At 39.4% G+C, this 249,704-nt stretch overlaps 1 protein-coding gene across 1 annotated transcript; it reads left to right on the forward strand.

The window, feature by feature from the left end:
• The first annotated feature begins 76,863 nt into the window (after positions 1-76,863).
• LOC121318641 (gamma-aminobutyric acid receptor subunit alpha-3-like) lies at positions 76,864-242,948 on the forward strand. Its single transcript, XM_041255537.1, has 10 exons — positions 76,864-76,992; positions 98,181-98,293; positions 129,738-129,856; positions 137,219-137,286; positions 178,744-178,964; positions 216,959-217,041; positions 219,417-219,560; positions 220,396-220,548; positions 234,377-234,588; positions 242,583-242,948. Exons 2-10 carry the CDS (start codon positions 98,208-98,210, stop codon positions 242,907-242,909), a joined length of 1,413 nt encoding a protein of 470 aa, XP_041111471.1. The 5' UTR covers positions 76,864-76,992; positions 98,181-98,207; the 3' UTR covers positions 242,910-242,948.
• The last annotated feature ends 6,756 nt before the right edge of the window (positions 242,949-249,704 follow it).

The raw sequence follows: 249,704 nt of genomic DNA on the forward strand, positions 1-249,704 counted from the left end.
TCTACTCAGAAGTTAATGAAGGGCCACAATAACACTGACAAATGCTTGAATTACAAGTTAAGTGGTTATTTTGAATTCAACCAATATATACACTTACAAAAACAAAACAAAAAAATAATAATTTGATCATTAAACAGTTATCTGTAACTCATCCTACCTGTGTATTCATTTTATCCTCCTCATATTTTTGTACAGTCTTCTTTGCATTCTTGCTGTTTGGATTCATAGCATTTCTTGTTTCTTCAAGCTTTGCAATCTTGCATTGAAACCTCTAAAGAAAAATTGGCTGATATTAGTATACGTTGCTAAACCTTGACCTTAAAAAAAAGCAATAAATCAAAACGTGTACCAACTTCATCCTCATTCTCACTATCACTGTCTGTTTGGCATGTTTATCACGAAATCCTCTGGCAAGAGAAGTTTCATCAGTTCTGAGTTCAGGGATTTTCAGTGAATTCTCTATTTTATTCAGTTCTTTCATTAGAGTTATCCGCGTTCCAGTGGACAAAGAAAGTCACCAATTAAAAAACAACAAAATAATTTCGATATAGTCAGCAGAAATAGGGCTGTTCTATCAAGATGGACTCCTTCAGGTTTATACAGTATGCATGTGAGACACATCTAGTAATAAAGAGGTAACAACAAATCAAATTCTCCCAAATCTTAATAAAATAAAATATTTAAATAGATAAAATATCCTATTAAAGCACTGGAAGAATGGTTTACAAAGTGTATACAGTAGCCACTAGAATTCATGTAATTGTTTTTAGCAAAATAAATATAAGTGTACATTCAGTATTGTTGCATAAAAAATGAAAACTTGAAAATTGTAATACTACTAGTATTGTACATCACAAAAACAAAAACTGCTAATTGCAACAGTCAGTTTTACTATCTGCACAGCAGACTTGTTTTACTATCTGCACAGCAGACATGACTGAGTGATTTAAGGGTTCTACAGAGCATGACCCGGAGTCTACTGTGTAACCTCAAACATCACTGTCACTTTACGCTCTAGCTCTTCATCTTCAATGGCAATGACTTAAAAAGAGAAACAAATAAACACATTGGCAATTACAGATCCCCGTGCTTTATTGCACTGCAGTGACATTGTCTCTGTTCCAGATTAATACTGAGTGTCATTTTCCTCACTGCATTTTTATTTAGCTATTTATTTGTATTATTATATTTCTTAGCAGATGCCATTTACCTAGGGCAACTTACAATTGTCACAAGATATCACATTACTTTTTACATACAATTACCCATTCCTGCTTGAGGATATAACAGCAATGTCCACCACCTGGGATTGAACCTACAACCCTCCACTCAGGAGTGCAGAGCCCTAACTACTACTCCACACTGCTGCTCTCTGTATGTTTGTTTTCATAGTTTCATTCAAAAAATATTACTGTACTCTCCTAATATTGCATTCCATTTAAATAATCCTATTGATATAAAGATCTTAAAGTAATCTTCAAACAAATCCAATGGAAACTAAAATAATCCATTAGGATTATAGAAATCCTATTGGACTTACTGGAAAAAATGAAATCCTATAGGATTTTTTGACTAGGGTTTATTCTTGTTTTATCGATATTGTATTTGAACCTGTTTTATTTAAGTTTTAGTTTGTTTTGATATTTAATATTTGAATTTAATATTCTATTCTATATTTATTTTATTAAGTTAAACTGGCATTCATTTTATTTTTAATATTTTATTCTAATATTTTAATTTTACATTATTATTTTTATTTGAATATTTTCTCTTGGCTATAATTGTGGATTAATTAATCATTTCTTTCATTTAACATTTTTTTTTTAACTTAGTCATTTGATCTGATGTTTGACTTAAATTGCTAGTCTTTTATTATAATGATATAATTTCTTTTTTAGTGTTGTCTGTATTTGGATAGTTTTGTTTAGTCAGTTGCACTTGTTCGTATTGCTCCAGGTGCAAGTGTTAGTGCTGCTGTCTTGACAGATGTGGCATTTTCTTCTGTGATTTTCTTTGTTGCTTTATCAATCCATATCCAGTGTCCAATCAACTGTTACACTAGTTAGGTGATTAAGTGCATATGCTTCAGTCATAGTCAATCAAGAGTGTCATGGTCAAGAATGGATGACTAAATGATTTAAAAAAAAAAACAGAAACATTTCATCAATATCCATCATTTATATAGCTTTTTTTTTTTTTTTTTTTTAATAAATGTATTATAATAGTGATAAGTTTCTTTTGATGCTCGGTATAGATTTATGTTTAATTTTTATTATAAATACATTTTATCTTCAGGAAATTGCGCTATATAAAAATTAAGATGTCAATTATTTATTATTATTATTTATTATATTATTATTATTATTATTAAAGTTCAGACAGAAAATGGCCACGGCTTAACCTTGATTTAAGTTCTGAGATTTGCGCATGCGTAGAAAGGCTCAAAAAAGCAAATGCTAACTTATTTCCTGTGGCACTGGGTTGTGCTTGTCACATGCAGGACTGTCTTCACTTGTCTTTTTGGGTAAAATAACAGCACTCCACAAGAACAGGTAGGGTTTTTTTTTTTTTTTTTTTAAACAGGGCAGACTTGCATGTTTATTTTAAACACGAAAACTAAATAAACAAAGCAAAAACCTTACTCCTTCCAGGAGTGCTAACTACATGTATCAGTTCTAAACTAATAAACTGGACGGTTGAGCCATTTCCCAGTATCTTGAAATATAAACACAGCACCCTTTCTTTGCTCCAGCTCACTGGTAGTCTCTCTCTGATGGACCTCTGGGCTCTCCTTTTATAAGATGTGGCTGCTTCCAATTATTCCGTTTAGGAGCAGCCACATTCTCACATGATTTTGGCAGAGACAGGAATTAACCCCATCCCTGCCAACCTCCACCAAAACACACATATACCAGCACCTCGTACAAGCAGAGCTCTTGCTCTGTCACAGTTAAAGGTACTTGTAATTTCACCCTTGCCTGAGTCAACATCACCCACCACACCAGAGTATATTATATTGCTGCTTTATTCTTTCAACATGTATATTGACACATGCTCCATGTGGAATATTAGCAGCTGTTATCAGTGGCACTAGAACAATTTTTATTGTGGAGGTGCTGAAAGCCATTGAACAAAACTGTAACCCCTTTATATGGAAGTTATGCAAAGCCTGGGGTGCTGCCGCACCCCCAGCTCCTCTAATTCCAGGACCCCTGGCTGCTGTTATCAGTGTGTTTTCCATTGGTTGGTTCTTTGGACTGATTGCATAGCTATTTTTTTATTTATTTATTTTTTTACCATCCTGTTTGGGTATCATTCAGCTGAGTTCCTGATAGAGCTCAGTTCCTATTTTAGTTGTGTTTCTGCTGCATATTTTGGTCTACTGATCTTCTCAGCACAGATGTTTTGACGTTGTTTGGGAGCACAGGAGTCCTATCATTTCATCATTTATGCATCCGGGAATCTCACCTACAAAGCATGCCGTGTGTGTGGCGGGGTGTAAATACACTATATAGCTACTAGTGGGAATGCACCTATATGGCTTGCTTTAAGCTAAATATTGAAATACTCAGTGCTATAAAAGGATGAATACAGGATACTCCATGAACGTTCAAGGTGTATGGAAGGGTTAGGGTTAGGGTTAACATTCATGGAGTAGCCTGTATTCATCGTTCAAGATGTACTGTAGGCATGGATCCAATAAGGATGGTCGGGTAATCCACGAGCCCCCAAAGGGGTGGTGAAAAAATATGCCGCACTCCTTAAACATGCATCCTGTTTATATAACAAGTCTATTGTAGGAAATACAAAAGAAATCAGTTGGGTTTAATATCAATTCATTTATTACTTTCCTTATGAATGTGGCGTCAATTTGAAAGTGCAATCACATGGTCATTCTGTTGATGGCTTTGAAAGAATTGGATTACAAATGAGATCAGGTAAAACATTTTGAGTGAGTTGAAAATAGATTACAAAATGAGATCACAAGTAAAACATTTATTTTTAAAGGCTCTGTTCAGCAGCTCAATCCTTCAGCATGTTAATATACACCTTAGTGTTTTTGAAAGAGCCTTCCTGTTTGTTTGTGACCTTGCTATTAAAGACCCAGCATGGAGACATGTTGAAATCATTACTGAATTCCTCTTTCATATAAAATATTTTAGTTTCATTTCGGTATAGAGTTGAGCACGGTGCGGACATGCACTAGAGTGCGTACATGCAGTTTGACCTGGTCAGAGGTGTAAAACAATGCCTTGTAATACATTGCATGAACAGCAGCAAAAAAAAAAAAAAAACATTTAATAACTACAGTAATATTGCAGGCAGGACAAAAAGATTACATACAAAAACATACTGTTCATCTACAGCTATGGCCAAAGGTTTTCCATCACCTAGAAATTTACGTAATTATAGAATTATGCATTAATAGGATAGTACTTATATAATATATATATATATATCTATATATATATATATATATATATATATATATATATATATAAAAAACTTAATTTTATTTAACATCATGTAATCAAAGGAAACTATGAAATGATATTGCAAAAGTCCACCGGAAGCCATAATAATAGTACACTATTTTGTGCTAGATTGTCAAATTTTTAGATTTTTGCCACTTTTTCATTATGTATATAGAAAACTACAAAGCAGTATATAATTAAATCTCTTAACGTTACATTCAGTTTGTTTCATTCAACTTTATGAATCAAAATTAGTTCATTCTATAGGGTGATGCAAAACTTTTGTCTATAGCTGCATATTGAAAAAGTACATTTTCTATGAGTGACTTTTGTGTATTGTGTCCTTGTGAAAAGGTGCCCACCCCTTGTGTTATTATTTATGTATGTATTAATTTGTTATTATTATTATTGTGTTTATGTGTGGCAGTCAAGCACCATCCGTCTTTTATTATTTACTGTTTGAGACCGGCGAAAAGCCAGTCTTATAATGTGTAATCGGTGGAGAGGCGGTTAAAACCCCTTCCCTAGAACTCTCGTGGTAATGTGGAGCCTTAATAAGGTCATTTGTTAATGGGTAATTAAGGCACCAGCCACCGAATATAAAAGACCCACCACTCTCGGCTTGGAGGGTGGAGAGTTTCAGAGGAGAGACGTCAGTCAGTGAACAATAGAAAGAAACATTTGCTACGTATGCTGGTTTTGCAACCAGCATACTACTTCTTTAATGTTTGTTTGGCCTTGTGCCCTTTTGTTTTTGTGTTTTGTATAAATCTTTATTTTGTTTTATATTTAATAAATGTGCTGAGCGCTGTTGCTTTCAGTTTTGCCCCGCCGTACCTTGTTTTGACTACTGCTTCCTGAACTTGACATCACCACCCACACGCCACACAAAGCCACCTGTGACATATGGTGTAAGGGTGAGATACAGCGCCTTCGGAGGAGTGAGGACAGGTAGGAGGAGTGTTGCCTAATGGCCAGACATCCTCTGCAACCAAAACCATTGGTTCGGCAACTGTCCCTTCCACCATTATGAGGAGGAGGAACTAGCACCTGAGTGGGAGGAGCCCATGTATCCAGCGCCCAGACGGGGGGACCGTGAGCATCCAACGCCAAGACCAGCATCTCATCCCATCTCCACCAGCAGAGGAAGAATGCCTGATGCCTCCACCTCCACCAGCAGAGGAAGAATGTCTGCTGTCCTCATATCCACCAGCAGCAATGCCTGCTGGTTTCGTCTCAAGTGCCAGAGAAAGGTCCCACCGCTGTGTCCACAGCCACCCCCTGCAAGTAAGGGAGAGCGACACCAGTCCCCTGCAAATGAGGGAGAGCCTTACCAGTTCCCTGCAATTGAGGGAGAGCCGCACCAGTCCCCTCCAAGTGAGGGAGAGCCGCACCAGTCCCTTGCAGGTGAGGGAGAACCGCACCAGTCCCCTGCAATAGATAGAGAGCTGCACCACTCCCCTGCAATAGAGGGAGCACTGCTCCAGTCCTCTCCAATAGAGGGAGAGTTGCACCAGTCCCTTGCAACAGGGGGAGACTACCTGCTGCTCCTACCTTCATCACCAGGAGACTACACGCTGCTCCCACCTTCATCACCAGGAAACTATACGCTGCTCCCACCTTCGTCACCAGGAGACTACATGCTGCTCCCACCTTCGTCTCCAGAAGACTACACACTGCTCTCACCTCCACCGCTTCCACCACCAGCAGGAGAGCAAAAGCTGCCTCTGCCTCCACCATCTCCACCGTCAGGAGCAGAGCAGCAGGAGCTGCCTCTGCCTCCGCCACCTCCACCTCCAGGAGCAGAGCAGCAGGAGCTGCTTCTGCCTCTTCCACCAGTAGAGGGTGAATACCTGATGGTTCCGCCTCCACCGCCGTGGGAGGACTGCTTGCTTCTCCCACCTCCACCACCAGAGGTGCTGGAGCTACCTCCACCACCCGAAGGAGAGGAGCTGCAGCTGAGCTTGCCATCGCCCCGGGATGCCTTCACGTCACCACCCGGGGTTGCCTTCACATCACTGTGAATTTACATTGCAGTGTGTAACGTATTGCACTAAATTCTTAAAAAAAACACTCATAAGGGGATGCTTTCACTTCACCACCCTGGGGATGCCGTCACGTCACCGCCTGGCGATGCCTGTCTCATTTCGCCTGAGGTAGCCTGCTGCACCACATCGCCTGGGGTTTCGGTTACTGCTTCCTGAACCTGACGTCATCACCCACACAAAGCCATCTGTCACAGTCCTGTTAGAGAGACCTAATTTAGAACAGCTTAAAGTGAAATACAATAAAAATGTAACATAGGAAGAAATGTAATGTAGCTTAAAAATGGCATGTTTACACAGATAACCGTGAATAAACTAAAATTAAAGAGGATGGATAGCATCTTGCTTTGTTTCAGTTTGACAAATTTGTCAACACTACTGTTTCAAAGATCACTCATCTCCAGTACAATTATTCAGAGAAAGTGGATTTGTAACTAAATATACTACAGTGTTTCCCTTGTCTGGTGAAATAAAAAATAGAGATAGAAAATTAAATTCTACCTACTGAAATGTATTATTTTTCTTAATAACAGTCGGCGAAATTCAGTGCTTACCTGTCATATTAATACTCACCTCTGCTTACAAATGATTGGACAGCTGTCAGATCTTTCTCTTTCCCATTGGCTATTGACTCGCCTTCAATTTTCATGCAGAATACCGGGAACGGCCTCTGTTGCTCTGCTTGCTTATGATTGGACAGCTGCGTAAAACTTGGCAGATATTTGACTCTCCTATTGGTTAAACTTACTGTCAGTACTTGTAACTGAAACACACACATTTGATGTCCCACCCAGCTAACTTATGATTGGGCTAATGCAGAGACAATGCAGATATACAATTGGTTGACCGTAACGCAGAAGCCCTTTGAGAAAAAGAAAAAAAAATGTTGAGTACCTTCAAGCACAGCATAAGCGAGCAGCACTGTCAGCCTGAATGCTGTAGCGCTTTTGTTGGAAAACATGTTTAAAGCTTTCTTTATTTTCCCATGCTATGACCCGCCAGAAATTGAAGCAATTTATTACGACAATTATTAAAAAGTGGAAGGTGTATGGCACCCCACAAGACCCTGCCTATATCAGGCCGTCCCTCCAAACTGGATGACTGGATGAGCAAGAAGGAGACTGATCAGAGAAGCTACCACAAGGCCAATGGCAACTTTGCAAGAGCTACAGGCTTTTATGGCCAAGACTGATCAAAGTGTGCATGTCACAGCAATATCCCAAGCACTCCACAAATCTGGCCTGTATGGTAGGGTGGCAAGAAGGAAGCCATTACTCAAGAAAGCCCACCTTGAATCCTGTTTGAAGTATGTCAAAAAACACTCAAGAGATTCTGTAGCCATGTGGTAAAAAAAATTTGTGGTCTGACGAAACTAAAATGGAACTTTTTGGCCTAAATGCAAAGCGTTACGTTTGGCGCAAACCCAACACAGTGCATCATGCAAAGAACACCATCCCTACTGTGAAGCATGGTGGTGGCAGCATCATATCATGGGGATGTTTCTCATCAGCAAGGACTGGGGCACTTGTCAGGATAGATGGGAAAATGAATGGAGCAAAGTACAGAGAAGTCCTTGAGAAAAATCTGCTGCCCTCTGCAAGAAAGCTGAAACTGGGACGGAAGTTCACCTTTCAGCATGACAACGACACAGAGCACACAGCCAAAGCTACACTGGAGTGGTTAAGGAACAAAAAGGTGTCCTTGGGTGGCCCAGCCAAAGCCCCGACCTAAATCCAATCGACAATTTGTGGCATGACTTGAAATTTTTAATTTTATATTTTTAATTTTTTTTCTCAATAAAAACTTTTTTCCCCTTAACAGTGTGGAGTATGGTGTGTAGATAAATTGAAAAAAAATCCTCACTTAAATGCATGAAACTCTGAGGCACTGACCAACAAAATATGAAAAAGGTTCAAGGGTGTGTAGACTTTCTATAGGCACTGTATATGCTACCACTTGGCCAGATAATTCGTTGCCATCGAGTTAGTTTTCACTCTTATGCTGATGACACTCAGATTTATTTTCAAACTAATCCTGACACCACAATAGCTGTTACTGTGCTTTCACACTGTTTGGCAGATATTAAATTATGGATGTAACAGAATTTCTTGCAGCTAAATTGCAGTAAGACAGAGGTTATGTTACTTGGTTCTCCGCATCAGTTGAGTAATGTGGGAAACTTCAGTTTGGTTATTGATGGGCTTGAAATTGGAGCAAGTTCTGAAATTAGAAATCTGGGTGTTATCCTCGTCTAACTTTCGAAGAGCATGTTCGAAATGTTACCAAGGTGTCCTTTTTTCACCTACGTAACATAGTCTGCTTAAGACCTATTCTCTCTCTATCTGAGACTTGTGCATGCCTTTGTCTCCTCTTCACTTGATTACTGCAATGCCTTGCTTGCTGGTGTTTTAAAACATGCTCTTAATAGGCTACAATATGTTCAGCTGCTCTAGTCCTAACTAGATCTAATTCATTTGAACATATAACACCTGTTTTGACATCCCTGCATTGGCTATCAGTTAACTTCAGGATTGATTTTAAAATATTACTCTTATTGTAATGCCTTGAATGGTTTGACACCAAGTTACATCCCAATATTTTAAATGAATATACTCCTGTGCGGAACCCGCAATCTGCTAATGCTGGGCTCTTAAGAGTCTCAAAAACCAGGCTCCAGTCTATGGGAAATAGGGCTTTCTGTTGTTATGCACCTAAGTTATGAATGCTCTTGCACAGTACTTGTCTTTTGTGTGTTTTGTTTAAACGTGCATAGTCTTCTGTGATTATTTATGTTTTATTTATATATATTTATTATTTATTTATGTATTATTCTGTTTTTATTATGTATATAGCCTGCTGTGATTAATTATGATTATGTATTATTATTTTGGACTGTAAATCTCTTTGAGATGTGTCACATGAATTGAGCTATATAAATTAAAGATTATTAGTTATTATTATTATTATTATTATTATTATTATTATTATTATTATTATTATTATTATTATTATTCTGTATGGTACTGTAAAACCAGTAAAATCCAGTGTCACTTGGGATCGGTGTCACAGGAAATTGCTAGAGAGTGAAAAAATTTAGATACCTCCTTTCTGCGCAAACCATGTTGTCAGAACCTTTATTAAAAATACATTTAATGTGAAAACATATTTCACTAATGTGTGCTACAGACACAAATCACATCATTTTAAGAATAACACTTTTTAGTAAGACATCTAGACTGTATTTTTTGTTATTATCTATTGTTGTCATTTAATCATAGCGGTTAACTTTACTTTACTACCTTGTTTTTAAACACCAGAAACTGTATTGTATTATTTTTCATTGTACAAATAATAAAATAAAATTAATAAATGCTTTGTTTTGTATATGTGACTAATCATAGATTTATAGTGCGCATTATATTATGGTTCCTCTGCAGTGCTAGTTTGCCTTGAGAAATATTATAAATGTTTACCATAGAAAAATGCATTGCAAACTACATATTGAAGCAGTGAGGTATGGTGCAGCATATAAAAGAAGCACTGCACACAGTGGGCTAGAGAGAGACCGAGGACTGATAGGAAGGGGGGTTTCAGGACAGGATTGAAGTGTTCTCTCTCCCTCTGTCTCTGTTTCTCTCCCGCCTTCCTCTCTTCCTCTACCTCTGCATCTTTCCCCTTTCTCTCTTCCTTTCTCCCTCTCTCCACGCTCTGTCTCCCTCTCTCTCACAGATGTCATTGTCTCACGTGTCATTGTAACTCAACCTACATTCATAAGTTTAAAATATAAATAATTAATATATAGAATGAACTAATATGAGTCTTCTTTGTTAGGCCTCTGAAGTGCACATACTGTAGTGCTTCATAAATAACCCCTGATAGGCCCTAGTGGAAATCCATGGGAATTAGCTACATGTTTGTTTGCAGTGAGGCGAAGGCTCTACTCTACCTGTTGATTTATTTAGAAATGACAGAAGCTGAATAACAATTGACACTTCTACTGTTTTGCTTACAGGCTAGATTTTCTATTGTGGCATAACAAAATTGTGGCCTACAAAAGTATCACCTACAGTAGATTAAAAAAAAAAAAACACGTTGCCATTGTTTAAATGCACAGAATATGCTTGACTGGTCCATAGCTGTATGGCTTAGATTGAAATAAATTGTATCCCTGAAGGGCCTTATTGCATTTATAATCCAGTTCAAACAGTGGATTTAAAAAAATTTAAAAAATTTAAAAAGCTGAAGCAATTTTTGGGGCAAAAAATTTTGTTTTCTATTAAATATCCTGACACCAATAAAGAGACAACAAAAGCAGTCCCATTTATAACTTTGAACTACACACTAAGTTAAGCTGAGTAAACTGATTTACTTGAAACATGCAAGTCAGTCAGTTATTTTTGATGTGTTGAATTGCACATTGCCATTTAAAACAGCCACCAGAAGGAGCAGTTGGGACGGCACTGATCTTTGTTTTCCTGCAAGTGCAAGACGCTGTTGTTTCAGCAGAACGGGAGTAAAAAATAATAATTATGACGTCTCGGTTTTGTCGTCTGTATCGGAAAAGAGTGGATAATGTCCACAAGTGTCTTTTTGTGTTTTTCTGTTGCGTTTACAAACAAATAAAAATATGTTATTAGAAATGACATGGGTTTGGGTGAGTGAGTATAAAGACTGATTTTTTTTTTTTAGTTTTTTTTTTTTTTTTTTTTGTTTTGCTATCTTCCAGTTCATTTAATTGTTCTTAATCCAAATCAGCATGTCTACTTACTACTTTTGGGCTTTTGTTGCTGGTAATTTGGCACTCAGTTTATAGTTACTGTACATCTGTAGATGTAAACAAGATGGCTGCCAGTACTGTAAATTCTGTGAGGCAAAACAGTGATTTAGAATATGTGACAAGACTCCAATTGTCAGTATCCATTCAATATACAGACAGCTGGAACCTTGCTCAACCAATCTCATCGCTTGTTTCATGTTCCATTTCCAGCCCTGGATTATAAATATTGTATATGTAACAAATGGGCTGGCGCGAGACGAAGCGCGACAGAGCCCGTCCTGCTACCAAAAGATGACACACATATTACCTATTGTATTAATTGACTTATTTCATTACTACTTTTACAGGTAATGGCAGATAATAATTGTAGCCCCAACTACACCACTCTCTTTAGTTTTTATATAGAGGTGAGATGTTTTACTTAATTTCCACCCCAGCTATAAAGGTAAACCAGAATAAAGTAGTTCCATACACAAAGGTACTTTTATTTGGAAGAGCTGATGGACACTCACCACACATGTAAAAAGGAGTTTAAAATTAAACAATTTATTGTTGTCACAGTACAATCCTATTTAAAAAGTAAGCCAGTTCTATCGGCCAGTTTCTCAGCAATTATACACAGAAAGGCGGATATAGCAGCCTTAAATAATACTTCAACAGGTATCAACAATTAACAAATAGTCTTTTAATATATATCAATAATCATTAATAACATTTCAATAAATATCAATGATCATTAAATCACATTTCAATAGATATCAATAATCATTAACACCACATAATAGCAACCGTCACTAACAATACATAGTAGCACTCGCTTGTAAATTAGTACATTGAAGAAAAAGCACCAGTCACTACCCGCCCCAATGGCTAGGGCCCTGATAGCCTGAGGGGACACACAAGCACTAGGCAGCCAAGCACACCACCACCAAAAGCTCCTGATACCCTACAGGTAGCAGGACTCAGTACATACCTCAGAACTCCAGGAATACAATTTAACCCAAATAACCTCACTCCTGAGCCAATGAAACAGTCTTAAACCAGTCTGGGACCGTGATAATCTTGTCAGTGTACATACAACATTCATTTAAAAATCACCAACCTAAAACTGGTAACATAAAATACTTAATAAAAGATTTCCATTACATGAGAGTAGGTGTTAAACTTAATGCTGATTTGAACTCGGGTCTCGCCAAGATAAGCACCAACTATGACGTAGCTTTACAGTAAACTAATGTGATCCATCTGCACCTCCATCCGTTTGTGTTTCTTTCCATCTGATGATGTAGATATCCTTCTGTCTGGTGTTGACTGCTGAAGTATAATGCTGACTCCAGGGATCAGCTTATTTTTCCTCCCCAGCGCATCAGCACACGCAAGGGCTGCGATGCTGGCTCTGAGGATCAACCCAGTGCGGTCTCTCCAGTGCATCAGCATGACAACCGTCTGGATTGAGCTAAGTAGGGTACAGCTTTGGGGTCTTCAAGTGGGCACCTTCCATCCTCTGTGTTTCACTGACTAGCCCACAACACCTCAAGAGGGCTCAACAGTGATTCTGGCGTCTCAACTTGGCCCCCCCCTCCATCTCCCACTCAGCTCAGCCCAGCTTACTTAACCATACATCAGCGTTGCTTTCTTTCTACTGTGCTTGAGATCCCCATCCAGAATCTTTCCATCTCAACCACAGCCAGTTGCTGCTCCTTTCTGCTGCTTCAGATAAGTTCTTCTCTGTGCAATTCAACTCCTGGATACTGAACCCAACACCTCTGAGAAACCGGGTTGTAGAGCGTGCCACAAATCCTCGACAATCCACCTCCATTGGGTAAACTCAGACTCTCCAACCTCGCTGTTCCACTTCAGCAGCTAGTTGAGCATACCGAAGTTTCTTTCTCTCATACACCTCATCGACAGCATCCTCCCATGGCGCTGTTAACTCTACCAGATGAACAAGGTGTACTGATCCAGACCACAACACAATGTCTGGTTGAAGGTTAGTGGTGGCAATCTCAGGTGGAACAATAAGCCGTTGACCAACATCTTCCAGCATCTTCCAGTCTGTAGCAGCTCCCAGTTGTCCTGGGTGAGGCCTGGATTTAATACCTTTTCTTGGTGGTTGCTCTCCCGGACGGAGGAATATTATCTTTTGTGTGTAATGATTTGATGGAACTGGTGGCAACTTATTGGTCAGGTTACGCTTGTCTTCCAATGCTAAGTCCAAACATTGCAGCACCTGGTTATGGCGCCAAGTAAACCATCCTTGACTAAGACCCACCTTACATCCTGTCAAAATGTGCCTTAATGTTGCAGGTGATGAACACAAAGGAAATGAGGGATCCTCACCGACCCACAGGTGTAGGTTCTGTGGTGATGGGAGAACATCATATGTTGATCTGATGAGGAAACTGATCCTGCTCTGTTCCATTGTCCATAGGTCTTGCCAGCTGATCTTGCATTGTTCCACACTCTCCCATCTCATCCATTCTCCCTGCTTTGCCTGGGAAACGGCCTTTACACACCTGATCCTCTCCTCCTGCTTTTGCATCTCATTGACTGCCAGCTTCCTCTGTTGAGCTGGGGTTGCCTTGTGCCATGTAGGAGGAGCTTAACTGAGACCAAGACCTTCTTTTTCCATGCTGAACTTGCCCCATAATATCTCCGCTTCAAAGGGCAGCCATAGCATCTTCCACTGCTTTCTTTGCCGCCCATGTTTTTCCAGTTTTCAACACAGGTGCTGCCTCCCTTACACATTTGTCGCATGAATCTACTAATGTCATTTTCAGTCGAACTTTGGCGCATTTAAACTCCTCGGTTAGAGCAGAGACTGGTAGCTGCAGTATTCCTTTACCATAAAGTCCCATTCTACTGTCGCAGCGTGGAACTCCCAACCTTTTCCTGACGTATGAACTGATTAAAGCTTCCAGCTTCTCAACTGTTGTCAAGGAAACCTCTTACACAGTCAGTGGCCACAGCAGTCTTGGCAGTAAACCAAACTGAAAGCACCAGAGTTTCAGTTTGCCCGGTAAAGCGCTGCTGTCTGTGCTCTTCAACCCTTTCACTGCTTGTTGTCTAACTTCTCCGACAAGAACTGTGTCCTTTAGATCCCTGTTGTACCTCCTCAACACTCTCAAAACTATTATGTTTAGTTCTGTTTCATTCTTATTATAGTTTTGAAGTCAACTGTATAATTAATTAAAGGACCTCCAATGTAGTTTTTAACACATCCTAAATTCCTCTACATTATTCAAACTCAGTTTTACCGTACAAAACGGAATAGTCATACTCGCTTTAAAACATATTGTTCGTGCATCATTACAATTTCAAATAATTTTCTTTAACACAAGACCCCCACACTAGGGTATAGATCTGTAGTGGTGTCCCCCACTCTATTTCTGTGGCAGGCTCTCTCTGGGTATGCTGGGAAGATGCGTCTCACGCCATCGCCTCTCATTTGCCCTTAGGAAGCAGCATTCATAGCCTTTACCACCTATACCTAGGACTCCATGGACTCCCCCTCCAAGTGTCTCGCAACCAGCCATGGTCCACTGAGGGAGGATGGATTTCCACTGCCCCGTCTCCCTCCAGTCCCATTAAGGAAGTGACTCACCATGTCAAGGTTACCGCCATTCTCAGAACAATTTCCCTTTGCAGTGCTCATCCAGGACTTCAGGCTGTCTTCTTGACAAAAGAAGGGCACCATTATTAAAACATCTTTGTCATCATTCACTCGGTAGCTAAACACTCATCCCTATAAAATGTAGACTCTCAAAGATTGTCTATCAAACAGGGGTACACATAGGAAGCATAATATGGTGAATGCCATCTTTGAATTGCTCTAACTTAGTCCTGTTCACTACACCAAAATGCAACACTTCCCCTGTACGGACATTGTGTATGTTTAGACTTTTAGACCGCAGCATTTTGCTTTTATTATTGCTGTTACTGTGATCTGTAAAAAATTGTGTATCCCCTGTTTGTTGGGTAGCAGTGTTGTTGCATTTGCACTTTACAAAATAAATGACTCCCATTAATGTGAAACTTGTTTAACAGTTTGAAATCTCTCTGCCTATTTATAGGTGAATGAAATGATTGTCTTAAACAAATACCTTGTAAACAATGTGTTTCTACTTTAGGATTTCTACAATAATTTTTTTAATTTTTTTTTTAAATGTATTTAGGTGATTTTCTTGATGACCTTGTTCCTGATTAAAAAGAACATAGAAGTGTCCTATAATTTGGTCTGTGCCTTATCACACTGAACTGGCATAGTCGCTCTACATTTTGTGATATTGAAGGCATATGTGATGCTGTTTTTGTTCTCTCTCACACCCGGGAGGTGTTATATTTATATAGCACCATGTAACCTAGTAAAATACATGTGTTGTAAAATGTAAAAATAAAGGTTGTTCTTTATGGGCAATACCTGGAATAAGTCTCCCCAACGTCAACCGTGGCAAGTGAGGCGTTGCCTCACCAATAAGTCCCAAATGCTAAAAAAACAAAAAAAACAAAAAAAACACATTTAAACACAGTTAAGCATATTAATACAGTAAAGGCCACAGAAGCGCTAGTGGCATTATTTAAAAGTCACAACTCGCTTTCACCACTAGTGAAAGCACAATGCTACAAAGCTAAAACAATATAGTGCTGCTGCGCTGCTGCGGGAGGAACAAACCTTGACTGCCTCACAAAGCTGTTTGCTACCATGGCAACTCACCACGCTGGGGAGTTTGTTTCTGAAGGCATTGCTGTAGTAACTACAGCTTGGTAAGGCATCTACTGGATTTGGAGCAGTTAGAACTTGTGCGAATTAATTAAAAAAAAAAGTCTTTAGTTGAATCAGATATTATCTGCAACCTAGGAAAATAAGTTTTACAGTAAGTTCCCAAGAGGAGAGACATTCAGTAGTCAAGGACGGCAGAATAACACTTGCACAGGAGATTTTGAAGAAAGGCAATAAATGAATTAGGGAATGTGTTTCCTTCTTTCAACTAAATAAGGCAAAGTTTCATCTTTTTTAACAGTACAACTGTCAGTTTCTTGCCACAACATGACAGGGTTTTTTTTTTTTTTTTTTAATAAATGGTCTTGTAATGTTGTATTTGTGTCTTTATAGTGAGTGCTCCATGCTGGTGCCACGTAATGACTTGTTGAACTAAATAATAAGTGGTTTTAAGCTTCTGATTTGCGAATTGATTATAAAAACTTGTATCCGCAATTCTGTAAGTTGTTTGTTGTTTACAGTGCTAATGTTGCTTTTTTAATTGATTGGGGTATATTTTACACAGTGACTGCAGTCTATCTGAATGCATCAAAAAAGTCACAGGCCGTCACTGGAACTGTCCATGATTTGTGAATTTAGGAACACTCAAGGGAACCCAATTCAATGAAAAAAGTTTTCCCTAGAAGTCCTGTGATATTCTTTTTGTATTGCCCCACCTCATCCAGTAATGTACTTCATAACCTCCAGATTGAAATCCCACAGATGACAGAATATTTGTCTTTTTTTTAATTAGGCAAAGTAACATAAGTAGTGATGTATTCTCTGTGCTCAGGTTCTTCGTTAACCCACAAGCCTAACGAAGCAGGGTCATCAGGTCTTAGCTGATGAATTTTAATGATTTTGTCAGGAAAGCCAACCTCTCATTAAATGAGAAATTCCCTCATTAATGTTTCGTTTCAATCTGTATCTTTCATGAATATTTATAGCCCTACCTTGAAATAACTGCTCTTTTTATTTTTTATGCTGTACATTGGATGCACACTCGAGAAGGTACAGAAAAGGACAATTTGGCTAATCCCAGGACTTAATGACATGAACTATGAGGACGGGTTAAAAGGATTAAGTCTCTTCATTTTAGAAAAAAGAAAAGATAAAGTTAACCCAAGACACGACTTCAAATTTAGCAGAGAGAGAAGAACAAGAGGGCATAAGTGGAAGCCGAGTAAAAGTAAGTTTAGAACAGAAGGCAGGAAGCACTTTTTTACACAGAATTATAAAGGCACGTAATAACTTACCAGGTGAAGTAGTGGGATCTAACACACTGGAAGCATTTTGAAAAAGACTAGATTCTGTGCTTTGAAATTGTACCGCAATTTTTACAATATTCTTAAGAAATAAAAATAATTTCATCATTATTTGTATTTCATATAAAAACAATCACATTAACAAAACTGTACAGCTCTGATATGTACAGTATGTCATGTGATGTGCTATCTAAGTGGGAAATTAAAATACTACACACTGTAAACAAGAAAATGGATGTCTCTAAAAGCCTAAAAATGTGTCTGCAGCAGATCACGTAAAGCAACATCCAGCAGGAGTTTTACACAGCGATGGTAAGCTCTTGTTCTGTATGTCCTGCAACATTACTGTAGATCACTACCAAAACTTGTCTGTTGACAGGCATGTAGAATCATTGACAGAGAAAGTGGAAATCTAGAGAAGTACTGCGACAGCTTTACTTGCAAAGAAACAAAACACAGTGACTTTCATATTCCAAAAGTCCACTTATTAAATTTTGACCTGACACAGGTATTTGTTTGTGCAAATATCCCTTTTGAAAAAGTGATGGATTTCTTCAGACATGGTGTAGCAAATGGTAGAGTGATTCCTTCATCAGCCAAGCTGAGACGTGAATACTTATATAAAGTTGCTGAGTATCACAAGCAGGAGATTATTGAATTGGTCAAACAGTCTGGTTGCTTGTCGACTGATGCCCAGGATCAGTATGGGTTACACATTGTGTTTGTTTTGCAAGACCTAAATGGTGAACATGCACCTGGTGTACTAGAACTGAAAGCTGTCCGCAGATACACTTTACCTACAGGCTGTTAATTACAACACCATTTCACAAGCTATTGTAAAGTGCTTGAATAACTTTTATGTTAATTTTGATGTCAGTGCATTTATCTGTATATTTGCTGTTAACAAAAAAAAAAAAAAAACAATCTGTACACATAATTTATAACATATTTCCATGCACATTCCATGAAATATGATACTTTACCTGTGACACTATCGTGAATTTTAAAGAGTAATGTAAGTAATTAGTAATGAGTGACGCCTAGCTTACTACAATTTAAAAAGAAAAGACCGTATTCAATGGTTGATGGAGCATTAAAGGTGGGGTTTTGCACATGTTTGCATTATGCTCGTAACACAATGTAGAAGCATTCCTGTTTTTACACTGAATGTTCACCAATTGTTGAGGCCAGCCATTCTGTTATTACTCAATAATGAACCTTAAATAAAGCACACATGCTCAAAAACAAATCAGTATTATAGCACACTTCTCAGACATTTGATTGAATGTTGCTATAGTATAGTGTGTTAAAATGAAGGCATTGTATTTTTTATTGTGATAGTAATTACTGTAATGTATTTAACAAGATTAAAGTACTGTAGTAACACAATAATGTTTGGAGGCCTGTAACGATGGCTCTTGAGTCTTATGTGCTTCATTGAGCTCCACACTAGGGCTCTTCTGATTTACAGTTGCAGTGGCAATGGGCTTCACAAGAATACTGAAGTATGTGCTCCAACTAAGCTTATTTAGCTGGCTCTTGTAGTTTGAAAGGAGATATAATTGCTGTTTATAAAAATGAAAAAAAAATATTGTTATACAAACAAAAAAAAACAACATGGATATCTTGAGTTATTTGGAATGACTGTTGTTGTGCAGAAAAGACAAATTCTACGACATGTTTATGAACTAAAGCACTGCAATTCCTAAGGAGTTAAAGCAGTCTCTTACAGGAGAGCATGTGCAAGCTTAAATGAACACATGGCATGCACAGCGAGCCTGCGAGGCTGGGAGTATGGATGACCTTGCTGCCAGTGATCTGTCCTCCTCTAACCCTGCAGCTGGGAATGTTCATGCAGGGCTTCTCTGGCCTCTGTCTAAATCCAGCAAACCCCCCCCCCCCCCCCCTTCCTCCCCCCCATCTCCACAGGACAGGCAGCTCCACATGAAGTAGCAGCTGCTCTCATTCCAGTGACTTCTCATTAACCCTTATACTGTTTATTTATTCAAACTATTGGGCTGATGCATCCCTTCTGATGCAGACGATCCCATTTTTAACAGCCTACACTTTTTTAACCTAAACAACCACTGGCCTGCCCCATTGTCCAGACACCTTGCAATAACACTATTTCTTCAGGAAAAAAACAAAAAAAACAAGTTGACTGCAATGTTTTTCTTGTTCATTTAGAGTGGTAATTGTAACATGTGTGTTATAAATGATTCTTTGATGTTGTTTCTGATCTGATCAGTATGTGCTTTAAGTGTTCCAGCAAAACCTGCTTCTGAAAAGACTCCTCATGTCTGGTTGTGGTGAAGCATGATAGTGTGGCGCTGTGCACTAAAATAAACAGTGTTTCGTTTACACTTTGTTAAATGATCACAGTTAAAGTGCATTGGGAATGGGCCCATCTGTTCAAGTAGATTTCTTAGCATTGGGTCAGTAAGCCAGTTCCAAGCTCAGCCACTGTAGAGCTACAGTTTGGGATCAAGTACAGGACCCATTTAGTTAAAGAGAATGGCAGTTCCCATTTCATGATTTAAAATGTTGCTATAGATCTGCTATCCTCAGCACCACAAAGCAGGACACAGCAGATGTTTAACTGCGGCTTCAGAATGTGTGAGACAGTCCAGACGATCCTTTCTTTTTTTCTATCCAGTAACAGTTGATGTTTTCTCAGTGCATCTGTTCTCATTTCTCATCAGGTAGAGGGCATCAGAATCCACTAAATAATTTCTGAACCAAACCACTAAAAAGAGTCTTAAAGCTTGCACTAAAAACAATGTTACAAAAGTCATGTACTTGTAGTAGAACATGTTTTGTGTGTGTGTGTGTGTGTGTGTGTGTGTGTGTGTGTGTGTGTGTGTGTGTGTGTGTGTGTGTGTAAAAAGAAGGCATTAAATGGCAACATTGTCATTGACATGTTCCTAATATTGAATGTAATATCCGTTTACCCCTCTTATCACTGTTTCGCTGAGATTACCCAGTATTCATGAAATAAACTGCTTCTGGAAAGACTCCTCAAGGAACCATATTAGGATTGCACTGTGCACTGAAGCCAGACCTGTCAACTCTCCCTTAATTGCTGGTACTTTCCTGTTTTTTGGACACTTCTCCCGGACAACAGCCAGGACAGATTTTCTCCCACATTTTATGCAGAACTACTGTTAAACCCCTTTTTGTCAGCAAACCTTTAATTTCTGCAAAAGTCACATAGGGTTGTGATTACTTACCTAGTAGGCTTTAGAACACAGGGGAGCCCTGTGACAGGCATGCTTTCAGTGCGAGAATCTAGCTCACATACTTGACCATCCATGATGGTTTTGGCACTGTGGTCAATATATATATATATATATATATATATATATATATATATATATATATATATATATATATATATATATATATATATATATATATATTGTAACAGACTGTTAGTGATGAGCACACAAAGAAGATATTAGAAACGATTGACCTATCCGCGGGAACTCTGAGTTTTAAAATCCTTTCCTTTGTGGAAGACAACGTTCTGTTTGCACCCGTTTTAAAAAGAAAGCCACGGTATTAAAAGGACGGTTTTACTCACCTGCTTATCTATCTGCTTTGTGCAGCATTCAATCTGCTTACCCCAGCTAAATGAGATGTATACCAAACTGAACCCGTTTAAACAGGCCCGTTGTTACATCAGTGTGTATGGAGTGCATGCGCTGAATTTGCAAGCGCCGGTTAATTATTGGACAGTTATTTTGTTTGTTCTTTTAAGCAGCGGCCTCGTTTCACTGGACTGTGTTTTATTTAATGAAGGCTGGTTGCACGAACTACGTTAACAGCAATAAAAACGCCATTGTCTGTGTGTCCCTGAAATGGCTGTGATATTCTGGAGTTAAAGTGAAGTCCCAGACTTGGCTTTTTGTTTATTAAACTGTGAATGTTGTTTAATGAACTGGGTGAACATTATAAAGAAGGAAGCAAACCACACGGACAGTGGTAGCTTATTTTATTCTTTATTGAAGCCAGTCACGAACCAGCAAAGCCGCAGGCTGCAGGTTCATGTGTTCACCAGCAGAGGGAGATACTATTTGGAATACTTTCCTGTTCACCTGAAAGGATTACAAACATCATTACCCGACAGCTCTTGTGGATTATAAAAGTAAAGGAACATGTGACACTTACCTGGTGAGACTCCCTGATCCAAGACAGGAACTACATGTGCCAGCAGCAGCTGGACAGAACCTGGACTGGTCTATGATTGCAGAAGCAATACATTTTTCCTTGCAATGAGGAAAGCTCATGCAAGCAATGGAGAGGGTTGTAGAAGTGAGATTAGCGGGCAGGTTTTCTTTCTGTTTTATTATTTTCTTTACAAGTTTGGTTGTTCAGTGTCAACTTTACTGAAAGAATAAAACTACTTATTCCTCAACTGTATCTTCTACCTCAGTGTCACCTCTCATTTGGCTACCACAACAAATACAGAACAAATCACTCTATCTAACAGTTTTCACCATATTGCAGCAGCAAAACTACATCACTTAAATTACCATCTATACCAAAAGTTTTACACTTTCTTACTTCAAATGTGAAAAAAACTTGAATACCTCTTATACACAACGAGATATAAGTTGTCAAACTAAGGCAAAATTGTTCTTCCATTTCTTACTTTTATTTTAAGATTGTTAGCGACTTTTCAAACAGAAAAGCTAAATAACTGGACATCTACCAATCATGTGATTCCACATGTTGGTCACTGTCAAAATAAACCAGGGAAAGCAAGCAGTTTGATAACGACACCATTTATAACAACTTTTAAAACCATACATTGCACAAAAACAAAAAAATTAAGACAATATAAACAAAAAGGGTGGTAAACAATTAAATACATAATGTAAAGTGTTTTGGGGATCAAAACTAGAGTGGGATTAAATAATGCACTTTGTAAATGGTAACTTTTGTTAAATAAAGGAAAAGTAAATCAGTACGCTTTAAAATAAATACTTACTATGGTACAAAGACAATTTATGAGGGCATTAGGACCATGGGGAAACTACTGGAGTCAGGGATCGCTCCAGTTCAAATGAATCAGTCAAATGTCTTGTCAATTGTGTTAACGATGTAATTGAGTACTATTTAAAAGCTCTGTTTGAGTGTTGAATGAGAGAGAACGTGAGGAGTTTGGTTGACGACTGGGACAGTAAACTGAGAATTTTGTTATAGATTTACTGGGAAGCTACAACATTGAAAGAGGTATTTGGATTACAGCTTTGGATTTTGGTTTGGTTTTGATGACGAGGGATGCCCAAAAAGCCTACTATGTAAATTTGAAGAGATCTTGGCCTGGACGGGAGTTACCCCAGTGGTAAGAGCTCAGTGGTTCCAGAAGGATAAAGTACCACGTTTATAGATCTTTGACCTTATCCACCTGGCATGGAGGTAGTTGCAACCTGAGGTCAACTCATCAACTTGGGTTGTGGAGCTACTCGTTAAGACCAATATTTGCAGGCATTACCGTTCCGTTTGAGGAAAACTGTTGGACAAACCAGTCCTCCCACTGTAGCTGACCTTGTCTCACTGGTTGAGAGACATACAGCTGCGGACAGGCTGGATCATCTCATCTGAGGATCAATGGCACTTCAAACCACACACCCCATTCATGAAGAGGCGACAACCCGCGGAACAGGGTAAGACTATGTTTGGGAAATGGGGTGATGAAGAGCAGCCAAGAGCTGTGAAGGGACTGTAGTGACTTTGGTATACAATTTATTTATATATAAATTAGTCTCTAGGCGCACTGTTTAAGAACGTCCAAATGTTAATAACTGAGACATACCATAATAGTTCAGTGATATCATTCGGATTCCCTTGACAACAATTGACATCCACACAAAGTGTCAGAAATATAAAACAATTGTTTTTTAAGGAAAAATGAATAGTAATATGCGGTTCATTGATTCCATAGTCAAACGATTACAATGACCATAACATCATTAGCGTACGTGGTTAATATACTAATATTGAATATGTTTTATCACACAAAGTGTCTACTTTGCATTAATATTTCAATACCCATTTCTCGTTGTAATCAATATGCACAAGAATTAATTCAACATCCCATTCAGAATGGAATCCAACATTTCAGTACCTAGTTTAGCAAATTTGTTTTACCGTGTTAACTTAGTTTAGACGTGATGTGCCAGACTAATAATATGTTATCAACCTCAGTTGATTATATATTTAAATTAACTCAGAAATGGGGCAATGATGAAATTCTCTGCATTTACGAGGCAACTCCTTTTGAGTTGCACATTTCAAACAAACATAATACATTTCTTACACACTCTAAAACAGGAAGTTATATTCTATTCCTACAACAGTTTCCAAGTAACTTGATAGCATTTGCTTCAGTTACTTTCGAGTCATAAAGTATTTAATATTAGACATGTTGAATACTTATCGATTTCCATATACAGAAGTCAATCTGTGTTGATGAATATTGCAGCTCTCCGGATCCGCAGTTCCAATGTAGACGGCACTTTGCTGTATGCATTGTATTGCATAGGCTCGCAATAAACAAATATTTGTTCTTTTCAAATGGAGATCAGCTTGTTGATTTCCAAGTCTTGCAGAATTAATTGTTGTTAGCAGTTTTCCCACTAGGAATATTTCCGTTGATCAGATGTTACTCAGTTTAGCTAATGCGTTACAATTGAAAAGTTATATAGTTTGTATTCTCTCTGAATCTTCCAAAAACTTAACTGATGGCTTCACTTCAGTTCATTTCATGCAGATCCTGTCTACTGATCCTATATCTCGTAGGACAGATGGCAGGACCTTTCCTCAGAAGATTATTTTAGCCATTATTCAAAATATTGGTTCTTCTTTGCCTTCTGTGAATTCTAGCATGTGTGCTCCCATTACTCTGCAACTTTTTTCAGAGCAGTTTAGCATCCATTTTGTTCCGCCGAACTCCCAGCCACCTCTAGCGGGTGGACACGCCTTGTGCACACCTCCTTTGCGGACAGTACACTTGGTCAGTACTCATGTCTGGAAGCAGCACCACGCAGCAGAAGCTCACTCACACTTTGAAAGTCAGCATGTTTTATTATTCTCTCTCCAACCCTGTGATTGGTTAGTTTGGTTGTTTTGGGCAGTGTCTGAGTCCACGTGAAGTGTCTTTCATTGGTTGTTCTCATATCAAGGCGGCCCCTTGTTTCCCACTGGTCCACTATTTCGCCACCTGTCAGCTGGATTTACAACAAGGACTGGTTCTCGTCTAGGTGTCAAGGTACTAAGAATTCTCTGGAAGTTGCCCTCAGCAAAACACTACTGGTGCCGAAATGACTCATTCAATGATAGGCAGAGATAAAACACTCAGTTAGTTTATGACTTTCTAAAAACATTCTTTGTCAGTGGGGGAGTTTGTAACCAGACCAAGAAGACACAGAGAATAGTTTAAGATCCCCTCTGTATATTCCAATTCTGTTACTTCCATGCACAGAATGATATGATGACCCCCTTCTGATGCTACAGGACTTGGGGTGAAACCAGTCCTGATATCTGTTTTAAATATCATCAGCGAGGATTTGTGTAATGTGTATGTAGAAGGTCAAGAAACTTTAACTCTTTTGGATTCAAGCTGTGGACAGAGTTTCATCACCGCCTCATTAATTGAAAAATTGCCTCAAAATTGCCTACTTGTAACGAGATGTGGATTAATTGTATTCATGGTGATATTAACTTACCCGGCTAAATTAGTGGAGGTAGAGATTGGAGGGGACATGGTGCGATACAAGTTTGGGGTGGTTCCTTGTTTACCTTACCCGGTAGTTGTGGGTAGAGGGACTGCCCTAATTTTGAGAAGCTATTAAAGGAGAAAAATAGTTTATCCTTGTTACAGGCAGAGTAAATTCTTAAATTCCCAAATTCTTAAAACAGCGATGCGTGAGATTATCTAAATACTAAATAGTTAATATAAACTGCCCACACTCTAAACAACTGCCAGCAAATGGGACTGTACCTAAGTGAAACACACACAACCAATCAATAAATAAATAAACAAACTACTAAGGTTTTAACATTGTGTAATGTAGAAACGTAGTAAGTACACACCAATGTGGTTAATCAAAAAGTGCATGTATGACTATAACTTGTCTAGAGGCAATAGGCATTGTATTTCAATTTAAAATTATATTGTCCTTTTCTCATCACTCTCTCCTGAGGAGATCAGTAGGTGGCACTGCATGTCTTAAAATGCATTTGATTGGCTATTGCTAGGTAACACATTGCTTCTCTTAACCAATAGGATTTCAGTGCCATACAAACTTCTATATTTAGAGCTGGTGATTGACACCTCAGCAGCAGTATACTTTCTCAGTGTCCTGAAGCTAGATGAGTGCTGTGTGCTTTGCAGCCAAGACAAGTTCTTGTGTATAATCTGATGACAATTGGTAACACTACATAACCCAACCTGAACATGTTTGTATTAAAACTACACCCCACCCGAACCTGACACTTGTAGTCGGGTTCGGGTCAGGTTGCAGGGCTCTACCTGTTCCACATTTTATTACAAGACATGACTTACTATACCGCATGACAAAAACTGACAAAGGAGATTGGTTGGAACAGTTAGTGGTTCCTTGTAAGTTTAGAGAATTGATCTTTTATTTCTCATAGCCGTGTGTTGGGCGGTCATCTGGGCACACACAAAACAAGAGAGAGAATTTTGAATAGATTCTTTTGGCCAGGGGTTTACCATGACATTCTTAACCGTTGTAATCAATGTAAAGAACTGGTTTCGGAGAAAAAAAAACTGGCGCCAGATTTTAATACCACTGCCCATTATTGACATCTCATTTAGTCGTATTGGGATGGATTTGATTGGATCCCTGGAAAAAACAAACTCTGTTCATCGATACATTCTAGTTATTGTAGACTATGCAACCAGGTATCCAGAAGCAATTCCGCTGAGTCCCTAGCACAAAGAATATAGCACAAGCTCACCTACAGGTTTTCAGCAGGGTAGGTTTTCCAAATAAGCTGATCACGGACCAGGGGACTCCCTTTGTAACATCTATATTGAAGGAGCTGTGTAAGTTGTGCCAAATTAAAGAAAATACTGACCTCGGTATACCCCCATGTGCGGTGCCTGCGGCGAGTTTGGGCATGACAGGGAGGACTGCCCCTACGGTGATCACCAATACGAGGAGGCCTGGAACCAGGGCCTGGTTGGGGATGCCAAAGAGGGGTTCTGGGCAAGAGACCAGACCTAGCCAACACCCAAGTGGGAGAGGCCCAAAGTCCTGCGCCTGAGTGGGAGGAGCCCGAACATCTACAGCCCAAGAGGGGGGAGTCAGTGTGTCCACAGCCCAGGTACCCAACAGCAGAGGGAGAATATCTGCTGGTTCCGCCTCCACCAGCAGAGGAAAAGTGTCTGCTGTTTCCGCCTCCACCAGCAGACGAGATGTACCTGCTGCTTCCACCTCCACCGCCATGGAAGGACGACTTGCAGCTCCCACCTCCACACCCATGGGAGGACTTTCAGTGTTTGAATAAACGGTGCTACTGTAGTACTGTTTTGGTTCCTGCATTCTGGCCTGGTCACCACACCGCCGTCCAGTCACAGGGACTGTTTTGTTTTTTGTTTCTCCTCCTTTTCAAAGAACTAAAGCTGCAAGTTGTCATAGTCTGGAGTTTATTTAGTAACCATATTGATGCTCAATCTTATAAACTAATCTTTTAACTTTAGTATTGCTGACCATTATGATTCTCAATCATCAGTATTCTTGTTAGACTATTACTTGCCTTGTTGTTCAATGCTTTTTAGTAACAGTGTAGATACTTGTCTTGATTGTTTAAGTCTGCTGATTCTGTAGGTGAGAGACGAGGCAGTTGAAGGGTTTGAAGGACAAAATTGTTACACCACCAAGGGTAGTGGTCAAAAAAACAGCATATAGAATCCCTCAGGCTAAACAGTAGAGAATGATAGAAGAGATCCAACATGTTTAAAATGTGCGTAATTGAAGAGTCAGACAGCACTTGGTCAAGTCCAATTGTGATGGCACCATCTAATTCTGTATTGATTTTAGAGCTGTAAATGAAGTGTCAAAATTTGATGCTTATCCCATGCCAAGGATAGATGAAATGATTGAAAAATTGGGACAAGCTAAATTTATAACGACACTAGGCCTAACAAAAGGTTATTGGTTATTACTCTCACAGGAAATGGATCAAGAAGGACATCCAGTACTGTTCTTAAGCAGGAAGTTGTTACCTAGAGAGGTTAACTATGCCACAGTAGAAAAAGAATGCAGAAGAAGTGGGCAATAGAGGTCCTTTGAAATTACCTGTGGGGAAATAGATTTACCCTGATTACAGACCATGCACCATTAAAGTGGATGTACCTTAACAAGGATGGGAATGCAAGGGTTACCCGTTGGTTTTTGTCCTTACAGCCGTATTGTTTTAATATCCAATATGGGAAGGGCAAGGAGCACATTGATGCTGACTTTTTATCGAGACACCCTCAGTCTGAAATTAACCTGTTTACTCAACCTGAGACGGTTAAAAAAAAAAGAGGTTGGCTATGGGACAGAGTGTATGTCTATAATCAGCATCTAAAAGCCCTGGGACGGTGGTTGGAGATAATAATAATAATAATAATAATAAAATAATAATAATAATAATAATAATAATAATAATAAAAAAGGGTATGCTTCATTCTACTTGCTTCAGGAATTTCTTTTGTCCGCTCAAGGAACTACACGCTCCACTCCCCCGCTCCATATACAATTGGCTCGCTCTGCTCCGCTCACACTCTGGGTGTTCCTGCATTGAGACCTGACTGAGGTCTCAGCTGTCGAACTGTGGCATGAGCAGTGGAGCGTGGCCACTGGACAACGTGTTCTTTGTGTGTGTGTTCTGTGATTGGTTGTTCATGTTCTGTTAATGTTCAGTGTTCGAGTTTGTCGAAGAATAAATGAGTAGAAATAAAATTTAAAATTCGGGAGAGCCAAACCACCCATGGATTTTTCACGCTGCAAAGTGGAAAATTTGATGCATGGTTGTTTCCCTTTCCATATAAACTTGGAGATTCTTGTTTGCAGTCTATCCCAATACCTTGATGGGGAAGATAAAGGAATTATTGAGCCATAAAAATGAATGAGAAGAAGCATGTTCATTTTTATGATGGAAATACGAGCCTGAAGAGAATTAGGAAAGTGCATCCACCTGTTCAAATCTGTATTCACCTGCTTAAAGACTTTACTAAAGTTATTTACTGTGGTATTATGTAAAGAAGGATAAATCTCAACACCCAGATATTTGAAGTGTTTAACCAGCGGCACTATTGAGGGTATGTTGGTTCTTGTCATTGCAGAATTTAAGGGTAGCAATGCAGATTTAGACCAGTTAACTTTGTATCTTGACATTGCACTGAAATTATCGAAAATAGTCAGCAGATGAGGTAGGGATTGGGAAACATTGTCTACGTATAATAATATATCATCTGCATACAGCGATATGTGATGTTGAGTATTACTGACAGAAATAAGGGTAGAGTCAAGAGATAGGGCAAACAACAAGGGCAAGGGTGGACAACCCTGACAAGTGCCCCTAGAGGTAGCAAACTGGGGAGAACGCGATTGGCCTGCCAAGACCATTGCGGAAGGATTGGCATATAAAAGCTTAACCATATCAATAAACCCGGAACCCAAACCCATATAGTCCAGAACTGACCACAACCCATTCGAGTCTATCAAATGCCTTCTCAGCATCTAATGAGAGAACTGCACATGGGGAAGCAATGTCAGCAGCAGCATGTATAATATGTAGGAGACGGCGGTTGTTATCAGACGCAAGGCGAGTTTTAATAAAGCCTGTCTGATCATTATGTACTAGTTTGGTCATATAAGCCTCAAGACGAAGTGACAGCAGTTTAGCATACAGTTTGATGTCCGAGCCAATCAGTGATAGAGGTCGATAGTTCACACAGGAAGTGGGATCTTTTTCAGCAAAAGAGATATAACTGCGCTATTAATATCTCTCCGAAAGGTACCCTTGTCAATAGCAGAGTGTATCATATCAAGCAACATGCGGCCTAGTTGAGGCCAAAAAATAAAATAAAGTTCAGGAGGGAGACCATCAGTGCCAGGGGATTTGACCTTCTCATGTCTTGTAGTGCCTCTTGCAGCTCAGCTAAGGATATAGGAGCACCAAACACTGCTGATTCTGTAAGTGAGAGACGAGGCAGTTGAAGGGTTTGAAGGAAGTTCATACAGTGCTGTCGATCATGTCTAATGTCAGAACTGTATAATTTGGAGTAGAATAAACGAAATGAAGAGTTTATCTGCGTAGGATCTGTCAATAATGCCCCCTGTGAAGATTTAACAGCAGGGATATCTGCAAAACGTTCATTGTTGTGGAGTTTCAAAGCCAACAGGTGGCTAGGTCGACTGCCATTGAAGGAATAGTTTTGTCTAGACCTATGTGTATGAGAAATTTGGCACGAGGTCTAAGTAGTACATTTAGGTCTTTTCTAAGCAGATTAACTTCCAAGGCAATAGAATCAGTAAAGGTTAGTTGTTGGGCATGTTCTAAAAAAGCTAATTTGGATTCTAATTCAGTAATTTTGCTGAGACGAGAAGCAAATATGGTGGAATTATCCTTAATAAAGCCCTTAACCGCATCCCATAAAATGCGGGGGTCATCGACTGAGCCCCGATTGAAATAAAGGAACTCCTCCAATTTAGATTGAAATTGCTTTCGGAACAATTCATTTTGTAGCAGCGTGGAATTGAAACGCCAGCGGGGGCCACGCTTAGGCCTATTGGCCAGTACGATTTTACAAAAATTTGCATGATGATCAGATAATGACATAGGCAATAGCTTAGCAGTGCGTATTGAGGGAAAAAGAGCCTGGGAAGCAAAAATGAAGTCAATTCTGAAGTATGATTTGTGCTTACCTGAAAAAAAAAAAAATCCCTAGCCGAAGGGTTGAACACACTCCATATATCTACCAGGGCCAAATCCGACACACATTTTCTTAGAGCTGTGGATGCCAAAGACTGGGTTTTCGTCTCTTGTGACTTTGATCTATCAAGCATATAATTCATGGTAGCATTCATATCTGCACCGAGAATTACCTCAAATTCATCCAGCTCTAGCAGAGATTCCGTGAGTTAAAAAAGTCTGGATTGAACGTTGTAGGAGCATACACCGATACAAAGGCAAATTTTCTACCTGAAATAATAGTTTTTAGAAATGTCAGTCTCCTTAGACTGCCACCTCCTGATCCCAATATAGAAATCTGAAGATTTATTCACAAGATAATTAAAGCACCTTTAGTTTTATTTTCTGCAGCAGAAAAAGCTGCCACATAGTAATATTTATTGGCCAACCTAGAAACATCATACTGTATTAAATGAGACTCCTGTATCATTGCGACTTTTTTCTACGGAGCAAGTCCAAACAGCTAGTGCGTTTTGAGGGAGTATTTAGGCCATTTACATTCCATGATGGAATAGAGATATTAGTCATAAGTATCAAAAATCAAAACCAATGCTTTGCGTGAATAGAGTGTATATACCAGCAGCTAGCAGAGAGCAGAAAGACAGAGTGTCAAAGACAGTAGTGCAGGCCATAACCCAACTCCTCAAGAGGGCACCAACCCAACCCCCCCCAACCCCAAACACACAGAGTAACAACAGAACCACCCCCCCCAAAAGAAAGCCCATTAGGAAGAGAAGGATCCCCAGTTGGGGATCCTTTGCAACCCAGTTCCCTTCTAATATTGAATCTGTGACACTTATACAGGCAGGGAGCGCAGTCAAAACACCACTGCCCATCTACCTATAATACAAGCAGATACAAAACAGCAAAGAATTCCCCCTAAAACATAAGTAGTAATAATAACATATCATTAAAAAAAAAAAAAAAAATTAAATATAAATAAATAAATAAATAAAAGTTAGAAAAAAAAAATATATATATATATATATATATATATATATATATATATATAGTACTTACAAATATAGACCTCTATGCCACATGAGAACCAGCCTGACTCGCGTAGAGTCAAATATATGTATCTCAAAAAAAAAAAAAAAAAAAAAAAAGTAAAATGCAAAACCCCTGGCACCCATAAATAAAGCATAATCAGGTCAACGGACATCGCAAATTGCGCCAACAAACATATATACGTATCTGATAATGGCTGCAAACATCGTGAAATAATAGCTTATAAACCACTTATTTGACTATGAAAAATAAACGTGTAGTCTCTACATAGGCTGTTTGTAACAAAATATGAGCCTATACTCAGTTCACAGTGGATTACAAAAAGTCCGGGGTCCTTTTGAGCTGCAGGCACAGGGGAAAAAAAAAAATTCTGTAGTTATTGGAAAGAAAGATTGTTCCCAAAAGAAAGTCTCACTGATCTATCCGATGAGGAGAGGTGATCTTGTTGTGCAGGAAAGCTTCAGCTTCTTGTAGCGATTGCAGTAAGTGCTGATTCCCGTTATGAAGGACTTTCAGAACATCAGGGTACAGCAGAAAATTTGGGACACCTGCCGTTCTCAGAGATTGATTTCCTCACCCTAGAGAAGGCATTTCTCATGTTCGCTGTCATAGGGCTAAAATCCGGAAAAAACTTAAAATGGAGCCCGAGGCGGAGCGAAGAGAACCGGCTTTCCTATTCTCCTGCAGGATGACTTGGCGGTCTGTATAACACAGCAGTTTAAAAATAAATACCTGAGGCCTGTCACGGCCTCCAGCTTTGTTGTCGCCTTAAATGTGAGGTGCACGCTCCACTTCAAACTCACACTGTGCCAAACTAGGAAACCAGACAGTGATTGAACGTGCGTGGCATCCCTGGGCGGTGCAAGGCAGGCATCCTTGGGCCATAGCTCCTCCCCTCTGGGCTCTGAGAGTGGCAGCGGCTCCTCCCTCTCGGGCTCTGAGAGCGGCGTCGGCTCCTCCCTCTCGGGCCCCGAGAGCGGCGGCGGCTCCTCCCTCTCGGGCCCCGAGAGCGGCGGCGGCTCCTCCCTCTCGGGCTCCGAGAGCGGCGGCGGCTCCTCCCTCTCGGGCTCCGAGAGCGGCGGCGGCTCCTCCCTCTCTGGCTCCGAGAGCGGCGGCAGCTCCTCCTCCCTCTCTGGCTCTGGGAGCGACGGCAGCTCCTCACCCCTCTCTGGCTCTCGGGAAGGCAGCTCACCCCTCTCTGGCTCTCGGGAAGGCGGCTCACCCCTCTTTATTGGAGTGACCGGGGTATCTCCCATGTCTACAGCCAGGTAATTAACCATCATGAGGGCAACCTCTGGGAAGGAGGCCGAGTGGTGTTGTTCCTCCCACTGTTCCCACCTCTCCCCATCTCGACGCCACAGCGTGTTGATTACTATGGGGAGATCGTGGACGAGGTCTGCCTCAGGGTGCATCAACCAGTCCCATATCTCCCGCGACGGTGTTTTGAAGTTGGTGGTGCTGGAGGTAATGGGGTGGCCCCTGATGCCCGGGGTGAACACGGCACCTCTTCCTGGGCCTGGTTGTAGGGGCATCCTGCCCAGTTGTGGCCGTCCTCCTCACACCGGCCACACCAGTTTGCCGGTGGCACGTCTGGGCAGGACCGCCAACGATGGTCCTCCTTCCCACACCAGGAACACCAGGGGAAGAGGCTGGCCGGGTCCTCCAGCGGTGGCTGCAGCAGCTTACATTTCTTCAGCTGCTGCTGCTTTTCCTGCCTTTGCCGCTGTCTGCTCTTTCCCATTTTTTTTTTTTTTTTTTTTCAAAAAAAAAAAAAAATTATCCCAAAAATTCCACAAAACAAAACAAAAATACTGCTCTGAGCCTCTAGGTAGCGCTATCCCACTCTGACACCAAATGTGGCAGGCTGGCGAGTGGATAGAGGCCCAGAGACAGACTTCAGTTCAAACAAATATACTTTTATTATAAATAAACACAAAATAAACGTGCACAAGGGCAAAAACAAAGCAATTTAAATACAAAGAAAGACAAAAAGCAAAACTTACAAAAATAACAATTTCCAGGCTGGGCAATGCCTTCACTGGATTCAAACTTTCCAAACAACCAAAAAAAAAACCAACCTGCTTCCTCAGCTCCCTCTCTCCAAATGAGAAGCAGAGGCCTCCTTTTATATCAGGTGGCTGGGCGCTGATTGATCGTTAATCAACCTAATCAACTAATCAACCCCAGCCACCTGAACATGATAAACCCAGGCAGGTAGGGGAAGTTAACCCCATCCCTGCCAATTTAAAGGGCAGAGCTTTGCTCTGCCACAGGCCGTCTTTCTCAACCCCCTCCTCCAGATTTACAATACGGATATTCAACCTCTGCGATTTGTCTTCCAAAGAGACCACCTTGTGTTCCAGAAACACCAGTTTCCTATCGTGAGCATTAAGGATTTTCATTTATTCTCGTTGCTCGCCCACCAGATCCAGTTTCGAGATCAGCTTCTGAACAGTTGATATCTGGGTCGTCATTTCGGCTCTGAGAGCAGAGATTTCGGTTTTGAAAAGCAAGGCCTGTTGGTCCATTGACTGAGAGGGCAGCTCGGCCATCATTTCTAGTTCAGGCGAATCAAACTCCCTGAATTTCTTCCCTGATGGAGACATGGACGGCGAGGGAACCAGCTTCCTACGAGCACTCGACATTATGGGTGAGTTATAAATGTTTAGTACCAACCCACTAAACAGGTCACATGATCTACCCCCTGGGGGTTATTTTTGATTCTGCACTTTCCTTTGAACCACATTGTGGCAGGCTGGCGAGTGGATAGAGGCCCAGAGACAGACTGCAGTTAAAAAAAAATAACGATTTTATTATAAATAAACACAAAAATAAAGTGCACAAGGGCAAAATAAAGGTATTTAAACACAAATAAATCAATACAAAAAAACAAAACTTACAAATTAACAATTTCCAGGCTGGGCAATGCCTTCACTGGATTCACAAATCACAAATCACAAATCACAAATCACAAACCACAAACCTGCTTCCTGAGCTCTCTCCTCCCAAATGAGAAGCAGAAAAAAAATGGTGGGGGTGGGGGGGGGGGGGTGAAAAAAACAAATCAATTAAAAATAAAAACCAGAAATTAGATAATTCGATAAGTATGCAACCCCTTTGCTATGACACCTAAATAAGCTCAGGTGACTACAGTTGCCTTTACAATTCACACAATAAGTTAAATGGAGTCCATCTGTGTGCAATAAAAGTGGTTCACATGATTTCAGATTAAATACACTTCTGTAGACACACAGCTGGGTAGAACATTCAAAGCAAAGATAATACCATGAAGACCAAAAAGCTTTCAAAACAACTCTGGGGTAAAGTTGTGGAAAGGCACAGATCAGGGAAGGGGTATAAAAAGGTTTCAAAGGCATTGAATATCCCTTGGAGAACAGTCAAGTCGATCATTAAGATGTGGAAGGTATACTGCATCACCCAGAATCTGCTTCGAGCAGGCCGTCCTCCCAAATTGAGCAGCCGGGTAAGAAGGACATTGGTCAGAGAAGCCACCAAGAGGCCAATGATAACTATAAAAGCCCTACAGCATTCCATGGCTGAGATGGGAGAAAAAGCCCATGTAAAATCCTGCTTGGAATTTGCAAAAAAGGCAAGTGGGAGACAGAAAAGATGTGGCAAAAGATTCTGTGGTCCGATGAAACAAAAATTAAACTATTTGGCCTAAATACAAAGCTTTATGTCTGACGCAAACCCAACACAGCACATTACCCAGGTAACACCATCCCTACTGTGAAGCATGGTGGTGGCAGCATCATGCTATGGGGATGCTTTTCATTGGCAGAGACTAGGAAGCTTGTCAAGATAGAGGGAAAAATGGATGGAGCTAAATACAAGCAAATCCTTGAGGAAAACCTGCTTCAGTCTGTAAAAAAACTAAGACTGGGATTGAGATTCAACTTTCAGCAAGACAATGACCCCAAGTACACAGCCAAAGCGAACTGGAGTGGCTTAAAAACAGGAAAGTGTCCTAGAGTGGCCCAGTTAAAGCCCAGACTTGAATCCGTTTGAGAATCTGTGGCAAGACTTAAAGATTGCTGTCCACCAACGATCCCCATCCAACTTGACAGAACTTGAACAATTTGGCCAAGAAGAATAGACGAATATTGCACGATCCAGATGTGCAAACGTGATAGAGACTTACCACAAAAGATTCACAGCTGTAATGGCTGCCAAAGGTGGTGATAAACTGGAGCGATCAAAAAAAGAAGCCAAATTAGAAGCAACAATTGTGTGAATGTTGGGCCCCAGCACCTTTCCAATTGTGCTTATTTGCTTGACACTTCTGTAGATACTTGAAAATGAAAACACATGTTACAATATATATGTTATATATATATACACCTTGATTGACCTGGCTGTGTGGCATGGAGCATTGTCCTGCTGGAAAAACCAATCCTCAGAGTTGGGGAACATTGTCAGAGCAGAAGGAAGCAAGTTTTCTTCCAGGACAACCTTGTATTTGGCTTGATTCATGCCAAAGCTGCCCGATTCCAGCCTTGCTGATGCACCCCCAGATCATCACCAATCCACTACATTTCACAGTGGCACCACAGGACAATGCTCCATGCCACACAGCCAGGTCAATCAAGGTGTGGATAGAGGACCACCAGATCAAGACCCTGTCATGGCCAGCCCAATCTCCAGACTTGAACCCCATTGAAAAGCACTGGAATGTGATCAAGAGGAAGAAGGATGGTCACAAGCCATCAAACAAAGCTGAGCTGCTTGAATTTTTGCACCAGGAGTGGCATAAAGTCACCCAACATCAATGTCAAAGACTGGTGGAGAGCATGCCAAGACGCATGAAAGCTGTGCTTGAAAATCAGGGTTATTCCACCAAATATTGATTTCTGAACTCTTCCTAAGTTAAAACATTAGTATTGTGTTGTTTAAAAATGAATATGAACTTATTTTCTTTGCATTATTCAAGGTTTGACAACACTGCATCTTTTTTGTTATTTTGACCAGTTGTCATTTTCTGCAAATAAATGCTCTAAATGACAATATTTTTATTTGGAATTTGGGAGAAATGTAGGCAGTAGTTTATAGAATAAAACAAAAATGTTCATTTTACCCAAACACATACCTATAAATAGTAAAACCAGAGAAATTGATAATTTTGTAGTAGTCTCTTAATTTTTTCCAGAGCTATATATATATATATATATATATATATATATATATATATATATATATATATATATATATATATATATATAGTACCAGTCAAAAGTTAGAGTACACTTACTGGAAACTAGGTTTTTTTCATAATTGACAAAGCTTTACGTCGTGTAGTTTTTGTAAATACTTGAAAATGAAATCATATGTTACAATATACAAAACAAAACATAAGGAGTATCAAAGCAATATTCAAGAAAATTGAAAATTGTCTCTAAATCAGTTTCAGCAGGAAATCACCTGACATGTCTTCCCAGCTCTTCTGCAGCAATTCCCACAGATGTTGGGCACTTGTGGATAGCTTGTCTTTGACTCTTCTGTCCAGTTCAACCCATACAAGTTCTATGGGATTGAGGTCTGGAGACTGGGCAGGCCAGGTCATTAGATTGAGCTGTCCTTCACTTTCCTTCTTCTCCAGATAGTTCTTGCACAACTTTGAGGTGTGTTTTGGGTCATTTTTTTGCTGAAGAATGAAGGACTGCCCAACTAGCCATAATCCTGATGGAATGGCATGCCTCTGAATTATGCTATGTTAGCCATGCTGGTTGAGCTTGCCATGGACTTGGTAAAGATCACCAACTCTGTCACCAGCAAAGCAACCCCAGACCATGACACTGCCTCCTCCATGCTTGACAGTGGGAACCACACATGCAGAACTCATGCGCTCACCCTCTCTGCTTCTTACAAATACTCGGCGGTTAGACCCAAATATTTCAAATTTTGACTCATCGGTCCATATGACCGACTTCCACTCCTCAAACATCCAGTTTCCGTGTTTTTTTTGGACCAGGCAAGTCTTTTCCTGTTATTCTGCACTCTTAACAATGGTTTCTTTGCAGCAATTCTTCCAGTTAGGCCAGCTTCATGCAATCTCCTCTGAACAGTTGATGTTGAAACATCTATACTTCTAGTAGCGTTTAGCTGAGCTTGTATTTCAGGGGCAGTTAATCGCCGGTTTAGCCTACTTGTGACTTGAATGAACTTGTTCTCTGATTCTGAGGTCACCCTTGGCCTACCTGACTTTGTTCAGTCCTCATGAGTGCCAGTTTGTTGAAATCATTTGATGGTCTTGGCCACAGCAGTTACAGACACTTGCAAAATTCTTGCGATTTGTCTTAAAGATTGACCTGCATTTCTTAAAGTAATTACAGATCTTTTTTCTTTGCTTAACTGAGCGTATTTTGCCATTTTCTGCTCCCTTACATTCAGGAATGACAAACTTGTGCCTATGCTACCTATATTTATAGTAATCATAGACCCTTACATGTTAACAATAATTGGTGACAAAATGTTAATAAGGTAACATGATAGTTAACTCAGAGAACATCTAACAAAGACAGTTTTATACTTAGGCCAGTGTTCTAACACTGTGTTATACACATTTCAGACTTTTAACTGACTTGGGCTTCAGAATGAAATCCCCTTGCTTTAGGTGACCATTTAATTGAAATTGACAAGATTTACATTTTCATTTAAAAATTAAATTTTTGAATGCAATTCACTTATGATTATCAGCTTATATAAGTACACATATCATATAATGAAATATTAAGTGTTTATAGACAAATTTATACAGTTAAAAGCATAGATAATCATGAAAAACCTGGTTTCAAGCAGGTGCACTCAAACTTTTGACTGGTACTGATGTGATAAAAACTTACAACAAAAGACTCAGCTGTAATTGTTGCCAAAGGTGGTGATAAAATAGAGAAATAAAAAAAAAGAAGCCAAGTTAGAAGCAAAAATTGTGTGAATGTTGGGTCCCAGCACCTTTCCAATGTGCCAATTTGCTTGACGCTTCTGTATATACTTGAAAATGAAAACACATATTACAATATACAAGACAAAACATAAGGAGTATCAAAGCAACGTTCAAGAAAATCGTGGGCTTTTGTGTTTGATTGTATATATATATATATATACACACACAAACACACACACACACAATGCTCACCCGTTATAACGTGCCTTGTTATAGTGCGGAATCGCTTACAACACAGTAGGGTTGTGGCTCCCATTTGCTCCATAATGCCTTTACAGTAGCCTTTTAATAACACAAATAGCACGGTCTTGTAACTATGACTCCCCACTAGAGTGTTATAGAGGGTGAGCACTGTATGTGTGTGTGTGTGTGTGTGTGTGTGTGTGTGTGTATATATATATATATATATATATATATATATATATATATATCTATATATAGTGGTTGTGGTTCCATTGGACCTCACTAATTTCACTACAGATGTGTTATACACATGTCCCTCTCTCATATATCGAAGTATGATGTCATTTTACTGTAGCTTTTTTTTTTTTTTACTCAATATCAGCCTGTAACAGGGGATGTGTTGTGTGGGTAGTCACTGGAAAACACTGAGAAAGACAAAGAGCATTAGTGTTCATTCACTGCTCATGCACAGAGATTTAATTTCAACACAGTGCTGACACTGGTGACCATAGTGTCACATTTAATAACACTATGTAACACAATTTTTGTTCCTGGGTAGTAAGTGTTATTTCCTAATTGCTTATGCCTCAAAAGTATAGAAAATGGCTATTATTCCACACAAACTTTGCTTTTGTGACCAGGATAGTGATATTTTGAAATGTACATTTTTCCAATGAGAAAACAGTCTTTTCGTTCACATAAAGTCAGAAAAAAACAACATACGAATCCAAATTAACATGTATTTATACTAAAGTAATACAAAAATGACTACAAAAGATTTAGAAGTGAGTAGTTTTTCGGGATTTCCGATTATACTGTAAATCACTTTCACGAATCAGAACCCAAATGTAGCCATCATGTTCTCGTTATACTGTCCTTGGTAGCGACGTTCAAAGTCCAGTATATCCTGGTGGAAGCGCTCGCCTTGCTCCTCCAAGTACGCTCCCATGTTCTCCTTGAATTTATCAAGATGAGCATCAAGGATATGGACTTTGAGGGACATCCTACAGCCCATTGTGCCGTAGTTCTTCACCAGAGTCTCAACCAGCTCCACATAGTTTTCGGCCTTGTGATTGCCCAGGAAGCCCCGAACCACTGAGACAAAGCTGTTCCAAGCCGCTTTCTCCTTACTAGTGAGCTTCTTGGGAAATTCATTGCACTCCAGGATCTTCTTTATCTGTGGTCCAACGAAGACACCGGCTTTGACCTTTGCCTCAGACAACTTAGGGAAGAAGTCTTGAAGGTACTTGAAGGCCGCCGACTCCTTATCTAGAGCTCTGACAAATTGTTTCATAAGGCCCAATTTGATTTGCAGTGGTGACATCAGCACCTTCCGGGGGTCCACCAGTGGCTCCCACTTGACGTTGTTCCTCCCCACAGAGAACTCGGTCCTCTGTGGCCAGTCCCGCCTGTGGTAGTGCGCCTTGGTGTCCCTGCTGTCCCAAAGGCAAAGATAGCAGGGAAACTTGGTAAAACCGCCTTGGAGACCCATCAGGAATGCCACCATTGCAGCCTCTTGATGCCATCTCAGAAAAATGCAGATATGTATCCACTTAGGCAGCTGGAACTAAACTGAACTGGTGGGCTTAAGGCCCCAATGTATTTATACTACTATGTATATTACTGGAAAGTTCTAGAAAGTTCTAGAAGTTACTCCAAGTTTACTCAGCACTGAATCTATCTGGAATGTTCTGAAAAATAGGTAAATTTCAAAATATCACTGTCCTGGTCTCAAAAGCAAAGTTTGTGGGGAATAATAGCCATTTTCTATACTTTTGAGGCATAAGCAATTAGGAAATAACACTTAATACCCAGGAACCAAAAAAAAAATTGTTACACGGTGTAATGAAACCAAAACAAAACAAAGCTAAAAATAAAAGTTTGCCACACAAAATGACAAGCTCTAGTCCCACTACCAGGAACGTCCTGCTCCAGGAACCTACTACTCTACGGTAACCCTCTCTATACTGTTTGGGGATCCACATCCCCTAAGTTGACCTACTTTTGTTCTGTTGCTTCCGAGGTACTGGCCTCCCAGCGACTCCAGGTCACTCTGACGGTCCTGGCTGGACTATAGCCTTCACAGACATTGTCTTGCAGTTAAAGGGTTCCATGGTAGTAGCTCCTACAGAACAGATTCTTTCCTCCTTGATGTAAGCAAACACACGCTCCATGCCTGTTTGTGTGTCCATGGCATTGCAGTTGCCCTGAGCTGTGGTGCATCTGCTTTTTGAGCTCTGAGCAGCATCCCTGGATATGCCTCCCAGCCAATCCGGAAATCCTGATCAGCTTGACGCAGGACGAGCATCCCGCTTAGCTGGTTGCACACACATACACTTCACAAGCCAGTGACGGGGCTCCTTGTAATACAGCCCTATAGCCATTATATGCCACTTATGCAGATTTGCACCTACAGTAATAAAAAAAATATCCATTGGACCACACTCATTTCACTGCAGATGTGTTGTACACATGTCTTTCTCCAGTATATCACAGTATGAGATCATTTTACACAATAGACAAACTACCTTACTCTTATGTTATGTATACATATATAGAGTCAGCACTCACATATCCGTCCCTATAAAATGTTAACTTCAGTGACGGTTAAAGGTGTGTGATGCTTATCTGATTATTTCATTCTGACCCGTTCCAACCCTTGTCCGTTTTTCAGGGAACACAAAACAAACAAAAAAAAAAATACATTATTAAAAATACATATGTGAAAAGGCTGTGTTTTAAAAATAAGTAGGCTTGCATTTATATGCACTGTATTGGCTTTGTTAGTAAAGTACTATATTTTCAACAGAAGTATTTTAATTCAGAATGACATGATTTTGAAAATGTCACTTGCCAAAAGAGATGACATGTGGATTATAATACAGTACATACTTTTAAATCTGATACGTATTGTAGCAATATATAAAATTCCCCGTTAACGACCCAACACAAAATGAAACACATGTTACCCATGCAAAGAACTGCATACAATGTAGCACATAATGCTATTTAGCAAAACATTTAAAAAAAACCTAATCAACCAAAAAAATGATGCAATTTCCAACTTTGTTTTGGCAGGATTTTCGTCAGTTGAAACTGTTTACCGCAAAAAAAAAAAAAAACAAAAAAAAACAAAAAACCCCCACACCAAACAAAAATACGGTAAAATACAACACAGATATAATTAAAGATAAAATATAAAGAAATTGCCACTGTCATGCATATTCATGAGTGGTCAAAACTAGGGCGTGGTTTGGTAGCGGGAAGATTTATTGTCTGTTTCTATTAATTAGTAGCAACTGCTTCAGAGTGGTTTGAGAGTGGTTCAGAGCGGGTTCAGAGCGGTATATAAATATGATATATATATATATATATATATATATATATATATATATATATATATATATATATAATGGGGATTGATTGTATTCTTAATACAAGGGTGGTAAAACGCGACTGATGTGTATCTGGGTAACGGATATCCGACTGCTGACTGTGTCTATATATATATATATATATATATATATATATATATATATATATATATATATATATATATATATATATATATATAAGAACATAAGAACATAAGAAAGTTTACAAACGAGAGGAGGCCATTCGGCCCATCTTGCTCGTTTGGTTGTTAGTAGCTTATTGATCCCAAAATCTCATCAAGCAGCTTCTTGAAGGATCCCAGGGTGTCAGCTTCAACAACATTACTGGGGAGTTGATTCCAGACCCTCACAATTCTCTGTGTAAAAAAGTGCCTCCTATTTTCTGTTCTGAATGCCCCTTTTTCTAAACTCCATTTGTGACCCCTGGTCCTTGTTTCTTTTTTCAGGCTGAAAAAGTCCCTTGGGTCGACACTGTCAATACCTTTTAGAATTTTGAATGCTTGAATTAGGTCGCCACGTAGTCTTCTTTGTTCAAGACTGAACAGATTCAATTCTTTTAGCCTGTCTGCATATGACATGCCTTTTAAGCCCAGAATAATTCTGGTCGCTCTTCTTTGCACTCTTTCTAGAGCAGCAATATCTTTTTTATAGCGAGGTGACCAGAACTGAACACAATATTCAAGATGAGGTCTTACTAATGCATTGTACAGTTTTAACATTACTTCCCTTGATTTAAATTCAACACTTTTCACAATGTATCCGAGCATCTTGTTAGCCTTTTTTATAGCTTCCCCACATTGTCTAGATGAAGACATTTCTGAGTCAACAAAAACTCCTAGGTCTTTTTCATAGATTCCTTCTCCAATTTCAGTATCTCCCATATGATATTTATAATGCACATTTTTATTTCCTGCATGCAGTACCTTACACTTTTCTCTATTAAATGTCATTTGCCATGTGTCTGCCCAGTTCTGAATCTTGTCTAGATCATTTTGAATGACCTTTGCTGCTGCAACAGTGTTTGCCACTCCTCCTACTTTTGTGTCGTCTGCAAATTTAACAAGTTTGCTTACTATACCAGAATCTAAATCATTAATGTAGATTAGGAATAGCAGAGGACCTAATACTGATCCCTGTGGTACACCACTGGTTACCACACTCCATTCTGAGGTTTTTCCTCTAATCAGTACTTTCTGTTTTCTACATGTTAACCACTCCCTAATCCATGTACATGTGTTTCCTTGAATCCCAACTGCGTTCAGTTTGAGAATTAATCTTTTGTGCGGGACTTTGTCAAAAGCTTTCTGGAAATCTAAATAAACCATGTCATATGCTTTGCAATTATCCATTATCGATGTTGCATCCTCAAAAAAATCAAGCAAGTTAGTTAGGCACGATCTCCCTTTCCTAAAACCATGTTGACTGTCTCCCAGTACCCTGTTACCATATAGGTAATTTTCCATTTTGGATCTTATTATAGTTTCCATAAGTTTGCATATAATAGAAGTCAGGCTTACTGGTCTGTAGTTACCTGGTTCAGTTTTGTTTCCCTTTTTGTGGATCGGTATTACGTTTGCAATTTTCCAGTCTGTCGGTACCACCCCTGTGTCAAGAGACTGCTGCATGATCTTGGTTAGCGGTTTGTAAATTACTTCTTTCATTTCTTTGAGTACTACTGGGAGGATCTCATCCGGCCCAGGGGATTTGTTTATTTTAAGAGCTCCTAGTCCCTTTAACACTTCTGCCTCAGTTATGCTAAAGTTATTTAAAACTGGATAGGAACTGGATGACATGTGGGGCATGTTGTCAGTATCTTCCTTTGTAAAAACTTGTGAAAAGTAATCATTTAACATATTTGCTATTTTTTTTTCTTCCTCTATGATTTTGCCATTTGTATCTCTTAAACATTTAATCTCCTCTTTGAATGTTCTCTTGCTGTTGTAATATTGGAAAAACATTTTGGAATTGGTTTTAGCTCCCTTAGCAATGTTCATTTCTATTTCTCTCTTGGCCTTTCTAACTTCCTTTTTGACTTGTGTTTGCAGTTCTGTGTACTCTTTCTGCGTACTTTGGTCCTTTTTTAATGCTCTGTAAAGTGCCTTTTTTCGCTGAATATTTTTTTTAATTGATCTATTAAACCATTTTGGCAATTTAGTTTTACATTTAGATTTGTCTACTTTAGGGATATAATTGTTTTGCGCCTCTAGTACTACATTTTTGAAGAATAACCATCCTTCTTCTGTGGGTGTTTTCTCTATTTTACTCCAATCTACTTCTGTTAGTCTCTGTTTCATACCTTCATAGTTTGCTTTTCTAAAATTGTAAACCTTAGCTTTAGTCTTTACTTTTGGGGATTTAAAAAACACTTCAAATGAGACCATGTTGTGGTCTGAGTTTGCCAGTGGTTCTCTGACCTCTGTTTTAGTTATTCTATCTTCGTTATTTGAAAAGACTAAATCAAGGCATGCCTCCCCTCTAGTCGGTGCCTTGACAAATTGTGTTAGGAAGCAGTCATTTGTCATTTCCACCATTTCTATTTCATCCTTCGCGCTACCCACCGGGTTTTCCCATTTTATTTGGGGGAAGTTGAAATCCCCCATTAGTATGGCTTCTCCTTTGCTACACACATTTCTAATGTCATTGTATAACAGATTATTGTGCTCACCGTCTGAATCTGGCGGTCTATAGCATGCTCCTATTATTATGCCTTTTGAATTTTTGTGTGTTATTCTGACCCATATTGATTCGGTTTTATTTTCTTTGTCCAGGTTTAACACCTGGGCTTCAAGACTGTTTCTTATGTATAGCGCTACCCCTCCTCCTCTTCTGTCCTGCCTGTCTTTCCTATACAGTGTATACCCACAAATATTATATTCGTCCCCATCACTCTCAGACAACCACGTTTCTGTAACACCTATCACATCATAGTTACCTGTTAGTGCAGTAGCTTCAAGTTCTAGAATTTTGTTTCTGATACTTCTAGCATTTAGATAAATACATTTAATGGTTGTCTTACCTGAGTTGTTGTTCTTGTTTTGATGCGGTCTCCCTTCTGTTTTTTTGTTGATTTCTCCCCCCTTCCTTTCTAGTTTAAATGCTTCCGAACCTGCTCGAGGATCTTTTCTCCAAGTAGACTGGTTCCCTTTTTATTTAAGTGCAGTCCATCCCGTCTATACAGATAGTCCTCGTTGTAGAATGTGGTCCAATGATCAAGATAGGTGAAGCCTTCCCGTGTGCACCACGTCTTCAGCCATGCGTTTTGATTAATTATTTCCAGCTGTCCATATGGTCCTTTGCAAGGTGCGGGTAGTATACCAGAAAATACCACAGTTTTGGTTTTCTCTTTTAATTTCCTTCCTAGCTCTCTGAATTTGTTTTGCAGGGATTTTGGTCTGTCTCTTCCAATGTTGTTTGTACCGATGTGGACGACTACTACCGGGTCGTCTCCTGTTCGTTCTAGGAGCCTGTCCACGTTTTCAGTGATGTGCTTGACCGAGGCTCCCGGAAGGCAGCACACTGTTGTAGTAAGGGGGTCCAAACTGCGAATTGAACTTGCTGTGTTTCTCAATATGGAGTCCCCAACAATCATGACCTCCCTTCTTTTTGCTGTCTGGTCACCACTGTCAATAGGGTCCTGGATGTTGTTCCTTTCATTCTCTTGTTGTTGGTTCTGCTCGTCAAAATTCTGAAGTGACTCAAATCTGTTGGTTGTTTTGATTTCTGGTGGTTGTGTTTGACGAAGTTTCTTTTTTTCCCTGCTTCTGCCTACCTGAACCCAGCTGTTCTGACCTTCTATCTCCCTGGTGGCTTTCAGTCTGTTAGGGGTGATGCAGACTTCCATGAATTGTGGGTGTGCCAGTTCCTCAAGATCCTGTTGCTGTCTCACTTCTTCCAGCTCCATTTCTAGCATACTTACTAGTTTATGCAAATCCTGGATCGTGCGGCACTTTACGCACACTTGGTTTAGCTCCGCTGGGTTTTCTCGGATTTCCCACATCAAGCAGGTGTCACAGATTACTGGCTTGAAGACCATGTTGAGGGTTTTTTTTTTTTTTTTTTTGAAGTTTAGTTTCTTCTGCAGCTGTCAACCTGCTTTCAAACTGCTTCGAAACTGCTCTGTACTTTTCCACGCCTGTACTTCTCCCACTCGCTGTCGCTGGGAAGACTGCCTCATTTAACTGCGTTGTTCTGCTGTGCTGTTGGCTCCTCCCCTCGCCCGTGTCTCAGAACGGCGCTGAATTTGAATCAGCTGCTCCGAGTTTCAGCTTGTTTGTTATCAGAAAAACACACGCGGCTGTTTGACTTTGAGCTGCTGCTGTGTTTCCCCAATGTCTTCTCTTTTCTGATTAAAGCAATTCAAGATGCAATTTCTCCTTTCTGCTTCGAAACTGCTCTGTACTTTTCCACGCCTGTACTTCTCCCACTCGCTGTCGCTTCCACTCGCTGTCGCTGGGAAGACTGCCTCGTTTTATACTTTATACAGTAGTACTGTGCAAAAGTTTTAGGCAGGTGTGAAAAAATGCTGTAAAGTAAGAATGCTTTAAAAAATAGACATGTTAATAGATTATATTTATCAATTAACTAAATGCAAAGTGAGTGAACAGAAGAAAAATCTAAATTAAATCCATATTTGGTGTGACCAGCCTTTGCCTTCAAAACAGCATCAATTCCTCTAGGTACACTTGCACAAAGTCAGGGATTTTGTAGGCATATAGTCAGGTATATGATTAAATAATTATACCAAACAGATGCTAATGATCATCAATTCAATATGTAGGTTGAAACACAATCATTAACTGAAACAGAAACAGCTGTGTGTATATATATATATATATATATATATATATATATATATATATATATATATATATATATATATATATGTAATGTGCTAGTTAGTGCTGTGGCCAAAGTTGGTCAATGGCAGGAATAGCAAAAGAAGACTGCAGTTAAGTGCAGGTGCACACTTTTATTTAAAAAAAAAATAAAAAAGTTTAAACAATTAAATATACATACATATAATCAAACAATTTGCATGCAGGGCCTCTGACTGCAAGTTACATCAACCTTTACTGAACGCAATATAATTTCTAAGCTTATTCGTCAAGTCAGATGGGTGAAGTCCAGCGACAGAAATCAGCACCCCTGTTACAGACAAAAGTTTTCCCAATAGCAGTAAAGCTAGTGATGAAACCAACGATCCCGGTGAGCCTTGTCAGATGAACCAGCCTAGGAAAGAAAGGAAACATAATGATTTCAAACCAAAATGTTAAACGGCCAAGAGCCTCTGAGAAAATGGCTTGGCACACGATTGACATGGATCATAATTGTTGTTAAGTGGAACAGTAGACAGGAAGCTGGATAAAGTCAGGAATATCATCTTTGCTTATTGGTGTGAGATTATTAGTAGAAAAAGAACAGTTGGTTTCTGGGATGTGGCTGCCACCACCGAGAGTATACATAGATGACATGACCACCATGACTACAACGGAAGCCAGCACCAATTAGTTACTTTGCAAACTAGAAGATAACATCAGATGGTAGCGTATGCAGTTCAAACCTTTCCAGTCAAGAAGCATCTCCATCATCAAAAGCAAAGCAGTGGATAAAGTGTTCTACATTGATGGAAAGACCATTCCAGCTGTGTCAGAAAAGCCTGTAAAGAGTCCTGGGAGGTAGTACGCTAGGGATGTAAAGGATACAGTCTGAGAGGGAGAGATGAAACAATAGACAAGGGCAAGTGCTAAAGAGGATTGAAAGAACTGCACTGTTGGCCAGTTTAAAGTCTAGTGCCACACACAAACTCTTTTCTTATTTCAAGGGACAATCTCCCAGTCTTTCCTGTTCCTCGTATTTCAAACCAAGCAAAGGAAAAGATTAGCATTTCTCTAGCGCCTTTTACGCTATCCCGCAGGACCCCTTGGTAAACGATTCCAGCTGTGTCTATTGCTTGCAGCTGTTACCTCGTTTATCTTCCAGGTCAATACATTCCTGTAACAAAATCTCGCTTCCTTCCAGACTGACCAACATCCCGACCTCGGAAATGAACTGTCAAGCCAGCCTGTCTACACACTTCTCCTTTCGCTATTTAGCACCCTCATAGGTCGAGATGGAGATATACAACCAGAAGTCATTGTATTTTTGTCACTCGTGTCCATTGATAAGAAAACCAGAAAATGAGTAAAATATGAATAGTCATTGCAAGGCTCAAATGCACGAAATACTGTTAAAAAATAAACATGTACAAATGCACTGAATAACCCTGTTAATCTCAGAAAACAAGTTTGTATTTTTCTTACTTTCAGTACACTCAAAAAAAGCTTCACAACTGGTTTTAAATTGAATAACGTCATAAAATAAAAATCCATTACATGACCTTTAAAAATAAATTAAATTTAAATTTTAAAAAAATTATTATTTTTTTTTTTTTTTTATCATTCACCCTGAGCCTCAGGGTCTCTCCATTGCTGTTTAACAACAAATTAGTTAGCTTGCTGTACAGCTGTGTGTGTATTGGTTGGAAGATTCAGTATAATGTGCATTATATTATTATTCATAAGCCAGTGTTTAAAAGAGACCCTGTATCTATTGATCATATTTCCTAGGAGCCCCGGAGTTTATTAGAGACCTAGCGAGTATCGGAGACCGGCGATTATTTTAAGTTTTACTTCAAATAAACTGATCCTAATACCTCATCACAATCCCTGTTAGTGAGCATTTCTCTTTTGCCAAGATAATCCATCCACCTGACAGGTGTGTCATATCAAGAAGCTGATTAAATAGCATGATCATTACACAGGTGCACCCTGTGCTGGGGACAATAAAAGGCCACTCTAAAATGTGCAGTTTTGTCACACAACAAAACACCACAGATGTCTCAAGTTTTGAGGGAGCGTGCAGTTGGCATGCTGACTGCAGGAATGTCCACCAGAGCTGTTGCCAGAGAATTGAATGTTCATTTCTCTACCATAAGCCGCCTCCAATGTCGTTTTAGAGAATTTGGAAGTACGTCCAACTGGCCTCACAACCACAGACCACGTGTAACCACGCCAGCCCAGGACCTCCACATCCAGCTTCTTCACCTATGAGATTGTCTGAGACCAGCCACTCGGACAGCTGATGAAACTGTGGCTTTGCACAACTGAAGAATTTCTGTACAAACTGTCAGAAACTGTCTCAAGGAAGCTCATCTGCGTGCTTGTCGTCCTCATCAGGGTCTTGACAACGTAACCAACTTCAGTGGGCAAATGTTCACCTTCGATGGCCACTGGCATGCTGGAGAAGTGTGCTCTTCACTGATGAATCACGGTTTCAACTGTACCGGGCAGATGGCAGACAGAGTGAATGGCGTTGTGTGTGCGAGCGGTTTTCTGATGTCAGCATTGTGAAGAGAGTGCCCCGTGTAGGCGGTGGGGTTATGGTATGGGCAGGCATAAGCTATGGACAATGAACACAATTGCATTTTATCGATGGCAATTTGAATGCACAGAGATACCGTGACGAGATCCTGAGGCCCACTGTCATACCATTCATCCACCGCTATCACCTCATGTTTCAGCATGGTAATGCACGGCCCCATGTCGCAAGGATCTGTACACAATTCCTGGAAGCTGAAAGTGTCCCAATTCTTCCATGGCCTGCATACTCACCAGACATGTCACCTATTGAGCATGTTTGGGATGCTCTGGATTGATGTGTATGACAGCATGTTCCAGTTCCCGCCAATATCCAGCAACTTCGCACAGCCATTGAAGAGGAGTGGGACAACATTCCACAGGCCACAATCAACAGCCTGATCAACTCTATGCAAAGGAGATGGGTCACGCTGCATGAGGTAAATGGTGGTCACACCAGATACTGACTGGTTTTCTGATCCACGCCCCTACCTTTTTTTTTTTTTTAAGGTATCTGTGACCAACAGATGCATATCTGTATTCCCAGTCATGTGAAATCCATAAATTAAGGCCTAATGAATTTATTTCAATTGACTGATTTCCTTATATGAACTGTAACTCAATAAAATCTTTGGAATTGTTGCATGTTGAATTTATATTTTTGTTCAATGTAGTTATATGCATCCCAATATTTTTCATCAATACAAACAAACTAAATCAGCCTGGACACCCCCTTCAGGTGAATTTCAAGCACTAGATTTTTCATCAACAAATGTGAGAGAGAATTTCAACAAATAGATTTTAACCAACTTATGAAACAGCACAACTTATCTAAGGAGGAACACATTGCACTGCGGAACATACAAAACCCTGATGACATTGTAATAAATCCTGCTGACAAAACAGTTCATTCAGTCAGAAAAAAAATTCCACCCAGCCCTGGATTTCAGAGGGAACATATCAGAAACTGGCAATAGTATATCTTTCTTGGACATTTCCATCACTGTTTTGAATTCCACCATTAATACCACTGTCTAATACAAACCACACCACTGTCTACTACAAACCAACTGATTCGCATTCATATCTGCAGTATGACTCCTCACAACCTAAGGCTTGCTGTGACTCGATTCCTTATTCACAACTGTTAAGACTCAGATGTATTTGCAGCGACAATCAAGATTTCTTCACCAAAAGCAAGGAAATGTGTGTGTTTTTTGGAAATTTTGGCTTTCCGGACAAGATCATCACTAAAGCTAAATCCTGCATTTCAAATATAAAAATAGAAAAAATGCTTTATATAATAACAATATACAACACACAGATGATAGAATCCCTCTGGTCCTCACTTACCACCCTACCAACAGAAAGATACAGACAATTGTGCAAAGAAACTTTACAATTTTACAACAAGCCCCATCTACAGAGCCTAATTTCAAGACTCCCCCTTGATGTCATATAGAAGAGACAAGAATATAAGAGAATATGTGGTACACAGTGCTTTTCGTCCTTCTTGGGAACCTTTGAAAGGTACATATCCATGTAATAGACAACGACGTAATACCTGTAAATACATTCATTCTGAAACAGAGATTAGAGGCAATAAATCCTCATTCAACATTCATGAACATTTTACTTGTACATCTAAAGGAACAGTCTACTGCATTATCTGCAAGAAATACAACAAATTGTATATTGGGGAAACTAAAAGGCGTTTAGCAGATCGATTTGTAGAACACTTAAGAAGCATTCGCATTAACACCATTGCATTTCCAGTAGCCCGTCACTTCAACAGTGATGATCACACTGCTGAAGACATCACAGTCTGTGTGATCAATCAGTGCTATGGAACAAATGTTGCTTGGAAAGAAAAGGAACAAGAGTTTATTGTCAAACTGGGAACTTTGGAACCTCTAGGAATGAACATTCTATACTAATAATCATGACACCATCCACAGAATTTTTGTATATTTACTTTTCTTTAAAAAAAAAACTTTTTGTGTACATTTTTAAAAAACCTTTTCTTTCATATATATATATATTTATATATATATATATATATATATATATATATATATATATATATATATATATATAGTATAGCTAGACGCAGGTGCTATATGTTAATAGTCGCCTCCTTTCATATCTGTCGCCACGACATTACAATGTATCATGCTCAGCGTCTCGTTACATCCGACAATGTATTTTTTAATGGAGCGCAGTAATGCAGTGTTTAGCTCAGTCCTCAGAAGTCGAGTTTCTGATTCTGGGGAAATGGCAAGCCGACTTCCAACAAAGTTGTTAATGTAATTAGGTTGTTTCTAACATAATCATTAACTCCGTCTCGAAGTGAGAGCTCTTTTACAAAGACTCAATCACACAACTGGAGAGGTTATTTATACCTACTTTACTTACCTCATTGTGAGAAGCAAAAGAGAATGTGATCTCCATGGAGTGACTACTTATTCCCTTGGTAGGCAGGACCGAGGACATCACTCCCTGAAGGGTCCTATCGGCAGCTCTTACATAAAATCTTGAGTAAATACCTGACCTGGAGCAAGCATATCCCAAAAGTATTGTTGGTCGTCATCAAGTTGAAACAGAACATCTTTCATTACCAAAAGAAAAACAGAGATTAAGAAAGTTATATATGCAGAGACCATTACATGTTGTGACTAGTTCAGCAAATCTGTAGTAGACATGTCCCCAGACTCACACGCTGCAAAGTATTCTGCAGGAAAGTCTAAAAGTCACACAATTGTGAAAGGCGTTTCTATCACAGTTTCAGCATCAGCATTCAGACTGATTGATAACATGTGTGGTTATACAGCAACAGTGTGTTCATTTAAAATTGAAGATAGTTGACAATGAAAGGTATTATTGATCTGCCACATACGTGCCGTGTAATGAATAATGGTGCAATACCACGCTGTTGTGTGTTTTGACTTTTAAAAAAAAAAGATGATTGAGTAAAAAAAAAAAAAGCGTCTTGTTATAAAGTAGGTGCCATAGCTTGTCCTTTAGTGCAGTACTAAACTAAGCCGTTAGATTAAAGTAACAACGGCAACTGTGCGTGCTTTGTTGTCCTGCAAAATCAACTACAGTGGACCTGTTTACAAAGCATTGGCTGCTGCCAAATCAGCCACCTACAGCAACAGTACAATAAGAACCACAGGGGCCAAGAGACAATTGGATTGTGAAGCATGTTATGAGTGTTTTTCTGTTTGATATGTTTCCTTTCTTAAAACAATTAGAAGGAGACCTTATCACAGTCTCATAAAGTGTAACAGTATGCCTTTGTCTTACGTAGGTATTCACTTCAATTCAGGCCACTAAGATTTCAGTTTACAAGAGCTTCCTTATTTTGAAAACTCAATGTTGACAGGTATGATTGAAGCCCACAGATGAAGCATTGTGCACACAGCCTGTGCAGCACTGATATTCTTCCCTGCCTCACTTCTAACCACAATCAGCTCAGAGGAGTCTTCACAGAAGCACTTTACTGGAATCGTTAATAAGCATGCAACTAATTATCACAGCCAAGGACACATATAATAGGAACGAAACCAGATGTTAGGAAAATTGATGTAATATAAATATTCAGATATTGTTTTTTGGTTCTGTCAAAATCATAAAAACGATTTATTTCTTAGCTGACGACCTTATCCAGAATGACTTATATAACTCAATTATTGAAGAATAATAAATATTTGGTCCATTTTTTATTTGAAATTGCCCACACTACCTTGGGTATGCACGTTCAGAATACTGAACGTTCAATATTGGAGATATATTATATCTATAATATAGATATATATATATATATATATATATAGTATTATATATATATATATATTCTGTATGCTTTTGTGGTCTCATATAAAGCCAATAACGTGTTTCACAGGCAAATTTTGTTTTCTCTTAAGAAACCTGGCGTCAGGAGTGAGGAGGTTAAAAATATAGCTTGTACATAGCATATACTTTTAATTTATACCGGTACTTTTTAAAGTGATAAATAATAAGAGAAATGCATTTGGCTTTAAACCTCTTGTATGGTCCCATACTGTACATGTTAACTTAAACAAAAAGCTGAACTACTTGGAAGTGCTTTTCCTTTCCAGTATGTGACAAAGCTCTTGCTTGGTAAGCGAACTTGTACACAAAACCATTATGGGAGACGCACACAAAAAGTTATAATAACAGATAAAGTTCTTTCCAATAAGAAGGTACTTGTATGTTTATTACCTTGTGCTGTGTTGGACACACAGCCCACAGGGTCAGGGATATCAAGGGTCTGTTCACAAGTCTGGTTCTCAGTACATATCAGGTTCACAGCCAGTAGGGTTCTCAGTCAGTCCAGGTCATACACAGTAAATCAATTCAGAATCAGCAAACAATAAATAATACACTCCACAACACCACAACACCCCAACGCCCCAACGCCCCAATGCCCCAATGCCTCACCACCTTCTACTTCTCTCTTTTCACTTCCTGATCTGTGTTGACTCTTTTTATATTGGCCGGCCACACCCCATGACTGTTACGTGGGTGGCTGCCACGCCGCGGCACATTGCTCTGGCTGTTGGGGCTTGTAGTCTTTTTAGGGTGGCCATTTTGCGAATTGTAGTCCCCCTTCTGATCACAACCCAGTGAGAGGGCAGAGCCCCGTTAACAGTTCTGCCCTCACATACCTGCCATTTATCACTCGGTCCCTTGGTTTGTCACATATTCTCCCCCTAGCTTCGACCCCTGGGTCGGGCTACCACAGCTAAAAATGTATACATTCGGGACAAACCATCGACATTCCCCATTTGTTTGCCAGCCCTATGAACCACTTCAAAATTAAATGGTTGGAGGCTTAACCCTTTGCAGTCCATTTATTCAGCACTTGTCAGGCACGTGAGGTCCAATTTATTTTCACACGCACTGTTTATTTTACACGTACTGTTTATTTTACATTTGCTGTTTAATTTTTTTCAGCGTCAAAAAAGGTTTAAAACACATTGCATAGCAAAGTTACATCAGTACTGCATCTCCAGCCAAGCCCCACCCCTTGTTTGCTGTATTTTTCACTGTTATGAACCCAGATCTGACCTGCCCTATCAGTACAAGCAACAGGACACTGTTGCTTTGCTCACTATGGGTAAAAAGACACTAATATAAACAACTGAAAAGCCCATTGTCACTACCCAGGATCCCTGGAAATATGAAGACAAGGAATGAATTAGCTAACATGCCAGTCTGAAGTGTTTCAACAACCTTGTATTCATCTAAAGAATCAAACAAGGTACTACAGTGGCTCTCAAAAGTATTCACCCCCCCCCCCCCCCCCCCCCCCCCCCTTGGACTTTTCCACATTTTATTGTGTTAACACATGGAAAAAATGGATTTAATTAGGAGTTTTTGCCACTGATCAACACAAAAAAAGTCCATAATCTCAACATGAAAAATAAAATCTACAAATTGTTCTAAATTAATTACAAATACAAAACAGAAAATAATTGATTGCATAAGTATTCACCCCCTTGAGTCAATATTTGGTAGAGTCACCTTTGGCAGCAATTACAGCCATGAGTCTACTTGGATAAGTCTCTACCAGCTTTGCACATCTGGACACTACAATTTTTGCCCATTCTTCTTTGCAAAATTGCTCAAGCTCTGTCAAGTTGGATGGGGATCTTTGGTGAACAGTAATTTTCAACTCTTTCCACATATTCTCTGTTTTATTGAGGTCCGGGCTTTGACTGGGCCACTCCAGAACATTTAATTTTTTGTTTTTAAGCCAGTCCAGTGTGGCTTTGGCTGTATGTTTGGGGTCATTGTAAGGCTGGAAGATGACTCTTCTCCCAAGTCCCAGATCTCTTGCAGACTTCAGCAGGATTTCCTCCAGGATTTATCTGTACTTTGCTGCATCCATTTTGCCCTCTATCTTCACAAGCTTTCCAGGCCCTGTTGCAGAGAAGCAACCCCATAGGATGATGCTGCCACTGCTTCACGGTAGGGATGGAGTTCTCAGGATGATGTGCGGTGTTAGGCTTGCACCAATCATAGCGCTTAACGTTGAGGCCAAAAAGCTCTATTTTGGTCTCATCAGACCATAGAATCTTTTTCCACTTGGTCTCAGAGTCTCTCACATGCCTTTTGGCAAACTCTAGCAGAGATTTGATGCAAGTTTTTTTCAACAATGGGTTTCTTTTTGCCACTCTCCCATAAAGGCCAGTTTTGTGAAGCAACCGGGCTATTGTTGCCATATGCACGGTGTCTCCCAGCTCAGCCTTGGAAGACTGTATCTCATTTAGAGTTGCCATAGGCCTCTTGGTGGCCTCCCTGACTAGTGCCGTTCTTATCTGGATACTCGATTTTTGAGGATGGCCTGTTCTAGACAGATTTATAGTTGTGCCGTATTCTCTCCATTTCTTAATAATGGACTTTACTGTGCTCCGGGGGATATTCAATGCTTTGGAAATGTTCTTATATCCTACCCCTGATTGGTGCTTTTGAAAAACCTTATTCCGGATTTGCTTTGAATGCTCCTTCACCTTTATGATGCAGTTTTTGTTAGAAAATGTACTAACCAACTGTGGGACATCCCAGAAACAGGTGTACACTACCGATCAAACGTTTTAGAACACCCCCATTTTTCCAGTTTTTATTGAAATTTAAGCAGTTCAGTCCAGTGAATAACGTGAAATGCTACAAAGGTAAGCGGTAAACTGCCAGAGGTTGAAAAAAAAGTTTAGATTACCAAAAACTGAAAAATAATGTATATTTCAGAGTTATACAAAAAGGCCTTTTTCAGGGAACAGGTAATGGGTTAACAACTTACAGCTGTTCTGTAGCCATGGAAGTAAATTAAGCCTTGAAAGGTGATGCTAACGATTCCTACAGGTGTCCCAACTTTTGTTGATTACTTATAAATCCTCTGTCTGTATAAAAGCAGTGTTGGAACTTACTGTGTTACTACACTCTCTTTAGCATTATTTGGACAGTATTGCACTGCAGGAAGTAGTATATTGCTATCATAATGGCGAGAAAAAGGCAATTAACAAAAGAAGACAGACAGACCATTATAACCCTTAAAAGTGTAGGTCTTTCCTTTAGAGAAATTGCAAAGAAAGCCAAGATGTCAGTGAGTACCTTTTCCTACACCATCAAAAGGCACTTGGTAACTGGAGGAATCTTCAGTTCATCACGCAGGGTTTTTGTACGCCGTCGAGTAGGCGAAAGGATGGTTCCTCGGTGTGTGACACCAACTGTCAAACATGGAGGAGGAAGAATAATGGTCTGGAGCTCTTTTGCTGGATCCAGAGTCAGCGACTTGCACAGAGTAATTGGCACCCTGAACCAAAACGGCTACCACAGCATTTTGCAGCGCCATGCAATACCCTCTGGTATATGCCTAGTTGGTCAGGGGTTCATCCTACAGAAAGATAATGACCCAAAACTTACCCCCAGGCTATGTCAGAACTACCTTAGAAGAAAAGAACAAGACAGTAGGCTTCAAATCATGGAGTGGCCAGCACAGTCCCCCATCGAGCTGGCTTGGGACGAACTGGACAGAAGGGTGAAAGCAAAGCAACCTACAAGTGCAATACATTTGTGGGAACTTCTGCAACAGTGTTGGGAAGAACTTTCCGAACAATATTTGATTTCCACTGTAGAAAGAATGCCACGAGTGTGTTCAGCTGTTATATCTGCAAAAGGTGGCTATTTGATGAGTCAAAAATTTAGATTACATTTTGTTAAACAAAATAATTCCATGATTTCTTTTTTATCTCCAATTGTTTATTTGTTCTATGCTTTAATTTCAGAGTACATTTAGACATTAAACTGCGTAAATTTCAATAAAAACTGGAAAATGGAGGTGTTCTAAAACTTTTGACCGGTAGTGTATTTAACTTGAAATCATGTGAAACACCTTATTTGCACACTGATGGACTCCATTCAACTAATTACGAGACTTCTAAAGACAATTGGTTGCACCAGAACTTATTTAGGTGTGTCATAGCAAAGGGGAATACTTATGCAATCAATTATTTTCTGTTTTATGTTTGTAATTAATTTAGAACGATTTGTAGATTTTATTTTTCGTATATTCAAAATTAGGCCCAGTATAGTACTGAACTGGAACACGAACTTTGAAACCACAAACACACGTGATGAATTAGAATTGTTGAGGACTGTAATCCTCCTCCCTTATGAAGAAATCAGCAAACTGAAATGAATGGCCTTACTTCCTGAACAGATGGGGCTGTGTAAGCTGATTCAGCTACAGGAAGGGAAATATCATGAACCAACGGTTGACCACTGAGCAGGCAAAAAGTAGCTGTGTTTGTGGTTACTGTGTCAAACGAAGTTCAGCTACTTTATTAAGACGAATGTGAATGCAGAACTTAATGTCTAATCAAGTTGAATTCAAAAAGCAAAGAAGGGGATAACTGTTGTATCAAAACTATGGGGGACTGTGACGGAAATATCTGTGTGTTCTGGTTGGAAATCTCCCTCCTGACCTGTGGGGGCACAAAATAGCAAAAGTGAAAGTCCTGAAACAGGCTAGCCTGACAATTCATTTCCAGGGTCGGGAAGTCAATCACCCTGGATGAAGGCGAGATTCCATTGCAAGAACGTATTGACCTGGAGGGTAAACGAGATAGCAGCTGCAAGCAATAAAAGCAGCTGCAATTCGTTTGCCATGGGGTCATGCATAATAGCATAAAGTGGCCAGAGAGTCACTAATCTTTTCCTTCGCTTTGGTTACAAAACCTAACCTGGAAGGACCCGTGCAGTGCGCAAAATAAATAATTGTGTTTGTTTTGTTTGTCTTGTCTATAATTGTTACTTGTGTGTTTATAGACGGTTAACATGTTCTGGAGCTGTCACTATAGGCCAGCAATAAACCCTGACAACACTTCACCACTGTAGCACATATTTATATTATACTTGACCACAAGCACTAAGAGCACTCACTTTGGACCTGTGATCGGGTGTGTGTCTAATTATGAGTGTTAGTACTGTGCTTATTATTTGCGGGACTGCAACCCTTTTCCCTACTGTGCAATACACATTGTTGTGTATTGCAAGCTTGTTAATGTTTACTGACTGTTCATCAGACCATTGGATTATAAAACCATTAAAAACAAAACATTTCACCCATACTTTGTTGTCTGTTTGTTTGTTGGGATTACTACACCAGCATCGCACCTGCTATACACCTGCTTGACTAATTACTACTTTGCCACACATGGTGTCAGAACATGGGATCATGGACAACAATGCACTAGCAGAGCTTCTAGAGGCGCTGGATAACAGACGTGAGACAGAGGAGAGAAAGAGGGAAGAGCGCTACACTGCGCTCATTGAACAGGTAGGGCTGTCGTTTTCCACAGCACCAGCTCCTACAGAAACACCAGCAATGTCGGCACCGAAGGCTCGTGCGATGAAGATGTCAGCGGAGGATGACCCAGAGGTGTACCTGGTCACGTTTGGCAGCGTGCAATCTGGAGCAGGTAAGCTCTGAGAAAATGGTCGGAGGAGCCTTGTATTGTTAAAGCAGTTTTAGGCAAGATGACAACTCACGCATTAGTGGACATTAGATGTGAGCAGATCTTAATCAACGCAGCTCTCTTGGGCGGTGTGCCACAAGGCCAGGTGGAGATCTTCTTCTTCCATGGAGATACGCGACATACCCCACCCTAAAAGTATATTTATCAGTAGGACGGATACAGTGCCACCTAGTAATTGGGGTGGCAGAAAGTCTACCACACCAAATAATTCTGGGTCGAGACTGGCCAAATTATAGAGAATTGGTTAAATTAATGGTAGTCTTGACTGCACACTTAAACGTGGCAGACAAAAACAAAAGGAACGAATTGGGGGAAGTGTTTCCTTTTCTTCCCCCATTTTAACCTTCTGAGAGCATTGCAATGGACATAGTGGGCCCTTTGCTACCTTCTGACTCCAGGTATATGCATATATTAGTAGTGGTAGATTAGGCAACGTGACACCCGGAGGCAGTTCCGTTGAGGTCCACTAGTGCCGCTGTGATAGCAACAGAATTAGTGCCGATTATGGCTAGAGTAGGGATCCCCAAGGAGATCTTGACTGATCACGGAACCAATTTTCTGTCTAATTACAGCAGGTATATATTGAAAATACTTCCCATCAGGACATCTGTTTATTATCCACAGAAGGACAGCTTGGTGGAAGGCTTTAATCAGACCTTGATGTTGATGCTGAGACGGTTTGTAACACAAGAGCAAAAACATTGGGCATCGTTTCTTCCCTACTGCCTTTTTGCAGTGAGAGAAGTGCTACAGAGTTCGACAGGGTTCTCTCCATTCAAGCTCTTGTATGGCAGACAGCCTCGCAGCATTCTTGATCTGTTGAGAGAGGGGTGGGAGGAACACAAAGGCTCGTCCAAAAACGTGAGACAAGGTAATGCTGTTACTTCCCTCATCAGAATCGAAATTGTGTGATAAATGGCAGGGCCATATGAAGGTATTTCGTGCTATAGGGAAGATGAGTAATGAAATTAGACAGCTCGATCGCCGTAATGAACGTGATATTTATCATGTAAATTTATTAAAGCCCTGGCAGACAAGGGAAATCTTGTTTATTTCCCCAGGCAATACAAAGGATGATTTAGGCCCCTGTCCAAAGACTCCTAGCACAAAAATCATTTCGATGGGGAACAATTGGTTCCAGATCTGCAACGGGAGTTGCATAAGCTTATTGAGGAGTTCAGCAATGTTTTTCTGACTTGTCCAGCAGAACTAATTTAGTTGAACATGACATTATCTCTCCACCAGGTGTCACCATGTGAGAGAGACCATACCGGAACCCAGAAAGTCGATGAAGTGGCATTTGCAAAGAGGTATGGGACATGCTCGAGCTTAGGATGATTGAGCCTTCCAGGAGCGAGTGGTGCAGTTCTATTGTAATAGTGGCCAAGTTGTATTGTAAGGGCACTGTAAGCTGACACTCAGGGCACTCCCTCCAATGTCTGGTTACCTCAGCCAGGACACCAGGCCAGTAAAACCTTCTTAACCCTTTGAGTAGTATGAATGTACTGGTATTTTCTTTGCTCTCGGATCCCCTGATGTCTTTCAGTCTGTTAGGGGTGCAGACTTCCATGAAGTGTGGGTGTGCCAGCTCCTCAAGATACTGTTACTGTCTCATTTCTTGCAGCTCCATTAATAGCATACTTACTAGTTTATGCAAGTTCTGGATCATGCGGCACTTTACACACACTTGGTTTAGCTCTGCTGGGTTTTCTCGGATTTCCCACATCATGCAGGTGTCACAGATCATTGGCTTGAAGACCATGTTAATTTATTATTTTTTTTTGAAGTTTAATTTATCTTCTGCCGCTGTCAACCTGCTTTCAAACTGTAAGCAAGAATTTTGGACCTCCACATAAAATAATTCACTACCCCTGCTCCGGTTTGTGAAGTGTGGCAGTCTTGGCACTGGGGGCCCATATTCAAAAGAATTGTGCACCTAAAGGAGCCATGTACGTGTCTCTTGATTTAAGCACAGAGTTCCAACTGCTGTATTTAACTAAGCCCAATTAAACCCTTAGCGTTCCTGTGGGAGTTATGCTTGTAGCTCATTAACATGTTATGTTTTGAGGATACCAAAATTGCCATGTGCTTAACCCTAACCCTAAACCTAACCATGTGCTTAATCTAAAAGCACTGTGGATACTTAAGCCACAAGTATATATGGGCAGATGCTTTACTCAAAGTTCTTTTCAGTGAATTGTTGTTAGTCCTGGGTGATGTCATTGATTGAAAAAACAACAGGTATTGAAATATATCAGACATTTCATCCTCAATGTTCCATGGCGCCATGGATAGAACCAAACACCAGAATCTTTTGGGTTGTTCACATCCCACTCTCGTTTATTCATATTTTTATTATTCTAATATAATCAACAGAATGTCTGCTTTTCACTGTGAAACACAAATTATATCATTATTTTCTATAGAGATTTCTTTAGGTTTTGTCTAATTTTAAGAATGTGGCAAGTACATTTTCATATTCCAAGTTTGAATGACGCTTTAAGTTTTTTTTTATTGTTTTATTGGCATTGGAATTTTTTTTTGCTTTTCAGATATTAACCCTTACTATTTTTTTAAATAGGTCACTGACATTATTATTATTATTATTATTATTATTATTATTATTATTATTATTAGTCGTAGTAGTTTTTGTACTAGTACAATAGTAAAAAAAAATCATGACTGAAATATAAAATAATAGTAATAATAATTCAAACATTAATATGTATGATTCCTAGCTCCACAACTGTGAAAGATCACATAATAATGTGATTATTGATTGACAGAGTAATGTCTGAAAACCAGAGTAACATTCCGATGCTAATATAAGATGGTGTTGGTGTGTGATCAGATTTTAATGCCTATTGTTATTTTATTTTTAAACTGTCTCCGCTGCACTATACAAGATGGTATTTTTTAATACTTGGCCAGACCAGTTACATTTCACCAAGGGATCATTGTGACACCGTGAGCTTGTGTATTGCCATTGGCCTGAGGCTGTGGCTCAGTTTCAATAAAAAAATTCACCCAGGAGTCCTTAGATCATGTTGAGCATATCATTTAAAAGGCCGCTTCACAATTATAGAATATAAAACACAGAGCTTTGCGATATAATACACATAGCTATATATATATAGATACGGATATATATATATAATATATTATATAGATACATTCTATTATATATTATATTATATTAAATTATGCAACACACCCTATTATTTGGCCACCGCATGCTTCTGTATAAAGTAAGAAACAAAATGTGACCTGGCAATTGATTTTATTAACCTCAAAAAAAAAGGTTTGGGCATGAAGCTGATATAGAAACCTAAAACCTGAGAAAGTGCAGCTGCAATACACTTTGTAGCCTACATTCAAAAGTTAATTTTCCTCTATTTCTATTTTTCTTTCACTTATTTATTATTTTTCCTGACAACTTAAAACACTCTACCTCTATTTGTATTATTTATGCACTTTGTTCTAGTCAGCTATATTCAGAACAAAAAAAAAAAAAAAAAAAGCACACACACAGTTTCAATATGCTGCCAAAATCTTGCGCGTGTAAAGCTAGCTGTTTAGTTTGCAGTTAGGCGCACATAAAATGTATTTTATTGTGGGGCCCTGGGTGTGCAATATGACAGTTAAATAGTTACTGTACATTATTTAAAAAAAAAAAAAAAGTAAGTAGATCAATGCCATTGCATACAGTATATTGAAACATTAACACAGGTGGTTTAGAGTTCAAAAGCTACTGTTTATTGTGCAATGAAGCAGTCTATGGAGTAAAACATACATGTTTTGAAGCAAGTGCAAATGAATAAAATGATTGCAGCAAGGAACAAACCAACAGCTTAATAATTGTTTTTCTGAGTGTTAATGATTTGCCTTTGCCTTTGCACTTCCTTCAAAATACAGCAGGCCCCATAGCAATACAGCATAGTGCATACAATAGTTTATCATGTCCCTATAACCTCCAAGACTAAAGGGTTAGGGATAGTCAGTGTTATAGTCTGACAGGCTGAAAACATGAACCTGACAAGTCTTTACTTAACCCTGACCATGGGGCGAGTCCTCCTGGACAGGTATCAGTAGGGATGGGGTGGCATGGACAGGACAAGGTGGGTCAGTGATTTGGGAGAAAAAAGAAAATGATGCTACTGAGAGGTGTGCAGGTGCAAAATAGCAGCCTCTTTTCCTCAGCTGCTGCGAAATGACCCAGTTGTTTGTAAAGTGCTTTGAGACCCTGTGTGGTTCAAATACACTAAATGCAAGTTCCAGTGCCTTGTCTTACAGAAATGCTATATAAGGTTTTAAAATCCATTTAGTACCACCAGCAGTGTTATCTTTTTTTTCAGTTCAGAATGCAGATATGTCAAAAGAGCTTTCCAGAGCTTCGATTACATGTTGGGGAATCAATGCATCAAATTAGAACCGTTTGAATTAAAACCTTGAGTGTGTGAGAGTGCGCTTCTTTTAGTGCTAGTACTGTAGATTAACAACATCAGTGCGTTGCTAGGATACACACATTAGATCTCTACATTTGCCTTGGACAAGCCAAATCAGAAGTAGGCCTATTATATTTATGTTTTTTTTATTTCAAAATTAAGACAGTGTTTTTTTTGTTTGTTTTAAATCTATTAAATCTATCAATTGCCTTATTTTGTTTCAAAGCATGTTGTGTGTGTATATATATATATATATATATATATATATATATATATATATATATATATATATATATATATATAACGACTTAATTTAGTACAGTGGTTCAATTTAGTTTACTCAGGATTTGTGAGATGAATTAGAATGTTTTGCTTTGGACATAAAATGTTAACCATAATGAACAACCATAGCCCAGATAGAAATGACTTCTGTTGAAGTGTAGTATTTTTTATTATTATTACAATGTTAAAAGGGACATCTGATGCAGACATCCTTTGTGTTTATTTTATTTTATAATCAGGAGTGTTCTAATTTTTTTTTGTTTTTGTTTAACTATTATGCACGTGTTTTTAGTTATTGGATATTCTGTTAAAAAAAAAAAAGTTATTTATTTTGAAAAAGAAAACGTCAATGCATTGATTATTGCTAATAAATGCCTATACAATAATCAAATAAGAAATTACGTTGCCGATTGCACCACTACTGCTAATAAATGCTGACAAAAGAAGACCAACACTCTTTATTACACCTGTTCTGGTTTCCTTGCATTGGCTGTCAGTAACATTCTGCCTGAATTTCAATGTCCTGTTGCTGAAAACGAGAAAGCTGCTCCATCCGTAACAGATCTGGTCACACGATTCATGATTCAAATGCCCAGTGCTAGATAAAGATGGTGAAAGGATTTTTTTAATATTTATGTACCAACATTGTGGAATGCATTGCCCACAAGTGCAGCTGTTTACTACTATACTGAGGTTAATGTGTCCTGAATTAAGAGGGTTTCTGGCTTTAGGGTTTAGAATTGGAGATCCTTTCCAATGATGAGAAAAAGTGAGAGAGAGACAAAAAGTACTTTACTTTCCTCATCTTCACAGAAGTATAATGCTCTGTATCAACAGCCATCGCCCTTCCCTGGATCCTGCTGTCCTGTACTGGCAGTGGAACAGTACGTCTCCCAATCATTCAGTCAATGAATTTGAATGGAAAAGACATTCAACACTAGAACAGTCAGCATGTTTATAAGATCTAATTAACTCCAGTGCTGTACTTGCTTGTGTGCTCCATTAATGCTATACTGGCATGGCCAAAGTTTCCATCTGAAATCTGGTTTTAAGTGCAGCAGAGTAGAGTACAAGTTTCTTTTGGTAACAGGGTAGTAATACAATAACTTCATATAATTGGAAGCCTGGGTTTGTATCAAGCTTAAGGCAGATGTGTAGTGGATCAGCCAGGGCCAAAGAACTCAGAGGATAGCAGTTAGCACATAGCACAACCCTCCTAAAGAATAGATAAACACAAGCCTTTTAGTCATGAGGGGAATGGCACTCAACACAAACACAACCCAACAAATCACAGCAGGCTTACAAGTGTAAAATAATTAGAATAAATAAAAGTTAAAACATCATGGCTCCTCCGGTAGAGAGCACAGCACTCCACCCTGCTGTGACGAGCATTTATACACAGCAAGCAGAGCATTAATCTGAGGTGGTGATTCAGCTGTGAATATCTCCAAGGGGATTCATCTGGATCTCATGCTGAATTGAAGGGTCTTATCACACATATTTCCAATACTGGGAAGTTATTTGTTAAACTGTAGGCTCATTGGTTGGAATAAAAAGGGAGATATTAATGTAATATTGAATCAAACTCTGGTGCCCTGTTTAGAGCCTTGTGTATCTCAATATCAGAAACAGCTGGATGCCATCTATAATGGGAAATAAATTACAGGATAAAAAGAAATACTGTACATGTAGGATGCATAGATACAAAAATCAAAGAGGCACAGAATGGGAAACGGGAGGGGGGGGGGAGGGTAAAAAAAAACAATGATGAGTACTATTTGAGATGAGGTTGCCATGGCAATGGCCAGATTGCTTGTGCTTCATCACTGAACTCCGCGCTGCAGACACAGGGCTGTGTTAAAAAACAGAGAGCTGTTTAAAAAGAGAAAACAGAAAAACACAAGAGTGTGACAAGTTTTTATTTTATTGTCTTTCAAAACAAAAACAAAAAAAGAATGGCAAGTTGGGATGGGAAACCCTACAAGCACAGGAGTGTGAACAGGCTGGCTGCAGCGGTTGAGTCAGACCAGAAATGAATGCAAGGATATCGAATGTGGGGTGAAACTGAGTCGCAGTGGATGCGCTCAGTATTTATTAAACAGAAAATAAAACGTTTAAATAAAACACAAAAGAATATAGCACGCTGGTCAAACAAATAAAAACTAAATAGCAACAAGTAGTATCCTGGCTGCTAATTGTTATCTTTTTTTTTTTTTTAAATCTTAACTCCACGACCGTTCTCCACGCTGAACACTTCCCTGTGCAGCCAAAGCTGCAGGTCTTTTATATTGGTGACGAGGGATTAACTAGCTAACAATTATCTTATTATCCCTTGGTCACATTTTGCACGGGTTTAATAAGATGTGTGACTGTCAGCTAATTACACATTTAGTTGCTGATTAGTCACACATCTTCACAAGGATATTCTAAATAATAAAACAATAACAAATAATGGTGGAGAACAATAATAATAAATACACAAAAATGCCTTTTCCAAAGAAACATGCCACCTAAACTACAAGGAAGATACATATAAATACAGTGAGACCTCACTGTTAGGCCACTCAGGGACTAGCAACATATGGCCTTATTGGCCTTAAGATTTTATTGAACAGTTTTAAATTTCTAGGTGTTAAATATTGTAGTTATTGTTTATGGAAATTGTTCTAATAGATCATTTTTATTATTCAGTCATCTAAATAAAAAGTAATGTTGCAGCTACCGTACATGATCAAGTTCCCATCAGTGTTAACACTCCATAGTGCTCCAATGTCCTGTCTATTGTTTTGTACCAGTACCAAATCCAACATAAAAGACATGGGAATATATTCTAAGCAAAGCAACCTTTTCATTAGCTTTTTATTTATTTTTTGTTTCATTTTCTTTTAACATCTCTGAAGAATATGTATTTGTACTATATAGATTGTAGCAAACTGTACTAAATCCTGTCTTTCACACTCATTTGAATGCTGTAGCGAGGATACGCATGGACTAGAGTCGCTACAGTGTGTCTTCACTTCATCTAGCTATTTAATCTGACCCCAGACTATCTCAAAAGGGTTCAAACCAGTGGTGGTGGAAGCTCTGTACGGTTGGTGGGGGTGAAGCTTCCTCAGTGCTATTGTTTGCGTTCCCACCTAAATAGAATTCATAAGTTAATACTGCATGAGTTAGCCTCACTGCACACCAGCGATCCCTGTAGTCTGGCCGGGCGCCTGTGGGCTTGCCTGTTTGCTGCAGGGGAGCTGCGTTGTCCTCCTATGCTGTAGCTCCTAGGCGGCTGCATGGTGAATCTGCAGTGTGTAAAGAAGCGGTCGGCTGACGGCACACGCTTTGGAGGACAGCTTGTGTTCATCTTCGCCGCTACCGAGTCAGTGCAGGGGTGGTGGCGGTGAGCTGTCTAAATAATAATTGGGCATTTCAAATTGGGAGAAAATAACAAAAAAATAATTGGCAACGACTAAATTAAAAAATAAATAAATAAAAGACTGGTACATATTTATCAGCATGATGTGGAAATTATGAATGTCTTCATTGATGGTATTTCAATATATATGTCAATAAATCATACATACCAGGCTTATCCAGGACTCCCATATATTGTCTTTCAAATCTGTATCTTTATAATTGTCTTGTGGTCTGGATCAGCAAGCCTTGTTAACAGTGTCACGTGAGGATGCTGTGGATGAGCTGTATGAGAGGAAGAAACTTCAGTATGCTGAACTAGCTGCTGAAGCGAAACAGCGAGGATGGAGAGTTCGGGTTTACCCACTGGAGGTGGGTTGTCGAGGATTTGTGGCACACTCTACAACCCGGTTTCTCAGAGATGTCGGGTTCAGTGGCCAAGAGTTGCGTTGCAGAGTGAAGAACTTATCTGAAGCAGCAGAAAGGAGCACCAACTGGCTGTGGTTGAGATGGAAAGATTCTGGATGGGGATCTCAAGCACAATAGAAAGAAAGCAACGCCGATGTACAGGTAAGTAAGCTGGGCTAAATTGAGTGGGGGGGACAGAATCACTGTTGAGCCCTCTTAAAGTGTCGTGGGCTAGTCGACGAGACACCGAGGACAGAAGGTGCCCACTTGAAGACCCCAGAGATGTACCCTACTTAGCTCAATCCAGACAGTTGTCATGCTGATGCGCTGGGGAGACCGCACTATGGTTGATCCCCGGAGCCAGCATCGCAGCCGTTGTGTGTGCTGATGCACTCGGGAGGCAAAATAAGCTGATCCCTGGAGCTAGCATTACACTTCAGACATCAACATCAGTCAGAAGGATATCTACATCAACAGATGGAAAGAAACACAAATGGATGGAGATGCAGAGGGATCACATTAGTTTACTGTAAAGCTACGTTTTAGTTGGTGCTTATCTTGGCGAGATCCAAGTTCTCAAAAAATATGGATTCAATCCTATTTATTTAATGTTGCTCCAGTGCTGCCCCATTGCTGCTGCCGCATCACCTGTAGTGTGAAAGATACTTATTAAAAGTATCGGTTCTATTCATTTTGTTGCCTCACTGCACAGTTCCGCTTGGAAGGTTTTCAGGCAGGAAATCTAGTATCATTAATACAAGTGCCTAGTGCATTCATTGGTCAATCTAGAACCCAATTATCGGCAAGTTCCCATCAACCTAAAAGGTATATAAACCTACTTCACAAACTCAGTCCTGCTGTGCTTTCAAATTACCATTCATTGTTTGTTCGGTTACATATCCCTCCCCAGTTGTATCAATGTCTTCCCTTACCTTCGCATTATGGATTCAACTCTCCAATCGTAGACCAATTCAAAGATTCGGCAGGAGACGTCTAAAACCACATCCATCTTACAAACGCTGCAATGTTTAATTTCTCAACAGTCCTTCATTCCAGTCACTTTGTCGCCAAACGTTCCTCGTTCCAGTAAACTTTGTGCTCAAAATCCACAAGGTAGGAATGTAAATGTAGTCACATTGTTACTTCTCCTCGAAGTAACAATGAGAATACAGAAAAAAAGCAGGACTGCAGCACCTTGCCTGTGAAAATAAGTAACTTTTCCAGGACTGTTTCAGCTAGACACAGCCCTGTGACGCATAACCAGTGCACCGTTAAGTACACATTATGCCATGGGGCGAAGCCAAATGCGAGAGTAATCACTCACAACAGGATAACAGAAAAAAAGAAAATCAACTGTTTCACATTGTTAATGTAACACAGGATCACAACATAACATTCATACTTTACAAGTCAGTCTTTCCAAATTTGTACTGCTATGTTTTGCTATTTTAGTATGTCGGTATCAAATTTATCATGTCAGTCTCCATCACTTTTCATCCTACGTCCTGATAATAAAATGCAGTGACCTTGGAGCATTGGATGTGGAATCACACAGAAATGCTGGATGGTTTGAGACAAAGCATAGCAGACAAAGTTCTACTGAGGTATGTGTATGTTTTCGATAATGAGTGCTTGCATCAAACTAGAGGTGTGCTGAGCGATTATTTAAATAATCAACACAAATACAATTAATAATTTTAATTACTATTTTTTCATTTAATAATGCAGAAAATTATTTAAATATAAAATTAAATAATTCTATAAAATAAAAGGAATCCCTACTATATAGTCAATGAAATTTTTTATCATTATCACAATTTGCTTGGCTTTGTAATGCTGAAATGTCCATATCCCCCACATTAACAATACAAGAGCCAATCAAATTGCGTGAAAGCACAAAGCGAGCAGAGCTCATTTGCATACAAACTCCGGATTTAGCTTGCCTGTTAAATATTTAGCTAAATGTTAAATCTTGTAACTAGATTTATAATTCATACCTGAATGTACACATTAAAAACTTATATTTCCCAACATAAAACCAGTGTTACCTTACAATAATTGATTCTGAGTTTAAGTGTTTTAAAATAAAATATCGAACAGAACAAAATTTCAGTGTACCATTTGCAATTCAGTAATATGAGAGAATTGGTCAGGGGTCTGAATACTTTTGCAAGGCACTGTGTATATATATATATATATATATATATATATATATATATATATATATATATATATATATATATATATATATATTCAATATAATTTAAGTTTCGGTGAATATTTAAACCACTTTTTTATGATCTAAATCGATTTAGAAAAAGACAGACACGTTAAAATAGCTTTTTTTTTTTTTTTACACATTGCATCCCAGCTGTTGTTGTGTACAACACATGACACCTAAATATTTATAGTCAATCAGAAAATGCTTTCTCACATAAATACCACGGTCCAGGATTTGACTTGAATTTGTCGGAAAGCAATTGTTGGTAAAAACCATATGTATTTATTTTATAGTTTATATTTAGCTAACTCACGATTGAGGTGCCAAGGGCTAAATTAAAGGGTCCCAGATTTAGTTTCCCAATCATCGGGAGTTAGATGCTAAACCCTACGATTAAGGACGCATAAGTCCAGTCATGGTCATCTACCGGACGGTAGAGCCTGCGTCGACGGGCGCTATATTATATATATATATTATATATACATATATATATATATATATATATATATATATATATATATATAGCGTGCGCGCGATATATAATAAAAGTATAATTATATTACCATACAAGGTAAAGAGATTTCTAAATTGACAGGTCAAGCTTTAAAAAAAAAAAAATCCTGGTATCTGGAGTAACAACGGTTTTAGGGTTTACAAATCCCAAAACTACAAACAAACAAAAATTGTAAACAGTGTTTATTATGCCTGCCACTGCAGTTATGGCGTTCCTCCATTTTTTGTCCATCCGTCCAGGACGTCAAATGTCCGGGTTAGGACGTCAAAATGTACGCCGCAGGCGACAAATGCAGTTTACAGTGTTTTATATGTTATTTTGAAACTTGTTTTTGTTTTTACATTGAACAAAAACAAAACGCTTTCACAGAGCGAAAATAAAATTTTTTTGTTATTGTTAACAAACAATATTATAATGTTTTGTGTCAAAAACACAGTAATGGGGGGGACAACAGGGTACCCTGTTGTAATTGTTAAACTTTTGTTTGTTATTGCACGTGGCGGACGACACCACTGTCTTCCTCCACATATAAACACTTTGAAATAGCAGGGATTTCCTACCGCCCTGCTACAACGCCTTAAACTAATATTGCTGTAGAGAATTAATGCAAATTCAGCAATTTTATGGCTGATGCAGCGTTTTGGGTTCTTTTTTGTTTGTTTTATTTGATGCAATGCAATGAAAAAAGTTTGATAATAGAGCTGGTGAAAGTCTAAGATTAGATTAATACTTGGTGTTAACATTTACACAATAACAGATTATATATATATATATATATATATATATATATATATATATATATATATATATATATATATATATATATATATATATATAAATTTTATTTTTTTCTATTTTTCTATTCCAGTAGTAAAATACAGGAGTGGTAGCTGACATTTTTGTTCCTCAACCAAGAGTGAAATGGATGTTGTTTCACTTCATGTGCAAATAAAAGTACACGACACAGTAAGTCCTGCTACCATTAAAAAAAAAAAAAAAAAAAAAAAAAACCACAACAACTATTTGCCAAAAACAGCATTGTACTATATTATATCAACAGACTTCTTACATGAATAATATTACTTACCAAGTGAGAAAGACAGTTGGGTGCCTCCTTTTTAGATGTTGCAGCAAAGTTATAGTGATTTTTCATTTTCACTTTGCATATGCTGAACTTAACCTGTGAATTGCTAGTTTGGTCAAAGAAATCCCACACAACGCTTGTGTGTCTGGCGATTCTCGCAAATTTCTTTGCACCAGGCCTCCTTCTTCTATCACTTTCCGAAGTCCTTTCCTTTTCCCAGTCTTCTGTACTAACAGTCTTGCTATGTGAATCCTCCATATTGCTGTGTTCCCGCCTGCCACTCTCAACACGTCGCCACAAAACGTTTTCCAGACGGTTTTGTTTAATTTTTGCCAAATGAAAGCACTTTGCTAACGTAATAACAACATAACGTAGGCTACAGCGCGAGGACAGAGGTTTCAAAAAAGGATATAGATTCTAAACAATATCGTGACTGTGCTGCTGCTTGTAAAATAATAACAATAAAGAAGTAATGGCAAATTAGCAAAATCATGTTTCAAATAGGGTTGCGTGGGTATTATTGAAGAAATACGTCTGACTTGCAATTTGATGCAAACTGGTTTTATTTATCTACAGTGCTGAGAAAAGGTTTGAGAACCCCTTAGGATTTTCACATATTTCAAACCTAAAATGTTATTAGGTCTTAATCTAAGTCTTAATAACATATAAAGATAACCTGATTAAACAGATGACACAAAAATATGATACTTTTTCAACATTTATTTATCCACAAATGATTCAACATTCAATAGCTATGTGTGAAAAAGTATGTGAACCTTTAGATTCAGTAACTGGTGGCACCTCCTTGAGAAGCAATCACTTCAACTAAGCATTTCCTGTAACTGTTGGCCAGCCTCTCACATCGGTTTTGAGGGATATTGGCCCATTCCTCCTTACAGAAGTGCTTCAACTCGGTAACATTTGCGGGCTTCCTTACATGTACAGCTCGCTTCAGGTCCTGCCACAACATTTCGATGGGGTTTAGGTCCGGACTTTGACTAGTGCATTCTAAAATGCAGAATTTCTTCTTCTGCAGCCATTCTTTTGTAGTTCTGTTTGTATTTTTAGGATCATTGTCTTGCTGCATGACCTACTTTCTGGTCAGCTTCAGCTCACGGACGGATGGCCTGATATTCTCCTCTAGAATCTTCTGATACAATGCAGAATTCATGGTTGTGTCAATGATGGCAATCCGTCCAGGTCCTGAGGCAGCAAACAGCCCCAAACCATCACACTCCCCACCACCATGCTTGACGGTTGGGAAGAAGTTCTTGTATTTGAATGCAGTGTTTGGTTTTCGCTAAACATAACGTTTCACATTGAGGACAAAAAGTTCTAGCTTTGACTCATCTGTCCAGAGAACATTGTTCCAGGATGATTCCAGATCATCTATGTGCTCTTTGGCGAACTTCAGATGGGTTCTTTTTAGAGAGCATTGGTTTCCTCCTGGCTGGCCATCCATGAACACCATTCTTGTTCAGTCTTTTTCTGATAGTTGAGTCATGAACACTCACATTAGCCAAGGCAAGAGTGGCCTGCAGATCCTTGGATGTTAGTATGGGGTTCTTTGTAACTTCCTTGATGATTTTCTGGTTTGCTGTTGGAGAGAATTTGGTAGGACGATCACTCATGGGTAGAGTGACTGTGGTCTTGAACTTTCTCCATTTTTAGACTGTCTGACAGTAGATTGGTGAAGCCCCAAACCCTTAGAAATGGTTTTTTAATCCTTTCTAGACTGATGAGCATTAATAACTGTTTTTCTGAGGTCCTCAGAGATTTCTTTTGATCGTGGCATGATGTTTTTCCACACACCTGTATGGTGAAGACCAAACTCACAAAGTTTTTGATCTTTATATAGGGTGGGTCCTCCCAAACTCACCCCTGAAGATCTACCTAATTATTTAAATACCTGATTCTAATTATCCCCTTAATTGAGCTGATGAAACCAGGGGTTCACTTTCTTTTTCATATACCCTAAATCTTAATTACTCATTCTTTGTTTAATTCATACATCATTTTGTTTCAAAAGTCATGGAATTGGTTTATATAAACCCTATTGGATATTTAAGGAAAGGCTGGTTTTGATTCAAGAATGCTATCATGGTAAAATTATGGAATTTCCATAATTATCATTGGGTTCACAAACTTTTTCTAGGTAATGTAAAAGAGAGAACATCGACAGTCACAGGATACCAGAAGATGTATATGTTGTTGTTTTTTTTAAACACAAAAACAAAACAAAAAACCCTGCCATCTTCATTTTTTCTGTTTCTTTTTTAAATCTTTTATTAATATAGCGCCTTCACTCTCTCGACCAAATCAGTATTATCGATCTGTTGGTCAGTATTCTTGCCAAGACCAGAGCAAGTGAACAGCTGATCGGAATTATTATTTGAGAACGAACCTGGTGTGCATGTAGCTAACATATGAATGCATATATTAAAGCGATTGCTCGAATACCAAAAAGATCGTCGAGAACTAAAATAATCGCAACAACTCGAGTAACTCAATTAATTATCCCAGCTCTACATCAATCTGGGACTGCTGCATTGTCGATGTGTGCTCTATCCTCTTGTGGAAGACGTACATTGTTATTTTCAGAATTGAGTTATTGTTATTCATGAGAAAAAATTAATAAATACATAAATTCACAAATGCGAAATCTACAAAATGAATCCTGCTTGATAATAGTTTATTCTATGTTTCTGCTCACTGTTTTATGTACGGAAATCAATATGCTCACAACAATACAAACATTTCTACTATACAGAAATTCATTCTAGATGGCAAAACGATTAGAGGATTATTTTAGCAGAAGAACTGATGTCTGGTTGTAGTGACTCTGAATTTTTCGATAGTGGTTCGTCTATATAATATGGGTGTTCCCGGTATTTAATTTAAAATTTAATATACTGTGGGTACACTGTTTTGATTTTTTTTTTTTTTTTGAGGAATGGAAACGGTAGATGAGGATACAAAACAGTGGCATGTTCATCAGATGGAGGTGAAGGAAGGAGGGGTTCCATGGTGCCTTTCCTGTCTGGAGTATGGGCACCTCCCAGACGTATGCCCCCTGGAAAGACCCCCTTTTATGAAGGCCTTCAGTCAGGGTGTGGTGGAGACCCTGGAGGAGTGGATCCATACCATCACCACAGACAGACAAGGACACCTGTCTGATCTGCCTAAAAAGGGAAGAGTGGTGATTTGCCGTTGGCGAGGTCGGGCACATATCACCTAACCAATCCCCACTATGGCAAGAGGTGAAACTGATGGTCCCAAGAAGGATGAAGGAAAGGAGCAGATATCCCCAGAAAAGGGGAAGAAGCAGGGGCCAGCTCCAGTGCCCACGAGGAAGGAGCCCGAGCATCCAACACCCACGAAGGGGGGGAACAAAGTTTCCAACACCCACGAGGGGGGAGTATGAGGGTCCAATGCCCTCGAGGGAAAATGTGGAATGGCTGATGGAGGTCCTCCCGATGGTGAGCGACCTACTGTGGGACAGATGGGGAGCAATGGGAAGCCTGAGAAAACCAACATTGCCCAATGTCCCTCCCAGCCATTGCAGCCATAGTATTTAGGCACAAGGATTGCACAATCGCTTCATGTGCAGATAAAATATGTATTAATATTTGGGTACAGGTGTGTCTCAAAGTAGTTCACATGCACACTGCCGAGATTCAGTTGATTGATTGATTAGCAATCGAGTCTCGGCAGAGTTGCATAAAAGAGTTAGTGTTTTACGCACACGGGGTTGGTGTGTTCAGAGGCAGAACGAGAGTCAGGAGGTGAAGTAGGTCGAAGACAAGTGATTGCTCTGCGTGCTGGTTCTAAACCAGTGAGATACTTGTTATATTTAGTATTTGTTCGGTGTCTGTTTTGTTTGTCTGTTTTGGCCATCATGGCATTTTCTTTTGTGTGAAGTGTTTTGTTTGTTTAAACCTTTTATTTATAATAAACCAGTGCAACAGTGCACTCACTCACAAAACTGTTGTCTGTCTACTCTCTGGCCTGACCTCACCACAGAGCTATCCTTGACAATTATGTATTTTTCAGGTTAAAGAATCTCTGATCTATTTGTTAATATACATATATACATGTGGCAAAGTGCCCGCCCCTGTGTGTATTTTGTGTTGTGTGTTAATGTTGGTGTAAAGTCATTGGTACACGGGATATAAACGGGTCTGTGTAACACGAGTGTTTACAATGTATATTTGTATTTAGGCATGAGGATTGCACAGCACTTCACGTGCAAGTAAAACGTAATAATATGTGAGCACAGGGAATTGCACTTTATTAATTCGTGTGCAGTTGTACCATGACTCCAATTGAATGATTGATTAGCAATTGAATCACGGTATAGCTGCATAAAAGCTGCATGTTTTCACCTACTCTGGGTTGGGTGTTCGGTGAGTGGAGAACGGGATTGGAGACGGAGGTAATAAATAATAAAATAATAACGCAAAGTTAAAATATCTGCTCACCTTGTTTTGTGTAGTGTTAGTCCATTTTGTTTGTCTCTTTCGTTTTGGCGAATGTGCCGTGTCCTGTGTTTTTGTGTTTGTTTCAACCGTTTATTTTCTGGCTGTCTGTTCATTTATTAAATGCTGAGCGAAACCATTCGCTCAGCTCCACCAAACTCCACCTCTGTCGTTTATTTCCTGTTTCTGGTCTGACGTCACCCACTGCAGCCATCTTTGTGACAAGTACATAGAACCAAGGACATATATTTGGAAGGTTTGCAGAACAATATTGGTTTAATTAAAAAAAAAATGTTGTTATCTATTTTCATTGTGCAAGCGTGAAAGCTGTGTTGGCCGTCTATAATTCCATAGGCTCTGAGCCTAGGGGAGCTGAGTCATGCAGTACAGTAAAGTATAATGTTCAAGCATTTCCATGTAGATCGTGTGGATGGGCTCTAGTCGCTGTGGAGCAAAAAAGCAAGCAGTGGTTGAGAGAAGTGATTGAGGAAATCCAACAACAATGCTAATGCAAAACCTGGTCGACAGAAAACCTCTGTTACCGTTGTTCAGCCAAACATCACTTTTCATCCACAAAGAATGAGCAGTGGATATTGCCAAGCTACTGAACCCAGCCTCAGTCCACCCAAGTGCCCCGTCCTTTTTCCTCCTTGGGCCCCAAGCCAAAATAGACTCAGTGCAAACAGGATTCAAACCATGCTTGCATGACTCAGGTGACTCAGTAGTTAATCATACAATTATGCTTGTAAACCATGCTTGCTATATGTTATTTTGTATGTGTGTGAAATAACTGTATTAATTGTGTGTGTAATGTTTTTAAGGTTTGCTTTGAATACAAATAAATAGGAACAAGGCTTGTGTTTCCATTCTGCTCAGTATGTCTAGATATTCTTCAAATATATACAGGCTTACTTACAGAGTAGTACTTCTTAGTACTTCAGGACAAGTTTGATAGAGAGGAGACTTATTCACTTTAAGTTTAGAAGCAGAGCACTTTAAAACACACCAGGGGTAGATACATACTGTACAAGGCATCCTGCATAACCTGTATATGACCATCAGTGAATATTCTCATCAAGCACCAATCTAGGAGGACAGAGGCATTGAAGGGAGAGAGGGCTGGTTGAGGCTGGCTTTTCTTAATAACACCTCTCTCTCTCTCTCTCTCTCTCTCTCTCTCTCTCTCTCTCTCTCTCAAACACTTCAGAACCTGCTTGGAACATAACAACTGCTCACAACATTGGTGGACCACATTAGCGCAGTATACCAGCAAGACAAGGAAATCAACACTGTCTGCGGGGGTGAAAAAGAACAAGAAAACGGTCATTTCGGTGAGGATATTTTATGTGTTCATGTGTATGTGTTGCTTGGTCGCCATGGAACTTGATGCTGATTTGTAGTGGAATGTTCGGTGACTAGAAATCTCTGCGAGACCGTTTCTACATATTTTTTCGGACACAGTCATTTTAGAGAAACATTGTTATTATGGGTTTCCAGCGTGTAATAAACGAATCTGCTTGCAGGTTTAGCAGGTCTCTGTACACATTATGGCAAAACGGAATAAGAAAGGATGTTCAGGGCATATAGTCTCAGTGACTGAAGAACTGTGCAATATTAATTTACATTAAGCAGTGTCATATATGTGGCTTAGTTAATAGTAAATAGAGAAGAACAAAAGTTAATTGATAAGTAACACTGACATTTTGAAATGTATAAAACAAATATAACTAATTCATGGACGTGGCATTAAATCGTGACCATGATATACATACACATGATGAACCTTTCTAAAACAAATCTAAACCTAGAATTATTTCAAACTTTTAAATAAATCTAATCGAGGCTATTTATAAGAACGGCAATAGAGCAGACAGTTCTCATGTTGCATGTGATACACTATTACATCGGAATGTCAGTTAAAGTAGACTATATAATAGAATACTGTACACCGGGAATGAAAATGATTCTGTTCCACTTTCCTTAAAAAAAAATAAAAATAAACGGTATATATTTTGTAATATAATTAAACGGCAACACAAATCTACATTGCATGTTCCAACTTCTCTATTTGTTTTATTAGCGGTGATTTGTAATTTATTTGCAATGCACAGGTATTCATGCATACTTTATATTGCTAAGGGAATATTGTATTTCACAGCTGAACTGTCCTTACATACTGTTCTATTACGAGTGATCATGATTACCCGCGTGCTCAGGTACAACAGGTCAGCTAATCATGAATAATAACAGCGCAAGTTACAGCAAGGCTTTGATTGAGAAGGACGTATCTATCTATACAGGTGCGTTTCTTGGTCTTTCATATTCCATCTGTGATATTATGATATCGTACCGTATGACATCCGAGTTCTACTGAAATGCGTTTATAGTTGTGAAAACTTGGTTGACATTCGTAGCTCATGGTATAGCAATCTAGGATATATGCTGTAGAAACCTGCCTTCTGTCCGTCCAGATTTGTAGTTTTTCATATACTTAACAAAACACTGCTGCCCCCGCAAAAAAAAAAAAAAAAAAAAAAAAAAACAACAACAATTTATTATTATTATTATTATTATTATTATTATTATTATTATTATTATTATGGCACAAGCCAGAAGTTCTGGTATGTGAGTAAACACACGAAAAATAATGCAACAGAACTGCCAAAGTAAAGAGAGAAGGGGGTGAAATTGGTTGCCAGTGCGAGATGGTTTTGTTACTGGTCCTCATGGTTGCCAGTGTGAGATGGTTTTGTTACTGGTCCTCACGGTTGCTAGTGTGAGATGGTTTTGTTACTGGTCCTCCCGGTTGCCAGTGTGAGATGGTTTTGTTACTGGTCCTCACGGTTGCCAGTGTGAGATGGTTTTGTTACTGGTCTGCACGGTTGCCAGTGTGAGATGGTTTTGTTACTGGTCTGCACAGTAGCCAGTGTGAGATGGTTTTGTTCTGGTCCTCACGGTTGCCAGTGTGAGGTGGTTTTGTTACTAGTCCTCACGGTAGCCAGTGTGAGATGGTTTTGTTACTGGTCCTCGTGATTGCCAGTGTGAGGTGGTTTTGTTACTGATCCGCACGGATGCCAGTGTGAGATGGTTTTGTTACTGGTCCTCATGGTTGCCAGTGTGAGATTGTTTTGTTACTGGTCTGCACGGTTGCCAGTGCAGTGTGAGATGGTTTTGTTACTGGTCTGCACAGTAGCCAGTGTGAGATGGTTTTTTCCTGGTCCTCACGGTTGCCAGTGTGAGGTGGTTTTGTTACTGGTCCTCACGGTAGCCAGTGTGAGATGGTTTTGTTATTGGTCCTCACGGTTGCCGGTGTGAGATGGTTTTGTTACTGGTCTGCACGGTTGCCAGTTGGTTGTTTTTGTGTCTGCCCTTGAACCAGTGGGGTTTGCAAAGTGTCTTGCTTTTGAAAAGGGAATTCTGGCTGGGGTGTCATTTGAGTGCTGATAACTGTACAGCTGTGGGTGTTATTATATTATGGAAGCACATGTGTATGACCTATATTATATACTGCTTTAATGTTAATATATGAGTTACAAAATCCACCTTGGAGTGTTTCTAATCACAACAACCCTTTGCTTTTGTCCTCTGGCACTTTCATTTAAAGGAGGGGAAAGGCTGATGAGTCCATGTTCTGTTAGGAACTGCAGTATGGGCTGGTTGGCATGTTGCTTTTCTTAGTTGATTTTGCAGTTAATAAAGCATGGTAGAAACTCAATATGGTACAGTTGTGATTCATGAATAGGGTTTGTTTGTCATGCGCAAAACTGGTGCTCTGATATGCGGAAAGCTTCCCATCTCCATTGTAAACAATGTTAATCACCATACAGGAAAATGCTTATGTATTCATAACACAAACATATTATATGACAACATAAGATAGATGTTTACAAGCATGTTATTTCCATGGTGCTTTTATGCCTGGCATTCTGTTTGTCTGTAGCATGTGTTCTTATCACATCCTTAACAAGGAAAATGAATAAATACATAGATAGATAAATAAATAGACCGTAGTGTTTCATTAACTCTAGAATCAAATACAGTCCTGAGTCAAACGTATAAGCATTCATGCAGCACAGCAGACAGGCTTTGTCTGGGAAAGACGCAGTGAGTGAGGGTGTGTGTGTGTGTGTGTGTGTGTGTGTGTGTGGTGGGGTGACAATTTGCTGGAGAAAATAGAAACTTAAAGGAAAATGTATCTTTTATTAGGACAAACAACCAATAGGGAATACTGCAACAAATGCCCCCTTTATATATTACAGAGCTCTTGTGCTTGATATGTTCATGCCACCTCTCTCTCTCTCTCTCTCTCTCTCTCTTAAAGATCTTATTCAGGGAAAAAAATCAGTACGCAATTGTGTAGTTCTCTGATGGCCATGGATGGAGATTTTTAGTTTTTTAAATGTGATTTTTTTATTATCTTTATTTTGTACATTTTGTGTTCATGCAAGGTGAAGGCAAGTGCTATAAAAGCTTCCCCTTACAGCTCTGAGAGAGAGAGAGAGAGAGAGAGAGAGAGAGAGAGAGAGAGAGAGAGAGAGAGAGAGAGAGAGAGAAACAGAGAAACAGAGAGAGAGTCAGAGAGACAGAGACAGAGGCACTTCAACCCTAATCTGAACAACCTCTGCCTGCTTGCCGTTCAGTCCAGGCCCTCTCTCAAGTAGAGACTGACAATTGCTCCAGATTGTGCTGCGTTTGTTTTGTGATGTGGATTACAGTATGTCCATTAGAGTGTAGGTTAACAGATCACTGACAAACCCCTTTTGACCAAAGAGACCGATTCAACCTCCAGGTCTTAACAAGTGAAGAGCCCAAGAAGCTACAGATGTAGCGTGGTGTACTAGTGAGTCCTCACCCACTGTGTATTTTTTAGAGTTAGGCTGCAGATTTTAGTTTCATAAACTAAAGAAAGTGTTGCCAGCAATGCAAAAAACTAATCTAAAAAGATTATTTTCCCCTGTTCATCTTTCTGCTTTTGGACAAATGTAATTAGCATAAGCAGCAGACCTGAAAGCATCAGCTTACATGTGAATGAGATCAAACCGGTTTATTAGTTGTTTCACATGGAATCAGAAACAGGAACCAGTGTAAGGATTACTGACTGTATGTTTATTGGAAAGAAATGTCACTGACAGTGAGTGGCGCTATTGCTTCTAAGTATATCACATCTCCACAGTCAAGAATTTCTACAAGGCATCAGCATCTATGGTGACCAGGGGCAAGATACTGATGGTAAACACAATGATGTAAATATGTTAGGAGAATATCTGCATGCTATATACAGGTTGCACTGTATATACAAAGTATGTATGAGATAGTATTCTGCATACATAGTGTAGTACAATATGGGGTTTTGGAAGGGTAGCATTCAAGGGGCTGCTCAGGTAATTGTGCTACACACAGGATGAATATTATATAAGTAAATACAGGTAAGTCTCTTTTTATATAGGATGCCATCTTATGCAGTTTTGGCAAGAGAAGTTCTGGCCACTCAGATTGCTTAAATGATGTTTCTGGGCTATGGTGATTTTGGGCTGTGATGGGTCTAGGCTATGGGGAGTCTGGGCTGTGGTGAGTCTGGGTTGTGATGAGTGGGCTGTGGTGAGTCTGGGCTGTGGTGAGTCCAGGATATGGGGAGTTTGAGCTGTGATGAATCTGGGCTGTGGTGAGTCTGGGCTGTGATGAGTGGGCTATGGTGAGTCTGGGCTGTGGTAAGTCAGGGCTATGGGGAGTCTGCACTGTGGTGATTCTGGGCTGTGGTGAGTCTGGGCTGTGATGAGTGGGCTATGAAGAGTCTGGGCTATGGTGATTCTGCACTGTGGTGAGTCTGGGCTATGGGGAGTCTGGACTGTGGTGAGTCTGGGCTATGGGGAATCTGGACTGTGGTGAGTCTGGGCTATGGGGTGTCGGGATGTGGTGAGTCTGGGCTGTAGTGAGTTTGCTCATGACTTGCTGGGAATGGTGATAGAGGAGGGCTTTCTTTGCGCTGCTAAAAAGCTAAATCGCTGAACTGCACAGTACATACTGATTTATACATGTGTCTATATAAATGTGCCTTGTCCTCCGGAGGCCAGCACTGTCTTGAGCTGGCTTGGATCGGAGGAACCATGCTGCTCTTCACTTCTCCTGAGCTGTTGTGAGGGAACACAATAGAGCATTCTAAATGTGGGAGAGAAGCTCTTCAAACAATGGGAAACAAGAAAGAAAATAAACAAGAAAGGAATAATACAGGCTCACAGATTAGTGCAATCTGTGAAACCACAGATTTCGTTTGAAATTGTAAAGAAAGGCATTGACTTTATGGGTATATGGCTATATGGAGGAGGGAATGTGGAAGACAGCATGGTTCTCGAAAGAACCCCGCTGTACTGAGGGGTTTGTTTAATTGATCTAACCTCTGTTTGAATGACTGAAGTAGGCCCCTTTCTGGTGTTAAAAACATGACAAAGAGACTCACATGTCCTTTTAGATGTTTGCTTTTTATAACCTTGGTAGACAGAGTCCTATTTTAATTATTAAAAGGGCGGTTGTTTTCTTTAGATCAATTGCAGAGCACAGTTGCAGTCGTATTACTGTGTGATTATATGAAATAATTACCAGTAAAAAGTAGTGTGAAAATAATGTCAATACAGTATTGCTAAGACTGCTAGTGGGAATGTGTGTCATTGTATTTATGAAGTTTCTTTTAGTATTTCTAAATTCAGCACTGTTGAGTGTTCGTAGTTATGGATGCTCAATGCAGCACAATACAGTATATTTGACAGAAGGAAGCCCCTTTTTTTAACACTTTAGATTAAGCTTTATTTTCCACAGTGCTCTAGTGGTCCTGTGGTGAATGGTGATCAAAAAGTAGGCCTCTGGTGGGAGAAAGTTTGGGATCCCCTGGTTTGGCATTTTTGCTAATTTCTTTTGTAATAGTAACAGGTGGCAGTGTGGCAGCTCACAGCAAATTATCACTTAATTATGCCACACTGCAGTAGTTCCTCAGCTGTTGCATATTAATGTCAGCTATGGTTTTGTTGCCTGCAGATAAACGACGTTTTCAATAATGGGAAAATGTTCCTTTGCTGTGGCAGAGCTTTGGCGATCGACTTGGAACAAACCCCCTGTAATATGATTTAATAAAATACAGTTTCCTAAAATGCACACAAATGACTGCATTGCAAATTCATTTAAGTTGTAACGTTTCCAAAAAAAAAAGAAATAAAACAAAGGTATAAAAACAAAATACCACATCGACATTTTACCCCTTAAAAATAAGTGCTTGATGCAGTGAAAGGGGAGCCCCTGGATGGAGATTTAACTACTTAAACAATTGAAAAGGGTTACCCACGTCTGCTCTAAAGGACCAGAATCTAGTGTAATATTTCCAAAAAAAAACCAGCTGTGATTTTACCTGACAAGGTGTAGGGTGATCAAACCAACCCCTAAGTCAAGTGACACATACGTCTATTGATAACAACTAATATTTGTAAATGTTATAATATTTATCGATCTACATTTTATGGATTATATGGACTGTCCTGCTGACTATTGGCAAGTATTGACAAGTTCACACATTTTAGTTCCATTAAAAGTTAAATACATTCCATAGAACCCTTTTTGTTTTTGGCCGTCTTATAGACTTATTGACTTGTCCTTTCTTCCATAGCTTAACATTCTGCGAACTCTGCTTCTGTAGATAGCAGACTGTGTTGGCTGCCTCAAGGCACACATGCCTCCTCTCTAGTGAAGACTCCTAACAATGTCATGCTGTCTCTTGAACTAACACCTACTCTCTAAGCCAAGTTTATAGAGTTTCAACCTGACATCTCAACATATTTAATCTAGCAAGGGCAGAGACAGCATTATGGTGAGCCAAATTATCAGAGACATCTCAAACTGCATTTAAGATATCTTGAAATATTTAAAGATATCTGTAAATCATTAAGAGATATCTCAGATTGAACTCTTGTATTTTTTTTTTTATATGTTCCCTGAAAAACTGACAATATCACAAATACATAGCTGAAAGGACTGTTTTAAAACAAGTAGGCTTCTATTTAGATGTACTGTACTGGTTTTGTTGGTACAGTACTATATTTTTAAGAGAAGTAGTATTTTAATTCAGAACGGTATGATTCTGAAAATATCACTTGCCAAAACTAGAGAGACTACACGTTAACTGTAATACAATACATACTTTTAAATCCAGTACGAATTGTGGCAGTATGTAAAATTCTCCATTAACGACCTAACAGCAAAATTAAATCTAAATGTTATCCATGCACAAAACTATGTACAACATAAAAGGTAATGCAATTTAGCAAAACCAAAAGATAAAAAAAAAAACAGTTTTCAGAATTAAAACAGTATACAGTCAATATTCAAAACTGTAGAATACAGTGCTCAATAAGGCCTTAATGTCACAGTTCACTTGCAAATGAAAATGCACAAAAGCAACAAAAGATCACAGATAAAAAAAATAAAATAATAATACATGACAGTAACTAAAACTATTTAATGATTAATTGTTACATTACCCTAACTTGTCTCGTTTGCTTTGCATTGGCTGCATTATCATCAGGTGAAACTAGAGGAAGCGCTGTGTAACTGCACAATACAAGACAGCCTGATTTGGCATTAGAGAGAATTTTTTTTTTTTTTTTTAAACGCGGTCTGTGATGGATATTCAGATAAATTGTAGCACTTAATAGATGGGCTTTATATCAGAAAATTGTTGACGGAGTCGGAAATTGCGTATAATGGGTAAGTGCATTCATTTGTTACATGTGTATCAAGGCTGGTAAAACGCGACTGACATATATCTAGTGTGACTGTATCTCTAAATGGACAGGAAATCCATTCAAAACATAGAACATTTTCACAGTGTAGTATACGAGTTACTACTGACACAATGATAATGTAAAAGGTCAGTGTGTGTAGGTGGTCAAGTCATGCTAGGAAATGCCTTACCTTGTGTTACGCTCTGTTCATTAATAAACACAGTTATGTTAATTCAGATAGGCAGTGAGAGACAGGCAGTGAGCTGCAGGCAGTGTAAGACAGGCAGTTTGAGACAGGCAGTGAGATGCAAGCAGTGTGAGACAGCACCGTGAGCTGCAGGCAGTGTGAGGCAGGCAGTGAGCTGCAAACAGTGTGAGACAGGCAGTGAGCTGCAGGCAGTGTGAGAGAGCACCATGAGCTGCAGGCAGTGTGAGACAGGCAGTGAGCTGCAGGCAGTGTGAGACAGGCAGTGAGCTGCATGCAGGCAGTGTGAGATAGCACCGTAAGTAAAATAAAAATAATACAAGTAAGAAAGGGTGTATTACTTTTGAAGAATCAGGCCTGTGTTAGTGTCGTGGGCCGAGCGGCGTTTGTCCCCCAGACTAAAAACAGGTTTCAAGTCACTTCCTGTGGCAGTGTTGTGTGCAGAGCAGTAGTAATTCAGTCACAGGCAGTAATTCAATTCAGAGTCTTTACTTTGAAATGTTGTATAAAAACAGCAGCACATAGACATCAAGGCTTTCTAAAAACAGTTCATACCTCTGGATATTCAAGTGCGGTGATATTGTAAACAAATCTAAAAATAAAGTGCGTAATGCAGTAGCCAGAAACACCAGAAAGCGTGCTAAAAGCGAACAGTTTGAGGTAATAATTAATTGCAATATTTAAAAACAACAAAAGTGCAAACATGCTACAGCTTCTACATGTGGACTCAAGGTCCACACACCCCTTACATCCAGCAGCCATATTCCTTTTATTTACCCACTTGACCTCTGACCTCTTCCCCCAAGTGAATAAACATTTACCAGACATTTCATAATATATTTACCCGTCAGTATTTCATACATTTTATGCAAAAGATACATTTAAAAAATACACATTAAAATCGAAGCAGACAAATAAATAATCACGTTCACTATCTCCAGACGGCTAAACCGTCACAGTTAGCTTCAATTGATAAGTAAACAAATAAGGAAATTGATCAGTTTAAGCCACCACAGATGCTGCTGCCTACAGGCAAAAAACTGGCAAGGATGGGAACAACACTTTCAGTTCTACATGATGCGACCAGAGCAGATAATAAAGATGAAAATATTAAAATAGACATCATGTTACACACGATCGGGGAGGGTGCTTTAGAGGTGTATAACACACACACCATAGCTTATGCAATTCCACAAGTTAAACTATGAAGGAAATAATGGATTCCAAGAAAAAAACCGTTGTGTTTGAGCTTCACCAGTTCTGGGCACATTCATTGACAGAATCTGTAGGGATTGACATATACATGACAGAGCTCAGACAAAAAAAGCAAATATTGCGAGTTTGGCAACACTGAAAACGACATGATCAGAGGCAAAATTTTCTTTAGCATCAATGGTCTGAAAGAGAGGCTATTGAGAGAACCAGAGCTTACATTTGCGAAAGCTACTGACATTTGCAGAGTAGCTAAAATGCAAGCAATGCCTGTACAAGGAATTTCACAGGCAAGGTCACAAGTAAAAAATCCTAAAGAACACTGCAAAATAAAGTGACAAGTATGCGCACAAACAAAAAGCACATGTTGCACCTGCAAGCACATGTGAGAGGTGCGGAAATTCACACCAGCCACATGCATGTCCTGCCTATGGAGTCCCTTATCATGAGTATGGTAAATGCAACCATTTTGCTAAAATGTGTGGTGGTGGAAAAGCTGTCCAGAAGAAACTCACAGAAGTTGATGCTTTTTTTGTAGGAACAGTCTCGTGCCCTGAAGTGAATCAAATAGAATCAGACACAGACGATTCATGGTACATTATTGTCAACAAACTGCTTCCAAACGCAAAGCTTTTTCAAAGGTCAGAGCCAGGCTCCGCCGAGAAGGCATTAATAATTGCCTCATCTACCCTGCGGTGCTCAAGGTCTTGCGTGATGCTGAAAAGTTTTCCTTTGAGTCCCCTTCTGAAGTGGACTGGCTCACCTATCTTCCCCACGCCCAGGAGGATCTGAGATTGCTGCGGTATGACCCGATCCAAATGGATGACAGCCATGCCCAGTACCCATAGAAAGTTGTTACTCGGCTGATATACAACTGGACACTGTCTTTGATAAGTTGACACTTGTTTTGCTTTTCATTTTATTTAGTCTCTAATGTTAGATATGCGTTGGGGGAGGTGGTAGTTAATGCAATATTTTTATATAATTTTTTGTATTATGGGGGGTTGTGATGGAAAGACAATGAGTTCTGGTGGTAAATCTCCCTCCCGACCTGTGAGGGTGCTAAAGAATGGAAGGAGAAGTATCTGGAAGGGCTGGCCTGACAGTTCGTTTCCGGGGCCGGGAAGTCGGTCAGCCTTGAAAGAAGCTAGACTCTGTTGTAAGACCGTACTGACCTGAAAGGTAAACGAAGGGCAGCTGCAAGCAGTAAAGCAGCTGCAACTGTTTACCAAGATGTCATGCAGGATTGCATATATGGGCCAGGGTAACGCTGATCTTTTCCTTCGTTTGGGTAAAGCTCAGCAGAGAGAAAGACCAAGAGAGGAGCTCTCATTAAGAAAGAGATGTGTTACGTGTTTTGTTTTGTGTTTTGTCTGTGTTGTAATTGTTCGTGTTTTGCACCACGAGACAGTTAAAGCACAAATCCGGAGCCGTTGTCGAGGGTCAGCATAATCCGGATCACCACTGCACCACCGTCACGAAAATACCTGTGTCTGCACTCACCGCCAGCACGACTGCACTCACCCAGGACTGGTGACCGTGTGTTCGTTTTTGTTCGGGACTGTGCCCTGTTTTGTTATCCCCGCACTTTACACATAGTTGTGTATTGCCAGGGATTTATTATTTTAACGGTCACCAGACCTGGAAAATAAATAAAAATACTTTCCACAGGATTACAATTGTCTGCATTTTACTCCTGCACCACATCAGCGCTACACCTGTTCCCCATTCACCGACCCTTTTTTCCACAGGGGTGTAGGAGGTTCAATGTTCAACATCAGTGTGTGTTTCGCCACAGAGCTATATTGTTGGGATGGGAGGGATTAGTGGGTGTTCTTCGGGGAGGGGGGTGGGTTGTGTTGTTCTTTATCATTGTCCTTTTCTGGGGTTCTTGGGGGGACATTGCTTTGTTTGTTGGTGGCAGCCTATGGGGAGGGAGGATTGTTGAGGACCCTAGTTGTGTTTTTTTTTTTTTTTCTTTTCTAGCTATTCTCATTTGTTGGCGTTTATTGTTGGTCTTTTTATAGGATCGGATGTTTGTATACTTTCTATTTTTAAATGTATTTCCTGTGCTTGTCTCCATACATTAAGCATTCATTATCTTGTGCTTATTTCTCTGACACTTGCGCTTCCCTCTGATACTTATGATTAATAATGTTAGGAAGATTAAACTGTTATCCTGGAATGTGCAAGGTTTAAATATACCCAAGAAGCACATCAGTGGTCTTGGCCTATTGCAAACAAAGAACATTGATGTTGCAGTGATACAGGTATCCCATCTCAAACAGCAAGATGTCCCTAGATTTGCTAACAAATATTATTATGTGGCCGCTTCCTCCTCTGCAAACAACAAAACGCGTGGCTCTTTGATTCTTTTGCGCCATAACTCTCAGTTTACTGTTTTGGGTACAGGAGGTGATGGAAATGCCAGGAAAAAATGCCATTTTTAAAAACTAGTATTTCGGATAGAAAAATTGCATTTGTCTCGGTTTATGCCCCTACAATATTTGATTTAGGTTTCTTCAATTCACTGACCAAACTGTTATCAGACCTTTCTGATTATAGTTTAATTATCGGCACTGATATGAATTTGGTATTAGATCCTGCAATAGACAAATCATCTATACAGCAGGGCAGTTCTCAACGCACTGCATCCGCTGCCCTGCAAAGATTTACATCTGAACTCGGGTTAGTAGATGCTTGGCGAATCTTCAAAGACTTCACTTTTTAACCGCTAGACATAAATCCTTCTCTAGGATCACTTCATTTTTGTCTTGAAATCTCTTATTTCTCAACTACATGCTGTTGATATTTTACCGATGGTTTTGTCAGATCATAGTGAAATGTGCTCTTATCTAGTATTTCCTTATACTCCAAATAAAGCCACAAGATGGCACTTTACTCCAACTTTACCTCAACTCCACTTTACTGCAAAATTAATCTTTTCGTATGTCATTCCAAGTTAAACTTGACGAATTTGTCGCTTTTAATCGCGGTTCAGTCAGAGACCCTTGCATACTATGGGATGCAGTAAAGGGTTTTATTAGAAGTAATTCTAGATTATTTGCCTCTAATTTTAATAAATCCCATTTGTACAAAATTAAAGAGCTTGAATCCAAGATTGCCCTCCTAGATCACACGCTTAAAAGGTGTTTTTCTGAAACCATTGCACTTAAATTAGATATCACTAGGAAGGATCTAAATATTTTGCTTAGACAGCGTGCAGAGCTCTTTATTCACAGGGCCAGACAGAATTGTTATTTTAACGACAGCAGTCCGAGTCATCTTCTTGCCTTACGGCTTTGCAAAAATTAGAGCTTTGCTAACATCTCTTCTATTAAGAATGTGAGAGGTGATTCATTTTTTCATCTGGATCTAATTAATTCTGAATTTCGTTCCTTTTGTTCTAAATTGTCTGATGCCTCATGTGATAGTGACAATCGTAAAGAATTTCTCGAAAGCCTCCAGTTACCATGTCTTTCGGATAGCGAATCAGCAGCCCTGGGCTCTCCAATCTCTTTGTCTGAATTAAAAGATGCATTGTGAAATGTAGCGCGCCTGGGTTTGATGGGATACCCCCTGAGTTTTTTCTCGTCTTCTGGGATAGGTTGGGACCCTTACTACCCTTACTACCCAAACTTATGGAAACTATAATAAGATCCAAAATGGAAAATTACCTATATGGTAACAGGGTACTGGGAGACAGTCAACATGGTTTTAGGAAAGGGAGATCGTGCCTAACTAACTTGCTTGATTTTTTTGAGGATGCAACATCCATAATGGATAATTGCAAAGCATATGACATGGTTTATTTAGATTTCCAGAAAGCTTTTGACAAAGTCCCGCACAAAAGATTAATTCTCAAACTGAATGCAGTTGGGATTCAAGGAAACACATGTACATGGATTAGGGAGTGGTTAACATGTAGAAAACAGAAAGTACTGATTAGAGGAAAAACCTCAGAATGGAGTGTGGTAACCAGCGGTGTACCACAGGGATCAGTATTAGGTCCTCTGCTATTCCTAATCTACATTAATGATTTAGATTCTGGTATAGTAAGCAAACTTGTTAAATTTGCAGATGACACAAAAGTAGGAGGAGTGGCAAACACTGTTGCAGCAGCAAAGGTCATTCAAAATGATCTAGACAAGATTCAGAACGGGGCAGACACATGGCAAATGACATTTAATAGAGAAAAGTGTAAGGTACTGCACGCAGGAAATAAAAATGTACATTATAAATATCATATGGGAGATATTGAAATTGGAGAAGGAATCTATGAAAAAGACCTAGGAGTTTTTGTTGACTCAGAAATGTCTTCATCTAGACAATGTGGGGAAGCTATAAAAAAGGCCAACAAGATGCTTGGATACATTGTGAAAAGTGTTGAATTTAAATCAAGGGAAGTAATGTTAAAACTGTACAATGCACTAGTAAGACCTCATCTTGAATATTGTGTTCAGTTCTGGTCACCTCGCTATAAAAAAGATATTGCTGCTCTAGAAAGAGTGCAAAGAAGAGCGACCAGAATTATTCTGGGCTTAAAAGGCATGTCATATGCAGACAGGCTAAAAGAATTGAATCTATTCAGTCTTGAACAAAGAAGACTACGTGGCGACCTAATTCAAGCATTCAAAATTCTAAAAGGTATTGACAGTGTCGACCTAAGGGACTTTTTCAGCCTGAAAAAAGAAACAAGGACCAGGGGTCACAAATGGAGTTTAGAAAAAGGGGCATTCAGAACAGAAAATAGGAGACACTTTTTTACACAGAGAATTGTGAGGGTCTGGAATCAACTCCCCAGTAATGTTGTTGAAGCTGACACCCTGGGATCCTTCAAGAAGCTGCTTGATGAGATTTTGGGATCAATAAGCTACTAACAACCAAACGAGCAAGATGGGCCGAATGGCCTCCTCTCGTTTGTAAACTTTCTTATGTTCTTATGTTCTTATGTTCTTACTGATTTTGTTCCTATTAACGTTAAAAACATGCAACATTGCATTTCGCTTTATGCTGATGATATACTGTTATTTTTGAGAATATTCACTCCCTGCCTTACTTTCTCTTTTCAATGATTTTAGCACACTATCAGGCTATCAGATTAACTGGTCTAAGTTGGCTTTGCTACCTTTAAATGTTGGAATGAGAGATTTGACTTTACCTGCTAACATACCAGTGGTTAAGCATTTTAGATATCTTGGAGTGGAAATTTACCCATCATTACACACGATTGTATTATCTAACTTTAATAATATACTTGGTACAAACAGGTGGATGTTACTTCCTAACACGCTTCAAGCCCACATTTCCATAATAAAAATTAATGTACTGCCACGGATCAACTTTTTCAGCTCAATGCTTCCACTTCCTCCCCATATTGGTTATTGGACTAAATTGCACTCTGTAATCTCTAAATCTTTGTGGAGGGGTAAGTGGCCGCATCTCAAACCCCATATTCTGCATCGTGAAAAATCAACAGGAAGATTATCTTTACAGAATTTCAAATTTTTGGTCAATTGTATTGTGCCCAGCCGCAGTATGGCTTGAATCCGATGCACCTGTCTCCTGGAGACAACTAGAAGAAAATCTAATCTTCCCTCATAGATTATAAGACCTGATTTATTCTGGTATTTCTCTTAAGCAATGTAAATTACAATTTGGTCCTATTATTTCCTATTTCATCACAGTATGGTGAATGGTGGAAAGGCATATTAAAGTTGGAACAAAGTGGTATTTGCACTTGCCCATTTTTCACAATGCCACACTTCTATCTGGTGGTCGCCCTTTTGCTTTTCCTCAGTCGTCTAATATGGGAATTCACACTCTAGCAGATGTTATGAAAGACAACTACCTTTGCACATTCCAGGACTTCCAATCACGGTTTAATTTGCCTGGTACTTCCTTTTTTTTATTTACTCTTTCTCTCTGCTATGCATGCTTATGGTGTTCCCTGGGGCACAGAACTACCTTCTCACCCTTAACACAATATACTGAATGCAAGGGGTAAGGCAACCAGACTGGTTTCCATGCCCTATTGTCATCTACTGACAGCCTCATATAAACCACTAATAAATAATAACACTTGGATTAGGGACTTACCTCCTGTTGATGAGGACATTTCTTGGGATACTGTTTGGAACAATTTGATCTGTGCATCTAAAAATTGATCCATTTTAATTTTATTCATAGAATATACTTAACCCCTCGGAGATGGTTTCTAATGGGACTCACTGATACCCCAGTGTGCGCACTGTGTCCCCAGGGAGCAACGGGCACATAAGGTGTGCAAATGTCCCAATGTGGCCGTGTTCTGGGGACAGGTTTGTTCAACTTAGTTCAACTCTCTAAAAAGAGCATTGCTGCCCATTTGAAGTTTGCCAAAGAGCACATAGATGATCCACAAGACTTCTGGAACAATATTCTATGGACAGACAAGTCAAATGTAGAACTTTTTTGCCTCAATGAGAGATGTTATGTTTGGTGAAAACCAAACACTGCGTTCGAACAGAAGAACCTCATTCCAACTGTCAAACATGGTGGTGGGAGTGTGATGGTTTGGGGATGCTTTGCTGCCTCAGGACCTAGAGGGCTTGCCATCATTGACACAACCATGAATTCTGCAATATAGCAGAAGTTGCTACAGGAGAATGTAAGGCCATTCATACGTGAGCTGAAGCTGAAGTGAAGCTGGATCATGCAGCAAGACAATGATCCTAAACATACAAGCAGATCTACAAAAGAATGCTGCAGAAGAAGAAATTCCGTGTTTTAGAATGGCCTAGTTACAGTCTGGACTTAAACCCTGTCTAAATATTGTGGCAGGACCTGAAGCGAGCTGTCCATGCAAGGAAGCTCTCAACTGTCACCAAGTTGAAGCAGTTCTATAAGGAGGAATGGGCCAGAATTCCTCAAAATCAATGCCAGAGACTGACCAACAGTTACAGGAAATGCTTGGTTGAAGTCATTGCTGCTCAAGGGGGTGCCACCAGTTACTGAATCTAAAGGGTCACATACTTTTTCACACATAGCTATTGAATGTTGAATCATTTGTGAATAAATAAATGTTGGAAAAGTATCATGTGTTGTGTCATTTGTTTAATCAGGTTATCTTTATATATTATTAGGACTTAGATTAAGATCTAATAACATTTTAGGTTTGAAATATGTGAAAATCCTAAGGGGTTCACAAACTTTTTCTCGGCACTGTAAGACTTTAAGAAGATATAAGTCATAGTTAAAAAGACTGTTTGTATGCAACTGTATTGTTGCAGAAAATATTGCTGTGCAACAATGGAAGGATTTTCCACCCGTTTGACTGCCATGGATGTAAGTAAATAAAATGTATTGTTTCTGAAGTCTGAAAAGTCTATATGCCTGTAATTATTCTATACGAAATAAGAAGTTAACTAATATGCAAAGCACAGCAACTGGATAATGCGTCGTAATGTATAAGCAACTTACTACCAACCCTGAAGTGGTATTTTTGTTTATTAAGAAGCCACCACACATTTCATATTGTATTCATTTGTCCTGGTGATGTATTTTGAGCTGGTTAACACGTCTTCTGTGTTACAAGTACTGCTTGTACTAAAATCTCCAATTCTATATTGGCAAATTTCAGTTTTCGCTACCGAGCATCCTCATCACCATGGCTAGTACCAGCCTGAGGTCTTTGTGTGCCATTCATTGTCTTTGAAATGTGTAGTCTACACACGCAGGGTTGACTCAAACCTGCTATTTATTGTGAGAGGAGTGTAATTCCCCACCGCTAATTGTGGTGAGGGGCATTTAAATTGGTTGATTGCGGAATCGCCTGCTAAAAGCCTTATCAAATAGGTTGTTATTTTGACAGTGAGCGTGAATGTACTGAACACACACATTATGTGGCTTTTTGCAGTCAGTACTGATGAAAGGAGACAGGATAATAATTCCAAGCAGTGCCAGACCAGTAATGCTGGAAAAATTACATTGTGCGCATCAGGGCAGCCAACGCACAAAAGCTCATGTACTGGCCGGGGATGGCAAAGGAAATAGAACAGATGACTGAAGCTTGTGCCACCTGTCAGCAATATCTCCACAAGAACGAAAAAGAGCCGCTGTGGTCACACGAGAAGCAGAGGAGAGTCAGGCAACCCCAGGTGATGCAAGACCCTCGGCAACCCCAGGGGATATGAGAGACACAGGCAGCCCCAGGCGATGCGGAGCAACAGGCAGCCCCAGGCGATGCGGAGCAACAGGCAGCCCCAGGCGATGCAGACGTGGCATCCTTGGGCGGTGTGAGGCAGGGCAGCAGCGGTCCCTCGGGAGATGACGGCGGCACGGATCCTCGGGAGGCGACATCGGGAGGAGAGCCAGGCCTAGCTGTGGTGCTGGGGTTGGTCCTCTTTGCAGCCACTGCGGTTTGGCGGTTTTCCCCTCATGCTCCTCTCTGCAGCCTATGCAGGGGCTGCTGAGGACCAGCATCATCCTGCCCTGGTCTCTCCAATGCAGAAGGGAGTGGCAGGTCCTGCTTCTCTCCCTCTAGCGGGGATGGAGACAGAAGCAGCTCCTGCGGCTCTGCTCCTTGTGGTGGTTGAGACAGAGGCAGCTCCTGCTGCTCTGCTTCTGGCGAAGGCAGCAGGGGCTCCTCCCATTCTGGCGGCGAAGGCAGCAAGGGCTCCTCCCCTTCTGACAGCGAAGGCTGCAGGGTACTCCTCCCCTTCTGGCTGCAGTGGGGAAACCAGCAGGTATGCTCCCATGGCTGGTGAAGGTGGGAGTGACAAGCAGTTCTCCCACAGAGGTGGAACAGGCAGGTATTCTCCCTCTGCTGGTGGAGGTGGGAGTGACCAGCAGTCCTCCCACGGCGGTGGAGGCGGAACCAGCAGGCATTCTCCCTCTGCTGGTGGGTACCTGGGCTGTGGACTTTCGGCCTTCCCCTTCTTGGGCTGTGGATGCACCGGCTCTGCCCTTTTGGGCTGTGGAAGCACCAACTCCCCCCTCTTGGACTGTGGATGCACCAACTCCTCCCACTCAGGCACAGGACGTTCGGACTCCTCCCTCTTGGGCTGTAGACGCACCGACTTCTCCCACTCCAGATCCATCTCCCCTGTCCAGCAGCTGTAAGACCTCTCTTCTTCAGGGAGAGGGCAATTAACTGGGAAATGCCCCTACTCCCCATAGATACAGCAACAGTAGGTCTTGCTTATACTGTGGTGGAGGGCTTCCCAGCTGATCTCCTGTGCCTGCTGTTGCTGCTGTCTCCTTCCCATTCCTCTCTTTCCTCCCGTCCTCTCTTACTCCACACGTACTAAAAAAAAAATAAAAAAAAATAAAATAAAAATCTGCAGTACCCTTCTTCCTGAGGCGGAGGCTGTGGTCGTTCCCAATCTAACACCAAGTGTGACAGGAAATGGCCCTGCGGTGACGTCAGGCCAGAAGACCGAACAAAAACACAGACAGGCAGGTACTGCAGTTCACAGGCGCAGCGCATGTTGTTTTTATTTTAAATACAAAAATAAATAAAATATTTTAACAAAACAAACATTGCTCACAGAGCACAAAAATAAAAGGTTTAAACAAAAATAAATCTCAAACACAAAACATTAAACGCTAAGGTCAGGCTGAGCAACTGGCTTCACTGATCCTTATTTCTTTAATTTCTCTCTCTTCTTTCCCTCTCGTTCCAGCTCTCGAACACCCAACCAAGAGTGCAGAGAGCTGCAGACTTTTATTTACTATGGCCAAGGGGTTAAACTATCAATTCTCTCATTACCCCTTGGCCACATTCTGCACAAGTTTATTAATTGTGTGACTGCCGACCTATTTAACAACGCACTAGCCGACAGCCACACATTACCACAAGGTTAACTAACCTCTCCTCTGCCAGAACATGTTTTAACAAATAAAACACACAGCGCTTCGCTGTCATATAAAAATAAACACAATAAATAAATCATAATAGAAACACAAAATAACACGGTAGAGGGGCGCAGGGGGAAACCCTGTCCTAAAAATAAACAAACTGAACATTAAAGTAGGGCTTTCCTACCACTCTGCTGCACCATGCAATAGCCATAGATGAAATTATGTTTAATCGAAATTACATCCCAAAGTACAATAGGTGGCTACAAACTGTCCCCTTACAAAAATATAATTATGTTTATGTCTATTACATGGTCATAAACCATCTATAATGCTGTATTAACACTTTATAGCATAGATATTAAGCATATATTATATATTTATAAAACATCAACCATTTATTCAGCGCTTCTCAGGCACGTCAGGTCCAATTTATTTTCACACATGCTGTTTATTTTACACGCGATATTTAAAATACATTTTTTCAGAGTAAAACAGGTTCAAAAGGCACTGAATTGCAAAAAAAAACCACTCAGTACTGTATCTCCAGCCAAGCCCCACCCCTTGTTCGCTGTATTTTTCACATACCTCTTTATAGACGTGCACACTGATAAATCCTCTCCTGATCACTCGTTTTATCACCAAACTCCTCAATAATGCGATCCAAGACATTATTTTATTACTAAAACATTTCAAAAAAGCTCCTCAAATGTCTGTGATATTCTTTGAGCGCTGGATGCGGAAGCAGCTGTCTTCTTTGTTTGTGTCTGTGTTATCTCTGTGGTGCAGGGGCTATGTGTGTTGCTCAGATCCACTCCTTTTTTTTGACTTCATTCAGCTCCTGTCAGTCTCACTCTTGCATTGAAAGGTTTTCTTGGCTTTTTCAGGAGGGTCCGACATCGGACTGGTAAGGGAAAATTGTAATATAGGAGCACAAGGGTTAATAAGCAGCACCTTAATACAAAGTGTTACCCTAAAGTGTTACCAAGATATCTGTAAATCAATTTAAGATGTCTCTAAATGTATTTTACATTTAGAGATGTCTTTAAATATTTAGAGATATCTCTAAATTAATTTCAGATATCGCTAAATGATAATTTGGCTTGAATTACAGCATTGGCGGCATTTACAAGCACAAGTCATGACAGTTTTCCGCACAATGTGTTTGACATACTTTTCAGGAAATGTGTAGCTATGCAGTTCTGATTTATGAAAAGAAATCTGCCATACCAATGCAGATTACACAATTCATAGTCATATGGGGATATTTAAATGTATCTGCTTACGAAGTGAGAAAAGAACGACTGAATATTGTGAGGAGAGCTTCATGCACACACACACACACACACACACACACACACATATAAAATATAATTTCTACTAAGTACAAGTTTTTCTACTTAGAATTTATATTTGTGTGTGTGTTTGTGGAACATCTAACAGTTAAATTTCATTAACACTAGAACCGCCTTTTACAATACATGTTTTTATTTTGACTATAACCTACAATATTTCTATAGTATATATATATATATATATATATATATATATATATATATATTTCTACACAGGTGTGGCTCATGCATTAACCACAGAGCGCATGTGGTCGCCCAATGGTTTGATGGGCATGACACTGATGTTATCTTATGTGGCAAGGATCTTTTACTATATATATATATAGCTCTCATATGTGAAAAATGGTTGCCAGTGTTTGTTTAGTGGAAGAAAAAAGAAAACCTGCTCACTAAACTCTGACTTGAATTGTCTTCACACATATAATGTATAACACATTTTTAATCTGTTTCATATTTGTTGAAAGGTACCAGTTTTTATTTACAGTATGTAACATGTTGAAAGCTAGGACAGATCAAGTTCTATAAAAACGCTCCTCTATCATTTGCAATCGCATTCATCTTTTCTAATAGATGACACAGCTCATAAAATATATCCTTTAGCTGAAGCTCCATAGGGGCTTGAGATTTAGACTGTAATTTAATGACTTGAGTGACAGAGCCTGTAATTAATGTGCTCTAATCTCGGGATGAACATCCAGTATTTCACACGTCACAGTACAAGCTAGATTTCAAATTATACTACATTCAACAGTGATCGTTTTAATTATTTCACACAGTTATGCACATAACTGATGACTCAGAAATCACATGATTTGAAGTAAATTATAAACAAGCACGTCACTAATATGAAAAACTACATCACCGTGACCTACAGTACATTCATTGAATGCATATGTAAGAAGTAAGACAGACGGACGGACAGACAGCCTTCATATACCACCAGATGTACACTCAATAACTTATGCTAAAGAATGGCCTTACCAAGTTTCTTCACAACTGGACAAGTGCTTCTCTAGATATATGCAAAACTATACAGAGGAGTGCATCCACCGACACAATATTCCTGATGACAGGGACATGCACCAGCAATGTTGGGTAATGACTGTCAGCATAATCTTAAATCTCTTTCTATTTCCTGCTTTCAGGATCCTCTGCAGTCTCCTCCCTTAGATATGGCACTGGGGTTCCTGAGCTGCTCTTCATCCATTCCGGACCTGTGGATTCTGCTCATGGTCATCGCAGTCCTTTCTCAGCCAGGGTAAGCCAGGCCTGGTGTCAACTTGTCACCTCCAGCGCACTGTGCATTGCTGCAGAAGACACTCCTTGCCAGCACAATTAGTATAGCCTGTGTCCCAGATTGACACCTTTATTAATGCAGTGTCTTGTTCAGGAGTGTCCTGGTATGCGTGGTACATTACACTGAATAGCACCATAAAACAGTGAATTAATGAGGGTCACAGTTCCTAGAATAAGCTTAAGATGGCCATGGAGTACATAGTGAAATCTGAATATGTGGCTATTTAATTACCACCTGTTTATTCAATGTAGTAAATTTCATGTTAATGTTAGACAAACAAACTTATTCTTAAGGGATTTTTAATTATATTACTTAGTTCTCATGTCCAGTGCGTGTTGTAAAATGGCTGTGCGTGTTGTAAAAAGATGATTTGCAGAGTCTGCAGGGAGATTCAATTCACTTGTCAGGTTCTACCTAAAATATTTGTGCTCATTGAAAATTCTGTGTTTCACAAGATTCTTTCTGTGTGTGTGTGTTTGTGTGTGTGTGTGTGTTTGTGTGTGTGTGTGTGTGAGGTCTCAGTGAGGTCTCAGTACATTAGCTTGCTTACTCTTTAAGAACTATTTCAATGACTTTTTGTTGACTGTTATTCAAAGCCTATTTTGATTAAATAGGGCTGCAGTTCTGAGGGTGTATTCATTTATTCAATGAATTTCAAAGCACTGTGTTACAGGATAGTCGGGCGGTGACATCAGACCATCAAAACAAACACAGGACTGTAGAGCAAAAGGTGCGGCGTGTGCCATTTATTCAAACAACAAAAATATATATAAAAAAAAGGTTTAACAAAAATACTGCTCACAGAGTGAAAATACAAGTTTAAACAAAAACAAATCTCAAACACTAAATACAACAAAACCCAGGTCAGGCTGGGCAATCGCCTTCACTGATTCTAACCTGTTTTTGTTTTTTTTTTACTTTTGTTTCTCTTTCTCCTGTCTCGCTCCCTTTCCTCCTCCGATCACCCACCCGGAGTTAGGAGAGCTGCAAGTTTATATGCAGTTGACCATCTCCCGATTTAGCAACAAATTAATCACTTAATTAAGTTGAGAGATGGCCACCTTCTGCACTAGGTTTTTAATTATTCCTGGCAGAGGAAGAGCTGCCGACACTGCCTCTGCCAGAACACGCCCAAACAAAACAATAACAAAACAAAACGCACAGCTACGGCGTCATTAGATATATATATATACAATAAATAAATCATAATATAAACAAATAAGACACAGAGGTGGAGGGTGAAACCCCGTCCTAAAAATAAATAAATTAATACAGAAATGTACAGGGCTCCTCGCCCAGTTACATACCCCCTCCCCCCGCCCTTGTGCAAAGCACACATGGTCCTAATGGCCACCTACCCCCTGAGTCTCAAAGTCCCGGAAAAGGGGCAGCAAGGTGTCTATGGTGGCGGCTATGGTGGGAGGTCCTTCACCCTCCACACACTTCTTCGTGGCTGGCAGCTCCCTCTTCTGTGGCTTCAGCCACACAATCTCCTGCAGCAAAAGTGCTGCAGGGGGAGCTGGTCTCCTGAATCCCCCCCCCCCCCCTTCTTCATGACCAGCAACTCCCCCCGTGGGGCTCCGGCCGCACATCCTCCTGCCGTGCAGGACCAGTAGCGACCCCAGGCAAAGCAGAGCTGGTAGCGACCCAAGGCAAAGCAGAGCTAGTAGCAACCCCAGGCGAAGCAAAGCTGGTAGTGACCCCAGGTGACGCAGGACCGTCAGCGACCCCAGGTGAAGCAGGACTGTCAGCAACCCTAGGAAATATAAAAGACACAACCCTCCCAGGTAAAGCGGCACAGCAGGAAATCCCAGGAGATGCAGAGCAGCAGGCAACCCCAGGCAACGCAGAGCAGCAGGCAACCTCATGGGATGCGGAGCAGCAGGCAACCCCAGGCGATGCAGAGCAGCAGGCAACCCCAGATGATCGAGACATGGCATACCTGAACAGTGTAAGGCAGGTATCCTTGAGCGGTGCAAGGCAGGCATCCTTGGGCGGTGCAAGTCAGGCATCCTTGGGTGGCAGTGCGCCGGTGTCCACAGACGAAGCAGAGCTGGCAACCCCAGGTGACAGCGGCAACGGACCTTCAGGAGGCGGCGGCAGCAGGAGCTCCACTTCTCCCTGTGAAGGAGCCAGGACTATTGGTGGTGCTGGGGTTAGACCTCTTCGCAGCCACTGCAGCCAGGCAGTTTTTCCCCATGCTTCCCTCAGCAAACTATACAGGGGCTGCTGAGGACTGCCAGCATCCTGTCCTGGTCCCTCCAGTGATGAAGGTAGAGGCAGTTCCTGCTTCTATCCCTCTGGCAATGGTGAAGACAGAGGCAGCTGCTGCTGCTCTGCTCTTGGCGGTGGTGGAGGCAAAGGCAACTTCTGCTGGGGCTCCTCCCCTTTTGGCTGCACTGGGGGAATCAGAAGGCATGCTCCCTCTGCTGGTGGAGATGGGCACAGCAGGTCTTGTTCTGCTGTGGGTGGTGGTGGCGGAATCAGCAGGTACTCTCCCCCTGCTGGTGGAGGTGGGAGTGACAAGCAGCCCTTCCACGGAGGTAGATGTGGAACAGGCAGATATTCTCCCTCTGCTGGTGGAGGTGGGAGCAGCAAGCAGTCCTCCCATGGCAGTGGAGGTGGAACCAGCAAGTATTTTCCCCCTGCTGGTGAAGGTGGGAGCAGCAAGCAGTCCTCCCACAGCGGTGGAGGTGGAACAAGCAGGTATTCTCCCTCTGCTGGTGGAGGTGGGAGTGGCAAGCAGTCCTCCCACGGCGGTGGAGGCAGAACCAGCAGATACTCTACCTTTGCAGGTGGAGATGTGGGCTGTGGTTCGGCCTCCCCTCTCTTGGGCTGTGGACGCGACGGCTACTCCTTCTTGGGCTGAGGATGCTTGGCCTTCTCCGCTTTGGGCTGCAGATGTGCTGGCTCCTCCCTCTTGGGCTGTGGACGCTTGGCCTCCTCCCTTTTGGGTTGTGGACGCACCAACTCCTCTCTCTTGGTCTGGATGCTCTGCCTCCTTCCTCTTGGGAGCTGGAGATTGCCGGGTCTGGTCCACCACCCAGAACCACTCTGCATTATCCCCCACCAGACCATCGTTCCACACCTCTTCGTACTGCGGGTCCTCATAATGGCAATCCTCCTTAACGTGCCCAGACTCAACAGAGGCTCCATACATGGGAGCCAATTCCATCCTCCTCTGCTCCTGTTCGGCTGTCCAGTCCAGGGGTCCAAATGGCGTTGGAACCCGGGACCACTACCTCTTAGGCTGCAGCTGCTGCTATTGCCTCATCTGCTGCTTTTTGCAGCTCTTCCTCCCCATGTTCTTCTTCCTCACTCCACAAGTAAAATAAATAAATAAATAAAACTGCAGTACCCTTTCCAGCCTGAATCCAGGAGGCGATGGTGATCCCAAGCTGGAAACCTCATGTGACAGGATAATCAGGCCAGAAGCAGGAACCAAAAACAAACACAGTACTGCGGTGTAAAAGGTGCTATGTGTGACATTTATTCAAACAACAAAAATATACATTTAAAAATAGGTTTAACACAAACACTGCTCACAGAGCGAAAATAAATGTTTAAACAAAAACAGATTCCCCTACATATGATGCAAGATATCTGCATCCTACCTTTGGTATAATTTAATCCGTGCAGGATTTGGACAGGGAGGATGGGTAAGAGAAATTAATTTGTCTCCATATTTTCAAATCTGTTTCAGTCTGACAGGTTGTTTTTTTTTTAATGCATCTTTTGTTTTCACAATAATAATAACAGGCAAACTTGTCGAGAGCAGCTGCATTAGCAGATGCATCTTGTTTATAATGACTCAAAGGGAATGCAAATGAATGACCACAGCAGCGATGTGGCACGACGGCTCTCTTTACAGAGGGGTTGTCTCTAAAGCCAATTCTCATTACCTCCTGAACATTCATTTTTCAGAAGCCAAGGCAGAGGAGTGTGGACAGCAGTGTGTGTCTAATCTCCATCACATTAGGTTATTGGCCAGACTGGGATCTCAGCATGACTGCTCTCAGTTTGTAAGTTCACACCATGCGTTTAATTGGCTATCCACCTGGGTTATTTAGCAGGTTGTTGTGGACTGAGGGCAGTAATTGATAACATGCCCTCTGAGTGAAATAAGGTTGCTGACTAAACATCAGGCCAGGATTTAGGACAAGCATGGACCAATTCATTCCTCATCTGCTGTCGCTAGGAAACACAAACTCCTTTTATCAAAGCCCCAGACTGCAACTTACAGTTGGCTTAAATGGAGAACAAAAGTAGTTTGTGCTGTTGCCCACAGAAGTGGTCAGTAGTATACAGTAAATACTATTGCCCTCTAACTATTTAAAGTGGACCCTACAGTGTGCACTTTTACATTGCATGACACTATGAAATGTGTGGTGGCTAATTTATAATTTAGATGCAATATTGTCTGGATATTACAATAAAAAAGCAAGAGCTAGTGGACTCAATTTAAAGTGTTTGAATGCTCTATTTTATTCCTGTAGAATTATCTGTTGTATAAAGAAAGAAGCAATGGATAATATTGAAGGTTTAAAATGTTTATTTTTATATACATGACTGAGTTAATTTGAAACAGGTTAAAATCAGATGCTGTCCTTGAATTTCAAGTTTCTAGTTCGAAGGACATGTGTGGCCTTAGTGCCGTGTCGTAGGGAAACCAGCGCTAAATTTAGCTAGTGATGACAACGTGATTTATAAGAAGATTCCGAACATGGGCATCGAGAAATAAATGAGTTAGATATGACACACAAATATCTCCTTCAGAGCTAGAGTTTATGTTGTGCCCTTTATAACTCAGTGTAACTCGGTGTTGCCACCTGTTCTGGTTTTCTTTGATATGCCACCTAGGGAGCGATTAATCCTGTGTTTCAATCCCAGACACCATGCGGGTCGCCCACAAGCAGTAGTAGCTGGTTTTGATGGAGATAGCTGCATCAGTACCAGACTAGCAGGAAACTGAGCACACATTTTGCTTCCTGATTAGATAAACCGTGATACAGTATTACAATAACAGTTTGTTTTCAATTGTGTGATAGGCTTTTAATTGCATTGCTTTAGTTTGTTTAGTTTTGGGATGTAGCAAGTGGCAACCACAAGAGATTCCAGTCCCTTGCATTTCCACATGACCTCCGTGGGGGATGCGAATCTCACATAAAAGTACTGTGGCAAAGTGCCCGCCCCTATGTGTATTTTGTGTTGTGTGTTAATGTTGGTGTATAGTGACTGGTACACGGGATATAAATGGGTCTGTGTAACACAAGTGTTTAAAATGTATATTTGTATTTAGGCACAAGGATTGCACAGCACTTCACACGCAAGTAAAACGTAATAATATGTGAGCATGGGGAATTGCACTTTATTAATTCACACGCAGTTGTACCGCGACTCGAATTGAATAATTGATTAGCAATCGAGGTAATAAATAATAGAATAATAACGTAAAGTTAAAATATCTGCTCACCATGTAGTGTTAGTCCATTTTGTTTGTCTCTTTTGTTGGCAAATGTGCCATGTCCTGTGTTTTTGTGTTTGTTACAACCGTTTTTTTTCTGGCTGTCTGTTCATTTCTTAAATGCTGAGCGAAACCATTCGCTCAGCTCCACCAAACTCCACCTCTCTCTGTCGTTTATTTCCTGTTTCTGGTCTGACGTCACCCACTGCAGCTGTCTTTGTGACAAGTACATAGAACCAAGGACATATATTTTGAAGGTTTGCGGAACAATATTGATTTAGTTTAAAAAAAAATGTTGTTAGCCATTTTCATTGTGCAAGCGTAAAAGCTGCGTTGGCCGTCTATAAATCCACAGGCTCTGAGCCTAGGGGAGCTGAGTCATGCAGTACAGTAAAGTGTAATGTTCAAGCATTTCCATGTAGATTGTGCGGACGGGTCAGATGGAGTACCAAGTAAAACCTGCTAATTGTGCAACAGATTGTCAGTCAATACAGAGGCTTTGCTGCTTCTTATGATAATATTTAATGCATGAAAAATAGTAAAAGGTCATGATTTTGTGTATTTGCACCACAGCAAACTTTGCATCCTAAAAGAAAATAACAATGTAAATGTTATAAAACTAATAAGAAACATGTCCATTTAACTGCTTTTACAATGATAAGATTTCTCATAGCAGAGGCAAACTATATATTTATGGGTAATCCAGCTGACCCTTTAATACAAATTTTAATCAATGTAATTTCTGTATTTCAAGATGATTTTGACACCAACAACTAACTTTCCTTAACCCATTTTCTAGAGTTTACTGCTATGATATAGCTCAGCTCACATTCCTTGCTGGAGTAATTGTATATAATTCGTGTTACAATGAACACGCTCAGGTCTGCGTTTTATTCAGTGAGTCTGGCTGGGGCACACATGTCGCTCTGGGAGCTGCTGAAACAGCTTTGTTCTTTCAAGTGCTGAAAAGCCTCTCCTCAGAGCCCTCAGTCAGATCTGCAGCTCCAGCCCTGCTGCAGGCCAATGCTGCTTGGTAACACCAGAGTCCCATGTCAGCAGGTGGCAACTTTCCTGTCTGACAGATTAGGCTTTCAAGATTGGGAACAGTAATCAAGCATTTGTTCTGTTGTCTTCATTCTGTCATGGTTTTATATACTTAGACTTGGAGCTGTACACTGCACTGCTGCTCAGGGCTGTTTACTTGAATCATCTCTCTACTGAACGTGCAAGTTATTATTTGCAAAATCAGGCATGAGAAGTAGTCTTATGTGTAGGGTCCTTATGTACAGGCCGTGTCTGCTTGTCACACATACTGCCTGGAACTGTCACAATCTGCATACTTTTATCAGACATGTAGCCTTGCATTTGGGTATAATTGGACTGTATTTGAAACAAATGTATCCTTTTTCCATGTCTAATACTGAGATTGTGAAAATCCCTCAAATTTAGCTTTATGAGTTCTTACAGTAAAAGATGATCTAGGTCACAAAACCATAATGTCAAAGTGAAAAATAAAATCTACAAATTTTCTAAATTAATTACAAATATAAAACAGAAAAGAATTGATTGCATAGGTATTCACCCCCTTGAGTCAATATTTAGTAGAGGCAACTTTGGCAACAATTACAGCCATGAGTCTATTTGGATAAGTCTCTACCAGCTTTGCACATCTGGACATTGCATTTTTTGCCCATTCTTCTTTGCAAAATTGCTCAAGCTCCGTCAAGTTGGATGGGGACCTTTGGTGAACAGCTCTTTCCACATATTCAACTCTTTCCACATATTCTCAATTGGATTGAGGTCCGGGCTTTGACTGGGCCACTCAAGGACATTGACCTTTTGTTTTTAAGCCACTCCAGTGTCGCTTTGGCTGTATGTTTGGGATCATTGTCCTGCTGGAAGATGAATCTTCTCCCAAGTCCCAGGTCTCTTGTAGACTTCAGCAGGTTTTCCTCCAGGATTTCTCTGTACTTTGCTGCATCCATTGTGCCCTCTGGCTTCACAAGCTTTCCAGGCACTGATGCAGAGAAGCATCCCCATAGCATGATGCTGCCACCACCATGCTTCACAGTAGGGATGGTGTTCTCAGGATGATGTGAGGTGTTAGGCTTGTGCCAAATATAGCGCTTAACGTTGATGCCAAAAAGCTTTATTTTGGTCTCATCAGACCATAGAATCTTCTTCCACTCTCAGAGTCTCCCACATGCCTTCTGGCAAACTCTAGCCAAGATTTGATGTGAGTTTTATTCAACAATGGCTTTCTTTTTGCCACTCTCCCATAAAGTCCAGTTTTGTGAAGCACCCAGGCTATTGTTGCCTTATGCCGTGTCTCCCAGCTCAGCAGTGGAAGACTGTAACTCCTTTAAAGTTGCGATAGGCCTCTTGGTGACCTCCCTGACTAGTGTCTTTTTGCCCGGATACTCAGTTTTTGAGGACAGCCTGTTCTACACAGATTCACAGTTGTGCCACATTCTCTCAATTTCTTAATAATGGACTTTACTGTGCTCCAGGGGATATTCAATGCCTTGGAAGTGTTTTTATATCCAGCCCCTGATTGGTGCTTTTGAAGAACCTTATTCTGGATTTGCTTTCAATGTTCCTTCGTCTTCATGATGTAGTTTTTGTTAGGAAATGTACTAACCAACTGTGGGACCTCCCAGAGGCAGGTGTATTTAACCTGAAATTGCACACAGGTTGACTCCATTCAACTAATTATGTGACTTCTAAAGACAATTAGTTGCACCAGAGTTTATTTAGGTGTGTTATAGCAAAGGGGGTGAATACTTATGCAATCAATTATTTTCTTTTTTATATCTGTAATTAATTTAGAACAATTTGTAGATTTTATTTTTCACTTTGACATTATGGATTTTTTTGTGTTGATCAGTGGCAAAAACTCCTAATTAAATCGATTTTGATTCCATGTTGTAACACAATAAAATGTGAAAAAGTCCAAGGGGGTGAATACTTTTTTTGATAGCCACTGTGTGTGTATATACACTGAGCAAAAATATAAACACAACATTTAAAGTGTTGATCCCATGTTACATGAGCTGAAATAAAAGATCCCAGAAATTTTCCATATATACAAAAAGCTTATTTCTCTCAAATTTTGTTCACAAATTTGTTTACATCCCTGTTAGTGAGCATTTCTCCTTTGCCAAGATAATCCATCCACCTGAAAGGTGTGGCACATCAAGAAGCTGATTAAACAGCATGACCATTACACAAGTGCACCTTGTGCTGGGGACTATAAAAGGCCGCTCTAAAATATGTGTGCTGATGAACTGGGGAGGCAAATTAGCTGATCCCTGGAACCAGCATTACACTTCAACAAACAACAACAGACAGAAAGATATCTACATCATCAGATGGAAAACAATGCAAATGGATGGAGATGCAGATGAGTCACATTAGTTTACTGCAAGCTACGTCTTAATTGATGCTTATCTTGGCGAGAGCCGAGTTCACATCTACTCTCATGTAATGAGAATCATGAAGATCTGGATACAGAAGTGGAAAGAAGTAGAGCGAGCTGTGAAAAAAGCAAGGGCATCATCATCTCCAGGGCCTAATGGAGTTCCATACAGAGAGTACAAGAGTGCTTCTGGAGTTCTACGAATCCTGTGGAAATTGATGAAAGTGGCATGGGAAAAACAGATTGTTCCAAGAGCATGACGCCAAGCAGGTGGAGTCTTTATACCAAAAGAAAAGGATTCTACAAGCATTGGTCAGTTTCGTCCTATTTCCATATTAAACGTAGAAGGCAAGATTTTCTTCAGCATTATTGCGCAGAGATTGTCAACCTACCTATTAAAGAACTGCTTCATTGACACTTCAATACAAAAAGCAGGCATTCCAGGTTTCCCAGGATGCTTAGAACACGTCATCGTAATCTGGCAACAAATTCAATCAGCAAAAAAGGAGAGGAAGGAACTCCATGTGACATTCCTGGATTTGGCTAATGCATATGGTTCAGTGCCACATGAACTTCTTTGGGCAACATTTGATTTTTTCAGTGTAGCGATGACAATAACAAATTTAGTGAAAGCCTACTTTGGAGATTTGCAATTTAGTTTTTCAACTTCCGAATTCAGCACTACATGGCAATGCCTAAAAGTTGGAATAATGGCAGGGTATACCATTTCTCCACTGGCTTTTACCATGGCAATGGAAGTAATTATTAGGGCATCAAAATGGATAGTGGGAGGAGAGCGCTTGGCTTCTGGAATGCGACTACCACCAATTCGAGCATACATGGATGACATGTCAACAATGACTACAACAGTAGCCTGCACTAATCGTTTATTGGGCAAATTAACCAATAACATTGAATGGGCACAAATGCAATTCAAGCCCACTAAATCAAGGAGTATCTCTATAATTAAAAGCAAATTAGTAGATAAAAGGTTCTGCATTAATGGTGAGGCAATACCAACAGTATCCGAGAAGCGTCTAAGAAAAGTCTAGGGAGATGGTACGACGGAGATCTAAAGGACACAGTTCGTGTGGGAGAAGTTAGACAGCAAGCAGTGGAAGGGTTGAAGAGCATAGACAGCAGTGCTTTACCAGGCAAACTGAAACCCTGGTGCTTTCAGTTTGGTCTACTGCCAAGACTGCTGTGACCACTGACTGTGTACAAGGTTTCCTTGACAACAGTTGAGAAGCTGGAAGCTTTAATCAGTTCATACGTCAGGAAATGGTTGGGAGTTCCACGCTGCCTCAGCAGAGTGGGACTTTATGGTAAAGGAATACTGCACCTACCAGTCTCTGCTCTAACCGAGGAGTTTAAGTGTGCCAAAGTTCGACTGGAAATGACATTAGTAGATTCATGCAACAAATGCGTAAGGGAGGCAACACCTGTGTTGAAAACTGGAAAAAATGGGCGGCAAAGAAAGCAGTGGAAGATGCTATGGCTGACCTTCGATATTATGGGGCAAGTTCAGTATGGAAAAAGAAGGTCTTGGTCTCAGTTCAGCTCCTCCAACATGGCACAAGGCAACCCCAGCTCAATGGACGAAACTGGTAGTCAATGAGTGGCAAAAGCAGGAGGAGAGGATCAGGTGTGTAAAAGCTATTTCCCAGGCCAAGCAGGGAGAATGGATGAGATGGGAGAGTGTGGAACAATGCAAGATCGGCTGGCAAGACCTATGGACAATGGAACAGAGCACGATGAGTTTCCTCATCAGATCAGCATATGATGTTCTCCCATCACCACAGAACCTAAACCTCTGGATGGGTAAGGATCCCTCATGTCCTTTGTGTTCATTACCTGCAACATTAAGGCACATTTTGACAGGATGTAAGTTGAGTCTTAGCCAAAGACAGTTTACTTGGCTCCATGACCAGGTGCTGCGATGTTTGGCCTTAGCATTGGAAGACAAGCGTAACCTGACCAATAAGTTGCCACCAATTCCATCAAAGCATTACACACAAAAGACAATATTCCTCCGTTCAGGAGAGCAACCACCAAGAAAATGTGTTAAAACCAAACCTCATCCAGGACACAACCTGATCTGGGTAGTGTCTGGGTGGTATGATGCATCTTCCACTTCTTAGTGATGGACTTCACTGTGATGAGAGAGATAAGTAGAATCTTTGAAATTTTTTGGTACCCTTCTCCTGCTCTGTGCCTCTCTACCACTTTATCCGTGACTTGTTTCGAAAACTCCTTGGTCTTCATGGTTGCTTTGCTGGATTGCTATGTGAGCTGTAGCTTGAAAGTCTTTATATACCTGAGGGAAATTATCTACAAGTTAAACCACATTGAGCACACACAGGCTGAAACCATTTCACTAATTTTGCGACCTTTCAAACAAATCATTTGCACCTGAGCTGATTTAGGGCTGCAGTAGCAAATGGGTTTAATACTTATGAAAAACTGAGATTAGTTTTTCTCTGTAAATCTTACTTATTTGTATTCTATATGCATGTTTTAATTTTATCAATGTGGAGTAGTTTGTGTAGATTACAAATTAAAGATTCTAGATAAAAGTCTAATTTGAAAGCGTTGTGGAGTACGCTCAGGTGCCAACAAATACTTCAAGTGAATACTTCTACAAACCACTATATGTATATACCAGATACCACCCAGTTATTCGGACATTGCTGTCCTTTATTGTAGTTAAACACTTGAGTGGGGCGTGGTCACGATCAAATGAATGCCCCAGCAGGTAGTATCGTAAAGAGTGAGTAGCCCATTTGATGACAAAATACTCCTATTCAACTACGGAGTAATTGCTGTCCTGAGGTAGGATCTTTTTGCTGAGATACAGTATTGGGTGTTCTAATCAATCATCCTTGTGGGACAAGACTGCACCCAAACCCTCGTCTAATGCATTGGTGTGGAGGATGAATCTCTAGGAGAAATCCAGTGTGCAAGAGTGGGGGCCTGGCAACTTTTACACTTAATAATCGCAGCAGCACTAGTGGACCTCAATTAAACTGCCACCAGGTATCGTGTTGCATAATCTACCACTACTAATATATGTATATACTCAGAGTCAGAAGGTAACAAAGGGCCCACTGTGTCCAAAAGGAGTGGAAATAATCGGCAGTGGAACTAAAGGGACAGGGCGGAGCACACACGACACGGCATTACTCGCTGGCAGTCTAGGCATGTGGCTACATATCTCGACCCATCAGTATGAAGATTTACCCAGTAGAATCAAGTCAATATCTTCTCCCTTGCCTTGTCAGCTCCAAGGTGCCCCGCAAAAGGGATATCATGTGCTAACCTCAGTCCTTGGTCCAGCAAGATGAGGGAACCAATAATTGTGTTACAGTCTGTCCTGTGTCCGCGGCTAGGTTTACCCTATACAGCAATTTTCCCTGGATACTGAAGTGTGGATATACTAGCTCCGCAGCACCATCAACATCCTTACCTTCAATAGACCAGACCTACCCACAAGCATGCACTGGTGACGGGTCATTATGTTGACCCCTCACTATGTCCGCGCTTGAGTACCACATGTCCGATATATTAACAGGGGTGGCAGTAGAATCTGAACTAGATGGCCCAGTAACCTCGCCTTCACGGTCACACTGCGTTCCGACTCCTTTTGACTGGCATTTGTTACCACCCAAGCGTTCTCCCACCAGACCCCAGCCTTGTTTTAATGATGTTCCATCCCATTTTTCAGTCTGTCTCTCTTTTTTAGTTTTTCTTGGACGGAAAATGGGGGAAAACATTTCAGCTTGAATAGGAAACACTTCACCAATTCATTCCTTTTCTTTTTTTTCTGCCAAGTTTACGGTTGCCATTCATTTAACCAGTTCTTTATAATTTGACCAGTCTCCACCCAGAATTATTGGGTGTGGTGGCGTTTCCGCCACCCCAACTGCTAGGTGGCATTTTATTGGTCCTACCAATAAATATGCTTTTAGGGTGGGGTTCTGTCACCATGTCTCCATGGACACAGGAGATCGCCACACTGCCTTGTGGCGACCATGACACACTGCCCAAGAGAGCTGCTTTAATCAAGGTCTGCTCACACCTGGTGTCCACTAATGCTTATGTTGTCACCTTGCCTAAAACTGCATTCACAATACAAGGCCCCTCCCGACCATTTTCCCTGCGCTTACCTGCTCCAGATGCCCAATTGCACGTTGCCACGTCACACTCCATTGCTGATGGGCATGACCTGGCCTCGTGCCCCTGTTGGTTGCATCTAAAACAGATAGGGGAGAAGGATGGAACATTGGTTAATTTAATGTCTCGTTGCTGGTATGGCAATGAGGCCAGGGTAGCAGCTTTACCCCTGCGCTGGGGGCCAACCTTAACCTCCATGAAGAGGAGGCAAAGTTGCCCATTGGGAGCAGAGAGAGGCGTTGGTGTGCAGTTGCTCCGGTGGACGAGCTGTGGCCAGGTTGGTGTGGGCTGAGACCTGGGAGTCCTCAAAATCCTCCACCAGCTTTATTGCTTCTTCCAGGGTGGCGGGGTTGTGGCGCTATATCCATACCTGGGTTTCGGCACCGACCACATGGCAGAATTGCTCCACTGTTATGGCTTTGCCCAATGGCAGACCCGTTTTCTGGGCATGGCTTAGCCAGTGCACCATGTGACCACACAACTGCTGCGCAACCACTCTGGGGCATGTATCCCAGCACTGAGAAACAAGTGCACCATTTTACACAAGTTAAACCCCTTTAATATCACTACTGTAAAATGTAAAATAAATAGGTGGACAAAATTAAATGTTCTCATCCACATATCATTCATGGTGTTTTCAATTATTGTCTTGTTTACGTTTGTAATGAAAACCTTTTGATTTTCTTCGGTACTCCCAGTATCGTACTCTGTGTATTTCCCCAGTGATGTTAAGCCGGCGTAGGATGGCTCGCTTTACCAGGTCATAGTTGACGGACTCGGTGTCCATCAAGGCCTGATACGCTGCCTGAGCCTCCCCAATCAGGCAGGATCCCAGCTGGCTCACTCAGCCATGATGCGGTGGTAGCCAACCGCTCGAAAGCAACCAGGTAAGTCTTAGAGTCACCCTCCGCTGTCATTTTCATAGCCTGTGCCCTTGGGACCATCATCATGGGTGCCATTGATACCGTGGTCTGGATCGCCAGACCAACCTTTTCCACCAAAGATATGTACTGCTCCTCTCACTGTCTCTCCGCAGCCTGCTGTTTGCTGTCCAGCGCTTGCAGCAGCGATGAAAGTGCTGTGTGATCCATAATCCCACACCTGACACTACGTGTAGCAAAGTGGTTGATTGTGTGCAGGTACAGGTGATTAAAGAACAGACAAACAGTTGTAATCCAGGTGAAAAGGTTTGTTTATCTATTTTTATGTCCAGTGTCGGACAGCGAAACAAATAATAATAAATAATAATGCTGGTAGGTAATACAGCAGCGTGTATTACTTAGATTTATAATCCCTGGGCTGGTCCCGAAATAATAGTCCCGTTATTACATACCCACATTAAACACAAAACACATGCACAAGTCCGTTTAGTGCGTGAGTTAGTGATTGTGGTACAATGCAGTTTACAGTGGTACAAGTGAAGTGCTGTCCCGGGTTTGTGCTGGCCTCTGGCGACAGCTCCAGAACGTGTCAGCCGTTTAGTGATTACAAACATAGGTGATTACTAACAGACACAAACAAACAAAACACTCACAAATATTTTTAAAACACAAGTTTATTTCAGCAGTGGTTACTGGGTCTCTCGAGGTCCTACAGATTCAAATTCACAAACCAAACAAAGGAACAAATTACGATTCTCTGCCCTCCTTATATGCTGACACGCCTGACGCCTTGATAAAATAAAACAAACATGGTTTGTTTTGGTTCCCGTTTGTTACATTTCACATAACAGAAAGTCGCAACAAAAAAATATGTAATATATATAATCTATATAAAAAATCACTACACAACATTTCCAGCAAATTGGGCACTGTCTAAGCGAGGCATTTCAGAATGACGTGCTTGCCTTCTTTCTGTCCCATATTAATCTCACATATTATACATCTGTTGCACAATTTCTGGTGAGACGATAAATAAGTGCAAGGTATTTTTTCATTTCCTGTGAATATGAACATCTGATTTTTGTATCCGAATACATGTCAAAAATATTCATTTTGGATGTATGTCCAAGCACTAATATATAGGATTAGGTCCAGTTTGAGGCTATAATATATTGTGAATGAATACAAATCTGATTATTAGAAAATAAAACTGAGCTTGTGCAATGGAGAGCGTGATACTCTATCCAAGCTGGTAACACAACCGCTCATGAAGCCATTCCGCTTTTGACTGCAATCAGGCTAGCAGATGAGATGAAATTCTATTTAATGTGTAAAGTGATGATAATTTAATAGGATGTGTCTGGGAAATTAATCTGAATATTCTCAATGGACAGCTATGCCAAATCTTTCTAGCATAAAAAGCGGCTGGGATAAATATTTTTTAAAGGACGTTACATTAGCATGGAAATTATTTAATTGTCAATAACTGATTTGTTTAATTATTTTAGAAGAGTAACTTTAGCACATTTGAAAATGCATAGGGCTCTGTGGCAGGGTATCTGCAGAGGGAAGACTCAGAGTCAGGAAAATGCAGTGAAACACAAATTCTTTAATTAAACAAAGGTTTCAAACAAAACACTGGAACAAAACAAATTAAACAAGTATTTATATCTCTATATACACACTTTTGCAGGCAACACTCACTGTCTCTCCAAACCAAACCACTTCACAGTCAAATCTCCCACCTGGCTTTTATAATCTGTGGCTGGAGCCCAATTAGTCAACAATTAACAATTATCCCATTAAGGCTCCAGCCACATTCTCACATGTATTTGGCAGGGAGGAATTAAACCTCCTACCTGCAGATCCAAAATAAACAAGAATCATAATGAAATTCATAATGAAAACAGTAAAAATAATAATATTAACACAGATTATAGGGGCTGGCACCCCATTACAGGCTCCAATACAATTATGCTTGAAAATTGAAAATGAATGACAGTTACGGTTGAAAATGCATAGGGCTCTGTGGAAGGATGGCGGGTTATTCACATGACACACGGGAGACATAATAGTGCATTTGAAACCCCGCACAGGTGCCCAGTTTTATTAATTCAATTCCTCCATTCAGTTGTTTATTTTAGCCTGCAGAGGGCGTTGTTGTCCATGGTCTATCAGTGATGATAGACAGGACCACAGGAATACCAATGCAGGTAGACAATCAAAGTGCGGGCGCACTCACAGGTGCTCAAAAGAATAATCAAAACAAAAGGTGAAAGAAAAAGGGAAAATAAAACACAGCAATAAAACTACAAAATAAAGATGCTGCATTTGGCAGCGTTACCCCGACCGTCGCTATCCGCACGGCCCGGGTCTCCGCCTACGCTCACTCCCTCATTCTGCTTCCTATACGTGTACGGGGTCTGCCCAAGGTTTCCCCCCTAGTATTATTCTTTTATTTTCTTCTGCTTGGTTTCTTTCTTTTCCAACCATTCTCGGTCCTGCAGCAGAGCTTCCTCTAGCTCGTAGTTTTGTCTTTTGGGGCAGACCTGAGGGAACCACAGAGCGTTATTTTGTAGGTGCAGCAATCCCCCAAAGCCCGCCCTTCAGCCACTCAGAGAGAGGGAAAGCCCACACACCCTCTTTCCCACCTCTCTTTGTCAATGCCGTGACTGAGGCGGATATTACGAGGCTGCTGCCCCCTACCTGCAGTACCATGCATACGGCTGATAGTCAGTACAGACCTCCCCTGTTACAGGCTCCAATACAATTACGCTTGAAAATACATAGGGCTCCAATACAGTTACTCCATGTGACCCAAAGGACACTTCACACGATCATCACATTTACGAACCACTTCTGGAGTTTGGAATAATATGGTGAGAAAGTCAACATCAGACTTTCACAAGCTTTCTATAGTAAGTTGCTTCAAATGGGATTTGCTCTGCTTATGTATATTCCCCTTATTATTCTGTGGTGTTTGCAAGCATTCCAAGTGGTTCTGGGTTCTGATGCTCCAGTACTGAGCTGCTACTCTTGAAAAGTGACATGATTCATATGTAACAAGTCTTTGGTTTTTAAAATACTGGAACTTGATTTAGAGAATCATAGAATACAGCAGTGTAACAAATTAAAAGCAAGCAAAAAAAAAACAGACATCAAATTACAACAGAATATGCTTATAGATCTTGTATTAGTTGTTGGGTGGGTGTTTTGGTGTAACATTTTGTTCTAACAATCTGCCATTGTGCTTCCTATTTCTACCCCCATTATTGTGAAGTTGTATACAAATATCAATCCAACACGTTGTAAGAATCACAAGCTTTCATGAAAACAAACATCCGTCCATACAAGAAAGCTTATAGAAACAGTAGGTACTATAATGAATCTGCTCCTAGCAGTTGGTTAGTTAATTATAAGGACATCAGCAGAAGACTGGCCCTTATCTCTTGACTACAGAGCTTGCTCTTTAGTTCAATGGTAAGAAGTTCGTTTTTGAACCCTATGGTTTGTGGTTAGCGTTCGGATCCTGCCTTTCCCTTAATTCAATGGGAGGAGATTTCAATTCATTACAGTGTGCTGCAAACTCAATGTTTCAGCAGCTCTCAGTTACAGTAGTTGCAGCCTGGCTGATTAAAATTCCTGTTGTTTCTTCTTCATATAATGGTTGTTAGGATCTCTGCATGCGTGGCATCAGGTATAAGATATTCACTGCCTTTCCATTATCTTGTTTTTATTGCAATGTTATAATATGGCCTCTACAGTATATGTACATTCAGCAACACTTTACGTTTCTCTTATTACATAGTAGTTAGTAAATACATGTGTACTTACTAGGGCTGTCAATTCCAGTTTTTGATCAGTTAATTTGTGGCATTAGCTGTAATTACTAGATTAATCTGTGCACATTTTTAATAAAGTAACAATATTATAGTGGCTGTCCAACATTATAATACTAAAAAATTAATACAATCTAAAATAAAAGCATTTTTAAAAGCATTATATTATTATTTTTATTTTAGTAAATGTAACACATTTTCACAGAACAACCATTCTTTCTGGACACTGTCAGTCATATACCTGAAAACACAAGACAGCTGAGCTGCGTTTCCATTACAGCTACATACCAGCTTCCTGTACTTCTGCTTTTGTTGCATCGAGCAGAACCTGAGACACCAAAGAGATGAAGTTGTTCTCAATCTTGTTAGAGGTGCCCGAGAATACTGTGACTATTAGAACATAAGAACATACGAAAGTTTACAAATGAGAGGAGGCCATTCAGCCTATCTTGTTTGTTTGGTTGTTAGTAGCTTATTGATCCCAGAATCTGATCAAGCAGCTTCTTGAAAGGTCCCAGGGTGTCAGCTTCAGCAACATTACTGGGGAGTTGGTTCCAGACCCTCACAATTCTCTGTGTAAAAAAGTGCCTCCTATTTTCTGTTCTGAATGCCCCTTTATCTAAACTGCATTTGTGACCCCTGGTCCTTGTTTCTTTTTTCGGTTTGAAAAAGACCCTGGGGTTGATATAATCCTAACCCTAACCTTTTACAATTTGGAATGCTTGAATCAGGTCGCCACGTGGCTTTGTTCAAGACTGAATAGATTCAATTCTTTTAGCCTGTGACATGCCTTTTAAACCCAGAATAATTCTGATCGTTCTTCTTTGCACTCTTTCTAGAGTAGCAATATCCTTTCTGCGAGGTGACCAGAACTGAACACAATATTCAATATATCTTACTAATGCATTGTACAGTTTTAACATTACTTCCCTTGATTTAAAACTCGTAGGTCTTTTTCACAGATTCCTTCTTCAATTTCAGTATCTCCCATATGATATTTATAATGCACATTTTTATTGCTTGTGTGCGTTCAGTTTGAGAATTAATCTTTTATACAGGACTTTGTCAAAAGCTTTCTGGAAATCTAAATAAACCATGTCATATGCTTTGCAATTATCCATTATCATGTTGCATCCTCTAAAAAAATCAAGCAGGTTAGTTAGACACGATCTCCCTTTCCTAAAACCACGTTGACTCTCTCCTAGTATACTGTTACCAGGTAATTTTCTTATTATAGTTTCCCTAAGTTTACATACAATAGAAGGCAGGCTTATTGGTCTGTAGTTACCTGGTTCGGTTTTGTTTCCCTTTTTGTGGATCGGTATAACGTTTGCAATTCTCCAGTCTGTCGGTACCACCCCTGTGCCAAGAGACTGTTGCATGATCTTGGTTAGCAGTTTGTAAAGTACTTCTTTCATTTCTTTGAGTACTATTGGGAGGATCTCATCCGGCCCAGGGGATTTGTTTATTTTAAGAGCTCCTAGTCCCTTTAACACTTCTGCCTCGGTTATGCTAAAGTTATTTAAAACTGGATAGGAACAGGTTGACATGTGGGGCATGTTTTCCGTATCCTCCTTCGTGAAAACTTGTGAAAAGTAATCATTTAATATATTTGCTATTTTTTTTTCTTCGTCTATGATTTTGCCATTTGTGTCTCTTAGACATTTAACCTCCTCTTTGAATGTTCTCTTGCTGTTCTAATATTGGAAAAGAAAAAACATTTTGGAATTGGTTTTAGCCCCCTTAGCAATGTCCATTTCTATCTCTGGGCCTTTCTAACTTCCCTTTTGACTTGTGTTTGCAGTTCCATGTACTCTTTCTATGTACTTTGTTTTTGGTCCCTTTTAAACACTATGTAAAGTGTCTTGTTTCGCTGAATATAATTTTAATTGATTTATTAAACCATTTTGGCAATTTTGTTTTAGATTTAGATTTGTCTACTTAGATTGACAAATGATTGCTTAATGTGCTGTCATAGTCAGAAATCAGAGAAAGTAATTTCACATAATTACCTCCATTGAGGAATTGGTGCCTTGCTTGCCAAGGTAAACAACAGAATCAATCAACATCAGAATCTTTTGTTACTTGCTCATTGTGATGTTTTGTATCCACACGTTTCTGCTTATCCAGTTGCAGAGAAGCCAAGGGTTTGTGTTCCTTAAGGGTGAGATTTACATCCCCAAAGAGTGAGATTCAAGGTCAAAGAGTGAGACTTTCCAGGTGTGCTGTTAGGTAATTGTTTAAGACAGGGACTATCATCTTTGGTCCTTGGCGACATCCAGTAGTCCAGGTTTTTATCCAGCCAGCACTTAATAGTTAGTTTTTTTGTACACTGCTTAATATTGCATATGAAACACATAAATGTCCTAATTCATACTAAAGTCTAGGGCATGTGAGAATTCTATATGCAATGCAAACCAGTGGATTTTAATAAAGTACTGGCTGGTTGGAACAAAAGCCTGGATGATTGGAGATCTCTGAGGACCAGAATTAATAACCCCTGGTTTAGGCGCACAGTCAGTGGACAGAACAAGAGAAATATTGAAAAATATAACATAAATATACCATAAAATAAAATTGTATATAAACCTGTGACAGAAATACAGTGATTCTTGGTTGATTCTCCCTCCCGACCTGTGAGGGCGCTAAGCAGTGAGAATGGGACGGGCTTGTCTGATAGTTCTTACCAAGGGAAGTCGGCCAGCCTGGAAATAAGTGAGATTCCATTGCAAGACTGCATTGACCCGGAAGGGAAACGACGTGGCAACCGCAGATTGGAGAGGCAGTTGCACTTGTTTACCAAGGGGTCATGTGTGATAGAATAAAAGGGGACGGAGAATTGTAATCTGTTCCTTCGCTTTGGTTTATCATATGAACTGAGAATGATAGTGAGAGACCCTCTTGTACAAGGAAGCTGTATTGTGAGTGTTTTTTGTTTGTTTATTTGCGTGTAATCATCTTGTTTGTTACACCACATTAGATGGCTAACATGATTCCAGAGCTGTGGCCAAGGGCACTAAAGCTGGAATAGCACCCCTACTGTCACAGCTTTAACCTGTACCACCCACCACAAGCACTACTCCACTCACCCAGGACTGGTGACCATGTTTGTGTAATTGTGGGGCAGATACATTGTTGGGTTATTATTGTTTGATTTGCAAACCCATTATTGTTTATTATTGTTGTTATCGGTCACCAGACCTGGATACAAAAAACAAAACAATAAAAACATTCTTGTCAAAACTGGATTAAACCTCTCTGTCTGTTTTATTATCACACTGCATCATCCCTGCACCTGCATTCATTCAGCCACTTTGTCACAAAAAATAAAACAGTTTTATCAATACAACAATATGTTTATTTTGCATATCACCTTGTCATAGTGATCATCGTTTTGAAAAACACTTTACAGTACAAATATTATTTGGTTTGTATATATTGCTCATATTACACGCTAACTTTCGATCAAGTCCTGCTCGTTTTCTAGGTGGGTTTTTTTGAGACAAATGTTCACACACACACAAAACCTGCAAAGCCTCCTCTCTCCTCTTGCACGCTTATAGAATGTCTGTAGTCTCCATGGTTACCATACTACATAAACTTAGAAAGCAGCTTTCCATGCTCTAAGTTTTGTGCACAAGACCCTGGATGTACTGTTCTCTCTTGCAGCCACTGAAAAATCTTTATATAGTTACGCAAAATGGGCTATGGGTACCTTATACAGGCAAACTGGACTTTACATTGACCTGAGTTACCAAAATTAATATCTTATTCACCTTTGTTGTTAATCATGGATTTAACTGCAATTAATTGACAGTACTAGCATTTACTCAAAATGTGTGAGATAATCTTAGGAACGCGTGTGAGCGTGCGATAGTATGCTAATGCGTGAGTCTGATGCCCAATGCGTAAGACTTGCTATATCTGCAATTGAACATTAGTCCTGGTTTGTCCAAAAGATTTGAATGTTACAGTGGCTCGCAAGTGACTTTGGGAACTATCATGTTTTTGTGCTGACTTTGATTAGACATCCTAGATTGTTGTAGCCAGTGCTGTTCCATATCGCCTTTTCTGTACTGAACAAAAGATAATAATTTTTATAATTTTTTTTTAATTGACAGCTACCGGTAAGCCACGGTTACCTTTCATAATTTGAATTTTGGAAGTAGTGAGTATATCCCTTCCCTTCCTTTGTCAATTTGGGTATTTGTGATGGATTCCTCCCTTTTTTAACAATTCTGAGAAAGTTCTTCTTGAAAATCGATTCGTAACCTAAATCGAATACGATGTCTCGGATGACATTTTCTTTTTAATTTGTAAAAAGTCGTTAGAAATATTACCTTGAAGTTCTCAATATAATTCTCAATAACAGCCTCTATAATAAGCAATAGTGTGTGAAATTCAGCTAATCTGAAGCTGCATCCTCGCTGGAGCGACGGGAGCTAACCATTTAGAAGTCTCAGAATGTGCACTTCTGCTGGCTTTTAAAAATGACACAAAAAAGGTCCCGCATTCACACAACTTGAACGTGTGACCTCATTTTAAGGGTTTGTTTGTTTGTTTTTATGATAAATAACATTTTGTTCACTAAATTGTTCTGTGGCATAAATGTTCTGTGGCATAAATTCGTGATAAGATGAAGGTCATTATATATGCAAAAAAGCAAAGTTTTGTGGAGATTCACCAAACAAACAAAAATATTATCAAGGGCCTACTATTCTATACATTGTAAAACAAAGCCAGCAACACGTTTGTATTCTGTGTGACACATCACAACATTACAGAGTTTTAAAGATTATAGCCATATTAAAGCTATATTTATAAAGCATTTTCTGTCAAGTTCACCAGACCGTTTTAAAAGGAAAAACTAAATAAAAGTAAATAATAATATAAGGTAAGTGGTGACCTGAGCATAATAACATAAATAATAATAATAATAATAATAATAATAATAATAATAATAATAATAATAATAATAATAATAATCTTATACGACGTGAAATTTTATGAATTCAATAAACAAAAAGGGTCCCAGTTTCTTCCTTAAACATTTCTTTGTTGAACTGTGACGTCAGTTAAAATTTATATATATATATATATAATATATATATATCTATATATATATATATATATATATATATATATATATATATGAATACTTTTACTATACTACAAATTGATATGATGACAACAACAGTGGACAGAAGATTGTCGACCTCTACACCACGAAGTTTGGTGATGCTACTGATGACATGACAACTGTTGTGATCTGTACATGTTAATGCTTATTAATAATGATAACAATAAAACTGTTGGATATGTAAGAAGTAACCCACTCCAGGGTGTGTGGCAAGACAATTCTTATCGCATGCCCTGGTTCCTTCAACCACCCATTTTATAAGCAAAATAACCCAGGTTATTTCGTTTATAAAATGGCTACATTTTTTTTTTTAATAATTACACAAACTGACTCTTTTTAAGGAAAACAATAATAAATATATTATGTATCATTCCAATGAGAAAAAATAGTCCCTGAAGACTGTTTGATTGTAACGTATATGTTGTACTTTTTTTTTTTTATTTGCCATAAACATTACATTAAACATTTATAGTAAAATTTTTCAAGATTAGATGACATTTGTGAATTGAAAGCAGACTGGTTTCCCACATCATGAGATGATTCATGGAACAGCTAAACACTGCACAGGCACTCGAGGGAGGGGCTTCTGAGTGTTTTTTTTTTTTTTTTTTTAAGAAATGATATTATTCAGGCTTTGTGGTCTTTAAGTGAAGCTGACCAATAATTTTTGAAGCTGTTTTCACACCGAACCAGCATTAGATAATATTTGGACTAAACGACTTCCATGTCAGTTTGTGCAGTGTTGCAGTCCTTCCCATCCACGGCAAGCACAGTAGAATTCTATACCTTACCTGACCTTGTTTAACAGCCCAACAGTTGTGGCAGGAGAGATTTTAATTTTGTTTCAAATATGGTTCTGAAATCGGAGGGTAGAGGTGACATGTCTCTGTTGTGTCAAGTTTAAACATTGCATACTCGCTAGTCAGTTTTATGAGGTTCTATTTCAGTTACTAAGTAGGTGCAGCTGCTGCATACACAGTATATTACATGTTGAGTGAGACTTGTGTGGTGATTTCTCAGATGGCTTTTGAATAGTGTTACTGCTGCTGCTTGCCTCGGAGTTTTCTTTGTTCTGTTCTCTGACTAAATAAATACTACCGCACAGTCATTTGATCTTGTTCAGCCAATCATAGCAGTTAATTTATCCAAGCCATTTTATAAACAGGGATGTTCAATAGTTCTGATCTATGGATTTTACAAGTCCAACCTTTATTTTACAGCAGAGTTGCCGGTGGACAGGGTAGTAACCTTTTATCAAAACAAAACCTGTTTTGGAATGGGACAGGCCATCTTTAGTATATCCAATAGGAATGCATGGGCAGGGTCATGTATTTATTTCCAGTGTTTTGGATCATTTCCATGCTGCGTCTGTTGTAGATTGACATTCTGCAACTTCGCTTTCATCACTCGCGTCACTCTGCCCAGTGTGGATACAGCTTTACACCGTTTACCTTTGAATATTTATGTCCCACCTTTGCTTATGACTGGACACCTGCATAACAACGGGCAGATCTTTGACTCTCCCATTGGTTAAACTTACTCAAGACCTTCGGCCGAGGTAGAGAATACCTTCAACTGTTTATGTCTTGCCTTTGCTCACTTATGATTGGACTGCTGCTTACTGATCGACTACATTGCAATTTATGTGTAAGCATGGAAACTTATTTTGTTTTTTAGTTATTTGAGAAGGATCATGGGTAATTAGGTATTGTTAAAAGGATACCAATATAAAGACCCCTTCGGGAGTAGATTGTAACGTTAAACAATTCACGAATAGGTGTCAGAATGCCAGAAGTAAATGTCACTAGTCTCCATAATCCGTTGTGGTTTGGTTTGTACTTTAATGGATCATCCATTTGCCTAAATGCTTTTATTTCCTACGCATCAAACTTTACACCGTAATAATGGAATTTGTAAATATGGTGAACGGGTAGTGTAGGGAAAAAGGTAGGACTGGAAATTTTTGACTGTAATGATTTGCCTAAGAAGTAGGAAAACGAGTGTAATACTAACCTTTGCAGTCTAATCGTACCTGTTACGGAGGACGGCCACAACTGGGGAGGATGCCCCTACAACCAGGCCCAGGGAGAGGTGTAGTATTCACCCCGCATCAGGGGCTGAGAAAATGCAGATCTTCTATTGATTACTAATCTGGGACTGGACAGATGCAACCAAGTGTGGCAGAGCAACTTTATTTTATATAAGAAATAAAATTCTGCGTTAACGATTCAATTGTAAAAAAAAAAAAAAAAAATCTGCAATCAACTCTTTAGTTGATTAATCAGTCTGATTAATCTGTTAATCGGAACAGCCCTAATGATAACATTGCAATTATGTGTAAGTATCCACAAATTTACAAAGTAACTATTTAAATACAGTGATCAGAGGTATGTAATGTAAAGTATTACCAAAATATGATGTTATAAAGTAGGTTTAGAAAAGGATTTCTAATGAATCACAGCAGCAGATGCCAGAGTATTTAACAGTAATACTCCTGTCTCCTTCAGTGGTCTGAGAAACATGGATTACCTATTTGCCCTTCAGATCCCTTTGCTTTTCCTCTCTCCTCAAACTGCACACCGGAGAATAATGGATTAAAGCAGTCAATGGTGACATAATTGTAGAAACGCTAAGATTAGGACTGGGGTTTTCTGACTGTGCTGATTGCTGTATGTAAGGCTTCAGAGCTGTCCGCTAGACGCAGCGGCGGAGGCGGGGTTCCCTAGGTCGGCGGCGGAGGCGGTGGTCTCCCGAACAAAGGTGTTTGGCATCGTTGTTTTCACCAGAGGGAGACGGTTGCGTCAGGAGTGGCCGCGTAGGGATCTTTTCGCCAGCCGAGGTGTGGCTGTTGGCCGGTGGCCCTCGTGAGGCGGGAGCGCTTCGGCTCGTGCCGCGCGGCTTCTGCGTGTACGCGAGCGGCTTTAACGTGGGACAGCGGGAGCGCGGTGCTTTTTGTGCCGCTCCGGCGACGGTTTTGTCGTAGGGTTTTCGTTCTCTTCTGACTTAGATGTCCTGACTTCGACCGCTGCCTCGGTGGGTTGAGTCTGTTTTTCCCCGTTGTTGCCTCGTGGGTCTTGGCGGCGGCGGCACGGGCCGTCGCCGCTCTCCGTCCACCAGAGGGAGCCATTGGCCGCCGCCTCGCCACCAGAGGGTGAGCCCGGGTCGCCGTACCCGCGAGGGATACGCGGAGCCTCGACCGCCAATCAGAGAGGGAGACGGCCCCAGGCCGACCAGTCGCAGCACTTCCCAAGCCACCAGGGAGCAGGCCTAGATTACCACTAATCTGGGACTGCCTAATGTTATATTAGTAACCAAGTGTGGCAGAGCAAAGCTCTGCCCTTTAAATTGGCAGGGATGGGGTTAACTTCCCCTACCTGCCTGGGTTTATTATGTTCAGGTGGCTGGGGTTGATTAGTTGATTACGTTGATTAACGATCAATCAGCACCCAGCCACCTGATATAAAAGGAGGCCTCTGCTTCTCATTTGGGGGAGAGGGAGCTGAGGAAGCAGGTTGGTGTTTGTTTTGTGGTTTTTGAATTTTCTAAATCCAGTGAAGGCATTGCCCAGCCTGGAAACTTTATTTTTGTGAGTTTTGTTTTTGCTTTATTTGTGTTTGAGTATCTGTTATTTTGCCCTTGTGCACTTTATTTTTGTTTATTTATAATAAAATAGTTATTTTTTTGAACTGCAGTCTGTCTCTGGGCCTCTATCCACTCGCCAGCCTGCCACACCAAGACTAGTACTAATCAGGGTCTGTGAAACCAGCTATGAACATTTAAACTATCTATGTAAATGGTCATTTAAACTATCACACATTTTCAATTTTTGAGACAGTTTTCGTAGTCATCTTTAGTTATTTTAGTTATTTTTTTATTAAGTTATAATTTCATAGTTTTCAATTACAGTGGTTTAAAATACATGAAGATACTATAAATGATGGAACATAATGGAAATTAATGGAAGATAAAACAGCACATATCCAATTAAACAATTTGTAAAATACTACTTTGTTTAAATAAGCTGTTTAAACCTGCTGTTTACAGTCTTAATTGTATGATGCGCTGGTGATTTAAATTGTCTTTTTTATCATACTGTTTGTGTGACGGTGTGTTGCTGCAGCCACTTTGCCCGGACACCAGTGTAAAAGAGAACCTTCTTATCAATTCATGGATTGCATTCACAAGATGATTTTTTTTTTTTTTTTACATTTATTTTTACAAAGCAGTTTTGGTTACCATCACTTTGGACTCTGCACCTCTATATCACAACATACAAACCTGTAGACATCTCTCTGTGTATAGTAGCTAGGAATATGTCTGTACACCATCTGGCCAGCAGCACCAAGCTTGCAGTTAGTTATACTGGGAACTGTATGACTGATTATGACTGACTAATATCTGTTGGACATTGTATCATTGAGCATTCCTGTTCTAAGAAAGTTGGCATTTAGATATTTCTTTAATTTATTAATAAACAGATTTCCAAGAAGGGGGCTGTGCCAGACCTATGTCACTTTAACGATGGCCCTAGCTAGAACAGGAAGCCACCGGAGTACAGTGACATGCACACAGAGGTGTAACAGATGCCAGGACTCTGGACAGAGCATTTGGGGATTAACATAGCTAAAGAGAAATAGAGTAAGAACCTTGTTGCAGTTCCATGAAATAGCCTTCCCGTGCATGCTTTCCCTAGTCAACACAAAAGGAAAAGTCATTGATAGGATCTTCCTTTCTCATTCATAAATCATTATGAGGATGGATGTACTTATGTCATGTATATGCACAGTATATGTAATTAAACTCCCATTGCATACACGTTTTGTTTTATTAAGAGCTTAAAGGGTACATAAGTACCTTTTTATTTGATTGTGTTACATGTTCCCATGTTTTGCTACAAGTCTTTACGTAAGGTGTGTGTATTGTTTTATTTTTTTACGTTTTGACCACTGTTTTAAACTTTTAAATTGCATTCCCTGCCTCAAGATGGCTTTACATGTACCAGAATTGACGTCTCAGAACGGCATTTCCTATCATTCCCCTGCTCACTGGTAAATCCATCTTAGTTACATATGTGAGCATGCTAAAATGTTCCGGAGCTGTTCCCAGAGGCCAGCACAAACCCTGAAGAGCAGTTCACTCGTATCATAATAAACTATTTCCTTCGGCTCCACTCTAAGAGATGGAATATGTGACAGAAAGACAATGATTCTTGGTGGTAAATCTCCCTCCTGACCTGTGATGACGCTAAGTAACGGGAACAGAGTACCCTAGACTACTTGCCCTGACACTTTGTTACGATGGTTAAAAGGAAGAAAGGCATTTAGAAAAGGGGCGGAGCTTCGGTACACTAACTCATTTACCCCTTATTTTTAAAGTTTAATTCAAGCTCAACCTTGTTACCTTTACAGCTGGGCAAATGATGCTCACAGTGTGAAATTATATTTGCATCTCTGTGTAGGTCAGTTCAACATATTTTTTTAACAGTGTTTGAAAAATGTGCTATGCCTGCATCATATTCACGAAAATGAAACATACCATCAGACAAAATAGTTTTCAAGGTTGTTTTGTGTTTATTTAGCCAGAGAAGGAAAATTCTGTGTAAGCTGCTGATTAAGCAAACTACTGTGACAACACACCAGAGCAGTGTTATAATAGTTTTCTCTCTCTCTCTCTCTCTCTCTCTCTCTCTCTCTCTCTCTCTCTCTCTCTCTCTCTCTCTCTCTCTGCTGTCTACTGTTTTAGAAAATACTTTTGAACTTTACATCCTGCAGTTTTTATTTTTATGTGGACCCCCACATAATCCCTCAATTAAGCAAAGCGGTGGTTCTTGCAGGGAATTCACTTTAACCTTTGATCAAATCTTGTAAACATCAAGCATATTCTAGGTGCTTCCAGTACCAGATTGAATTGTCAGTCGAGTAGCTAATTTTTTATTTGTATTTTGATAAACAATTTGCAGTTCACTCCTCCCCAGCCTCCACCTGCTATTTTTGTCTTTGCCGAATGGGGGTGGGCAGCTATCTTTCCCCCCCTGCCCATGGCTTCCCAATGGCCAGCCTCTCCACTTATCTGTGAGCTGGCAAGGCCAAAGAATGTAGCTTAAAATATGTACATTGTAGTAATGTCAAGTCTGTTTTAATAAATAATCACCTGAGTTTGTTGACTGAATTATCAGTTCACTCGAAACCACTTCTAGTAGTAGAGCTTGCTCAATGACACCCCTGTCTCTGAAGATTATGAAAGTAAAAAGAGAAGGAATTCACTTGTGATTGAGCAGATGTGCATTGCCTGTTGGCCCCAGTCAATCAGTCTGTCATTAAAACCTGCTGCTGCTGTCTGTTCATTGTCATCTGTGAGTTAGGGGAAGGCACACAGTGATTACCGTATCATAAAGAAACAAAAATGCCAGAAACACAAAGAAACACTCAGCATATCAATTTCAATTATATTAAATGAACACAATAAAAATCTCCATAGAGTTTAACCCTGCCACATTGCTCCAGCTGGAGGATATGTCATGTCGTTTAAGTGTCCTTTGCTAATCACTCATATTCTTCTGCCAAGCCGGTGGGTTTGAGTCCTCACTACGTGGCATGCTAAGGTAGGGCAGCAGTATAAATACTTGCTAAGTCTTACTTTTTAAAACACATACACGCTTCTTGAGAAACGCGACAGGGACGGGCCCATGTATGCAATGACCTGCATGCACACTGCATGCATTACGTTATAAAATTTCAATTTTCAAAATATACAGTTAATGTTGAAAATAAGCGTTTCTTGAAATGCTTCAGATGTCATGAATGTCTTTCTTTACATTTCACCCTATTATTAGTGTATTGTGCTTATAATGACTATGAATGGCTCTGGGTTCTGTTGCGCCAGCATTTTTCATTACCTGGCTTTGTGCCTTGAACATCCTTTCTTATTCTAGCCAAACCATGTGACAGTGAGACATGCCATCTCTGGCAGCCCACCTACTCTCTCTGTGTAAAAATGTGAGGTAGGAGGGGCTTGCAAAATTGAAAGGTCTCATTGTCACATGATGCGAATAGAATGAGGAACACTGTTCAGTCCTGGTGTCACAGGAATGATTAATCGTTTCCCCTAGGAACCAATATATTCGGGAATATTGGTTCCCCTTCCAAATGTTTGTACCCCCATATTTTTTTGTAACAAGGTAATCTTTCTTTGCCTATGTCTATATCCGTGGATTTTCAACTAAAATCTTAATTTAAGACCACTTTTTCTAACCCTACTTAGATCCAGTCTCACCTACAACAATACATGATAACAGCCTGCAAACATTGCTTTATACATGCATAATTTACATACCAATAGGATAAATAACAAATGTGCATGTAGGGGGGAACAAATATTAGTTTGCCTTTAGGATTCTTAAATAATAACTCAATAAGGAAGCAACAGAACCAAGAACCTCTGAGAGTGATTACAGACACTCTGGAACAGTATGGGGGAATAGAACAAGCAAGAACCTGTGAGAGTGATTACAGACACTCTGGAACAGAACAGGGAGTAGAACAAGCAAGAAAATCTGAGAGTGATTACAGACACTCTGGGACAGTATGGGGGAATAGAACAAGCAAGAACCCCTGAGACTGATTACAGACACTCTGGAACAGTACGGGGAGAGGAACAAGCAAGAACCTCTGAGAGTGATTACAGACAGTCCGGGACAGTACAGGGAGTAGAACAAGCAAGAACCTCTGAGAGTGATTACAGACACTCTGGAACAGTATGGGGAGAGGAACAAGTAAGAACCTCTTTAAAAAAAATAAAAATAAAATAGTTAGGGTACTCCAGGTTATTTCTATAGCATTAATTAAATGTAGTTACATTTTCGACTGTATTGTGAAGACAGATTTATGTGGTGCAGTACAGAGTATTTGTTTTTTTATGTGGGAGGAAAAGCATAACTGTATAATACTTCATTAGTGACCGTCAGAAACTTACACAGATTAATATTGTATAGGCGTATAATTAAGACAAGGATGTGGAAATGAAGGTTGTGGTTTAGATCTCATTTACTGCTTGTACAATCTTAGGTGAAAGGCTGCAACAGAACTGCTGCAAACTCACATTCAGCTCTGTGACAGCCTTTACTAATCCCTTTGGACTTAACAACATAGTTTCTTCTTGTTCCTGTCTGATCAGGTGCATGGCTGCACGGTATTTTAAATGAAACCTCCTCATGTTTATGTCTAAATCAATACAACAACTGTGCAGTCGAATAAAAAACAAAAAACAAAAAAAACAACAACTTTAAATTACCCACCACACATACAAGTGCCATAAACAATGATACAGGATTTTAGTTTTATTTTTCATTGAAGGATCTAATTTACTGCAAAAAGGATTCAACGCAATGTTGCTTATAATGCTGAATTTCACATTTATGACTGAAGCATGACAGTATTGATGGAATATTAAAACTTGGTATGTTTCTCTCTCCTTTTTCTCTCTCTCTCACAGATATATGAGACATGACGTTCTCCTCCCAGATGACGGTAAAGATAATATCACAATCTTTACCCGAATCCTCGACAGACTGCTGGACGGCTATGACAACAGGCTGAGGCCTGGCCTGGGAGGTGTGTAAGAGATTCTTCTTGTACATGCCTTGTATTTTGTTTTTTTGTGGTGTTGACAGTTTTCAGATGTAGGTCACATCTAAGTGCTTGTGTTCAGTCTCAGGGGCATCTGAACCTCAAAGAGATTTTATGTAGAAAAGCGTAATTTCCATTAACATTTTCTGAGTACTATCGGATGAAACTATGCAAAAGTCACAGGATTTTAACTGTATCTATCAGACCCAGATGTTTGAATTTGTTCAACACTGTGCACCTGTACTGTAGACCTGTCTAGGAAAGAGTGCTTGGAGGTGGGACACCACACTCCTGCAATGATATAAACAGGGTATAAAACAACAGAGATCAGTAGGCGGCACTGTGGTCCTGCAGTGAGTAGTGACTCAGCACTCTGCTCATTTGCACAGCAAAAGGGGGTTTTGTTTTGATTGCTAAGTCTGCTGACGTATGGGTGTTTGTGCAAAAACAGATTTTTTTTTTTTTAATTTCAAGAATTAGTTTTTCCTGTTTCTTTGTTTTCTTGTTCTTGACCCCATGGCAGCTCAGGCATGTATAACTTTCAGAAATCAACACCATGCTACCCATCTAGATGGAATTCAAGAGCCAGATGAGGAAAAATACATTCAAACTGTGGTGCAAAAATAAAAAATAATGAAATTGTACAGGCTGGCTGGCATCAGAGCTCATTGAAATTGTGAATAGCACTTTGAGAAAACCCTGCCGTTTATATTTCATGTGGTGTCCCTGTGGTGTCCATGCTCAAGGCTTGATGTGTGAATGATGCTGCAGGCTCTGTTCCAGTTCAACATAACACGTGGGTTTCTCCTCTTCTTCCAGAGCTTGTTTCCAAGACAGTGAACTGGGCACATATTTGGTCTATTGTTATTTCTCTAGCTGTTTAAATATTGCATTAAACAATATGTTTATGGTGAAGAAGGCTGCTCGTTCTGCTTTACCGTACATACCCTGAATTAACCAAACTCACCCGAAGACATACAATTATGGATCATTTATGTTGCATTGCATGTGCTGCAAGGAATACCTTATACCCTCTGAATTTGCTTAATATTGATTTGAGTATCAGTTTTTATCACCCCATGATCTGTGTACTGTTGGCATGTTTAATACATTTCTTATAGGGTATCTATGAGTGCAGACACACAAAATGGGAAAGTATTGTACAAATTCAGGTGGTTTAATGTATCCCAATCTAGAGCAGGATAGCACTGTTCAGCTCACGTGTGATTACGTACAGCAGTGCACCCCCTGGAGTGGTTTATTGAATTTATAACATGGCTCAGTGTTTACTTTGAAAAAGAAAGCAAAAAGCATTTATTTATAGGATGCTGTGTTTCGTCGACACAGAACAATCCTTTTGACTTTAGAGGCTGGATCCTATTGCTGCTGAAGGAAAGTTTTAGTTTTTGTTCACTTTCAAAAGTGGTCCCATATACATGTAAATATCCAGTGTTTCAGCTGCACAAACAAATTAACTGAAGTGGGTCGTTATTGGGAGTATGTTTGTGTATATTCCCTTTGTGCTTGAATAAGGAAGGTTTGGAAAAGCAGAATAGCACAAGTGACTGAATGGCAAATGCAGCCTATTTTACAGACTGCAGTTCTATACTGGGTACCTGTGTAGTTTCTGTACATCAGTGCACCCCTATGCTGCAGCCTAAAGGGTCATTCACACCGGACAGGGCGTGCGTGCCGCCTCCTTGTGATTCGCTCTGCAGTCGCCGAAGACCACTGTTCACACCGAGCGCGGCAGGGGAAAGTCAGTGGGTGGTCTGCTGTTACGTCACGGCGGCAGGTACAAGCAACAAACAGTAAATGCAAGCGGGAAGGGAAAACAGTTTTTATACAGAGGACACAAAGCTTAGCAAAAAAAAAAAAAAAATCAAGTAATGAGCTAAACATTTTTTTTTAATAAAACCTAATTTTACTCCCCCCAACACACAATTACCCAAATTATGATGTTTAAAAAATAAAATGAAAACATGTTGTATCATTATACACTGATATTATTGAGCATTAAACATATGATTAAAAAATGCAGCTACTGCCACCCCATCATGTCAGACTTTTTTTTTTTGGGGGGGGGGGGGGGGGGGACTGTAAACACAGCAACAATTAGTGATACTGTGCATCTACAACACAATACCTGGAATAATGAACAGCAAACAAAAAGAGATAATTGTGATCGCCCTGCTCTACCGAAGAAAGAAAAAAAATGTAAGATGGCTGTGGGTCCATGACATCCTCAAGAAAAGCAAAAGGTATGGTGAATATCATTGGCTGATACAGGAGCTCCAGGGTTGATGAAGCCAGATTTCAAACCTACTTAATATTGTATTATGCAGCTCTGGAAAATCAGAAATCAGAACCACAAGCTTTTCCTCCATTGTATTTTTTTCTTCCTCTCAAAGGAGCCTCCTACTTTCCCCTGATTGGTTACTGGTAGTTTACGTCACAGCGTGGCGAAAGTTAAAAATATTTGATCTCCTGCACGTCGCTTTGTGGTGCCACTTGAGTGCCGCTTCCTGTGACTGCTGTCATTGAAAACAATTGCTTTTGCCGTGCGGCAGTGCCGCACCACGTCTGGTGTGAACGGTCCTTTACACATTGAAATGAATAGAAAGACAATTGATGCCATTTCCAAATACCTAAGACATTACATTTGATACCTTGATTCAGCACAAATGTGTGTCATTAGCCAAAGCTTAATAAGAAAGTTTACAAATGAGACGAACCCATTCGGCCCATCTTGCTCGTTTGGTTGTTAGTAGCTTATTGATCCCAGAATCTCATCAACCAGCTTCTTGAAGGATCCCAGGGTGTCATCTTCAACAAAATGTGTATGTCAATCTGAATACTGATGTCATGTAATGGAAACTTGTTTCTGAGTTTTGCAATATTTTCTACTCTTTCTATTCACTAACAAAAAAGCAAAAAATAGACCAAAGGTTTTTGTTTTTCAAGAAAGAATGTGCAACACTTCTCTGGCAAGACTAAAGGATATACTGTATATATTGCACTGAGAGTCAGGATTCAGTCAATCACCAATAATAGCAAAGCCATTAGGAGGTGGAGTTCTATGATTCTATCATGTCATTTAAGCCGAAGTAAAAAGTTTCACGTAAACAGTATCAACAGGTTTGTGGTTTTTCAGTGGAAACATTACAAGAGAGATGAGGAAACAGCTTTTGAAGCGATAACATCTTTTGACAAACAAAGACGGGACACAAGATTATACCAGTTAATCAGTGTAAGTGTGAAATGTCAGTGTGCAGAGTTGAAAAGCCTTACATAAACATAGGAAATTCACACAATGTTCAGAGTTTCAATAATTTCTCACTTTTTTACCATTTAAAGGGGCACATCCATATAACAGTGAAGGGGTTAACCCTAGCAAGGAGGATTGACAGAACACAAAAAGCACTTAATTCCTGATCCTCTCATCTCTCAGACTGCAGAATGATCAACGCTGTCATTGAAGCACCCAGGACATTGCTAGGCAACCACAGAATGTTTGCACAAGCAACAAACTTCCAGCTTGTTTTCATGATGCAGAGCGTGATGTTTGAAATTAGAATCCTTGTCTGTGTATCACACTGTTGAACACGCTTTCACAGACACATCAGCATTTCAAGCACATGTTTGCTTTTATACAAAGCCAATTAATGTGATGAAAATAGATATGGTCAAGGTGGACCTGTAACAGGGGTGAAACGACGACCACATACACCGCAATCCAGCATCATAACCACCGGGCAAGAGAGCCAGGCTCGAAGCTCGAGGTTTTAACATCACCTCACTAACAGTGCTCTGTATTCGTAATGCATCACCCAACACTTTTTTGTTTTACTTTTACCCTACTCTACAAATACAATTAATGGCAAGCCAAAATAGACCTATCCATCCCTATTATAATGGATTTGGTCATGCAATAAAATTGACAGCAAAATGTCATTACGTACTTTATGTAACGTACTTTAATGAGCCGAGTTGCTGTAATTGCAATTCCTTATGGGAACAGGCACCAACATAAGACAGCTTAATTCATCACTCCAAAGTGTGAGACGAACAAGCTTTGTACATATCTCACATTTATAACAACGAAAACTTCAAACATACCAATTTCAAAGCACTAAATCGTATTCACATCATGTGGCATAAACGTGACGTAAGATACCGTTGTTTGAAAGAGTTCATCATTGGTAAGGTTTTTTTTTCTTTATTTACATCAAAGTTCTCTCAATTCCCTATACTGAGGAGTGAACCATGGGAGAAGATTTGACCCAAGCCATAATGAGATATAGTGAGTGCGCTCTGCAGAGGCTATGTGTCTGTCCCTCTGTCAATACAGAGGCCCTCCTCTGAGTTTCACTTATCATGAGTACTATTGATCCACCCAGACCCTTAACATCACAATATCAGTAACATCTGCAATTTCTGAAATCTTATAAAGGTGTAGGTATCCAGTCCTTTATTTTTATAAATGCTGCTTTTCTGATTATTACCCCATTTCTTAAGCTGAGGATGTGATCACATCACAAGGTTCAAATCTGTGTTCCAGAAATAGTCTCATGGATTACATACAGACAACCAGTATGTCCATCTTGATGTCCATCTTAACTTTTTGTATTTAATTAAACCATTTATCTCTGGGAAAATCTATTTCTGACATCAAGAGCAAGGAATTCTTAGAAATTCCGGTACTGCACTCTTTAAAAAACATTAATGCATATTGCCAATTTGAAGGGAGGTTTTGGCATGTTGATGCAGGACAGAGTTGTATGTCTTGGTTAATGGACAGGGGTTTGAGATGAAGTCAAAACACAGGGCCTATTCTCACATTATTTTAATCTAGTCTGTAATTTTACCTGTCTTCAAAAGTAGTGATTAAAAAACAAGTGTTGAACCTTCTCGGTGCCTGTGACGAGAGCACCCTCCTAATGCACCAATGATGATATCAGTCCCTACAATGGGTAACAGTGTTTCAATAAAGAAACTCTGCATGGTCTTGTGGGATCCCAGCAGGAGAGATAGCACCCTATTTATGGTTGGTGGGAAAGAAGATAATAAACCTAGTTCTAGTTATGTAAAATTGATAGGTGTTTTTTCCCTTTAAAAAAAAACAGAGCAAATTGTAAACAGGAGTAAACCGCTTTGAGCACAGGACCTTTGGCTTTCCAGTGTGAAAAACAGCATGAGACATGCACGGAGCAAAAAAAAAACACCAGCTCTCTCATTGTTATCATGCAGAGAAAATGCTGATTAGTTTAACCATAAAAAATGTATTAGAAATTGATTGATAAAGGGATGCATGGAGAATATCATGCATTTATTGATATGAAACTACAGTCATGTATTCTGGATTCGGCAGCCACTACCTTCAACATGCCTTCATAAGCAACTACACTGCCTAGCAAAAGAGAAGTGATTGAAACCAATACAGGCTTATTTTTGACCATCATGACCTACAGTACTTCCATTTAACAAATTAATTTGAGAATCGGTAATAGCTTAGATTAATACCTAGCTGCGTAATTGTGTACAGTTTAGATCTCAGGATGTACTCCTACCTTGAGCGCTGCTTGCAAACAGGATGTGAAGCTGTGGCGGGCTACCCCGCCCCTGTGTGTATTTTATGTTGCTGTTATTTAATATGTAGGTGTTTAAAGTCGGGAGGGAAGGGTTAATACTTGCAGACAGTGCCTGGAACCGATTGAATGAATAAGAAATTGAGCCCAGGCACTGCTGCATAAGAGGTAGAAATCTCTCACTCGGGGTTGGGTGTTCAGGGAGCAAGAACGAGAAACGTGAGTGAAAACAGAAATAGTAAATAACTGCTACTCATGCTGGCTTTAAACCTTGCGAACTATGTCTCTCTTCCTGGTCTGACGACACCACAAAACATCATTGCCACAGAAGCTCATGGAAGAGGACAAGTAGAAGGACTCTGATTTCAGAAGGCTGCATAAAGCTCTGGGTGACTGCAGATATTAATAGTAATACAACCGGGGGAGATTCTGCTACTGGGGTTGTTATGCTATCCAATATTCAACCCTGTGCCAGACACTGCTTGGACTGAAGACACTGAAAAAGTCTCTTAGTGGAAATGTTTGAATTGAATGGATTTGAGATTCTTTTAGTACTTCTAAACATAGCTGTGTTGCTTGTTTTATAGATACAGGTGATTATTATAGTTTACTATGAAACAATCATGGCCAGCAATGGAAATGTGAAAGGGTGCGTTCCTATATCAATGCTGGTGAACAATGACAAGAGAGCAGAACCCACTAGGTCTTGCTGGGATAGCTGTCAACAGCTTACAATGACATCATCCCTGATGATCGGTTGGCATCCAGCGCTGGATTTAGGAACACAACCGATGTCTGGAGATATTCCTGAGACAAGTTGACTAGAGTCCTGCAACTCCCTTAGGAACACTTACTTGGTGATTAATTGAGGATTTTTTCTGACCAGAACATAGCAAGTCAAAGTGGTGTGAGTAGCTGGAGCCCTAAGAGGAAGGCAGTTTGAGCCCTTCCTGGTTTTGCTAAGCCTCTCCTCCCTGTTGTTTGCTATTTAAACTCACTGTAACTCCTGAGAGGCCTTAAACTGCCATGCTGAATCCATAGCTTTTCATACTCCTCAGTTATACACGCTTACTATATTAGAATAGATCCATTTATATTATGAAATGCGTTTAACCACTTAGCTTACCCCAATAACGCTTATGTTATGTAAAAGGAATTCTGGATACCAGCTTGATTTCACATCTTACAACAGCCATGATGATTTAGCTATTGCTATAAGCTCCTGCAGCTTGTCAACTTTCCTCAACAGATAAGAAAGGGGGCTGCTGCTGTCTGTGGCATGGGGCAGACCTCAAATTGCAAATCATTAAAATGACTTATTCCTGTCTGAATGCTAATGACCTTTAAAGCATATTAGTGTCATGAAAAAGAACCCCCCGCTTTAGGTTTACGGTGAGGATGTTCAGCACATTTTCAGAGCTGGCTTTTATCCTGTTGCATGATGTGGATTCTCTCTCTCTCTCTCTCTCTCTCTCTCTCTCTCTCTCTCTCTCTCTCTCTCTCTCTCTCTCTCTCTCTCTGATTATTGCTTATTTGATTAGTCAGGTACCATGGGTGTTACACGATAGTGTCGACTGGTGAAAAGTGTGTTTACACTTTATACCACTATTGATATATCTTATATATTATAATATTATATTAATATATTATATATAATATCTATATATATATATAGTTGAATTACTAAACGTTTGAAATGGTTTATGTAATACAAGAAAATAATGCCGAACGTTTTGTATATGTTTTACTGTTTTCACAGAAAGTGTAACTGAAGTGGAAACAGATATCTACGTTACGAGTTTTGGACCAGTTTCAGACACTGACATGGTAAGTTTTGTGTGCAGTGCATGTTGAGAAAATGATGATGTGTGGTTTTTTGAATTTATAATAATCATATTGTGTGCCTCTCCTTAAAAATGTCAAATCTGCATTTCTTCTGACATGCATTCAAACTCACATCTGATAAGGGCAGCACATTCAAAACAAAACATCTCACTGCCTAAATAAACAAGCATGTCAGTGACACCCATCCTCTGCCATGGCTACAAATTCAAAATAAGAGCTGCATCCACTGTTTGCAAATGTATGTTTGAGGTACGTGTAATGTCTTTACTCTTTGGTAAACAGGTAATAAAGATTCGGATGCACAGGTGGGTCTCACATGAACTTTATTTCACATGAACTTTATTCCATGGTTTAGCAGTTAACATTAATGATGTGTAAGGAATTTTGTAACAGTTTTTCTGTTAGAACTGATTATAATATGTTATTTTCTGTTATAAATTGAACAAAGGAGCTGGGAGTGGTATTTTGGATTTTTGAGTTCAGGACTGTAAAGAAAGTTGCTAGTCCATACTCATATTGATAGAATTTTTGGAATGTATGGTACTTTCAATGGAGAGATATTGTATTATATTGTATATTATATTATAGTGGGGTATTTTGGAGTGCATGATCTGCCTCAATAAATTGAAGATTGTAAAGAGAGGGCAAATATGAACATTTATGGGCATTTGTTAAGAGGGTTCTGGTTGGTGTCATGAGGGGATGGGAGAATCTCAAAGATAACAAGATGCAAAGGAATGTTTGTGAGGTATGGCAAATTGCCATGTACCCAGATATAGTGAGGAGGGGTCATTAATGACCAGAGTGACGCGACTCTGTTCAATACAATTGTCTATTCTACGCTATACATATGTGACACCACTAATATTGTTTATCAGTTTCATTATTCTTTACAGATGTGTATTACTGCTGTCCTGCACTACTGTTTACATTATATTGTATTGTACTTAAAGGGGCAGCTGTGCATTTCAAAATGAAAAATATCTTCTTATGTTCATACTAATGTTTAAATATTAAAGTATCCAGAACACGTTTGTAACTCACTATATGTTCTCCTGCTATCCTAGAACTTACAAACAAATTCACAAACATTTGCATTTTTTTTACATGCATTCATGCACAAGTCTTATGTCAGAACAAAGTCCTTCCGATGCGCAGGAGTGTTTATTCTTTCTCGTCTGAGGTATCGAGGGATTATATCATTGTCTGTTCCCTCTTGAGAATGGGAGTTTGAATCTGATGCTTCATGACATTGTGTTGGTTCATCATCATCATCATCATCATCATCATCATCATCATCATCATCATCATCATCATCATCATCTCCTCCAGGGGCATCCAATGCTGTCGAACTTGATACTTTAAGCTGCTTGAAATATGAAATATTTCTTGTCACAGAGCGTTGTACACATCGGGCAGTTATCATGGTGCTGTTGATCCGTGCAACTTTGTAAGGTTCAGGATGAAATGGTGGTGAGAGCTTGTTGAAGGTTGTCATTGTTTGATAAGCACAAGATCTCCAACAGAAAGCATTGGTTGTTTTGTTCTTAGGGTCTTGTCATGATTTTCCTTTCCTGTGATGCTATGTCTCTGACTCTTATTGAAGGATCATTGTCTACAGATGGATTTGGAAGCTTGATTCTTAGTTGTCTGTTAAACTACACAGTTGCAGGTGCTTTGCCTGTGGAAGAGTGTGGGTTGCTCTGTAGACTGAGAAATCGGTATAGCTTTTGCTTTAAGTCTTTATGTTGTACTGTGGCAACGTGTAGTGTCTTTTTCAGTGTCTGTATAAATCTTTCCATCCTGACAAGATCATCCATCCTGACAAGTAAGTATTCTCCATTCAGTAGAGTGCAGAAATTAACGCTGACTTATGTCCATGGAGCAGAGGTAACAGAGGCATTTGCAGTGGTGAGTGGACAATGCTATATGTTGCTGCTTCACATGCTATGCACAATATAATGTGATTTTCTGCCATTGTGTCAATGTTGGGGAACCAGACCTATTCTTTTATCAGATGTTTGGTTTTAACAATGCCTTGATGGCCTTCGAGAGCAAGATCAAGGACACGACTTTGCAGTGATTCTGGGATTAAGAGTCTGGTTCCTCATAGTAGGAGATTGGTTTCAGATGCTGTGATTTCATGCCTCATGTTGTATATTTTTTCTTTGGCAATGACAAGTAACTGGTGCCAAGGGATCTGATTTTGTGGCATTTTCTATCTCTTCCAGGGTCATCACACGTGGAATGGTGTGGTTAATAACAAAAATAACTTGCTCTTCTGCCAGCACTGTAGCCTGACTGTTGTCCATCTCTGAGGGTGAAAGCAGATGTCTTGAAAAGTAGTCAGTGGGATTGCTGGAGCCTGCTTTGTAGGTGATGTTAAATTTGTAATTTTGAAGTTTTAGTAGCCATCTCTGAATTGTTGGAGGAAGGCTTATTGAAGATGGGCACTAATGGCTTATGATCAGGGATGATTGTAAATATCTGTCTTAAAAGATAGAGGTGACTGCTAGTGCTTCTTTTTCAGTCTAGGAGTATCTTTGTTGAGGTGACAATACTTTACTGGCATATGCTAGTGTGTGAATCTGACCATCTTCGATCTTTGGGTTAATACGGCTCCCAACCCAACTGGACTGGCATCCACGAGCAGTTCTGTTTTCTTCAAAATAGGCATCACTGTGTCACCTGTTAGATTGCACTTTAATATGTTGAATGCTTGGTGATGTCGTTCAGACCAGGACCATGGTTGATCTTTGTTTTGTAAGTTCTTCCAATTAATCCAAGAAAGCTTCTTACCTCAGAGGGGGTTTTGTGGTTCTTTGACTTGTTTAATGTCTGCAATCTTCTTGGGGTCTGCTGAAACACCTTTTTTCTGAAAACACATATCCAAAGAAATCCAGTCTTCTGATTGTAGTCACACTTGGCTGCATTGAGCATCAGATGTATCTCATATTATCTTGAAGACTTTTTCTAGGTGATCATTGTGTTCTTGCTGAGTTGTGCCAAACACTAGTATGTCATTGCTGACATTCAGTATACTGGTATGCCTGCCAGGGCTTCTCTGACAATGTTCTGGAAGATCTCATGTCTGCATATTTTTCTACAAGACAGTTCTTCTGTTTGTCTTTGACATTACAAACTAGGCGCACAAGGTCAAATGCAAATGCTGCATTGTAGCCAAGCAGTATGATAGCTGCATGATCTACTATATCCAGTGCCTATAGAAAGTCTACACCTCCCTTGAACTTTTTTCACTTTCAGTCAGACTTGATGCCATCATCAACAGCAAAGTCCAGTTGCACAAGGCACATGAACATGAATAATACACAATAAGTGAGTAAGACTTTTCAGTATTGAAGTATATTACAATATAATACCATCATTTTTAAAGTTTAAGATACAATTGATTATTGTTGAAGTGGTTGGTGTATCATTGTTTATTTGCAGTAACTCAACCCTAGCCAGAGACAACTTACTTGACTGGAAATGTAGAATACCTGTTGCCTCAATAATAATCGATTGTAGATAAAAGGAGTGTATAAAACAGTTTTATTCCACCCCACAGACCGTGTGTGCAGATGGTAATGATATTCTTGACAATTTATTGAATAGCTTGTTATAGTCACTGACAACATAAATAAATATTAATGATTTAATTTTACAATTTATTCAATTGGCTATTACTGTTAATAAATGCCAAGAAATGTTTTTTTTTTTTTTTTTGTTTTTTTTTTTTAATGTATTAAATTGACATTTATCAGCAATAGCAACATAGTAAATTATTTGATACGTTTTAATTTACTGAATTCAGCATTACTGCCACTGGCAACAGGAACACATTCTGATACCATGGGGCAATGTTATTGACAGAGGGAGTAAATACTCATGATTTACATTTATTATTAAGTGTAATTTATTAAGCTGAAATATTGAAATGGCTAGCAACACAAATAAATGCACTTGAAATTTGTAATCCATGCAATTTGCCCACATTGCGGCCCCCTGCTCTGTAAACTTTGGAGACCCCTGGTCTAATCCTTTCGGTTCTTGACCTTACTTCCTTTGTGCTGTTACTGTTTACATTGTATTACTTAAAGGGGCAGCAGCACATTTCTGGACACTACAGTACGTACAGACTGGCATATGCTTACAGCCCCAGATTCTGATACTTTAGCTTGTGTACAAACCAAGTTTCATCACAATGGAATAATTGCTTCTCTGGATATACCGGTGTGTGAAAACACTCAGGCCCATATTTATAAAGGGGAAAAACCGACCACAAAAAGCCATGTAATGTGTGTGTTCAGTATGACCACACTCATCATCAAAATAATGACCTATTTTATAAGACTAATTAGGTAAAGCAGGTGATTCCGCAACCAATTTAAATACCCCTCACTGCAATTAGTGGAGAATTACACACCTCTCGCAGTAAATAGCTAGTTTGGGTCAACCCTGCGTGTGCAGACTACACATTCCAAAAGAAAATGGAAATGGTGATGAGGATGCTCGGTAATGGAATTGGATGTTTTGGAAAAAACAATATGTAACACATGAAGATGTGTTACATGCTCGAAATACATCACCAGGACAAATTAATAAAATGTGCAATGTGCGGTGGCTTCTTAATAAACAAATGTACCACTTCAGAGTTTGTAGTAGGTTGCTTATACAGTACGACGAATCATCCAGTTACTGTGCTTCGCATAATAGTTCAACTCCTTATTTCGTATATAATAATTCCGGGCTGTGACAGGGATGCTGGGGTGGTGACGTCAGGCCAGATACAAGAACAACAACAACGAGACCCTGCAGGTACGGTGCAATGGCTCTTGCGCCGGTTTATTTTTAAATAAAAAGATTAAATAGAATATTATAACAAAAAAAAGCATTGCTCACCGAGCAAAATAAAACAGGTACACGAAACAAAATCACGAACACAAAAACTAAACACTCAGATCAGGCTGGGCAGATCGCTTTCACTGATCCTGTGTACTATTTTTAGTTTAGTTTTTAAACTGCTCTCGCTCTGTTCTCTCTTCTGAACAGCCACCCCGAGCAGGGAGAACTGCAGGCTTTTATATTAGTGACCGAGGGATTAACTAGCTATTTTTTTTTTTTTTTTTTTGTGATCAATAGTTTTTTTTTTATTTTTAATAACAGAAACAAAGCATAAAAAATAATAAAATAAATAATTTACAACATTGCCAATGCTTGCACATTAAAATAATAATAAAATAACTAAGAAAAAGTTACTAAAATATTGTTATCTAAAAATAAAATTACATACCAAAAATAGAAGCTAGTATGATGGTAATGGAAAGGAAGCCCATGTCATTTAAGCATCAGTGCAGCCAAATCGGCAGCAGTTGCACTCCATGCCCTGTATAGTTGTCAGACATGTCTTATTAATCCTGGCTGTGGAGCATTCCAAAAAAACAATGCTTCTAAAGTCCGAGAGCCAGGTAGCAATCATAGGAGGAGTAAGGTCTATCCAAAGCCGTAAAATTGATTTCTTGGCTGCAGTTAACCCTGCCAGAAGTATCCTGCTCTGGTGTAGAGAAAGGCCCAGGGAGGAGTCATCATTCATTAGAAATACAACCAGATTTTTTATGATCTGAACCTCCCTCAGCTCAGTAATAGTTTGAGCTACACTGTCCCAGAACGCAGCCACAATCGGACATTCCCAAAACATGTGTAGGTATGTGCCCACTGCACCAGTCTGACAACTGCACAGAGTGGACTAGGGGACTTTTTCATTTTAAAAAGTATGCATGGAGTAGCATATGCTTTATGGATACGTTTAAAGTGTATTAATTGGTAAGCTGGGTTTTTGGAAGCTAAAAACGTATTGTTCCATACATTTTCCCAATCAGGAGAAAAGCCCAGCTTTTCCATTTCACGCTCCCAAATTTTTGTAACTGGCAGAGTATTACAGAGAGACTGTCCCTCGTGATCAGCTGTCTGTCACCAGCCAGTCTATCAAAGGATGAGGACATACATCTGAGTCCCAAGGAACCCCATAGGCATGTAAAAGCAGACTTTAGTCTTAAATATAGAAAATAAGAGAAACCTGGAAAGAGAAGTCTTCCTTGCAGGACTTTACTGTTAAAATATCTTTAAAATTATGCACACTGCTATTTGACCAGACAGGGTATATAAAAGGCTTACCTCCTGTCCCTAAATTATTATTATTATTCCAAATAGGAGATGAATGAGAAAACTTAAATGGACCTCCCATAAATTTTTCCACATCGTACCAAGTTTTCAATGAGTTTGCAACAATAGGGCCAAATTTGATTTTTTTTTTTTTTCTTGGGGATGCTAGTAAATAATAAGTCTTATAGTCTATGTGGGTGAACAGTAACTGCTTCCAAATTGCGCCAGGTGACCTTTGAGTCTATGCTGGTCCATGTTTTTAAGGCTCTAACTTGAAAGGCCCAATAGTATAGTTTAAGATCAGGAAGAGACCTTTGTGTGTTGCAGTACTGTTAGACAAACGCAGGGACGTTTTCACTTCCAAATAAATTTAGATATAATAGAATTGGCTTCCTTAAAAAAGCAGAATATGGGGATAGGGGTAACAGAAAATAAAACATTAACTCTCTGTAATATGTTCATTTTAGTCGTGGCTATCCTGACTTGTAAAGATAAATGCAAGGGAGACCATCTCTGCAGGTCTTGTTTAATTTTGTTGAATACAGTAGTGTAATTAACTTTGTTTATAAGTTGCAGAGAGGGTGAATCTGTATTCCCAAATATGTAAATTTATTATCAGTTGGGATTGTAATAGGGAGTACTGCATTCTTTGCAGCTAGATTTAGAGGCATTAAAATTGATTTAGCCCAATTAATTTTATAACCAGATATACTGCCAAATTTAGTAAATAGTGCTAGACAACGAGAAGTTGATTCTGAAATATTTTAAAGATATAAAAGAATGTCATCTGCATAAAGAGAAATGTAATGTTTTGAGCCTGCGGTTGTTATCGGAGAGATATCTGTACTTTGTCTAACAGCTTGAGCTAGAGGTACCAACAATAGAGTAAATAGCAATGGGGAGAGAAGACATCCTTGAAGCGTTCCCCGTTGAAGTTTAAAAGGGGAGGATTGACAGCTACCAGTCATCACAGATGCCAAAGAATTGTTATATAGTACTTGCACATATGAATAAAACCTGGACCAAATCCAAAGCATTTCAAGACCAACCAGAGGTAGCGCCACTCAATTCGATCGTGTGCCTTTTCTGATTCAGAGTGGGAGGCAGTATCACAAATGACATGTAGTAATCTAAGAATATTGTGAGAAGCTAGACACCCTGTCATGAAGCCTGTTTGATCAAAGTGGCTCAAACTACCAATATATTGTTCTAATCTAGAAGCCATTACCTTAGCATAGAGCTTTACATCCGTGCATATAAGGGAAATTGGACGATAACTGGAACATTCATTTGGATCTTTATTTTCAATAATAGTGAGATTAAGGCTTCATTTTGGTCCCTGTGAAAAGAGCCTGTTTCAATAGCGTAGTTTATAGAGTTCAATATAAGAGGACCAGCTATATCCCATATTGCTAGCAAGAACTCAAGGGGGAGGCCATCTAAGCCTGGAGACTTATGCTTTTGCATAGATTTAATTCCCTGTTTTAATTCTTCTAAGGTAATCGGTGCACCAAGAAGTTTACTTTGATCAGGATCCAGTTTAGGTAGATTTAGTTCACTTAGAAATTTTTTACAAACAGCGTGATCTGTAGTGATCTCTGATGTATGTAATTTGGAATAGTATTCTTGAAATGTTTTATTAATTTCTTTAGGTTTTTTAACCAATATATTATTTACAGTTTTAATCGCGCTAATTGCTGCCAAACATTCATTATGCTTTAGTCTCAGAGCCAGTAATCTACTAGGTCTTTCCCTGTGGTAATAATCATTTGAATAATAGTAAAAATTAATTGATGAATGAGGAATTCTGCTCGCGACAACGTCAGGGCTTTAAATTCGGTTTTGAGACTATTTAATTGTTTTGCTCTATCATCAGAAAAAGCCTGCTTCTGTCCTTTCTCTAAAATTTTAATTTCAGTTTCAAGGTTAATAATTTGTTTGTTTCTAGAGGTGTGTATAGGGGAAGAAAATGCAGTGCAATTACCTCTCAGAAAACACTTCCCAAAGAACCTGAGGATTCTTAGTAGAACTCAGATTAAATTTAATAATTCTTGTAGTTTATTATTAAGTTGTGTAATAAACTCTGAATGTTGTAAAAGAGAAGTATTAAAACACCATCTCTTTGCACGTGGAGGGCATATTGTAGGTAATATATTACACAGTACAGGGGAATGATCCAAAATTAATATTGGCAGTATGTCAATTTTTGTCACATATTCAATAAGTATAGATGAGGTAAGAATATAGTCAATCCGAGAATAGGTTTTGTGTCATGCAGAAAAGAAGGTGTAGTCCCTTGTATTATCATTCTTCAAATGCCAAATATCCTGCGAATTAGTATCTCTAATAAAATTATTAAAAAAATCACTTATGAATTCAAACAATTATCAGATGAATTGGGATTAGATCGATCTAAAACCGGATTACTTACTGTATTGAAACCTCCTCCTATTATTAACTGGTGCTTTGAGAAATCTAGACGAGCATTCGCTATACCAGGAAGAAAGTTAATATCTTAGTCATTAGGGGCATAAATAGAAACAAAAGCAAATTTAACATTGTTCCAGGAACCTAGAAAATAAACAAAATGCCTGGAGTCGTCACCCCCAGATCCTTCAACAGAACGTTTTAGGTTCCTATTTACCAATATAAGAACCCCCTTAGTTTTATTAGTAGCAGAGGAGTATGTTGCAACACAAAAGTGTTTATTTTGAAAGCAGTGAATGTCCTCATATTTAAGATGAGATTCCTGTATTAATGCCTTTTACAGTGCAAAAAAATCTGAACACTTTGTGCGTTTAACAGGAGTATTTAAGCCACGGACGTTCCAAGATAGAATATTAATATCAGCCATCAAGGTGGATCAACAAATGAAAACCTCTCTCTCAGGAAGACAAACAAAATGAAGACATACGTAGGGTGTATTCTACTAGTCTCAGCAAAGAGCACATTGTGTGAAAAGATAATACACCAGTTAAAATAGATATGGTATGCAAAACAGTACAATATAATTGTAGACAAGCACTGGCAAATAGAACAACAATAAAGAACAGATTCGTAGAAAGTCAACACTGAGACATATTAACAATAAACACAAGGCAGTCAGCAGAGAGGTAGAAATTACTCTCTTATCTGCCAAAAACATAAAACTTTGCTGATTCGTGACCCCTCAACACAACAAGGTAACGCTCTGATCATTTAAACCCCTGCCCCGACTCCAAGTTAACCACAAGACAAAAAATATCTATATATCGGCTTATTATTTTTTAACCTTATACACCTAGCCCCGAAGAGAAAAAAAAAAACAAAAAAACACTTTACAGTATAGCACAAATTTATGTTAATAATTTTATATTAATAATTTGTCAGTAAGCAATGAGCAATCTGTAATGTCAGTGTTGTCAAACCTTAAGTCCTGGTTAACTAGACATTGCTTCACAGTTCAGATCCCTTGCTGAGTTGCGTCTGTTGCCGAAATAGGACCCGCAGACTCCAAAGAGACCATGAAATCTTCAACTTCCATAGGTGTTTTAAATAGCCAGCATTTCCCCACATGAAACACCTTGACTAGAGCTGGATAAATCAGGAAAGATTTGATCCCCTTCTGAATCAAACGTTTCCTGGCTTGCGCCATGTCCCGTCTCTTCTGAGCTGTGCCATTGCTGTAATCCAGGAAAAAGTGAAGTGAACAGCCACCTGGGAGGAGCTGGTCCGAGCTCCAGCGAGAATGGCCTGGCGGTCGTTGTAACGCAGCAGCTTGAAAATCAAGGTGTGCGGCCTATTTTTACGGCCTTCCTTTCCACGGTGGATGCGGTGGGCTCTTTCGCTCTCAATAGATCTGCCCTCCAAAGCCGGAATCAATTTAGGAAGATTACGTTGGAGGAATTTGATAGGATCATCCTTCTCTTCGCCCTCGTCTAACCCAACAAGCCTTACATTATTTTGGCGCTGTTTATCCTCATACTGGACCAGTTTCTCCTGCAATCTATCAACAGTGAGTCTGGTTTCAGCTGACTCCTGTTTGACTCCCCAAACAGTTACTTGCATATTGTCAAACTTAGAAGTAGGCGTCCATTCGTGTCGGCAGGTCACATAATCTCCACCTAGCTATCAATTATCTGATAATCCCTCGGCCACGTTCTGCACAGGTTTTTAATGTGGATGGGGTTTCCCATCCACGCTGCAAAACAATACAAAACATATGGCTACGCCATCATACATACAAATAATAACTCTAAACTGCACAGGGGCGGAGGAGTACCCCGACGTAAAATAAATAAATAAATGAACAGGACTCCTCGACCTGTTACACTGGCATATGTTTGTCTGTATTTCTTACTCTATGTATGATTTTAAAGCATATCTATATGGTATATATGGTTGAAAAACTGTACTTGCTCTAGCTATGAACTAACTGCACCATCTGTTCCTCTGTCCTTTTTTTACCGTTTTCTTTCCAACTTGAATTTAACAATACTGCCTGAACCAGTGTTGTTAAATACCAGAATACCATATTACAAAAAATACATTTTGTAGGCATTACTAAAATAACGGTGGAGGATGAGCCCTCATTGCATTACATGTATATGAAACTTTTTCTTTTGTGCTTCTCCGAATATCTTTCCATCTTTTCTTAATCTCCTCCACTGTTCTTATAATAAAGCCTACACTCTAGAAGTAAAGGCTCTCCTTAGAACCTTGCTTTGCCACTGTGGGGAGACCTTTTTAGGTGCTTCTAACAACCTTTTACATGGATTCTATATTTTCTGTTTACAGAATTTCTGTTTTGAAATGTAAGCTATGAAAAGTGCATTGAATATTGCAGTTTGCAAAACAATACGGTACCGGTATTATAAACCGTAATTTACAAAATGACTTGATCAGAAGGGTTAAAAAATGAGCTCTTTGCAAAATGTTATTAAAAGTTTCTTTGTGCTTGAAATGATTTCTCCTTGGTGCAGACAAGTCTCCCACATCACCTTGCCTTTTATATAGCCTACTGTCTGACTGCGGCAAATTAAAGCCTGCTTTTCAGAGTTCTTAAAATAATCACGCAAATACGAGGCCCGCAATTACCGGCAGCTTTCATAAATCCCCTCCCAATTTTAGCAGTTTCGTTCAGAAACACCCCAGAATTACATATGCATGTACAGAATTACATATGCATCAAGGGCTAAAGCACCCCCACAAGTCACGTCTTAACTGCGTGTTTATGCCAATGCATGCATTTTATAAATCCCATCCAAGAATTCAGAACCCTTAGCGTCTGTTTTACGATCATAAAACATGTGCAGTTCTTTTATGAATCTGGACCTCAGTTGTGCTAAAGTTTCATGGCAATTGGATATGCACTTGTCTAGATATGATACATTACACTGTACACTGGTGTACCAAAAGAAAGTCTGCCATTGTTCTTAATTAAATATACATTTTTTAATATCTAATTGTTTAGCTATTTTTCTAAAAGCCATTAGCAAGCTTTGGTTGCAGTAGGCCTACTTTTAATTGTTATAAAAAAAAAAAAAAAAAAAAAAACACCTTACCTTTTTGCTGTTATTGAACATCTGTTCGCATGGCGTGTGTTCCACTGCCTGCTCATGTCTCCCCACACTAATTAACCTCCCATCAGTAATTAACCATAGGCAATGGAAGAGTTTTGATTAATCATTTTCTTTGTAAGGAATACAGAAAGTATAACTCATCTGATACTGTAAGTAGAACATCTAATAGATTTCCTTGAACCTTTGACCTTTGAGGGTAATTGTCAAGCCTCCACACAAATATAACAGTGTCACACAGTAATCATTTTCCTTTTAATTACTCCTCTAATTATGTTATGGCTCTTTTTTTTAAAACATGAAGACAGGAAAACTGCATTTAGGTATGTTTTTCTTTTTGTTTCATTGTAAACTTACAAAGCAGGGATTAAAAATGAGTGCCCAAAGCCCACTGAAATAGTTAGAAATACAAAGATTGAGCAAAGCTTTGTGTATCAAACTGCACGATGATATACAGTATGCCATCTTTCTGCACAATCCTAATGTTTAAAAAACTGAAGCTGTTTTTCTTTTTTGTAAGTGTACAAAGCAGGGGATGGATACTAGAATTTGAAACTATTCCATTGAACAGCACAGTTAGAAATACTTATTATAATAACACATTTGTTATAGTACGTTGTTATATTCTAAATTAAAGGCTATATGAACTGGATTTTTTTTGGAGGGGGGGTATTTTAGTAAACTATTTTGAATGTATTGAACTACACAGTTAGATCAAATCTGTCTTTCAAAAAAAAAAAAAAAGTATTATGACAACGAGGCCGGCTTATTGCATCATGTTTACAAAATTTGTAACATACAGACTGGTGGTGCATTAAGAAAGTGAGACACTCACAGCAGCTCAATGAAATGACCCAGTTAAGGCTTGCTCAGTTCCGTTCCCTCTGAGCAGCTCAGAGCTACAGAGCAGATTTCATCAGTGATCTGAGTGGAAGAATTCTTGCTCTGAGGAGCTGAGTTACTTAACGCACCCAAACAGACAGTCTCCATGTATTACACACTCAATAACTTGAAATAAAGAAAGTTTGCATCACAAAGCACTTTAAAGTTATAAGTGTAAAAAGTTGTCAGGATGTTAACAATTTAAAAAAATACAGGTACGTTATTTAAACAGCTGTAGCAACATTTTGGGACGTATAACGTTATATTTGCTTATAAACCTGCTTCTTACTCTTTAAGAAGTCCCTATGTTTTAATAGAATTACTGCCTGGTTCTCAAGTTTACAGTTACTGGTTGTTTAATAAGGTATAAAAGAGCTCACAGTAAAATATTCCAATATGTCTGATAGAGAATATGGGATTTACAATGGAAGATTTTGTAAAGAACTAATGGATTTTTGTGTACAAAAGGAATTGCTTTGTTGGGTTGACAGCCACTCGAGAATGGAAATCCAGCATGGCATTGTACACCTTCTTTCCTTCCTTCTGTGGATCAAAAGCCATTTCTCATCTTTTCAGAAAGAAGATTAAATTTGCTCAGATTTCTCTGAGCAAAATTGAGTGTCATTGAAATCAGCAACATTCATTTCTATCGATTAGAAAATAAAACGCTGCTCTGTTGATAGCATGCAACATGCTGTGTTTGTAATCATTGCAACAATGTGTTTTTGTCTTCATTGTATCGATCTCACTGCAGTGCATATTCGGGCTCAGAGGCGCCTAACTTTGTTTAATAGTGGGGGGTTGTGGCAAATTGCCCGCCCCTGTGTGTATTTTCTGTTATGTGTTGTGTGTTAATGTTGGTGTATAGTCATTGGTACACAGGATATAAATGGGTTTGTGTAACACAAGTGTTTAAAATGTATATTTGTATTTAGGCACGAGGATTGCACAGCACTTCATGTGCAAGTAAAAAGTAATAATATGTGAGCACGGGGAATTGCACTTTATTAATTCACGTGCAGTTGTACTGAGACTCCAATTGAATGATTGATTAGCAGTCGAGTCTCGGTACAGCTGCATAAAAGCAACATGTTTTCACATACTCGGGGTTGTGTTGTCCGTGAGTGGAGAACGGGATTGGAGACAGAGGTAATTGTAATATTATTAAGTAAAATAGAAGCTCACCATGTTTTGTTTAGTGTTAGTCCGTTTTGTTTGTCTGTTTATTTTGGCTACCAGTGCCTTGTCCTGCATTTTTGTTTGTCTTTGCAACCTTTTATTTTCTGCTTGTATAAATTATTAAATGCTGAGTGAGACCATTTGCTCAGCTCTACCAAACTCCACCTCTCTCTGTCATTTATTTTCTGTTTCTGGTCTGACGTCACCTACTCCGGCCGTCTTTGTGACAGGTGTGTGACAGAAATATAATGAATCTTGGTTGTAAATCTTACCTCCTGACCTCTGAGGGCGCTAAGCAGCGAAAGTAGAGTCCTTTGGACTGGCTGGCCTGACAGTTCTTTCCCAGGGTCAGGAAGTCGGTCAGTCTGGAAGAAGGTGACACTCTGTTGCAAGAACGTATTGATCCACATGGGAAACGACGTAGCAGCTGCAGATTGTAGAGACAGCTGCACTCATTTACCAAGGGGTCATGCGTGACAGCATAAAAGGTGATGGAGAATCTCAATTGACTTCTTCGCTTGGTTTTTGTATTAATACTAGAAGGACCGTGAGAGACCGTGAGAATATTTGTGAGTGTTTTGTTTGTTTGTGTCTGTTAGTAATTGTTTGTGTTTGTAAACCACCAGCCAGATCAACACTTCACCACAGTCACTATAAATAATTGTTATAACCCACCACATGCACTACTGCACGCACCCGGAGTGGTGACCATGGCTAGTATTATTGTGGGGAGGATAACGTATGTTGATTATTTTGTTCTCTGTGCTTTACACATCGATGTGTATAGCCAGAGCATATTGTTTGATCCCCAGACCGGGAATTACAAAAATAAAATGTCCCTTTTCCAAACCGGATTACAATTGTCTGCCTGTGATTATTCCTGCACTGCATCACTAGTGTACCTGTTCACAATCAGCAGCCACTTTGCCACAAGGGTCAAAGGTACAAAAGAACTATGGAGCATAGTGAGGCATATTTATTATTATTCTTGCTAAAAAGCTCTGGTAAACCTAATTTACTTACTGTTCAATCTTTTTCAAGTTACGGTTTTTGTAGTAGTACCACAAAATTGGACAGGTGTTTCAGCATAAAATGAATAGAATATTTAATAACTGAGCATTTATTAAGTACAAACACAAGCAGCACCACATGGCGGATCCAGTTCTAGTGGCAAACCTGCACAATGCTGTACAGCACCTGTAATACCAACATGCAGCTTATTAAAGGGACATGCTAAACAAACACAACCAATAACATGTACAAAATGGTATAATATGGTTTGTTTATTGATAGATATTTTGACATATGTATGTTAACAGTTAAAATATTTCTTGCTCGGCTTTGTATTAAATGAGGTGCTGGATGCTAGAGAATGTTTTTCACATTTTGTCATCAGACATTGCTCAATTATCACAGTGAAACCAGCTGCTACGAGACTTTCGAAAAGTAAACACTATTGCAGGACATTGCTTGGTGCTGGTAGGTTGAAACAATAAGCACCCGCCCTCACATTGCAATGCTTAGTGGTAAACACTAAATGCCAGCCCTCACATAGCCGATTCATGACAATATTACAGGCAGTGCAGATCTACCATACACTGCTCATACGCTAGCAGGAGTAAGGTTGGGTTCGGCTGCACCGACAGCACTTCCCACATCCTTAGGTACCAAATTAATAAATAAATAAAAATTGATATGCCAAGTATGTGAAATGTACCTGCTCCAGACCAACGGAGTCAATGATATAATGCAATGTAAGATATTTTACCAGACCTATATCATGAGCACTGGCATAGCCACAACATTTTTGCCGCTAGGGCAAAAATACAAATATCTCACAAACTTTCAGTTTTTGCCAAGCTTTCCTGTTCTGGTGCAGTTTTAAATACAGCTATGTCCAAAAGTTTTGCAGCACCTAGAATTTTAGAAAAAAATAAAACAAAATATATGAACATAATTAATATATTCTCATTATCATGTAATCAAAGAAACTACAAAATTATATCGAAAAAGTCTACCAGAAGCCATAATAGTAGTACAGTATTTCATGTTAGATTTCGAAATGTCACATTTTTAAATTTTTGTCCGTATATGGAAAACTACAAAGCAGTATGTAATTCAATACGTTAACATTATTCAGCAGGTTTCATGCAACTTTATGAAGCAAATTGTGCTATTTCTATAGGGTGATACAAAACTTTTGGCCATAGCTGTATGTCAGTGCCTTAGGTTTAAATGTTCATAAAATGTAACCAAAATGCATGCCCCCATATTAGCTTATCAAATAGCTAATATTAAAATACATTCTCAAATCTTACATGAATACAGATTCATATTCATGAACCAAGGTGTATTCTTTAACTTTTTTCCTGAAAACACCCCGATTGAAAAATATAATCATTGGTTTAAGTAAAGCTTAACAGTTGTATTTATTAGAGCGTGGCAATGTCGAATAACACTATTTGTCAGCTATTCATACTTTACAAGTTACAAGAACAAAGTTTCAAGAGTTGGATGGGGCAAAACGCCCATGTTAAAAACATCGATAATGCATGCGATTTCCAAAGGAATTAAATATATTTTTAAACTACTGCCACCTGTGTGTATTCAAGGCAGTAGTGATTGAAAAAAACTGCATCTTGTCCCATCCTGCCCTGTTATTTCCATCTTGTACCTTTGCTTTTAACTATTTACTATTTTGAAAGCACATAATTTAAAAAGTTATAGCTATATTACAGTTACAGACAAACTTATAGGCATTGGGTAACAAGAAGCTAGCATGACCTTTAGGCCCAAATTTATAAAAGGGAAAAACCAACCACAAAAAGCCATGTAATGTGTGTGTTCAGTACGGCTGCATCATCGTCAAAATAATGACCTATTTTATAAGACTAATTGGGTAAAGCAGGCGATTCCACAATCAACCAATTAAAATACCCCTCACTGCAATTAGCAATGGAGAATTACAAACCTTTCACAATAAATAGCGGGTTTGGTTTGGGTCAACCCTACGTCTGTAGGCTACACATTCCATAAGCAAATGAATGGCACACAAAGACCTCAGCCTGGTACTAGCCATGGTGATGAGGATGCTCGGAAGCTAAAACTGAAATTTATCAATATGGAATTGAATATTTTAGACAAAAAAATACGTCACACGTGAAGATGTGTTACAAGCTCGAAATACATCACCAGGACAAATGAATAAAATGTGGAATGTGCGGTGGCTTCTTAATAAATAAATGTACCACTTCAGGGTTTGTAATAGGTTGCTTATACATTACGACACATCATCCAGTTACTGTGCTTCGCATATTAGTTCAACTTCCTATTTGTATATAATAATTCAAGGTGTATAGACTTTTCAAACTTCAGAAACAATAAGTTTTATTTACTTAATTCGATTTCAGTCAAACGGGTGGATAATCGTTCAGTTGTTGTACAGCAATACGTTCAGCAACAGTACAGCTGCATACTGTATAACTATCACCTTAAAGTCTTATGCAGTTACCCTAGTTCTTACTCTATGTATGATTTAAAGCATATATGTATGGTATGTATGGTCGAAAAACTGTACTTGCTGTCTGTCTTTTTTTTTTTTTTTTTTTTTTTTTTTACCGTTTTCTTTCCAACTCGGATTTAACAATACTGCCTGAACCAGTATTGTTAAATACCAGAATGCCACATTAGAAAAAATACATTCTGTAGGCATTACTAAAATAACGGTGGAGGATGAGCCCTCATTGCATTACATGTATATGAAACTTTTTCTTTTGCGCATTGTATATGAGTCTTTTTCATTGTATATGAGTCTTTTTCATTGTATATGAGTCTTTTTCTTTAGTGCACCTCAGAATATCTTTCCATCTTTTCTTAATCTCCTCCACTGTTCTTATAATAAACCCTACACTCTAGAAGTAAAGGCTCTCGTTAGAACCTTGCTTTGCCACTGTGGGGAGACCTTTTTAAGTGCTTTTATGAACCTTTTTTTTTTTAATATGGATTCAATGAAACATGTATTGAAAATTGAAGTTTGCAAAACAATACAGTACTGGTATTACAAACCGTAATTTACAAATAACTTGATCAGAACGGTTAAAAAATTATCTCTTTGCAAAATGTTCTTAAATGTTTCTTTGTCCTTGAAAACAATGTCTCCTTCCTGTTGCAGACAAGTCTCCCAATCACCTTGCCTTTTATATAGCCTACTCTCTGACTGCGGCAAATGAACGCCTGCTTTTCAGAGTTCTTAAAATAATCACGCAAATACAAGGCCCGCAATTACTGGCAGCTTTAATAAATTAGACAGAATATTTAATAGACCTCATTGCAAAATCGCCTCCCAATTTTAGCGGTTCCGTTCAGAAATGCCTCGGAATTACATATGCATATAGAGAATTACATATGCAAGGACTAAAGCGCACAGAGACATTGCCCCACAGATCATGTCTTAATTGCGTGTTCATGCCATTGAGTGTGTTTTATAAATCCCATCCGAGAATTCAGAACCCTCAGTGCCCGTTTTATGATCTGAATCCTGTTATGAGTCTAGGCCTTAGTCTTTAATTACAACTATTTAGATTTTTTTTTTTTTTTTTGGCAATAATGATCTAAAAATATGCAGCCCTAAAGACAAGACATGAAAAAGAAGAGCATGGTATCAAGCAACCAGTAAATGGCACTGCAGGCAAAGCAACACTGATAACGGGACCAGTTTGTCTTTCATTGCAACGTAAAGCAGTTCTGAGTTAAAAATAACCTGATCTGATCTTAAAATAAGTTATGAGAACTCTGGAAGCCACGCTCACCAGTATTGCTTTTCTGGTCAACTGTCTGAATGGGTTCATGTTTATAATGCTCTCGAATGAGGTGATCTTTTGGCACTGGATCACATAAAAAAAAAAAATTCTAAACATGCACATTTAACCACATCCATACTGTACTTTTTCTATTTTTTTTAAACTGTCTATAGTCAGCAGTGAAAGTATATCCCACGTACATCCAGCCAATCAGATTAGCAGATTAGCTATTTTTAAGGAATTGTGTTTTACACAGTGTACGGTTTCCCTGTCTGAGACAGGGATATCCAGCCAATGGGATCACTGTTATCCCGATCCCCCTAAGTTACACGTTTTTAATCAAAAAACAATTGTAGCCAATGTTTTTACTAAAGTAAAATCTGGCTTGTGTGATTGTAAAATGCCACTTTTTGATATATTTACTACTGCTTAAACTAAGTTAAAAATAAAATATTTTGGTGCAAATTAAACTTGTCAATGGCCCCGTGGCAACATTACCCAATTTTTTTTTTTTTTTTATAAAACCCAACATTATTTAATTTTTAATAACGGTCTGATAGTCTCTCTTCCTTACCTTTTTTTTCTTTTAATAATGGTCTCTCTTCCTTCAGATATTTTTGCGAGTATTAAATAAAAATATATGCCTATATTTAAGTATTAATATTTCATGCAGTCGTCTAGTGTATGACTAATTTTGTTTTAATATTTGATGTTCGTTTTAAGTATTTCACACAGTGTGTTTCAATGTTTCTCATTGCGGATTCAGAAACATTCTAACGTTCCAATTTAAGTGTAAATTTAACTTTAAATTGAAGGTATTAAAACGTGTATTGAATGAAATAACTCACTCACCTACATACAGTATGTATCATACATGGTGTTTGGTTTCCAGTTATTATTTTCATTTGTTTTTCTTTACTCTTTTTAAGAGTGTGAGCTCAGCAAGGTTTATAGCAGTATTTTCTTTTTATAAATTTCCCAACAAAGGCTTTTTACATCCTCAGTGTGAAACTAAAGGACTAATTTGATTAAGAACCTTAATGAGCTCAAACCACATAACTATGTTTTGACACATCAGCCTTATTGTATGGAACTCATGGAATCCAGAATGTACATTTCATTAGAACACTTCACATATAAAATGCTGATTTATGATGATCTGGAGGTTGGTAAAAATTGGACGGCACAGATTTAAAAATAATATATACAAAAATTAAATCCCACTAGTCATATTTTGCCACATCTTATTATATACAACTCTTTCAATTTGAATTTTGAAATATTTTTTGGTTAAAAAGATCTTTTTTTTTTTTTTTGTTCATCTATGTAGGCTTGGTTGGAATTTACTTTCTTATGTTGACATGTACTTTTTTATGTTTTTTTAGTATGTACAATTGTAGGCTAGAAAAAATACATGTTAGTTATTATACAGCTATACCATGTATGTAACACTTCATTATATATTTATTAAGCTTTTAAAATATAATAGAATTCCGTAAGAAGGACGCATTGCAAATCCGCAAACACCTGTAAAGAAACTTTATTGTAATAGTATGCCGTTTTCTATACAAAGATTTAATTATTTACTCTTATGTTTGCATTTGTATAATTCAAATAAAATCTACAGTAGAGGTCAGTTGCCATACAATGTATGTATCCAGTGTCACAGTTGCATTGATAATTTCTTGGTAGTAACATTACACTGGGTGCAAATAACGGTATATAATTTTAGCAATACAACACACATGGGTTGCCCCTTTACGTATGCAATTCAAGGTCCTCTCGCAGAGTTTGACTGAGGTCGACAAAATGTCCTATACAGATTCAATCGAGTTTTGAGATCGTCACCTTGTAAATCTAAGACATGAAACCTGGTCTTGTCTCTGTATCATTGGTGTCGCAGCTGGGGTCTGTCAATCTCTAAAATTACATCTGATGGTACTGCTGCTGCAACTGCTGCCACTCCCAGCAAAGCCATACTGTAGTTTGTTTATTATTATTATTATTATTATTTTAACACCAAATAACTTAAATACTGTGTCAATGTGAGTTATATACTTTTTCGTTAATTAAAAGCTCCTTTCCCAAGTGCAATTTAACTTATAAATGATGACAGTTAGCACGGATTTCCTTTTAAATTCCAACGCAAACAAAATAAATATTCTTAAGAAGTTGCTCATTAAGATATTAACATTATTTCGTAAAGCAACATAATTTCAGAAATCACATTAGCACGATTATTTAATAACAAAATAGGCATAACAACTGCTTGAAAATGCCAAAATCAATGCTACATACCGATGTATTCATCAGCACTGGAGTTATCATTTACGACCTTTTGAACACCCCTCACACCACTTTGCCTTAATAAGTCTTGACCTGTTTGTCTGTCTTGGTAAGGAGTATATATATTCTTGGTTGTATAGAGAGTTAAGGGCTCTAGCAACACATTACTATGTTAAACAAAAATATTACATAACAATTGGGTTACTGCGTCTAACAAAGTAATAACCCAATTTTACCAGCATTATATTGTGGTGGTGCCTAAAGGGACAGTGCAAGCGGCAAACAGACCCTATATTGATTGGTGTTATTACATTCATAAATCTGATGGGAACAAAACGGTTATGTGATATAAATATTAATAGTGAATAACATTACTTTTTATTTCCCATGTCAATGTGTGAACGCAGTAAAGTGCAGTTTGAGCTTGAGGCACTGTCTGAGATTATAGCAATGGATCTTGCCTACAATGACAGCCCATTAAATAAAGAAGGAGGGAGCCCCTCGGATTGGCATCTGTGAATATTCTCTGTGCATTGACTTAACAATGTGACACTAAAGAGCAACATGAATGCGATAGGTTGAAAGATGCTCAATATGGAAAATGACAAAGATAGCCCATCATTGTGATTTTGCTCATTATTAACCTGGACATTTGGAAACTAATTGAATGAGGTAGTTTCTCCATTCCTTTGTTGAGCATTCCCTTGAGGGTACCAGCTGATTAACAATGTAAAGAGATTTAAACCACCTTTATTTATTTATTAAAACGTCACACCATTTTTAAAGCTTTAGTCTAAGTGCTTAAAAAAACTGTGTTTTTATCCTCTTGTGCAATTTAAATAATGTGAATAAAGTTGTGTTGTTTTTTTGGTGGGGAGTGGGGGGGCGAGGAGGGTGTATTTTTATCTAAACGCAAGACCTGGAGATTATAGTTGTGTGCTTTGGGTGACATATAATGTTTCTGCAAGGTAGACACATCTTTCATATATAATTCATGTTATTTGTCTTAATTGCAATTCAAGGATTTTAACCAACAGCAAAAGCACACCTTAATTTTTGTTTCTTTCCATTACTAATCGCTTAACCTTTTTTTTTTTTACTTCAGCTAATAATTTTGAAACTCTAGTTAAGCTTAATTATGTTGTTATAATGCCACCCTAAACTCCTGTCGTTAAAAGTAACTAGTCTATTTGTACTTGTTTTTGATCAGTTAAACTGGCTTGCTAGTTGTTCTAAAGAGAGGGAATGAATGCTTAGCTAGCCTAGTCTAAGAAACACGATTTGCATCCTTAATATATTGCTTCAAAAGAGACCTTCATTATGTTACCATAGCTACAAGTCTTTGTGCTAGTTTGCTATCGAGACACTTGCTGTGTAATAATCATGCAACAATAGTCACAGCCTGCCTCCCAAGTATCCATGGTGAATATCTCTTGTTCAGTCTCAAGGACCATTTACTGTTATTCCACCTTTTTCAAATTACTTGTTTTTATGCCTACTTGCTGACGTGACCTGAATACATTTGTTTTAAAATAGATATTTTGTGCAAAAGTTTTAGGCAGGTGTGAAAAAATGCTGTAAATTAAGAATGCTTTCAAAAATAGTCATGTTAATAGTTTATATTTATCAATTAACAAAATGCAAAGTGAGTGAACAAAAGATAAATCTACATCAAATCAATATTTGGTGTGACCACCCTTTGCCTTCAACAGCATCAATTCTTCTAGGTACACTTGAACACAGTTTTTGAAGGAACTCAGCAGGTAGGTTGGCCCAAACATCTTGGAGAACTAACCACAGTTATTCTGTGGATTTAGGCAGCCTCAGTTGCTTCTCTCTCTTCATGTAATCCCAGACAGATTCGATGTTGTTGAGATCAGGGCTCTGTGGGGGCCATGCCATCACTTCCAAGACTCCTTGTTTTTCTTTACGCTGAAGATAGTTCTTAATAACTTTCGCTGTATGTTTGGGGTCGTTGTCATGCTGCAGAGTAAATTTGGGGCCAATCAGATGCCTCCCTGATGGTATTGCATGATGGATAAGTATCTGCCTGTACTTCTCAGCATTGAAGAGACCATTAATTTTGACCAAATCCCCAACTCCATTTGCAGAAATGCAGCCCCAAAGTTGCAAGAAACCTCCACCATGCTTCACTGTTGCCTGCAGACATTTATTTGTGTACCACTCTCCAGCCCTTCGGCGAACAAATTGCCTTCTGCTACAGCCAAATATTTCAAATTTTGACTCATCAGTCCAGAGCACCTGCTGCCATTTTTCTGCACCCCAGTTCCTGTGTTTTCATGCATACTTGAGTCGCTTGGCCTTGTTTCCACGTCAGAGGTATGGCTTTTTGGCCGCAAGTCTTCCATGAAGGCCACTTCTGACCAGATTTCTCCAGACAGTAGATGGGTGTACCAGGGTCCCACTGTTTTCTGCCAATTCTGAGCTGATGGCACTGCTGGACATCTTCCGATTGCGAAGGGAAGTAAGCATGATGTGTCTTTCATCTGCTGCAGTAAGTTTCCTTGGCCGACCACTGCGTCTACGGTCCTCAACGTTGCCCATTTCTTTGTGCTTCTTCAAAAGAGTCATCTGGAAACTGCTGTCTGCCTTGAAATTTCTGCCTGGGAGAGATCTTGCTGATGCAGTATAACTACCTTGTGTCTTGTTGCTGTGCTCAGTCTTGCCATGGTGTATGACTTTTGACAGTAAACTGTCTTAAGCAACCTCACCTTGTTAGCTGAGTTTGGCTGTTCCTCACCCAGTTTTATTCCTCCTACACAGCTGTTTCTGTTTCAGTTAATGATTGTGTTTCAACCTACATATTGAATTGATGATCATTAGCACCTGTTTGATATAATTGTTTAATCATACACCTGACTATGTGCCTACAAAATCCCTGACTTTGTGCAAGTGTGCCTAGAAGAATTGATGCTGTTTTGAAGGCAAAGGGTGGTCACTCCAAATATGGATTTGATTTAGATTTTTCTTCTGTTCACTCACTTTGCATTTAGTTAATTGATAAATATAAACTATTAACATGTCTATTTTTGAAAGCATTCTTACTTTACAGCATTTTTTCACACCTGCCTAAAACTTTTGCACAGTACTGTATGTATGTATATATATGTGTGTGTGTGTGTGAGAGTGTGTGTGTATGTATGTATATGTATGTGTATATATATATATATAGTAACACAGCAGAAAACATGTGCGTATGCACGTTTTGATTTATTTTATTTTTTAATTATCATCCGCACCTGGTAGTTATTGTAAATTAGTACAAGGTGCAAGGTTTAAAAAGTGTGCAGCCAGTCTGCACGTGACGGCTGAGTAGAAGGAAGCAGGAGGTGTACCCTGATGCAGAGTCGTCACACAAAGGTACCGTGTGTTCCTTTTGTATCGTTATAAAGAAAACTGTGTGTTTTGGTTTCGGTCGGTAAACAGCTTAGCTGTCCGGCTTATTTAGAGTAGGTTCCTGTTCATGTCTAATTAGTGCTAATGAGAGCTAGGTGTTTGTTTTCATTTTCGTTTTCTTTTGGTTATTAAAAATTTTAAAAACCACTCATTTTGTGTCTGGGTTTATATTTTAAAGAGCTAAACGAACCTGAGTCGTAAGGCTCGTTATACTCAGCATTCCGATATATATATATATATATAAATATATATATATATATATATATATATATATATATATATATATATATATATATATATACACACACACACACACATACAGTTGTAGTTAAAAGTTTACTTACCCAAATAGAAATTGATAATTTCTAGAAATTTATTGAAAACAGAATTTTAGGAAAAAAAAAAAATTGTAAACATTTTGCTTTTGTGGAGGAGGGAAAAACTTACAAGAAATAGATGTCTATAGTTATTTATTTCAGCATTTTTTTGCAAAACTCAAAAAATGCTAATTCAAAAGTATTTATACCCTTTGATGCTATGATAGTGTTGTCTGCAAGGTGCTAGAAATTTCAATATGATAATGCAGAACTGTAATGGATGTAGCAGGACAGGGGGCCTGCAAACTGAAGAATGGTTTGTTTATGGCAGGGACAGAGTTAAAGCCTCCCTGCCAAGATAATTGCTTTTGTTTAATTGTTTTGTTGAAAATTCAATGTTTTATCTCTTAGTCACATTCTTAAAGGGGCACGAACCCAAACTACGACCAGCATGTTCACATATGGTGTCAGAACCCTGGAACGCCCCTGTTGACGCAGAAAAAAAAAAAAAAAAGAAAAAAAATGTGGATCCAGAATTAAAGGAACTGCTAGAACAAATTAAAAGAAATGCTGCTGCTCAGGAGGAGAGCAACAGGCAGTGGAGAAGGGAACGGGGACATTCAGAGCCCACAGAGCTGGAGTTAATGTTCGAGAGGTGGATGATGTCAGCATAGGAGCCACCGCAGCCAGAGCCCAGAGGGGAGGAGCCACCACTGCCAGAGCCCAGAGGGGAGGAGCCGTTCTCTCCAGTGCCTGAGGGAGAACGTACGCTGTCTCCAGCGCCTGAGGGAGAAGAAACAAACAAGGGGGAGGAGGTGAAGAAGATACCTCCACCCCTGGAAATCAGTCCTGCACGAGACGGTGATGTCCCTTGCCCCGACGTTGTGGTTCCCCTGCCGGAATGCCCAGACCTCCCTCCGCTGGTCCTAACACCCAGGTCGCAGCATTGCCATGCACAGTTGCTTGCCTACTCCCTTACTTCGCTCCACCTGAACGTCACTACATGAGGATCCCCTTTCCCTCACTGTGTTCCCCTATAAGCTCCAGACATTGCTGAGCGGTTCCGCAGTCACACACTTCTGCCTGTCACTGGTTGCTCTTGGTCGCCGGCCTGCGCTCCAGTCCCCCTGGTTAAGCCGTCTGGGTTCCCCCTTGTTGGTTCCCGGTCCCTTCCAGAAGCCGCCAAAGGGACTGACCCAACCTCAAGACAGAAGGTTGCAGGAAGGGGTGAAAATTTAAATTTGTGGGCTTGAGGGAGGGTGGTTGTGTTTTAAGGGGGGGGGGGGGGGGGGGGGGGGGGGGGGGGGGGCTTGGGCTGGCCTGTGTCTTGAAAAGACAAGGGGGGTTATGTAAAGGATGTAGCAGGACAGGGGGCCTGCAAACCAAAGAATGGTTTGTTTATGGCAGGGACAGAGTTAAAGCCTCCCTGCCAAGGTTTAATTGTTTTGTTTATTTGTTTAATTATCACCTGCACCTGGCAATTATTGAAAATTAGAGCCAGGTGCAGGATATAAAAAGGAAGCAGTCAGTCTGCTCAAGGCTGCTGCTGTGGATTGTAGAGCCCAACTGGAAGTTGTAAAGGTCTGTGTAAAACATACGTTAGATTTTATAAAAATCTGTATTAGTGTTTGTTTTCGTGTTATATGTCAGGTAAACAGATTAGCTGTCCTGTGCGTTAGTCAGGGACCTGCATATGTTTAGTTAGTGCTCCGAGGGAGCTAGGGTTTTGTTTGTTTGTTTTATCTCAGAGTCACATTCTTAAAGGGGCACAAACTACAGCCAGCTTTTTCACAAGAACCTAATTCTAGAAAAGTCTAGAAAATGCTGGATTATAGGTAAACATTCTTAGAGAGTATAAAAGGATTAGACATAGGATGATTGTTGTCATTACCAATAAGTCAATATGGGAAAAAGTAAAGAGCTATCTGAAGACCTTAGGCAGAAAATTATTTATTGTCAGAAAGCTGGAGAACGATACAAGAAGATTTGTTAGCATCCGAGTATCCCAATTTCAACTATTGTTTCTATTTTCAAGAAGTACTGTGTGGCAAAGTGATTTGTAGTGCTCCGGTGTATAGGTGATTTGAGGTGTTCCAACAAAGGACAAACACAAAGTTTACCTGTCAGGTTTCTTTATTGCCCTTTTAAACCGGGTTTCAAATAATAAAGCTGGCTCTACCCAGCAATGGGTATTGCCAGCGAAAACTGAACTCAAATAATAAAGCTGGCTATACCCAGCAATGGGTATTACCAGCTACAAAACAAAGGGGTTGCAGTCCCGAAATAATAAACACAAACACGTCTCCAGACTGGGTGCTCTGGTGCAGGTGCGGTGCTCTGAGTGCTGGTGCTCGTATGCGTTCAGGTCCGGGCTTCTCGCTACAGCTCCAGCTTCGTATCAGCCATCTGGCAAAACAAACACAACACTTCTCAATGAACCCACACTTCATTCAAGATTCCGTCCTTGTCTCCTCCCATTAACCACAACAAAGGAGCCGATTACGGCGTCATGTCCCCCTAAAGTACCCTAAGCCCCGCCCCCTCCGATAGCTAGTTCAATCACGTCTCCTCCAATTCATGACTGAAACTTCTCTCACCGTACTAGGGCGATGACTCCAGGTACCGTAACGCCGCCCTCTTCCTGAATGGCTGGCTCCCGACTGTTCCCGGGATGAACTGCCCAACCATTCAGTAGGAAGCCCGCAGCTCCTGTTGTACAGTGCCCTCACCGGTCGAGAGGGAGATTGTTGATTCGGATTCATTCGCTCTCCGTCATATACTATCACAACGCTCCCTCGGTCTTGAAGAAAGAAGGTTCTTTCACCAAGAACAAGTAGAAGAATTGTGAGGAAGGTAAATTACAATCTAAGATCGACCGCCAAGGATATTCAAAGTGAATTGGCTGTAAGTGGGACTGGGGTTTCCATTTGAACCATAGGACAAGTACTGCATGGTGAAGGTCTCAATGGTCGCAGGCCAAGGAAAAAGCCACTCTTAGGAAAACATCACAAGGACAATCGCTTAAAGTTTGCAAAACGGCATTTGAATGATTGATGTGAGTTCTGGTCAAAGGTATTGTGGAGTGATGAAACAAAAATCAAGCTATTTGGTTACGTTGATATTTGTTACATTTGTTACAGTCTGGCAAGGAGTACAAAGAAAAGAACTCCATATCTACTGTTAAGCATGGGGGTGGAAATGTCCTTCTATGGGGCTGTTTTTCCTCCAATGGCACAGGAAAGTTAGTTCCAATACATGGAAATATGGATTCCATAGCATACTAAAAGATATTGGCCAATCATCTGAAACCCTCTGGTACAAAACTTGGTTTAAAGCGCAACTGGACATTCCAACACAACAGCAATCTAAAGCACACATCAGCATGTACTTTAGAATGGTTAAAGAAGAATAAAATTAAGGTTCTGGAATGGCCTAGTCAAAGTACAGATTGAGAATCTTTGGTATGAGTTGAAGAAGGCTGTGCACAAGAGAAGTCCTCAGAGATTGAAAGAACTGGAACAATTTTGCATTGATTAATGGTCAAAAATCACTAAAGAATCATGCCAAAAGCTCATTGACAAATATCCTAATCCTTTAAAAGAAGTTATTATTGCAAAAGGTGCTCAATTACTTATTAATTTCATTTTGCTTCTTAGGGTATGAATACTTTTGAATTTACATTTTTAGAGTTTTGCACAAAAATTCTGAAATAAATAACTGTAGATATCTATTTCTTGTAACTTTTTTTCTTCATCCACAAAAGCAAAACTTTACCTACAAAAGATTTTTTCTATAATTATATGTTTTCTTGGTGAAAGAACCTTCTTTTTTCCTAAGAGTGGCTTTTTCCCTGGCCTGAGACCATTGAGAACTTCACCAACCTATGGTTGAAATGGAAACCCCAGTCCCAGTTGCAGCCAGTTCACTTTGAATATCTTTGGCAGTCAATCTTGGATTGTGATTAACCTTCCTCACAATTCTTCTACTTGTTCTTGGTGAAAGAACCTTTTTTCTTCCAGACCGAGGGAGCGTTGTGACAGTACCATGACTCTTGTACTTCCTGATAATAGAAACAACTGTTGAAATTGGAATACTCAAATGCTTATAAATCTTCTTGTATCATTCTCTAGCTTTATGACAATAAACAATTTTCTGCCTAAGGTCTTCAGATAGCTCTTCATTTTTTCCCATATTGACTTATTGATAATGACAACAATCATCCTATGCCTAACCCTTTTATACTCTCTAAGAACGTTTACCTACAATCTAGCATTTTCTAGACTTTTTCTAGAATTAGGTTCTGCATTATCATATTGAAGAGAGCGAGAGAGAGGGAGAGAGAGAGACTGACTTTTAAAACGCTCTTTTATTATCAAATTCTTTTCACAATTTACAGTCTATAAAATAAGTAAATACACAGAGTTATTTTACTGGCTCCAGTGATCAGCCTGAGCTTCCCCAGCGCATCACTAAAACTAAAAAACACACAATCAAGATATAAAATACTTTTAAAAGAACAAAATCAACCAATTTTCCTCATTCACTTCACACAGAGCACTATCTATGCACCACAACACTCAAACTTCTTCATATTGTTCATTATCTTATAAAAACTGTATTCTAGTTTTATTCAAGTAACAAGCAACAAATTAAAAATACTGAGCAGATTTATATTCCCACTCCCTGCCACTATCCTCTTCCTGCTCTTTAATATTGCCAATTTTGCCTGCCCAAGAATAACATTTGCCACCTGACACCTAAAACTATTATTCCTCCTATACTGCACACCCATAATAGAAAACTTCCTCACTAAAACACAAAGAAAATCTTTTAAAAAACTCAGTTGTCTAAAAAGAGGTTTGAAATGGGCAAAATTCATGAAAACATGGAGCACAGTTTCCCTCTCACTGCAAAATGGACAACAGTCTGAAGTGCTGGGATTAATGATAGAAATTAATGAGTTGACGGCAGTTGATGGTGTGTAAAATCCTCCACTTTAAATCTCCAGATCTCCTTGGGATTGGGGGTTTATACAGAGCTCTCCAGGCCGACCGCACCTCCTCCCCTAACCCCTGCAAGGCCACGCACTATACAAACTTTTCTTCTCTACCACAGAGAAGGAAAAACTGCCCAGCCTGGCAGGATCCAGCAGCGCTCCTGATCTAGTCTGAGTGCTTATTTTTGGTGACACTATTATCGAGTTTGTGCTCAGCCTGTGCTGGCAATGCTGATTGGAGCTGTTCCATGAATACCCCAGCCACTCTGATCAAATGCAGTCCCAGCCTCTCTGCCACGGTCCAAGGAGGTTCACCTCGCCACCCCCCCCCCCCCCCCCCCCCCCCCCCCCCCCCCCCCCCCCACCCCCCCCCCCCCCCCCCCCCCAGGCCCCCGAGGAGTCTAGAAAATCTTTTAGTTCATTACTCCTTCCCTCATCAGCTTGGAAACAAAGATCTGTGATTCCAGCACCTCCAGTTTTAATGCTGGATTGCTTATCAGGGGGTACTCTAGGTAGCAATACCTACTGTTCTTTTCCCAATTTATATGAGCAAAAAACACCCTCTGGGACACCTTCAGACACCGGCATAACTCCTGCACATCACTCTGCCCTGTGCTGCTTTATTGACACTACTTCATTAACACTTCAGTACAAAAAGGGGGCATTCCAGGTTTCCCAGGATGCTTAGAACACATCAGCGTAATCTGGCAACAAATTAAATTGGCAAAAAAGGGGAGGAAGGAGCTACATGCTTCTGGAATGCGACTACCACCAATTCGAGCATACATGGATGACATGACAACCATGACTACAACAGTAGCCTGCAGCAATTGGTCATTAGGCAAACTAACCAATAACATTGAATGGGCATGAATGCAATTCAAGTCCATAAAATCAAGGAGCATCGCTATAATTAAAGGTAAAGTAGTAGATAAAAGGTTCTACATTAATAGGCAGAAGCGCTTTACCAGGCAAACTGAAAATCTGTTGCTTTCAGTTTAGTCTACTGCCAAGACTGCTGTGGCCACTGATTGTGTTCGAGGTTTGCTTAACAACAGATGAGAAGCTGGAAGCTTTAATCAGTTCATACGTCAGGAAATGGTTGGGAATTCCATGCTGCCTCAGCAGAGTGGGACTTTATGGTAAAGGAATACTACAGCTACCAGTCTCAGCTCTAACCGAGGAGTTTAAGTACGCCAAGGTCCGATTGGAAATGACATTAGTAAATTCATGCGACATGCATAAGCGTGGCATCACCTGTGTTGAAAACTGGAAGTGGGTGGCAAAGAAAGCTGTGGAAGATGCTAAGGCTGCCCTTCGAAACGATGATATTATGGGGCAAGTTCAGCATGGAAGAGGGGGTCTTGGTCTCAGTTCAGCTCCTCCTACATAGCACAAGGCAACCCCAGATCAATGGAGGAAGCTGGTTGTCAACGAGGTGCAAAAGCAGGAGGAGAGGATGAGGTGTGTAAAGGCTATTTCCCAGGCCAAGCAGGGAGAATGGATGAGATGAGAGAGTGTGGAACAATGCAAGATCAACTGGCAAGAACTATGAACAGTGGAACAGAGCAGGATCAGTTTCCTCATCAGGTCAGTATATGATGTTCTCCCATCACCACAGAACTTAAACCTCTGGGTGGGTGAGGATCCCTCATGTCCTTTGTGTTCATCACCTGCAACATTAAGGCACATTTTGACAGGATGTAAGGTGGATCTTAGCCAAGGGGCGGTTTACTCTGTGCCATGACCAGGTGTTGCAATGTTTGGCCTTAGCATTGGAAGACAAGTGTAACCTGACCATTAAGTTGCCACCAGTTCCATTAAAGCATTACACACAAAAGACAATATTCCTCCATCCAGGAGAGCAACCACCAAGAAAAGGTGTTAAAACCAAGCCTCGCCCAGGACAACTACAAGCTGGTAGAGACTGGAAAATGCTGGCAGATGTTAGTCAACGGCTTATTTTTCCACTAGAGATTGCCACCACTAACCTTCGACCAGACATTGTCTTGTGGGCTGGATCAACATGCCTTGTTCATATGGTAGAGTTAACAGTGCCATGGGAGGATGCTGTGAATGAGGCATATGAGAGGAATAAACTTCGGTATGCTCAATTAGCTACTGAAGCAGAACAGCGAGGATGTAGAGTCCGGCTTTACCCAGTGGAGTTGGGTTGTTGAGGATTTGTGGCACACTCTCCAACCCGGTTTCTCAGAGGTGTTGGGTTCAGTGGCCAAGATTTGCTTTGCTCAAAGTGAAGAACTTATCTGAAGCAGCAGAAAGGAGCAGCAACTGGCTCTGGCTGAGACGGAAAGATTCTGGTTGGGGATCTCAAGCACAATAGGAAGAAAGCAACGCTGATGTATAGATAAGTAAGCTGGTCTGAGTTGAGTGGGGGACGAAGGGGCGTGATGCTGGGACGCCAGAATCACTGTCGAGCCATCTTATGTCATGGTGTTTTGGGATAGTCGGCGAAACACCGAGGATGGAAGGTGCCCACTTGAAGACCCCAGAGATGTACCCTACTTAGCTCAATCTAAACAGTTGTCATGCTGATGCGCTGGGGAGGCAAAATAAGCTGATTCCTGGAGCTAGCATTATACTTCAGCCATCAACACCAGACAGAAGGATATCTACATCATCAGATGGATAGCAACGTAAATGGATGGAGATGCAGATGGATCACATTAGTTTACTGTAAAGCTACGTCTTAGCTGGTGCTTATCTTAGTGAGAGCCGAGTTCAAATCAGCAGGAAGTTTTAACATCTACTCTCATGTAATGGAAATCATGTGACAAAGATACTAATATCATCAGTATAAGCTGTTACTCTCACTGTTTCCATGGCATGCTGAGGAACTACCACTCCAGTTAGTACAATACGCAGTCTGTGACTAGACTAGAGGCTGTATGGCTAAAAAATACAGCATCCCTGATAAGGAGCACCCCTGATGCACTCCTCTGCACACCTGAAATGGAGAACTCAAAACCCCATTTACCTTAGTACACTAGCAGAGGGCAATATAAGATTTAAAAACAAGACCAAATCCAAAAGTTCCTAGGGTTTCCTGGAGATATTCATAATCTACCCGATCAAAGGCCTTCTCCTGATCCAGACATATCAGCCCAGCATCAAACCCAAACAACTTTGAGGCCCCCATAATATCTTTATCAAGAAACACATTATCATATATTGACCTGTTTGGTATACAGTGTGTCTGGTCCTGGTGCACTATTTGCTCCATCACCTTCTTGTTTGCCATGGTTTTTGAAATTATTTTATAATCCATACATAGCAAACTGACTGGCCTCCAGTTCTTCATACAGCAAAAGTCCCTCTTCTTCGGCAGCTGAGTCAGAACAGCTCTCCAGCAACTCAGAGGCAGCTGCCCCTCTCTGACGCTCTCCTCCAAAACCTGCAATCGATCCTCTCCCAGCTTCCCCCAAAAAGCCTTAAAAAACTCCACTGGCGAAGCGTCAACACCAGGAGCCTTCCCAATATGCAGTCCACCAAGGGCAGTTCCTCCAGGCTGAAAGAATCCTAATATCTCCTATATTAAAATGCCAAAATGGGCTACGCGTTCTAGAATCAGGAAAAATCACTTTAACCAACATAATACTGTGGTCTGACAGCCCATTTGGTATTATTTTACAATTTTCTATAAAATGTATCTAATTTTTATATACATAGACCCGGTCCAGCCTGACACCCGATACTATGATGTAGCCCGCTCTCTTCCAAGTATACTGCCAATCTCAACCTATTCCTCCACACCTACAAAATCAGAACTATTCAAGACAGCAGAAACCTCCCGAGCAGACTGGGGGTGTGGCTCTGCATGATTCCGATCTAACACATCGTCTTCAGTAGTAGATAATCTTCAGGTTGACACTCAGATAAAGTATTTTTTAGAATCTTAAAAAACTAAATTCTCTCTTTACCCTCATTGGGAGTGTAAACATTTATAAAGCAAAAATTATGTCAATCCTTGTTTTAACTTTTACCATCCTCCCTACAACCACCTCCTGATATGAGAGAACTTCAACTGCACATTTCTCTGAGAACAGGACAGCCACTCCCGTACTAAAGTTTGAACCATGACTAAACACACCCTCTCCTTTCCACTCTTGTTTCCACTTACACTCATTATTTATGTCACTGTGCGTTTCCTGGATAAAAGACACATCTATTTTCTTTTCTTTTAAACTTTTGAACACACATGCTCTTTTATGTGCTCTCCTAACCTCACTAACATTTAAAGTGCCTGAAATTAATTTATCCATAGATACTAAGAAAAAGAGATACAGCCCAACACATGAGAAAAGCAACCGTGACAGACAGATAAAAGCAATAAGCGTTCCATCCATTTTTTTCTTTCTTATTTATAAACTGTTGTACAAAGAGCATTTCAAAATAAAATTTAGCGATGAAAAAAGAAGCCAAGTTAGAAGCAACAATTGTGTGAATGTTGGGCCCCAACACCTTTCCAATTGTGCCTATTTGCTTGATGCTTGACAAGGTTGCCCCAGTTGATTCTCTAAACTTGGGCTGTGTTTGATATGACCAATTTAAACAGCTCTTGTGTTTTTTTTACATTGGTTTGTATGTGTGTGTGTGTGTGTGTGTGTGTGTGTGTGTATGTACCCCCACCCTGTGAATGTGACAATGTGTGGCTTTTAATTGATAGCAGTCCTGCCAAAGTATATTTTTAATAAATCTTGTTATAAAACAAAGCCTTAAGGTGCAGAGGCTTTTTTTTTTTTTTTTTGTCGCCCTGCGATATTAAGAAATGGAATTACAAATGTACCTGCAGTTGCATCAGAATAGTGATATTGAAGCTAATAGCTTAATTACAGTAAATCTTATCAAGTTTGAATGACTATCACTTTGTATGCTTCACATTTCCCTATGTAAAATATGCACATTCAAAGCTACTAAAGAAATAGTTACTGAAATCTCACTCCATGTATTTCAATGATCCATTTCTGCTGGATCCCTGCAGGTCAGTGGAAACGCAGTGAGTGTGCACTGAGTAGCCAAGATGCTTCTTTGACTCCCAGACGCCTCACACTGTAGCTTTCCCTTCAATTCATGCTTTTCTAATAACTCATGTTGTAAGGTTTATAAAGGAAGGTAAGCATGGAATTAACTACTTTGTTACGCAGTAAGGATGAGACCAGGCCATGTTTCAGATCTTAACAATGTTTACCATCTATTATTCCAAACAGCAAGCATTATATTCTACATTGAACATTATTGTTGGGATACAATAACGTGTCACTAACATAAGAGATAAAGAAATTGATCAAGTCACCATCTGCAGAGAGAGAGCTTCAGACAATACATCGATTTTCATGTTTATCTTGGGATATTGCAAGCTTCTCTGTCTGTATTCCTTTATGCCTGGTATTTATGCTCTACTTGGCTCAGAGCCTATGTGACTACAGTTTGTTTCTGTTATCTTACTAGTTATAGTTGTCAGCAGTAGCGTTATTCAGCTGTTACTTCACTCAGGTGCAACCAACCACAAACCACAATTTTACAAGGTTACTGTGGTTAATGTTTGCCGTAGTTCTCTTTTCTCACCCATTCTTGCATTTGCCTTATCACTGAACATTCTAGGCTTAAGGCCAAGTGGGTCGTTACCTTAGCAACTCTACTTATGCTAATGTCACCACAGCAAACTGGTTTCCTGTCATTTATATTAGATCAGTTTATGGAGCAGATCTTGTTATCAGTGCTGTTGCTAGGCAGGCCTAGTTAGCTGTTCTGTTTAAAATTACCAACACAATTTCTTTCATAAGATTACCAATACAACCTGTTTTAAAATTAACTGATACAAAATGATTTAAAAACAGTTCTGCTACTGTATTGAAAGCATACATCGTTTTTCAATATTCATCCACACTATCGTCTACATTTTTGTTAGCATTGTGACTTGCCAGTTTCTCATCAGTCTGTCTGTAATCAAAAATCGATGTAATTTGTGCTATATTTCAAATCAGATCATCACTGTACTGTACATTCCAGTCTTTACATGAAAAGATTATTCTGAAAACATCACCAATTGTTTTGGTTGTGAACGGAGTTTTAAAAGCTCAGATTGCTGTTGCTGTGACCATTTGCATTCCCCCTGAACTTCTCTTGTGCCTGAGCTCAGGCTTTGTTTATAGCCAGCTCCTTGCGTCCATTGTGACAATATTAGGAATAACACTAAATGACTTGTTTGAGTGCAGCAAGCCGTATTGCACCCAATGTTTAAAACAGAAGGTGTACTGGTGTATGAGAAGGGTACAGCTATAATCCAGTTCACAAAGACAGTCATGTAAATGCACAGATCATGTGAAAGCACAGTTCTAGGGAGAATAATATTGATATGGCAGTGTAGCAGGGAGAGATCTGTGCTGACTCTGCTGGCGTGTTCACAGTACTGTAGGAAGAGGGCGGCAGTCTTCCAACAACCGCCTGTGAGTCATGGCAGTGACACGGGGAGGTGGGAAGGTAGGTGTGTGGACTTTCCCCCTCTCTGAATGGCTGAGAGGCGAGTCTTGGCAGATTGCTAGCCCTATAAAAAAATGCTCTGCTGTTTCCTCAGGTCTGCCCACTTAGACGCAACGAGAGTGCGGAAGCTCTGATCCAGGACGGGAATCAGGCGAAACAAAGAGTTTCACAGTGAGACAGAGAGAGAGCGGGGAACCCTTGGGCAGACCCCGGCGTATTGTAAAAGAGCAGGCTAGTGATCCGGGTCGTGCGGGTAGCGGCGACCGGGATAACGCTACCGAGTGCAGCACCTTTTATTTGTAGTTTTATTACTGTTTTATTTTCCATTGTTCTTTTCACCTTCTGTTTTCATTATTATTTCGTTGAGCACCTGCGAGTGCACTTGCTGTTCGCGTACCAGCTATGGTATTTCCGTGGTGCTGTCTATCATCGTTGATAGGCAGCCCACGGTCAACAGTGCCCTCTGCCGGAAAAAGCTAGAACTGTTGTCAAATAAAACTGGACACCTGGGTGGTGTTTTCAATTACACCTGTCTGTCTCCTAGTCAGTGAATTACCCACACCCCTTCCACAGGCAGCTCACAGCTAAGACTATATGCAGATTAGATGTTGATGTCATTATGTCATTGATGTCATACTATGCAAATGCATTGTGTGTGACAATAGGACAACAGTTTAATGCGTGCAACATGTTATCGGATCTGCTTAGAAATAGCAGGTTGTTTTTTTTTTCTTTTACTGTGACAGTTCTGTGGTAACCTATGGTGATACTTTATCTAGTTATTGATAAAATGATGACTTAAGATGTCAGCTGTGACATTATTGATTTTGTGTTGCTGTGGTGTTTCAGGTTATTGAGTAGGAGGCTCTGCTAGCTCTTGTGAGAGGGGAGAGAGGCAGGTGATGGGTTGATCAAAAGAAATAGCAGATGCAGTGGAATTGAGGGAAGGCATTACAGCGTGTGGATTTTATATGTATCAATATTTAATTGTTTCCTCGTGTTAGGTCGGTATCTCCCGTTCCAACATGTTTTCACTGTCCTTTGATGTAATTCGACTGTGGTACTCGTTCATTTGCATATCTTGCACAGTGTGTGGAATGCTTTTGTTGAAGATGTTCAGTTCGCAGGATCTTTGTCAGAATGTAAGATGAGGCTTTTTTTGTTTTTCAAGCTGTTCTGTGAGTTGCTGCAGCTGCTGCTCTTGCACTTACTGTGTGTGTGGCATGCTTCTGCCCAGCCTCCACCCTGGAACACAAGGATAACTCCTTGTTTGTTAGATATATTTGGGACACTCTTGGAAACTAGTTGTTACAACTGAAGCGCATGCTGTGGCTAGAGAATACAAATGTAATTGAGAGTGTAGGTATGCGCTCTCATAAGTATGAGTTAACTTACACAAAAAAGCTGTGATCCCATTTTAATTCTGCAACACTCTTCCGGTTCCATGCTGGAAAACTCGCTAGCCATATTGAAGGGGGTTGGGGCGCGTCATTATGCTTATCATGTTGGCACGAGTCTGGGAGTAGGAACAGTTCAAATTTAAGGCTTAGAGAGTTATGCCCTTTGAGGTGGTTGGCAGACAACAGCATCAGATGATTTGGTTACAGCAAGATAATGGGCAGCCACACACACACACACACACACACACGCACACACGCACACACAAGCACACACACGCACACCCACGCACACCCACGCACACACACACAGTTGTAAGAAGCCCAACTGCTATGTATGGTGTTTGTATTAGTAGTTATGAATGTATGCAAGGAAAAGAGGCTAATAATAAAAAGGCAGATCACACAGGAAAGGTTTGGTATGTAATGTTGATTGAGTAGAATGTAGAACTCATAGGTTCCATTCATATTTGTATACTTTTTCACATGTTCCTTTCAAAATGATATGCCTTCATTAAGCCAGTATAAATGTAAATATTTATTAATTTGTCTAGTTTCCTTTCCAATGCAGAAACCGCTTGGAAATAAGTAAACGTGTTAAAATGTTTTTTGTTATTTAAAAAATAATAAAAAAACAAATTAATGTGCTGTGTTGTCTTTAAAAGCTCCATTAATATGTATGACAGGTTTCTAGTGAGTATTGATAATACTGCATTACTGGAGATGAAACGGGACCCATATTTGTGATATTTAGAAATTTACATTGTATTACGTTTCATATGGGCTAGCTAATGTCAGTCACTGTAATTTACAAATAAATAACACTATCATTTTTAACAAGCCTTCCCTTTCACTTATTTTCAGACACTGTAGAAACAGATTTGTTGAAGTGTGCATTCTTGCAAAATATGTAATTTGGTCTTGCTGAGCCCCCTGAAATGTATTTGCATGTAGACTTTAGAATACACATCAAATGGCAGGCTATGTTTTGAAAGGGGTGTATTTGTAATTTAAAAATCGACAACCCTTAAACACTTAGAAATGTAGGCTAATTCACTTTATAATATTTAAAACAATTGTTCGTAGAAATAAATTTAGCTTAAAAAACAGCTATGAGTTGTCCATTCTTGGACAAAAATGTGGAATGCCCAGAATGCCCCTTGAATGCATTTAAAAGAAAGGCGTGGATGGATAAGGTCATACTTCAGACTGCAGTAAATTTAAATAAGTTCTGATATTTGTAAGGTGAAACTGTTTTCAAAGTGTACTTTATTGCAATGATATTAGATGTCATTGTACCTATTACAGTAAGTAATAGAGCTATGTGTCATAAAGAAATATTTTTTTGTCCAGTAAATGTCCAGGCTAGTGTTTTTTTTTTTTCATTTTTTATCCCAAATAATTTCCACTTGTTTCTTTCATGATGTTGTGTGTGTGTGTGTGTGTGAGAGAGACACTCTCCCTGTGTGTGTGTGTGTGCTGGGTTAGTGTTAGGTTGTGTGTCATTCTCCCTGTGTGTGTGCTGGGTTAGGGTTAGGGTGTGTGTGTGAGTGACATTCTCCCTGTGTGTGTGCTGTGACAATCTCCCTATTTGTGTGCTGGGTTAGGGTTAGGGTGTATGTTTGACATTCTCCTTGTGTGTGTGTGTGCTGGGTTAGGGTTATTCTGTGTGAATAATCATGAATAATCTTTACAGTCCTGCAAAGATAAGTTTTATTAATAATTCATCTCACACAATATTTTTTTTTTCATGCAGAATTCCTTTAAAAAGAAATTTAAAAAATAACCCTCCAACAGTATTCCGTATATGTTAGACATATTTAAAATTGCACTGCAAAAGGTGTTTGATTCTGACCCCAAGCACCTTTATTTACATTCTTTAATGATAAAGAAACATGAAAAAACTGGCATAAATCTATTCAGGGTGCCATGATAATGAACTGTCACCTTGGCAACCAAAAGCAGTATCAATACTTTCCAATCAATCAGTAAAGAGGAGTTTCACCTTTGAAAACATATAAATTAATTTTGTATTAATTGATATTTGTACTAAAATAATAATAATAATAATAATAATCTTTATTTTTATATTGCGCCTTTCATAGCAGACCACCGTCACAAAACTCTTTACAAGATACGATACTAGGGTTTATGAACTATATATCAGCTGCAGTCTCACTTACAAAATTCTCTCACCAAAGATGGAGCATAACAATTTCCTGGGATTTGAACTGGGTACCTGCTGGTTTCAAGCCTGTTTCTTTAACCACTAGACCGCACAGCCTACTAAACCTGTATGTGACTCCACACTCAAAGACAACAACAAGGCAATTGAGTTCATATAAATAAATACACAGATTGGATCACAAGCTCAACATTGCTGATATACACCGTCTGGCAGCTTCATTAATTTTGGCATTGCCCTGGTTTGAGGGCATGTCCTGGTATACCCTGGTCTCATAATTACTCTAGAAGGCCGAAAAATGTCATTGGCGTTGCTGCGGATCAAGTCCACCCAACAATATTGCCTTGTATCCTGATGGTGCTGGCTACTTTCAACACGATAATGCACACATCCATCGAACCAGAACTGTGCATGAATATTTTGAGGAGGATGACAGAGACTTCAGGCTTTTTCCATGGCCACAACAATCCCCGGATCTCAACCCATATGAGCATATTTAGCATGAACTTCAACAATGGATTCGTCCTCATGATCCCCTGCTTTCCTCTCTGCACAAACTACATGAAATACTGATGAAAGAAGTAAGACACCTTTCAACCCAATGTGGAGTCTATGTTACGTTGTGTTAAAGCTGGACTCAGGGCAAGTGGTCACCAACCAGTCTTAGGTACAGGTCCTAATAAAGTGGTGAGGCAGTGGATATATTTGACCTGTACAGACTGCCAAGGATGTTCGAGATCTTTATGAAATCATACATACCCACATTAGAAACCGCTTTATTTCTGTTTCAGGATAACTATTAGGTTTCTTATTCATCTGGGCTGAACTCTGCTTGTGCAGGGAGTGTGGTCCCTGGAATAACTCTGGGAAGATGTGTGTTACCCCACTTAACTACACAGTAATTCAAGTATTCAAGTACAGTAATTTAAGGATGCCTCGAGGATTCAACATTGGCAAGGCGGCTGTTGTCTTAAAATAATAATAATTAGTTGTGAAAAGTTTTAATGCATAATATTTGTGGCTACCCTAGAGGAGCAAATGTCAGGGGGAGTCCATTGGCACTGCAATGAATTCAACCATTCTGTTTTTGTACAAAACATGTCTCACTTTGTAAAATTAATTATTGGGTCATTATACAGTAGTGTAATGGGTTCTGTAATTGCTGGATAAAAGGCTGACCCTGCATGAGTATACTGCACATACTTATATATAATGTACAACTCGTATCACACAAACATTCTTCTAAAATGTGTAAAAGAGTAATTATTAAATTCTGACAGGCAAATAATTATTTCCACATTGCTTGGATAACATTTTGAGGAGGTTTTCGTTAAATGCGCCACAATGACGTTCATGTTGCAAAACTCTGTGAAGACAGCATGAGTGTCAGTCAGTCCAATTGTTCTGGCGGTCAATGCTCCAGCTGATTAATGACCCTAGACGTCTGGAAAAAATATCAAGGCTAACTGTCAGATCAGCTTTCATGTCGCCTATCACAACATTGCTCATTGTGGCCAGGGCCATGGTCATTCACATATTAAGAGCACTACATCTGAGTAGTAGTTAATATCAGGCAGAAACTGTAAGTACTAAGACTATAATAACAGGCAAGTAGGTGTGAACCATGCATAACACTAGAATACCAAAAAAGAATGTAATGTTTTACGCGATTAACCAGATGCTTACATTATCCTATATTCATTTTATAAAATAAATGACAAACAGTGATTTAAAAAATCTTCTTTGTTTTTTCCAATCAGGAATATACAATCGACGTGTTCTTCCGGCAGAGATGGAGAGATGAACGTTTGAAGTTTGACGGCCCAATGAAGATCCTCCCCCTCAATAACCTGCTGGCGAGTAAGATCTGGACCCCAGACACATTCTTCCATAACGGGAAGAAATCTGTAGCCCACAATATGACCACACCCAATAAACTGCTCCGCCTGGTGGATAACGGAACACTGCTCTACACCATGAGGTAGGACTTCCAGTTTGTACTGTTTGTGTTTTCAGACAGTATCCTCGACTGTTCTTCTTACTGGGGTCTGTTTTAATGACAGAATGCGCACAGTAAATTCCTGCTGGGTATTCCCCACAGAATACAGTGAAAAGCAGGGTTAGGCTGGCATTATTGAGATCTGCCTCTTCAGATCCTTATAATAGACATCTGATAGATTTGACTTATCATTATCCAGAAACTTTCAATCTGTGATTATGGGCCACAACTTTAAAGACTTTATAAACATTCTCATTTAGGTTTATCAGCTCTTTGAAAACTATGTACTGCAAACTTGATTGAATAATCAAAATTGACTTCCTTAAAATAGTTGTAAATCAGTTCAATGTAAATCAATTATTATTATTATTATTATTATTATTATTATTATTATTAGGCTTCCAAGCAGAATGGCTGGAAGCCTATTGTTCTTCAAAAGATTGTTATTATTATTACAGTGGCTCTCAAAAGTATTCACCGCCTCCTTGCACTTTTCCACATTTTATTGTGTTTCCGCTGATCAACACAAAAATGGCAATAATGCGGATGAAAAATAAAATCTATAAATTGTTCTAAATTAATTACTGGTATAAAACAGAAAATAATTGATTGCATAAGTATTCATCCCCTTTGCTATGACACACCTAAATAAACTCTGGTGCAACCAATTGTTTTTAGAAGTCACCTAATTAGTTGAATGGGGTCAACCTGTGTGCAATTAAGGTGTTTCACGTGATTTCAGGTTAAATACACCTGTCTTTGGGAGGTCCCACAGACGGTTAGTATAATTCTTAACAAAAACTACAACATGAAGATGAAGGACCATTCAAAGCAAATCTGGAATAAGGTTCTTCAAATGCACAAATCAGGGGTAAGATATAAGAACATTTCCAAGGCATTGAATATCCCCCGGAGCACAGTAAAGTCAATTTTTAAGAACTGGAGAGAATATGACACAACCGTGAATCTGTCTAGAACAGGCTGTCCTCAAAAACTGAGTAACTGGGTGAGAAGCACACTAGTCAGGGAGTCCACCAAGAGGCCTAAGGCAACTCTAAAGGAGATACAGTCTTCCAGGGCTGAGATGGGAGACACTGTGAATATGTCAACAATAGCAAGGGTGCTTCACAAAACTGGCCTTTATGGGAGAGTGGCAAAAAGAAAGCCACTGTTGAAAAAAACTCATATCAAATCTTAGCCAGAGGTTGCCAGAAGGCATGTGGGAGACTCTGAGTCCAAGAGGAAGAAGATTCTATAGTCTGATGAGACCAAAATAGAGCTTTTTGGCATCAACGCTAAGTGCTATGTTTGGCGCAAGCCTAACACCGCACATCACCCTGAGAACACCATCCCTACCGTGAAGCATGGCGGTGGCAGCATCATCCTATGGGGATGCTTCTCTGTGTCAGGGCCTGGAAAGCTCATGAAGATAGAGGGCAAAATGGATGCAGCAGACTACAGAGAAATCATGGAGGAAAACATGTTGAAGTCTGCAAGAGACTTGGGACTTGGGAGAAGATTCATCTTCCAGCAGGACAATGACTCCAAACATACAGCCAAAGCCACACTGGAGAGGCTTAAAAAAAGGTCAATGTCCTGGAGTGGCCCAGTCAAAGCCTGGACCTCAATCCAATTGAGAAAATGTGGAAAGAGTTGAAAATTGCTGTTCACCAAATATTCCCATCCAACTTGACAGAGCTTGAGTAGTTTTGCAAAGAAGAATGGGCAAAAATTGCAGTGTCCAGATGTGCAAAGTTGGTAGAGACTTATCCAAATAGATTCATGGCACTAATTGCTACCAAAGGTGCCTCTACCAAATATTGACTCAAGTGGGTGAACACGTATGCAATCAATTATTTTCTGTTTTGTATTTGTAATTAATTTAGAACAATTTGTAGATTTTATTTTTCACTTTGACATGATGAACTTTTTTTATTGATCAGTGGCAAAAACTCCTAAATAAATCAAATTTGATTCCATGTTGTAACACAATAAAATGTGGAAAAGTCCAAGGGGGTGTGAGTACTTTTGAGAGCCACTGTTTTTTTCTTTTCCTTCCGCCGCAATGGTAAATCTTTAACAGCCCATAAAATGGAAATGTTTGCACGCAGAGACTCGCCGTTTGGAATGTTGGTAGATACCTATGGGAAGTTGACCCTGATTTAAAATGGAGCATGTAGGTCACATGGTTTGGTAGCCATGTTGGATTTTTGCAAAATGAATAGTCAATATTTCAAAATGTTTCAAAGAAAAAGTTAATGGCAGCATGTTTATGACATCAGAGGTCAAAAGTGAAAGTATTCGATAACTCCTTATGGAATGCAAATAGGGCCACTTTTAAAATGGACCACATATAGGAACCCATATGTGTTTTATCAAAAACAGTCATTGTCCGTGACCTTTGACCTCTCTTATGATAGGATTACACTATGTAACACAATTTTTGTTCCTGGGTAGTAAGTGTTATTTCCTAATTGCTTATGCCTCAAAAGTATAGAAAATGACTATTATTCCACACAAACTTTGCTTTTGTGACCAGGACAGTGATATTTTGGAATTTACCTATTTCCAATGAGAAAATGGACAAATTTGTGTCTTTTCATTCACATAAAGTCAGAAAAAAACAACATATGAATCCAAATTAACATGTATTTATACTAAAGTAATACAAAAAATGACTACAAAAGATTTAGAAGTAAGTAGTTTTTCGAGATTTACGATTATACTGTAAATCACTTTCACGAGTCAGCCCCCAAATGTAGTCTCCCATCATGTTCTCGTTATACTGTCCTTGGTAGGGGCGTTCAAAGTCCTGTATATCCTGGTGGAAGCGCTCGCCTTTCTCCTCCGAGTACGCTCCCATGTTCTCCTTGAATTTATCAAGATGAGCATCAAGGATATGGACTTTGAGGGACATCCTACAGCCCATTGTGCCGTAGTTCTTCACCAGAGTCTCAACCAGCTCCACATAGTTTTCGGCCTTGTGATTGCCCAGGAAGCCCCGAACCACTGCAACAAAGCTGTTCCAAGCCGCTTTCTCCTTACTAGTGAGCTTCTTGGGGAATTCATTGCACTCCAGGATCTGACGAAGACACCGGCTTCCGGGGGTCCACCAGTGGCTCCCACTTGACGTTGTTCCTCCCCACAGAGAACTCGGTCCGCTGTGGCCAGTCCCGCCTGTGGTAGTGCGCCTTGGTGTCCCTGCTGTCCCAAAGACAAAGATAGCAGGAAAACTTGGTAAAACCGCCTTGGAGACCCATCAGGAATGCCCCCATTTTGAAGTCTCCTATGACCTCCCAGCCGTACTCATCATACTTCAAGGCGTCCAGCAAGGTCTTGATGCTGTTGTAATCCTCTTTGAGGTGCACTGAGTGAGCCAGGGGAAGAGATGGGTACTTGTTACCATTATGGAGCAGCACAGCTTTGAGGCTCCTGGATGAGCTGTCAATGAAGAGGCGCCACTCATTCTGGTTACAGGCGATTCCGATTGCCTCGAACAGACTGGTCACATTGTGGCAGAAGCAGAGCCCATCTTGACGGGTGAAGAAGCTGGAAAAAGGTTGGTGACGCTTCCTCTGAACTGCGACTCGCACACTTTCATCCAACAAGTTCCATTGCTTGAGCCTAGACGTCAAAAGCTCGGCATTGGACTTGGTGAGACCAAGATCTTTAATTAAGCTGTTGAGGTCTTTTTGTTTGGGGTAGTATGGGTTTCTCTCCACAGCTCCACCTCTGAAATTGTCATCTGGATCTACAACGTCTTCCTCGCTCTCTGACTTGCTGCTCTCTTCTAAAGACGGCTGCTCTCTCTCCGGAGGAGTGGGTACGGGGAGCTCATGGCAGTGTGGCACCGGGGCGATGGATGAAGGAAGGTCCGGATACTTGATAGCAGGTGCATTCTTGCCAATCCGACGTTTGGAAGGGTCCACTATGCAGAAGTAGCAGTTGACTTGAGTGGTCATTGGGTTCCCGCCAAATTCTTGGGATAGCGAACTTCATGGCTCTCTTTTCCCCTCTGTATCATCCTACAAAAATACATTTATTTCGCCCATGACTAATGTGTAAGAGATTCTTGAGAATTTTTCATATATGATATATTTTTTCAATAACATTGAAAATTGTAAAACATTTTAAAATTAAAAACTTTTACAATTTTGACAATTTTAACAAATTTTATAACATAAAATTCTGAGCAACAATTGTCCATCTTACCTTCCAGAGTTTTTTTGCAGTGCTCACAGGTGAAATGAGGTGCCCAGGGTTTGTCTTGATCCCCGACAGGCATGCCGAAATATGCCTTGTAGGCCTCACGCATCTTAGCAGATGCTTCCATGAAGTACATTTTCACTCTTGTCTTGATAAATTGGCCGCAGACATAGCAAAATGCGTCTGCCGGATGCTTGCAGCCTTTTGATGCCATCTAAGAAAAATGCAGATATGTATCCACTTAGGCAGCTGGAACTAAACTGAACTGGTGGGCTTAAGGCCTTTGTATTTATACTACTATTTATATTACTGGAAAGTTCTAGAAAGTTCTAGAAGTTACTCCAAGTTTACTCAGCACTGAATCTATCTGGAATGTTCTGGAAAATAGGTTAATTTCAAAATATAAAGTATTCTCGTTATACTGTCCTTGGTTGGGGCGTTCAAAGTCCTGTATATCCTGGTGGAAGCGCTCGCCTTGTCTCCTCCGAGTACGCTCCCATGTTCTCCTTGAATTTATCAAAATAAAAAATAGGTTAATTTCAAAATATCACTGTCCTGGACACAAAAGCAAAGTTTGTGGGGAATAATAGCCATTTTCTATACTTTTGAGGCATAAGCAATTAGGAAATAACACTTACTACCCAGGAACCAAAAAAAAAAAAAAAAAAAAAATTGTTACACGGTGTTATCACTGTTGTTATTTCTTATCGTCTGCCAAGGACTTTAACAGGCCATAAAACGAAAACCATTGCACGAAATCGCTTGCAGTTTGGTATAATGGTAAATGGCTATGGCTAGTTGAGTGAATAGGTCACATGGTTTGGCAGCCATATTGTATTTTGTATTTTTAGTAACTCATTTTGAAGACAATAAAACAACAAAAACCATTGCTGTTATTGCCCTCAAACTTCTGACATATGTTGAGGAGTGGTGTGCAATTACACATATGTGGCATGAAGTGGCATGTAGCCGCCATTTTTGGATTCTACATTTTAGTTGTAAAATGCAACTCCTCCAGAACCGCTGGACCGATTGAGCTGAAACTTTCCAGGGATCTTAACAAACATGAGAGCATCAAAAGTTATTCAAATCGTGAGTTTTCCTCAATGGCCGACATGGACCAGTGTTGCTTATAACTCCTTATAGAGTGCAGATAGGGCCATAGTTACTATGGAACACTTACAGAAACTCATGTTTGCGCTATAAAATAATGTTAGCCTGTGACCTCTGACCTTTCCTAATGGTCAAATGACTTGTTACTCATTAGCAGAAAAGGCCATGTTTACTATGGAACACATATTCTAACGCTTTACAAGTGCCTTGGAAGCCTTATAGTTCAAGGATCGGCAATATGTCCATACACAGACACCAGTGTCCATTGTAAAAAGTTTGCGGTCCGTGGTAATTTATTTGAAAAAAGTACGATTTATAATCTCTGTTGAAAAAAGACATGATTTATCTATGTACATATTGCAATTGCAATGCAAACAGGCTAGATTTGGCCTCTACTTCTCCCCGTAAACTGACAATGACAATATTCTACCGTAACTATGGTTACTGAAGAATCTTGATGACACTGAACCGCCTACTGAAGCCTTGTTATGCAATCCGATTAAGAGTCAGTTACATGCTCTGCTGTTTGCTATACACCCCCCATGTCCGTCATTGAGTCCGGTAATTTTGTTAAGTGTCTGTTGCGCAACTTGGTGGTGCCGACCCCTGTTATAGTTGCTGGCAACTCTAGTTATTATTATTATTATTATTATTATTATTATTATTATTATTATTATTATTATTATTATTATTATTATTATACATTTCTTCTTCTGAGAGTTTTATCAGTTTCATTTGGATGTCTCTTTGCGACACAAATATAACTTTGCAGTGCACCTGTCCCTGGCAGACCAGCTGAATGCATATCCTTGCTCATTTGTTCTTTCTTTTACTGGACTTTATTACCGCTAGTATTAAAAAGCATGAAATAAAGTAACATCTTTAATGATATGTATGTGCTATGTGAACGGAACAAAGGTTATTTAAATCCATCTCAACTTTTATATTTGAAGCCTTCGGGCTGACATAACAGTCAAAGTGATGTGGCGTTGATGTTAGAATGCAGCTACTTTATTAACAAAGTAACTAACAGAAAGATGAGCTCAAAAGAACATAATTTTCTAAATTACACATTTTCAGTCCCAGGCAAAATATCGGTTCATTAAATGTGGCGTATGGTCCCAATATTCCTCAGGCCACGAATAACATTTTAAAATCAGATGATTTCAGAATGTGCCCATGTCCTCATAATTTTATGTATCTCAATTAACAAGTTTAACAGTGCAATAATATGCCTTTTCTTTTTAAACCTATGAAAAACCCACGCATACCAAAAACAGAGCTCTGTTAAATGTGTGTAAAATGTTTTTGCACACACTCACCACTTCTGGTAGCAAGTTGCCAGTAAGATAAAGCTTTTTTAATGATAAAACCGAAGTGCCTGGAAGGTGCATTTCTAGATATGCATTTTAAACAGCTTGAGATCATCTATCTGTGCAAGCACATCATTAGCTGGAGGGATTGTGAATTTGCTTTATTTTAAAGCAAATGGGCCAAAGTTGAATAGGTTAAGCAGAACAGTAATGTTGCTAGTGGTTTTATAATGCACTGGTTCTTTCTCCTTTGAGAGGGCCCTTGGGCACAATGCCTGTGTTAGATGCATGGCTGTATGGAGACTGATCCCAACAGGTAAGACAAGGTTGAAAGCGCTAAACCTGCTTGTGTGTACAGTGGTTTAAGACGCACTTGGAGAGGCCCCCCGCTCCCTACACTTTATATTACAGGACATACATAAGCATGTAATAACATGGTAATAGCCAGGTAACTACCAATAGCTCCTGCTTACATGGTAACTACTGCTGGAATTCATTTTCATGTGAATGACCTGTGCGGTAGTGTTACCATTCAATTACATTTTTGTAGTGTTACCATTCAATTACATTAGGGAACACAATATTGTTTATAAGGCCATTTTTCATGTAATTACACAGTAGTTACTGGAACTACTCACATTATTACAATGCAATTACACAGCTATTCAAGCAAGAGCTGCAAAACAAAACAAAAACCAATATAGAAATATATATATATATATAATATATATATATATATATATATATATATATATATATATATATATAAATATAAATACAGTGCACTCCACTCAGTATTGGCTGTTTCCATAACAGTTTTTTATAGATATTCAAAGGGCCCTGAAGAATGATTGTATCTCACGAATCTTGCCATGAGCCCGTGGCCTCTGTGGGGAGCACTGTTCCAGATACAGTACAGTTGTCCCAGCAGCATCACATTTTGAGGATATTTTTAGTGTCAGAGGACCTTGGTAATTTGCACGCAATTGCAGGTATTATGCAGCACAGGGATTATCATCGTACTCTGCAGCGTCGGGGCTCCACGTTTATGTAATTATGTCATTTCGTTTTGCATAATTAATGTGCAAGTTTATAGTTCTACAGTTGGTGCATAATCTGGTAATACATTTTTTTTTTACCAGTGTAATTAAAATACCCAAACAAAGAGACTGTTTCAGATACAGTATGATTTTGTAAAGTGAGACATTATTATTTCCAACAGCAGCATTTGAGAACATACAACGTTTAGAATAAATCAATATGACATTCCAGGGGAACAGAAGGTCTAATTGTCTGCTTGTTATTTCATTAAACTCGGTCTCATTCTTTTGATGCAGGTTGTGTTCTCTGCTTTTTCTTGGTTGTTTTTCTCCAGTTCTGCAGGGACTTTGGCTTTGACTCTTAAGAACAAAAGAAGATTAATAACAATTGAAAAGCAGCTGGTGTGTTCTACTGTGAGGGTGCTATTCTGGTGATACAGAAATACTGTGTTTGAGTTTAGCCCTTTATTCTCCATTCCATAAATAACATTAATAGCAACGTAATTACACATTAACTAACACTTGGATTATCAATAAGGAATTTGAAACTAAATTCATTTGAAGATAATATACAGTAATGCTGCATTCAACACTTGTTGGTTAGCCTTGCTCATATCAGTGTACCTTTAGTAATGTTTCAAGGGCCAGCAAAGATTTTGTGAATACTAGAACAGAGCTGCAATTCCATTTGAAAATGGGTACTAAACTGTTTTGAAAGTTTAGCACCAGAGAGCCTGTGGGCATTAAAAGATCAACCCCCACCCCTATTCAAACAACCCCCCGCTCTTTATTTCCTTTTTAGTGTTTTTTTTTTTTTTTGGGGGGGGGGGGGTTACTGTTTTTGAGTGTTCAGATATTTTATGCTGGTTCCATTTCTAATCATTACTATTATTATTTCTAAAGCATTACAACTAATGCAATCATTACTCACCCCCCTAAGCACGGTGTGTATGTGTGTGTATCTATATATATATATATATATATATATATATATAATATATATATATAATATATATTATATATGTGTATGTGATACATATACTATATGTAAACTATCACGTCAATAACTTTGATTGTTCAATTACCTGAATATAAACCTTAGAATTCGTGCTAAGCAGACCGTCACGTGTAGTTAAAGTAGTTACATAAAAAGAGACGCAAAGTATTTTCGGCTACCAATGACGCAAAGTATTTTCGGCACTTAAAACTTCATTGCCTTTAGTGGCAGAAACACGGTTCAGTGCTTTTGCTGTTTGCTTTTTTTCCCCCTGACATTCTTTCCTGATCATCCGAAGAGAGATTTTTGCTCTTTTGGAAGGCTTTAACCAAACTTATCTGCTTCCGTTTGCTTATTACGACCACTAAATAAACAGTACAATTCTATAAGCCTAAAGTGTCTGTTTCAGTCAGTTAATCCCACATCATTACATGCAAGTCTACACATGAAGCTGAAATTTTGCAAACCAATGATACGCACAGTGCATAATGTACATGCAGCTGTGGGAACCAGTGATCATGTGAGTATCCCAGACCCAAGGGGAAACTATTAGCAACTATGGTTGCTCAGAAAAAAGAAAAAAAAAACATATTTACTGGCGCCAGAATTTAATGTTGCTGGCGCTATATGAGGTACCTTGGCGCTAGAATCTAGCGGCATAGAGCCGAATCTGTACCCCTGTATCAAATAAACTGCCCTGTTTTATCGACACATATAGTAATAAATAATCATGAGATTGCTGACCATAATTCATCAATGGCACAACTATAATTTGGATGCAGTGGCAAACCTCTCTGCGATCACACTGATGAGAGCACATTCTGATGAGAGCACACTCTGATTGGAGCACACTCTGATAAGAGAACATGTGGTTATGAGCACACTATGATGAGAGTAATTCTGATTTGAGTACACTTTGATGAGAGAACACTCTGGTTAGAGCACACTGATTGGCACACACTCTAACAAGAGCGCACACTGATTGGAGCACACTCTGATAAGAGCACAATTTGCACTCAGGTGCATACAGCAAACTGAAATGACAGGTAGGATAGCAACTTATGGGCCTAATATGAAATGTATTTTATATATTCTTTTTTTATATTACTTTTAGAAAAAAAAAAAACATTTCAGCTTTACAGGTTTGTATGTACCAGTTTACACATGTTTACACAATAGTGTTCAATGGAATTGCGTCTGTGTTTATAACACAGCTCCTGCATGCAAGCCCAGTCAGCTGGCAGACGCGTACGCTCCTCCATAGAGTACAATGCAGCCGTCAGTAGTGTTATATTTTATTTTTATGTAATTTTAGAAACAATAATTTCGGTTTTATAATTTTGTATGTACATATACCAGTTTACACCTGTACACGGGTATATATACATACCCGTTTCTTTTGAGTATTTTATTATATTTTTTCACTGCTTGTAGTCGTGCTGTATATCCGCTCATTATAAAAATAAAGCAATTTATTTTCATTTCAGTTTCATTTTCCATTTAATTACAGTGTTTCTGCGATGTAAATGTAAGATGTGATGTTCACGAATACAGCTTTTCAGTTGTATAGTATGTCTTTCATTTTCATAACGAAGGAGTTTACAAATGTATGGGTCAAAGTGACCCACTTGGCGGTTCTAGGTAGTTCGAAAATCCGGCGGCTCTAGTGTTAACCAGAATCACTGTTTCCAGCACCACACCTGCACTAAGAGCACACACTGCCAGAAACGTGTCTGTGTTTGTGTTTTGTTTGTGTTTTTGTAATTATTATTTTGGAACTGCAAGACCTTGTTTTGGCACTGGCAATACTCATTTTTGGTACCGGTAATGGGCCCCCTAAGGCACGGTCACAGAAGATGACAGCGGAGCATGACTCTCGAAGCATACTTGGTTGCCTTTAAGCGGTTGTCCACCACTGCACAATGGCCAAAGGAGTATTGGGCCAGTCAATTGGGCCCCTGTCTGAGCAGGGAGGCTCAGGCAGCATACAAAGTCATGGCTGACGAGGAGGCTAGCCAGTACGACCTGGTCAAGTGGGCCATCCTGCAATGCCATAGCATCACTGGGGAAACATATTGGCTGCATTTCCGAGTATACTGGAGGCCACGGGCGCCCAGAAACTGCGTGACCACATGGGGTACTGGCTTAACCCTGCACCAAAGACCGGTGCACAGATGGACGAGGCAATGGTGTTGGAGCAATTCTGCCATGCGGTCGGCACAGAGACACAGGACTGGATACGACGTCACAACCCAGGCACCCTGGAAGCCACCGTCAAAGTGGACTCCCGGGTCTCCATCAGAACAGGACTACTTCCTCTCACCAGCTGAGGAGCAGCCCTGATCATCTGTTTTAGGTGCCATGAACCTGGACACATCACCCGCCTATGCCCCTCAGCAATGGAGTGCAACATGATGACGTGCAATTTTGCATCTGAGGCAAGTAAAGAACAGGGAAATGATCGGGAGGGGCCCTGTGATGTGATGGTTGGTAATCTGAGTACCCAGGCTTTAGTGGACTCAAGGTGTGCACAAACCTTAATTCGATCAGCTGTCTTAGGCAGTATGTCGTGGCAGCCACAAGGCAAGGTGGCGATCTCTTGTATCCATGGAGACACGGTGACGTATCCCACCCTAAAAGCATATATGTCGATAGGTCAGACCCAGCGCCACCTCACAGTAGGGGGTGGTGGAAAGGCTGCCGCACCCCATAATTCTGGGCGGGGACTGGCCACAGTATCGGCAATTAATCTAAAAGGCAGCCCCAACCGCTCACGTAACCGTGGCAGACAGAGAAGAGGAAACGATTGGTGAGATTTTCCCCCTGTAAGCTGACCTGCTTTCTTCCTTTTTTTGTCCTAGGAAAACAAAGAAAGGGAGACAGATCGAAAAATGGGAAGGTCTGTCTCTGAAACGAGGCTGGGGACTGGTGAGAGAGAGTGTGGATGGTATCAAACGCCACTCAAAGGGAGTCAGTATGGAGTCAGTACGGTACTCAGTACCGAGAGGGCGAGGTTACAGTGCCATCCGGGGCAGATGTTACTCTTGACCCTCTCAATATACCGGACATGTGGGGCTCAAGCGCGGACCTAGTATGGGACCAGAAAAACGACCCCACACTGGTGCACGCTTGGGGACAGGTCCAGTCTGTTGAAGGAAAGGATGTTGAAGGCGCTGGGGTGCAAGTATATCTGCACTTCATTATCAAAGGGCAATTACTGTAAACCCTGCCTCAAGCACAGGACAGCCTGTAACACAATTGATGGTTCCTCCGTTCTATGAGGCTGGTACATGACATCCCCTTTACAGGACACTTGGGAGCTGACAAGACGAGGGAACGCATATTGGCTCCATTTTATTGGGTAGGGCTTCATAATGAAGTGTCGAAATTTGTAGCCACGTGCCCAGACTTCCAGCAAGTAGCACTGAGTCGAGTGCGCCCCACCCCTTTGGTCCCACTGACAATCATTTCCACTCTCTTTGAGCGCATCGCAATGGACATAATGGGCCCTTTGCTACCTTCTGATTCCTTTGAGATCTGCTAGTGCCATTGCAATAGCCAAAGAACAAGTGCAGATTATGTCAAGAGTAGGGATCCCCAAAGAAATATTGACTGATCACGGGACTATCTTTCTGTATCAAATGCTACAGCAGGTGCATAAAATATTAAACCTTAGCGTTCCATTTATTCAGCGCTCGTCAGGCATGTCAGGTCCAATTTATTTTCACACGCACTGTTTATTTTACACGTGCTGTTTAAAATATTTTTTCAGAGTAAAACAGGTTCAAAAGGTATTGAATCACAAAAAAACACTCAGTATTGTATCTACAGCCAAGCCCCACCCCTTGTTTGCTGTATTTTTCACATACCTCTTATAGACGTGCATACTGATAAATCTTCTCCTGATCACTCGTTTTATCACCAAACTTCTCAATAATCCGATCCAGAAAGCAGCTACCTCTATTGTTATGTCTGTGTTAACTCTGTAGTCAATGGGGCTATGAGAAACACCCTTTTTTATTTTTTTCGGTTTCATTCATAAGAACATAAGAACATAAGAAAGTTTACAAACGAGAGGAGGCCATTCGGCCCATCTTGCTCGTTTGGTTGTTAGTAGCTTATTGATCCCAAAATCTCATCAAGCAGCTTCTTGAAGGATCCCAGGGTGTCAGCTTCAACAACATTACTGGGGAGTTTTTCAGCTCCTACCAGTCTACCAGTCCTACCAGTCTCACCCAGCCATTTACCCAGCCCAAGGTTTTCTCGGCTTTTTCCGGAGAAAAAACAACTGGAGACCTGTGCTTTACGTCTTTTTGATGATATCGGACAGGGTTCAACATTGGACTGGAAAGGGAAAATTGTATTGTCAGACCTGGACCGAGAGGACTGCAAAGGGCTAAAATACGTCCCATCCACAGGCGGACGGTTTGGCGGAACGTTTTAACCAAACATTAAAGCAGATGCTGAGGTGATTTGTGAACCAGGAGCAGAAACATTGGACAGCGCTCCTTCCCTACCTCCTTTTTGCAGTGAGAGAGGTGCCACAGAGTTCGATGGGGTTCTCCCCCTTTGAGCTCTTGTACGGCCGACAGCCTTGTGGCATCCTTTATCTCTTAAGAGAGGGTTGGGAGGAGCACAAAGGCTTGTCCAAAAAAATGTAGTGCAGCATGTACTCCTACTCCGTGATCACCTGAATTTGGTCGGTCGTTTGGCCCAGGATAATCTAAAGTTGTCTCAGCACCGTTAACAGAAGCTTTACAGCCAAAATGCACGGATTTGGACCTTTCGACCAGGAGACAAGGTAATGTTGCTTCTTCCCACGTTGGAATCTAAGCTATATACTAAATAGCAGGGGCCATATGAGGTGATTCGGGCTATAGGAAAAGTCAATTATAAAATTCGGCAGCCCAATTACCACAACAAAAAGGAAATTTACCATGTCAATTTATTGAAGCCCTGGCAAGCAAGGGAGGCTTTATTTATAGCCCCAGGCGATTGAGAGGATGATTGTCTCTCCCCCAGGTGTCACAGTTAGAGAGAGGCACTACCGGATCCCGGAAAGTCGACGAGGTGGCGTTCGCAAAATGGTGCGGGTTATTCTTCAGCTTGGGGTGATTGAGCCTTCCAGGAGTGAGTGGTGCAGTCCGATTGTGATAGTCGCCAAAAAGGATGGCACCAACAGCTTCTGTGTTGATTTTCACAAGGTGAATGCTATTGCCAAGTTTGATGCATATCCCATGCCTTGGGTCGACAAGCTTCTTGACAGACTGGGAACGGCAAGGTTAATCTCGACTTTGGACCTGATGAAGGGATACTGGCAGATCCCCTTAATCTGCAGATCATGTAAGAAAACTACATTTCCTACCCCTGATGGTCTGTTTCATTTCACAACCATGCCGTTTGGACTACATGGTAAGCCTGCTGCCTTTCAGAGACTAGTGGACCAGGTTTTACGCCCACATCATGAATATGCCTCAGCATATATTGACGATGTGGTTATCTACAGCTCCACCTGGCGAGAGCATTTGGCTAGTGTCACAGCCGTCTTGCAGTCTCTAAGGGTAGCCCGTCTGCCAAAGAAGAAACCCAGTATTTAGGATTTATTATGTGAGAAAACTGTACAACAGGAATTGCATGCCCCATACTGAATGGTTGGGCTGGGCAGTTCATTCCAGGCAGTCAGAAGCCAGCCATTCAGGAAAGGGATAGCGTCACGGTACCAGGAGTCATCACCCTAGCACAGTAAGCAAAGATTCAATCATGAATTGGAGGAGAAATGATTGAATTAGCAATTGGAGAGGGCAGAGCTGAGGGTACTTTAGGGGGACATGACGCTGTGAACGATTCACTTGTTGTGATTGATGGGAGGAAACGAGGACTGTTCGGAAGCTGAGTTAAGTGTTTGTTTTGTTTGCAAACTTGTGTGTTTTGTCTTCGCCAGAGTGATTAAGCACGAATCTGGGAGCTGCAGCCTTGGGCCAGCGATTCACCCGGCTCCACGGCACCTGCACTTAACCAGCATCACTGTTTCCAGCACCGCACCTGCACTAAAAGCATGCACTGTCCGGAGATGTGTCTGTGTTTGTGTTGTGTTTGTGTTTTTGTAATTATTATTATTTCGGGGCTTCAACCCCTTGTCTCCCTTTCCTACACAGATTTGTAAACTCTTGACCTCGGTTCAACACACAGAGATCCCAAGTTCACAAAGAAATTCTCTGGGCTGCACTTTAATGCATTTTGACCCACAAAACGATGTCACTTGTACCACAGTGGCACTGGCCTAACCCCAGGCGCTCCACGCTTGGAATACGCATTTCCAAAATCTAAAAATGTATAGAATAATGACGGTTTGATGACATCTGGAATTTAGAAAAAGAACATCCCATTGTGGGTGCCAAAAAGTGTTGCAAATGTAGCCATTCCCATCATTTACCATTTAACAGTGGCAAAGTGATCTTAGAAAGAGCATTGAGACTGCCTGAGATAATGGACATGAACTGCAAAGTTCACAAGTCAGCTCCCTTCACTTTGTATCTTCAACTCCATTATCACCCTGTAATAAACCTGCAGTTGGCTGTTGGATCAATGGAGTTCGAAGGTTCAGAAATATAGCATTCAGTGTGAAACTGGTACTGCAGCGTCAATACAAGGATGAAATCGTCTTTGTTCTGAAATCCTGCTTTCCTTTAGTCTTCTATTCAAGAGCTGGAATCTCAATCCAAAAACAAGTTTGATGGAATTTGATCCACTACTAGAATATTTTTGATCCAATACTAGAATATCAGTACAGTATGTATCCTGTCCTTGTCAGATAAGGCTTGGGAGCAGGTGGTCCATGCTGTCGGAAGACTTTGCTTGACCTTTGTATAGTCTGTCATGGACATCCTCTGCAAATCTCTACTGAAAGCTACAGATAAAACAAGACTTACGAAATAATAAGATATTTAACAATATCTTACCATTTCTAAAAGATGAACTCTCCTAAAATAAACTTACTTTAAAATGACATTACCTAGATTTTATTTCTGGTTGCAATTTCTCAGTGTGTTAAACATTAGAAACCATGCATGACGAATCAGCCAGTCACTGTTAAGAGTTTATCAGAATTCCAGAACCTCTTATCCTGTGTATGTGTAAGTAGTTCCCGAGTTAATAGTTAATATGTTGTATGCAAGGTGTCTCACATTATAACAGGAATCATTTTGCACAGTTTAAGCAGACTCGCTTCATGGTCCTCTTGCCCAAACTGCACAAATGATATCTCTTATATTATTGTAACTGTCTGGGGGCACTGTGGGATCGGCATGACCTTCCCCCTAGTTAACATTGTGCCAGCCCACTCCAGACTGTTAGTTGTCAATGTACCGCCCTGACCTTGTTGTAACTATTAAGGGTTTGAACAAGGTCCACCCGTGCTGTATATCTTCAGTGCTGTGAGTAGTGGTTGCAATCCCGGGAATCCTGTATGGTAAATCTGCTTCTGAAATCCTGGGATTTATAGAAGAGAATCCCAGGATTTCATAATTGTATTAAGGAAACTCTGATTCTGTTTTTACTTATAATTTTCCCTTATTTCGTTGTCTGTGTTACTCTGCTGCACTTAGTAACTAGGCAACTAACACCTGCCGCTGAAATTAAAAGCGTGAGATTTGAAATTTGCTTTCATGATAACAACCACTGTCTTCAGCTACTCAATGAAAAAAAAATTTTTTTTTTCGAATATAATAAAGCAGCACCGATATGGTCTTTTTATCTTAGATCAGTGTGTGGGGGGAAAAAGCAGAGTATAAGAGTAATACGAAAGGACTACACACTCACTAAAAATCAGCCCACAAAGTGGACTTGCTGAAAAGAGAGCCTGGTGCAGATATAGACAATACCAGACATGAAAGCCAACAGAAGATGGTGAGAAAAATAAACAATTATTTCCATTTTGAGAAAACTCTTTTATCCCGAATGATTGATTGCATGTGACAGACTTCTGTTCAGTGTTTACTTCAGCTGACCTCTGTAAAGCACTGGGGACATTCAGTACATACCTTCAGTTCTACAATTAACTGGAATGCGTTTGTTATTTGTTTTACGAAACCTGCATAGAAGGCTACATCTTTTTCCATTGTTATTTGTTGTTCATTTACCTGTTTTTGAACTAATGGGGTTTCTTGATTAAATGTTATAAAAAAAAAAAAAACTGTACTCAAGTTTATCTGTTTTCACTCTGTCTACTTAACAATCCTCTTGCTGTGTGATGGTGACTAGCACAAGATATGTCTTCCATTGAGGTGTTAATAAGGTAAGGCAACAGTTTTAAACAAAGCTATTTTAGTAAATTCCAAACAGTTTACCAGCATCTCATGTGTCCGTGACTGTATTTATTTCTTTATTTATTTTTCATAGACACATTAGCATCCTGGGATCCTTGGATTTGAGACTCTAAAATCCTGAAATTCATAGACAATTCATAGAAAGCCTCGAGATTACAACCGCTATCTGTGAGCTCCAGGCCCATGCTGTTGTCCATGGTGCTGAATTTATCCTCTGTCCCTGAAAGTAGAGTGTGTTTGTTTTCCTAAACAGTAGCGTCTTTTGAGTTCTCAGCATAGCTTGCTACAATATCCAGAAACATTAACATCCTTCAATATCTGACGATGGGTCTTGTCATGTTACTGTCACTCCTAATGTGCCAATGATAAGATATATCATTGTTGTTAAACACAGTGAGCAACCTACTAAAACATCGGTGTGGAGTCTTTAAAAACACATGGCCTCTATCTGGCCATGTGGGGTCCCATTATGATCTCATTGGACATTCTTGTGAGAGCTCACAGTCACTCAAAAGGCACAGACTAGAAAAGGGGTTGCTAGTAAGGGGTATTACTGGTACAAGTTTATAAAAAATACACAACCTTGGAAACGTTCTAGAAATAACACATGTTAAAGTTAGATTTTTTTGTGTTAAAATTTACTTTTATTAATGATTTGTTGGATTTTTTTGTTTAAATCTGGAAGCTGTATTAGATGGGCACTAGAGCTAATGTTCCATGATTAGAAGCAGCTTGTGAAATGTTTTGTATTCACTAACCCAAACCCAGTACTCAGCACAATCTTGTCAAAGTGTTTCAGATTGCTATTTGCAGACCTTGAGCTGGTATTCCTCAGTGTAACTGATAGGCAACCTATCAGTTGTAACTATCCAGACCTCAAACAGGTATTGTACTCCCTGTAAGCATTTCTGTGCCATGGTCAAAAGAATGCTGCATCTCCCTCGTGTTCCACAATAAAAATTGCAACTCCACATTGTTGTGCATCTGTTCTTTTTTTTTAATCATTTTGAAACTAAATATCAACTTAAGGGTTATAATTTAAACAAAACCAGTGTTTGTCCTTGTGGAAGGGTGGTGGGCAATTCACTGACACACAGGAGACAGAACTATAGTTGAAACGTCACTCCGGCGCACTGATTTATGCCTGCAGAGGGCACTGTTGTCCGTGGCCTGAATACCAGCAATGATAATCAGGACCACAGGGTTACCAACACAGGTAGACAGTCAGCTTGATGCTGGTGCACTCGCAGGTGCTCAAAATAATTAACGAAAACAAAAGACGAAATGAAAAGGGAAAATAAAACACAGTAATAAAACTACAAAATAAAAGTGCTGCGTGCCCCCACTGCTGCTATGCTGGTCAGCTCGAGTCTACCTCCTACGCTGTGCTATGCACTATACAGTGGGGTAGCCAAGGTTTCCCTTCTAATCACACACGTTCCCTCGGATACAGAACAGTTTATTTTATTTATTATTTTCTTTCTCTAGGTTGGCTGTCTTCCTCAGCTGTGCTTGCCTGTTTTGTTCTCTCGCTCCAACCACTGGCCATTGGCATTCTCAGCCGGCTTCTCTGTGTATTCTCAATCACGGCCCCCCGAATGCACAACCAAGCGCAGTACTTATGGGCTGGGCAATCCCCCAAGGCCCGCCTCTCAGCCAGTCAGAGAGAGGGAAAGCCAACACATCCTCATCCCCACCTCTCTGTGTCATCGCAATGACTGACAGGCGGATTAGGAGGCTGCTGCCCTCTTCCTGCAGAGCCTTGCATGCTCCAGACAGTCAGCACAAATCTCCCCTGTTACAGTCTTATAAACACCAAAGAGCTTATTTTGTGTTCCGTTTTCTCCATGGAGGTACAGCCTTCACAGGAAAGCCTTCACTGTGATTCCCATCACTACGGTTAATTGATTTGAGCAGTTTTCAAGATGCCTGAATACATCACAAATCTAGAAAAGCTGTGGCAGTGCAACAAAGAACTGGGCAATCTGAGTTACAGTGGCTTGCGAAAGAGCCACCTTTTGGCATTTTTTACAGCTGCAAGTGGAATCTTGGGGGGTTTGTATCATTTGATATAAGCTTGGCACATCTAGATGCACTGGGATTTTTGCCCATTCTTCAAGGCAAAACTGCTCCAGCTCCTTCAAGTTGGATGGGTTCCGCTGGTGTACAGCAATCTTTAAGTCATACCACAGATTCTCAATTGGACTGAGGTCTAGGCTTTGACTAGGCCATTCCAAGACATTTAAATGTTTCCCCTTTAACCACTCGAGTGTTGCTTTAGCAGGATGCTTAGGGTCATTGTCCTGCTGGAAGGTGAACCTCCATCTCTGGAAGACTGAAACAGGTTTCCCTCAGGAATTTCCCTGTATTTAGCACCATCCATCATTCCTTCAATTCTGACCAGTTTCCCAGTCCCTGCCAATGAAAAACATCCCCACAACATGATGCTGCCACCACCATGCTTCACTGTGGGGATGGTGTTCTTGGGGTGATGAGAGGTGTTGGGTTTGTGCCAGACATAACGTTTTCCTTGATGGCCAAAAAGCTCAATTTTAGTCTCAGAAGTACCTTCTTCCATATGTTTGGGGAGTCTCCCACATGCCTTTTGGCGAACACCAAACGTGTTTGCTTATTTTTTTCTTTAAGCAATGGATTTTTTTTCTGGCCACTCTTCCGTAAAGCCCAGCTCTGTGGAGTGTACGGCTTAAAGTAGTCCTATGGACAGATACTCCAATCTCCGCTGTGGAGCTTTGCAGCTCCTTCAGGGTTATCTTTGGTGTCTTTGTTGCCTCTCTGATTAATTCCCTCCTTGCCTGGTCTATGAGTTTTGGTGGGCGGCCCTCTCTTGCCAGGTTTGTTGTGGTGCCATATTCTTTCCATTTTTTAATAATGGCTTTAATGGTGCTCCGTGGGATGTTCAAAGTTTCTGATATTTTTTTATAACCCAACCCTGATCTGTACTTCTCCACAACTTTGTCCCTGACCTGTTTGGAGAGCTCATGGTGCCGCTTGCTTGGTGGTGCCCCTTGCTTAGTGGTGTTGCAGACTCTGGGGCCTTTCAGAACCGGTGTATATATACTGAGATCATGTGACAGATTATGTGACACTTAGATTGCACACAGGTGGACTTTATTTAACTAATTATTTGACTTCTGAAGGTAATTGGTTGCACCAGATTTTATTTAGAGGCTTAATAGCAAAGGGGGTGAATACTTATGCACGCACCACTTTTCCGTTATTTATTTTTTAGAATATTTTTTTCATTTCACTTCACCAATTTGGACTATTTTGTGTATGTCCATTACATGAAATCCAAATAAAAATAAATTTTAATTCCAGGTTGTAAGGCAACAAAATAGGAAAAATGCCAAGGGGGGGTCAATACTTTCTCAAGCCACTGTATGTGAGCACGGGGAATTGCACTTTATTAATTCACGTGCAGTTGTAACGCGACTCCAACTGAATGATTGATTAACAATTGAGTCTCGGTACAGCTGCATAAAAGCTACATGTTTTCACGCACTCGGGGTTGTGTATTCAGTGAGTGGAGAATGGGATTGGAGAATGAGATAAAGATAATAAGAATAGTTAAAGTTAAAGTATCAGCTCACCGTGCTTGTCTGTATAGTCTGTTTTGTTTGTCTTTTTTGTTTTGGCGAATGTGCCTTGTCCTGTGTTTTTTGTTTGTTACAACCTTTTTATTTTCTGTTCTGTTAATTCATTAAATGCTGAGCGAGACCATTCGCTCAGCTTCACCAAACTCCACCTCTCTATCGTTTATTTCCTGGTTCCTGTTTCTGGTCTGACGTCCCCCACTCTGGCCATCTTTGTGACACGTGGTGTCAGTGTGGGATTACCAGCGTCTTCTAGACGCAGACCAGAGTAAGAACCTCAATGTTTAAAAAAAAAAAAAAAAAAAAAAAAATGTCAGAAGACGCCATCAGGCTGAGGGACTGGATCCAGAACAATGCTGGATCAGTTCATTCTCTTCTTGTTCAACCACTCCAGTGTGGTTTTTGGCTTTGTGCTTTGGGTCATTGTCCTGTTGAAATGTGAATTTCCTCCCCAGTTTCAGAGTCTTGGCTGACTCAAACAAGTTTTCCTCAAGGATTCGCCTGTACTTTGCACCATCCACTCCCCTATCTATCATGTCAAGCTTCCCAGTCCCTGCTGAAGAGAAGCATCCCCATAACATGATGCTGCCACCACCATGCTTGACAGTTGAGATGGTGTTGATGGGGCAATGTGCATTGTTGGGCTTGCGCCTGATGCAATGCTTGGAATTTAGACCGAAAAGTTCAATTTTTGTCTTGTCTGGCCACAAAATCTTTTTCCACATGTCTGCAATATCACCTACATGCTTTTTCACAAACTCCATACATGCTTTAAGATAAGATACAGACCAGCTTTGTGTAAGGACCAGCTTATTGTTAATGTGTGAACACTGACTCCCATCTCTGACACAGAACTTTGCAGATCTCTCAAGATCATTGTTGGCTTCAGAGTGACATCCCGAACCAATTTCCTGCTTGCCCTGCTGCTCATTTTGGGAATGAGATGTGATCTGGATAGTGTCTGGTGGTATGATGCATCTTCCACTTCTAAATGATGGACTTCACTGAAATTTTCTTGTACCCTTCTCCTGCCTGTGCCTCTCTACTACTTTATCCCTGACTTTAAAGCTCCTTGTTCTTCATGGTTGCTTTGTTCTGAGTTGCAGCTTGAATGTCTTTATATACCTGATGTAAATTATCTACAAGTTAAACCACTTTCAGTACACACAGGCTGAAACCATTTCACTAATTTTGTGACCTTTCAAACAAATCATTTGTACCTGAGCTGATTTAGGGCTGCAGTAGATAAGGGGTTGAATACTTTATAAGAATACTTATAGAATATTTTTCTATAAATCTTACTTATTTATATTCTTTATGCATTTTTTTACTTTATCAATGTGGAGTAGTTTGTGTAGATTCTACATGTAAAGTCTAATTTGAAAGCATCGTGGAGTATGCTCAGTGCCAACAAAATGTGAACTTTGCAGGGGGGTGAATACTTCTGCAAACCACTGTGTGTATGTATATATGTATATATGTAAGGAATGACACATGACAGGGTGTGGGTTGTGTTGCTTTAACATTGTGGTGGTCGGGTTCATACAGCAAAGCCATATGTTAATGCAACACAATCTACAAATCCTAGAGTGTGTTATGCTGCTTATAAAACTGACACAATAATACATAGAAAAAAAACTTATATATATATATATATATATATATATATATATATATATATATATATATATATATATATATATATATATATATATATTTTTTTTAAATATTCTTCCACTTTGGAGAAAAAATAGTCACAACATTTCCAGCAGTAAATACAATAATAGAATACTATTTTATCTCAGTCGAGTTCAAAATACTTACTACTTACCTCAAAGACCTGAAGGTAGTTAAAACAAGAGCCGAGAACGTGCTAGACCCAGGGGAAGGGCAAAATTTAGCTTTGCAATATACTAGGCGGCGATGTGGGATAATTAGCTAAAACAGCTAAAATAACATTAAAACACGACTAAAGACTTAGCGACTATAAATATGTATATACACTACTTTTAGCGAAAATGATAAAAAAAAAAAACAAGTAAGGCACAATAGAGTAGTAATAAAAAACTATACTCAGGCTCTCCATTCCGAGTTTAATACATTGTGTATTGATAATGTATTAATCTAGACAAAAATAAGTTCCGCCATGCATTAAGCTATATTTAAGCCCAGTTTAAAACCCCTCAGCAGCCAATCAGGGTGCAGCATCCGAACATTCAGTTTTATATGTTTACCTATAGATAGATAGATAGTTAATAATGACGGTTTTAAATATACTATGTTGCATTTCTTTGACCGCTTTAGGTAATTATATGTAACCTGTTTTGCATTTCCATTGCCTACATATGCCTCTAAAATACCATTTTGAATAAAACACAAGCTATAGCAAACATGAGACATTTAAAACATTTTGGGCATGATTTTCAAAAGGTCATAAATGATAACTCCAGTGTTAATCAACAAATAGGTATGTAGCATTGGTTTTGGCATTTTCAAGCAGTCGATATACCTATTTCCTTATTAAATAATCGTCCTATTGTGATTTCTGAAATTCTGTTGATTTACGAAATAATGTTAATATTTTAACGAGCAGAGCTTTTTTTGTTTGCGTGAGAATTTAAGAGCAAATCCATGTTAATTGTCATAATTTATCAGAAGTTAATTTGCAGTTGGAAAAGGAGGGTTCTAATTAAGCAAACAGTGTATAACTCACCTTGAAACAAAAATTTAACAGACGGCAGCTGATGAATCAGAGAGAGTGAGTGTGCAGGAGAGAGTTAATTTCTTATTGACAACCTAGATAATTCAATATTTGTAGTTATGAAAATAATTTAATCTTTTCTGTATTTGTGGTTATGAATGAGATCACTTTGTTTAAATAAACTTGTTTTATTTGTAACTTTACTGAGCATTTGTTGCATTGCTAAAATAATATATCGTTATTTGCACTTAGTGTAATGATACTGTAACGGAACCTGTCCTGGCTAGGTTGTGTTCTAACTGGATTGAAACAGAGTAGCGAGTAGCTGCCACCACCTTTGGTTACCCAGGACGGTCCGGATAAATAACCCCAGAAGCAGAATGTTATATTTACAGTAGCTAGGGAACAGAGCGAAGCACCAGGAAACAGCTAGAATCAAAAAGGATATATTTACTTTAAAAGGTATAAAAGTTTAAAAGTATAAAAATAATCTGGGTATACAATTTAGTACAGGCAAAATGGACAATTGTTGAAAAACAGTTACTATAACCAACAAATATGTTTGATCCAGTCCGTTCCCATACAACAAGTCCAATTATTATATATTACAATTAGGCCTTCAGTTAAATTACCATACAGCAATAAATCAAACTTCAATATAACATAATCAAATATTACCAATACAAACCAATATTCAAATTATAAAAGAAAAACCACACAATCCAGAGACAACAACTTCAGTGTAAAACAATCACACACATTTCAATTATAACACAAATCAGTTAGATTAATTGCTGTATGGATAATTAACTAGACAATGGCAACTCAATCACTAGGCACAATTTGCTGAGTATCACCTGGCAGAGATCAATGTTTTATTAATCAGTTTACAAATACAATACTATCAGTAATTCATAAACTATTCAGTGCAAATCAGCAACAATTAATAATAAGTTTAAAAAACAGGTTATATTATATAGGCATTTCATACCCAGCCAAGTGTGTATTAGCAGCAATCAATATTGCGTTAAAACTAGATTCTATTATTTCAATAATTCATAAACCATTCAGTACATATTAACAGCAGTACAAGTTATATTTAAGCAAGCCCAATTATCAATAGTTCATAGGCTTTTCCGGGAGTTTCAGCAGTACTTGTAAGCCAGAATAATTTGTTTAAGAACAACAATAAATACACTATGAGGTAGGTAACAGATTCAGATGTCCACAGTTATCAGTAGGCTATTGCACATAACCCAGCAAAAAGATAAACACAAGTAAATACAATAAAATAGTTAATAAAAATACAAGTCCCCCAGGGTCTCTCGCACAGCACACAGCTCCATTCAATTCGTTTAGTTGCATTTCAGTTCAGTCCAGAGGCAGCCACAAACCCCGTCAGCGACCCCTCAGCAGCAACAAAAACCAAATGGAAGTCAAAACCCCAAAAATCAGCTCTCAGTCCATCCTGCACATTCCTTTTATCCAGTTTGTTTGTAATTATTCAATAACAACAAGTATGCCGTCATTGGTCGCAATGCTCAATTCAATTAAGGTTGCCAATGTTTCAATCAATGCGTGACTGGACACACAATACTACCAAGAAATTATCAATGCAACTGTAGCCTATTTGAATTCTGCACACGTACATTATATGACAGCTGACCTCTACTGTAGATTTTATTTGAATTATACAACTGAAAACGACATGTTAGATATTATAATAACGTCTCCTTCGGTAATTGCAGATTTGCAATGCGTCCTTGGCTTTTAACACCTGTGTCTTATCCACACAAGAATGAAGAACAGGCATACAAGGGCACACAGATCCACTAGGAATGTGATCGTGATCATTGACATGGAATTTGACTTTATGTACAATGTACACTTTCACCTTCACACGTTTATATGCATTTAAAATGTTCTTATAATACTGTGGTTCTTATAATAAGTGTTTGGTGGCTACTTCTAATCATGTTGAGTTTATTTATCGCTGAGACGAGCAAAGAATTCCAGAGAAAATGCATGATTAGAACATTCACCAAACAATTAATTGTAAACAAATTGTAACCTATCGTTTTTTTTAACTAAAAAAAAGATTGCAAAATGCATAAAAGAGTTGTATATAGTAATCTGTGGCAAAATATTCCCCCAAAAAAGTGGAAATGACTCGTGATTTTTATTTATTTATTTATTTTACTCTGTGCCATCAGATTTTTTATCATGAATCAGCATTTTGTATGTGAAGTGTTCTAAATAAAGGTACATTCTGCATGACAAAATGTACACTTTTAAATGAAGTTTACAAATTATACACACCATAGACATTCCCATTATTTTTTATATCCATTTGGCTGCTGCTCGCTGGCAGGAGAGCCACCTCCCTGCATGGCGTACGTTAAGAGTTTCCATAACAGAGAATTATATTTCCATTAGTTTTTCTTGATCTCGTTAACATGTATTTTGATTAATGAGTTCCCCTTATCTAGTTGTTGAGATAGGAAGTGATGTAGATGACCTGCGATAATTAAGCTTTTTAACGAGAAATGCATTCACTAACGACCTTGACTCAATTTCAAAGCATTAACAAATGGATTTAACACATTTCGTTTGAAAATAACTTGCTACTAAAGCTCTCATTACTATACCCAGACTTCGATACAATAACTGTTTTTTGAAAATCCTGCCCCATATCTGTAATTAAGTTATAGAAAGATCTCTGTTTGCATGCCTTACTCTCAAGAAATCTGTTACACAAGGTCATTTCACCTCAGCAGTTTCTTCTGGGTCAAAGCTGCTGGTTGTTTAGACGGGAAAGAAGCTGTTGGGATGAAGAAAGTGCAACACAATCTTAACACTTGGTTTGCAAACAGTTTTTTCTTTAACCTAATGTAGTATCAGATGGATATAAGTTATAAAAATCCTTATTTTACTAAAATATGTGTTTCAAAATTGCACATTTATGGTCTACTATATACAACAAATGGAAGTGAACAACAAGTAACATTCCTGAGGTTATCTTTTTTGCTGCAATCACATTATTGCACACAATTGTGTTATGAAGCAACAGCAAATTGTTCTACGTTAAGCACAGGATATAATGTACAAGCTGTCCCTGCACTGTATAGTAACTGAATGCCAATACAATCTCCAGGCTTAGGGATTATTGGCATCCTTTGCCGATGCTCCCCAAAGTGTCAACAGATTGCTGATAAACGTTTCTATGCTTATTCAACTTCCTTTTCCTGGAACGCCTCGTCACTTGCCCTCAGAAATCAGAAAGGAGATTATCCTTTTCAAACAAGTTGTCCTCAGGGTGACTTACCTCACTATTGTGTTTTGGCTGTTATTGTTAGCCAATGCTCTCTTCTTCTCTTTCATGTTGCGGTTTCTGTGTCTCGTGAAAATATAATGTCATGTGATTAAACATTTGTGTAGAGGGACTGGTGCTTAAGACTCATCTGAGTATAACTACATGTATGTAAATATATAATATATATTATTATATCTCGGTTACATATATAAGATCTATATATATATATATATATATATATATATATATATATATATATGAGAGGAATGGTAGTTCCTCGTACAAGTTAGTTGGAAACTACCGAGACTCTGTATATAGCTCCAAGAGTTTTGCTGTTTTCACCATATTGCAGCGGCAAAACTAAATCACTTAGAATTACAATCTGTACCAGAACCAAAAGACTGAAACTTTCTTACATCAAATGTGAAAAGAAAAACGTCAATACCTGTTTTACACAATGAGAAGATATAAGTCGTCAAACTAAGGTAAAATTGTTAGTTTTCTTCTTCTTCCTCTTCCGTTTCTTACTTTTTAGTTTTTTTAGAGTGTGTAGTAAATGTCTTAGTCTCTAAACACAAAACACAATTAAACTGCACTGCACTCACAGCACTCATGCTTGACTAGCAGGCCATTTAAATATGACACCGCCTGTCTCCTCACACATCAGCAGCAGCCAGCAGCAAGCAGGCTGTGACTTAACTAGTCACTTGCTCACACACACACATACACACACACACACACACACACACACACACACACACTCCCACATCCAAGCACAGAGTACATCTGAGATAATGCAGACAATTTTAAGAATATATCACCTTAAGCTTATTAATGGTATATAGATTAAGTATATGGCATGTTTACTTTAAAATAATGAGGTAGATTACTTATAGTTACTTCATCAAGTTTCACTAAAAGTTATTTCACGCGCAAACAAAATAATTAACAGTTCAATTCTGTGTGAATGTGTTACAATTAATTAATTTAGTTCCATGAAAGGAAAATGCAACTGGAATTATACTCAACGGTTCCTTGAAGCTTAGACTTTTGGTCCGCTGGTTTGGAAACTCAATCTGTCTTTTTTGTCCATTTCAAAACTCTCCTCTCTGCAACAAAGTCTTCAATCCCACTTTGGAACAAACTCAGAAACAAAGCTTGCAATTCTCGATAGAATAAACAAACAGCTGCAACAAAGTCTTTAGTCCTCGGTATAGGATCCACAACAGCGCCCGTTTCCTCTGCCCTCTTCGTTGAATCTTTCAGCTATGCAGGTAGCAGGGCACAGTTTCTTTTGGATACTGTGGTTTTGGTGTAAAGCAGACCCAGACTGGTTTGTCTGATAACAGTCGCTGTGAGTTTTACGGCAGTCCTCTAGCCGGGCCTCAGTCTCGTTGCTTGTGGTAGTTGACTCGCTGACAGCTTGCTTCTTCTTCTTGGGTCTGTTTCAGTTCTGGTCTTGATTTCGTTTTTAGACAGAGTCCCGGAGTTGCAGCTTTCCTTAGCAGAGTGACAGCACCTTGTTTAGCATTCGATGTGGAGTGCAAAATGTTCAATTTCGCTTTGACTTTTATAGTCTTTTTCCTCTGCTGAGTTGCCTCTTTCATGAGATCATTTGTGTATCTTGTTGTTGCAGTTGGGACTTGTAGACATCTGTACTTTGTCTTCCTTGCACCAAACCACTTGTGTTTGCAGTTTTGCAGTCTCTTTACTGACCTTTCAACCTCAACAAGTTCAGATGCCCTCCACCTAGCCCTGGTCATCTTCAGTTCAGTATTCCTGCCAGGAACCAAGGGGCCCTTTTTATTAAGACACAGCAGTTTGTTATTTTTCCTAAGACATAGCAGTTAGTTTCTTTCCTAAGACACAGCAGTTTCATTAATTAGTCCAGTTATATCATTAATACACGTTCGTGTATTATCATATTCAGGGAATATGTCCTACAATACCATAAAATGGAATTGTACACAAGAGTGGCATGTAGCTTCCTTTAATAAATCTCTGATCTCTGATAAATTGTAGTTCCTCATTTAATTAAAAATAGAGGAATAATTTATTACGTAGAAATAAATAAATAATTTTAAAAATGCATTGAGGAATACATATATTTATAAATAAATATTTTTTTTAAATAAATACATGTAAAAATTAATGTTTATATTATAAATGTATGAATAAATTAATAAATAGCAAGCCAGAAAAATATGTTACATTAATTGATTTAGCTGATGCTTTTATCCATGTTATCTGTATCTTTCTTTGTAAAAACCTATGAAAAGTAATAATTTAATATATTTGCTATTTCTTTCTCTTCATCTATAACTTTGCCATTTGTATCTCTTAGACATTTAACCTCCTCTTTGAATGTTCTCTTGCTGTAATAATATTGGAAAAACATTTTGGAATTGGTTTTAGCCCCCTTAGCATTGTTCATTTCTATCTGTCTCTTGGCCTTTCTAACTTCCTTTTTGACTTGCGTTTGCAGTTCCAAGTACTCTTTTTGTGTACTTTGTTTTAGGTCCCTTTTAAACACTCTGTAAAGTGCCTTTTATCACTGTTTTTTTTTTTTTTTTTTTTTTTTTTTTTTTTTTTTATTGATCTATTAAACCATTTTGGCAATTTTGTTTTAGATTAAGATTTGTCTACTTTTGGGATGTAATTGTTTTGCACCTCTAGTACTACATTTTTTAAAAAACAGCCATCCTTTTTCTGTGGATGTTTTCTCTATTTTATTCCTACTACGTCTACTTCTGTTAGAATTTACTTTTTGGGTTTTAAAAATCACTTCAAATGAGACCATGTTGTGGTCTGAGTTTGCCGGTGGTTCTGTGACCTCTGTTTTAGTTATTCTATCTTCGTTATTTGAAAAGCCTAAATCAAGGTATGCCTCCCCTCTAGTTAGTGCCTTGACAAATTGTGTTAGGAAGCAGTCATTTGTCATTTCCACCATTTCAATTTCATCCGTCGTGCTCCCCACCGGGTTTTTCCATTTTATATGGGGGAAGTTAAAATCCCCATTAGTATGGCTTCTCCTTTGCTACACGCATTTCTAATGTCATTTTATAACAGATTATTTTGCTTGGTGTCTGAATTTGGCAGTCTAAAGCATGCTCATATTATTATGCCCTTTGAATTTTTGTCCATTATTCTGACCTATATTGATTCAGCATTATTTTCTTCTTCCAGATTAAACACCTGGGCTTCAAGACTGTTTCTTATGTATAGCGCTACCCCTCCGCCTCTTCTATCCTGCCTGTATTTCCTATACAGTGTATACCCACTAATATTATATTCATCCCCATCACTCTCAGACAACCAAGTTTCAGTGACACCTATCACATCATAGTTACTTATTAGTGCAGTAGCTTCAAGTTCTAACATTTTGTTTCTGATACACTAGCATTTAGATAAATACATTTAATGGCTGCCCTGAGTTGTTGCCCTTGTTTTGATGTGGTCTCCCTTCTGGGTTTTTTGTTGATTTCTCCCACCTTCCTTTCTAGTTTAAATGCTTCTGAACCTACTCGAGAATTTTTTCTTTGAGTAGTTTGGTTCCCTTTTTATTTAAGTGCAGTCTGTTCCTCCTATATAGATAATCATTGTTGTAGAACGTGGTCCAATGATCAAGATAGGTGAAGCCTTCCCGTGTGCACCAAGTCTTCAGCCATGCATTTAGATTAATTATTTCCAGCTGTCCGTTGCAAGGTACCGGCAGTATCCCAGAAAATACCACAGTTTTTGTCTTGTCTTTTAATTTCCTTCCTAGCTCTCTGAATTAGTTTTGCAGGTATTTTGGTCTGTCTCTTCCAATGTTGTTTGTACCAATGTGGACGACTACTACCGGGTTGTCTCCTGTTCATTCTAGGAGCCTGTGCACGTTCTCAGTGATGTACGTGACAAAGGCTCATGGAAGGCAGCACACTGTTGTAGTAAGGGGGTCCAAACTGCAAACCTGAACTTGCTGTGTTTCTCCATATTTAGTCCCCAACATTCATGACATCCCTTCTTTTTGCTGTCTGGCCACCACTGTTAATAGTCCTGGATGTTTTTCCTTTTGTTCTCTTGATGTTTCGATGATCTAAATTTTGAAGTGGCTCAAATTTGTTGGATGTTTTGATTTCTGGTGGTTGTGTTTGATGAAGTTTCTCCCTGCTTCTGTCTACCTAAATCCAGCTGTTTTGACCTTCTTCTATCTCCCTGGTGGCTTTCAGTCTGTTAGGGGTGGTGCAGACTTCCATGTATTGTGGGTGTGCCAGCTCCTCAAGATCCTGTCGCTGTCTCATTTCTTGTAGCTCCATTTCTAGCATACTTTCTAGTTTAAACAAGTCCTGCATCTTGTGACACTTTACACACACTTGGTTTAGCTCTGCTGGGTTTTCTCGGATATATATATATATATATATATATATATATATATATATATATATATATATATATATATATATATATATATATATGAAGAGTTTAGATGCAAAACGCGATATACGCCATTCACACCAAAACTGAGCTAAAAGCACGATCATTCATCTCACAGTGGCTACTTTCTGATGTTCAATGTCCTTTGTCCTCAAAACACGATATACACCATGTTAAATAAAACTCAAATGAGCGTTTCTTTCCATAATACGCTATACGCCAAGCTTTTAATTTAGCAAAATCCAAAAGGAAGTGAATTTTCTAACGGAGCGTAGCAATGGTGAATAAGCATTCACAAATAATCCTTAGAATACTGTCACTAGATCAGAACTGTGAAACCTCCCTTCATCTCCCTTGCATGCCACACTTAATGGTGTTTTATGTTTGTGTTTTCCCTCAGCGCTGGATGTGAAGTTTATCGTCTGAATTTACTGAAACGCGTTGCATCTTTAGAAGTGTAAAGTCATTTTACAAAAATGTGGCGATTTATACTTGGTTACGACCCTGACTGAAGATGTCCTTAGCAAAGGGGGCCGGTTGTACTAACGAGGTCAAACAATAGGTCACGTATTACTAAATATTTTAAAACTAATAAACAAACAATTACCATAATGAACACTATCGTAGTATGTTGCTTAAAACATAATAACACAATATTCATAATAACGTTGAGTTCTTATCTATAAACAGTAACACGTTTAAAGCTCGATACTCACTGTCTGTAGCTTGGTGTTGTTTACGTTATCGTCAGTATATTTTAAGTAATTGAAAGCTGAAATTACTTTAAAAACACACTTTTGTTATACCAATACAGTATTGGTGAGCGATAATCAGTTTGTTTGAAAACCAGGCTTTAATCACTGATAACAGGCAGTGATTCTGTGAGTGCTCCGGGACTCAAGCACCAATGGGAAAATAAGGTCCTGATAAATCACCTGTTCTGTCAAATTATAGTGTGGATGCTTCACAAGCAGAACTGTTATTGCAGGGTTTAAAAATATATACTCCATTTATAAAAAGTTTCCCAGCTTTCTTGAAAAGATCTATGTTTCCCGTCTGTTTCGTTTGTATTTATTTTTCTCTCATTAGCATCTATAGTAGATTCAGCGTCCGTCATTTCTGGCAGATTCTACTGTCCTTGCTGAAGTGTTTTTCTCCCACTGTTAATTTTAAAAAAATAGCCACCTAGCTAACAGTTTCATCCCGAGGGCTGCAGTGAAACCTACTGTCTTTAGTGAAGACCACGTGTATGTGAGTAATTCACAGCCAGCCAGCTTTTTGTAAACAGCAGCACATGTAATGCACAATTAAATAAACATTTTATTTGTGTCATCGGTGTCAATTTCAGGTGGAGCTTCATGGTCGGCAAGGTTACACAGCTGAGAGATTTTTTTTTTCCTCTGTCAAACCCGTCTGGTGCTGTCAGTGTCAGTTTCTCAGCACACAGTACAGTGAGCATTTGCGAAGGTGCATTGTTAAAAACAATGTAAAAATGTAACCTTTTTTTATTTTTATTTTTTAGCAAAATAAAATCTAAGCCTATTTTTAGGGACTCCAACTGTTGTTGTTGATTCCAACTTAGGCACTTCGCAGCGTGGGGAGCTGGCCCCCCCGGCGGGGGGTGGGGAGGCGGGGGCCCCATATGTTAACCGAGCGAGGCCAGGCGAGTGTAAGACCCACAAATACAACTTTGCTGTCGACTCTGGACAGTCACATTTGGGTGTTTCCCGCCCCTACAGTCTGAACACCTGGTGACCTGTGGAAAGAGCAGTAAACAGGACGTGCCACACCATTACAAGACACTAACCAAAAAATACAAGATGTAGACAATTCAAGCAACAATCCGTGCGTAATGTTCGATGGGGGGATGTTCGTTGTTAGGCACGCAGGACACACCTCGCTTCTCTGGTCTTAAATAAATCGCTTCGCTCGCTAGCTCCTCACTACTACTCTCTCCTAGCAGAACTTATCATCTCTGATTCCACTCTTTCACTTTTCTATAAGGCACCTGAGACGAACTGTTATGGCTGATTTTATTAATCGCTATTTAAATAATTGCATAAGAAGTTATAAATATACAGTAATCCCTCGTTATGCGAGCGTAATTCATTCCTTGAAAACTGCTCTGGGCGAAATCTCGTATAACGGAAATTAAATTCCCATTGGTTCCCATGTTATAATCTTCGATTGGTTCCAGTGCCCAAAAATTGTCCTCTTCAACACCCAAATGTCCCCTTAATAAAGGACAGAACAGTATCTAAATATGAAATCACTGAAATTCTGTATCAATTATTAAAGAAATTAGCCTAAAATTGTTCAGTAAATGACAAATAAACAATCTCTTGCGGTATGCGCGAGTCCCCCACAAATAAAGACCGGGGCTGACACAGTTTTCTTTCATGCGCTTATCATAGTGTTAGAAAACGTATGTCATAATAAATATTAATGAAGTTGTAAAAAAGCTAACAATAAATAACGCACAGTTATGAAAAAGAAAATTAAAAGAGAATATTAAATAAAAAACAGAAATAAAAAAAAACTTAATAAGTAAATAAGAGATACCAGAAGAGAAAATGTTGTTACATCAGCTGACGACAAATCTTTAACTGACGAACAATGGGCCCTATTCATTATTGCATTTTCACAGTTAATTCTAGCGTCACAATACGCATTAGAAAATTAATGACAAAAACGATTAATTGTTTGCGTCTTCCCCCTGTTGATGTGCCAACGTGGATCGTTAATTACCGCAAACTCATCCACGCATTCTTAACGTGAACCTATTAAACACAGTTGACACGCCCGCTGACGACAGTTGCTGAGCGATTCATCAATTAAAATTGCGCTAATTAACTACTGTACTATGACCGATAAATAACCTCTATGAAATCCACCACACATTTGCCGCTACACATCTTTTTTCCGAGCATTAGCTTGTTTCATAGGGACAGTACATCGCCGCTGTTATGACTGGTTACAGCCAGCGAAGAAAACGACACTGCCGAGACAAATTCTATTATATGAGACTTACAGATAGAGATAAAAAAGAGGTTCCGCTTGAGCTGAGGCAAAATATTGGAATTATATAGGGATCTTGAGCCAAATATTCACTGTAAAACAAGAAGGAGCCAATCCATTGTTCCGATTAATAGATTGCTAGCTGCATTAATGTTTTACAGTTCAGGATCATTCCAAAGAAACAACAGTGATGCATTTGGATTCAGTCAGTCCACAATCAGTAGGATTGTAAAACAAGTTACCAGTGCATTACTATATAGAATATCTACTTATATCTCCTTTCCACTTAATGCAAGGGAACACAATTCTATAAAGTAGGGATTTTACGATGTTGCAGGCATGCCTAATGTTTTAGGGACAATCGATTGCTCGCATATACCATGTAATAATGGTAACGTGTTCATTAATAGAAAGGGTTGGCATTCTATTAACATGCAGATAGTGTGTCGACACGACTATATAATGACTAATGTGTTCGCCAGTTTTCCGGGATCTACACATGATGCCTTAATTTGGGATCGAAGTGCACTGTGTGCATATTTTGAAGGTGATAATTGTCCTGATGCCTTCTTACTGGGTAATTGTAATTTATTATTATTATTATTATTATTATTATTATTATTATTATTATTATTATTATTATTATTATTATTATTATTATTATTATTATTATTATTTATTAAATTATACATATGTAATCCTAATGTGACAACATGTGTGGACTGTCGACGATTAGTAGATCGATTAAATGAAACTGCTAAATGGAAAGTACTATTGTAACAACAACATACTGGACTTTAAATATGAATGTAATTATGTTATAGGAGACAGCGGTTATCCCTTGTGATTTTGTTTGATCACGCCAGTGAGCCATCCAAATGGAGCAGCAGAGGAGAGATTTAATGCAGCGCATGTAGCATCAAGAACGGTCTTGAGCGAACGATTGTATTACTGAAGATGCGCTTTCGCTGTCTTGATAAGTCGGGTTGATGTCTTCAGTATGATCCACAAATGTGCTGCAAAATCATAGCGGCCTGTTGCATTTTCCATAATATCGCACAGAAAGAATCTGTTGACTCAGATAATGACTTTTTAGCCATAGAAAACTTCATCTAAAACAGTGATGGTGAAATAGAAGGGGAACCATTTTCAGAAGGGGGGAGAGAGAGAGGACATCCTATTAACACTTTCTTCTCTACATGATAGGACTGTGACATATACTAATGGGTAATATTTGTATCCATATTCAAAAATAAGTGTGTTTGAGGGATTGAATAGGAGGCTATATTATTTTATGATTATGTAGGCTACATTTTTGAATATGGAAACTAAACATATGGACAATAAAGTGGACAGTAATAAATAGGCCTTCATATTTGATTTAGTGAAAAAAACGGAAACCCCTTAGTTGTATTCATTATTTATATTGCATGCTAATTTTACAGATGCATACAAAAAATGAACAAATGTAGACATACAATAACACTAATTAAACTGCAACATTATTATTTTTTTTTTTAATATAATAAAAGACCTATCCGAAGGATTCTTCCTATATTATTTTGGGAGAGATTACTCTAACATGTGTCTTTTTGAATGTTTTCCTGCATTTGCCCTCTGTGTTCTCTGCTTTAGAGTTGCATGTTTAATTTTTTTATAATCAGTCACTGATTTAGCGGATGTTTATTTTTTTTAAAATATTAACAAAATGGAAACGCATTGCACGGATTGAAACCGGCACCTCTAGCACAGCAGCAACAGTGCCGATCCACTGGACAAGAGAGCCGCGACCCCTTACGGGTGTGTCAATATTGCTATGTTGTGTCACCTACCAGTCCTGACCCCTACCCCATGCATGCCACAGCCGGTGTACACTGGAAAAACACTGGTGTATCTTAACCTCTCTGATGAGGTACTGCAATGGCTTCATAAAGACATACGAGATGTGACCCTCCTCATTATTGATGATGTGTCCATGATTTCCAGTGTCACCTTATTGTACATCCATCTTTGTCTGTGTGAGATTTTCTAGACTGCTAACACAGATGATGGCTACTTTGGAAAAATCAACATCTTACTTTTGGGGGATTTGCTACAGCTTTTACATCTCTGATGCGAGATAGGGATTCAGAAACTAAACACCTACACTGATCATCAGCCAGCTCACACATACCATCTCTGATACGAGATGAGGGCTCAGAAACTAAACATCTACACTGATCAGCCAGCTCACACATACCATCTCTAATGCCAGATGATTGCTCAAAGACATCTGCTAAGGGAGGTTGAAACTCAAATTAACACAAAATGAGACCTGGGAGACGCTGTTCATTTCGTGTTCAAAATGATTGGTTGACAATCTTTGTCCAGTCCATTTTATTGTAAAGAAAACTGACCTTACATGGGCTTAAGATGCTGTACTCAGAGCTCAACTTATTCAAGTCGTTTAACATAATAAAGATTCAGAGCTAACTGAATTTTAAAGCAGTAGAAAATGCATGCAACTGTACTGACAAAAAAAACATCCATTCTGTGGCGTGTCATTGTTTTATAGATAAGAGACGACAGTTTCAGGAGCAATGCAAGGCTGATAACAAAGCATGCTAAATGATGTTTGATAACTGAGTTCTGTGAAAAACAGGTCTGATGTTTCTAAAACTCTGGAACTAGGAACCATAAATATTGCTTCTTGGAAATGGTCTGATACAGAGTTACAGACCCATGAAACTGCAGTTCCATGCTTACCATTAAAGCACTTACCCTATTCACACTACTCAAGTATTGCATCTATTGCGATTGTGAATGATGCGAATGGCAATCACATGGTTTCAACCAGGTATTATTTCAGGTATTATTTAGCTTGCGTGGATAGGGTCCTCCTGTTTTATAATGACATCTGGACATCAATGCTGTTGATTTAAAAGTCCAATGTACTGGGTTAAGAAGGTACACTGTACTGCTATGCTGCTTTCCAGTGCATATTTACCCTGGTCTTATTAAACAACGCTGGTGTTAACTTTGCATTATTACTGTTGTACGTGATTCTAAAGCTGCAAGACTGTTTATAAAAGTATTATGCCTTTTTGTTCTTGTTCTGTTGTTGTTGTTGTTTACAGCTTAGGAAACCTTTCTTGCCAAGTTCTAGAAATGCGTGCTTGTTTTAGTTGAGTCTATTGCACAGGACAGTATTGTATTGTGCAGTGCTCCATACTGAATGTGTATCAAGCTTGCAGTTCGAAAGGGAGTTTTTTTTAATGTAGGTGGTGCATTGTAATGCACATCCCTGAATCCCACAACAGATCGTTTCCATAAACAAACCCTGCATCCTTTATCAGGAGCCTCTGCAGGAGTCCATTATTGTTAACGGCTAAAGAGTGTGTATGTGTGTTACCTTAAACATACCTATACTGTGTAACTTGTAACAGTAAATAGTTGAATAATATTAAAATACAGCCAGTATCATCATACTATAATGTTACACTGTGTTTCCATGTTTAATTAATGAGTGACACAATCATAGCACTCCAAGTACGTTCATGGACTGTAATATTCTAGTCATAGAAAAGGTACAATGTAAGGGAACCAATGTTTAACCCTTTTATCAAAGCTCTTCTTAGCAAGCTGGTGTAATCTGGAACAATGCTATCCTCCCACAATGAAGAATGCAAGAATGCCATAGCATTTATTTTACATGGGATTTTATAAGGCAAACCCATCTTCGCAGGCTGCTGTTATTGTTAGTATTTTGGTAGCAATTTGCTTGATCATGTGAATGTGAATGGGTCAGGACCTGGACTGGTGAGTGCAGGTATGAAAACAGTCAACATCCTTCTAGCAGATTAGATTGTGTCACAATAGTTGTTACGAACCCTTTGACTCTAAGGCTGAATTGATAATGTCAAGTGCTCTCTTCTGTTTCAGGTTAACAATCCATGCAGAGTGTCCCATGCACCTCGAGGACTTCCCAATGGATACACATGCTTGTCCATTAAAGTTTGGAAGTTGTAAGTTTCAGTTTTTTGTTTGTTTTTCCATTTCCCTTTTTCATGATGTTCGCAATGATTTAGCTCCAATATCTCTACATGTGTCTTGCTTGGAGAATCAAAACTGGCAGGCATTGAACATCCTTGTTACATTCAAATCACTTGGTATACAAATATATATAGGTTGATGTCAAGCTGTTTGAAATAAAGACTTTCTCAGTCCTTCTCTTCCCTGTTCCTTACTAAATCAGTACACGACACCACTTAACCTGTATTTTAAATGTAGAATCCTCTCTATGCAAAATAGTGCATGGTAGTTTTTTTAATTAGTTTACTCATGGATATAAGGGTTCAGAAACCAGACAAGGCAAAGCAGAATTGGTGATGCAATGCGGCATGCACTTGAGGAAAACGCAGTGACTTGGAACTGTGTTCAGCCAGCAGTACCCACTACGCTAAGTATTCATTAAATTAACAGCTGACTCCCCCACAGTCAACTTTCACTCAGTGCTGAAAAAAAGTAGCAAGAGTATAGCCGTTGGTAATTTAAATATGGGAAGTGCTGAATCATGTGCTGCCACCAAAGGCAATACTCAGTTGCTGATATTGAACTATTGAAAGGGAGCAGTCTTTTACTGCCGTAGGGTGCTAGAGAATGAATAGGAATGGATGCAATGCTGGTAACTCTATTACAAAGAGAAGTAAGTTTCTAGGAGGAAAATCCTCACAGATTGCTTCACAGTAGATTGTATGAGTTTCCCTGAATTCTAGGAAGGGCTTACCCATTACATAACACTGTGCTGATTCAGGTTTGACAACCCGTGACCTTAAATATTTGCATATACTTAATAATTTATTATAGTAGAACCCAACTACTCTTAGCACAATAAAAGGGAAACAGTAATAATGTTGTATTCAAAAGCTATCTAAATGGATTTTAAATTAGCATTGGGTAACACTCATTTAAGTACAGTGTACTTAGTGAATAATTCATGAGTAATTACTGTATTTGTGTAATTTCATCACTGGGTTTCCCTGATGTTTTTTTCAGATTAGAGCTGAGGTATATCTCACTGTTCACAGCTCTCTAAGCCAGTCCAATTGCTATTGTATCTCTGGAGGTTCATTTGATTGGCACAGTTTCATATCCTGCCACACTTCAAGTATGAAAGTTAAATTAAGCGTAACAATACTTTCAATGATATTTCAGCAATTTACCTAAACCTCAGAGAAAATGCAGCTCTCTCACCAGAGCAGGGCAAAGGTGCGAGAGGCTTTTTCTGATATATTCATCAGAAGCATATGTGGCAGGCTGGCGAGTGGATAGAGGCCCAGAGACAGTCTGTAGTTCAAAAAAATATACTTTTATTATAAATGGATACAAAAATAAAAGGGCACAAGGGCCAAAATAAAGGGATTTAAACACAAATAAAGCAAGACAAAAAGCAAAAATAACAATTTCCAGGCTGGGTAATGCCTTCACTGGATTCAAACTTTCAAACATACAAACAACACCAACCTGCTTCCTCAGCTCCCTCTTCCCAAATGAGAAGCAGAGGCCTCCTTTTATGTCGGGTGGCTGGGCGCTGATTGATTGTTAATTAAGTTAATCATTTAATCAACTAATCAACTCCAGCCACCTGAACATAATAAACCCAGGCAGGTAGGGGAAATTAACCCCATCCCTGCCAATTTAAAAAGGGCAGAGCTTTGCTCTGCCACAGCATGATACGCTAGAAATTCTGACCTAGTTCAAAGAACATTTTTCCTTCAAGGGAGTGACGTGTTGTAGATGTGCTGATGATCAATATGCTACACTCCTGACCTATTGGGTGTCAGTTATAGTGTTAACGAGCCAGCAAATGCACACAGAACTGTAAATATTCTAGAGACAACTGATAATGAAATATGCTTTAATTGAAGAAATGCCAAAGCCAGTTTATTCCAAAGATTTTAAAAACAATAAGGTTTATAGCTATAGTACATATAGTAGCTTGGGTGGTGGAGTCTGTCAAACACAATCTCACCTTGTTCCAATGCCAAAGTGAGGCTGCCACTATTTCCAGCTGCAGGCAGACTTCAGATGAGTAGAGCCTATACTGTTCGATTGTGTTTTTGTATTATTGGCATGTCATCCATCTACCAGTAGCCATACTTCAGATGAGGAGAGCCTAAACTGTTCTGTTGTGTTTCTCTATTACTGGCATGTCATCCACTTACCTCCAATATTTGTTCTGATAGTAAAATAAATTGGCATCCCTCAGTTTCTGAAGTTTACTCAACAATCCTACTATATCTGAGTGTTCTCCTACTTCATCATTCCAACATCGGATAGGTGTAAGTTACTGTAGATCCTGGGCAGGGAATGTGTAGATCATTCTTCTGCTTTCTTTCAGATGCATACACAAACTCAGAAGTGGTTTACATTTGGACCCTTGGCCACGATAAATCTGTGGTGGTGGCAGAGGATGGTTCTCGCTTAAACCAGTATGACTTGCTGGGCCACGCTGTCAGCACTGAAGTGATCAGATCCAGCACAGGTAGGTGTGGGTTTAGCACTGAAGTGATCAGATCAGCGTGGTTAGGTGTGGGTTTAGCACTGAAGTGATCAGATCCAGCAGGGGTAGTTGTGGGTTTAGCACTGAAATAATCAGATCAGCACAGGTAGGTGTGGGTTTAGCACTAAGTAGATGAGATCAGCACAGGTAGGTGTGGGTTTAGCACTGAAGTGATAAGATCAGCACGGGTAGGTGTGGGTTTAGCACTGAAGTGGTCAGATCAGCATGGTTAGGTGTGGGTTTCATTGTCTGTACGTCACTGTCCCCACATTGCTGGCAGCCATATCACCTAAGACTCAAACCTCCCAGATGTGTGTACATTGAAGTCTGCTTAAGATCACATTGTTTAAGATAAAATCCTGGTTGCTATACCTATTTAGTTTTGTCCTTGTTTCTTTTGGTATGCAATGCTCTGTCAGTAACCAATCTTTCCTTTTTCTGTAACGTGCATGCTTTCAATGTGTACTGTGTTCCTTCACAAGCAGAAAGACCCTGAGAGACTGCCTTGCTTGACACGTTGGTCAAGGCAGCCCCTGCTCCGAGGGACAAGTCAGGTGCACAGGCACCCTAGGAAGTCACTGATCCTTCTGCTTTTCTGTGATTTCAGAATGGTTCCATATGACACCTTGTATAGGTCCAGTGGATCAGATGACTACAAAAAATTGCCTACATTTCAGTCTAGGGAGTTCTCTTATTTAATTGCATTCTCTAACTTTCTGGCTGTCGTACTTCCACTGCCTGATTGATTATGAATATGAATGTAGCGTCTTCAGCATGATAATAATATATGCATTACCCCCCTCTCTCTCCTCTGCAGGAGAATACATAGTGATGACTACGTATTTCCATTTGAAAAGGAAAATTGGCTATTTTGTGATTCAGACATACCTCCCATGCATCATGACTGTAATTCTGTCCCAGGTATCCTTCTGGCTCAACAGAGAGTCAGTACCTGCGCGCACGGTGTTCGGTAAGTGTTATTAGACTCTAACCTTGGAATACTGATCAAAAGCAACCTTAACCTGGAAAATAGATATTCAGCTAGTTTTTATACACCATGACAAATCGCTTCTTTATGAAATACTGTTCCTGTTGAAATATTGTGTGGTTTTTCAAAGTCGTGCCGGACCTAACTTTTTATTTTTATTTTGGGGGGAGGGGCGGGGGGTGTAAATTATAAAAGAGCAGTGAAAAAGAATATAAGAGGGATCTGATACCATTTTGTTTTTTTCGTATTACCTTTTTAAACAAAATCTTTCTGAACTTAAAGCAATTAATATGTAACTGTTGTGATGCTCTGCACTACTACTATGTAACAAAAGGGGCATATGGCAGTTAGCACATTTAATTAAGTGGTATGCTCAAGTTTCTGAATACGGTAGTGTGTTATTTGTAAGCTGCTGAAACATATTGCAGGTAAATACATTTACTGTTGCACTAATGCTTTATGAATTCAGCTCAGCATGTGTGTTACAGCTTTAATTCTGCACTGCTGTTCAAATTTCATAGCCCCCTTTACAAGATCCCAAGATGGTAACAAGTGCACTATTAACGGACAAACACAAGTTTTTGTAGTAGGGAAGGAAGCATATTCTCATACCATATGTGCACAGTGCAGACTTCCTTGGAGAGGCAGCAGTCAGCATTTTGCCTCTTCAGGCTATCTGGGAAAGGGCAGAGACAGTCTTCCCATTGCTGTGCCGTCTGGATATCTGTGAATTGTGGAGCTGCTTCATTGCGCGCTCCACTGGACAAGTGTCAAACGAGCAGACAGAAGGGCTGCATGTTCGCTCATTAATATAAAATTAAAAGCTGCTGAGGAGCACATGCCAGTTGGCCCCTTCGTGAAACTCTCGCAGAGAAGGAGCAGATTTTTTTAAGAGTTTCAGGTGCCAGTAATTTACAATGCTGAGAGACAATATCTGTGCACAGCTTGAGACATAGGACAGGATTGTGGTGCAGTCAACTCAATAAACTTTTGAGGAACATCAATATTATACAAGATTTATCCTGTTAATATGAAATGCAGTGTTTATTTATTACAGCTGAATTAAGGTGAGTTAACATGAGATACATCATGATTTAAACCAATGTCTCTTTATAATCTAATGCAACAGATATAATGAAATAAAACCTGATCTCATTTGCTAAACATGACCTTGATAGTAAAGACAAACATAATCGCATTTTAATGATATTCCCAAACTAGGGATATGATGTTTGCTAAACAGTTTTAGCTGACCATGTTGTTATACTGTATAATTTAATTAAAAACAAACCAAGCTGTTAACGTTGAAATAGAGGGAATCAGAGACAATGAGTATTCACAGGCTTCCCTTTTGAGCAGAGTGTCTCATGTCACAGTGTTCACTGGTATTGCTATGTCACAAGTAACCATAATCGATTATATATATATCATATTAATTATAATATATATATCTGTATATATATAGATATATATATAGATATAATATATCTAAAAAAAAAATGAAATCGTTATGGTCGCTTGTGACACTGTACTCTGTGGGACGAGTTTTCACTTCGGACACTTATGAGTAACAGAGACTAAGGGTGATAAAGTTCTGCCCCTGTTGGATTACGATCACTAAATCCCTAGGGACAGTTGTACGAATATTATGTGATTTATGTGTTACATGTTATGACGTACACACAATGCATTATATACTATATGTGTGTGTATTATATATCCTATATATATATATATATATTATATATTATAATATAAACTAGTATTTTGACATCCTTTTTTGAAGAATGTTGTCTTTGTGAATAATAATTCTAAGCAGTAGAAAGTGATTACAAGATAATTAGTGTGCAAATTCCTTTCCTATAGTTGCCACTGAACAGCTGTACAAAGCATGTAGCAACAAAATCACATTGAATTACAGATTGCAAATTTTCATAGATGAATAAAGACAATTTTAAAACAAAAAACAAAAGTGCTGCAACAATGAAAAACCAGTGGTCCCCAAGTGGCTCATCTGGTAACAGCACAGCTCTGTGGTGTGCTGGGTGAGTCATACAGTCAGGGGAGCGCAGGTTTGCGTCCTGGCTGGGAAGTCGCTGGTTTTTGCTGTGGATTCCAGAGGGGGTGTTGCATTGGCTCTGGCACTTCGTGAGTTAGGGAGACAAAACAGGCAGGGACTGTTTCTCCTCATTGCGCTACAGTGGACCCTACTGGGCAAGTGCCGGTAGCTTGCTGACATCAGCTCTCGAGTATCTGAGTGTAAAAGAGGAAACTCGTTTGGTTGTGGGATAGGAGGATGCCCAATGAACCTTTAGTTCTCCTGTGCTGTGTGGGGAATTGCTGCAGTGAGGGGGGAAATAATTGGGCATTCTAAATTGGGGAGAAAATCGGGGGGAAAATAATTGTAAATAAAATAAAAACCGTGAAGTGAAATATGAAATACACCCCCTTTTATAAGATGTTCCGTTGTACTGCAGAGCCAGTTATAATGTGTTGTGGTCATGACTCCCATTTGCTCAATAATGCCATTCCATTCCACTAGTACTTTCATTCTCTTTATAATGCAGGACACAAATATCACTGTATTGTATGATGTCTCTGCTCGGAGAAATGTGGTCCCTTTTCCTCTTTCCAATATTAGAATGTTTGATGAATAGCTTAATATTATGTTGACCTTGAGAACTTATTCCCAAAAAAGCATTATTCAGTAAATATTGTACTGTGTAATATGTTTTCTATATGTCTGGGAAACACCATTTTGAATTTGCTGTCTGTTCCAGCCCACACAATTTGTATTAGGGCAATGGTTCTCAAAATGGGGCTGAGGAAATGTTACAGTGGGTCCACATCACAAGCAGACCTACTATAAATAATGACTACGGAGCGATGAAGCAATATATATATATATATATATATATATATATATATATATATATAATATATATATATATATACTATATATATGTCACACACTACAGAATGCATTTTGCTTTAATATTCATGTCCAAGTGTGCACAATAACATCTGAATGTATAACATGTATTTGTGAACAGCTTTTTTCAAAAGGGGAGGGGACCAAAAAAATAAATTAATGAGAATCAATATAAGGTTTTGTTATGGATCTTGTGTTTCTGACATTGGCTTGTGGAGTTTTAGAATGAACAAGTGTTGAGAGCTCAGAGGTACATGTACAGTGGGGTTTTAGAGACGCAGGTACAGTGGGGTCCTAGAGACTCGGGTAAAGTGGGGTTCTAGAGGCTCGGGTAAAGTGGGGTTCTAGAGACACAGGTACAGTGGGGTTCTACAGGTGCAAGTACAGTGGGGTTCTAGAGGCAAGGGTACAGTGGAGTTCTAAAGGCTCGGGTAGTGGGGTTCTAGAGATGCAAGAAACAGTGGGGTTCTAGAGGCTCAGGTACAGTGGGGTTTTGGAGGTGCAGGTACAGAGGGGTTCTAGAGGTGCAGGTACAGTGGGGTTCTAGAGATGCAGGTAAAGTGGGGTTCTGGAGGTGCAGGTGCAGGTACATTGGGGTTCTGGAGGTGCAGGTACAGTGGGGTTCTGGACGTGCAGGTACAGTGGGATTCTAGAGGAGCAGGTACAGTGGGGTTTGAGAGGTGCAGGTACAGTGGGGTTCGAGAGGTGCAGGTACAGTGGGGTTCCGGAGGTGCAGGTACAGTGGGGTTCTAGAGAAGCAGGTACAGTGTGGTTCGAGAGGTGCAGGTACAGTGGGGTTCTGGAGGTGCAGGTACAGTGGGGTTCTACAGGTGCAAGTACAGTGGGGTTCTAGAGTCAGGGGTACAGTGGAGTTCTAAAGGCTCGGGTAGTGGGGTTCTAGAGACGCAAGGAACAGTGGGGTTCTAGAGGCTCGGGTACAGTGGGGTTTTGGAGGTGCAGGTACAGCTGGGTTCTAGAGGTGCAGGTACAGTGGGGTTCTAGAGGTGCAGGTACAGTGGGGTTCTAGAGGTGCAGGTACAGTGGGGTTCTAGAGGTGCAGGTACAGTGGGGTTTTGGAGGTGCAGGTACAGTGGGGTTCTGGAGGTGCAGGTACAGTGGGGTTCTAGAGGAGCAGGTACAGTGGGGTTCGAGAGGTGCAGGTACAGTGGGGTTCTGGAGGTGCAGGTACAGTGGGGTTCTGGACATGCAGGTACAGTGGGGTTCTAGAGGAGCAGGTACAGTGGGGTTCTGGAGGTGCAGGTACAGTGGGGTTCTGGAGGTGCAGGTACAGTGGGGTTCTAGAGGTGCAGGTACAGTGGGGTTCTAGAGGTGCAGGTACAGTGGGGTTCTAGAGGTGCAGGTACAGTGGGGTTCTAGAGGTGCAGGTACAGTGGGGTTCTAGAGGTGCAGGTACAGTGGGGTTCTAGAGGTGCAGGTACAGTGGGGTTCTAGAGGTACAGGTACAGTGGGGTTCTAGAGGAGCAGGTACAGTGGGGTTCTGGAGGTGCAGGTACAGTGGGGTTCTAGAGGTGCAGGTACAGTGGGGTTCTGGAGGTGCAGGTACAGTGGGGTTCTAGAGGAGCAGGTACAGTGGGGTTCTAGAGGTGCAGGTACAGTGGGGTTCTAGAGGAGCAGGTACAGTGGGGTTCGAGAGGTGCAGGTACAGTGGGGTTCTGGAGGTGCAGGTACAGTGGGGTTCGAGAGGTGCAGGTACAGTGGGGTTCTGGAGGTGCAGGTACAGTGCGGTTCTAGAGGAGCAGGTACAGTGGGGTTCTAGAGGTGCAGGTACAGTGGGGTTCTACAGATGCAGGTACATTTTGGTTCTAGAGGCTTGGGTACATTGGGGTTCTAGAGGCACAGGTACACTGGGGCTGTAGGCATAACAGCATGGCTTCAATCGTTTGTTTAGCAGAAACACTGCATGACAGGCAATGTTTTCTGATATTTACATGGCTGGGCAGGATTTATGATGTTAATGTGTGAATGTCTATCAGCTACAATGACCTTGTTTAAAATAATGAAATAATTTTTTTTGTTTTTAATCATTTTATTGTGAAACATTTTGAGATGGCTTTGCCATGAAAGACGCTATATAAAAATTACTTGATTGATTGATTGAATTTAGAACCAGTGTAGCTCTGTGAAACTGGGGTAAATAAAGAGAAAATCATAATTTAATTTAAAAAAAAAACAAACACCTAACTTCCTATGGGTGTATAGTTTCTTCAGAAATAAAATTTCACCCTTTTCCTGTCCAGCTTATGTCATCAATCAGCACACAGCCTTGTTTCTTTCTTGCACTGCAGCCCCTTGCGATGTGCCTACCACCTCAGACTGATTGCTTCCCTTGAGAGCGAACACCTCAGGACGTCATTACAGCAGCTCTGTATTTATTGCACCACATACTGTAGTATATCAGCTCAAGGTAAAATCAGAATATAGTTTGTTGTTAATTCAGGTCTGCACCAGTGTCATAGTAATATTAGAACATGCTAAATTATTTTGACAAAAAATTAAATAATGCACGTTAAAAATAGGCACAGTAATAAAGTATATTGCTGTATTTTTTCTTTTTACAAAGTTGGGAGTTAGATTTTAAAAAAAGAAGCATTGTAATATAGTAGTTAGTACCAAAGCCAGTCGTTGTCTGAAAATGAAGGATCCTAGCTAAGAGGCAGACCCAAACTGACAGCTACAGTCATTACTCAATTTGCTTTTGATGCTTAAAGGAACCCTATTGCATTGTATTAAATAAGTTATTTTAGAGAGTCTAAATTACATATGCTCAAACAGCACAAAACAGCACAAAGCAAGAAACAATCGTTCCCGGCTCACTTAATCAGCAGCATGTTTACTCAAACAAACAAACTCCAATGCAGGACTGCACGGCCTTGTGAAGAGGTCTCATCACTTTTAGTTGTTGTTTTTCGTAGTTTAGGACAATTTCCAAGAGCAGCTCCAGATAAAAGCAGGACAGAGAACATGGTAAGTGTTGTGTTATTAACTGAAGTATTCTGTCATATGTTTTGTGCAAACTGAGTGCTATTTAATAGTACACCCTGCTCACTGCCTTCATTGTGATTTATGGTAACTAAGCATGTTGTGTTTAGGGCCTATACGTCAAACTGTCCACACAGTTTGAGCAACCAGAGCTCTCCCAAACTGTACAAGATCACATCTTTTAAACAATAAGAGACACGATGCACTTAATTCTTTAACTTATAAAAGAAGCCAGTGTACCAGAATTCTGGAATGCAGCAATACTCATGAAAGAAACCAACACCAGCACTACAGTCTTACCCTCATTTAGGCAGAATAGCACCCAGGTAGGGATTGTTATGGTCATATGTAAAGAAATGCATCTTTAAAATGAGCGTTTAGGAGTTTATAGATTAGTGGGTGCTGTTCTTTTTTCCCTTGTGTTTCGTGGCATAACCGAGGCGTGTAATTGTTGTGCAGAAACCCACACCATGTCACTTTTGTCATGCTTGTTGATGCCAATTACTGAGCTACTTTGCAGCATCTGTGCTCATTTGTATTATTAATTATTATCTGTGTATTTTAAAGCACTCAAGTGAATGGGCTGGGGTAGCTGGGGTGTGCATCAGTTGCAGGCCTGAGTATCTAAGCTAATCAAAGATTTGGAGCATGACATTAGTATTTAACAGGAAAGAATGTGCCAGAAGGGGCTTGTCATCCTTATCCTCTTTCTAGAATTAGTGCCTGCAGCCTGGCAGGATGCAGGAATCCTTGATACTGTCAAGACTTTAGTAAGCAGAGGAAAATGAATGTAGGTAAGGTAGCTCAGACACAAAACAAACATTACACTTCAAGGATTCATTATGACCAATTAATACTGCATCTATAAATGTTTTACAGTAATGCAGTGCTATAACATGTGAATAAGACATTTACAAGATATTTTAGTAACACTTAAGTGTCTCTAATTACTGTGTGTTTACATAGTAGTTACTTATCATTACAATATATCATTACAATGTTATAATCCATAGATACAGTGTATTTAATGTGTTAGTTTCTTTGCACAATATATGTAACTACACAATTGTATCATAAAATGGTTAGGGTTATATTGTGCAAAAAGATGTGCACATTAAATACTATTCATGATAACATTCTAAGTATGTGTAAGTACACTGTGCAAATAGTAGTGTAAAATGTTAGCGAAATCTTATAATTATAATACAAATCCTTAGTAATATGTTTATAAAATGTGTTATCAGAATGTACTGGTTTTATTTTTCATGCTTATAAACGACAGAAGGATGTGTCAAAATTGGTAACATACCTACTTTCAACATGGTCCTGAAAACCAAGAGAAAGATGCAGGTGTAATTACCTTTTACAGGGGACACAGAACAATGTGATGAGGGTGAATCAGGAAATACATCAACTGTTATTTTAAATATGAGAAAAGAAAACCATACCAGCCTCAGATCATTCTCCTGTGAACGGGGCAAGAATCAAGGTTTCCATGTGCAGCCGTTCCCAGCTCTTGTTTCTGTAGGTAATATTAGTTTAATTTGTTTCTGTTGCCAGTCATGTATTGGTGGAAATGCCTAACTGCTATGCATGATTTATGAATCTCCATGTCATGGGGCGGAAGATATTGAACAGTATGCCCCTCGGCACTCACAGACTTTATTTGTATGCTAAGCAGCTCACTGACTCACAGTGTTTAGGCTTCTGTCCATACACAGTGTGTTTAGAGTTCAGGAGTACAGTACCCTAACCGTCCTCCTGACCCCTGGGAGTCAGTTTATTATACCCAATACATGGACTCAATTAACCATCAAATAAGAGTCAATTTATTATATTCAATAGAGCTACTCAATTAACCATCAAATAATTCATTTTGATCAAATAAACAGAGTATTCAATACTTTGATATTGCTGTATGTTGTCAGAAGAAAATCTGTCTGAAACAAAACTATTAATAATAATAATAATAATAATAATAATAATAATAATGAGGGAAAGTTTGGAGCTCTGCCATATTGATTGACACACCAGTAGAGCTGATCCTTCATCATAGAGAAGGAAGAGAGGCTGTAACTTTAAATATGTTACCCTTTTTTCTTAGAAGATGTATACTTCATTTTCTCAGATTCTCCTGCATTGCATATGTTGTTCAACATATTTTTGTTTATGTATATTATGGTTATAGCTACTACAGTAGTTGCACGACAAGACTGAGCACCAAAGAACACAAACATGGAAAAAAACTAGTGAGACATTTTCAGATCTTTAGTGCACAGTGGAATCCTGCAATTACAACCGTGTCTGGCAGACTGAGAGCTGGTTACAAGGGGACACCTCTGGATAACACCATTAGTTACAATTATTTTTACAACACTCTTTGCTGATTACAAGATGTTGGAAACACACCTCCACTAAACAGTCCAAAATGTGAGCTGCACTCCACTAAACATACAAGGTTCAGTGTAGTCTATGGCTGATTAAATCCACAGAAACATTATGGTATCTTCACAAATGGCAATAACCTGTTTCATATCGAGTCCTGTGTGCTCCATATCAAGTTAATTATTATTCATATGTTAAACTTATCCTGATGTTTCATTAGAAATAACAACAAAATATCAACCCATAAAAACACAACAAACTGCACTTAAGGTGATAGTGAGACTTAAAGACAGGTCGTGCATGTTGTATTTTCATGTCTGTAAAGGCATGTATACACATAACCGATCCTATTATAAAGGTGTGTCTCGTAAGTGGACAAGCGTGGCTTAAATAAGTCAGAAACCATTGTTTCAGGAATCAAATATGAAATACAGCAATTTATTCAGTCTCATTGTATGTGTTTTGCTCCACTCTTGTTATTTCTTTTGTTCACTCATTTATTTTGTATCAATGAAGCAGGTCATGTCTAGTCATGTGATTGCATTGTGAATCTGGGTAATTACCAGGGTCCCAGATCTTGCATTGTAACTACTGTATAATGACATGGACATGGCCTTGTGAAACATAGCTTGTTACCTGATGGAATTACATGGTAACACCGTGGCACAGGTCCTCTCCCAACCATTACACACTAAGTCCACCAGCAGGTAATGCTATATTCTAGAGTGTTACCATTGCATCTTGCTGTTTAGCAAGCAACCCATTTGTTTACATCTCTTAAACAGATCATTTCAGTGTCCAAATCCTCACTCATTCAGCCTGAGATTCAGTCTTCTTAATACATTTAACATAACCATTATATAGATCCCATATATAACACCTGTTATACAGTATATAAGTCTTCTACAGAACTCCTAGTAGAGATGGAATACAGTGTATATGTTTGAGTAAAAGCCCTTTACTTTATGATTCAGTGCTCTAACTTATCCAGTCAACTGGAGCTCACCAGCACTCACAGTTACACGGGTCTGTCTGTATTACACATAATATTAACACAAGCCAAACTCGTCAAGAAAAACATGCGATTCTCAACTCATCAAAGCAAAAAAAAAAAAAAAGTTATCAGTAATATGTAGCATGAGTCGGGCCCTGCGTTTTACGCGACCTGCTTTCTTAGGCTGCACTTCATTCCTCCCACCACAAGGTGGTCATGTAGTCTGCTTAACCACTTATTGATTAATAATCTCCCGATTCCTTTAATTATTCTGTTAACGCACATTGGCGTGTTGATTAGGTGGCAGCAGCAGCAGCTCCGGACATTTATCAAGTCATGCATCCCTGTATTACTAATTCAATATTATTTCTTAGAATATGTAAATAGATCAATTCAATGTTTCAGTTTACTAGTAGGAACGCATCATTTGTCAACAAATGCATTGATTCCTGAAACAATTTATATAAAATACTGAAATCATAAAATCAATATACAGTGCCTATAGAAAGTCTACACCCCCTTTCAAAAGGTTCACCATTTGTTGCCTTATAGCCTGGAATTAAAATGCATTAAAATATTTTTTTTTTCATTTATCTACACATCCTACTCCACTACTTCCAAGTGAAAAAATATTCTAAAAATTTGTAGAAAATTAATAAAAAAAAAAAAAACCTGAAATAGCTTGGTTGGATAAGTGTCCACCCCCCTTGTAATAGCAATCCTGAATTAGCTCAGGTGTAAACAATCGCCTTAAAAATCACACACCAAGTTACTTGGCTTCCACCTGTGTTAAACTATAGTGATTCACATGATTTCTGGATAAATTCAGCAGTTCCTGTAGGTTCCCTCTGTGGTGTATTTCAAAGCAAAGACTCAACCATGAGCACCATGGTGCTTTCAAAAGAACTCCGAGACAAAGTTGTTGAAAGGAACAGATCGGGATGGGTAAAAAAAAACATCAAAGGCCTTGAATATCCCTTGGAGCACAGTGAAGATGATTATCCAGACGATCAAGATTATCCCTGCTCAGCCGTGGAAGACTGTAACTTCTTTAGAGTTGCCATAGGCCTCTTGGTGTCCTCCCTGACTAGTGCCCTTCTCGGCCAGATACTCATTTAGAACTGATCTTTTGCATTTGGAGACTCATCAGTAACTACCGATACACTGTCAGAGAGCTCGTACAGTTTTTATCTTGTGCAACTCAACAATTTGGGGTAGATATTCTCTTCTTAGTTGACCTGGTGTAGAAAATACAGTATAATCGTAAATCTCAAAAAACTACTCACTTCTAAATCTTTTGTAGTCATTTCTGTATTACTTTAGTATAAATACATGTTAATTTTGATTCATATGTTGTTTTTTTCTGACTTTATGTGAACGAAAAGACACACATTTACCCGTTTTCCCATTGGAAATAGTGATATTTTGAAATATCACTGTCCTGGTCACAAAAGCAAAGTTTGTGGGGAATAATAGCCATTTTCTATACTTTTGAGGCATAAGCAATTAGGAAATAACACTTACTACCCAGGAACAAAAATTGTGTTACATAGTGTAATTCAGTGTAATTCATGTGTTGAAAGAGCACAACTGTCTCTTGATCATTTCGGCAGTACAACGTCATAATGGAAAAAATACAGTACATCATGGGATTTCCTTACAGCCCTGTCTATTCCTAAATTCGTCTTGCATTGAGAAAGTAACACATTTGGAATCGGAATAAAGGAAGTGATTATATAATTCAGTTCATGTGCAGTCATCTTTTGGTAAGTTGTTTTTCCAGAACCATATCATTATGTACAGTATTACAACACTGTATGCTAAAATATTGCCCTTAATCCACAAAACCAACAAAATACATCCTATGTAGCCTATATTTGACATTTGTAGTTCTATGGAACACGGGCAATCGTTTATCCTGGAAAAAAATTAAATACAGCACCTGAAAGCAGATATACGCGTTTATTATGGTTCCCACATGGCACTAATTGTGGTCTGCTCTATTTATATCGTGATTTGGACAGACACCGCTTGGTTTCAATAAGTGGTAAACTTAACACGTGCTGAGACACTTAGGAAAGTTAGCACCTTTAAGTAAATTTGGTTTTTATATCAAGTCCCTCCCTCAAGGTACTAGGGAAGATAATTTGAATACATTTCCATGGATTACCATTATTAATTGAATGTAAATGATTCGCACGTGGTATCATTTGCCGCTGGTTAGTGAATATAGCAGGTGTACAAAGCACGCAGTGTACAAAGCACGCAGTGATAAACTAGTTACCACTGTTTAGTGCATGAGGCCCTAAGTGTCACTTACAGTTTCATGAAAGAAAATGTCCCATGCATTAAATGTTGCTGTTAAACTTAAGCATCGTCAGTTGGTTAACCTTGCTTTCTTTCATAGATTGACGTTGTTCTGTAAAAACTTGGCCATAAGAAGAAACACTTCTTTCAGCATCTACAGAGTTGGTAACAACTGACAAATATATTTTAGCCTTTCGTGTTAAATTGGGAAATAATTCTTCAGCTTTAGTCCAAAATTCATTCAAAGTCATTCTACTGCCATTTTCTTTTGCATATGGTAGGTATTTGTCAATTTGTGATTTACAGTCAGAATGTAATGGGAGGGCTTCCAGATCCAAACTACACACTTGTTGTGGGTCGAATATCCTCACTGCCATCAGAAAGATAGGAGCTGCTTGAAAAAAATGCGGTTTCTTTTTGCATTGATCCGGGTTGTCGTAATTAGTCAGTTTTTCAGAAACATCATGGAAGGTTTTTACACATAGTTTGTTTACTGCGGGGTCTGTGATGGGTACCTCTTGTGCCATTGCTAGGTATGTATTTATTAATTCTGCAACTTTATTATATGTTTGATGGACTCTCACTTCACGGCTTTCAAACCACTGAATCAGATCCATCAGTCCCTTGGCATGCATCACAATTTGGGAGTGTTGAGATTTTAAACTTTGCACATCTTTAAGCAATTTCTGGAAGTCCTTTAACACTACAGTATTTGGTGAAATGTGCATTTCCTTTTCCATGAAGCCTGCATAAAAAGGGGTGTATTTGGAATGATATCCAGCAGCAGATTACCAAGTGCCCCATCATGTTATGCATGTCTCAGGTGGCAAATTTATGGGAAAAGTACATCCTTCTTATTGGATTGCTTCTGTCAGGTGGTCTTTAAAACATAGTTTTTTGCATGGGCAATGTTAAAGAATTTTTTTGATTTTTGCAACAAGCTTGTCTGCTTTTTGAGAATAATTTCCCCAGATATTGCTGGCAAGGGCTATTATGTGGGCATTACATGTCAAATGTACTGAATTTGACAGTAAACCTTGAAGAATGTCATTGTATGCATTGATCCTGTAACTGGCATTATCGGAGACAAATCCAGTCACATTATTAAAATTAACTTAAAATTTAAACATTTCACAACACCCTGTGCCACTGATGAGTAATTCAGAGAGATTGTGCAGATTACAGATTAACTGTATCTAATATTACTTTCAGTTTGAAGGTATTTGATAGTTCTTGGAGAACAAACAAAATGTGCAAAACATACTGATCTTTTGCATTTGGAGACTCATCAGTAACTACTGATACACTGTCAGAGAGCTGGTACAGTTTTTATCTTGTGCAACTCAACAATTTGGGGTAGATATTCTCTTCTTAGTTGACCTGGTGTAGAAATTGCTCCTACATTTATTACATTTGTTCAGAAATGCATGTAGTGGGATTATCATTTTTTTCCAGGGGAATATTATGCCTCTGTCAAATCGAAAATAACATCTCGTCGGCATAATTTTCGTTCCCCTTACATTTTTTACTGGAGGACGTGTCTCATAGCTTTGCTTTCAATGATAAATGTCGGTCTATTGTTGACTTTCGAGTGTGGTCCAAAGATAAATTGCAAGTTGTGCAAAATAAATTGGTGTACTGGATATTGTTGCGTGCCAATGATTTTTTAATTGCAATGTCTTTGACTCCATATTTAGGTCTCTTGATTTTTCTTTTAACGCATCAATTTATTCAATTACCATTTATACTCATCATAATTAGCTTTTATTTTTCTAATTAGTCAAAGCGTAATTTGTGTTGAATTCAATTACTATAACTGGAGTGGCTAGAGGGACATCTAGGGGAGATCAGTTGAATTACAGATGAAAAAAAACAGGTCATGTAAAATGCAGGACCCTAAGTATGAGTAATTAATTATGCTTATGAAAAAAGAGCAGGATAGGATTGTAGATCCTCAGGGATCAGGGAGTAGGTACTTTCTACTGGGTTACGGCACACAACTCAGCAGACCAACCAAATTGTACGTTTTATATCGACAATACTAGTCTGCAAGCAACAAACTTTATTCCTTCTGCTGTGCACCAGCCTCAGTAGTGGACTGGCACTGGTGTACGTACCGTGCACTGTCACTGGCGTGTGTATCGGGGACATGCTTGAACGCCATGTCATTAATGTTTCTTTTTCTTTCACAGGCGTCACTACCGTCCTCACAATGACCACCCTGAGCATCAGTGCTAGAAACTCTTTACCCAAAGTGGCATATGCGACGGCCATGGACTGGTTCATAGCCGTCTGTTATGCCTTTGTGTTTTCTGCACTGATTGAATTTGCAACGGTGAACTATTTCACCAAGCGGAGCTGGGCTTGGGACGGTAAAAAAGCTATGGAGGCCCAGGAGCAGAGGGTAAGTGGTTTTGTCATATTGCAGGGGAATTGTAGTGCAGAAAGCCAACATTCCGGAACATGCTGGGTGACTTACAGCAACGGCCCTTGCCTGTGCTGTTTGTGACCCAGCATGCTCCTTACTGCTGGCATTCTGGACCATCATTCCCCACTGTGAAGCAGCAAGTTGTCAGGAAACAAGTTACTAGGCTTAAATAGGAAATAAAATAGGAAAAGTGATTTTGAACTTGGGAATAGTAAGTGGAGTATAGTACATGACAACCGGGGGTAATGTCATATCACATCAAGCACCCAACTGACAACAGTGGCATGTCACTGAATGAAATACAGAGGACTGTATTTTGGGATTTTATTTTGTGTGTTTTATGCTTAATTCTAGAAAATGTATGATAATTATAAAAACAAGTTAAATCAGACTACAAAAATTCTGTCCTTTGACTTTTAACTAGATTCTAGCTAGGACCGGTAGCAAACAAACCAATCCAATGTGTACCAAATTGTATTGCGGCAGGCAATTATTTTGCACTGAGCCTTATGTAAGCTTAAGAGCAATGCAAATTACTCAACACTTACAAATAATGATCCCCACTTATGCTAATGATGATCTCAGTGGGTGCATCGTTCTATTTAGCAGCTGCACTTGCAGAGTTAGGAGTACAGAGAGGAATAGTCATTGAATGGCATTTGTGGAGCATGAAAATACCAACCAACAAAATGGTAGAGGAAGAACAGTAAAGTTCTCTTGGCGCACGGGAAAGAAAAGTTCTGAGAAGGAGCTGAGAGTCTTTATGGCTCAGGTCACTCAGCATAAAACCAAGCCTCAGCCAAATCAATTACGCTAGAGTCCTTAGGAAATTATATGTATTGGCATGCCTTTTTTAGCATGACATCCAGAAGTGTGGATTGGGCTATAACAGACATTGCAACTGTGGTCTGAAAGGAACCAGAGGCTAAGTAGTGCAGAGAACACAGCAGTCAAGGAACACAGCATGTGCAAGGATAGCGGTACCTAGATTGATACTGGGATCTAGCTCATCCCTCAATTCAGCTATGAGATCAAGGATGACTTGCAGAGTGAGACAATAATGCTTTAGCACAGGATCCTCCAGCATCCCAAACAAAGTGACCCTTGGATTGACTATGAGGGGTCTTGTTCATCTTGCCCTTCTCCTCTGAATGTGTTCCTGCCTCTCCTCAACAAGAGCCAAGTGTCGACGCATCAGGAGGTGTACCAGAGCAGCCATCCTGAAGCCAATGACAGGTCTCTGCAGGTGTGTGCTTTTATACAGCTCTTAGTTACTCACTTCTACAATGGCTTGCACCTTGGAAGAAGAGGTGTGAAGTTTTTGGAGGGTCAGCAATTGCCTAAGTGCAAGACAAAATCCTTAAATCACATTATAATGTTTGCGCCCGCTTTGTATCCATATCCCATCCAATTCCATGCTCTTTTCTTCATTTGAATGCATTTCAATATAATTGTAATGGATTAATGATGGCAAAGTGCACATTTGATAGCAGGTACAGAAAGCCAGATGAACACCATCCTTTCCATACGCCACGTTTTTTTGCAGCCTACTAAATCAGACATTACGATGGCTAAACACGATTTATGACAGCATTATGGAGGTTTTGCATCCGCAAATCACTTTGTGCATATCCTTACATCACCCCTTTATCTAATATCTTTAAACACATGCTCTCTCTCTCTCTCTCTCTCTCTCTCTCTCTCTCTCTCTCTCTCTCTCTCTCTATATATATATATATATATATATATATATATATATATATATATATGCAGTCTTTTTCAAAACTTTTTCTGAAATCACTTGTTTTGAGAATTCAAACTAAAGTACCTGAACAAACCAAGTATGATGTGTAGAATGTTTGATAAAGTGAAACTTAACTGGCAGTTGGTGCTTGATGTTAATTAGCCATGAGGCTCTGTATTCCAACACAGAAGCACATGTGTGCAAATAACTTTTATTTGTGTTTTTCTACCTTAATAGACAAGTATATTATGCACTGCTTAGTACTACAGCAAATGTGCAATACTGTGTACTGCCCAATTGAAAATGCCTCACCCATCTTCTAAACATCATCATTTAGTGTACTATATGTAGTTTACAGCCTTACTACCATGACAGCCAGGTTTGCAGAACCCTAACACAGAAATCCTTTATACACACGATTCAAATAAATAAATAAACCAATAAATGAATAAATATCTGCAATTTGAAACAGAAGCAGTACTGACTCCAGTGCTGACAGTAAACGCTCAATATCTGACCTCAGAATGCATAACTATTGTGAGGATCATTAGGTATTATTACTTTAATAATATTACCATTGTATATGCTGATTGACATTCTGATTGTCTATGCCTCAGTTGCCTCATATTGACCATAGAAATGGCTTTTTTGTTGTGTTTTGTTTTGCAATTTTTATTTGCACCAAAATAATCCTCTCCCATGTGTTTGCAAGGAGGATTTTAACTTAGTCCCTGCCACCCAATATTCTCACTAATACCTCCCCGTGCCTCAGCAGGGCCCTCGAAAACCTGTTCTGACTTTGCTTAATTATTAATTATATTATTAAGGGCTTTTTGGACAATCCAAAAGTTCTAAGCACACAACCTTCTCATGTCTGTTTATACTGATTTTACTTTCATAAGTAAATACAATTCTAAAACTACAGAGTTAACATGAAGTTTTTGGATATCTGACAGTTTCAGAAGCAATAATCTGCAGCACTCCACCGTAGCTTGACGGCTTAGCTACTGGCAATACTCCTACACTCTCCCCAATGAGAGCAGCCTGGAGTAGAGGCGGACCAACCCCAGCCCCCTAGCTCCCCTTCACCCCCCTGACTGACAAGGAGCAAGCAGCCTGGAGTAGAGGCAGACCAACCCCAGCCCCCTAGCTCCCCTTCATCCCCTGACTGACAAGGAGCAGACAGGAAACCCTGAGGATTTTGAAGACACTGTGCTTCAATCACATGCTTTTGGGGAACGTACTGTACAAGTACAACCAGAAGCTTTTTTTTTTATTATTCCAATCTAGATTTTCTAAAGGAAAAAAATACAACTATTTTAAAACAAAAACTGCCCCAAAATGAAATGTCAGAGTGGTTTATTTCTGGCTTGGCAGTTTTATTGGGTGCTTTTTTCTTTGGACTATTTGGAGTAAAGAGAATGTAACACACAGTGTTCTGAAGTGGTAGAGTTAACAGCACACTCTGTCACTGAGCTAAGATATGAATGAAACAAACAAACCAACAAACAAACAAAACCAAAAAGGCCTTGCTGCTGGTAGTCATTAGAGGAGAAAGGCCAAGATCATTGAAAGAAGACAGTGAAGGGTATATGACTGAAATAATCAAGGGAAAGACACACAAGCAACACAGAGACACATGTATTACTGCAAGATTGTAACTGTGGTTAATAAAAGGGGTGATGAAGGGATGGGATCACAAGGTGCCTAGGGATAGAAGTGTGAGAATAGAATGCATAAAACAGTAGAAGTCAAAATGGAGGGGTGACAAACAAGAGAAAAATATTGGGAGTCAAACTGTGCATTCTCTGGAGCTACTTAGTGTGAAAAAGCAAAGCACAAAGACACCGGTAATGCTCGGACTCCATCAATTATTGCTGAGACATTTCAGTGTGTGGCTCCGGTTTGTGCAGGTTGAAACACTGTTGAACGTGTTGGAAGGAGGTAGGTTATAGGAAGATACAGGCATCATGCCCATTAGGATGTCCTCTGTTAAACCAGGCAGCCACATCATATTGAATATCTGATTTTAATGTGTACCTCAGTTCTTATAGAGAAACAATATTAAACATGTATTCCAGTGATTCCTGACTTACAGACATGTTGTGTTACCTTTTCGTGGCTGTATCTATCTGTCTTGCAGTTTGTCATACCAAAGGTTTTCTCTTTGCTTTTATACACATGTGGCCATTCCCCAATTAGCATTCAATTACCTAAATGGATAATGACCACATTCCCCACTTGTATTCAGCAGGGATGGAATTAACCCCATCCCTGCCAAACTTAATTAAAAAAAATATATAATAAAGTTTTATTCCATAACCTACCTGGAAAAAATATGTAAATTATCTGCGATTTAAGTAGACCTGTAATTATATAACATGGTTTAAACAAGATACAAGTATCTGAGGTGAAGTTCTCTTTGAGAGTGTTATGAGATGCATGGAATGAACTCTTTGAGCCCTTGATATAATGCAAATATGTACTACCCTCCTGACCTACTAGATTATAATTAAACACAGGTGTGCAGCATGGTAAGGTTACTATAAAGACCAAGTTAGTATGGGTATGACATATGAGAGTCTTAACAAATGTATTCCTGTTATTGTAGATATACATTGATTAGCTTTTTTTTTCATTCATCACATCCTGGTGAGTTTTTAAAACTCACACATTCCCAGCACTCCTGTAGCTTCAACGGAGCACTCAAAATCATGTCTAACCCTGAGTACACTGGGTACACCAGAGTGCAAACATTAACCTGCCCCCTTGCAACACATTTGTTCTATGTGGTATTTTATGGTGATATACTTCTTACATTGCCTATGACACTGCAGCTTTATTCACTGATCTTAATGCTGTCTGCCTGCTGCACTGTATTTATTGGAGCAATTCATTCATGTTAAGGAGCTAGATCCATCACCAGAGACATGTTCTAAGAGTGCGCATTGAAGCCTAATGTAGTGTGTCGTTAACACTAGAAGGACCGGAGATATACTCATACGTAGAAGCCCGCCTTTCTGACGGCTGTATTCAAAACACTGTAAATAGTTTTAATAATAATAATAATGTGTTTATTGAGTATACCACAAACATCTGAACAACTGAAGCATATTATATGTATAGCATTTATTTTACAAATCAAAACAAGAAAATGTAAATAAACAAACATCTGAACAGACATCTGTTTATATGGTAACACACGGTAATATACGGTAAATATTTATAAAACTGAAACTGTACATTTTTTTTTACTTTTCAACAGCAATTGGTTTATTATCAGATGAGCAAAAGCAACTGAACAACATAGATAAATAAACTTAGAAAAAAACATTTTACAGAAGCGCACAGCATAAGAAGTTATAAAAAAAAGTAATGTATTTTTCTTTTTTTTGACAAAAGGGTATTCCTTTACCTTGAGTCTAAGGCTGTTCACAATCAACACAGATAAATCACTTCTCCATGGCGCCTTTCTGCACAGGGCAGAGCTGTCTGAAGTTTTATTTTTATTGCACTTGCCATCCTGGCATTGGCGTCTCTTGCGGCTCTCAATAGGGTTGCCAGCTTAATCTTTGGGTATATGCTTGGCAGTCTCCCTCTGTTCCAAATGCTTCTTGCGAAGTTCCTGTATAATGTAATACAGTGGCTTGCGAAAGTATTGACCCCCCCCTTGGCATTTTTCCTGTTTTGTTGCCTTACAACCTGGAATTAAAATTGATTTTTTGGGGGTTTGTATCATTTGATATACCACGACATGCCTACCACTTTGAAGATGCAAAATATTTTTTATTGTGAAACAAACAAGAAATAAGACAAAACAACAGAAAACTTGAGCATGCATAACTATTCACCCCCCCCCCCCCCAAAGTCAATACTTTGTAGAGCCACCTTTTGCAGCAATTACAGCTGCAAGTCTCTTGGGGTATGTATCTATAAGCTTGGCACATCTAGCCACTGGGATTTTTGCCCATTCTTCAAGGCAAAACTGCTCCAGCTCCTTCAAGTTGGATGGGTTCCGCTGGTGTACAGCAATCTTTAAGTCATACCACAGATTCTCAATTGGATTGAGGTCTGGGCTTTGACTAGTCCATTCCAAGACATTTAAATGTTTCCCCTTAAACCACTCGAGTGTTGCTTTAGCAGTATGCTTAGGGTCATTGTCCTGCTGGAAGGTGAACCTCCGTCCCAGTCTCAAATCTCTGGAAGACTGAAACAGGTTTCCCTCAAGAATTTCCCTGTATTTAGCGCCATCCATCATTCCTTCAATTCTGACCAGTTTCCCAGTCCCTGCTGATGCCCACAAAAACATCCCCACAGCATGATGCTGCCACCACCATGCTTCACTGTGAGGATGGTGTTCTCTGGGTGATGAGAGGTGTTGGGTTTGCGCCAGACATAGAGTTTTCCTTGATGGCCAAAAAGCTCAATTTTAGTCTCAGAAGTACCTTCTTCCATATGTTTGGGGAGTCTCCCACATACCTTTTGGCAAACACCAAACATGTTTGCTTATTTTTTTCTTTAAGCAATGGCTTTTTTCTGACCACTCTTCCGTAAAGCCCAGCTCTGTGGAGTGTACGGCTTAAAGTGATCCTATGGACAGATACTCCAATCTCCACTGTGGAGCTTTGCAGCTCCTTCAGGGTTATCTTTGGTCTCTTTGTTGCCTCTTTGATTAATGCCCTCCTTGCCTGGTCCATGAGTTTTGGTGGGTGGCCCTCTCTTGCCAGGTTTGTTGTGGTGCCATACTCTTTCCATTTTTTAATAATGGCTTTAATGGTGCTCCGTGGGATGTTCAAAGTTTCGGAAATTTTTTATAACCCAATCCTGATCTGTACTTCTCCACAACTTTGTCCCTGACCTGTTTGGAGAGCTCCTTGGTCTTCATGGTGCCGCTTGCTTGGTGGTGCCCCTTGCTTAGTGGTGTTGCAGACTCTGGGGCCTTTCAGAACAGGTGTATATATACTGGGATCATGTGGCAGATCATGTGACACTTTGATTTCACACAGGTGGACTTTATTTAACTAATTATTTGACTTCTGAAGGTAATTGGTTGCACCAGATCTTATTTAGAGGCTTAATAGCAAAGGGGGCGAAAACATATGCACGCACACACTTTTCCGTTATTTATTTTTTAGAATTTTTTGAAACAAGTTGTTTTTTTCATTTCACTTCACCAATTTGGACTATTTTGTGTATGTCCATTTTAATTCCAGGTTGTAAGGCAACAAAATAGGAAAAATGCCAAGGGGGGGTCAATACTTTCTCAAGCCACTGTATGTGAGCACGGGGAATTGCACTTTATTAATTCACGTGCAGTTGTAACGCGACTCCAATTGAATGATTGATTAGCAATCGAGTCTCAGTACAGCTGCATAAAAGCAGTATGTTTTCACTCTCTCTGGGTTGTGTGTTCAGTGAGTGGAAAACGGGATTGGAGACGGAGGTTATAATAATAATAATATTTTCGCAAGTCACTGTATATCTCCTATATTTCTTAACTCCTGCGTTTCATGCTTTGTGAGAATATTTAATACATACAGACAGAAAGGTACATGAACGTGCAGCCCCATATGTGTTACACGACTGGAGAAAATTACATTTTGAAACCAAAAACTGCCACAATGACCACCACGGGGCTTCTAGTGTTAACACATTCTGGGAAGCAGGCACAGAAACTGTTAGAGAGAAATAGATTTAGTGTGACAAGCAATAGGCAGTGGAGGCTGCAAATCAGGCAGAGCTCTCGCTTCTGTGAACATGGCGTTTCAGCTGATTCTACAGCTTATACCAGGGTTGACCTGCAAAAATGTGAAGCGATCTGTCAGATTCTAGCCTAAAACTTTGTGATTCTTCAGCCAGCGGAGGTAAAGAAAGACCTTGTCAAAGGGGGCTGGGGTCAGTAGAAGGGCAACCGTGGGTCTGAAAGCAGTCCCTAGGACCATGTGTATCCCCAACATCTGAGTAACTCCAGTTTTGCTTTACTATGAGTTGGGATTTGTGTTAATTGTTTCAGCTGAAGTAGCAATTTTCCCTTTGCTACCTGTCAGTCTGTATGTCAGGTAAGTGGACAGGAAAACGTTGAATAAACACATTAACTTTATGTTGATGTATGAAAAAAGATGGCATGTCTGTGCACAACTACACCCTTGATCATGACATCCTTCCCTTAGTCCCAGCACCCCAGTACGAAATATCTAAATAAATGATTTTTCTTTTTATATTTTAGAAGAAGGATTCGGCACCGCTTTCAAAGAAAGCCAATAACACATACAATATTGTTGGGACGACCTACGCCATCAACATAGCTAAAGATCCAGGCTTACCTACGGTTTCAAAGAGCACAGCCACAGCAGCTGCAACAGTGGCTCCCATCCAAATCCCCCAAATGGAAGAAAGTCCCCCGGAAAGCAACAAAACCTACAACAGTGTCAGCAAAGTGGACAAGATGTCCCGCATTATATTCCCTGTGCTTTTTGCCATTTTCAATTTGGTTTACTGGGCTAACTATGTCAACAGAGAGCCCATCATTAAGGGGTCAAGCCCTAGTAAATGAATTTGCCTACAAACGGTCAAGTTTTGTTGTCAAATTATATATATAATATATATCTATATATATATATATATATATATATATATATATATTATATATATATATTATATATATATATCTATATATTTGTGTATGTGTGTGTGTATTTTTTTTTCTTCTTCTGTGTACCGCTAAAACTGTTCACGAGAGTTGTTTAAACATTCTCCTTTATTCTCTATGGGAAAATTATATGTTGTCACAAATTACTGTGATTATATCAAAGCAAGTTAAAGAGACAACTCAGCTTAGTTATTTCCTAGGTTTCATTTGCTTGTAAGTAACAGTTCAACAGCGGGATTCACTCAAGTTTCCTGCATTGCATTAAGCATAGCTAGAGTTCTACAACAGAATTATTATATACAGTACATAGTCTTTTCAAGCAATATTATCTGGTATATACAGTAATTATAAGCAACTGATATGTTAACAAGAGAATATAAATACTTGCAAAAAAACATAAAAAAAAGTCTTGCTTTAGCAGAACACTTAATATCCTGAAGATGCATACTGTATTATAGTGTTACATATTTTCTAATCTCATTGCATCCTTGTTTGATCTGTCTATTTGTTGGTAGTCTCCCTTTAAAATAAAATTGCATTCAGCAGGCATTTTGTATGTCGAGGTTAGCAATAGCCAGGGCAGTTACTGATTTTGTTGGGGAGTCATTGAGGCAGCCCAGAGATTCTGAACATACAGTTTCTACACTTCAATATGTTGTTCCTTTTAACCTGCACTACTTTTTTTTAAATAAGTACATTTATCAAATAGAATAGACACATACATAGTAACACACACAAGTTTACCAGTACAGTATACATGAAAAGTTACTTCTTCAGTCCATTTTAGAAGGTAAGTGTGTTTAATTGAAAACTGTTTTCAAATCTAAATACCACCACAATTGAATTTCTGTTCCATCTTTTTCTTACATACTGTGAGAGTTGACTTGGTGTAGGACAGGTCCTGTCCCCTTGATCTGAACAGTAGACCAGCTGAATAGACTCCACCTCGGTGGGAAGTGTGAACACAACTTGTACAAAAACTTGAGTCTTTACTTGAGGACAACACTTGACCTTAATTTTTTTTTTGTTTTTAATGAGAAAACTGTGATTTTTGTCCGAAGGAGTGTGTCTGACCATTGTGAGGTCTATGGCTTTATCCCTTTCTTTAGCTTGCAATGGGAGAGTTCATGTGGGGGTGTTTTCTTTAAAGACTGGATATTTTGGCTCCTCCTTCTGATTGTTTATTGATACAGTGCCCCAGTGGGGCCGCAGTGGCTCACCTAGTGAATGCAGGGCGAGTCAATCCCAGTTCAAACCTGTTGCTGATCTTGGCTGGGGGCCCACAGGGATCAGGGCATTGGCCATTGCAGTAGGTTAATTTGAGGATAGTTCATCTCCTTATGCTGCAGTGCCCCCTTCTTGTTAGCCACACAAGTCCTAACCAGACTCGGCCTGATTCCAAAGGTCAGTAGTTTGGTAGCTTCCGTTACTTGGTTTTGGCTTAACAGTAAAGACAAAGGTGATCCATGTGGGCTACATCGGTGAAGCGACATTTGGGCATTTCAATATTGGGTAGGAAAACAGTGTCAAGATATGCTAAAAAATGTATTTAAAAATAATACAATTTCCCATTACTGTTAAAGTATAAGTAGAACAAACCCAATCAGACAGACCCGTTTCTGGTAAGAAGTTATGTTAGTAGTCCCAGTATGTCATATTTACAAGAGATACCTTAAGTCTACAGTCTGTATACTCCAGTTACTCAAATGCATATCTAAAAAAACTTCTAAACACATACTGCATTAGTCCACGTTTTAGTTTTTACAGTTTCTTTCTACAGTGTCTCATGTTTTTCATATATGATGTTTTCTTACATATTTATGAAGGTTGCTACTTCACAAGCCCATGTTGAAAAGACTAAATGTATAGATGATTCATGTAAAATGTTATCAGTATACAAAAACACCAACTTATCCTGACTGAGAGTGTGTAAAAGGCTTTACTATGGAAGAATGTAATAAACATTCACCCGGGTATTGTATTTTAGTGTAACAGTTTGGGACACTGCTTTAAATAGCTGTAAATAGAGGGTGTGCCTTTCCCCAAATGTTCTGAAGTTCTGTCTCCCTTCCAGAGGGTTGACAGTCTTCTATTGTCGGGCCCTGTTTGATCTCTGATGGATATTGTCCCTAACTTCCAAACAATCAAATTCATAAGCAGACAATATAAGAATACCACCACCACAGTCTGAGGTATTACTCATGAAGGTGTTATGCTGAAATGTTTGACCTATTTCAGTTGTTAGTTGGATCTTATAATTTAAGATCTTAATGTAATGAAACATCTTCAGATCTTTTTTTAAAGCAGTCAGCGATTCTCACAATGAGATAAAAACCCTAAAGACACTGATAGACACTTTGTGAAAACATTGTCTACAAAACAAGAAGACAGGAATGTAACCATATCTCTGGGAACATGAAGCCTGTGGATACAGCTGTCATTGGGGTTGCCTTATATTGGTTTATGTTTTGTGTAACCATATAGTTCTGTGTATTTTGAAGAACATGTTTATAGTGGAATACACTGGTGACTGGCATGTAACCTTTTTCTAATGAGAGTCCAGCCCTTAAGATTGTAAAATATGTTTAAGGCACTTTTATATCAAATGTTTTGGATTGTTCAGCGTTTATTTCCAGAATCAAAAATATTGAGGTAATATCATGGGAGCCGGAGTATTTCAGGGCTAGAATACACCATTAAAACATATTTATTCTGTAGCGCTGCAGCTATGTTGTCTTCTTTAAGGAAATAAAAAAAAAACGTTTTTTTTTATAAATCCAGCAATGCTTGTGTAAAAACTGAATGGAAATAAAGAGCCTTAAATGTGTTATACACTAAAAGATTCCTGTTAGGATAATGGATGTGGGTGTTTTAATTAGGGGTGGGCACCAATATTGATATTGATATCATTCAATATTGATAATAATTTCCACATCGCGATATCGTGGGATAAAAAAAAGTCACAAAAAAAACAAAACATTCACAACCTGTGTACCCTCTTTCCTATGCTGTACTCCCATTTCTTCACGTTTCCTCTCACCAGTCAATTCCTTACCACAGGGCTACTCAACCCTCCTGTCCCTCTTGGTTTTTTGTTCCAACTGTACCCTAAGTTACTTAACTGGACCAAATAAGTTCTTGTTAGAAGCAGCAAAAAGAGCAAGAATTAAACAAACAAGGATGTGAAAAGGATACTGTACCAAGCTGAAAACAGTTGTCTTTGTGAACACCAATAAACCAATATTATCTTTCGCCAGTCAAAAGTAGAGTGCCTAAATAAAGTTTTGAGTCAACATGAATAGATTTGTTTCGTCTCTTGCATCCCAGTAGATTTTGTTACATTATTTACTGTCAGGAGTTTAAGTGATTTAATTGCACAAAATTCCATGCTTAGATGATGAGCTGATAATATCTCTTCAGCAACAGAATCAGCCACAGTAATTTAAGAGGAACATTACCAGTATGTAAAAAAAAAAAGTATGTAGCTTGTGCTTTGTGCTAAAGCAAGTTCAGCTGTTGAACAAAGTTTATTTTCAAACTGATCATTTAAAAAATGTTAAGGCAGAACTCACAGAAATGCATGTGATCAGCTGGCTTGCTCTCCTCCCTTCTCTTCTGCTCTGGGCATGACGTACAACAACACGCGTGCATTAGTTCATAGTGTTTTAGGGGGCAAAAACAGTGTAATTAACCCTTTCCAGGAATCAGGTAACCCGGTTCCTAGAAGGCCTAGAATCGACTCTGAATTCTTCTACCCGATGTCATGCTTAATATGTATATATCATTTGTTTTCTTCCATTCAGAATGTGCTCACAAGGTACCAAATGCTAAATGCATGCTGCATTAAGCACTACTTGGATTATTTAAAGATAAGCGCATGTGTCAGTGTGGTTCATTGCTTTTTTTCCATGCGATTACTTACACTGTTATTAATGTATTTTTAAAATGTGAACTTTCAGTATTATAAATAAGATGGACTTTATCAAACATCAAAACACATCTCAAAATAGTGCAATATTCACTACAACACCGTACTTTCGGATTGGCTAGCCTGCCTAGTGAAGTATATTAATATTATATAAAACTATGTTTCCATTGGACTCCACAACCGTGGTTAAAGTCTTTGATTTGTGTAATAACAGAATTCCTTTCAATGTGAAAAGATCCAGCTTTTTCAAATGTGTGGCATGAATTGAGAGAGATAGGATCCTGGCTACAACACCAAGCACAACTCAGATCAAGGGTAGTGCTAAAGGTCATTGATTCACTTCCACAACAACACAAGATTTTCATTTGTTGCTTCATCGATGTGATTCACAACAGAAGATGCTGAGCCCAATATTTTTGATTAACCTGGGGCTGTGAAACCAGCCATAATGGTTTGGTTTCCAATATTTTTTTGACATCTTAAAATAGTACTGCCTTGTTATTTTCTTTTAAATGAAGCTGTATCACCTAGGGTCAAGATCAACAGCATGTAGTATTGAGGAAACAGAGGCTGTTTTCTGTGCTGCCATTTTTCACTCTTTTGTCTGAAAGAAAACATACATGCAAATAGATAGTTACTTTATATTAAAAATAAATAAATAAATAAAAGTGGATGTCCAAATGGGAATTGCATTGATAAAATGGCACTAAGGTGACTGGCTAGAGAGAAATAGTTAATAGTGGGATCCACTTTCACTGCTCCAACTATGCAGCTCCATACCAAATCAGGAGTGCCAAAAGACATGCACTATAGGTAAGGCTTCTCCTCATGTGACAGCCTTAGTGTTTTCATTGTGTAACCTGTGCTTTTAATACACATGCAGTGTTAGTCATTGGTGTCCAAATCAAAGCCTTTCAGGCAAAGAAGAGGTGTCAACTATTTCCAGCTATAGAGAACTGGGATAGGCTTGTATTAAATGCAGAATATAGCACACCTACTGCAAACTCATGGTGTTTAGAGGGTTGGATTCAATCAAAGAATACAGCATCACCTTCTTTACCTTTTCCTGCTATTCAATCAAACTGCCAGAAGCAGACGGACATGTCTCTGCATCCCAAACAATCTGCTGCTCTGATTGCCGCGAACATCTTGAGTGTTAATAGGGTGTTTTTATTAAAATAGATTTGGGGTCTTTTGCCATGTAGATGTGATAATCTAATAATCCCTGAATTAAATAGAGAGATATTTGTGCACACAACTGAAGGGTATCCCTGCTGTAGTTGGGGTTTATGTGGCAGGGACAGGGTTCAAACTCCCTATCCCTGAACCCCTGTAAGAAAGCTGTCAGGCTAAACTGGACAGTTACTGTATAAAGGAGAGACTGGGAGACAGCTCTGAGCACATGTTTACTGTATGAATTGTACCTTACAACACCCCCCCCCCCCCCCCCCCCCTAACACACACACACACACACACACACACACACACACACATCCCAGGAAATTGATTGTATTTTTGATTGAATTCACTTCTCTGAATCAGGTCTTATAGCACTTCTGTATCTACAGAGGTGTTAGGATTTGTTTATTCAATTTAGGCCTTTCGGTATCTATTCATGTGATCATTGAATTTGTACTATATATTAAAAGTTTAATATTCAAGCCAGTCTAAGTGTGTGTGTGTGTATACTTAAATGGGTTGAGAGTGTGTGTGTGTGTATACTTAAATGGGTTATTCATTCGTACCGGCTTACACTGCTTAGACCTGTACCTAATATCAAGTTGGATCACAGTGTGTCCTCTTCATAGTCATGACACAACAAAACATAAACTCCTTGCTACAGTGGTACCTTCTATTTGTGTGTATGTGTGTGTGTATATATATATATATATATATATATATATATATATATATATATATATATATATATATATATATATATATATATATATACAGTGCCGTGTAAAAGTATATACAGCCTGCCTGATTTTCTGTATTTTTGCACATTTTTCACACTGAATTTGATCAGATCTTTTTTTGGGTTGTAGTAGTATATAGAGGGAGTCAGAGAAAAAATTACATCAAAGTTTGATGCTTCTTTCATTTGTTTGGTGTGCAATGTAATCAAACATGCAATCTTCAGGTGCGAAAAAGTTATTGCCGCCCTAGTTAACTCAAACCAATTAAAGGGATAATTAGGGTCAGCTGTTTGAATAATGGTGAACAATCAGACCTGATTTGACCAGCCCTGCCCAATATAAATCTGACTAACATTGGCCCTTACCATCAGAGTGAAGTTGTCAGCACACAGGTTCTAGAGGCACAATTAAAAGAAATTCCTGAAGACCTCTGGAAAAAAGCTGTTGATGCTTATCAGTCTGGAAAGGGTTACAAAGCCATTTCTAAGGCTCTGGGGCTCCACCAAACCATAGTCAGGGCCATACTGTCCAAAGGGAGAAAGTTTGGCACAATAGTGAATCTTCCCATGAGTGGCCATCCTGTCAAAATCTCTCCAAGAGCAAGGCATAAAATCGTCCAGGAATTCACAAAGAACCCTAGAACAACATCCAGGGATCTGCAGGCCTCTCACCTTGGCTAAGGTCAGTGTTCATGACTCCACCATCAGAAAGACACTGGGCAAAAATGGGGTTCATGGCAGAGTAGCAAGGTGGAAACTACCGCTCACTAAGAAGAACATGAATGCTCCTCAGGAAAAGCACCTGGATGATCCTCAAGAGTTCTGGAACAATGTTCTATGGACAGATGAGTCA

Source organism: Polyodon spathula, chromosome 7, assembly GCF_017654505.1.
Source record: "Polyodon spathula isolate WHYD16114869_AA chromosome 7, ASM1765450v1, whole genome shotgun sequence".
In the NCBI taxonomy this organism is placed as follows: domain Eukaryota; kingdom Metazoa; phylum Chordata; class Actinopteri; order Acipenseriformes; family Polyodontidae; genus Polyodon; species Polyodon spathula.

Excerpts from the sequence above, each read along its gene's own strand:
- LOC121318641 (XM_041255537.1), top strand. The coding sequence starts at position 98,208 with ATGGCACTGGGGTTCCTGAGCTGCTCTTCATCCATTCCGGACCTGTGG. Across the intron at positions 129,857-137,218 it reads GCTGAGGCCTGGCCTGGGAG|AAAGTGTAACTGAAGTGGAA; the intron begins GTGTGTAAGAGA and ends CTGTTTTCACAG. Across the intron at positions 220,549-234,376 it reads ACCTGCGCGCACGGTGTTCG|GCGTCACTACCGTCCTCACA; the intron begins GTAAGTGTTATT and ends TTTCTTTCACAG.